The following is a 288358-nucleotide window of genomic DNA, read 5'->3' on the forward strand; positions in this document are numbered from 1 at the left end:
AGAGGTTGTCTTTGGGAAATAGACATATGAGTGCTGACAGCATTGCTGCAGAGGTTGAAGGGGTGGGGGGTCAGCCTGTCAGTGCTCAGACCATACGCCGTACACTGCATCAAATTGGTCTGTATGGCTGTCGTCCCGGAAGGAAGCATCTTCTAAAGATGATGCACAAGAAAGCCCGCAAACATTTAGCTGAAGACAAGCAGACTAAGGACATGGATTACTGGAACCATGTCCTGTAGTCTGATGAGACCAAGATAAACTTATTTGGTTCAGACGGTGTCAAGCGTGTGTGGCGGCAACCAGGTGAGGAGTACAAAGACAAGTGTGTCTTGCCTACAGTCAAGCATGGTGGTGGGAGTGTCATGGTCTGGGGCTGCATGAGTGCTGCCGGCACTGGGGAGCTACAGTTCATTGAGGGAACCATGAATGCCAACATGTACTGTGACATACTGAAGCAGAGCATGATCCCCTCCCTTCGGAGACTGGGCCGCAGGGCAGTATTCCAACATGATAACGACCCCAAACACACCTCCAAGACGACCACTGCCTTGCTAAAGAAGCTGAGGGTAAAGGTGATGGACTGGCCAAGCATGTCTCCAGACCTAAACCCTATTGAGCATTTGTGGGGCATCCTCAAACAGAAGGTGGAGGAGTAAAAGTTCTCTAACATCCACCAGCTCCGTGATGTCGTCATGGAGGAGTGGAAGAGGACTCCAGTGGCAACCTGTGAAGCTCTGGTGAACTCCATGCCCAAGAGGGTTAAGGCAGTGCTGGAAAATGATGGTGGCCACACAAAATATTGACATTTTGGGCCCAATTTGGACATTTTCACTTAGGGGTGAACTCACATTTGTTGCCAGCGGTTTAGACATTAATGGCTGTGTGTTGAGTTATTTTGAGGGGACAGCAAATTTACACTGTTATAGAAGCTGTACACTCACTACTTTACATTGTAGCAAAGTGTCATTTCTTCAGTGTTGTCACATGAAAATATATACTCAAATATTTACAAAAATGTGAGGGGTGTACTCACTTTTGTGATGTACTGTAACTGTTTCTAGATCCCAGTTTCATCATCATGACCACTTAACACGATTGAGACCATTGACATGGACATCTTTTGAAATGAATACTGAAATACACATATATATATACACTGCTCAAAAAAATAAAGGGAACACTTAAACAACACAATGTAACTCCAAGTCAATCACACTTCTGTGAAATCAAACTGTCCACTTAGGAAGCAACACCGATTGACAATACATTTCACATGCTGTTGTGCAAATGGAATAGACAACAGGTGGAAATTATAGGCAATTAACAAGACACCCCCAATAAAGGAGTGGTTCCGCAGATGGGGACCACAGACCACTTCTCAGTTCCTATGCTTCCTAGCTGATGTTTTGGTCACTTTTGAATGCTGGCGGTGCTTTCACTCTAGTGGTAGCATGAGACGGAGTCTACAACCCACACAAGTGGCACAGGTAGTGCAGCTCATTCAGGATGGCACATCAATGCGAGCTGTGGCAAGAAGGTTTGCTGTGTCTGTCAGCGTAGTGTCCAGAACATGGAGGCGCTACCAGGAGACAGGCCAGTACATCAGGAGACGTGGAGGAGGCCGTAGGAGGGCAACAACCCAGCAGCAGGACCGCTACCTCCGCCTTTGTGCAAGTAGTAGCAGGAGGAGCACTGCCAGAGCCCTGCAAAATGACCTCCAGCAGGCCACAAATGTGCATGTGTCTGCTCAAACGGTCAGAAACAGACTCCATGAGGGTGGTATGAGGGCCCGACGTCCACAGGTGGGGGTTGTGCTTACAGCCCAACACCGTCCAGGACGTTTTTCATTTGCCAGAGAACACCAAGATTGGCAAATTCGCCACTGGCGCCCTGTGCTCTTCACAGATGAAAGCAGGTTCACACTGAGCACATATGACAGACGTGACAGTCTGGAAACGCCGTGGAGAACGTTCTGCTGCCTGCAACATCCTCCAGCATGGCCGGTTTGGTGGAGGGTCAGTTATGGTGTGGGGTGCCATTTCTTTGGGGGGCCGCACAGCCCTCAATGTGCTCGCCAGAGGTAGCCTGACTGCCATTAGGTACCGAGATGAGATCCTCAGACCCCTTGTGAGACCATATGCTGATGCGGTTGGCCATGGGTTCCTCCTAATGCAATACAATGCTAGACCTCATGTGGCTGGAGTGTGTCAGCAGTTCCTGCAAGAGGAAGGCATTGATGCTATGGACTGGCCCGCCCGTTCCCCAGACCTGAATCCAATTGAGCACATCTGGGACATCATGTCTCACTCCATCCACCAACGCCATGTTACACCACAGACTGTCCAGGAGTTGGCGGATGCTTTAGTCCAGGTCTGGGAGGAGATCCCTCAGGAGACCATCCGCCACCTCATCAGGAGCATGCCCAGGCATTGTAGGGAGGTCATACAGGCAAGTGGAGGCCACACACACTACTGAGCCTCATTTTGACTTGTTTTAAGGACATTACATCAAAGTTGGATCAGCCTGTAGTGTGGTTTTCCACTTTAATTTTGAGTGTGACTCCAAATCCAGACCTCCATGGGTTGATAAATTTGATTTCCATTGATAATTTTTGTGTGATTTTGTTGTCAGCACATTCAACTATGTAAAGAAAAAAGTATTTAATAAGAATATTTCATTCATTCAGATCTAGGATGTGTTATTTTAGTGTTCCCTTTATTTTTTTGAGCAGTGTATATTGAGCAGTAGTAGTGAGATTCATCTTACGTAAAAAAATGGCTAGCTTTATTTCCTATCATATCCTGCAGAATTGGAATACAAATCCCTCCAATTGTCTGGGTTTTAAGTATTTAAGAGTGTAAGAAATACTACAAGACATCCTCCATGACGTTCATTAGACTAAGTGAGAACCACAACACTGCACATATCTAGTTTACACTTAGAATCTCACTATGATAATGTAAATACAGAATGCATCCTGCGTATTCCCTATTCCCCCTGTGCATGTGAATATAAATTGAATCAAAGGAAATACATGACCCTGGTAGATGTGTATGTCTACTGTAACATTGTCAGTGAAAGGAACTGCTGGCATTTCATAGGCTGATTATTTATGAATTATTTTCATGAACATTTTGTCTCTGTTGACAGTATAGTAACCTAATTTTATGGGATCCCCATTTCAATGAATTGTGATAAAATGTCAGCTCGCTTATTGATTAAAAGGTTGGCAACTGCTTTAGACTCCAGAAAATGGAAATCACAATCCAATTATATAGACCTTTTAACTCTGCTAATTCCATTTGTGAGTATGACTGGTTTGGCTGTATTCATAACTTGATTACGATAAAGCTACACAGTCATGTTAATAAGATCTTCACTTATTGCTGCCTTCCTTTATCAGATTGCTTCTTCAGTCAATTAAAAATGGTGCTTAGTTATTCCTGAACACAGCAGTGCTGACAAATATGATCAAACTGAACTTCAATGAAAAAAAGCAGGAGAATGTCTCCCACGCTTGGCAAATCATTAACTAGAAATGCCATGGGGCATATATAAGGGCTGTGAGGACACTGGAGAAAATACCCAATACCCACATAACCCTTGTGCCAACTTTATTCTCAAGGCTGAAACCAGGAGCAGGTTTCTTGTTTAAATCATAGTTTGAAATGCCAATTGCCCTCTTCGCTTTTTTTATTCCGTAATAATTAACTAGGCAGACAATTATCTTCCCAGGTACCAGAACGATGACAAAATGAGTGTGTCTTATGAAAGGTGATAATAAAAAGCCCTTTAACGTGACAAATTAAAGTGTCATTAACATGTCCTCTTCTTCTTTTTCAGTCTCTCATCTGAAGCTAATGAGCAGAGAGGGAGGAGAAAAAAAACGAACATATTACTGTCGGCATGTAACCTTTTAATGTCCGATTATCATCCAGTGGCAGGTTGGGTTTGCTTTAGGTGACTTGTTCTTCAACATATAGAAAGGTCATGCTAAAAGCCATGCTACTGTGCCTATTTTCTCTTTATAAAACCTACAGGCCCTAGAGTTCAAGCCAACACCACACCAAGTGTGTGATCAAATTCAAGTTGAAACCCCACAAGGTGATCGGTATTCAATAATTTTTAGTATGTCTGTTACTGTAACACAAAGACTACATGACAGCGTAGCAGGAAAAAATATCCAGGGAATAGCTAGAGTAGCACAATAAACAGGGAATGCACCTTCCCAGCAGGAAGCACAGTAGTTTCATGGACTAGCTTGCATATTTAACTAGGCAAGTCAGTTAAGAACAAATTCTTATGTACAATGACCACCTACCAAAAGGCAAAAGGCCTCCTGTGGGGACTGGGATAAAAAAATAATTTAAAAAATAATAATAATAAAAATAAAATATAATATAATAATAAACATGGAGAAGAGGCCAGCAGACAGCCTCTACCATCATAACGTAATTAATCACAATAAGAAATGTCCCGTTAATTATACCCACACACACTGAAAGGCCTTAGTTAAGAGATTGAATAGCAGTGAAATCTGCTCCATGCCTAGCGATTTTCATCTGGTGAAATGAACGATGCTGCGCATACATACTGGAGGTTTACAGCTGAGAGACTTTTGTTTTCAACATCACAATGCGTCCATTGTTTATGTTCTACTTAACACACTGGAATAACTCAGAAATCCCAAACACTGGCAAAACTGTAACGTCACATAACTTCAATCTCTTGTGTCCCCCCCCCACCCCTCCATTGAATAATTGTTTGTTTTTTATTCTCATCAAACATTACAGAGATTCATCTTGGCATCGTTAATGTTTCTCCCCTTTGGTTTGTTTGTATTTTATCTTCTGTTTCACACAATAAGCCTATTCAGGTTTGATCGTGACAACAGCTCAAACTGCCATGTCTCTCAGCGGAGGGCATTATGGGACTGAATACAGGGCCTGTTTTCCTGGTTGGCATTTCAGTTAGTCAAATGCTGTGGTTAATCTTGTAGGTGTGAACTGCAAATGACATTTGGATAGGAGAGTTACTTTTTTTAATGGCTCAATGAGTGGAGGGCCCTGTAATATGCATGTGTGCTTTTAAGAGATTATACAGTTTGGCCTATGTGGACAGATTTTTTTTGCAGTTATAATAGTGAAAATGCTAAATCAGGAAAATTTGAATACCATTAGAACATTATAAAGAGAAAAGAGATACCTAGTCAGTTGCACAACTGAATGCATTCAACCAAAATGTGTCTTTCCCATTTAACCCAACCCCTCTAAATCAGAGAGGTGCGGGGGGGGGGGGCTGCCTTAATCGACGTCTACATCATCCGGACCCAGGGATTTGTTGATGTTGAGGGTTAATTGCCTTGCTCAAGGGCAGAACGACAGATTTTTCCACCTTGCCGGATTTGAACCAGCGAACTTTCGGTTATTGACCCAACGCTCTCAACTGCTAGGCTACCTGACGCCTTTATTATCCATTATTATCCATCCTTTTGAATGTTATATTGGATATGAAATTCTAATATCCGTGAGTAAGCCCTCTTACCAATAATGGCATGGACATTACATCACAGTACTACTTTTGCTTTATTAAAATCTATGCCAATATACAGTAAGTATCATCATCACCGCTGTGAGGTATTACTAGGATGGCATGGTATGAGTGTAGGCTGAGCTGGTACAGCAGCAGCCCGTGTCTGACCGTGCCAACATAGAAAACTCCTGGCAGCGTTAGAGCCACCCAGTCCATCCTCCTGGCTGGCACAGAGAGAGGATAATCACCTTGGGGTCACTGAGCTGCAGTGAGACCTGGTATGCGTCCCAAATGGCACCCTATTCCCTATATAGTGCACTTCTTTTGACCAGAAGGGATCCAGACCCGCTGCAGCCTGCAGACAACAAACAGGCCACATGTGTCCCTCCTGGTCCTGCTGTGTCACCTGGGGGTTAGGCTCCACTATGCTCCAGGGAGTTAGGATTCACCATCCTCTGACATCTGCTGCTACCAATATCTCTAATTGCAGAATTGGCTCAAATATAGACAGACCCTGAAAAATACGTGTCCCATATTTTTAATCTCATGAAAGGAGAGCATCATTGTCAGATCTGGGACAAATACATTTTGTGATGTTTTTTGATGGTATCAAACATGTTGTTCATGTATCAATATTTCCCAATATATGCATTATTTTTGACTTCCTTTTTCACTCTTACTTAGATTGTCATCTGTGAGACTACATTGGTGAAGGTCAGTCACCAGGCATGCTTCCTGTCGGAGATCCTTTGTGTATTCATGGGGATTGGGTGTTCAGGGGAAAGACCGACCGGCTGGATTCAGACATGCCAGACCGACAGATGTTGATGATGCCACCTTTGCCTTTTGCAGGCCCTTTGTATTACATACCAGATTTAAAATAAATCAAAAATAATAATAATTATATATATATATATATATATATATATATATATATAATTATTATTATTTTTGATTTATTTTAAATCTGGTATGTAATATATATATATGGTTCAGAACAGACAGGGCTTCCAAAAGTTCAGGGCCCAACTGAAAGACATCCTGCTCTAAAAGCATTGTCCAAAGAGAAAACAATAGTAAGGGCTGCAGGGTTGAAGACTCTTAATGGCCTCATTACGACTGCAGATTGTAGCGGAATGGAAAGAGATGCAGCCAAGAGGGGATGAATTGAAAACAGTGATCACCTGCTCTCCCCTTTCTTTGGTTAGGGACCCCAATCAATACCTTACAATTGGGTTAATGCAGTCTCTTAAAAACACACTATTCATTCACTCTAAACTGCACATATAATTGGTTCCCAGTGTCTGCATAGTGAGGGGTAGTGGACTGGAGTTAGAATGAGGCCTGGTGCCCTCTGTTGGAGCTATCTCACACAGTGTTCACTTGGTCAACAACGATATTGACTAAAATATTCGTCAAACACCTATTTTTCAGTGTCAATTGATGAGACTATAACTGACTAAATAAACCCAGAAAGAACAAGGACAAAAAAACAATAAATTATTTTTCATTTCAGTTGACTAAAACGAGACTTTATCTTTGTGACTGAAATCTGACAACTAAGTGCACAAGACAAGAGTTTTTGGAGAGATTGAGAGCATGTCAGCGATAAGCACTATTAATATTAGCAGCACAGACGCGCATCGTAGGTCTGTTTAACAGTGGGAAGGACGACGCACAACCGGTACACACAGCCTATATCAACTGGTGAGCTGTGGGGGAGCAAGGGATGAGTGTGGGCAGACAGGCAGACAGGCTCCGCTCCGACTCCACCTCCGCCTCCGATTATACACCTCACGTAGGCGACTCTTGCTTCCCGGTAGCTAACCAGACACCACCAGCCTTATACTTAGCTACCCTTTGCCTGGTTATTAGAAACACAAGCTGCCTTACGAAAAAAAATACTATATCAGCATTGAGTTTAATAGTAAAACAACAGTGTAGCTCTGTGTTTCTCTCGTTGAGTATGGAAAAGTAGGCTGTCTTTTAATTTGTAGTCTCGCTCAACTCTCCTACTTTCCCCACTGCATTTCATAGCCACATTTTTTTTCTTTCTATCATGCATTGGCAAGACGTATTTGAAAATTATAAAGCATATATCGGGTTGCTCTAAAACTAGGCTACTTGTGGACCGGACCAGCAACCATATGTTTAGGCTACGTGTTGTTCAGGCATGTTATCTCATTAGGTAGCTATAGCTAACAACCTGGGGGGCATTCAGCAGGATGCAACGTTTTGGAACGTTCAAATAGAAAATTGCTATGTAAAACAAATATGCCTCACATGTTGAATAAGGTATAAGGTTGGCTCTATTCATGGAATTTCTATCTGCAACATTTGAGAACATTTTACAAAGAAACGTGCCCCTGGTAACATTACCAGTAGCCTACATGAAAACATTTAGTGGCACAGAAGAAAGGAAAAGGGATAGCAAAACATTTATTGACTAAGTTCCTCTTGCCACTACACTATATCTGACTGGGTAAATTACTTTATTTTGACTTAATGTGTACCAGTGACTCAGACCGGCACTTGGACCAGGACGCCAGCACTGGGACTCGGACTTCAGTCATAGGGACTCGTGACTCGACTTGTGACTCGACCAATGGTGACTTGGACTTGGACTAGGACTCGAGCACGGGGTAGTTGGGATGCAATTCAGACTCGAGGTTGTTTGGGCAAGGCGTCCCGCTAACTGGAAGGCACGCAATTCAAATAAATATTCATAAAAAATATGGATATTAAACATTTAGGTACATATAAGTGTCTTGTATCGGTTGAAAGCTTAAATTCTTGTTAATCTAACTGCACAGTCTGATTTACAGTAGCTATTACAGTGAAAACATGCCATGCAATTGTTTGAGGACGGCGCCCCACATCAAAATATTTTTCCACCGGCACAGGTTTCATAAATTCACAAATAGCGATTAAATATTCACTTACTTTTTGAAAATCTTCCTCTGATTTGTCATCCAAAGGGTCCCAGCTATAACATGTAGTGTTGTTTTGTTAAATAAAATCCTTCTTTGTATTCCAAAAAGTCTGTTTATTTGGCGCCATCGATTTATGTAATCCAGTCATTCAACATGCAGAGAAAGGAATGCAAAAATCTACCCCTAAACTTTGTTTCAACAAGTCAAAATACATTTCTATTTACTCCTCAGATACCCTAAAATGTAATCAAACTATAATATTTATTACGGGAAGAAGTATGTTCAAAAGGAAACCGATTTTAGCAGGTGCATCCTGTCTTCATGGCACGCGCAAACACGAATATCCAAGACTGTGTCCCTGTACTAAAACTGATATTTCTTATTTTGTTTTTGAAATCACAAGCCTGAAACGTTGAACATAGACTACTGACAACCCGTGGAAGCCATATGAATTGCATCCAGGGAGCTAATCTTCAGTATGACCTTATATTTGCCATTCTAAGAGGATGGTCCCTAAAAAAAGAATATTCTGGTTGTTTTTTCTTTGGATTTTCTCCTACCATATCTATTTTGTTATATTCTCCTACATTATTTTAACATTTCCGCAAACATGAAGGTGTTTGCTTTCCAATGGCACCAATTATATGCATATCCTGGCTTCAGGGCCTGAGCAACAGGCAGTTTACTTTGCGCACATCATTCAGGCGGAAATTGAGAAAAAAGGGGCCTAGCCCTGAGAAGTTTTTAAGTGACTCGACTACATCACTGGGTGAAACAATCATTTGCTCCCGTTCAAAGTCATTAGCCCCACTTTTGGACATCAATGAGGTTGCTGCGTCTGTGGAACGTTGATAACCGAGTGACAGAAGTACAACCCATACTACTTTGCTAATCACCATCTGGTGATTGTGCTACTCTCTCTCTCTCACACTCTCTCTTAGTATGCAATATCTACACTGAACAAAAATATAAAAGCAACATGCAACAATTTCAAGATTTTACTGAGTTACAGTTCATAGAAGGAAATCGGTCAATGGAAATACATCTAATATATGGATTTCACATGACTGGGAACACAGATATGCATATGTTGGTCACAGATACTTTAATAAAAGGTAGGGGCTTGGATCAGAAAAGCAGCCAGTATCTGGTCTGACAACCATTTGCCTTATGCAACTCTTCGCATTGAGTTGATCAGGCTGTTGATTGTGACCTGTGGAATGTTGTCCCTCTCGTCGTACGCGTCGATCCGGAGCATGTTGAATGGATGACATGTCTGGTGAGTATGCAGGCTATGGAAGAACTGGGACATTTTCAGCTTCCAGGAATTGTGTACAGAGCCTTGCGACAGATCCTTGTGACATGTGGCCATGCGGCGGATGAATGGCACGACAATGGGCCGCAGGATCTCATCACGGTATCTCTGTGCATTCAAATTGCCATAGATAAAATGCAATTGTTTTTGTTGTCCGTAGCTTATGCCTGCCCATACCATAACCCCACCACCACCACCATGGGGCACTCTGTTCACAACTGTGACATCAGCAAACCGTCTGCCATCTGCCTGGTACAGCTAAAACCGGGATTTATCCGTGAAGAGCACACTTCTCCAGCATGGCAGTGGCGATGGCCGGTTGGATGTACTGCCAAATTCTCTAAAACGGCGTTGGAAGTGGCTTCTGGTAGAGAAATTAACATTCAATTATCTGGCAACAGCTCTGTTGGACATTCCTGCAGTCAGCATGCCAATTGCACGTTTCCTCAAAACTTGAGACATCTGTGGCATTGTGTTGTGTGACAAAACTGCACATTTTAGAGTGACCTTTTAATGTCCTGTGTAATGATCATGCTGTTTAATCAGCTTCTTGATCATCCACACCTGTCAGGTGAATGGATTATCTTGGCAAAGAATAAATGCTCACTAACAGAGATGTAAACTAAATTGGGCATAACATTTGAGAGAAATACGTTTTTTGAAACATGAGACCCACACTTTACATGTGATTATATTTTTGTTCAGTATATGTAGGCTAAATTACGAATTTACTTATATATTCTTATACACAAGTAGGTTTGTCAAATGTCTTCTGTTGGGAAGAGAATAGAATGTTATGCAGAGAAATATGTTGTTTGGACAAGGATATGTATGTTTGTGCATATGGAAGTCAGTGATTTATGTTTACTATAAATTAATGAGGCTATACAAATGTGATGTTGGTAAAATGTGACAAAAAGGGCATTTAGTTGACTAGACTACATTTTAAAAAGAGTGCCAAAATTAACACTGATCTCACAGCACAGAGCAAGCCCCTGAAACAATCCCAAAATGTAATGTCTACGCCTCTTGTCAAGGATCCATGTTCAGAAGCACTTGGTGAATTCTCATGTTTCGGAAAACAAGTTGAGCTGTTTTCCACAGTTGCTGTTATGCCAGCTGTACCAACTGTTTCGGAAAGGCCAATGTATCAGGACATAACAATGCCAGCCCACACAAGCCTGTCATCATTTCCAGTCCTCCGGGAGCGTCAGGGACCTTTCCAGGTTATACAGAAGCCAAGGCCTAACTAATTGATTAATGACGATGCTCATTGTTCAGTTTTTCTCATGGCAAGATGCATAATGTTGATGGAAACCCATTACGTGATGGGAAAAACATTGTTTACGACATATCCTCATTGCTCTGTTATATGGACATATTTTAAAAGCTACATTACATGACCAAAAGAATGTGGACACCTGCTTGTCGAACATCTCATTCCAAAACCTTTCTAGGAAATTTTTCCTAGCCACCGTGCTTCTACACCTGCATTGCTTGCTGTTTGGGGTTTTAGGCTGGGTTTCTGTACAGCACTTTGAGATATCAGCTGATGTATGAAGGGCTATATAAATAAACTTGATTTGATTTGATGGGCATTAATATGGAGTTGCTGTCATAACAGCTTCCAATCTTCTGGGAAGGCTTTCCACTAGATATTGGAACTAGATGTTGGAACATTGGTTCGGGGACTTGCTTCCATTCAGCCACAATAACATTAGTGAGGTCGAGCACTGATGTTGGGCAATTAGGCCTGGCTCGCAGTCGGCATTACAAATCACGCCAAAGGTGTTCCATGGGGTTGAGGTCAGGGCTCTGTGCATGCCAGTCAAGTTTTTCCACACCAATCTCAAAAAAATATTTCTGTATGATCTCGCTTTGTGCACGGGGGCAATGTCAAGCAGAAACAGGAAAAGGCCTTCCCCAAACTTTTGCCACAAAGTTGGAAGCACAGAATTGTCTAAAAAGTCATTTTATGCTGTAGCGTTAAGATTTCCCTTCACTGTAATTAAGGAGCCTGAACCATGAAAAACAACTTTACATCAAACTTTACAGTTGGTACTATGCATTCGGTCAGGTAGCGTTCTCCTAGCATCCGCTAAACCCAGATTCGTCCGTCGGATTGCCAGATGGTGAAGCATGATTAATTACTTGAGAAAACGCATTTCCACTGCTCCAAAATCCAATGGCGGTGAGCTTTACACCACTCCAGCCGACGCTTGGCATTGCGCATTGTGATCTTAGGCTTGTGTGAGGCCGCTCTGCCGCACCAAAGCCATTTCATGAAGCTCCCGATGAACAGTTATTGTGCTGATGTTGCTTACAGAGGCAGTTTGGAACTCGGTAGTGAGTGTTGCGACTGAGGACAGATTATTTTTACGCGCTACGTGCTTCAGCACTGAGCGGTCCCGTTCTGTGAACTTGTGTGGCCTACCACTTCGCAGCTGAGCCGCTGTTGCTCCTAGACGTTTACACTTCACAATAACAGCACTTACAGTTGACCGGTGCAGCTCTAGCAGGGCAGAAATTTGATCAACTGACTTGTTGGAAAATTGGCATCCTATGATGGTGCCATGTTGAAAGTCACGGAGCTCTTCAGTAAGGCCATTCTACTGCCAATGTTTGTCTATGGAGATTGCATAGCTGTGTGCTCGATTTTATACACCTGTCAGCAACGGGTGTGGCTGAAATAGCCTAATCCACTAATTTGAAGGGGTGTCCACGTACTTTTGTATATATAGTGTATTTTCACATCATCAGAATGTGTTGCCTTCACTCAGTAATCATAAAATGGTTTAACAAATATTTGACCATATCTTTGAATTATTTTGATATTGTTCAGGAACATTTTAGAAGGCACAGCTGCAGATCCCTGCTTCTCAGATAAACATTGGTCTTGGAGTCATATGTTTAGTGTGTCATAATTCATGCTTCCAGTAAGGTAGTTTGCGCAGTAATTATAATACTAACAGCCTAATCCAAAGTCTCTTTGTACAGACTGAAGCATCTTTGACTGGAAATAGATTGAATTGGTGGTCCACTCTGTTGTCACAGCAACAAGAAAACAAACATGTTATTCTGATAAGTATTCCAATTGCCTTTACCCAAATAGCAACCAAATAACCATAAATGCATTCATTTTGTGCATTTTGTTTCCATGCTTTTGGTTTTCAGTACTATTTTCTTTTTAAAGGAGATTCAAGTTGAAGTAGGTAGTAGAAATTAAAAACCTCTACTACCTCAATATTATTGTCTTGTATCCTCCAGAAAACCTATATAATTACTGGTTCCTCTTGCCTTTGTGCCCTCTACTGTGGACTGAAGTGGAGTGCCCAGAGCCCAAGCCACGCTGCGTGAGGGGGCCTTTCAGACAGCTTTAGGAATAAATCTCAGCTCTGAGAGCAGCTGAGACGTGGCAGCTCCAACAAGCCGATTCTTGACATTTCTTGCTGCTTCACAGGTCCCCTAATCTCCCTCTGCAGAGCCCTGCACAACCGGGTGTCTCCCCTATCACACCACATCACATGGACCTGAAGATAATTTGGTAACCCGTCTGGCATTTAATGGTACCAACACGTGGGTAGCCCGATTAGAGGTACTGTGGTAGGAGGGGGAAAAAACTCTAATCTAATGTATTGGAGGTAGGCCTACAGGCACTTTGCCATGTAAACCAAAGCGCATTGAATTTTATGCTGTGGATTTGTCTCCAGCAAGAGCCCTGGTGCTGTCTGCCAATGATGCAAATCAGTTGACGCATTTGTCTGAATATTTGTGCACATATTGGCTTAGGATGATATACATTTAAAGACCCAGATGAGTTGCCCTGGATTGTTGATGATAATGTTATCACAGGAAAGGTGACCAAACACCAGTGTTATACAATAAAATGAACAGTAAAGTACTGTATTAAATATTTACAGTAAATTGCTGTAAATAGCTATGCACTCCGGGTGATTTTAGGCGTAAACAGTAAATTACCCTGTAAATTCTAAATAAACTTTGGTTTAACAGTACATTACTTTAACCGCACAGCATTGTAGGATTGCAACTGGCAACTTTTTAAAAGAGAGACATCAAATCAACTTTTATTTGCCACATGCGGCGAATATGCTTACTTACAAGCCCTTAACCAACAATGAAGTTAAGAAAATAGAGTTAAGAAAATATTCACTAAATAAACTAAAGTAAAAAATTACTAAATAAACACAATAAAATAGCAATAACGAGGCTATATACAGGGGATACCGGTACCGAGTCAATGTGCGGGGGTACAGGTTAGTCGAGGTAATTTGTACATGTAGGCAGGGGTAAAGTGACTATGCATAGATAATAAACAGCAAGTAGCAGCAGTGTAAAAACAAAGAGGGGTGGTGTCAATGCAAATAGTCCGGGTAGTGTAACGGTTGTCTTGAGTGGAAGAAGGAGAGGACCAAAGCGCAGAGTGGTAAGTGTTCATCTTATTTAATAATAATCAAAACTGAACACTGAATAACAAAAACAACAAAGAAACAACCGAAACAGTTCTGTCTGGTGCAGACACGCAAAGACTGAAAATAACCACCCACAAAACACAATTGAAAACAGGCTACCTAAATATGGTTCTCAATCAGGGACAATGATAGACAGCTGCCTCTGAACCATATCATGCCAAACATAGAAATAGAAAATCATAGAAAAACTAACATAGACAACCCACCCAACTCACACCCTGACCATACTAAAACAAAGACAAAACAAAGGAACTAAGGTCAGAACATGAAATGTATCCATTTCATTAATTGTTCAACAGTTATGGCTTGGGGGTAGAAGCTGCTAAGGAGCCTTTTGGACCTAGACTTGGCGCTCCAGTACCGCTTGCTGTGCGGTAGCAGAGAAAACAGTCTATGACTTCGGTGACTGAAGTCTTTGACAATGTTTTGGTCCTTATTATGACACCACCTAGTATATAGGTCATGGATGGCAGGAAGCTTGGCCCCTGTGATGTACTGGGCTGTATGCACTACCCTCTGTAGAGTCTTACAGTCGGATGCCGAGCAGTTACCACACCATGTGGTGATGCAACCAGTCAGGATGCTCTCAATGGTGCAGGTGTAGAACTTTTTGAGGATCTATATTTCCAAATCTGTTCAGTCTCCTGAAGTGGAAAATACATTGTAGTGCCCTCTTCACGACTGTCTTGGTGTGTTTGGACCATGATGTGGACACCAAGGAACTTGAAGCTCTCAATCTGCTACACTACAGCCCCGTCGATGTGAATGGGGGCGTGTTCGGCCCTCCTTTTCCTGTAGTCCACGATCATCTCCTTTGTCTTGCTCATGTTGAGAGGTTGTTGTCCTGGCACTGCCAGGTCTCTGACCTCCTCCCTATAGGCTATCTCATTGTTGTCGGTGATCAGGCCTACCACAGTTGTGTAGTCAGCAAACTTAATGATGGTGTTGGAGTCGTGGGTGAACAAGGAGTACAGGAGGGAACTAAGCACGCATCCCTGAGGGAAACCAATGTTGAGTATCAGCGTGGAAGATGTGTTGTTGCCTACCCTTACCATCTGGGGGCGGCCATCAGGAAGTCCAGGATACAGTTGCAGAGGGAGGTGTTTAGTCCCAGGGTCCTTAGCTTAGGGATGAGCTTTGTGGGCACTATGGTATTGAACTTTGAGCTAACGCGGACAACACTAGGCCAATTGTGCGTCGCCCCACGGACCTCCCGGTCGCGGCCGGTTACGACAGAACCTGGGCGCGAACCCAGAGTCTCTGCTGGCGCTGCAGTACAGCGCCCTTAACCACTGCGCCACCCGGGAGGCCTGTTATTTATTGTTTTGTTCAGTGGTCTAGTACATAATTAAAAGTGATGAACACTTACCACGCTGCGCATTGGTCCTCCTCTATTTCTCCCAAAGACGAACGTTACAGAAGCACCCACCACCAAAGGGCCAAGCAGCGTGGTAACAGGCAGCAGCAGCGATCTCAGGACTCCTGGACATGGGAGGAGATTCTGGACAGCAAGGGACCCTGGGCACAGGCTGGAGAGTATCGCCGCCCCAAGGCAGAGCTGGAGGCAGTGAAAGAGGCGGTGGTATGAGGAGGCAGCACGGCAGCGCGGTTGGAAGCCCGAGAGGCAGCCCCAAAAATTTATTGGGAGGGGCACACGGGGAGTGTAGCTAAGTCAGGTAGGAGACCTGAGCCAACTCCCCGTGCTTACCGTGGAGAGAGAGGGACCGGGCAGGCACCGTCTTATGCCGTGAGGCGCACGGTGTCCCCGGTGCTCAGGCATAGCCCGGTGCGGTACATAGCAGCGCCTCGTATCGGCCGGGCTAGAGTGGGCATCGAGCCAGGTGCCATGAAGCCGGCTCAGCGCATCTGGTCTCCAGTGCGTCTCCTCGGGCCGGGGTACATGGCACCAGCCCTACGCATGGTGTCCCCGGTTCGCCAGCACAGCCCAGTGCGGGCTATTCCACCTCGCCACACTGGCCAAGCTACGGGGAGCATTCAGCCAGGTAAGGTTGGGCAGGCTCGGTGCTTGAGACCTCCAGTGCGCCTTCACGGTCCGGTCTATCCGGTGCCACATCCACGCACCAGCCCTACGGTGGCAGCCCCCCGCACCAGGCTGTCCCTCCGTCTCCTCCCTACAGGTGCTCCCGCCTGTCCAGCGCTGCCAGAGTCTTCATAGTCTCCCGTCTGTCCTGAGCTGCCAGAGTCTAACGTCTATCCTGAGCTGCCAGAGTCTCCCGTCTGTCCTGAGCTGCCAGAGTCTCCCGTTTGTCCTGAGCTGCCAGAGTCTCCCGTTTGTCCTGAGCTGCCAGAATCTCCCGTCTGTCCTGAGCTTCCAGAGTCTCCCGTCTGTCCTGAGCTGCCAGAGTCTAACGTCTATCCTGAGCTGCCAGAGCCGCCCGTCAGTCAGGAGCTACCAGAGCCGCCGGTCATTCAGCAGCTGCCAGAGCCGCCTGTCAGTCAGGAGCTGCCAGAGCTGCCGGTCAGTCAGGAGCTGCCAGAGCCGTCCGTTACTCCAGCGCTGCAGGAATCGCCCTTCACTACGGAGCTGCCGGAGTCTCCCGCCTGTCCGGTGCTGCCGGAATCTCCCGTCTATTCGGGACCCGTGGCTAGGGTCCCCAGTCCGAGGTGGCGGTCGCTCTAAAGAGGCCATGGAGGCGGTTAAAGAGGTGGAGAAAGACTATGGTGGAGTGGGGTCTACGTCCCGCGCCAGAGCCGCCACCGCGGACAGACACCCACCAAGACCCTCCCCTATAGGTTCAGGTTTTGCGGCCGGAGTCCGCACCTTTGGTGGGGGGGGGGGAGTACTGTCACGTTCTGACCTTAGTTCTTTTGTTATGTCTTTGTTTTAGTATGGTCAGGGCGTGAGTTGGGTGGGTTGTCTGTGTTATTTTTCTATTTTTTGGGATTTCTGTGTTTGGCCTGGTATGGTTCTCAATTAGAGGCAGCTGTCAATCGTTGTCCCTGATTGAGAACCATACTTAAGTAGCCGGGTTTCACTTTTGAGTTGTGGGTGCTTATTTCCTGTTTAGTGTTTTTGTCTTTCGCCTTACAGGACTGTTAATTTGTTATTTATGATTTGGAAAGTCACACAACTGTCTATATAAGGTCCCACAGTTGACAGTGCATGTCAGAGCAAAAACCAAGCCATCAGGGCGAAGGAATTGTCCGTAAAGTTCCGAGACAGGATTGTGCCGAGGCACAGATCTGGGGAAGTGTACCAAAACATGTCTGCAGCATTGAAGGTCCCCAAGAACACAGTGGCCTCCATCATTCTTAAACGGTAAGAAGTTTGGAACTGTCACGCCCTGGCCGTAGAGAGGTTTTTATTCTCAATTTTGGTTAGGCCAGGGTGTGACTAGGGTGGGCGTTCTAGTTTCTTTATTTCTATGTTGGTGTGGTTCCCTATCAGAGGCAGCTGTCTATCGTTATCTCTGATTGGGAATTATATATAAGTTGTCCTTTTTCATTTGGATTTTGTGGGTAGTTGTTTTCTGTTTAGTGTCTTCACCTGACAGGAGTGTTTCGGTTTTCCCTCTTTGTTATTTTGTTCAAGTGTTTTGAGTATTAAATTTATCATGAACACTTACCATGCTGCGTTTTGGTCCACTCCTTCATACGACGATTGTTACAGAACTACCCACCAAAAAAGGACCATGCAGTGTGTTCAAGAGGAGCAGGGATCCTGGGCCCGGGAGAAAAGAGTGTGGAGGACATCCTGGACCTGGGAGGAGGTTATGGCAGGGGACAAGACCCTGCCATGGAAACAGATGGAAACATCGAAAGAGGAACGGCGACGATACGAGGGGACACGGCTAGCACAGAAACCCGAGAGGCAGCTCCAAAAAGATTTGGGGAGGAGGCACACAAGGAGAGTGGCAGAGTCAGGGTTCAGACCTGAGCCAACTCCTCTGTGCTTACCTTATGCAGTGATGTGCACTGTGTCTCCAGTGCGCATTCATAGCCCTGTGTGCTCTATTCCAGCTCCCCGCATTTGCCGGGCTAGAATGGGCATCCAGCCAGGATGGATGGTGCTGGCTCTGCGCTCCTGGTCTCCAGTACACCTCCTTGGACCAGATTATCCTGCGCCGGCTCTGCGCACTGTGTCTCCGGTGCGTCTGCACAGCCCAGTGCGTCCTGTGCCAGCGCCACGCATTTGCAGGGTGAAAATAAACATCCAGCCAGGACGGGTTGTGTCAGCTCTACGCTCCAGACCTCCAGTGCGCCTTAATATTCCAGTACGTCCAGTGCCTCCTCCTCGCACTCGCCCTGAGGTGCGTGTCTTCAGCCCGGTGCCACCTGTACCGGTCCCACGCATCAGGCCTCCAGTGCGCCTCCACAGTCCATTTCGTCCTGTGCCTCCTCCCCGCACTCGCCTTGAGGTGCGTGTCTTCAACCCGGTGCCACCTGTACTGGTCCCATGCATCAGGGCGAGTGCGCCTCCACAGGCCAGAGCTTCCGGCGACAGTTCCCAGTCCAGAGCTTCCGGCGACAGTTCCCAGTCCAGAGCTTCTGGCGACGTTTCACAGTCCGGAACCTCCAACGACGGGCCACAGTCCGGAACCCCCAACGACGGGCCACAGTCCGGAACCTCCAATGACGGGACACAGTCCGGAACCTCCAACGACGGACCACAGTCTGGACCCTCCAACGACGGGCCACACTCCGGAACCTCCAACGACGGTCTACAGTCCGGAACCTCCAGCGACGGTCCCCAGTCCGGAGCCTCCATCGACAGTCCCCAGTCCTGAGCCTCAAGCGACGGTCCCCAGTCCGGGGCCTGCAGCGACGGTCCCCAGTACGGGGCCTGCAGCGACGGTCCCCAGTCCGGAGCCTTCGACGATGATCGGTGGTCTGGTTCCTCCAGTGAAGGTCCATGCACTAGGCCCGTCACCAAAGCAGAGGTATCTGCGGGCGGAGGGGGGGTCTACGTCCCGCACCAGAGCCGCCACCTTGAAGGGATGTATATATCAACCGATAGTGGGTGCAATGACAACACCTCAGATTATGTCAAATAGGATCTAAGCTATATCAGAAAATGAAAAGGTTTTGGGGAGTTTACACGTTTTTAGATAATTAAAGATAAAGGTTCAAAAATAATAACAAATAAATATTATTGTATATTTTTTTGAATTAAACTGTTTGAAAGCCGTATGTTTAAGCTGTTAAATGATATCAAACTCAACTGTTCATCTTTTCCAGCGATGAAGACATGGATGTCTCATGGTATGGTGGGGTATGCAAAACTTTGAGCACCTCTATCTCCTGAATGTTTTGGCATCCAGGTCCAAAAAGTCACTTTCTGACCAGTTCTACCATGGGCATGTATGTATGGAAAGTTTGGTTTAAAACTAAAGGGGTGCAGTTAAAAAAGGATTTTCAGGTATTTTTAGCAAGCTGGATGCAGTCAAGAAACTGTATGAATGTAGTTTTTCGATTTTCTTTTCGTCATTTTAAAGTATACAACTCTACAAATGCATTTTCTTTTTTTTCAGCATATCAGAATACTTCTGTCTCCTCTCCTTTCTCTAGAAAAGGAAGTGACAGACTAAGCGGAGGATGGGAAGAGATGGTGGGTGGAAGGGAGGGAGGTGAGGAACAAAGCATGCAGATGGAAAAAAACATGATTGTATACACAGATGTTATAAATTGCCCATCCAATCTTGAGTATCCCTTTGTTCCAAGTCATGTTATTGAGTGGCAGCACTCGCTCACGTTCATGCGAATAAGCTGAGATAAAATTGCACGGATCAAAAGGTCACCTACAGAAATCTGAAGAAAGGAAATAAGCAGTATGAAGGTGAAAATACCACCACAGCTCTAAGTATCAACACAGCAAGTATAGTGTTCTATCTATCGCATTTCTGCATTTTCCATCACTTTTGAGGTTCACAGAGACTCAGCAAGACAAAGTAAATGTAGGTTAAATCTGCCTTTCAGCTAATTGAATTTAGTGCTGGGCAAGGATCTCTCAATAGCCTAAGGGTAGGTATTAGATTTCAAATGAAAGCTTGGCCTACCTCACATATACTGTATCGCACATTTTAAACGTTGTCCATTTTAATGTAGAATAAAGTATATGGTATGTTTTAATTAAGCATATGGCTAGCTAACTGGTTAACAAGAAATGTGTAAACATACAATACAAAACTAATAGGTAGTTAGTTAACTACACACACACACACTCCAAAACTGTAAGTATGATTCAGAAAACCAAACATGCATATTTAAAACAGATATTTTTTGTTGCTTGCGCCTTTGTTGATTCTGCTGTTTGGATTGGTTGGCCGCAACTGACATTGAAGAGCTGTCCTTTTGACAGCCAACCCTATGAAAGCGCCGCCTACTTCCTGGTTCCAGTACCTCAGTTTTTGAATGGGCTTCAAGCTTATATCATAAAATGTATGTAATATAAGATACTATATATACATTTATATTCCTATATGTGTATTGATTTGCTCATACCCGATGCCTTTTATCAAAATATTTGACGCTCAAGAAATAAGACACATCGGCGAATGTTAGAAAAGTCTCATTTGAACTACAATTCCTGCAGCCTTGTTAGAATTCCTGGAAGAGTTGAGGAATCACAGGATGCTAAAAATCTGTTAGTTACAGTCTGTTTGATGGGTTTTATATTAGATTACACTGGGGATTTTAAAACCTTTAAATAAAAAATGTAGAACGGCAAGCTGTCGAAAGTAAGACATATGCAGCTGGTGAGAGTTGTAGTTCTAATAAAACTGTTAGAACGTTTTGGCTGTCAAATACGTTGAAACCCAGCATGTGGTAAATAAATTCACTCAGAAACACAACATTTTAATATATATCTTATATGACAACATTTTCATGAATTTGACGATGTATTTTAGAAGCCAATTCTTAGCCTACAAAAGGAGGAACCAGGAAGAACCACTTTCATGACTAATAGGCACCAATAAGAACTGGAGACTGCTTCCAAGATGTCCAACCTCTGTTTTCAAGGTAATCTGCTCAGGCTTGCATACGCCAATTCATGGACAAACATCACATGCTCACTACCACGCAGTGCCCACAGGGAGAAACGCGAGCAGTGACGATGTCATCACGTCATCCAAAAACATGGCAGACATTGGATGAATATAAAATGTTAATACACTATTGTATAAAAGTATGTGGACACCCCTTCAAATGAGTGGATTCGGCTATTTCAGCCACACCCGTTGCCGACAGGTGTATAAAATTGAGCACACCGCCATGCAATCTCCATAGACAAACACAGCTTACAGAACGGGACCGCCGAGAGCTGAAGCATGTAGCGTGTAAAAATTGTCTGTCCTCGGTTGCAACACTTACTACCGGGTTTCAAACTGCCTCTGGAAGCAACGCCAGCACAATAACTATTTGTCGGGAGCTTCATGAAATGGGTTTCCATGGCCGAGCAGCCACACACAAGCCAAGATCACCATGCGCAATACCAAGCATCGGCTGGAATTGTGTAAAGCTCGCCGCCATTGGACTCTGGAGCAGTGGAAACGCTTCACCATCTGGCAGTCCGACAGACATATCTGGGTTTGGCGGATGCCAAGAGAACGCTACCTGCCCCAATGCATGGTGCCAACTCTAAAGTTTGGTGGAGGAGGAATAATGGTCTGGGGCTGTTTTTCATAGTTCGGACTAGACCCCTTAGTTCTAATGAAGGGAAATCTTAATGCTACAGCATACAATGACATTCTAGATAATTCTGTGCTTCCAACTTTGTGGCAACAGTTTGGGGAAGGCCCTTTCTTGTTTCAGAATGACAATGCCTCCTGCACAAAGCGAGGTACTTACAGAAATGGTTTGTCGAGATCGGTGTGGAAGAACTTGATTGTCCTGCACAGAGCCCTGACCTCAACCCCATTGAACACCTTTGGGATGAATTGGAATGCCAACTGCGAGCCAGGCCTAATCGCCAAACATCAGTGGCCTACCTCACTAATGCTATTGTGGCTGAATGGAAGCAAGTCCCCACAGCAATGTTCCAACATGTAGTGGAAAGCCTTCCCATAAGGCTGTTATAGCAGCAAAGGGGGACCAACTCCATATTAATGCCCATGATTTTGGAATGAGATGTTCTACGAGAAAGTGTCCAAATACTTTAGGTCATGTAGTGTATCTTTGGCTGAGAGTGCTGAAAATAAACTGGCCTCCGCGACCATTATTGGAATAATTTGACGGATGCTTTGTGCACAAAGGTGATGACTAAAGTGGCTTATTGGGATTTTTCTAATCTGACTTCTCTCTGTGGCCGTGTATGGAAATTGTCTTTCTGGGCTTCAGTACCGAAGCATAAATGTAGGAGCAGTCAAAACCGTGCTTCTAGACCGGAACCCTGGACCCTTGATAGGCACAGGTTATCCAGTATATTGACCACGTACTCTAATGTCCGCCCTAACAATGAAAATAAATGTCTTCAATAATGGAAGGCAGTTGGGAAGAGGCAAGAAGACGTGGGACCATTCTAGCCAATGAGAGGGCAGATACGCGTGTGAACAACAGGCACAACGGTTTCCACTAGTTAACACAGCCACAAAAAAATGGCTATTGGCTTTTGGTTTTAATTTAAGGTTAGGGTTATGCATAAGGTTAGCAGTGTAGTTAGGGTTGGGTTTAAAATCACATTTTAAGATATGTAGAAATAGGCGGGTTTATAACCTTGTGGCTGTTGTAACTAAAGTGTTTTTTCTCAAAGTTACCGTTATGTCATGTGTCCTACTTATATCAGTACACTCGTAACAGCTTAATCATTACAAAACTTGTATTTGATCAAATAAGCCACATGTAGAAAATAAGCCACTCAATTCTTTGTTAACCAAATTTGACGCTCGTTCATTGACCTCTATACAAAATAAACAGGGGAAACCGCCACCTGCTGGAGAAGACATATTTTGGGCCCAGTTGTCTCTCTTGCTTCACCTCTTCTTCTCTGGTATAGGCCTACATTTGTGCCGACCATTTTTAATGACTTTGATTTCCACATGCTGGTCTCTTGAACTAGAGGCTTAGGCGACATTTGACATCCTTTAAAATGTTTTGTTTTTTATTTCAGCAAATCTTTGCACAAACGGTTACATTTAATATACTATCAATTTGAAATGTTTCTTTAAAATGCAATTATGTTCCATATTGTCTGCAAAACAGATAAACAAGAATGTTTCTCATGCTGAAATACTGTTGTAAAGCTATATTTTCCTACATAGGTATATTTATTGCCATACTTTTCATTTTCAAGTGTAATAGTAATTAACAACAGATTCCAGTTTATGCTATAGACAACAAAACCAGTAAGGAATCATAGTGACTTTGCCATGATAAGTAGCAAAGCAAACATCTGGTCACACTATATTGTTTACCACAATTTCCAAACACGTCTTTATTTTACAAGCTGACTTTGTGTTAATCACTCAAATCAACTCAATTAAAATCAAACACACAAACAATAGCTTGGTTGATCATACAACATATTATATCTATGCTTTAGCTGTAGGCAACTTACAGGTTCCAGAACATTGATATAGGGAACTTAATTAGAGGACCATCACTAAGTCTTGAAGTCTTCATGCAGAGCTTGAGCTTATCAACGCCCAAAAGCCTGAATCATTCCCTTGATGGAGCAAACCAACCCCGATACACTACACAGAGATCCCAGAGTTAAGATTAGAAGGTCCAGGGCCTTGAGCCTGCTGCTCATGGTGGTCCACTTGAGCTGCAGGTGGAAGAGGGAGGGCAGGATGAAGGTCATGGCCGCCCCCGTCACGCTGCCCGTCAGCCCCATGAGCAGGGAGAAGTGGGGCATGTAGAGTGCCATGAGGAAGGTCATCAACAGGAGACAACCCCGCAGAACCAGAGTCCCCATGTCCACACCCACCTGCGCCCCCTCCAGCCTTAGAACACTGCTCTGGAGGACCTCAGCCACAGCGTAGAAGGGCAGGGGGTAGGAGAGGAGGGCCTTAGCCAGGAGACACAGGTTGACCACCATGCGTAGGCCAATGGGAAGGTTATCAGTGATCACCTCTTTAGTATCCTCACCCCAGGTGAGGAAGGCCAGCACAGAGAAGGTGGTTTTCAACACACAAGCCAGGGAGTGTGTCCAGCTCATCATGTCGGAGAAGTCCCCCCTGTCCTCCATGCTTCCCTCCAGGGTGGGCAGGAAGATCTGGGAGGTGTAGCTGAAGATGATGACCCCCACGGACACCAGGAACCTCTCAAAGTCCACCAAGAGGACCATCCTCCTCCAGGACCAGCGGTGGGCTTGGTGCAGGCAGTAGGCCACCACGATGAAGGTGATGAGGAACTGGGCCAGGGAGCAGAGCAGGCTGAGTCTGGAGACCACCCTCAGGTCCTGGATCAGCATGCAGGGCACTAGGGTCAGGAAGGTCATCACGGACCAGGCGGCGGGGGGGAGCGGGAGGAAGGAGAAGCTGTGACACATTAGGTTGGTGCTGACCACCAGGTAGAGGATACAGGTCATCATCAGCTCTATCACCTGTGCTGCGTTCACCACCCGCCCGCCCAGGAGGGGGCACAGGCGCTTACAGCAGGCATTGGCGATGTCCTCGTAGGTGTCCCGCACTCGTATGGGCTGGCCTTCCTCATTGTCCTCGTACAGGCAGGATACAAGGATCTTACCTGTATAGTTGCAGATGGCAGCAGCCAGAATGAGCAGTAGCAATCCTAGGTAGCCACTCTGAAGGAGAGCGTAAGGCAACCCCAGAACAAAGATACCCTAGGAGAAAGAAGAAAACAAGTGAACGACACGTAGAGTGTGAACACACAGTGTTTCCTCAAACTAAGTACAAGTCATCACCAAGGAGAGTGTAAATTACTGCTCTTTGCCTGAGACTTGATTGTTTGAAAACTGCCACACATTAGAGGATGTTAAACTTAATCATTCAAGATAACGTTCTGCTTCAATCTTAACAAATGCGCAAGTGAATTTCTTCCCGTGCTGTAAACTATTCAGTAGACCACACAACATTAATACAACAATCTTATCTCGCAAAAAATTCCTAAATGGATAGTCTGAGCAACGTCGGGCTTTAAGTCAAATTGCAATGCAGAACAATGTAAATAAACAAACTCTGTTTATAATGTGATTCTGAGTTCATATGTAGATGCTCTACATAGATAGAGTCAGTCCAGACAATAGGACACTGGGTATTTAGTGTTGCTGGAAAAGTACATGGTGTTGAGGATTATGATGATGCAATGACAAGGTAATAACTGAACAGATGTAGTTGTTTACAATTAATCATACTCTGGCGTAGAAAACACAAATGAAAGTTAGTAGCCTGATTATCTTATAAAAAAAGGCTGGGACACTGTTGATTTGAAAATGAATGGGGGGGAACAACTGCTGAAGTGTATATTTACTTACATACTAATAATATGCTGTAGTTATTGAAATGGCCTTGTTTATAAAGGACTATTCTCAGCTCTTCCATTCCTTCTATTAAATATACTGTAATTACAATGCATCCTCTAAGCACAACAACAACAATGCAATATCGATAATGCTCACCTAGTGCACTATCTAACATTCATTTTCATCCATAACCATAATCATTTCTTGAGAATGGCAAAAAACACATAAAAGCTAAACATAGAGAAGCATCTTTCCTAAGGTCTGAAGTAAAACATTTTTATCTTGGTTACCTGAATAGCATTGGTCACGTTCCATCCTGCCTCCCAGGTGGTGATTTTAAGACAGGTCCTGCTGGAGGGACTGGTAGGTGTCTCATTTCCCCCATCTGGGTTGGAGGTGGTGGGTGACTCCCTGGTCTCCTCTTGGTCCTCTCCATAGGTCCTGCTCAACTCATCCCTCTGGGCGAACCCTAGGCTCTCCTCATCCCCATGGAGGAACCTGGAGGTCCACAGCAGCTCTGCCTGCGTCCCCAACCAGTCTAGTCTTAGAAATGACATTTTAGTGTGTGTTTAGAGGGCTCTGTCTTCAGCAAATGATACTGTAAACAGCCACTCAGGTCAGACGAGAGAGGCTACCTGTTGAGGTGATGGTTCCCTCCCCATCACAAACTCTAACCACCAGCAGACAGCAGTGTCAATCTTAAGGGGGCTCAACCCCATACACACTTATTGACCACTGCGCACAACATGAACCCGAGAGGCTAAATTGGCTCTCCCTGACATTTAAATGGTCTAACAGGTGAGACACAATGAGGGCGATTGACAGGCTGTTGAACTGTGACAAAGGATAATAACTTCCGGCTTTTAAGATGAAGAATGAGTCCATCATGCAAGAATAATCAGATATAATTGAATGTCTTGCCTCTGCAAAGGCCCTGAGAGGGGCCCATTTGAATTTGTAAGTTGTAATTTCTATTTTGAAACAACAAGATATGATAACAGCTGAAGGCTTTTGTGCAGATAACTTATATTTAAATAGTTGCCCTTAGTTCAACTATGGCAGTTAGATTTAACACCAGAGGGAGCAATAGAGGACCAAAAGCATGGGTGCCTACATGTTTGCACTGGTCTCAGCATCAATGACAAACCTACATTGTAACGCTTGGAAAGTTACATTTTGTTTTCAGCACTTAGGTTAGTTTGTTTCTTACTATTTATTATAAGACCATTATCGTCGTAAAGTTTAGTAAAAGTATTATTCTTCCCTGAATCCCATTACATATGATCCCTTCACTTCTGTTCTGTGACGCCCCCTCCCATTGGGCGCGGGGGAGTGGGAGAGTTTCTTGAACTTGCAAAAGTCACTCTTTGACATTCCCCTCAATTTCAGACGCCGAGTCCGTCGCACGTAAAGCGACTCTTCCAGACTGCACGCTGATGAAGAGATTTGAAAATGAAAGGTCTATCGTTTTTTACACTCATAGCGTTGCTATGGCAATGCAGCCGAGCGCAGCAAAGGGGTGAGTGGATCGTTTGCCAAGAAATCGCTTTACTCACAATCTGAAATATTTCGTTCTGATTTGTGAATTAGTCACAGGTTTGACCAATCCTTTTTTAAAATAATAATATACTAATTTTCCCCTTTTATTTTTTAGCTTACTCTATTATTTTCATTAAACAGACACATTAATATATATTTTTTAATTACTTTAGAATATTGGTTTGGGTGACAAAAGTAGAGAAAATATCATTTATGTTCTAATTAGTCTTCTCTGAACCATATCTTTAGAATATCAGTTTAAAGAAGCATTCTAGACTCTTTCTAGAATTTTCATGTTTGGACAGCTGTAAACCAACAGAAATTGTTTAGCCATCCAACTTTGTTCTGCCACCACTGTATGGGGTACCCACATCATTACATTCAGTGTCAAAACAGAAAGGGATTCTATCAGAAATATCAGTTGGAATCATCAACTGTGTTTTGATGTCTATCTAAGCTTAGATATGAATTGTAAAAATCCACTTTGATTTAAGTTAGAGCTTTTCCCTCATTTTAAATGCTGATTCCAGCTCCGATAGGACATTGATGCTATCTATACAAACCATGTTCTTTTTTAATCTGAGTTAAATGTGTTGAAATGTAATCATTGGCTGTCACTGTAGGTGTGTGCCTTGTGTCAGTGTATGACTGAGACATATCCCTCTTCTTTGTCACATAGAGCTTCGTTTAGTGTCTGTTTTCTAGGTTAGTGATAGGCAGGATCTGTGTCCTCTCCTGTCAAAGGCAAGGGACACGTGTCCATTAACAGGTGTCACTGTGTTTGTTAATGGAATCCAAGGCAGGGGGGGACGGGGACTCTAAATTTAGCCAGGTGTTAAGCAAAAATAGTGCTATCTCATCCTGTCTTCTAAAGATGCACAGGAAGGAGGCACAGGAAGGAGAGACATTATGTGTGTCATCATCATGATAATCCCCTTTGGATCAGTTATCAGGAGTGTTTTATAACAGAGCTGAGCGGACTGAGGTCAGCGTGTCTCTCTTCCAATGCTGGTTATTTTGTGGTCATTTAGAGCATCACCAAATTAGCCCAACAGATGTTTAGTGGGCGCTCCAAGTATGTCCAGATGGTGATGCTGGATGAATTTGGGATGGATGATCATACGCAAAAGCAACAACACAAGCCCACTCAACATGAGAGAGGAGAGGAAGCTACTGTAACAGGCATGTAAGGTTTCTCAGGCCTGCGATATTCCTCTGTGATACTGTAGCTACTTCTGTATCATCCCTGTTTGGCAGGCCACCAACAGTATTATAATGCCACATGGACTACTTTTCACTTTCTCTGGGGTTTTTTCTGTTTGTTTGTGCGTGAAAGACGTAACGCGTCTTTTTTGTGGTCGTACCTTTCCCTGCAGAGTTGTTGGCAGACTGCTTTTGTGGGAGAAAAGGAGCATAGAGAAGAAAAATCAATACTCCATTCTGCCACAGTGACAATGAAAACTGGGTCCAACTGTAGTCTGAATTAATCTTAGTCAATACCGATGAAAAGATGCCAAGAGTATGATTTGATCAATTGTGGGTGCTTTGGCAATCATTTGAAATGGCTGTGTTTGTCAAAAACATGAATGGCTGACTGTACCTATCTGTTTGAAGACAAAAATGTGGGAGCATAATAGCAAAAGAAGAAATACCTACAGTAGAAAGAAGGGCCTTGTTCATTAAACAGCACTGAGTATTTTTTATTGTCAAAGAAAAGATCATTGTAAGTGTAGATTTCCTGGTAATGAGACTATAAAATATGTTTATCATGTATTTACAATAGTCTGACTGTTTGAATGGCTGTTTTTGTTTAGCATATTTGCGTGAGTATGTGTATAGAACTTCATGCGTGCTAAAACTGTTATGTATCCCCGAGCTGCATCCGATACTACAGTAAACAAGTCTGAGTATTGACCTTACAGAAGGACACTGTAGTCAAATATCAGAAAATCGAATCATTCAGTCGACGTTCAGTGTAAATGTTTTATTACGTTGGAATTGGAAATATTGTGAACTTGTATGATTGTGTGCAGGGCTCCCTTGTAAAAGAGGCCTTGGTCTCAATGGGATTTCCCTGTTTAAATACATTTCTGTGTATTTAAATAAATATAAACAACTAAACACAGCACAGGGCCTGCAGCCAGGACTTGAACCGATAACCTTTTGACTACTATTGCCTCACATATGGGCCCCATATGCAGTCCTTCAGAGAGCTGTGGGATTTCTCCTCTGACCCTCATGGCATACTTCCCACTCAGCAGCTGCACTGAGACACTGCTCTCATGTGATGTGGGCCTGTCTGTCCTGACTAAGTGATGTAAGACTGACCTCTCACTGTACCCTTTGGTCTCTGCAGGAGGCCTCTCTCTCTCTCTCTCTCTCTCTCTCTCTCTCTCTCTCTCTCTCTCTCTCTCTCTCTCTCTCTCTCTCTCTCTCTCTCCCCCCCCCCCCATGGTCACTTCACCACAGCCTTGTAGCACAGGGATGGGCCTGTGGTAACGCATGGTGTCAATTTCACCTCACCCATGCTGCCCTGATCCTGGACTGGAATCTGACTTGACATCTGGCAGTTTTGAGTAGTGCATTGCTACAGTGTTCTTCAGATCAGTGTCAACAAAACAGAGATGAAGTTAGCGTGTTACTATTAGGTAGAAGGATCCATGGTTGAAATTGTAACTGAGATCATAGAGGATGCTTAGTGATTTCTTCTTGTTGTGTCATTGTGACAAGGCTGAGAGAGATGAGAAGTTTAGTCATAGTCACTGTGTTTTGTAATTTCCCTGACCCTTCCAACAGGGAGTGTAAAAATATATGAGATTCATTGTATCCTAGATTGAAATTGCGGCAGAAATAAGAGATTCAGTGAGGTTTTGGGATAGAAAGTCTGTCAATATACTTAAATGATTTGATGCAGTGTTTCCCCTGTATTCATTTAGCAGTGGTGCACCACTTGGCATTCTCTCAACCAGCTTCACCTGGAATGCTTTTTCAACAGTCTTGAAGGAGTTCCCACATATGCTGAGCACCTGTTGGCTGCTTTTCCTTCACTCTGCGATCCAACTCATCCCAAACCATCTCAATTGAGTTGAGGTTGGGTGATTGTGGAGGCCAGGTCATCTGATCCATGACTTACCTTCTTGGTCAAATAGCCCTAACACAGCCTGTAGGTGTGTTTTGGGTCATTGGGGCAGCAGGTAGCCTAGAGGTTAGAGCGTTGGGCTAGTAACCGGAAGGTTGCAAGATCGAATTCCTGAGCTGACAAGGTAAAAATCTGTCGTTCTGCCCCTGAAGAAGGCAGTTAATCCACTGTTCCTAGGCCATCATTGAAAATAGGAATTTGTTCTTAACTGATTTGCCTAGTTAAATAAAGGTAAAATAAATAAAATTGTCATGTTGAAAAACAAATGATAGTCCCACTAAGTGCAAACCAGATGGGATGGAGTATCGCTGTGGTAGCCATGCTGGTTAAGTGTGCCTTGAATTCCAAATAAATCACAGACAGTGTCACAGGCAAAGCACCCCCACACCATCACATCTCCTCCTCTGTGCTTCAGTGTGGGAACTACACATGCGGAGATAATCTGTTCACCTACTCTGCGTCTCACAAAGACACGGCAGTTGGAAAAGTCTCAAATTTGGACCGATTTCCACCTGTCCTTTGCTCATGTTTCTCATGTTTCTTGGCCCAAGCAAGTCTCTTTTTCTTATTGGTGTCCTTTAGTAGTTTTTTTTCAACAATTCAACCATAAAGGCATGATTCCGTCTCCTCTGAACAGTCGATGTTGACATGTATCTGTTACTCTGTGAAGCATTTATTTGGGCTGCAATTTTTTAGGCTGGTAACTCTAATGAACTTACCCTCTTCAGCAGGGATCTTCCTTTCCTGTGGTGGTCCTCATGAGAGCCAGTTTCACCATAGCGCTTGATGGTTTTTGTGACTGCACTTGAAGAAACTTTCAAAGTTCTTGAAATTTTCCGCATTGACTGACCTTCGTGTCTTAAAGTAATGATGGACTGTCGTTTCTCTTTGCTTATTTGAGCGGTTCTTGTCATAATATGGACTTGGTCTTTTACCAAATAGGGCTATATTTTGTATACCACCCCTACCTTGTCACAACACAACAGATTGGCTCAAACACATTAAGAAGGAAAGAAATTCCACAAATTAACTTTTAAGAAGGCACATCTGTTAATTGAAATCCATTCCAGGTGACTACCTCATGAAGCTGGTCGTGAGAATGCCAAGAGTGTGCAAAGCTGTCATCAAGGCAAAGGGTGGTTACTTTGAAGAATCTCAAATATAAAATATATTTTGATTTCTTTAACACTTTTTTGGTTACTAAATGTTTCCATTTGTGTTATTTCATAGTTTTGATGTATTCACTATTATTCTACAATGTACAAAATTGTAAAAATAAAGAAAAACCCTTGAATGCGTAGGTGTGTCCAAACTTTTGACTGGTACTGTATATACATTTTGAAATTATATAATCTTAGAGAACTAGTATTTTTGGATTACTGACGGGGGCACGCAGGATACATGCCTAGGGACCCCCGTTTGGGATCCCCATTGGTTTTGTAATCATGTTTGAGCATAAGAACACAAAAATAGCCCTTTCCACGATCATGGGATGCGACTAGTGTTTATGTTCTTTTATTGCCTTCAGTGTTCAGCTGACCTCTCAGGGTCATGGCCCCTGACCTCAGTGCAGTCCAGTGCCTCTCCTCTCTAGTGCACACTGTGTGGCTCGGAGAAAACACCACAAAACTCTGCACTTCAGACCAGCCAGGCAGCCACATTCACAGCACCTCTAAGATTACTACATTACAAACAAAGCCACAGCCAACCGAGAGAAAAAATAAATGTGATTGAATTCATAATGCATCAAACGACAGATGGGACAGAAGACATTTTTGGAAAAAAATAAAATGCTTATTATGTTGGGTGACATATTTCCCATTACAGATTTTCTGGGTGAACCACACTGGAGCAGGCTACAGAGTAAATGTTAGCAGGCAGGGGCACATGAAATATGAATGTTGTCTGTGCTGAGCCGATATGTTATTTTGGTGAAGGGGTCTGACCATTCACACCCCCTGAAATAGACACATAACCTCTGAGGATTCTGGGGGTCTAGAATATGATTGAACGATATCTTGGAAGTAAATTATTCACAGGTGGCATTCTCAGGCCTGGCTGTGACCGGACAGTAGGTAAATAGGAAGAATACTAATCAAAAGGGTAGTCCCCTATGACTTAGCAGAACAGAAACCTGGGGTCAACTACCTGAGACATTACACTCAACATCCTTTTGAATCCTGCATTAGTAGGGCCTACTTTTCCTGAACTGATCCATTCTAATAAAATGGCTTCTGTAATGACAGCATCCTAGTCTTCTATTGGACTATTGGATGTAATAGCTAATAGCTATGTTTTTTGCTCTCAGAAGCAACAGAATAGCCTGGAATTCCTAATTTCCTTCCAGATCATGCCACCTAATAAAGAAGAAAATGGGTATTCCTTTCTAAGTGTGTATGAAAGACAAAGTCAGTTCTTTCTCCTTTCTAGGGAGCTTGAATGACAGGAGATTCCTTGGATGTTTTCTCAGCTTCCAAGTACTTGACCATTGTATCGCACTAAATGGATTCTCTTGTCACATTTGAAACCCGTGGGCAGCTTGTTTGGAGAGCAACTTCACAAAGTATTGCCAACAGTCACCCGCTAACTCTTAACTCTGCTCTGCAGAAGGGACTTGGATTTTTAGAGCCGTCTGTACTCGTTTGCCTCAAGTCACTCGTTCAAAAAAACATCTTCAAGCTAGGTTCATTGTGACTTTGCTAAAGCCCATATTCTCAATCTATAGCGAGTCTAAATCATGTTATAGTCTGTATTTCAGTTCACATTTCTCCACATATCTTGCGTGAAAAGTGGATAATTACACAGGCTGCGATATCGGGTATTTTCCGTTATCTGTCAATAGGTGCGCTATACAGACATATTAGAATCATGTTGTGGTCATTGCCTTCTTCCTTGTGCATTGGCACCGTGAAACATGCACCGTACTATTTGTCCGACCCATAGTTCCCATGCATCAGCCTAACCCCATAGCCAGCCGTGTCTCAGGGTAGACATTACACACGGTATTACACCATCAGGTTTGGCTTGCATTGCTAATGTATGCATTCCATCCAGTTGTCCCCACTGCAACCAACAAGGGATCTCCTTTCAATTGGCTGAAAGAAGACTGTGGTACATTCGCGAGTTGAACCCACAACATATGGCACAGACAAAGTAATGAGGATCAACTCAACGTGCTGAAGTGTCACAGAGATCCTTCAAGTAGCCACAGGTCTGTATGTAGTCTCTTCCCTTTCCTTGTGTTTGTATTTGTTCCCACACTGGCCTGCCTGAGATTGCTCTGTGCAGAGGAGATTAAGTCCCACGTAAGCCTCCCAAGCTAATGGCTATTTGGCTTCCCTGTGCCTGTCGTCTGAGAGGCGTGAATCCCATTTCCCGTGCTTGAATCCCATTTCCATTTGTTTCCTGTTACACATATTGCTGTACCAGCAAATAAGGTGTTATTGAGATGTCTGTTGGAGGTGCTTAGCTGTGATTCATTGGAAACAAATAGCACCTCGACAAGTGGAATGGGCTTTTAACATATGTATAACATGCATTGCACCGTGGGGCCCCATTCTCACTCTGCCTTCATTTCAATAGGAGGAAGGGCTTCGGCAGGATTCTTTCCCTGCCAGCCAATGAATTATAAAAATGTCTTCCTATATTTCGAATGAGCGCTGACATTAGGTAAAGCATCGCACTGAATCATGACCCTTCCTTTTTGCCGTCACATTCCTGTGATTTAGATCTTTGGAATATCACCGGTCTTATTTCTTTTGGCAAAGCTATAAATATCACAGCTACATGATTGCCAGGATGAAATAAGCATCTGAGAAACAAGCTAACTTTACACATTTACTAAAGGGATGCCTTACAGTATATCAAGTCATTGCCTTATTGCTCTCTCTGCTACCTACCAACTGTCCCACATATTGTCGGACTTCAGACTATTTAGCCTGACTACCATTTAAACCGGTTAATTGTTTAATCACTTTGGAGTTTTGATATTCAAACCTTAATAACACCCATTGCTGCTGTAATTAATAGATGAGTTGTTATTTGATATTACAGAGCTGTGAGCCGAAAATGAAACTGTCCTTGATCTAAAGGAAGTCTGAACACTGTCCTTCGCGTGTGTTTATCTCTCTAGTTTGGACTTAATTTAATCTAGGCTTGACAAGAGGATGAAATACAGTAGCACCACCACCATGACAGCAGGCAGTCTGTCTTTTACTCACTGTCATACTCTTAACTTATTCTATGGGCTATTTCTACTCTAAAACTCATCTAAGAAATTACATTGTCTTGTTTGAGGTCCCGTCAATGGAAACGGTAGACTAATTCAGCTTTAGATGCCTTTATCTATCAACAGCATACTGCACACATTTATGATGCACAGAAAACACCACTGACTTGTCAACTTCACGCTAATGCTTGATTATTGAATAAAAATATCCAATTAACTAGTAGATTCATCAACTAATGGTATACTATGACTAAATTAGAATGTATTTTTGATTGGCAGACCTGGCCATGAAGATGAAGATCAGAGCATACAGTGGGGCAAAAAAAGTATTTAGTCAGCCACTGATAATCTCCCTCAAACTGGGGCTCCACGCAAGATCTCACCCCGTGGGGTCAAAATTATCACAAGAACGGTGAGCACAAATCCCAGAACCACATGGGGGGACCTAGTGAATGACCTGCAGAGAGGTGGGACCAAAGTAACAAAGCCTAGCATCAGTAACACACTACGCCGCCAGGGACTCAAATCCTGCTCCCCCTCCTCCCCCTCCTCCCCCTGCTTAAGCAAGTACATGTCCAGGCCCGTCTGAAGTTTGCTAGAGAGCATTTGGATGATCCAGAAGAAGATTGGGAGAATGTCATATGGTCAGATGAAACCAAAATGTAACTTTTTGGTAAAAACTCAACTTGTCAAGGGCCTCCCGGGTGGCGCAGTGGTTAAGGGCGCAGCGCCAGCTGTGCCATCAGAGTCCCTGGGTTCGCGCCCAGGCTCTGTCGTAACCGGCCGCGACCGGGAGGTCCGTGGGGCGACACACAATTGGCCTAGCGTCGTCCGGGTTAGGGAGGGCTTGGTCGGTAGGGATGTCCTTGTCTCATCGCGAACCAGCGACTCCTGTGGCGGGCCGGGCGCAGTGCACGCTAACCAAGGTTGCCAGGTGCACGGTGTAGCTTCCGACACATTGGTGCAGCTGGCTTCCGGGTTGGATGCGCGCTGTGTTAAGAAGCAGTACGGCTGGCTGAGTTGTGTATGGGAGGACGCGTGACTTTCAACCTTCGTCTCTCCCGAGCCCGTACGAGACAAGATAGTAGCTACTACAACAATTGGATACCACGAAATTGGGGAGAAAAAGGGGTAAAAATAAAAGAAATTACAAAAATTTAACTCAACTTGTCGTGTTTGGAGGACAAAGAATGCTAAGTTGCATCCAAAGAACACCAGACCTACTGTGAAGCATGGGGGTGGAAACATCATGCTTTGGGCCTGTTTTTCTGCAAAGGGACCAGGAAAGAATGAATGGGGCCATGTATCGTGAGAATTTGAGTGAAAACCTCCTTCCATCAGCAAGGGCATTGAAGATGAAACGTGGCTGGATCTTTCAGCATGACAATGATCCCAAACACACCGCCCGGGCAACGAAGGAGTGGCTTCGTAAGAAGCATTTCAAGGTCCTGGAGTGGCCTAGCCAGTCTCCAGATCTCAACCCCATAGAAAATCTTTGGAGGGAGTTGAAAGTCTGTGTTGCCAAGTAACAGCCCAAAAACATCACTGCTCTAGAGGAGATCTGTATGGAGGAATGGGCCAAAATACCAGCAACAGTGTGTGAAAACCTTGTGAAGACTTACAGAAAACGTTTGACCTCGGTCATTGCCAACAAAGGGTATATAACAAAGTATTGAGATAAACTTTTGTTATTGACCAAATACTTATTTTCCACCATAATTTGCAAATTAATTCATAAAAAATCCTACAATGTGATTTGCTGGATTTTTTTCTCTCATTTTGTCTGTCATAGTTGAAGTGTACCTATGATGAAAATTACAGGCCTCTCTCATCTTTTTAAGTGGGAGAACTTGCACAATTGGTGGCTGACTAAATACTTTTTTGCCCCACTGTATTTTTGTAACTCACTCGAATTGAGTTTGATTCAGATAGCTGAGATTGTTCAGTGGATTTGCTGTACTGTCTGAGGGCCGTAGTACAGAGGAGATTCTGGTAAAGTGAGATGATCAGTACTTTTTTCCACTGAGGTCTACTAAGGGGAAGGTAGAAAGTGAATATTCTCTGGGATACACTATTTAAAAGCTTTCTGGCCATAATCAAAGGAAATAACAACATTCTCCAGGCTGGGAACTCTATAGTGTAATTGAAAATACAGATGTGAGTGCATGCTGTTCTTGGAAGAGAAACTTTACTGTAGGGGAAAGTAGAGAGTACACAGCGTCCACGATGCTGCTGAGATTGAGAGAAACGGGGGGCGGTGGGGACTAAATGGTTTTACCATTTTTCATTTGTGTCCTGTAAATGTTGTGGTAAATAGATGTCTTGTTTGATTGATGACTGGAACAGAATACTTGGAATGTAAAACTGGAAAAATGCATGTGACCTTTGGACTGACCCATGCAGAGATAGGAAGGGTGTGGGAGGTGGAGAAACAGTGAGGCCCCTCCCAGGCCAGAGCCCAGACTTGAGTAGAATAACAGGAACAGAACTTCTGGAAGGCACACCGCCAAATGTGCTCTCCCCTCCACTGTGGTACTGCTGTTCTGTTCCCACTACCTGTTGTGCATCCTATGTCTGGGAACATAACTATCCAATACACAAGACACAACACGCACGCACATGCACACACGTAGACACACTTTTTCTCCTGGTCTTGTCCTTTCAGACAGTCTGAGTCACCTTCTTCTTCCATGGCATTATTTATTTAGCCAAACAGAAGCCCCCTGACCACATTCTGTTTACCGTTTAGACAGCTGGACTTTCACTGGGCCAGAGCTGGAGGTGGGGCTGAGGCCAGAGCTGGAGGTGGGGCTGAGGCCAGAGCTGGAGGTGGGGCTGAGGCCAGAACTGGAGGTGGGGCTGAGGCCAGAACTGGAGGTGGGGCTGGAGGTGGGGCTGGAAGCAGAGCTGGAGGTGGGCTGGAAGCAGAGCTGGAGGTGGGGTTGGGACCAGAGCTGGAGGTGGGGCTGGGAGCAGAGCTTGAGGTGGGGTTGGGACCAGAGCTGGAGGTGAGGCTGGGGCCAGAGATAGAAGTTGGGCTGGGACCAGAGCTGGAGGTGGGGTTGGGACCAGAGCTGGAGGTGGGGCTAAGGCCAGAACTGGAGGTGGGGCTGGAAGCAGAGCTGGAGGTGGGGTTGGGGCCAGAGATAGAAGTTCGGCTGGGACCAGAGCTGGAGGTGGGGTTGGGGCCAGAGCTGGAGGTGGGGTTGGGACCAGAGCTGGAGGTGGGGCTGGGGCCAGAGATAGAAGTTGGCCTGGAACCAGAGCTGGAGGTGGGGTTGGGACCAGAGCTGGAGGTGGGGCTGAGGCCAGAACTGGAGGTGGGGCTGGAGGTGGGGCTGAGGCCAGAACTGGAGGTGGGGCTGGAAGCAGTGCTGGAGGTGGGGTTGGGACCAGAGCTGCATATTTAGTTAAAATAAATTCATGTTAGCAGGCAATATTAACTAGGGAAATTGTGTCACTTCTCTTGCGTTCAGTGCAAGCAGAGTCAGGGAATATGCAGAGGTTTGGGCCGCCTGGCTCGTTCCGAACTGTGTGAAGACCATTCCTTCCTAACAATGACCGTAATTAATTTGCAAGAATTTGACATAATTATGACATAACATTGAAGGTTGTACAATGTAACAGGAATATTTAGACTTAGGGATGCCACCCGTTAGATAAAATACGTAACGGTTCCGTATTTCACTGAAAGAATAAACGTTTTGTTTTCGAAATGATAGTTTCCGGAGGATTTGACCATATTAATGACCTAAGGCTCATATTTCTGTGTGTTTATTATAATTAAGTTTATGATTTTATATTTGATAGAGCAGTCTGACTGAGCAGTGGTAGGCAGCAGCAGGCTCGTAAGCATTTATTCAAACAGCACTTTCCTGCGCTTGCAGCTCTTCGCAATGCTTGAAGCACAGCGCTGTTTACTTCAAGCCTATCAACTCCCGAGATTAGGCTGGCAATACTATAGTGCCAATAAGAATATCTAATAGTCAAAGGTATATGACATACAAATGGTATAGAGAGAAATAGTCCTATAATTCCTATAATAACTACAACCTAAAACTTCTTAACTGGGAATATTGATGTCTCATGTTAAAAGGAACCACCAACTTTCATATGTTCTCATGTTCTGATAAAGGAACTTAAACGTTAGCTTTTTTACATGGCACATATTACTTTCTTCTCCAACACTGTGTTTTTGCATTATTTAAACCAAATTGAACATGTTTCATTATTTATTTGAGACTAAATTGATTTTATTTATGTATTACTAAGTTAAAATAAAAGTGTTCATTCAGTATTGTTGTAATTGTCATTATTTCAAATATATATACAAAAACTGTCCGATTAATCGGTATCTGCTTTTTTTGGTCCTCCAATAATCGGTATCGGTTTCGGCATTGAAAAATCATAATCGGACGACCTCTACTGGGACCAGAGCTGGAGGTGGGGCTGGGACCAGAGCTGGAGGTGGGGCTGGGACCAGAGCTGGAGGTGGGGTTGGGACAAGAGCTGGAGGTGGGGCTGGAACCAGAGCTGGAGGTGGGGTTGGGAAAGAGCTGGAGGTGGGGCTGGTGCCAGAGCTGGAGGTGGGGCTGGGACCAGAGCTGGAGGTGGGGTTGGGACCAAAGATGGAGGTGGGGTTGGGACCAGAGCTGGAGGTGGGGCTGGGACCAGAGCTGGAGGTGGAGCTGGGACCAGAGCTGGAGGTGGGGCTGGGACCAGAGCTGGAGGTGGGGTTGGGACCAGAGCTGGAGTTGGGGTTGGGACCAGAGCTGGAGGTGGGGCAGGGACCAGAGCTGGAGGTGGGGTTGGGACCAGAGCTGGAGGTGGGGTTGGGACCAGAGCTGGAGGTGGGGCTGGGACCAGAGCTGGAGGTGGGGTTGGGACCAGAGCTGGAGGTGTGGCTGGGACCAGAGCTGGAGTTGGGGCTGGGGCCAGAGCTGGAGGTGGGGTTGGGACCAGAGCTGGAGGTGGGGCTGGGACTAGAGATAGAGGTGGGGCTGGGACCAGAGCTGGAAGCGGGGCTGGGAACAGAGCTGGAGGTGGGGTTGGGACCAGAGCTGGAGGTGTGGTTGGGACCAGAGCTGGAGTTGGGGCTGGGACCAGAGATAGAGGTGGGGCTGGGGCCAGAGATAGAGGTGGGTCTGGGACCAGAGCTGGAGGTGGGGCTGGGACCAGAGCTGGAGGTGGGGCTGGGGCTCCTCCTCACTTTAAGGCACTTTGACAGGTGTTTCTTCCAGGGGCCCAAACCATCCACCTCAGAGCACCAGGATGGGCCCCTACAGGGCCATGCGCACCGCTTTAGAAGCAATAAAGTAAAGTATCTAGAAGTCAGACCTTTAACTGCAGTGTTCAACGCTTTAAACAAAATGGTCTTTAGAGCGAACAGATGTTCTATTCTAATTATATTTTCTTACATTTTCTCATTTGACGAAAGGACTCGCCATAAAGGCAGTCTGGTCGCTTTTATGAACTATAGCATTTTATGGGCAGAAATCTGCTAAAAAGCTGTCAAACGGAATATGTGAATTACGACTCGCAGCATCTTTACTTGCAGTAAAACCTGCAATTTATAGCAGTTTACTACATATTGTTAATCTCCATCAGGAAAACACAGTAACCTGCAGTGGGAAACAAGCTCACCAGAACAGGGCAGGGAATACTGCAGGTTGTGTGGCCTAGGAATTTACTGCACAATTTATACTGTATATCTTTATATATCTTTCTCATTTGGCTTGTAGGGCTACTGTAGTGTAGAAACCTGTTTGCCTTGCCATACATCATTCATGCTGTCATCATTCATGTTGAAATTGAGGGGAGTTTCATCACTAGCCCATGTCTATCTTGCTCTTAATAGGACATCAAATAAAACTACAAATACAAATGTTGCCCTATGTGTCATTGATCATGTATTACAGTATATTCTATTAGCATTTGAACCAAACTACAATCCCTCTCATTAGAATTGAAGAAGAACCAAACAACTAACATCCGTTGGAATTAATTAAGTTGTTTGAGTCATATCTATATGCTCGTAACATTGTAAATCAGCAGAGGGAGAGATATCCACTACTTCCTTTTATAAACATGTAAGGAGCATTGGCTTGTTTGCTTTGGCCTTGGCTGGGTTTGTCATGAGGAAGTGCTTCAGCCTTGTAAGAGGTCGAGTCCTAATGAAACTGGGATGGTTACCATGTTAAATCACCCTGGGGATCCTACTGCCGGACACAGGCTGCTTCATGGAAGATTTACCGATGACTGGGCCGCATCGCGTTAAATCACAGTGACCACTTACTGTGGAGGGGACGGGAGAGGAGAGGAGCAGCTAGGGTAAGGTAAGGGAGGGAGGAGAGTGACCTGCCTGGCTAATATCGTCCATTAATAGAAGAAGAGAAGGCATTCAGATGATTTTACGATTGTGCTGTCACTGAAGGACGAGGACGGTGGGTAGTGTTGTCTCAGAGCTGTTGGGAAAGACACACTTGTTGTCATAGGACATTCCAGTGGGCCCCAGTCTTGAGGGGCGGTGGGGAGTAGGGGGGGACTGGGGAAATCACTTTCAGACTTGAATTCTGAGAGAAGATCTATTGTCATAGAAAAGTGTACGTGTGAATTTGATGAAGTAACGAAGTCTCAAGAGTGTTCTCTCTCTCAGTCAGAGAGGTAGCTCCTGATGGCAGTTGCGATAGAATCACAGTTGGTGGAACATCACATCGGCACCATTACGAGCTCATATCAAATCATTTTGTTGCACTGGTTGATCTTCAAATCTGTTTCTATCAAGTTGACTTGTGGAAATGCCTGTCACTATGTATAGAATACGACTACAGTAGAGGGACTATAGTCTTGTAAACTTTCCGCAGGAGCTTGACTAATATGTTTTGTTTTAGAACCATAGGAGGGAGAGAACATTTGAGGAATGAGCGTATGATCTAGCGCTTTCTTAAGATTCCTATTAAAGGGATACTTTAAGGGATACTACTTCCCCAGTGTCAGATGAACTTGTGGATACCATTTGTATGTCTCTGTGTCCAGTATGAAGGAAGTTAGAGGTAGTTTTGTGAGCCAAGGCTTACTAGCGTTACCGCAATGACTGGATGTCTATGGGTATCTACTAGCATGCTAGTTAGAACTGGTGCTAATGCTGGTTAGCAACTTCCTTCAAACTGCACGCAGAGACACAAAATGGTATCCACGAGTTTATCTGACTCTGGTGAAGTTCATTGCCAAATTCCAGAAGTATCCCTTTAAGATCTTTGAAATGTCATGAATTTCAAATATATATATTTAGCAGTGTGGTATGCACTTGGGTCTGACACATCCTTTTTACTATCATTTTCGATATGAATTTCAAATGAAATTCTTACATTTTTAGCCCTGAACACACCCTGGGTTTCTCTGACTGAATGATTACTTAGTAATGGCAGCTAATCAGTGCCAATTTAATTGAAATTACTCTGTGCTTCTGTCAATGTCGAGTGAAATGACTTTTCAGATTGACTGCACCTCTTTATTTGACATAAAATGAAATAGAATGCAACCTCATTTTGGTGGTATGTAATTGAAGAGAATTGTGTTTTCGATAGTGAAAGAGCAGATTAAACAACCCAAGTGGAGCTTCTCAATTATTCCCTCTCCGATACTGTACATTGGAATCCTACTAAACTGAGATTGTTGCATGCACTGTGTGTTTATGTGTGTATCATAGACGTCTGGTGGTACCTTATATGGGAAGGACTGGGGTCATTGTAATGATATCAGCCATTATTATGAGCTGTTCACCTCTCACCAGCCTCCTGTGGTGTGTATGTGTGTTCACGTTCAATCAAACTTGACCTGAGTGATCACTGAGGATGTACAAGAGCTATGGGTGTGTGTGTGTGTGTGTGTGTGTGTTGTCCATTTGCCTGCCATCAGGGTCTTTTGCGGCCTCATGAATAGTCTTGACCTGCATGAGGAACCCAGTGAACTTCTCCATGTCTAGACAGCTTGTATTGCTTCCAAGATTAAGGTCTAAACTGGGTGCTTTCCTGTTTACAAGTCTGAGGTTAGCTTTCAGGAAAACATTTGGTCTGGGTCTGTATTTATCACGAACATAAACACTCACACACTTCCAATCAACATTTGTTACATTTGAAATAGGTTCTAATGATCAATTGATGGTCTTACGTGAACTTGTAAATGTTTCTAGACTGAAGAAAAGTAGCCTGAATAAGGATAGGATAATGTACCGTTTCATACAATAGTTAGTTATAACTTTAGGAGGACTTTGTGAGAGTAAAAACTACACAACACCTGTAAAGGAATGTAGCTTAGGTTAAATTCACACACAACAACATTTTGCTATGCTCATGATTACAATGACTCCATTTAGAGAGAGAAAAATGAATCTAAAACAGTCAAATAACTGTTCAATAAAGACACTTCATTTCTTAAGTGTTGTGTAATAACCTGAGATTGTGCGCTCTAAGAGCTCTATCCTTTTGTATTTGTGTTCTAGGAAGAAGACTGGGTTTAGTTATGGTTTGTTTCTGTTATGGTGCAACCTTGAATATGATGAATCTTACATCTGGTGACAGTGTATTGTTCAAGGCAGTAAATCAAACATTGATTGAAGGCACCATGAGTGGATTTCTTCTTGAAGTGCAGCAGGCATTTGAAAGGCTCTCAGATGCTGCTCACAGTTCAGGCGTCTCACCTTCATTGATCCCATGTTGGATTCATGTTGTCTTTAAACATTTCTTTTGCTTTTATTCATTTTTAGAATCAAACAGGGAATTCAGATAATATAATGTCTCGTGAACTGAAAAGAATGCCCGTGTTTACAGCTGCTCTATGCTGAAATGACGATAATTGAAATAGGGCCTAATTGGGATGATCATGATGGTGGTCATGATGATGATGGTGTTGATTATGATGAAGAATGCATAGACAATGACGTATAGGACTACGACTACAGAGAAAATGTACATCAATGATGTGGATGTATTCCAACTTGATGCGAAAGGTCAGTTTTTTATTGATTCATCCGTTGGGATATTTTTTATGGCTATTTGTGGAAGGAGTGAGACAGCTGTTTAAGTTCTGTTTTTGTAGCTTGCAGAATATTTGCCTGCTGCTCAAAGACATCAGACTGGTCTTTATACGGCCTTGATCCCATCCATGCTACATATCCATGCATGTTTTCATTTCTGTTTTTCACTCGTTGATAGTCTAGGAAGTCAGGATCTGTGTTTTCAGTGTAATCCTAGAGCACTTCAGGACATGGATGTGGCCTTTAGAGTATAACATCCTGCTTCCTGTCTGTCTGTCTGTCTGCCTCATATTTTCTTTCCCTCCCTGGACGTCTCTGTCTGAATCCAGGTCCAAAGGAAAGAAACCAAAGAACATTCATCCTGCCTTTTAACATGCTAATGAATGACTGATTGCTAAAACAAAAAAAACAACAACAACAAAAAAAAAAACTTGTCCAATTGCAAATTACAAGTGTCATTATCCTCTATTAAGGAAGTCATTCATTTCTTAGCGGATGTCCACAGATGTAGTTACTAGGGAAACGGCATGTTGTTTCATCAAAGCCTGCTAGTCAGTGGTGGGGGCTCCAACCCCCTCTCCTCCCTCTCAAGATTGCATTACAGAGGTCTTAACTGTTCCATAATTGTCTGGTGGGACTCTCAATCCCTCATCACCCAGTGTGGGATGTGATCACACTAACAGCCCTTGAGAAAGAAGAAAGGGTATAAACAATAGCTAATGGATTTTTTTTTTTGGAATAGAATGTTGCTATCAGCAAGAAAAGCAGCGGCCACTTTGCATTACATTAATCCATATGTCATAGTGAGCTTTGCTAGCCATCACAATTTATGCCAAAATGTATATTTCATCTTATGGATGGATTTTTTAGTTGGATTTCTATTTGAGAATATGTATCCGTCTTTGGGGCTGTCGTGGTGATGCTGTCCTTGTGTCAGACCTGTATCGATCCCCTGCAGTACGTGTGCAGTGTGAGACTGATGTGTGTTGGAGAGTGCACACAAACACACGAGCGCACAAACACACGTCTGAGGCTAAGGCTGATGACTGGACAGGTGACCCATCTAGAGGAGTGATTGAGTGCTACACCACTGGGCTTTGGCATTGAGCAGATATAATGTAGCGTGTTAAAGGTGCACCCTGCCACGATGATGAATACAGGCAAGTTGAAAAATAAATACTGCCGTATCAATCAATGGGCAGCTGCGTGACCCCTTTAAGATGTACTCATTTTTTACCAGACACATTAAGCATCAGGATTAAACTGTCTAATGTGGACACGGATCTCAAGGACAACCAAACAGTCTGCTGGCATATGTCAGAGCAGGGCCTTCTTCACTGTTCAATATGTTTCAACTACTATCACAAATTAAGTTAAGACCCAGATGCAGACATGTCATATTGACAATGGTTTAATATTCGAACCGGGGCAATCAGTAGACAGGTCAATGTAGGCAGGGGCCAGTAGACCAGAGGTGGGGCAGCGGTACCGGACGGCAGGCAGGCTCAGGGTCAGTTTAGGCAGAGGTTAACAATCCAGAGGTGGGGCAAAGTTACAGGTCGGCAGGCAGGCTCAGGGTCAGTGTAGGCCGAGGTCAACAATCCAGAGGTGTGGCAAAGGTAGAGGTCGGCAGGCAGGCTCAGCGGCAGAGGCAGGCAGAGTGGTCAGGCAGGCAGGCACAGAGTCAGGAAAGGCAAGGGTCAAAACCAGGAGTGCTAGAAAAAGAGAGACTGGGAAAAGCAGGAGCTGAGAACAAAAACGCTGGTTGACCTAACAAACAAAATGAATTGGCAACAGACAAACAGAGCACACAGGGATAAATACACAGGGGATGATGGGGAAGATGGGTGACACCTGGAGGGGGGTGGAGACAATCACAAGACAGGTGAAACTGATCAGGGTGTGAAAACTGGGAGAGCAGGGAGTCCGGAAGTAGCCTATTGTCCCGAGCCTATATGTTGTTGTACACTGTAAAAATATCTACTTGTTTCAACCAAATATTATTAAGTAACTGGTTCCACAGGTTTTTTTTTATTTACTCAACTTTTCAATCAAAGTGTTAGCTGAACGTAGCATTTTTAGTTAGCCCAAACTTAGCTCCAACATGAGAAAACGTAGGCAAGAATTCAGTCAACTTAAAATGATGTGTTTGCTCAAATTGTCTCATGTGTTCATTTAACTAGAAATTATTATTTGGGCATCTAACCTTATAAAAAGGCTGTGGAACTAGTTACACAGAGTGCTTTTAACATACAATGTTTTCAACTTACATATTTGACATATGATTGACATTGTGCATCTTAATTTATAGAGTAAAAATTATTCAACCTCTCATCTGTGATTTGTACTCACAATCTCTTGGTTCACAGCATTCCAATCTTCCTGCTACGCCCCCATGTCTGTATCAATAACTGATTTCACCTGTATTGCTACACTTTGCACTTCAAAGTAAATCTCAGCTCTGTTGAAGGTATACTCAAGAAAAATATTTTACTGATCATAGTGATTAAGGAGTAACATTAAAAGTAATATGCCCCACCAACATTAGAAAAACATAGAATGCTTAAATAAGTCAATCAAACCAATGATGAGAGAATAGTCTGATTAACTACATTGACACAGACATGGTGGTGTAGCAGGAAACTCGGAATGCCATGAACCAAGAGGTTGTGAGTTCAAATCCCCGGTGAGGACATGATTGAATAATAATTGCTGTATAAATGAACATGCACAATGTAATCATGTATGTCAAATATATAAGTTGAAAACAATAGATGTTGAACAGCCTTCTGTAGTTAAGATGCCCAAATAATAATTTATATATTGAACAAAAATATAAACCCAACATGTAAAGTGTTGGTCCCATGTGTCATGAGCTGAAATAAAAGATCCCATAAATGTTCCATATGCACAAAAATTATTTCCCTAATTTTTGAGGCACATATTTGTTTACATCCCTGTTATTGAGCATATGTCCTTTGTCAAGATAATCCACCCACCTGAAAGGTGTGGCAAATCAAGAATCTGATTAAACAGCATGATCATTACACAGGTGCACCTTGTGCGGGGGAAATAAAAGGCCACTCTAAAATGTGCAGTTTTGACAAACAACACAATGCCTCTGAAGTTTTGAGGGAGCGTGCAATTGGCATGCTGACTGCAGGAATGTCCACCAGAGCTGTTGCCAGATAATTGAATGTTAATTTCTCTACCATAAGCCGTCATTTTAAAGAATGTCATTTCAAAGAATTTGGCAGTACGTCCAACCAGCCTCACAACTGCAGACCACATGTAACCATGCCAGCCCAGGACCTCCACATCCAGCTTCTTCACCTGCGGGATCGTCTGAGAGCAGCCACCCAGACACCTGATGATACTGAGAAGTATTTATGCCTGTAATAAAGCGCTGGTGTGTGGAATAACTAATTTTGATTGGCAGGTCCTGGCTTCCCAGTGGGTGGTCCCATGCCCTTCCAGGTCCACCCATGCCTGCGCCGCTGCTCAGTCAAGTGAAATCCAAAGATTAGGGCCTAATTTTTTTTATTTGGATTGACAGATTTCCTTATATAAACTGCAACTCAGTAACATCATTGAAATTGTTGCATTTTGCTTCTATATTTTTGTTAAGTTTAGTTAAAAGAACATATGAGACAAATTGAGCAAACACATCGTTTTAAATTCAGTGAATTTTTGTCAATGTTTCCTCAAGTCGGACCTGTTTTGGCTAATTATTTTTTGTTGTTGTTATTCAGGTAACTCTTGGACCAAAAAGTTGAGTAAACAAAACAAAATGCTGTGGAACTAGTTACTTAATAATAATCTGTTGAAACAACTACGTTTTTGGTTGCTTTTCTTTTTACAGTAATACTGTGTATGTTTATTCCTGGATGAATCTTTACTACAATGCATTACGCAACAAGCAAGTAGTGTTGCATATCAACTGAGTATTCTAAATGTGAAGCAGATGTTTCATGACAAACTAGAAATCTTTCAAGTAGATCTACAGTACTGTATATCTTCTTATTCCTGACATTGAGCCGGTCAGACTTTGTAGGCCAGGCATTCATTTTGAATGAAGGGAAAAGAACCACACTTGGAAAACTGTTAGATGTTAGGCGAGAAAGATCCATCTCTTTCTAAGAATCTGGCAGACAACTCTAGCGGGAGAGTCAGCATGAAACAATCATTTGTTTTATCAACTTGGATGAAGAATCAGCAGAAGCATGATGTGAATGGGAGCTGCATCCACAGTAGTATTGATCCGAGGCTGGAGAGAGCACGGAGAGATAGACTCAGCCCAGCCTTGTCATCCATACTTCATATATCAAACACAGGCCCACGATCAGAAACCCACCCTCTCCTTATTCAATAAAATACTAACGTACAATAGCAGTAGCAGGTCCCCTAGCAGCATACATACTGTAGCCTGTTTGGCTTATCACTGTTGGAAATCAATAGAGCAACAGTATGTGGGACACAACTGTCTGTATGTGAACATCAATGCCTAAAAATACAAGTTGGGTCAGTTAAAAGGCCAGTGTAATTTAGGAGCAGTATGAGGTACTTAGCCATAACCATTGACATTTAGATTATACAGTAATAATGTAAAGTATGATAATAGCTGATGATAGTCCTTTCTTATTCCGTGACTATTCCTCCCTCTGTTGCCTCTGATGAGAATTTGAAATCTTGACCTCGGTACAAGCGAAGAGAAATTGCCGTCCGTCCGTTGAGAAAAACTCTAATAGAACGTAGTGGGATCTTTCTGGATGAACCGTCCTCATTCAGAGCTCTGTTGCGTCTTCTAAGGTCCCTTTGTAAGTATCAGCCTCCTGACACAGTGATTTCATGTCTCTTCAAACCTAGTCAAATGCCTTGCTCCAGTACTGATATTCACCCCTATGCTTTCAGGCAACTGCTCCGCTCACAGTCCCTGCTGTGTTAAATGTGGTGCTGCAAATGGAGCTAGACACTGTTTTATTAATCAGCCTGTGATAGTGGCTGGGTGAGTGAGGGGAAAACACCTATAGGTGGTATGAAGATTCGGACGGACTTTAACCAAGTAGTGCTTCGAGTTCCAGAGTGTAGGGCACAGTGTATTTTAGAGGTTGTACTTTTAACAGTTAGGCCAGTGTTCTTAGACCTTCATCAACTGGTGAATGTCAGTGCTATAGCGCCACAGAGTTCCTCATAGGCATCCGTAAAACTTAATTTTCTGCAGTTTTCAGATGTTCTTCACAGTTCATTTGGCCTGGACATCTGGAGGAACAGCTGGGAGCCATTTCAGAGCAATGGGCCCAGTCTTTGATACACTCAGTCAGTGTTTCCTTCCCATACAGAGCCATAACAGAACAAGGGGGCAACATTGGCTCAGCACGTGATGAGATCCCCTCCCTCTCCCTCTCTCTCTCTCTCTCTCTCTCTCTCTCTCTCTCTCTCTCTCTCTCTCTCTCAATCTCTCAGAACTAAGGACACATACAGTTCCTTTTTATCGGATCCCCCATGGACACTTGTTATTTACGTTCCCATTGAAGCTCTTCTGAACCAACAGCTCTGTATAGTATTTCATTTTAAACCAGAAACTGTTGTCTGTTTACGTTTTCTGATGGAGGGGCAGAGAGAGATCAAACACCAGCCCTGATTGTGAAGTCTCAGCTATTCCTACCATTGCCAGATATGTACCATTGGGGTCATATTTCTGCCATTGCTTGAAATCAACAGTTCTGTATGTATGAAGGATGCTGTCCCTCCCTCCTCTACAGGACGTGAGCTAGGGGGAGACTGCGGGTATAAACCTGACGGACCGTGGCTCTACTCTACAATCTCATACCTGCGGAGGCTCACTCTCCTCTCTGTGAACTCTGAGTCAGACCTGTCACACTGGCCTGGGACACATCCCTCTCTTTCTCTGGGGCCTATTCACCGTAGGACTCCACTTGTAGTACAGCAACGGCAGTGAAGGAAGTGACAAAAATGTTACAGAATTGGTCAGACAACCTTGTATTGTTTGTATATCAGCTAGAGGTACCGCATGTGAAGTGTATAGTATTAAGTACCTTATGTTTCCCGATCCTCTCCCCTCAGGTCTGTTCCCAGCGGTGCTGAACCTGGCCTCTATGGCAGATATCAGCACCAACGCTACCTGTGGAGAGACAGGACCAGAGATGTACTGCAAACTGGTGGAGCACGTCCCCGGACAGCAAGTCAGGAACACCCAGTGCCGTATCTGTAACGACAACAGCGAGAGGCAATTTGGTAACTATCAATATTATACCGTACCTACTGCATATTACAGTACACCTCTACTTTGTATTGTATCAGCATGCTTCACACGGTAGGACTAGGAGTGTGGAGGGCTGTATACCACATTCAGCAAGGATTTAGAGAAACCACCTGCACGTTGCTCTCATCAAAGTGCATCACTGCTCCTCATCATTTATCCATTCCAAAATCAATGGGCTCAGCCTCTGAAATATACATGGCCTGGGATTGCTGAGGAGGGACTTTTGAAGAGTTCTGACTTGTGGGTCTGTAAACACAGCCTGCGTTTGTGAGCATATCTCACTATCTAACAGAGGACACATCTTCCTGTGTGTACACAGAGAGGAGCCATGCTTCATCTTCTGACAGGCACTTTTGCTGGTAATTAAAACTCACAGCCTATCTGACTGGGAGATTCACCTAAGACAAACTGGTGTGGGTGTAAACTGTGCAAAGATACATTAAATTATAAACGGGGTGGTTCGAGCCCTGAATGCTGATTGGATGAAAGTATGACAAACATACCAAGGCTAAGGGCTGTATTCAGGCACTCCGCATGGCGTCGTGCATAAGAACAGTCCTTAGGCGTGGTATATTGGCCATAACCACACCCCCTTGGGCCTTATTGTTTAAATATACACTCAGAGGCCAGTTTATTAAGTACATCACCCCGTTCACAAATATTTTGTATTCCTACAGACAGTGAGTCACGTTGCCATGGCTTGCTATGTAAAGTAGGCAGACAGGCATCGAGGCATTCAGTTACTCTTCAATTGAACGTTAGAATGGGCAAAACGGGTGACCTAAGCGACTTTGAGCGTGGTATGATTGTCTGTGCCAGGCACACCGGTTCCAGTATCTCAGAAACAGACGGCCTCCTGGGCTTAACACGCACAACAGTGTCTAGGGTTTATTGAGAATGGTGTTACAAACAAAACACATCCAGTCAGCAGCAGTCCTGTGGGCGAAAACAGCTTGTTGATGAGAGGTCAAAGGAGAATGGCAAGAATCATGCAAGCGAACAGGCGGGCCACAAACTGCAGGAGCGGCACAACAATGGTGTGCAGAACGGCATCTCGGAACCACAACTCGTCGGTCCTTGTCACTGATGGGCTATTGCAGCAGTCGACCACACTGGATTCCACTCCTATCAGCTACAAACAAGAAGAAGCGGCAACAGTGGACACACGTACCAGTACCAGACCCAGTACTAGATGAACTGGCCACTGAGTGTAATCCTGACACAGCCTTAAAGGGCCCATAGCTAATGCACTATGTAGGGAAATTTGGGGCGCATCCCAGAGCTCCATGTACCAACTGAGCAGCATATGTTAGAGTCCAGGGAGCAGGCAGCACAGATATCAGAGAGACTGATCGGCCTGAGAGACAGACAGACAAACACAGACCGACCTTGTTCAGTAATTAGACAAGTCTCTCAGAGAGGTCATTACTATTCCCTCCCAGTAATTTGAATCAAAGCGGGAGGGTACTGTAAATGCTTTTAGCAGACAATTACCAGCAAAGAGGACTTCCTGCCTTGACGGTAAAGAGAAGAAGAAATGGACTCGTCATCATTTATCTTGTCTCATCGTTCAATAATGAGTCTTTCACATTTCTGGTAATTTCAGGTCTGACTAGAACGGTCTTTTTTGTTCATTCACATTTAGCCTGTCATGGCAGGCACTCATGATATGAAATACTGTACATTCCCACCATATTAGTATACCATTAGTTTATTTGTTTTACCACGAGAGAGAGACAATGTTTGAGTCCACATTTTACCCATCCACATCTTACAGCTGTGTGCCTGGTGAGCAACTAGCCATGCAAAAAAATTAGACACATTTTAGAAGGAGACTCACAAGCCTTATAATAACATCTGTGCTTTCCACCTGTTGCAAGTCTTCTGGTGATGACTGTTACAAATGTCTTGCCATTTCTGCCACTAGCCTGTACAGCAGCCAATGAATCACTTGACTTGTTCTTTAATTCCCATTGAAAGCAAACCATTGTGTGGCTCCTAATCTTCGCTGAAATGTCATAGGAATGCCCTTCAACGCGTACATGTAAGAATTAAGGTGACAGTGATTAGCATAACTTCTAATTAGAGACAATTCTTTTGAAAGGGAAACTTGATTGTGAACCAATTGGGAATGATTTAAATGAATTATTTCTCTTGTAAATGGTAGGGAAACTATTAAACTGCTTAATCAAGAGGGCAACTTTAATTATCTTTTTCTGATTGGGAAATTATGCATACCGAATAGACTGATTTTCTGATGCAGTAAATCTTAAAGTACCTTAAGATGTGTACAGTTCCAGTCTTTTCTAAGCACCACATTTGAATGTTTTTACTGTTGCTTGAAAATCACTCTTGGTTGAGAGATCGTGAAAACACTATACGGAGGAGGACAACTCTTTGGAGGTCGATAAAGTGGTATTTTTAAAGCATTTAACATTTCATTTGCAAAGATAAAGAGGTTTTGAAAGGCTGTTTCTGTCCGTACATGATAATGAGTGGGGAGTAGTTCACAGAGACAGTGGGGGGCCTCCATAAGCAACGCTTATTCATTAGCAGGCTCCTTACTGTTGCCATGGTTTCTAACTAGCACGGAAATGTCCGGAAATAAGTAGCCTATGATTGACAGTGCTCAATCATCTGATATCCAGCAGTCACATGCAACTCATATCTCCTATCTTCAAACACTGCTTATCTCCTGAAGCATAATGCTTTCTTTCATTTCATTTTTATTCCTAGAGCGCCACCCGATTGAATATGCCATCGATGGAACTAACAGATGGTGGCAGAGCCCCAGCATTAAGAACGGCATGGACTACCATTACGTCACAGTCACTCTGGACTTACAGCAGGTAGGAGATGAGGGTGATACTAAACTAGCCTGGTCCCAGATCTGTTTGTGGTGTATAGCCAACTCCTGTGTTTGTTGCCTGGCATGACAATAATCATAAGAGATGGCAAGACAGCACAAACAGATCTGGGACCAGGCTAACTGTAAACCCCATTGGAACTGTAAAGCCACTCGCAGCCAAGCCCCGGTCAACAGTGTAATGCACTTGGCAGCCTGATGTGACACTTGTCTGGGGTTTCACATTCTCACACGTTTGTTTAGTCTGGTTTGGGAAGAGTGTGTGTAAATATGCTGGCTGAAGACTTGCTATGAGATATAATGTGTAACTCGTCATGTGAGATGCACAGGTGGCCTGACTTGGAAGAGGGTTGTAGTTGACCTCTGTGAAACCCCCTGGCTTGAACTGTCTGAAAAGACTGTTATGGATTTCAATCTCTCAAAGGAGAGGAATTGTACTACTGCATCCTACCAGAGAAATTGTACTATTGCATCCTACCAGATTAATTGTACTACTGCATCCTACCAGATTAATTGTACTACTGCATTCTTCCAGAGGAATTGTACTACTGCATCCTACCAGATGAATTGTACTACTGCATCCTACCAGATTAATTGTACTACTGCATCCTACCAGATTAATTGTACTACTGCATTCTTCCAGAGGAATTGTACTACTGCATCCTACCAGATTAATTGTACTACTGCATCCTACCAGATTAATTGTACTACTGCATCCTACCAGAGAAATTGTACTATTGCATCCTACCAGAGGAATTGTACTACTGCATCCTACCAGATGAATTGTACTGCTGCATTCTTCCAGAGGAATTGTACTACTGCATCCTACCAGATGAATTGTACTACTGCATCCTACCAGATGAATTGTACTACTGCATCCTACCAGAGGAATTGTACTACTGCATTCTTCCAGAGGAATTGTACTACTGCATCCTACCAGAGGAATTGTACTACTGCATCCTACCAGAGGAATTGTACTACTGCATTCTTCCAGAGGAATTGTACTACTGCATCCTACCAGATGAATTGTACTGCTGCATTCTTCCAGAGGAATTGTACTACTGCATCCTACCAGATGAATTGTACTACTGCATCCTACCAGATGAATTGTACTACTGCATCCTACCAGATGAATTGTACTACTGCATCCTACCAGATGAATTGTACTACTGCATCCTACCAGATGAATTGTACTACTGCATCCCACCAGATGAATTGTACTACTGCATCCTACCAGATGAATTGCACTACTGCATCCCACCAGATGAATTGTACTACTGCATCCCACCAGATGAATTGTACTACTGCATCCCACCAGATGAATTGTACTACTGCATCCTACCAGATGAATTGTACTACTGCATCCCACCAGATGAATTGTACTACTGCATCCCACCAGATTAATTGTACTACTGCATCCCACCAGATGAATTGTACTACTGCATCCTACCAGATTAATTGTACTACTGCATCCCACCAGATGAATTGTACTACTGCATCCTATCAGATGAATTGTACTACTGCATCCTACCAGATGAATTGTACTACTGCATCCTACCAGATTAATTGTACTACTGCATCCTACCAGATGAATTGTACTACTGCTTCCCACCAACATCAGTTTTGTTCCCTCTGTCAATTTCTGAAAAAGAAAAAGTTTCATACAAATCTTTTCTTGGGCACTGACACTGTAGCTATTACTTTCTTAAATTGATATTTTTTTCACTTTGCTCACTTGCTCAATATAATATCTCTGTTGCAGTGAGAAGAGTGCAGCCATCCTTAGAACAATTTGAGATTAACCCTAGAGGAACCGTAGCATGAAGGTAGTTGCATTTATGCCCACAAAGCACTATTTAAATTGGCCCATTTGAGAGGGTGTCTGGACTGCTGACTTCCTCCTTCAAGCATGTGTGTTCTGTAGGAGACTGTACTGCCTCGTATCAATATGGTACACCTGATATCTCTGACTATCAGAGCGTCTGTAATGACTCCTCTACTATTGACCTACAACAGGAAATGATTCAACCCAATGGAGACTCGGCGTTAATAAAGTTCAGCAATGTGCTGGGTCTCTGTGGGTTCTGGGTTCAAGAGCTGGCGGCGTGTGTGTGTGAATGTGTGTGTGCGTGTGTGTGTGTGTGTGTATGTGAGGGTGGAAGAGGGAGAGAGGAATCAGGGAAGAGGGGATCCTGAGGCTAGATTGTGATTGGTTTTGTAGGTGGTACAGTAACTCAGCTTGCTCCCAAGGCCTCGGATATGATAAAGGGTGAGCGTGAAGACGTGGCTCTGCTCCTAAGGCCTCCGCGGTGGGTCCCAGTCTGTGTCGGTCTCTCCCTTCCAGGAAATAGAGATGCAAGCACATCTCCTTCATTAATATCAGCCTGTCATATTACACAGGAGACCAGAGCAGGGTCAATCCGGAATTAATGACCATGTCACTCACACTGCTGAATTAAATATACAATGATACAAAGTTGGGACACTGGAATAAATAAAAAATCCAAGAGGGATGAAGGGGATCAATATTTTTATTTTTTTTTATCTCCTCGCTGGCTCCAGTAGAGTGAGCCCATCATTGGTTATTCAACCAGGAATACACTCTTAGAAAAAAAGGTGCTATCTAGAACCTAAAAGGGTTCTTTGGCTGTCCCCCTAGGAGAACCCTTTGAAGACCCCTTTATGGTTACAGGTAGAACCTATTTGGTTACAGAGGGTTCTACATGGAACCCACAAGGGTTCTACCTGGAACCAAAAGGTTTTTAACTGGAACTATAAATGGTTCTCCTATGGGGACAGCCAAAGAACTCTTTAGAAACCCTTTTTTTCTAAGACTGTAAGCATCAACCAAAGACTGAATTAGTAATAGGAGCTAAAAAAAAAAAAGGTATAGCTTATATTTAATTTATTTAATGTACTGTACATTATAAACATGTGAAAGTGACCCAAATACTGTATCTAAGTGGTAAGTATGCAGACAGAGTCTCAATGAGGTCATCAAGCGTTCATAAATCATACCTTCCTGTGTTTAATTAGCGTTTGAAATCTGACACCGAGAAGTGCCTAGGCAGCCATTTTTTCCATAATAATGTGAACTGGCCCATCACTCATCTCTATCCGGACTGTCACCGTGGTGATGGAATTACTTTAGCTACATACATTGTCCCAGCTCAAACTGTTTGGCAGATTAGGGAGTTTGGTTTTAAGAAAAAAATGTATTTTAATGTCTCTCTTACAACATGAACAGTAAACAATTCCCGAGATAACACATCTTGGAAATTGCTTCTTTTTTTTTTCTTCAGAAAAACCATCTGTTCGACTAATTAGATGTAATGGCATATTGAGGGTTATATACCAAGGTTATAATATTGCTATTTCACCATGAAGAACAATTAATCAGTAGTTGTATGCAGTAGAAATGTATTGAGAATAATTGAATTGACGTATACTGACGCTGACAGTGAACACCGAACAAACTACACTCTTTGTATTTAGCCTTTATGGTCTTTTTAACAACAACATTTGTCACAAAGTGCTACGCAGTAGCTTGGAAGCACAGTGGAAAGGAACAATTACCTATTAAGTTCTGTCACTCCCTCCCTCATGGTTGAGCTAGCTTTGCCCATGGCCCTGTATGCAAAGTGTTCTCACCATCAGTGCCCTTTAAAATGGAATCCTATTTGCGCTCCATTCAGGCGCTTTCCCCTGGCGGCCAGTCACCATGCTTGCTGTCGTCTCCTGCGATAAATGAGTCTGTGCTGTTGGCGCTGTCGATGATGTGTGTGAACGTATCGTTATTGCCCGTGACATCAGTGCTCTACTTTTCCCCTCTCGTTATCCAGGAGCCCCTAATGGAGTGGAAACCGGAATAATGACTGACACTGATGGGAAAGGGAAAGGGGGATACCTAGTCAGTTGTACAACTGAATGTATTCAACTGAAATGTGTCTACCCCGCATTGAACCCAACCCCTCTGAATCAGAGAGGTGCCGGGGGCTGCCTTAATCGACATCCACATCCTCGGGCGCCTGGGAGAATAGAGGGTTAACTGCCTTGCTCAAGAGCAGAACGACAGATTTTTACCTTGTCAGCTCGGGGATTCAATCCAGCCACCTTTCAGTTACTGGCCTAACGCACTAACCAGTAGGCTACCTGCCGGAGGGGGCAGTGTGTGTGTGTGTGTGTGTGTGTGTGTGTGTGTGTGTCCACGTGCGTGTGTGTGTGTGTCCGCGTGCGTGTGTGTCTTGGCTACTTTTTGATGGGACCGAAAATTGTAAATCATTTTTTCCCAGTTTGACTGACGTGGTCCAATCAGTTATTAATTCAATGCTCCCAAGACTTTAGCACAGACACAGAGGGGGATCTGAACAGGAGCATAAATACTATGGGAAATGAGACGCCCCACATAGACTTCACTACTTTGATCATGCTACATGTCTAAGTCAGAGAAAAAAAACGTGCTGTTCATATACCAGGACATTTGAGCATATTTGAATTAGATTCTATATGACAGCTGATGATTAATGACATACATGCCAGATACTTTAGCTTGGTATGCTATTCATAGACATGGAGGTGTTTGTCAGTGAGTGGCGCTCGACTTAGTGTGAAATATAATATGAAGCGGGTGTCAGTCGACATACCGCAAGGATTATTCTCAACACTTTAGGGCACACAAAACAAGCCCACACCATAGACCTCTGGCACCTCAGCCTCCAGTTGAGAAGGACAGTGATGTGACCTGGCTTTATCTATAGCTGGAGCTCAGAGAGTTAGCCTACATAGTTGTGGAATTAAAAAACAAAAATTGACCTATAGATATTGCCTCTCGAATTCTCTGGAGTCATAGGCCTTATTTCAAACTAATTAAAGAGGGTGTTTGACGGACATTCTTTATCACGTCCTGTGATACGTGGAAAATAGATGATTGAGCGTAGGTAGGTAGGTTATCAAAGTTCTGTGCTTTAATTCGGCAGAGCAATTTAAATGGTTGATGTTTGCAGGTTATCTATCCCTGAACCCAAGCCCTGGCCATTCTATTTTGTTGTTTTCCAAGTTTAACTTTTCCTTTGCTACTATACACACTAGTGCTCTCACCTTGTCATGTACGACTTGTGCTCTACATTCATATTCTTTATAGCGACCGCAGATTTTTAGGAACAGCAAATCTCTTCTGACTTAACTTTGATCAAAACAAACACAAAGAAATATGTGCAAACAAACAAATATATCCCAAATCTGCCCATTTTTATCCGTGTTTAAAATTACCCAAAACTTAGAGCTTAGCCAGTAGGGACAAAGAATCACAGCAGAGCAGGCGTTGACACTATTGCCACTGATGTCATTGGACTTCTAGCTCCAAACTGTCCCTGGCCTGGAATCCACATGGTCAGGTCGCGACTCCAACACTTGGGACTGTGGTTACCAGGTCACGCTCTGCCCTGCAAACACATGTCGAGCACTGAAGAGCTCTCTTTTCTCTTTCCCTCCAGACTCCACTCTACACTTTAATCATCATATTTAGGTAAACATCCCCCCTACATACCCCTTATGCTGTGTGAGGACAACATCCACCAGCCTTCCTTTCTTCCTGCTTCATCTGAATCAAGGAAACAAAGAGGCTTTGTGAGATTTCCCCTGCTACCTGGGCAGAATCCTATTGGGTTTCAGTGAAAGGGATGAATGCCGGGTTGAGTGACGCTCTCTCTATTGTAAACGTTGAAACGTTACACCGTTATCTACTGTAGATGAAAGAGGCAAACTGTGAGTCATTTTGATGTTGAGTCATTCTCCCAGGATGGGAGACATATTAACTTGAAGAAGTCAGCGACAAAATAGCTGGGTTTTTTGTTGTTGTTGTCAAGCAAGGTGGAATGTTGCCTTGCCCCTGTGCTCATTGTCTTTCTTGAGGAGCTGTCAAAGTGTTGCATTTACGGCTTGATGAAATTCAAATGTGGCCTTCGAGGGTATAGTACTGTAGATGCAACTTTATCTCTGTCCTGCTACATACAGAGACAGCCAAAGCTGATCTGCCCTCAGGTACTCCAATGCTGAATAGCTGAAAAGACTGAAGCATGGGAATACATGTGCTGTTTCATTGGAAACTTCAAAGAAGGGACTCCATATTGTAGTGAATCTTGTACAGGAGTGGAGACTTCGTAATGACAAACACCTGAGGCACAATCTTGACCCTGCTCCCTGACAGGATTCGTTATTTTAGTGTCTCCGGTTTTCCCATCAAACCTCACCGATCTGACTTACCCTTGTCTATGAACGTGTCACGGTGTCTATCGAAAGTGTTTCCTTAACCTGAATATGAAACTTCTTATATTACTTCACAAGACCCAAAGGGAGGACTGTCAAGATTCAGTTCCTTATTGTAAGCTAAGCTCCTGAGTTATATCTGAAATAGACTGCTGTAACACTCTTGTTTCTGCCCTACCAGGTGTTCCAGATAGCCTATATGATTCTGAAGGCTGCCAACTCCCCCAGGCCAGGTAACTGGGTGCTGGAGCGTTCCCTGGATGGGGTGACCTTTACCCCCTGGCAGTACTATGCCATCACAGACACAGAGTGCCTCACTCGCTTCAACATCCTTCCCCGCACCGGACCGCCATCCTACACACGCGACGACGAGGTCATCTGCACCTCTTTCTACTCCAAAATCCAACCCCTGGAGAATGGAGAGGTGAGGGGTCAGGCTCCAGGGGGTCCGAGTAGGGTCACTGAAAGGTCGTAGGGGTCCGCTGTGGCGCAACAGCTACAGGGACTTGTTTCTATGGTAGATGTGATTGTTTGTTGAACACTTCAAACTGAAATCCAATTTCAATTCAAATGCACAACGTAAATACGTGGATTCCATTTCACGATAATATATTAGATTCACCCATGGCCCACATTAAATAAGACCACCAGCACTTTCATTCACTTGCTTTAATGGGCAATGTATTGAAGCCATTTGCTGCTGACTTGATTGCCAGCTACAGTAGTATTTAAGTGCCCTGGTGGTTTAGTTCAATTACATGAGTCAGCTTTGAAATCACTCACCAGCTGCTCACAATCAAATGGTCCTAATTAAAGTTGTGGTGAGCACAGTTGCCCTAATAGTGGACATCTTGTTTAGGAGTTAGGCATACAGTCTAGGCACGTAGCACATTTTATTTCATGGTGTGCTTTGTTGATGTCAAGAAATGCTTTTTTCCATGTTTGTTTTCATTGAGGATTTGGAATAAAGAAAGTCTACTTCACACAAAGAAGAAACACACACACACACACACACACACATACACACACACAGAAATCAACCCACCCACACACACAAAGGACAGCGACGCTGCCTTGATCCGTTGTGGATCGGAGCAACTCCTTTTAATTGTGAGAGCCGATTGCAGTGTGCTCTCTCTGACGGTAATTAAGCAGTCCAGTCCACAGCACCACCGTTGAGCCAGTTCATACTGCATTATCACCTACATAACTCAGTTCTCTAGCACCCTCCCCCCTCCTCCTTCCTCCACCTACCCCCCAGAGCCCCCCGTCCTCCCCCCACCCACCCCGCCCAGGCCCCCCTAGGAGCTCTTGTCAGCCGGCTCCTTTTAGGTTGTGACAGGAAGCGTGATCACAGCGAAATCCTAAGTGAGTCGTAGGCCGGTGTCAACACATCGCAGATCTCATATTGAAATGTCACTCTCTCTGACTTCTTCAAAAACAGCCAAGCTAACCACACCGCCTTAATTAGCAGGCAGACACAGTTAACCCTTCACAGCTGCAATCACATTTTACACATTTTACCAGGTCCATTAATGTGTTGTCTTCTTACCTCAGCAGTGGTGTGCTCTGAATGTTGTAATGGTGCTGTTTTTTAATGGATTTTCCGTGTAGAAATTGAATTGAGTCTATGTTAAATACAGTATTGAACAGGGGTCATTAAAGATCTCCCTTTTCCTTTATAACAGACTTGGCGTCTTTTTGAATGTATCAATCAATTACTAAGAATCTGTACCATTCGGTGCTTTGTCTTAATTTGCACCCGGGGCATAGATCCACACCTCTCTGATCAATGGAAGGCCGAGCGCTGATGACCCCTCCCCGACTTTACTGAACTTCACCTCCGCACGCTACATCCGCCTGCAGTTCCAGCGAATCAGAACCCTCAACGCTGACCTCATGACCCTGGCCTTCAACGACCCCCGCGATGTTGACCCCATCGTGACCCGGCGGGTAAGAACGACCCAACATGTCGTAGGCTACGCATTACCATCGCCTTCATATAGCCTCATGTATTCCATCTGTGAGCCACTACCGTATTCCTTTTCTTACCCACCACCGCTATCCGAATCAGTGAAATGGCCGTTGATTACATTGCGCTCACCAGACAGATGGGTCTTAATTAAAAATGTCTATAATTAAGAAATCTGTTCCTTTCTGAGCAACGTCCACCTCATCATGTGTTGACATTGGCCTACCCTATCAGTCACCCAGCGAGCTTCTGTGTGACGCATAATTACCGGACAGATTGCATGGTTTATTTTGAGCTAGGAATTTTTCATTTATAAAATACTGCTCAATTTAGTCATACAAAAGGGACTTAAATGATGAAATTGTGGATGAAATTGGCTCTCACTCTCTGAGAAATAAGTGTCTTTGAATAAACTAGACTGTGATGTATTTTTTTGTAGAAGTAGCCAGTGTCTGATGGTCGAAATATTCCTCTCCATTTCTTTCCACTTGTTGCTGTCTCCTATGTGTTTGTTTGTGTTTTTTTCCCCTCGCAGTATTACTACTCTATCAAAGACATCTCAGTTGGAGGGATGTGTATCTGCTATGGCCATGCTAAAGCCTGTCCTCTGAACAACCAGACCAAGGTATGTCAATCAACCTACAAGTCTCCCTCCATGACCCCTTCTCTACATTGTGAGATAGATTTTCTCTCCCTGGGTACAGTTCATTTTCGCATTTGATTGTAACTCCAGAAGGGAGACGTGATACTCTTTGACCCCGGGGCCCTCGTTTGAAGTGCGCTCCAGTTGTTTCTTGGGTGAAAAGATCTGAGTCGTCCCTTCAGCGACGATGACACTGTAACGTGGCGTAATTTCATCCCGTCAGAAATTCAGCTGTGAGTGTGAACACAACACGTGTGGGGAGAGCTGTGACCGCTGTTGCCCCGGATACAACCAGAAACCCTGGATGGCTGGGACCTTCCTCACTCGCCACGTCTGTGAGAGTAAGATCACACAGTGATACAACACAGCATTACATACTGCACATACGACTGCCAATGTTATATTGAATTGTTTAGTATGATCCTATGTTATGTGATTTGGTTGTATCTTGCTATCTTATTTTGATGTTATGTAAACTTGATAGGGGGAAAAAATGTCTGTTAAATTTTTCAAAAAAAACTTATGGACCTCAACTTGAGAGACACCTGGTAAACAGCGCTAAACAATGTTTTCATACAGTTCTTTTTTTCCCCCCTTGAGGTACTGTGATAATTCCATTTGTTTACTGGATCCTTTCTTTGATTTTATTTGATGCCGTCTACAGAGTGTAACTGCCATGGGAAATCTGAGGAGTGTTACTTCAACCAGACAGTGGCAGGCAACAAACAGAGCCTGAACTCCCAGGGGGAGTACGTCGGGGGAGGGGTGTGTGTAGGGTGCACCAGGAACACAGCCGGAGTCAACTGCCAGACCTGTGCTGATAGCTACTACAGAGCCACTGGGGTATGTACCGGTACTGTATAGTCCAGTTGACTAGGAGCCAAGCAGTGAATAATCAATAGCGACTCCGTATCTATAGCTTTGTATCGTGACTAGGGCCATGAGTTTTTCCTGGCCTGAGCAGGAAATACTCTGGGCCCTATCATGATATACCATGTTCCCAATATCAAAGACGGCTTGTCAGAGTCTCCATCTCTCCTCTTCCCTTCAGTTGAGTCCAGAGGACTCCGACCCGTGTCAGCCCTGCTCCTGTGACCCAGAAGGTTCTCTGTCCCCAGCATGCATTCCAGACCAGTCCCAGGCTGAAGGAGGTATGCTCCTCAACCTCTCTGTTCTCCCCCCTCCGCTGATCTAGCTGTCATATGCCCCCCCACAGGTCTCCCTGTTTAGTGCTAAAGCCTGCGTCTCTCCTCCTGTCTGGTCCTACAGACCTCACGGCTGGATCCTGCCACTGTAAGCAGGGTTATGGGGGACAGCAGTGTGACAGGTGTACCTTTGGCTACAGCGGCTACCCCAAATGTATCCGCTGTAACTGCAGTCTAGACGGAAGCCGAAACAAGGATCCGTGCCTGCTGCCCTGTGTCTGCAAGGTAGGTCACGCTCTCCTCCTTCTCCTCCTCCCTGTATCTCGATCCTCCCTTCTCCCTCTCCTCCCACACCACCAGAACCAATCCATTCAGTGTCAGGGGTGGACACATCAGCCGCGACGCTTCACGACCCTCGTAGGGCCAACCGCTCCGAGTGGCCTCGAGTTCTTCTCTCTTAATTGCTCCCGTAGAAAATGTGACTTGTCATTTGTTGTTCAAATTAGCCGGCTACTTCCGCCGCTGCTATTGTGCACACTCATGTCTCACATATGTCCTATCCTGGGCAAACTCACTCTTTCACTAGCCAATTATACTGTCTGACCGCAGGGATGTCAAGGAGAAGCGGGGAACTTTGCTCTCTTCGTCTAATTATTGAGCTGTGGGGATGATGTGCAGTCAAACATTGCATTTCCTTCTGTCTCTTAGTGAGTCAGACGCTACTGAAACTTTTCTCCAACTTAAGTGCACAGGCAGAGAAAGACAGTTGGTATCTAACGAACACATCATCACTTTCTCCAGTTAGAGAAATGGCCTCAGGAGAGCGCTGGTTCAATGTAACATTTAGGATAGCTAATCATTTCTCAAGTGCCTCATTTAGTTTCCCTTGATAGCGTCTTGAAAAAAATTCTCGTATACCTTATTGTGCTTTTTTCTCGGTCATATACTGTAGAGGTTTAAACAAAGACACGCTAACCAGTTTCTTCCAATTAAATTATTGGAAATCCCTACCTCAGAAATCATGTAATTTGGGGTGTGCCTGTTCCCATTTGACAGTGCCCAAGCAGTGATAGCTTTGTGCAGGCAGCCAGCCAATGTAGGTGGAATATAACATTTGTAAATGACATTACAAGAGAAAGTGGCACAATTCCAGAATGGCAACGCAATTTCTATTAGTGGTTGACTATGAGACATGAAGTCACTATTTACAATACACAGACATGGTGAGAAACAACAGGGGAATTGAATTGGCCTTGTGAAGCATAATGCTTTCATGTCCTCTTTCTTTTCCCCAGGCGAGATAAAGTATCTAGCCACTCAGAACCACAGAAACCTAGCTTGGCTACGTGGGCATGCCAAATGAATGTGCATTGCGGTTCGTTAGCCGAAGCTCAGGGATGATGGCATATAAAATGTTGATTTTGCCAAGTGTTTATCTATCTGTGCATGTTTAATAGTCCAATATTCAACCAGACAATAATCGCTACCAGTTGTTACATGTGATGTTTGTTCGAAGAGTTCCCCTCAATGTGTGGTCATACTTTGTAGAATGTTTCTGGCATCGCTTAGCTTATTGTTTTTCACATTCGTTATTGTTTAATGACTTTTGTCTACTTCTACTTGTAGTATGTGATCTTGGGAGAGAAGGAACGTCTGTCCCAGGGGTGTGTGGGCTGTCACAGTGTGTGAGTGCCTGTATAGCACATCCTTCTCATCCAGATGCTCTGTGTCTGTGTGTGTCTGTGTGTGTGTGTGTGTGTGTCTTTGTGTGTGTGTGTGTGTCTGTGTCTTTGTGTGTGTGTCTGGGTGTGTCTTTGTGTGTGTGTGTGTGTGTGTGTGTGTGTGTCTTTGTGTCTGGGTGTGTCTTTGTGTGTGTGTGTGTGTGTCTGTGTCTTTGTGTGTGTGTCTTTGTGTGTGTGTGTGTGTGTGTGTGTGTGTGTGTGTGTGTGTGTGTGTGTGTTTGTTCCAGGAAAACGTAGAGGGGGAGAACTGCGACCGCTGCAAACTGGGTTTCTATCATCTCCTGGGCGAGCGTCTCCACGGCTGTGAGAAGTGCTACTGTTCCGGCGTGGCGAGTGACTGCTCCGATTCCCACTGGACATACCATAATGTAAGAGACTACGCCAGGCCTCACTCTCTCATTTTCCCCCACAAACACAACTCATTAGTGCCTCTTGCCTGGCGCTGTGCTGCAGAGTTAACCCTCTACGGGCCGGCCTTATTAAAACAGGGTGCTGATGGCTGGGCTGATGACAGGGTGCAGTGGAGGAGGAGGCAGAGCCACACACACACACACACACACACACACACACACACACACACACACACACACACACACACACACACACACACACGCACAGACACACACACACAGACACACACACACAGACACACACACACACACATACACACACACAGACACACATACACAGCCATAAATACAGGCTGATTTATACTGCGCCACACACTCTGACATGTTGGCAGGATGAGGTTGGCGAGGGTCAGAGGTTAATGATCTGCAGAGGGTGATTGTGGGTAAACAGGGTGGTGGGTAGGGTGGCGATATAGACAGGCGGGGGAGGTAGAGAGGAGGGGGCAGTGGAGGCAGAGCGGTCACTGGATTATAGGGCCTGATCTACGGTGGGATACTGCATGTGACAGACAGCCACACATCTGTCTACGCAATTAACCTGACCTTGAGTTCTCCCTTCAAACCACCATTCTTTAACCACTATGTGTGGTGAGGGTGGTGTGGGGGGGGGGTTGAGGACGTGCGTTTGTGTGTGTGTACTTGGCCGTGTGTGTGTGTGCAACCATGTGTCTGAGGGAAGATAGAGGACATGGTGTGTGCATGCGTGCGTGTGTGTGTGTGAGGTCTAATCTGTTTGTGGAGAAGACCATTTTCAACCTATATGACACAAAGGAATAAGTCATATTACAGTTTTTTTCGATTGCTAAACGACAGTGGGCACAACTGGAGTCACATGTGCAAAACTCTAACTACAGTCTGCACTACCAACAGTCACCTGAGCTAAACAGTTCACATCACCTGCAAAACTCATTCCAAGCAACACAACTCTTAACACATGGCTCAAAACACGCTCAGTGCAGCCAAACACTATGCACAACCCTCACTGAGATAACACACACTCAGAACACACTGAGAGTAAAAACACTAGCATCAAACACCAATACAGAAAATACAAACTTTTCATCTTTACAGTTTGAACAATTTTAGTGACTTCATACAAAGTAATATTTTCTTAAAAGAAAAGTGACATTCTTTCACATGATTTATTAACATTTTTAGAACATAACAATTCTTTAAGGTAAATGAAAATTAGCAGTTTGCTTCAATAGTCTGTAGTAATTTACGGAATTACAGTAATGAGAAAAAAAGAAACTAGAAACTAAAAGTACATACTGTAATTCGAACAAATAATTGAGGGGCTAATCCTGCCTCTCTCTAGAATCAGGCCACAGGTTTTCTTCAACATCACATCTAGTTTTCTCTTGCCATGCACCTGGGGAAGAACCTTCTGGAGTGCCTTATCCATCCCTGGCAGTCCTCTGGACTCGTGTCCTCACGAGTCCAGAAGCATGGCTTCCAAAAGAGACATTTGGTCAACACTTTCCACCTCCAGGCAGAGAAAAACTCCTCTATTGGGTTGAGGAATGGTGTATATGCAGGCAGGTACAAAACCATAAATCTGTGATGTGCTGCAAACCAATATGTGACAGCTGCAGAGTGGTGAAAAGCAACGTTATCGCAAACTATGACAAAAACTTGGGGGTTTCTTACTGGCTCCCCCTGTTCTGCTGGCATTAGCTGAGCATAGAGCTGTTCTAGGAAAGCTATAAGCCTTTCTGTGTTGTATGGGCCAATGAGTGGTGTGTTGAGAAGCAAACCATCATTGGCCATTGCAGCACACATGGTGATATTTCCCCCCCTTTGGCCTGGAACCTCCACAGTGGCCCTTTGACCGATAACATTCCTTCCTCTGCGCCGTGTTTTGGCAAGGTTAAATCCAGCTTCATTGATAAATACAAATGAATGTGGTCTTTCCAGTGCTTCCACCTCCATTACTCTCTGAAAAACAGTAAGTGCACAGTTTTATTGTAGAAATGCTAGTGTTTTTTTTACTGTAAATATTTTGTATAGCTGTGTACGTAACCTCAGACGTCTTACCTGGACATATTGGCATCTTTGCTCTTTTACCAGTTCACTGTTTCTCTCGAACGGTACAGTGTATAACTGTTTCATTGTAACTTGGTGTTTCTTTAGGACTCGAGCAATAGTTGTTGTGCTGACAGAATTAACATTTTCAAATATATCATTATCAGCCAGCACTCTATCTTGAATCTCCCACAGTTTTATTGCATTGTTGACAACAACCATGTCAACAATAGCATTTTCCTGCGCATCTGAAAATATTTTTCCTCTTCCCCCTGTTGGGGGCAGCCTTTGGGTCCTGTTGTAAAAATATATTTTACAGTCAAACTTACTGTAATATATATCTGTGTAAATATTCTATAATTGCAATACAAAATAGATATAATAATGTTTTAATTTACTGTAAGGATGTAACTCTCACCTGTTTGCATGATGGAAAATTCGCATTACAGATGCCACTGTGGATCTTTGCAGATTGGGTTGCACCCTCAACCCTGCCTCTCTCAATGAGAGACCATGGTTCACGACATGGTCTATAAGTGTATCCCTTATTTCATCTGAAATAACAGCTCTTTGTCTTCTTTGTCTTCCTCCACGCATCCGCCCTCTCCCTGCCACCCTTCTCCCTCCACGAACCCATCTTCCTTGTTCCATTTCCAAAATGAGTCTTTCTGAGCTCTACCTATATATACTGTAATATGTGTGTGTGTTCACTAACAAGTCTAAAACAAGACACTTGCTTAGCCTTTCAGCTGAAATTGCAATCAGCACAAGGCACAAGGCTGAAATCTATTCCGTTTTGAATGTGTGGTTCACAGTTTTGACAGCAGTGTGTTAGCATTTGAACAAAGTGCTGTAAATCCACAGTGTTGTGCAGGTTGTGGTTAAAGTCATGGGATAAGTGTGTAGAGTTTTGAAAACTGTGTTCAAGCAATGAAAAACGAACTAGAGTTTGGTCCACATGAACTGCTGCTGTGCAGACTGTAGTTAGAGTTTTGCACATGTGACTCCAGTTGTGTCCACTGTCGTTTAGCAATCAAAAAAAACTGTAAAACCAAATTGGGACATTATCAGAGGAAAGGTTAATCAGCCTGGGCCTTAATGAACCTGTACCTCTCTGTACCTCTCTCCATCCTAATGACCTGTACCTCTCTGTACCTCTCTCCATCCTAATGACCTGTACCTCTCTGTACCTCTCTGTACCTCTCTCCATCCTAATGACCTGTACCTCTCTGTACATCTCTCTATCCTAATGACCTGTACCTCTCTGTACCTTTCTGTACCTCTCTCCACCCTAATGACCTGTACCTCTCTGTACCTCTCTCCATCCTAATGACCTGCACCTCTCTGTACCCCTCTGTACCTCTCTCCATCCTAATGACCTGTACCTCTCCATACAGGTCATTAGGATGGAGAGAGGTACAAAGAGGTACAGGTCATTAGGATGGAGAGAGGTACAGAGAGGTACAGGTCATTAGGATGGAGAGAGGTACAGAGGGGTACAGAGAGGTGCAGGTCATTAGGATGGAGAGAGGTACAGAAAGGTACAGAGAGGTACAGGTCATTAGGATAGAGAGATGTACAGAGAGGTACAGGAAACAGGTCATTAGGATGGAGAGAGGTACAGAGAGGTACAGAGAGGTACAGGTCATTAGGATGGAGAGAGGTACAGAGAGGTACAGGTCATTAGGACAGAGAGAGGTACAGGTCATTAGGATGGAGAGAGGTACAGAGAGGTACAGGTCATTATGACAGAGAGAGGTACAGGTCATTAGGATGGAGAGAGGTACAGGTCATTAGGATGGAGAGAGGTACAGAGAGGTACAGGTCATTACACACACACACACACACACACACACACACACACACACACACAAGGTTAATGTAAAAACCATGAGGAAAAGGCACTTTATTCCACATTTGAGGATATTCACTTGGCAGATCTATTGAAGAAAAAAATGAGAGCGACTAGAAAAAAAACAAACATGATCATAGCCTGGCAAGGGGAAGCGTCTGTCGTATAAATCGCAGGCTGCCAGACAAGAGTGTTCATTGTGATTTAAGGAAGAGGGAAGCCAAGTGGTGTCAAACCATGATGTATTTTCCTCTGCCTCGCACATAAAGAATATAAATCACCGAAAAATATCTCAACCAAAATCGGACTGTGGAATATGTTTTTCGATACTTATCTCGACCCAGGAAGAGTCGTCTCGGTGTTCATTGGAGGGGGAAAATAGCAAATGAGTGTTTTGGGATTGTCACAGTTTTAATGACAGTTGATGGCAATACGTAGGCAACACTGCATGGTAAAGCCAGAAGCAGAATATCTCAATATTTAAAGGGACAAATCACAAATCAAAGAAACATTTTATTTCGTAAACAACAGGTGTAGACTAACAGTGAAATGCGTACTAACGAGCCCTTCCCAACAATGCAGAGAAAAAAATGTTCCTCCATCATAAGGGTTACATAACACTGCCATAACAAGGACATATCATAGTGTCATAAACAGTGAGACGCTTTCTGCATGCATTGATACAATCAAACCCATATGCTATGTGTTTCTGTTCAGGAGACATCCATGGCCGGCTGGTCCCTCACAGCAGAGGATGGGGAGGGGAAGGTGTGGCCGGCCGCCAGCAGAGACAGAGACAGGTCCCAGACACTCAGGATCGATAACCAGGAAGCCAGGAGACACCTTCCTGCTATCTACTACTGGAGCGCACCTGGAGAGTACCTGGGCAACAAGGTCAGCCCACAACAGCCCTCTTTATCACACACCACACCACATACACACACACACACACACACACACAAACTATTGTTCAGTCTTAAGTTTGACTCTTTATTAGTTTCTTCCCTCTTCTCCTCATAGCCTTTGCATGTCTTCCCATCCCATTGTCTCTAACTCATTATTTTCCTCTCACTGCATTCTGGGGGAAAGCAATGCTTCGCTCCATGAACTCTGTAATAATATTTTTTTTTCTCTCACAAACGTCTTCAGGCATGACGATTTACTCTGCTCTCCCTAATGTCAAAAAGGCACATCACATCATTATGAGCTTTATATAGGGGTCCACAATAGGGAACTAATGTATGTGTGTCTGTGTGTTTGTGTGTATGTGTGTGTGTGTGTGTGTGTGTGTGTGTGTGTGTGTGTGCGTGCGTGTGCGTGCGTGTGTAAGGCAGTCAAGCAGGATTTCAGTAAAAGGATCAGACACTGAAGCAGAGAATTCTCTCATGCTAACGTGACGCTCAAAGCCCAACACAATTACTCCTGTACGTCCGTGGTGCCATGTTTCATCTCGTGAATTATCACCATTGTGACATGCATTAAAAGTGACAGCCTCGTTTCTAATGGAAAAGAGAAATTGTTACATTTCGCTCCAGTTCCTACCAGAGTTTATGACGGCACACGGGTCTCGTTCTTTCGGGCTTTATGTATTTGGGGGAGGCTTGTTTCTGTTTACTATGTCCTTCCCTCTCCAAATAGAGTTCAAATCAAATAAAATTGTATTTCTCACATGAGCCGAATACAACAGGTGTAGTAGACCTTACAGTGAAATGCTTAATTACAAGCCCTTTATCAACAATGCAGTTTTAAGAAGAAAAAAAAGAAGGAAAAAAAGAGATAAGAATAACAAATAATTTAAGAGCAGCAGAAAATGACAATAGCGGGGCTATATACAGGGGGTACAGAGTCAATGTCAATGTATGGGGAACACTGGTGTCGAGGTAATTGAGGCAATATGTACATGTAGGTAGAGTTATTAAAGTGACTATGCATAGATAATAACAGAGAGTAGCAGCAGCGTTCCAGATGGGGTAGCCATTTGATAAGCTGTTCATGAGTCTTATGGTTTGGGGGTAGAAGCTATTTAGGAGCCTTTTGGACTTTTGGACCTTTTGGAGAATTGGCGCTCCAGTACCGCTTGCCGTGCGGTAGCAGAGAGAACAGTCTGTGACTAGGGTGGCTGGACTCTTTGACAATTTTTAGGGCCTTCCTCTGACACTGCCTGGTGTAGAGGTCCTGGATGACAGGAAGCTTGGCCCTGGTAATGTAGTGGGCCGTACACACTACCCTCTGTAGTGCCTTGCGGTTAGAGGCCGAGCAGTTTCCATACCAGGCAGTGATGCATACCAGGCAATGACCAGGCAGTGATGCAACCCGTCAGGATGCTCCCGATGGTGCAGTTGTAAAACCTTTTGAGGATCTGAGGACCCATGCCAAATCTTTTCAGTCTCCTGAGGGGCATTAAGTTTAGTCGTGCCCTCTTCACGACTGTCTTGCTGTGCCTACCAATGGTGTGTCATCAGCTAACTTGATGGTGTTGGAGTTGTGCCTGGCCATACAGTCATGAGTGAACAGGGAGTACAGGAGGGGACTGAGCACGCAACACCTGAGAGGCCCCCATGTTGAGGATCAGTGTGGCGGATGTGTTGTTACCTCCCCTGACCACCTGGGAGCGGCCCGTCAGGAAGTCCAGGATCCAGTTGCAGAGGGAGGAGCTTAGTCCCAGGATCCTTAGCTTATTGATGAGCTTTGAGGGCACTATGGTGTTGAATGCTGAGCTGTAGTCAATGAATAGCATTCTCACATAGGTGTTCCTTTTCTCCAGGTGGGAAAGGGCAGTGTAGAGTGCAATAGAGATTGCATCATCTGTGGATCTGTTGGTGTGGTATGCAAATTGGAGTGTGTCTAATGTTTCTGGGATAATGGTGTTGATGTGAGTCCTGACCAGCCTCTCAAAGTATTTAATGGCTAAAGACATGTCATTTAGGCAGGTAAACGTAGTGTTTTTGGGTACAGGGACTATAGTGGTCTACTTGAAATGTGTCGGTATTACAGACTCAGACAGGGAGAGGTTGAAAAAGTCAGTGAAGACACTTCCCAGTTGGTCAGCGCATGCTCGGAGTACACATCCTGGTAATCTGTCTGGCCCTGCGGCCTTGTGAATGTTGACCTGTTTGAAGATCTTACTCACATCGGCTGCGGAGAGCTTGATCACACAGTCATCCGGAACAGCTGATGTTCTCATGCATGTTTCAGTGTTACTTGCCTCGAAGCGAGCATAGAAGTTATTTAGCTGATCTGTTAGGCTCATGTCACTGGGCTGCTCTCAGCTGCACTTCCCTTTGTAGTCTGTAATAGTTTGCAAGACCTGCCACATCCGACGGGCGTCGGAGCCAGTGTAGTACGATTCAATCTTAGTCCTGTATTGATGCTTTGCCTGTTTTATGGTTCGTCGGAGGCATAGCAGGATTTCTTATAAGCTTCCAGGTTAGAGTCCCGCTCCTTGAAAGTGGCAGCTCAGTGCAAATGTTCAAATCCATCGCTTCTGGTTTGGGTATGTACGTACAGTCACTGTGGGGACGACGTCCTCGATGCACTTATTGATAAAGCTGGTGACAGAGGTGGTGTACTCCTCAATGCCATCGGAAGAATCCCGGAACATATTCCAGTGTGTGCTAGCAAAACAGTCCTGTAGTTTAGCATCTGCTTCATCTGACCACTTTTTTCTAGACCGAGTCCCTGGTGCTTCCTGCTTTAGTTTTGGCTTGTAAGCAGGAATCAGGAGGATAGAATTATGGTCAGATTTGCCAAATGGAGGGCGAGGGAGAGCTTCGTACACGTCTCTGTGTGTGGTTGCACATTTAACATGCTGGTAGAAATGAGGTAAAACATATTTAAGATTCCCTGCATTAAAGTCCCCGGCCAGTAGGAGCACCGCCTCTGGAAGAGCATTTTCCTGTTCGCTTATGGTCGGAATACAGCTCATTGAGCACGATTTTAGTGTCAGCATCGGTCTGTGGTGGTATGTAGACACCTACGAAAAATACAGATGAAAACTCTAGGTAGATAGTTTGGTCTACAGCTTATCATGAGATACTCTACCTCAGGCGAGCAAAACCTTGAGACTTCCTTAGATATTGTGCACCAGCTGTTGTTCATATATATACATAGGCCCCCGCCCGTGTCTTACCAGAGGCTGCTGTTCTGCCCTGACGATGCAGTTAATAACCCGCCAGCTGTATGTTCTTAATGTCGTCGCTCAGCCACTACTCGCTGAAACACAAGATATTACAGTTTTTAATGTCACGTTGGTAGGATATACATGCAGGATGGAAGGCAAGGGCAGATTAGCCACTCGTCGCCTGATCTTCGCAAGGCACCCTGATCTTTCCACACAAAGTTCAGTTTCCTTCTCCAGCGAATCACAGGGATCTGGGCCTGGTCGAGTTTCTGTAGTAGTATATCCCTCCCGTCCGACTCATTGAAGAAGAACTCTTCGTCCAGTTTGAGGTGAGCAATCGCAGTTCTGGTGTCCAGAATCTCTTTTTGGTCATAAGAGACAGTAGCAGTAACATTATGTACCAAATTAACAACGCAAAAAAACTAACAAAATAACATGGTTGGTTAAGAGCCGATAAGACAGCAGCCCTCCCTTCCAGCGCCATCATAAACTCACTTAGTTTGTATCGTTGTTGAGTTAGAGTTCTTAAGATTCAGGTAAAACAGATCAGATTACCACCACACAGTAATTAGAATGAAGTTAACACAATGTTGCCATGGTTCCTCCTGGCACCAGAGGGTGGTAGAGACCGCCCTAGAGACTTTTATTGGACTCAGGTGTGTCTTATTATTTCATGATTGTGTCTCTGTTAAAAGAGGTGTGTTTTCTGTGGCCTTTTGCAGAAGCTCGAATTGTTTCCCTTGTGCGTTTGTTTCCTGAGTGAGTTTTCGAGACGTAGTGTTTGTTGTTTTTCAAGTGTACTGGGATCCTGCGGCTAACGTATCTCAGTAAAGCATTATGTTTATCCTTAACCACTGATTCCTTGTCTGGTCTCTTCTTTGCACCTGGTTCCAACCTTACCACGTCACAGCGAGCTTCTGCCACAACATGGACCCAGCAGACATCACCCATATCCGGAATGTGGTAGCCCACCAAGGAGCACTGTTAGGACGGCAGCAAGAACAGCTCTCCCAATTCTCCGGGACCCTTCGGGCACTTGCCAAGTCCCTCCAACCACGGCACGGCCCCAACCCAGAAGGGGCCAATGCCCATGTCTCATCGCCCAGTGCTACAGATGTCATTGTGGTTCATCCAGGGAACCTGCACCGGGAACCCAAGATCCCAGCCCCTGAACGGTATCACGGCCACCCAGGAGGATGCAAGGAGTTCCTCACCCAGTGTTCTCTGGTGTTCGAGCTACAGTCTTTCTCGTTTCACACCGATCGGGCCATGATCGCCTACATCATCTCTCTACTATCGGGCAAGGCCCTGGCATGTGCAATGGTGGTATGAGAACAGCAGCCACCATCTTACAGGTCCTTGAGTTCTGCACCCTTGCAGCTGAGAGTGGGTGGAATACGGAGGCACTCGTTACCACTTTCCACCAGGGTCTGTCTAACTCCATCAAAGATGAACTAGCCGCTCGGGAACTGGGAGAGGACCTTGAGTCCCTGATTGACATCCACATCCGGAAACGGGTGAGACAATGCCCTTTTGACAGCATTCCAGCATTCCGGTTTCCTGAACACACCAAGCCCACCGAGCCCAGTATGGAGGATCCCATGCAGCTGGGTTGCACACATCTGAGCCCACAAGAGCATGACAGGTGAATGCGCGAAGGCTGCTGCTTGCCAGGACAGGGGGAGACCCTGACGAGCTGTGCAGGTACCTTCCGGCTACCCAATCACCATCTGTTACTACCCGCAACCCTCCACTGGGACAACCATAAGCACCAGATTCCAGCTTTTGTGGACTCTGGGGCCGTGGATAATTTCATTGATCAAGACTTCGCCAGAGTTACAGATCCCCTGCGTGAAATGTCCAATCCCTCAGCAGATTCAAGCCCTCGATTGATGCCCTATTGGCTCCGGTCAGGTGGAATATCAGAACAAGCCCATTCTATTGCAGGTTGGGGTGAAACTCTGAGACTTAGTTTTCTGTTGATCACTGCTCCCGAGAACCCCCTTATCCTAGGGTACCCCTGGCTAGTGCTATATAACCCACTAGTTTCCTGGTCCATGGGACACCTACTAGACTGGGGTAAGTCTATGTCTAAGACCCCCACCAAGAGCCTCGCCATTTCCTCCTGCATCCCTTGAAGACCAAGACTTTTCCACTCTCCCTCCCAAATACTTTGACCTCCAGGAGGCTTTCAGTAAGAGGCAGGGCGCCACCCTTCCCCCTCGCCGTCCTTATGACTGTGCCATAGAACTCCTACCCGGCACCACCCCTCCCTGGGGTCGTCTGTACTCCCTCCTGACCTCTGAAGCAGCAGTCATGGACAATTACATCAGGGAGTTGCTGGAGGCAGGTTTCATTCGCCCCTCTACATCCCCTGCTGGTGCAGTCTTCTTCATGGGTAAGAAGGATGGAGGCCTGTATCCCTGCATCGACTACAGAGGGCTGAACCAAATTACGATCCAGAATCATTACCCCCTACCCCTGATGACCTCCGTGTTGGAGTTGGTCCAAGGGGCCCAATTCTTCACCAAACTGGACCTTAACAACGCTTACAATCTGGTGACAATCAGAGAGGGAGATGAGTGGAAGACTGCCTTTAACACCCCTAGTGGCTACAATGAGTATTTAGTCATACCCTTCGGATTATCAAACTCACAGGCAGTCTTTCAAGCATTGGTCAATGACACCCTTAGGGATATGTTGAATCGGTTCGTCTTTGTTTACCTCAACAACATCTTGATCTTCTCCAAGACCCTTCTGGAACACATAATGCACGTCCGCCAAGTCCTGAGAAGCCTCCTGCAGAGTCAACTATATGTCAAGATAGAGAAGTGGGAGTTCCACGTATCCAAGGTTTACTTCCTGGGTCACATTATCTCTACCGCAGGCATCCAAATAGACCCCGTAAAGATTGAGGCGGTCACCGACTGGCCCCGTCCCACCTCAATAAAGCAGGTCCAGCTTTTCCTCGGGTTTGCCAATTTTTACAGGTGTTTTATATGCAACTTTGGTGTGGTGGCACCTCTCACAGTCCTGACCCGCAAGTCCCAGACCCGTTTTTTCTGGACCCCCAAGGCTGACAGGGCATTCATGGAGCTCAAGGTACATTTCACTTCTGGACCCATCCTCGTTCATCCTGATCCAACTCGTCCCTTTGTGGTGGTGGTGGCAAGGGTGGTCCTTTCACAGCGGAACGAGGAGGACAAGAAACTGAACCCATTTTCCTTTCTCTCCAAGTTATTCTCGCCAGCGAAATGCAACTACGATGTAGGCAACCAGGAGCTCTTGGCAGTTAAGTGGGCTCGAGGGGTAGAGACACTTTTTGGTGGGGGCACCTCATCCTTTCGTGATCTGGACGGACCATAAGAATTTGGTCTCCATTCAAGAAGCCAAGAGGTTGAACGCTCGCAGGCTAGGTGGGCTCTGTTTTTTAACAGGTTCCGTCTCAAGCTGGTAAGGACCAGTCCATGCTTTCCCCCCACACCTGCTCCTCCGCCCCCTCGACTTGTGGATGACTGCCTGACCTACATGGTCCAGCATCTGTTGGAGGCTTGTCGGGTCCGATGGACCCTGCAGTACCTGGTGGACTGAGAGGGCTACGGTCCTGAGGTGCGGGCGTGGGTGCCTGCCGGGACATCCTGGGCTGGGTCTTGTTAGAGACTTCAAACAACTACGTGGTGGTCATCATGACTCTGCGGCTGGAGCCGCTTCTAGAGGGGAGGATACTGTCATGTTTCCTCCAGGCACCAGAGGGGGACAGAGACCGCCCTAGAGACTTTTATTGGACTCAGGTGTGTCTTATTATTTAATGATTGTGTCCCTGTTAAGAGAGGTGTGTTTATGTGGTCCTTTGCAGAAGCTTGAATTGTTTACCGTGTGTGTTCACTTCCTGCGTGATTTTTCGAGACTTGGTGTTTGTTGTTTTTTTCAAGTGTACTGTGATCCTACGGTTACCGTATCTCAGTAAAGTATTATGTTTATCTTTAACCACTGATTCCGCGTCTGGTCGCTTCTCTGCATCTGGGTCCAAACTTACCACGTCACAAATATAGCCCCCATAAAAGAAATGTGTACAGCTGTATATTCACTTGTTTGACATATCAGTGGAAAAATGCATCTTAATTGCTGCCTATTCCTTTAACTTCGAGAACTGATTCTTGACCACGTATATCCTGCTTCTCCATTTAACAGGGGATGTGGTGACAAATTTACAGGAGATAATAAAACCCATAAACCTGCAAACAAATCTCAAATTAACTTTTTTAGACAGAAATCTCCACGTGTTGATTGACTATTGCCCTTGTGCCGAGGGCTGCCTCCTTGCCTCCCCTGGCCAAGCAAAGTGAAAGGAATAGCACCAATTACTGCGGCTGCCTCTTCACTGAGTTGTGACCTATCATGGGTAATAGACTATTATGATGATAAATGAACCCATCTCGGTAGCGCTTGCCTGAGTACACACTTCAGCACTTTCTCCCAGTGAGGAGCGGGGGCCATTACCCCTCGCCTTCAGATTGACAAGGCCGACGGAGCGCCAAGTGCCCAAGAGAATATGCATGGGTGGGTGCCAATGATTGTTTTACCCATATGAATGTATTTATTTACTGTGTGTGTGTGGGGGGGGGGGGCTTCATTTGTGGGCTGGGCCCCCTGTACGAGGTAGTATTCACTGGGGACCTATAGACTAAAGACTGAGAGAGCGCCACCTATAGGATTCTAACAGAGCTCTGAGTAGACACTGTTATACTGTACTCCTCTGTCCCACTTGACAGTTGAGAGGAGGATATTCAGCCACTCCTAGCCTGTCCCAGACTGCAGCTCCAGACTGCATGCTGTGGCTAACACACCGTGGTCGTCCCTCCACTCCCTCTACTCTACTCTACCACACTGCAGGGGCAGAGGCTGCAGGGCACAAACGGCCCCATTTCCAGGCTCTGCCACTTAAATGTCTGATGAACTGCAACAAGGAAGCCTCCAAAGCTGTGTGCTCATTCAGCAGATACTGGAGCTTTTTTCATAAGTGGATCGTCTTTTGTTTGTGTGTTTGTTTAGAGTTTTTTTTTTTTTGAACAGAACTCTATTATAAATGTGTGGGTTGCTTAGAAACAAGATGTGTGCTTGCTTATACAGTACTTGCCAATTATTTTAATGATACTCCAACTGTTTTAGTTAAATTGCTTAGTTCTTCTGATCTACGTCTACCCCAAATACTTTAGAAAAACATGGCGGAAATGTTTCCATAAAGCACAGCAACCCAAACAAATGGTATTGGTTACAGTTGGACAAGCAAGTAGGGAAATTCTTGTAGCTTTTGAGTCAGCATTTAGTCTCTGCCCCAGATCTTTTCACTTTGGACTGTCTCATTGGGGCCAGTTAAAGTGTTCCCCAGATGTCCGTGTTTCCAAGCCCTAGTTTTGGATCATCACCCACTATGCACAAACAAAACAGGACCCCATATTGGAGACAGTCAGAGGATCTGAGCAGAGCCCCCTCTTTATAGCATTCCTGTGGGTGGCCGGTGGGAAAACACACATTGATGCCTCCTGGATATTAATGTCAACAGAGCCAGAGCTCGTAATGGGGGAACAGATGTCAGGATCTACGGGTTCCCGGGGTCACGGTGCGACTCTTCCCGGGGTCACGGTGCGACTCTTGTTTTCAGAAGCCCAGCGGAAGGTTGGATGGTCTGTTGTTCATTTCCTGAAAGATGGGCCCTGATTACCCCCTCCTCTGTTTTTGTCTTTCCCGCTCTCTCGCTCCATCTTTTGTCTGGGCATATTTGGTGTGGGATGGCTGGCAACTCTGTCTCTCGGTCTCTGTTTTAACACGGCCTCCCCTGTGATGTATAAAAGTGTATCCGAACCCCAAAGTCCTCTCTTCGCAGCGCTCTCTTTATTTGTCCTGTAACTCAATCTGTCCTCGTGTCGCAAAATACAATTTACTATGGTTGTTCAGAATCCGCCACTGTGCTCCAGTAGGATTGTGAGATATACGATTGTATCTGAGGAGCTCTTATGTTATGTTTCCCAGACAAAGACATCCTACTGCGACATGGATGGTTTATTGATGTGTGTCTTGTTGTGTGTTTCTGACGCTATTTACAGGAGGATCAGAACTTTGCCACGAGTGGTGTGCTGACGCATGCTTTTGCTCAGCGATGCCAAAACCAATGGTTTGACAACACAAATGAATAGATGTTGTGCTTTGGTGCTGCTGAAGTGAGCTCTGGGTGTATGTAGCTCCCTGCTGTGGCTGGTCTTCTAACCAGGGTGTGGATGGTGCTTTTATTTATTTATTTAACTAGGCAAGTCAGTTCAGAACAAATCATTTAAAATGACGGCCTACGCCATCCAAACCCTAACCCGGGTCAATTGTACGCTACCCTATGGGACTCCCAATCACGGCCAGTTGTGATACAGCATGGAATCGAACCAGGGCCTGTAGTGACGCCTCTAGCACTGAGATGCAGTGCCTTAGGCTGCTGCGCCACTCGGAAGCCCCATAGGCTTCTAACCAGGAACAACTCTGGTCCCTAGTTATATCCTATACAGGTCTCTTGGTCAGGGAAAACTCAGGGCCCCTCTGATAAGTGCTGAGTGGGAAGTGGTTTGCCCTCCAGGTCCAGTCTAGTCTTAGGTTCTCCCAGGTCAGATAACGACAGGGCCTTTTATTCAACACAGCAAAGCCCCACGAGCTCCCTGCTACAGCCTCAGCAGGGGGCCAGGAGAGGAAAAGAGAGCAGCTCAATAACACCAAGATAAGAGGGCCCCTTTCTAGCAGGAAAAACACAACACACATCTTTGCTTTGTTTGGAGAGCTGGAGCCAGAGGAGAGAAGATGAAGCAGAAAGAAAGAAAAACAAAGATACACAAATACAAAGGAGGTTAGACTGTCCTGGATCCGAGAATGTGTGCTCAACTGTACAGACAAGACGCCCTACATTTTAGGAATGCAGTCATCATTGGAACAAAACACACTTGTGGCTGTGGCAAACTAGGCATCCTAATCTTCAAGAGCACAGTGCCTGTAACTGTGTCCATCTTTAAGGATCTTTGTTTAAAAGCTGATTGTAATGCATCTTGTCTAGTACAGCCTCGTCAGTATTACTGCCAGGCATGGGTAGTGTGTCCCGCTATAAAAACCTGTCCCTTAACGATCATTACACACAGCTCGTAATGTCACCGAAGAGGAGTGGAGATTTGTTGGTGGTGTTGGGTCATTTCACACTTCACTGGGTTTTAAAGGGGACTCTAGATCATTTTAGCTAAGTATTATATCCAAGCTAAGTACTAAAGCAATAACTCCTATAACCCTCACTATGCATGCAGACCTAATCTTGGTCCTTGTCTTTACATGCTATTAAACTGTAAAAGTGCATTTGATGGCGGTAAGACGCTCTGTTCTATACAGTGCAAGTTATCATATACAGTCGTTATACACATACAGTTGAAGTCGGAAGTTTTACATACACTTAGGTTGGAGTCATTAAAACGTGTTTTTCAACCACTCCACAAATTTCTTGTTAACAAAATTTGTTTTGGCAAGTCGGTTAGGACATCTACTTTGTGGATGACACAAGTCATTTTTCCAACAATTGTTTACAGACAGATTATTTCACTCATAATTCACCATATCACAATTCCAGAGGGTCAGAAGTTTACATACACTAAGTTGACTGTGCCTTTAAACAGCTTGGAAAATTCCAGAAAATTATGTCATGGCTTTAGAAGCTTCTGCTAATTGACAACATTTGAGTCAATTGGAGGTGTACCTGTGGATGTATTTCACGGCCTGCCTTCAAACTCAATGCCTCTTTGCTTGACATCATAGGAAAATCAAAAGAAATCAGCCAAGACCTCAGAAGTTTTTTGTTGTTGACCTTCACAAGTCTGGTTCATTCTTGGGAGCAGTTTCCAAACGCCTGAAGGTACCACGTTCATCTGTTCAAACAATAGTACGCAAGTATAAACAGCATGGGACCACGCAGCCGTCATACCACCTAGGAAGGAGGCGCTTTCCGTCTCCTAGAGATGAACGTACTTTGGTGCGAAAAGTGCAAATCAATCCCAGAACAACAGCAAAGGACCTTGTGAAGATGCTGGAGGAAACAGGTACGTATCTATATCCACAGTAAAATGAGTCCTATATCGACATAACCTGAAAGGCTGCTCTGCAAGGAAGATGCCACTGCCCCAAAACCACCATAAAAAAGCCAGACTACGGTTTGCAACTGCACATGGGGACGAAGATCGTACTTTTTGGAGAAATGTCCTCTGGTCTGATGAAACAAAAATAGAACTGTTTGGCCATAATGACCATCGTTATGTTTGGAGGAAAAAGGGGGAGGCTTGCAAGCCGAAGAACACCATTCCAACCGTGGAGCACGGGAGTGGCAGCATCATGTTATGGGGGTGCTTTGCTGCAGGAGGGACTGGTGCACTTCACAAAATAAATGGCATCATGAGAGAGGAAAATTATGGTGATATAGGGAAGCATCATCTCAAGACATCAGTCAGGAAGTTAAAGCTTGGTCGCAAATGGGTCTTCCAAATGGACAATGACCCCAAGCATACTTCCAAAGTTGTGGCAAAAAGGCTTAAGGACAACAAAGTCAAGGTATTGGAGTGGCCATCACAAAGCCCTGACCTCAATCCTATAGAAAATGTGTCGGCAGAACTGAAAAAGGGGTGTGCGAGCAAGGAGGCCTACAAACCTGACTCAGTTACACCAGCTCTCTCAGGCCAAAATTCACACAACTTATTGTGAGAAGCTTGTGGAAGGCTACCCGAAAGATTTGACCCAAGTTAAGCAATTTAAAGGCAATGCTACCAAATACTAAATTAAGTGTATGTAAACTTCTGACCCACTGGGAACGTGATGAAAGAAATAAAAACTGAAATAAATAATTCTCTCTATTATTCTGACATTTCACATTCTTAAAATAAAGTGGTGATCCTAACTGACCTAAGAAAGGGAATATTTACTAGGATTAAATGTCAGGAATTGTGAAAAACTGAGTTTAAATGTATTTGGCTAAGGTGTATGTAAACTTCCGACTTCAACTGTATGAACACCCCTTGCACTATCTTCACAAGAGAATACAATTTGATTTTCCCCACCTATCTACACAACCTACTCCCCATTTTCTAAGTGAAATCATTTTTTAAAATAATTTTCCAAGTTAATAAAAAAATAAAGATGTATTGATTGCATTGTCTTCACACCTCGGGGTAATACTTGGTGGAAGCACCTTTGGCAGCCATTACAGCTGTGAATTATTTTGAAAATATTTGTACAAACCTTGCACAACTCTTACGGCCTATCGAATGTCTGCACCACCTTGAACCTTTTCACATTTTTCACATTTTCCTACATATCTACAAACCTACTTCACATATTCAAAGTGAAAGAAAGTTGTAGAACTAAAATATCATAATTGGATACGTCTCCACTCACTTGATGTAAGCACCTTTGGCAGCCATTACAGCTGTGAATAATTTGGAATAAGATTCTATAAACTGCACAACTGTTACGACAACATACAGTATATCCATTGTTTTTGTCAAAATTGCTCAAGCTCGTAAAATTTGGTTGGGAATCAGTGATGGACAGCAAAATTCGAACCCTTTCTCTGATTTTCAAGCAAATTTAAACAGGACTGAGACTGGACCATTCAGGAACACTCAACACCTTTGGGAAGCCATTCTGGTGTGTCTTTGGCATTATATTTTGTGTAATTGTCTAGCTGAGAAATACAACTTTATCCCAGAGTTAGGTTTGCAGAAGTCTAAGGAGGGTTTTCATCTAACTTTTACATGGGCTTTGCTCCTTTCAGATTCATTTTCATCCTAACAAACTCCTCAGTCCCTGCCAATGACAAGCATACCCATAACAGGAAAATAAAGAGATTTTTACTCTGTGTTGTCTTGTAATGGATTTGACCCAAACCAGTGGTTTTTAATTTAGGCCAAAATGTTAATTTATATGCTTTGTCGTCGTGCAGTATTACTTAACAGCCTTGTTGCAAACAGAATGGATGTTTTGAAATTGATTTTTTTTAACACAGGCTTTCTTATTTTCACTTTGTCATGCAGGCCAGTAATATGGACTGAATGAAATGTTATTGATCCCTTTGTATTTTCAAGTATTGTGTTGGCAGCATGATGTTATTGGTATGCTTGTCATTGGCAATGACTGGGCAGATTGTCAGGATGAAAATAAATCTGAAAGGAGCAAAGCCCAGGTAAAAAGTTAGAGGAAAACCCTCCTTAGACTTCTGCAAACCTAATTTCTGGGATATGACTAAAGAGTTAATCTGGGTGATTTTTCCACAAATAGACAGGTCTTTTTTTTCCCATGGTAGCAAGATCTTATCTATTCTTTCAGGATATGAATTAGAACATTATCTAGATCCTCTATGAGGCTGTGGAGGGATTCAAATTGTGGATTTAAAAGAAAACATTAATCATCAGCGTGCAATGACACTTTTGTTTTTAAGCCCTGGATTTCTATCCCCTTGATATTACTGTTGGATCTGATTTTTATAGCATTTCAATGGCCATAATAAATAGATATGCAGATAGTTGACAACCTTGTTTTACTCCACTCGAAAATTCCTGTCGTACTTATATATATATATATATATATATATATATATATATATATATATATATATATGTATTCCAAGTCAGCTATGAATACCAGGTCTGGTTTCTTGGATTTTTCATAGTGTTCTATTGTTTCCAGGACTTGTTTAATATCATCTCAAATTATCGTCCATGTAAAAAATCTGTCTGATTAGGATGAATAATATCTGACAATACCTTTTTAGTCCTATGCACTATTTATTTGCTAGAATTTTTGCATCACATATGTTGCCTTAAGAGTTGTGGAAAGTTGGTATAATCTTATTCAAAATGATTCACAGCTGTAATTGCTGCCAAAGGTTCTTCCACCAAGTATTAACTCTGGGGTGTGAAGAAATACGCAATCAAGACATCTTTGTTTTCTACCTTTAATTAATTCAGAAAATGTTCTGTAATATTTTTTTTCATTTTGAAAATTTGGAGCAGGTTGTGTAGATTAGTAGAAAAAAATGTGATTTATTTTACGGTGACAAAATTTGAAAGCTCTGCAAGGGGTGTGTAAACTTTCACTGTGCACAGTACATAAAATGTTGACTTCTGTTTGTTTACAGCTCCCAGCCTATGGAGGAAGTCTTGTCTATACAGTCTCATATGATGCAGGGGAGAAAGACCAGGACATCAGGGTTAACTCTTCTCCTAATGTCATAATAGAGGTAAGTGCTAATAGCCTCATTATGCGATTACATGTGTTAGGTTAGGTGCCAACACAAACTCCTTCATAGAGCAAGTGCTCCCATAGAGAATGTTGTTCCAAATAATGTTCAACCTGATTGGTCTAGACTGATCATGTGACATGTCCCATTTCAGTTTCAAAGATCCTTTCAGCATTTTTTGAAGTTCACTCCAGACATGTCTGAATGCTATGTCTGGTTTCATTTAAAAAGTGTTTTGGCGCAAAGCAATGTGTTGTGGATAATCTGTGTGTGTGCGTGTCTGTGTGTGTGTGTCTGTGTGTGTGTGTGCGTGTGTGTGCGTATGCGTGCGTGTGGGCTCATAGTGTTTGACAGCATCTGGCTGTCATTAGCTGATCCTCCAGAAATGAGCTCAGCTTAGTAGCGCTGCAGTCTTTTGTGTCCCATATGCGTTGTTTTACACATTCCTGCTGGTCCCCATGGCAGAGCTCTATCTATCTTTCTCACAGAGGGTATCTTTAAAAAATAATAATTATGAGGATAGATCAGCTATGAAACTAACAGACAGTTTAGTCTATAAAATAACATTAGTTGCACATTTCTGATCCCCTTTTTATTTATTTCCCAACACCACCCCTGGTTGGAGGACCAAGTGGAAAAAATAAAAAATAGTGAAGACATCAACACTATGAAGCAACACATATGATACCAAAAAAGGGTTAAACAAATCAAAATATAGATCAAAATATAAATCAATACAAATCAAATCAAAGTAGCCACCCTTTGCCTTGATGACAGCTTTGCACACTCTTGCCATTCTCTCAACCAGCTTCATGAGGTAGTCACCTGGAATGCATTTAAATTAACAGGTGTGCCCAGTTAAAAGTTCATTTGTGGAATTTATTTCCTTCTTAATGCGTTTGAGCCAGTCAGTTGTGTTGTGACAAGGTAGGGGTGGTATACAGAAGATAGTCCTATTTGGTAAAAGACCAAGTCCATATTATAGCAAGAACTGCTCAAATAAGCAAAGATAAACATCATTACTTTAAGACATGAAGGTCAGTCAATCCAGAAGATTTCAAGAACTTTGAAAGTGCAAGTGCAGTCGCAAAAACCATCAAGCACTATGATGAAACTGGCTCTCATGAGGACCGCCATAGGAAAGGAAGACCCAGAGTTACCTCTGCTGCAGAGGATAAGTTCATTAGAGTTAATTGCACCTCCGAAATTGCAGCCCATATGAATGCTTCACTGAGTTCAAGTAGCAGACACATCTCAACATCAACTGTTCAGAGGAGACTGCATGACTCTGGCCTTCGTGGTTGAATTGCTGCAAAGAAAACACTACTAAAGGACATCAATAATAAGAAGAGACTTGCTTGGTTCAAGAAACACGAGCAATGAACATGGAAATCTGCCCTTTGGTCTGATGAGTCCAATTTTGAGATTTTTGGTTCCAACCGCGGTGTCTTTGTGAGACGCAGAGTAGGTGAATGGATGATCTCTGCATGTGTGGTTCCCACCATGAATCATGGAAGAGGAGGTGTGATGGTGTGGGGGTGCTTTGCTGGTGCCACTGTCAGTGACTTATTTCAAATTCAAGGCACACTTAACTAGCATGGCTACCACAGCATTCTGCAGTGATACGCCATCCCATCTGGTTTGCGCTTAGTGGAACTATCATTTGTTTTTCAACGGGACAATGACCCAAAACACACCTCCAGGCTCTGTAAGGGCTATTTGACCAAGAAGGAGAGTGATGGAGTGCAGCATCAGATGACCTGGCCTCCACAATCACCCGACCTCAACCCAATTGAGATGGTTTGGGATGAGTTGGACCGCAGAGTGAAGGAAAAGTAGCCAACAAGTGCTCAGCATATGTGGGAACTCATTCAACTGTTGGAAAAGCATTCCAGCTGAAGCTGGTTGAAATAATGCCAAGAGTGTGCAAAGATGTTGTCAAGACAAAAGGGGACTACTTTGAAGAATCTAAAATCTATTATAATGTGTTTAACACTTTTTTAGTTACTACATGATTCCATATGTGGTTTTTCATAGTTTAGATGTAGAAAATAGTACAAACGAAGAAAAACCCTGGAATGAGTAGGTGTGTCCAAACTTTTGACTGGTACTTTACATATAGCCTCCTCCAATTTGTACTGGACTCCAAGTGCATCGTCAAATCAACCAATCACACTAATATTAATTCCTCCCCTCAGATGTCCAAAGACTAATCCATCCTTCCCAGTACACCACCATTTACTATTTCCTTTGAAATATGTTCTTCTATTTTAGTGTGATGTCTCAAAAGTGCCTTGAGCCTCATTATTTGTACAATTTCTACCAAGATTACCCTAAAAATAAATACTTTACCTAAGAGTATAATCATATTTCCCAATTGTAGGTCCGTCTGAACACAGACATTATGACTCAATATCTACTCCTGAACCTGACTCCAAAAGTGAGCTACCGAAGTGCAGTACCAAAAGAGATGATCTATTGATTCTGTTTCTTCGTTGCAGTCTGTACAGGGCTGACTGTTCAATGCCCCATTTATTGAGCACTCTTTTTGTGAGGAGAATTTTATATAACAGTTTAAATTGAAATGAACGGATTGATGCGTCAACTGTTGTTTTGTATATCAGTTCATAAACCGGTTGCCATGGTATTGGGACATAAAAAATTTGTTCCCAACTTGTCAAACCTCTTGACCTTAAGTGAAATTGATACATGTTATGATTTATGCTAGGTATTTAAAGCCATGAATGGTTTTTGATTGGCAGTAGTTTTAACAATCCAAACTCATGTTCATTAGATAAATATGCTCATTTAACTGGTTTGCCATTCCAGGCAAAAAAATTATAATTAAATTCTCGACTTGATAAAAGATTCTCCTGGAGTCGGTAGAGCCATGATTGGATTCATATACTATGAAATCACTACGGGATTAATTAGGATAATTTTTCTATAGATGGACAGGTGTTTCCCTCTCCACAGTTTCAATATCCTATCTATTCTACCAAAGTTCATATTTGCAACAACACAACATTTTTACGGGATATGTACACCAAGCACATCAACATCACCATTTGCTCGTTTAATCGGGAGACCACATGGCAGTTAAAAGTTTGTATCTTTTAGAGACCCATCCGTAACACTTATCATAGTTGAGTTTTAGTCCAGAGGAACTGAGAGAAATTATCCAGGTACTCAATAAGGCCCTTCAAGGTTGAAGATGGAGTAACTCAAGTGAAAACATGAATTATCTGCGTAAATTGGTCATTTTGTCTCTAATCCCTTAATTTTTAGGCCCTCAAAGTTCTCACTGGTTCTGATTTTTATCGCTAACACTTGGCCGTAATAAATAGGTATGGTGATAGAGAGCAACCTTGATTTACACCTCTTGACAGCTAAAACATTTCCGAGAAGTAACAGTTATTTATTATTTTACATAAGGTTATTGTACATGACTTTTACCCATTTTTTGAGAGATCCTAAAAAAAAATCCAGGCTCGTATTATCAGATTCAGAGGCTTTCTCAAAATGTACTACAAAGATTATACCCGGTTTACATGAATTCTCATAGTTTTCCATTTTTTTCTCTTAGTTGTCTAATGTTGTCTCCAATATATCTTCCTTTTAAGAATACCGTCTGATCAGACCGGTCTAATTCTGTGAGCAATACATTTTGCCAATATTCTTTCGTCATGACATTGAAGGGTAACTTAGATAAAGAGGTTAATCAGAGAAGACGGCTAGGATAGAATAGTAAAATACAAAATACATGTTTAAATATCTACAGAGTTGTCTACTGAAATCCATACAAGCTTGCAAATTAGACAAGAATAAGAGAAGAATGAGAGGGCAATAATAAAAAAAATTCTTCAAAGTGAGGATTCTTCCATCAAATTAAGCGAGGAAGATGTTTCTCAGAGAAGACATTAATGCTCCTAACAAGCGCTCTGTTGACGAAGCTGCATCATCCAACATGACAGCAAGGACTGCTTGTGTTTTTTTATTACAACATATAACAAAACCGCTGTTGATTATCGTGAACATAGAGTGGGCCCCAGAGAAGAGTGTATCTATTCAGTTGGTCTAGCTCTATACTAAATTTGCAAAGCATCTGCGTTAGTTTGTGCAGCGCTCAGCATATATCTCACAGTAAAGGCTCTCTGAGGCCTTTCCGATTGTTACGCTGCTCTGAAGACAAGGCCTACTTCACTTTCTGCCCCTCAGTCGTGAAACAGCCAATAGAAGACCCCGCTTTGAAGCTGGCTCACCACCGTTTCTTTGTTTGTTGTCGTTCACACAACTTTGCCGAAGCTGTTTGCGAATCAATTAAAGGATTCATTTTAGCGTTGTTTAATCATTCCCGACATGGAGGAGACGATCGGCGCTGACCTTGGGAGTGATGCTCGATATGCACATTTTCCCCGTCGTTTGTTCTCTCTGTCTTCTCGGGCTATTACGCTAGCGAGGTGTCCTTTTTACTAACGCTCCATCGTGGACAAGCGGTTCATCTGTCATCGTTTCCATCTTCAGTCAGCCGAGTGCAGTGAGAGGATGCATTCGCTGTCTTTTATTTGTGTGTGTGTGTGATCCATGAGGAATGCTTTAAGATTTTCTCCCTTAAGCACTCTGAATAATGGGACACACACATGCAGTCATGCACACGCAGTCACACACACATACACAGTCACGCACACACATAAGTGATATCATTCAAAACCCAAATTCAGCCACACCAGTCCGATGTGACATTGATATGGCCTCTTTACAAAAGCTGGAGAACTCAGATCATGATTACAACCTCAGAGTTAAGCCTGAAGAAGTAGTTTATCCAGAGGATCTGGAAACCAGCGAGAGAGCCTGCTCTCTCGTGCAATCAATGATAAATTGCTAAAAACTATAAATCTGACAACACAATTTCAACCCTTTTCCATCCAAAATATCCTGTGTTTACAGATTGTCGGATGATATCAGAGGTTGGTCAGAGACGTTCCTCTTCACCTTCAGTGTGTATTTGTTATACTGGTGTTGGTACACAGATGTTTGTTTTATGAGTCTGAGGGAGAGATTCCCAGCCCCATTAGTGTCAGATGACAGCCACCTAAGCTCAGTCACTGGGATTTATTAATATATTGCAGAGAGGAGAGCACATGTCATACGTGATATGGGGAAGAGCCTGGATATATGACAGGTCATTATTGATAGTTAAACCCTGCTTTGCATGTGTACACTCCATTAATTCAGTGCAAAGAAAGTGGCCGGCACCCATAAATTGTCATTTCCCAGCAGCCATTGGAACAGTAAATAAGCAGGCGGGATGAATAACATCTAATAATCCTCTATGATGATTCCCACCAGCGTGTTTGGAGATCTTACACTTAAATTCTACCTGGCAATGCATCCATCGGCGGTATGCAATCAGCATTCCCTTTCTACTCCGTCTCGCCGTCTCTCTCTTGCACACATACTCACACAGATCTCTCTATTTCCTTTCAGCTCACACCTACACATAAATGACTATGCATACATTGAAAAATAACTCGCACACTTATTGAGTCAATGAACAATCTGGACACAAAGACAAGTCTCATTTCAGGAAATGTCACTCTTTATACAATTGAGCTATTCATGGTGTCTCAGAATAGAGTATTATTCATGTGTGGTACCCATGCTCCATTTATGGCCCATATTGACAGTCAGAGCCAAGACTTCGCATTCTGGCATGAGGGGATTAAATACATGCACCAACATGGATGCTGTCTCTCAAACGAGGGGGAAAAAACTCTGACATTTCATCTCTTGCAGGGCGGCGGGATAAAAATGATTGACAGTCGGTTCGGTCTGCCGGTGTACCCTTTCTCGGAAAGCACAAAGATAACTCTGCTCTACCCTGACCACTTTGAGAATCAGGAGACAGGCCTGCCTGTCAGCAAGAGAGATTTCATGATGGCTCTAACTAATGTGAGCAGCCTCCTCATCAGAGCCTCACACAGCAATGAGCGGGTCGCCATCTACAGGTAACCACACACACTGCACCACACTGATCTGCCACGACATCCGCTCTTTGGCACAAGAGGCCAAAATCAGCTGGAGTTTTCTGTGCTTGATGTTATTTGTATGTTAAAGAACGTCGTTATGAGGTCTGGCAAGACAGATTGTAGAGAAACGTTTCAGATCTCTGTGTTCTCATGTTCAACAGTTAATTTGATATTGTCTAGATTGTATTTGAAAAGCTGACCTAATGCTCTTTTCTAATGGTGTGATGTTCTGGTTCTGTCTTCCTGTATCTGTCCTCTCTTTGCCAGGCTACATTCTGTCAGTCTGGAGGTGGCCAGTGAGTTCTCCAGCAGTGAGAAGATGGCCAATGCTGTGGAGATGTGTCAATGTCCCCCTGGATACGGTGGAACGTCTTGTGAGGTAAATCAGAGCTTTCATTTCCCCGCGATTTTATGTGTTTTTTCTTGGGATAGGAAAATAAAAGAAAGTGAAAAGTGGCTGTGTGAGAGTGGCTCTCTGCTGCTGTGTCATTTTCACTTCCATTCATTGTAAAGTGTGTGTGATTGGTAGGTTTGGGTGTGTGCGGGCGTGCATGCTTACGGGAGCGTAGTTGGCTTGTAAGTGTAAAGAGAAGCTGACATACAGGTACAAACAAGGGTATGCTATTACAGCAATCTGTACTCTCGGTTGAAAACGGTATTTTCTATTTAAAAAAGCGATGGGTATTGATTTCTGCATGTGGCGTTTTGTGCTGACACCAAATGTGTGTGGGGGAGGAGGCAGGGAGAGGGGGAATGAAATATAATGCACGGTTATCATCAAGTCTTGATAGGCGCTGGAGAGGGAGAGAATGCTGGAAGTGACCTCGGTGAATAGCGGCGGTGGCGTGCTGTGAAGTGTGCGGTGACACTTGTGTGGCCTCGCGGCTCAGCACTAATCCTTTCTCCCTCAGCAAAACCATTAAACGTACAGAGTACTTAGACAGATGCTGCCCAAGGTTTCATATCTACAAATCCAATAGCATAACCTTTATGGAAAGGGTAAATCTTCATAGTACGTGTACTGGTGATTGTTTTATACTCTCTTCACCCAATGCCCAGGGGTCTAATATCCATTTATGTGTGTTGTTTTTCTATGTCCTTTGTGTTTCAAATGTTTTTCCCTTGTGCTTTGTTTCTGTCCTTATCCTTTGAGAAAAACGCCCTTGCTGTTCTACGCTCACCGTTATGCTCTTGCTGTTCGTAGGCATTCCTTTATCCAAGCAAGTCTTTTGTTTCTTCAGTGTAGTTTTCACCTTTCTCTTTCCTTGTCTCTTTCTCCTCTCTTCCTTTCTTCCTCTCTGCAGAGGTATGACAGGGTAGCACTTCTGACTAAGGTCAGTACAGAGAGAACGTGCAGAGCGAGACAAAACACAGGGCATGTTTGTTGCTGTTGTCTTTCCTCTGGGTGTACCTCGTTGTTTTCAGCCTCGTAGGAAAAGTTTTGAAGCGATGCCTGACTGAGTGTTGTGTCCGATCAATGTCGACGAGTGTATTGAACTACACAGTGTCTACTGAGAGTTGACAAAATGGCTGATAAAGCTTGCGTTTCTAAAGCTTGTTTTTCTAAGGCTTATTTTAAGGCTATTGTACTATTGTGAAGCTTGCGCATTCCCTATTCTCTTACTTGTAATTTTAACTATTGTTTTGCTTTTGGATTAGTATGTGTACCTACTCAGATAAAAAACAGCCATTGTTTACCTGAAATTGCTTGCTTCAATTATTTTGACAATTTACTCAAATCAAATCAAATCCAATTTTATTTGTCACATACACATGGTTAGCGGATGTTAATGCGAGTGTAGCGAAATGCTTGTGCTTCTAGTTCCGACCATGCAGTAATACCTAACAAGTAATCTAACCTAACGATGTCACAACAACTACCTTATACACACACAAGTGTAAAGGAATTAATAAGAATATGTACATAAAAATATATGAATGAGCGATGGCCGAACGGCATAGGCAAGATGCAGTAGACGGTATAGAGTACAGTATATATACATATGAGATTAGTAATGTAGGGTATGTAAACATTATATAAAGTGGCAATGATTTGGGTTGAAGATCTGAATGTAGCATTTCAAAGTCATTGTATTACTATTCCTGATGCACAGCAATAAACAATAATATAAAAAATGTCTCTCCAACTGTACAAATCAAAGCACTTAGTGCAGCAAAATTGATGCATCAATTACGGCTTTGTAGGTCTAATTATGAACCGCAAAACAGCTTCTGAGGCAATTAAACGCCAAATCTCACTGACTAAAAATAGTCATTTGTATTTCCACATTTTCCACTTTAGCTTGGAGACATTTTGTATTGTTTTTACATCGTTACATTTTGATTCACCTACAAAGCAGTGTCTTTAAACTGTCAAAATTCTGTACCCGGTTTTTCATAGTCATGATATGCCTTGGTGACTGTTTGTGTTGCAGATGTGTTCATCGGGTAATCGAAGGGTCAACAGCACCCTGTTCAAAGGAGTGTGTGAACCATGCGACTGCCAAGGCCATGCCACAAACTGTGATGACATCACTGGACAATGCTTGGTACGTTGGACAAGAAACGATGTGGTGGGGGGGGTGTAAGGAGGAAATGGAGAGTCCACATGAACACATTTCTCATTAGAGCGTTTCAATTGGCTATGATAATCCTCTCATATACACTTATAATATACACTTATTTCCCCTGAGTGGCACTGAGGTCTAAGGCACTGCATCTCAGTGCTAGAGGCGTCACTACAGACCCTGGTTCGATTCCAGGCTGTATCACAACCGGACGTGATTGAGGGTCCCATAGAGTGGCGCACAATTGTCCCAGTGTCGTCCGGGTTAGGGCTTGACTGGTGTAGGCCATCATTGTAAATAAGAATTTGTTCTTAACTGGCTAGTTAAATAAAGGTTAAATTCATATACAAATTCATAAATTCATGTCCCTGTCAGTCGCAGGGGTGTGAGTTCTCAGAGCTGTCTCATTCCACTGAGCTACTTTAACATGTTCCTTCCTCCCTCGTTAATGGTGGACACAGCACCTGCTCCCGAGTTTCACCTTACAACAGGTCACAGCTGTGCTCTCCTAAAGACGCAGCGCATGGCAAATGCTACCATTGGAGATAGTAAAAAGTGTTTATTGTTTTGTTTGAAGCTTGGCCAATCAACAGCGACAATTTGTTGGACGGACATGTTTGATAGTTCGCAGAAGACTATTCCTGACATCACCTACTGGCATAGTATGGCATTACGTCATATCTGCATACGTGTGCTCCAGGTGTTGTAACAATCCTACCCTTGGTAATATTACCACTGTTAAATCCTTATAGCACTGATTCTTGTGAGGATTAAGCCTCCACCTGAAGAGAGTTGCTGGTTGGTTCCCAACCAGGATACCATTTTCTATCGTATTGACTTTCTGCTCCCTCTTTTCATTCGCAGCCTGTGCGTGTTTTGCTCAGGACTGTGTCGGTGGAGACAGATATCAGGGTGTATGTACCCTGTGGAGATTTGTCATGACTCTGTGTTCAGATAGACGTGAGCTGAGTGGAGGGCTGTGTCCCGAGGGCCCGGGGCCAGTCTCAGCTGTCTGTCTGTCCTCATCCAAACAGCTAGCTAGCGCTCTCTGACCTCTCTCACCTTCTTCTGGCGCACCACTCCCACCGCTCTGCTCTCACTGTCTGAGCTGCCTTCAGACAGACTAGACCTCCTTCAGGATTAAACAGACGGACTGCTAGAACAGTGATGGGATGTTTTATTATATATCAGCTATGAGCAGGTGGAAGGCAGATGGGGAGGTTGATGGGATGTTTTATTATATATCAGCTATGAGCAGGTGGAAGGCAGATGGGGATGTTGATGGGATGTTTTATTATATATCAGCTATGAGCAGGTGGAAGGCAGATGGGGAGGTTGATGGGATGTTTTATTATATATCAGCTATGAGCAGGTGGAAGGCAGATGGGGATGTTGACGGGATGTTTTATTATATATCAGCTATGAGCAGGTGGAAGGCAGATGGGGAGGTTGATGGGATGCTTATTTATTTGTATTGATTTCATCTTTATTCAAGCAGGTGAGGTCCATTGAGACCGAAGTCCTTTTTTTGAAGGGGAGCCCTGCTTCACAACAATGCAGTGATACAAATTACACAAACTGAAGGCAGGAGCATGAGAAATACAACAATGCAAAAATACAAATTATTCTAAAAAAAACGTACATTAGTCTTGAGAATTTCAATACCCTAAAATGTCCAAAAGGCATCCAATCCTCCAAATCAGTAGCGACAAAAGGAATTTCAAAAGTTTGCCATTGCTGTGAGAGAATAAGATATTTTGTACTTTTGTAGGTCAGGAGCGATCATGCGCAGTAATCTGTCAGCTGTGGTGTGGTGTCTACGGTAGGCTACTTCCCTGACCCCTGGCGTTGTCTCCTCCCAGGCAGGTTAGTGCCTGTAAATGATGTCATGAGAGTGAGTTAAACCCTGGCCACCCTCATCCTGCTCAGTAGAGTGTGCCTGCCCGCCTTGCATCTAGAAAAGCTCTCAGGATTGATCCCACCAGGGATTGGACATTTTAACAGAGACAGGAAATGATTTGGAGAAACAAATAGGCCAAGCAAGTGGCACAGAGCCAGTCTTGTGTGGGGAAGGGGGTAAGCGCACCCCCCTCCCCCCTATCACATCAACCCCATTACCCATTATTAGCCTCCCCACCCCCATAATCAAGAGATCTTCTCTATGCTGGTGATTATGCTGAGTAGACATCTGCAATTGACTCAAGAGCGTTTAGGTTTTATTGGGGCTGACGATGCATGGACCCAAAAAAACTGCTCTCATTTCATTAGCGGTGCATTACCGGAGTTTGGGTTAATGCCAATCTATGGGGAAATGCATTACGTTTAATTTGGCAACATCAGACTCTCAAAGTCTCTCCCAATTATTCACCAGACCATCCCAGTCAGACAACGCTATGGAGACGAGACAGGTAAAACTTTGGGTTTCTTTGTAGATTAGACTCAAATTTTGAACATGCGTTCGCACGTGTGACTGCATTGCCAATCAAGCACAGCTGCTACTCAAACAAATTATGACAATGCACCAGATTTTTATCAAAAGGAAAGGAGGACCAAGGCACTCTTCATATAAGTCATTCAAATGCCTTTGTGTCTGGGGCATGTTCAATGGAAACAAAGGTTAAAAACTCAGACGCATTTCGGCTGCACGGCCAATAGTGAATAGTGCCTTGGTCCTCCTTTATTTACCAAAGAGCACCTTCTGTCTACAACAATCTACTATTGTTTTTTTATACCTTTATTTAACGAGGCAACTCAGTTAAAAACAAATTCCTATTTACAATGACTGCCTACCCTGGCCAAACCCTAGCACAGACAACACTGGGCCAATTGTGCCCCTCCCTATGCGACTCACAATCACAGCTGGTTGTGATACAGCCTGGAATTGAACCAGGTTCTGTAGTGTCACCTCTAACACTGAGAAGCAGTGCCTTGGACCGCTGTGCCATTCAAGAAACGTAGCAGCTTCTGTCTACCAAAACCTACTATTGTTTACCTTAGCAGCTTCTGTCTACAAAAACCTACCATTGTGTACCTTAGCAGCACTTCCCTTCCTTCTCTTTTTTTCTAGACCAGATTTTTACTTGGAAAAACTGGTTTATAGTGGATGTATACCCCGCAAAAAGTGTGTACTGGTATTGTTCTAGAATGAAAGAAGGGTTGTTAACCTAACTAAACCTACTGTATATTTATAGGGCTGCACTGACCACACCACTGGATTCCACTGTGATGAATGTATCCCTGGTTTCTATGGGGACGCTACCAAGGGAACAGCCAATGACTGCCTGCCCTGCGCCTGCCCCCTCAATATCCCGTCCAACAAGTATGTCATCACATCTCACATGGAAATAAGTTTATATGACACTTAATCAGAATCCTTATCTAGCCATACTGACCTCTCCCTACCTATAATTAATTTTCATGACTCTAATCCTGTGTTTTTTTTTTGGGGGGGGGGGTCCACCACCGTGACTGGCGGTGCTGTCGCCTAGATCTGTTGTGTTTCCACCATGTTGAGGTCATTTACTTGTGAACAGGGCCAGAGACAATAGCTCCACTCAAGCACTGGTAATGGGTGGTAATCCCCTGGTGGCTAGAGTGGAGCGGCGTGCCCCCAGGCCAGGAGCTGAGCAGCTGAGCATTCCTCTACACTAGGCCAAAGTAGCAGAACCAGCGGCTAAAGAAAGCTTCTTCCCCCAGACATTCCAAAAAGGCAGTGCTACCCCACCGTTCCTGCCCTGGGATCCAGTGTCTTCTGAAATAGACTGGCCAGTCATTCCATCAGCCCTCTGTCAGGAACACTGGAACCTATCCCTGACCCAGCCCAACTCTTGCTCTATCTTTGGGATCAGGAGGGGGACAGGAGCTGGACTCTCCCTCTTTTTCAACTCAGTAATGTTGTTGTGTTTATGGGGGACAGAAGGATGGGGTTGTTGATACGTGTTTCTTTTCTTTTTCTTCTACTTCCTGTTTTTCTTACTCAAAAACATCGTAGTTTCAGCCCCACGTGCCATGTGGACCTGCGAGGGGAGCTGATATGTGACCGATGCCAGCCGGGGCACACCGGACCACGCTGTGACAGGTGAGTGCCCAAAGACAAAAGGAAGACAAGTTAACCCTCCTAGACACAGTCAAAACAGTACTACCACAGTCATAACAATACTACCACAGTCATAACAGTACTACCATAGTCATAGCAATACTACCACAGTCATAGCAATACTACCACAGTCATAACAGTACTACCATAGTCATAGCAATACTACCACAGTCATAACAATATTACCACAGTCATAACCATACTGCCACTGTCATGACAATATTACCACAGTCATAGCAATACTGCCACAGTCATAACAATATTACCACAGTCATAACAATACTACCACAGTCATAACAATACCACCACAGTCATAACAATATTACCACAGTCATAACAATACTACCAGAGTCATAGCAATACTACCACAGTCATAACAATATTACCACAGTCATAACAATACTACCACAGTCATAACACAGCTGCATTCCGGTTGACTTTACTCGGTGTGAGAGGTTCAGTGTCCTTTGTTACCTGCTGTTAGGTATTGGTAGATTACCTGTTTCTTCAATGGGTTGTTGACAACTCTCTCTGAGAAATGTGAATGTCTTTTTGTATGTACAGTGCCTTCAGAAAGTATTCAGACCCTTTGAGTTTTTTCACATTTTGTTGCGTTACAGCCTTATTCTAAAATTGATTAAATAAATGTTTTCGTCAGCAATCTACACACAATACCCCATGACGGCAAAGCGAAAACAGGTTTTTAGAAACGTTTGCAAATGTATTAAAAATAAAAAACAGAAATACCTTATTTACATACAGTACCAGTCAAAAGTTTGGACACACCTACTCATTCCAGGGTTTTTCTTTATGTTTACTATTAACACATATGGAATCATGTAGTAACCAAGAAAGTGTTAAACAAATCAAAATATATTTTCAGTTGTGTTGTGACAAGGTGTACAGAAGATAGCCCTATTTGGTAAAAGACAAAGTCCATATTATGGCAAGAACAGCTCAAATAAGCAGAGTAATGACAGCCCATCATTAATTTAAGACTTGAAGGTCAGTCAATCCAGAAAATGTCAAGATCTTTGAAAGATTCTTCAAGTGCAGCTGCAAAAACATTCAAGCAGTATGATGAAACTGGCTCTCATGAGGACCGCCACAGGAATGGAAGACTCAGAGTTACCTCTACTGCAGAGGATAAGTTCATTAGAGTTAACTGCACCTCAAATTGCAGCCCAAATAAATGCTTCACAGAGTTCATGTAACAGACACCTCAACATCCACTGTTCAGAGGAGACTGCGTGAGTCAGGCCTTCATGGTCGAACTGCTACAAAGAAACCACTACTAAAGGACACCAATAATAAGAAGAGACTTGCTTGGGCCAAAAAACACAAGCAATGGACATTAGACCAGTGGAAATCTGTCCTTTGGTCATATGAATCCAAATGTAAGAATTTTGGTTCCAACCGCCGTGTCTTTGCGGTGAATGGATGATCTCCGCATATGTGGTTCCCACAGTGAAGAATGGAGGAGGAGGTGTGATGGTGTGGGGGTGCTTTGCTGGTGACACTGTCTGTGATTTATTTAGAATTCAAGGAACACTTAACCAGCATGGCTACCACAGCATTCTGCAGCGATACACCATCCCACCTGGTTTGCCCTTAGTGGGACTATCATTTGTTTTTCAACCGGATAATGACCCAAAACACACCTCCAGGCTGTGTAAAGGCTATTTGACCAAGAAGGAGAGTGATGGAGTGCTGCATCAGATGACCACAATTATCCAACCTCAACCCAATTGAGATGGTTTGGGATGAGTTGGACTGCAGAGTGAAGGAAAAGCAGTCAACAAGTGCTCAGCATATGTGGGAACTCCTTCAAGACTGTTGGAAAATCATTCCTCATGAAGCTGGTTGAGAGAATGCCAAGAGTGTTCAAAGCTGTCATCAAGGCAAAAGGTGGCTACTTTGAGGAAAATAAAATATAACCCTTTTTTGGTTACTACATGATTCCATATGTGTTATTTCATCATTTTGATGTCTTCACTGTTATTCTACCATGTAGAAAATAGTAAAAATAAAGAAAAACTCTTGAATGAGTAGGTGTTTAAACTTTTGACATGTACTGTAAGACTCAAAATTGAGCTCAGGTGCATCTGTTTCCATAGATCATTCCTATAACATGATTGGAGTTAACTTGTGGTAAATTCCATTGATTGGACACGATTTGGAAAGAGTTGACTCCAATCAAGTTATAGAAACATTTCAAGGATGATCAAATGGAAACAGGATGCACCTGAGCTCAATTTCATATCTCATAGCAAAGGGTCAGAATACTTATGTAAGCTATTTCTGTTTTTTATGTTTAATACATTTGCAAACATTTCTAAAAAACGTTTTTTCCCCCCCGCTTTGTCATCATGGGGTATTGTGTGTAGATTGCAGACAAAAACATTTATTTAATCCATTTTAGAATAACGCTGTAACGCGACAAAATGAGGAAAAAGCCAAAGGGTCTATACTTTCCCTAGGTCTATGTTCGGTATGTGATGCTGTGCAAGATGACAGATGTTATCCGCATGAAGAGAGAACTGTGTCAATAGGTTATAGATAGTCCATAATTAGTCTTGTGTTTCATTTAATTAAATGGATATCTTCTGATTTAATTACGCTCATGACTATTGGCAGTTTTAGATGATGTATGGTTCTCACACTGGTGGCTAGTGCATTTTATTGTTTGTTATTCATTGCACATGCATTTCAAAAGCAGCCCATATGCCACTGTGGTCTTTTCTGGTTTGTCTGTTCAGTTCGGTCGCCATATGGTACTGTGTGCCTATGAAAGCCACTCATAAAAGCGTGGAGAATACAGATGGGTTTAGTTGATGTTTCAGAGCGGTGGGATCTTTCCCAGAGGCATCGGTAGACAAAGGACCAGCCTCTCTGGACCAGCGGAAAGATTGATCACTTAGTAGTCGGTGCCCGCAGTTCTGTTCTGAGGTCTCTTAATTTCATTTGCGACATAAATGCATCAGTCGCTCAGTTTCTCTCTCTCTCTCTCTCTCTCTCTCTCTCTCTCTCTCTCTCTCTCTCGCTCTCTATCTCAGAGACAGAGAGACGGAGGGATGGATTGTTGGTATTTCTACTTGCTGTGTGGTAGGTGTGGGTTTGATGGTAGGCCTTATGGCACTGCTGCAGGGCTTAGAGTCAGAAAACTGCCAAGGGGATGGGGCAAGGCAACACCCCTCTCTTTGACCCATACCCTCTGACAGATGGAGACAGGCAGCTGTGGGCACGCATGCCATCCCTGTGCTGCGCTGCCTTGCAGATTGCCCACTCTGCTCTTCTCTTGATCTATAAAGCAAGAGGTGGGGTGAGGACGGATTTGGGTTCTGCGGGCCATACGGGGGACAGGGGGGACAGGAGCTCATTTACGCTACAGACAGACAGGATGGGGCCTCATCTATCATGGCTGCCTGTGAAGGGGGCCCCGGGGCCCGGCTTCTCTCCCAGGAGCTCTCTGAGAAATGGTGAAGTGAAGGACATTACAGAGGTGTGCTCTCATAATGTCCCTCTCGACACCTGGACCTACAATACCTCTTTCTAGTCTAGAGAGTGAACTGAACTCTGGAATTGGAGCACTGTCTGCCTGATAACAAGTGCCCTGCTGCAGCACCAAGGAGGGTTAGTTGGTAATAATAGCTTTCTCCTCAGCGCCATCAAACTACTGCAATTCCTGGAAACAAATTGGCAGTCGGAGTTAAAAGAGGCGCGTGAAGAGGTCTCTCCCTCCCTGGGAAGCCGTTCTGCAGGGGCCAGGAGTACATTCTCCCAATCAAGTGCAGAGTTTCCAGTAATAAGATTATTGATTTGGGAAGAAGAGTCTATCCTGAGGAATCAGCCAGCTAGAGCAGGGAAAGAGGTTTCACTTCACATTTTCTGGAAGCTGATCTGAGTGGCCAGGCGAACAGAGGGAAGCTGTCGATGAGAATACACAACATAAGCTTGGCTGATGGAAAGATAGATATAAACAGACTCTGCTTTCGATTGATAGACACAGACCTCCAATCCTGTGCCTATTCTCTGTCTGAGCCTCTGAGCTCCTTGAAACATATTAGCGTTCACGTTTAGTTTGGCAGCGAGTGGGCATGGATATCTGATCCACAAGGGCCTGACAGATAGAGCGGGGTGCGTTGCCAGGCTGGGGTGAGAATGTTTCCTGTTTTAAAGGCGTCTGCTTGGAGCCAAGAGGAAAAGCTGCAGATGTATTTATAGATAGGGAAGGCAGACACCTGGCGGGAGACATCAGTGTTAAAGACGGATCCTTCTTGTCTGTCTGAGAGAGCAGGGCGGCCAGGCTGCCAGGGAGAGTTCATGGGTGTGTAAATACATCAGATGGCACATTTGGTCAAGAATAGCGCCCTCACCCTCACCCAGGAACCACAGACCCAACTGAACTGGACTGAGTTGGATGTGGGTAATATGAGTTTTCTTAGCGGATATGCTGTAGTTGCCAAGCTACCCATACTCCTTGCTCTGACCAAACGCTACGCCATGCCCACGGATGATAGTTTTTTCTCTGCAATGAGCCTGGATCTGAGTACCTCCCTGACTATTTCTAGAACTCAAACAGATTCTAACCATTCTGATTGGTCCTAGAAACCATTGGGTTGCTGCACCAGAGTCAGAACTCACATGGGGAAAGCTTCCTTTTAGAAATGCATAATTGGCTTTGATACTGATTGGTTAAAGATGATTAAATCGATGATGACTTTGTTTCGTACACCAGCCCTCATTTTGACGTCACCACAAACGACTTCACCGACGGCAGTCTCAGACTGAAGTATGTAATGAACATAGAGCAGTGGAAGAATTCAGTTTGAGTCGTCAGGGAAATACAGAATATACAGTAAGCCTATCTCAGAGTTGGGCAACATACAGGTTGTTGGTGGGGGGATTATTATTTTGGGTTAAAAAAACACTCCAGGTCACTCTTGAATGGCTAAAACTAGATAGAAAGGATGTTGAAATTATAATGGACCTATATATTTATATACATTATAATGGACCTATATATTTATATACATTATAACGGACCTATATATTTATATACATTATAATGGACCTATATATTTATATACATTATAATGGATCTATATATTTAAATAAATTATAACGGACCTATATATTTATATAAATTATAACGGACCTATATATTTATATACATTATAATGTACCTATATATTTATATACATTATAACGGACCTATATATTTATATAAATTATAACGGACCTATATATTTATATAAATTATAATGTACCTATATATTTATATAAATGATAATGTACCTATATATTTATATAAATTATAATGGACCTATATATTTATATAAATTATAACGGACCTATATATTTATATAAATTATAACGAACCTATATATTTATATACATTATAACGGACCTATATATTTATATAAATTATAACGGACCTATATATTTATATAAATTATAACGGACCTTTACATTTATATAAATTATAATGTACCTATATATTTATATACATTATAACGGACCTTTACATTTATATAAATTATAATGTACCTATATATTTATATACATTATAATGTACCTATATATTTATATAAATTATAATGGATCTATATATTTATATAAATTATAACGGACCTATATATTTATATAAATTATAATGGACCTATATATTTATATACATTATAATGGACCTATATATTTATATACATTATAATGGACCTATATATTTATATACATTATAATGGACCTTTACATTTATATAAATTATAATGTACCTATATATTTATATACATTATAATGTACCTATATATTTATATAAATTATAATGGATCTATATATTTATATAAATTATAACGGACCTATATATTTATATAAATTATAATGGACCTATATATTTATATACATTATAATGGACCTATATATTTATATACATTATAATGGACCTATATATTTATATAAATTATAATGTACCTATATATTTATATAAATTATAATGGATCTATATAATTATATACATTATAACGGACCTATATATTTTCAAATAATTTCCCTTTTTCTGGCCCGCAAATTGCTTTTGACTAACAAATCGTTCAGTAAAAAAAAAAACTGTGCGGCGCTCTGCTGAATTTTTTTTATCCCAATGTGGCCCTTGAGCCAAAATTATTGCCCACCTCTGGCCTATCTATATAATGAGATCAGGGTGGATTATATACTGGATTACATCTTTATAATCATATTCTATATAATTGGTAAGAAAGGTTCATTTTACATTTCATATTTCCCTATTTTTACTCATTACAAAAGAAAAGGCTCACTGCTTAACGTATGGCTGTGGTGTAGCGTCCTAGCCATCTGGGTCCATGTAAACAGTAGAATGAAGTTACAAGTGTACAGAGAAATAAACTGTGTATACAAAACATTAGGAACACCTGCTCTTTCCATGACATAGACTGACCAGGTGAATTCAGGTGAAAGCTATGATCCCTTATTGATGTCACCTGTTAAATCCACTTCAAACAGTGTAGATGAAGGGGGGAAGACAAGTTAAATAAGGATTTTTAAGCCTTGAGACAATTGAGACATGGATTGTGTATGTGTGCCATTCAGAGGGTGAATGGGCGAGACAAAATATTTAAGTGCCTTTGAATGGGGCATGTTAGTAGGTGCCAGGGGCACATGTTTGAGTGTGTCAAGAACTGCAACACTGCTGGGGTTTTCCACACTCAGTTTCCCGTTTGTATCAAGAATGGTCCAACACTCAAAGTACATCCTGCCAACTTGACACAACTGTGGGAAGCATTGGAGTCAACATGGGCCAGCATCCCTGTGGAACGCTTTCAACACCTTGTAGAGTCAGCCCATGCCCCGACGAATTGAGGCTGTTCCCGAGGCAAGAGGGGTCCAACTCAATTTTAGGAAGGTGTTCCTAATGTTTGGTACACTCAGTATACTTGTGCAGTGTAAAGTTTGCATGCATAGAATCTCAGCACCCAGACTATGTAACGTGTACAGAACCAAAGGGACTGACATATATAGGGAAGGTAAACAGGCAGGTGATGGAGTCCAGGTGAGTCTAATGAGGCACTAATGCACGGACCGATGGTGACAGGTGTGCGTAATAATGAGCAGCCTGGTGACCTCGAGTGCCGGATAGAGGGAGTATACGTGACAGACTAGTATGAAATGTGTTGATCAGGACCAGTGCAAATTATACCGTGACCTCCTATATGTTTACACGCTTTTGCATGGACAACATTTTTTGATAGGCTAATGTTACTTGATGAAGACATGCTGTTATAGCAGCTCTGTGCTTTTGTCTTGAAGCTAAAATGTAGCCTAATGTGTGTAGCCTACAGACAAGAATTGAAACCCTTTAATTTTCTGCACATAGGCCTTCATGCTTGTGAACTGTTGCATTATTCAAGAGTGCCATATGGTTTGGCTGCGTTATTCAATAGTGTAATATGTTTTTGTTGAATAGTTTGTGCTTACTGTCTAGTGGCTACTGTGATATTTATGGTCAATTTGAGCTGCGGACCAAAAATGTTGTTTTGCCAGCCACAACGAAAGGTAAGGCAATGCCATACTGTGAATTGAAAAGTAGAATTCTCTTTCGTCACCCGCTCCTCAGACTCTCCTTACCTTGTAGTGGGAATAGGGATAATGACAGTTTCTTGAGTCTCTCAATCAATCAGAGATCATTGTAGCTGGCAGCATTGCCGCAAAAAAAATATGCTGGCTCTTAGATGGCAATCACCTCACTCTCTCGCAATTTGCCAATGGGTGCAGTTATTATTAGATGTTATAACATTAGAATTGTCGACCTCGAGAATGAATGGTGCTCGTCAAGGAACAATTGAGGCCTGGACAAATGTACTTGACTCTAAAGAATAATCTCAGCTAAAGCCCAACACATACACTGAACAAAAATACAGTGGTGGAAAAGTACCCAATTGTCAAAAGTAAAAGTATTTGGTTTTAAATATACTTAAGTATCAAAAGTAAAAGTATTTGGTTTTAAATATACTTAAGTATCAAAAGTAAAAGTATTTGGTTTTAAATATACTTAAGTATCAAAAGTAAAAGTATTTGGTTTTAAATATACTTAAGTATCAAAAGTAAAAGTATTTGGTTTTAAATATACTTAAGTATCAAAAGTAAAAGTATTTGGTTTTAAATATACTTAAGTATCAAAAGTAAAAGTATTTGGTTTTAAATATACTTAAGTATCAAAAGTAAAAGTATAAAAGTATAAAGTATAAAACATTTCAAATTGCTTATATTAAGCAAACCAGGTGGAACAATTTAATTTAAATTTTATTTACAGATAGCCAGGGGCACACTACAACACGCAGACATAATTTACAAACGAAGCATTTGTGTTTAGTGAGTCCGCCAGATCAGAGGCAGTAGGGATGACCTCTTGATCAGTGTGTGAGTTTAACCATTTTCCTGTCCTGCTCTGTATTCAAAATGTAACAAATACTTTTGGGTGCTCTGGATCAACATGTACAATAGCCAATATCCAGCAACTTCACACAGCCATTGAAGAGGAGTGGAACAAAATTTCACAGGCCACAATCAACAACCTGATCAACTCTATGCAAAGGAGATGTGTCGCGCTGCATGAGGCGAATGGTGGTCACACCAGATACTGTCTGGTTTTCTGATCCACGCCTCTACCTTTTTTTAAGGTATCTGTGACCAACAGATGCATACAGTGGTTCCTCCTTTAAAAGTTGCGTCATACTGCAGCACACCTTGCAGGCTGCTGCAGCATTCTGTGGCACGTTATCTAATTGTCAGCCATTTTTTCTGTTAATGCAAGTTTATGCTAGTTTGACCAACAAAGGGCATCTTTGAGAAGCATTTGATAGTCTTCCATATTGGCATTACCAGATATTTTTTTTTTTTTTTGTTAACATAACATAGTATATGAGATAGATTTTTTTAGAAATTTGGCTTAATTAATTGTATTAATATTATGGTGTTTCTATTCCAAGAAAAACAAAACCCTCAGGGTTTCAGTTAGGATGGAATGGGAAATATGGTGCTGTACAGCGTGACGCTCGAGAGTATGCTACAGCATAAGTGGATTGGAGGATTCTAAATTAATATCTAAGGGGCATAACATTTCCACACCCTAATTGTAGTGCAACCAAACTTTCAGTTGAGTGTATTTGCTCTTTGCCTTCTCTACTGGAAGTTGATGCTGTTGCTATGCAACCTCTTGCTAGCTAGTTAGCATAACAAACTACAAGTTAGAGATTTTTCGACTTTGGGTGTGTTCTTAAATTCAATCTGGAGTGGCTGCATTTATGAGTGTTGTCAAATTGTCCGTTTGTAAATTTGTAAACAGACCGTTTTGCTCTCGGAGCGCACACAGGACGTTCGGGCCGAGGAGTAGGGTTGATTTGGGCGTTCTGGCCTTACAACTGCAGTTAAGCACCCAAGCTAACGTTGGCTAGCTTGCTAGCTACTTCCAGACATAAATGAGACCACTCTGACCATTTTACTCACCCTAGCAGAGCTGGTTAGGCAGTTTTCGTGTTAACCAGAGCGTTGTTGACTGTAACTGTACTGCTGGAAACAATTTAATTACACTTTTTTGCCAACGTTTACTAATTCATTATTCTGCGCTCTGGTACACTCAGGTGAGAGTGCTCTGAAATCGGAGTAGATAGCCAGTGTGAATTTACGAAAGCACCCGAATGTCCATTGAGAACGCACAACATGACTGTATTCCCCAGTCATGCGACATCAGTAGATTAGGTCCGCTTTTTTTTTCCTTAAATGAACTGTAAATCAGTAAAATATTTTGAATTTTTCATATTTTTGTTCAGTATACAAATATACAATCTAGAACGCTTAACACATACAAACTATATATACAGTATATACCTATTTTCATAATATATATATACTTTCCTTCCCACGGGGAAGGTGTGTTATTAAGAGGGGGATGGATGTAAAAGCAACCTTGGATGTTTAGGGGGGGGGGGGGGGGGGGGGGGGAAGAGGTGGTGTGTGGGGGGGGGGGGGGGGGTGGTGAAGGGTGGTGGGTGTTTGTGGTTGGATGGAGACATGTTGGATGGGTGTGGTTGGGGAAATGGGATAGGATGTTACGGGTGGAGGCTCTTTCTTTTCAGTTTCCAAAGTAAAGTGATTCAATAATTTGTACTTATTTACATTTTGCATGTTTGGTCATGATATCTGCATTAGTGCTGTCTCCTCCCCAAGACACCCGCTTGATGGTTGAAATTAAATTACAGACACGTACTCACTGTTCCACGCCAATGGCTCCTTCTCACATAAGACAGTCAGAAGCAATAACATATTAAATTAATAAGTCTCCGGCGACTAAAGGAATCCGCTGTGCATGATATGGAATGATTACTTTTCCCATTTGCTATCATGCAGTAGAAGGGCTGTGTGGAGATAAGAATTGTAGCAACCATTTAACAAGAAGGCACTAGAATGTATATCTTTATCAGGGCAGAACACGACTCGCTTCTGAGGAGATATATGGCGGGAAAAGCAGGACAGTGCAGATAAGAGTTGGTAGGGGGAGTAGCGATATTTTCTGTGGCTTCGCGCGTTTGCCTTTTCAGATTCTTTCTCTGTGTTTTGACTGCCAATGATACAGTCCACTGCCCACTTATTGTTCCCACTGAATATGTGAATTATGCACAAACTAAGTGTTCATGTTTGAAAAGGCAATTTCATAATTGAAGCCAGTTTCATCGTTGAAGTAATTTTAGTGAAACACTGAAGTGTCCGTGATACACAGCTGTGCATGCTGGGTGTGATCGCTTTTTATCCAGTTTCACTGAGACATTTAGCCTTCTAGTGACTTGAAAAAGAACAGAGGCACAGTGACCATATGTCCATTTCTGTCATTTGTACTGTGACTCCCCTCATGGGAAACACATTCTCTTCATAGCTGAGCAGTGATCATTCAGTCCACTACGTACCATACCCTCGCTCCTTCCTGCTCAAATTAGTCATGATAGGGCTATATTGTAACTAGGGACTGCGGTTATTCCTGGTCAGGACACAAGGTCAGGAAAGAAAAAAACTTGCCCAGACTCAGGGCCCTAGCCATGAGTCATGATTTCCCTCTTCCTCTCTGGTCACTGTAGGTGCTCGAATGGCTACTTTGGTCAGCCGACGGTTAAGGGAGGCTCGTGCCAGCCCTGCCAGTGTAAAGGTAACCTGGACCTGGCCTCACCGCGGAGCTGCGACCCCATCACCGGCTCCTGTCTGAGGTGTCGGGATGGCTACGGGGGAACCACCTGCGACACCTGTGCAGAGGGGTTCTACGGGGACGCCATCAAGGCCAAAAACTGCCAACGTGAGTATAAGAAGTGCATGAGTATCAGAGCCTGCAGTACGTTAAAGCCCCTGTCCCTGTCTGAGTCTCCTTTGAAGAGTGGAGTGTTGCTGTAATGTTATGCGAGCGCTGCCTGTCTGCCTGCCTGCCTGACAGACAGCCTGCATGCCAGATGTGGCGGTGTCTTTGAAAATGTTTGGCTTTGAGAATATGAGAATGTGTGCAGATGGTGACTGTCTGTGTAAATCCACATAAACAACCTGTGTTGACTTGCAAACTTCAATGCTCACCCCATAAAAGTTTATAATTCATCTGCCTCTCTGTTCTCAGCTGTACAGTCTGCGACGTTGACAATGTTTGGATGAAGATAACTAATTAGTCTCAGTTTACCAAAACGACCCATTTGACGATGATGCCAAGATAATTAAAAATGCATTACAGCTTATCACGGCTCATAGCCAAATTAATTCCTGATTTATAACTCTTGATATACAGCTGCGATAAAGACGACAAAGAAATTATCGAGGTATTGGTAGTGATTGACAGTACATTAAGACTATAGACTGGTAAAGCACAATAGTTAAACATGCAGCTAATGCCTCTATAGACTTCTACAATAGAATGGAATAGCTGCCTTCATCTGCAGTGATAAAAGGCAGGCGCACTACTTCCGTTTGAATGAAATCTGTCGAACAAAAAAAGTAGGTTGGTGAGAAGAAGTCAATTTTCGCTGACTTAGTCTGGCTGTCCTAACTGAGTATTGTGGTGGTGGGGCATTTTGGGCGGACATGGAGTAATCAGCATTAGGAATGCAGAAACAGGGCCGTCGTTGATGGAAATTGCCCATGCTATCACGGTGGCAGGGAAAACAAGTTGATGATCATTGTCACAGATCTCTGCAACTTAATGTGGCTGACGCACAGTGTAATCTTGTTGCTGGTTTCAGTGTGCGATGAAACCATCAACCCGACTCGTTCTCTCTTTCTCTCAGACAGCCCGAATTAAAAACTTGACCCACTTTAGATCCCATCTGGACTCCATGCTGTCAGGATGAGAAAGGGAGTCTTACAACTCATACTCATTCCAACCTGTTAAACATTGAATAAATGCAGGCATTTTTAAACCTTACGTGGGCGACTGAGCACAGTACAAAGACAGAAAAAAAGCAAATGTCCCCTCCAACCAGTCCTATAGGAAACCATCTGTGCCTGTGTTTTCTCTTGCAGATCACTAGGACTTTTTAAAGTAAATAATGAGCCGGTTATACAATGCAAATGTGTTCCTGTGTCTAGCAATCTGAAAGCGGTTGGATTTGCGTACTCTGTATGAGTTGATGACAATAGACAGTAGTACTGCACAGCAATAGGACCGAAGAGAACAAGAGGATATAGTTGTACTGTACAGTACATACCCTTATCTGAGAGGGCCTTGTTGGGGCTGAACTTAGACTGATCCTTGTTATTCTAAATCTGATTCTTTCAACTGATATCCCCTCCTCCCCTCTTCTCCTCCCCACCCCTCTCATTGGTCTACAGATTGCCAGTGTCACAACAATGGCTCTGTGTCGGAGGTCTGCCACCAGGAGAATGGGCAATGCCCATGCAAGCAGCATGTGGTGGGACGGCAGTGTGACGAGTGCATGGTAGGTCACCAAAGTATCAGTTGTCATTCCGAATCTTGTCAATTCGGTCACTATGTCATTTTATCATTGGGATACCCATAAAAAGGTGGACAATCTATGGGGACATTTCAAATCAGTTACTGCGTCAGATACTGTTGATTAGTAACGCTGATGTCTGAAGTTGAACCAATTTTTCACTCCGGTGTTTGGTTTCACAAATATATTGTCATCTAAATATTTCCCAAAGTTTTAGGGTGACGACCTCATTTATACTCAGTACCTCAGACATTCACAGATAACTAACTTCCTGCCCCTCACTGCTCCTGGTGAATGAAGCCCAATTGTTGGTGGGATGCAGAGGAGCAGGTGTGTAAGCCGTGCTCCTGCAGCCGTACAGGGGCCATGTCCCAGCGCTGCGACCTGGAGGGACGTTGTATCTGTAAGCCCGGCTTCGTGGGCCATCGCTGCGACCTGGGTCGCCAGGGTTACGAGCGTCGGGAGACGCGCAGGCCAATAGAGAGGGTCCGGCTGCAGCAGGTCCAGCGCTGGGGCTCGTCCCGCTCTGGGGGCTGTCCCAGGGCAGCCTACCGCACCACAGCGGTAAAGACAGTAAAGATTTGCAGCACTGAGTGTTTTAGTGTGTTAGTGTGCTGTGATGCATCCCAAGCCTGCCCAGCCAACCACCCACCCACCCACCAACCCATCCGCCGACCACCCATCCACCCACCAACCAACCCACAGGGTCCATAGTTATAATTTTGCCTCACCTAGCTACGACGAACATGTCCATCCCAGACCCTGACTATATGTGACTGCAACCTGACCCCACTTCAAACCTGACCATATAGGCCTTCTCTGACCGACCACAACTGACCACTCACCATCTTCCGAACAGAACAGATCTGATGTGTACTGGCTGGAACACAGCATGACTCTAACCTGACCTGAGCTGACATGACACATTGCCTGGTCAGCAGTAAGCCTCTGACCTTAATGACTGTATGTGAAACAGCCTGGTGCTCCACTCTTCTTAGCCTCTGCTTTCTGCTCAGGTTTCACCTGGACCTGTCACTGAGTAGCCTTGTGTGATACAGGCTGCACATACTAATGCATATTTTAATTGAGCTAGAATTGTACTTATATGAACTATTATGTACCGTATGTAAATATCCATATACTGGTTGCAGATAAGGTATAGGTGCAGAACAGCATTCTTTAGATATACAGATGTAGGATCTTAATTTGACCCATATTGTCGCAGCAAAATAATCCTTCAGCAACAGGATTTGAACGTTTAGTCCATAACATGAAAAGTGAAATACTATTAATATAATTGTGTGTTAGTGCAGGTTTTTAGTGAATTTGTGTAAATCACAAAGCTCATCTGCATTTTCTGCAGGTGCAGGAATGCAATTCTCAGCAGCAAAAGAGTGATCCAATTAAGATCCTACGTTTGTACTGTGCAGCTAGATGTAATTGTAAATCCTTGAGGCGTTGAAGAAAAATATAATGCACAGTGTGATTAAGTCAGATAGTAATCTACATTGTAAAGAGGTGATTGAGGATTCTTGGAAATATCCAGCCCCCACTAGACCCTTCAATTGATGTGAGATCTCTTCATAAGTTGTTGTTCTATAATATTGCCCACTTATCAAGCCGGCCCTTTACGTTGTAATAGTTCAGCCTTTCTTACAGCATTCATCTTAATTGAACTCTTATTTAAAAGTTCAGTTTTTTCACCTTGGTCAGTGGCAGTGTTCGGGAAGCTACTCTGAAAATATTGCGTACCAAGCTACCAATTACTTCCCACTAAAGACACACTAAAGCTACCCTTAAGGAAAACATGGTTTACTTACCTTAAGTTACTTTGATAAAAAGTAGTTTGCTCCAAACTACTTAATGAAAAATGATCATATGTAAATCTGAAATGTCATAGACTACAAATTGCAAGAACAGATCACTATAGTATATTATGTTAACCGAATGTGTAATTTAACCTACTAAACACAAAAATGAGGTTTCAAGTGAGAATTAGCCAAGGCAATGATTGCCTACTTCGCTCATATTGTGTGCAACGCTAACACACCAGGCTGGAACCACGCTATACCCAACCAAATTACACACAACCACGCTACACACAACCACGCTACACACAAACACGTTACATATACACACATTTTTCTTTAGCTGTGCTGACAAGAGTAAGCAGGCACTTCTCACACACAGACGTCAGTCATCCCTAACACAACACCTGGTTGCTGCTCAGGCGCTAACCGCTCTCTGTCAATCAATCAGCCATCCATTTCCACTCCCGCCTCCGAGACAGCTGGATCCACATGGGATGGTGGAAGCATCCCACCAGGACACCCAGCACCCCCAGAGAGAGCTCCCCGGAGGGGGGGGGGGGGGGGGGGTCTGGGGGAGAGGCCCAGGGATGTGTGCTACCTACCACCGTCACCATTCCTTCCTGTTGAAGGGAGAATAATGCAGATTGCCAGCCAGGCAGGAGCTGTTGGCTCCTCATATAATCAGATTCATATCGAACCATCTGTCTCTGGCTGCCTCCTTTCCCCGTCGCCTCGCCTTCTATAGCTACAATTCCCATTTACTTATTCACCACATGTTGCTGCATTTATAGTGAGACATGGGCATTTCCTCTGCCCGACGCACGGAGAAATGAGTTTATATTAGATTATGTTTTGGACTTCTAATATGTTGTATATCCTCACCATCAATTGAACTGTTACTATTGTTACTACGGTTCAAATCATGTTTTCTCGTGCAGAGACGTTATTGAATGCTGTGTGTTCTTGAAAACTTAGTCTGAAGTATTGAGCTGTGTGTTTTACAATGTTTGCGGTGTGTCACTGTGTGCTGTACCTGTTTGCTGTGGTAATAGCACCCTATGTCTGTCTATGACAGCTCTCTGGAGTCCCTGAATGACCTCAGTATCTCTGTGCTGTCTCCCAGCCCCAGACTTACGGCATTCAGTCCGCTGGAGTCTGTGCCCCCTGCAACTGTAACTCCTTTGGGTCCAAGTCCTTTGACTGTGACGAGTCGGGCCAGTGCCGGTGCCAGCCTGGTGTCACTGGGCCCAAGTGTGACCGATGCGCTCCGGGACACTTCAACTTCCAGGAGGGTGGCTGCGCACGTAAGAACTGACTGCCATCTAACTGATTGATGTCTGCAAAGAACTTTTGGTCAATACAACACATGAATACATATTATTTAGATTTGATTACCGCTTTCCTTGATGTTAAATGCTGGATGACCTCAAACCAAAAAGGGTATTTACTCTCTTCCAGGTTTAATGGAAAGTTGTGGTGCTGAGCCTATTCTGTTGTTTTGAGTGGAGTTTGTTTTTCCTGCCTCTTTCCCAGCGTGCCAGTGTGCCCATGTGGGAAATAATTGCGACGCCAACACAGGACAGTGCGTCTGCCCTCCCAACACTGTGGGGGAGAGATGTGACAAATGTGCCCCCAATCACTGGGGTCATGATATCATGGCGGGCTGCAAGGTACACCTTACTTCACCTCATCTCATGCCACTCCCCTCCAAACTAGTCCTGTCTGGCTCTTTCCTGGAGTTAGGCCTATTCTTTTGTTGATAAAAAATGCTCATTAAAAAGGTTTAGCAAAATAACTTCAACTTTTATAGTACGGAACATTCACAAAATAGAAATTAAAACCGCACAGAAGTGCTTTGAGATTTAATGGAGAAACACATCATGGGATTACTGCTGTGACGATATGCATAATTGTATAATTAATTTTGCAGCCAATGTTTTAACCCGCTTTTGTGGAAGGTCTGTGGAATGTTTACTATGTGAAGCCGATGGATTAACCCTTTGTGACTGGGTATTGATTAATATAATGGTACATTGATTATGAATAGTTGACCATCTCCTCCACAGGCTTGTGGCTGTAACCAGGTGGGCTCAGTGACGCAGCAGTGTAACCCCAACACCGGCTGCTGCATGTGCCGGGACCAGTTCCAGGGAGAGAAGTGCAGCGAGTGTAAGCTGGGCTACCGGGACTTCCCACAATGCATTTCCTGCAAATGCAACGTGGCAGGTTCAGACAGCCAGACCTGTGATGCAGACCAGGATGTGTGCGCCTGTGCAGACAGGACTGGACAATGCAGCTGCAAGGTAACCCACAACCATCAGTTGATTGTGGTCTACTCTATTTACTATCTATATACTCTACTATTCTCTTCTAGAATATTCATCACAGGATGCTGTGTCAAGTGATTGCATCAGACCTCTCCAAATAAGTGACGACAAGAAACTACAATGAAATTCTCCCAAAAGAAACCAAAGCCAGCTCTCCTGGCACCTCCCTGATGTCTAGCCAGCACTGACTTAATCCAAGTAGCTTTCACTGCCAGTTTCACATTTTAAACTTGGAGTTACATAGCATAACTAGGCCTGTATTTTCTAAGCCTCACTGCAACTACCTGGAAATGTCCCATTAGAATGACTAAGGCAGATTGCTCCATATAGCCTGTGTTTCAACAGCAGCACTCTAGCTCTCCGTACCTTCCCTATCTGGGCTCAGCATAGGGGCCTGTCGCCATCCTCTGCCTGGTTGCCAGCATCGAACAAACCCGGAGCCAGGCAAACAAAACCCAGGCAGGCAGGGTAGCGTCTGTGTGGGGGAGGAAGTGTGAGATGGAAATAGACCTGACGTGGGGGGAAGGCATTCAGATTAGCTAGCGCCAGGCAGGCAGGCAGGCGTCGCCATCCCCGGCTCCGTGCCTCACAGTGACAGTGCTGTGACATTGTGACAGGCTGTCACATAGGGGCCACCTATGAGAGGTGATGACTCTCATTAACACACACAGAGAGAGAGCGAGAGAGAGAGAGAGAGCGAGAGAGAGAGAGAGAGAGAGAGAGAGAGACCCAGTAAAAAGCCACTTTCTACTCTGAAGTAAGGTGACACATGCAGAAGAGATGATTGTTGTTGTTGGGTCTCTTGTTGTACTGTTGTGTGTGTGTGCGTCTTCCCTCGCTGGATGTTTATTTTAGACTACTGGGATGGAAGGATAGAGATAAGAGGTTGATGGGTGTAGGGATGTTAGTGATGGAGAGTGACTGGAGGGGTGATGGACACGGTGATGGGGTGGCGTGGCTCTGTGTGTTCCATGAAGCCATGGCAATAGAATTTCTGGCATCCTTAGCATCCTCCTTCAAGTTAAACCCACAGACTGGTGTGTAAACAAAGTGTTCATATGTAGTTCATGGCACAACCAATGTCTGTTATGAATGCTGCTTCTCAGTTCTGGATGCTTTGGGAGTGTATTAGCTAGGGAAAAGCATCAGATAAAATAGAAGGGAAAAGTTCCATATGAAATAGTGTTTTTTGGTGTGATGCACTGTTATCAGGGCTGTCACTGTGTGTGTCTGCTGTACGCGGGGGTGTGCCCCTTATCATTCCTTCTCAGACACATGTCACTGTGATACACATGCACAGTAGCCCCTTTGACATGCACCTACTGTATCTACACACATGGCTGCCTTTGGATTCTTGTGAATATCACCTTCTTTGATCAGTCCAGAGCAGAATAGGCGAAGAGCACAAGAGATATGACTTTTTCCGCCACTGTTATTTATAGCTTGGCTCTGTCTTAAATCAAATATCTCTCTAGGCCTATATTATCTTTGCAAATCTGTTCAGATTGATTTTATATTTGTTCTTATGTATACTTTACTGAAAACATCATTTTTTTGTGTGTGTGGACAATATTGGTCATCAGACATTTTGGACTTGGACTGTGTCTTAATTCCTGAGTGTTCGGTCCCCAGGTGAATATACAGGGTCTGAAGTGTGACCAGTGTAAGTCGAGGACTTTCGGTCTGAGCACAAGCAACCCACTAGGCTGCAGTCAGTGTTACTGCTTTGGTATGTCCAGCACCTGTACTGAGGCACAGGGCCTCATCCGCATGTGGGTAAGTCAAGTCATGAAGAAACGTGACAGAAATCCACACGCAGCACACATCTACACATGTATTCCCCATCATATGCAAGTCCACCCACACACAGGTACTGTATTCATACACAAACATACAGCAACTGCGAGTGCACCCACTCACATCACGCAACACGCACACACAGACAAACACATATAATATGAATAATGTTCTATGCCAGTGGTCACCAACCGGTCGATCTCCAAGGATTTCCTACTCGATGGCCATTTATTTCTGTAAAAGGCCAAATGATAAAGCCTTCCTTTCCTATTTTCTTATTCGTTTCGCGCTGTTTGAGGTAGGTGCAATTGATTCAGCTTCCCTGCGCGCCGGGTAGGCAAACTGTATAGGCCTACCACTGGCTAACTAGATAGCTCAGATCACCGTGTCTGCAGCTTTCACAAGCCCACTGAGAATTTGTTTGCGGACTCTACTGTGTGAGATTTCAAAACTAAACAAAAACATGACTTACAGAGAGACTGCTGCTGTTTTCTGAATGATTTAATATTCACATTTTTATTCAGCACTGTCAACACTTCTTTTAACACTTTTATAAGCCGTGAAACGCCCTGTCCCTTTCCACTCGCGCTGCAAAGTGTGTCAATGTATTTGCGTTGTTGTTAGCGACTTGCGTCTCTCTAAAACAGAGGAGTAGCGTATTTCAGAAATAAATTAAATGCGATCGAGTTTCACCCGTCAGCTGGAAGACTGTCCCATTTTTGGTCAGTCAGCAGGAGGAGGAAGAGCTGATGAACAGTGAGAGGCAGCCTCTCCCTCCCTCGCGCTCTCCCTCCCTCCATCCGCTGAGACTGACCATCACAATAAAATAAAAATAAATAAAAATGCTAACGATTTCAATTTATGGCTCAATAGGCCTATAACAAATTATATATTACCAGTGTGATCATATACCTTCCGTTTGAAAATATCATTTTAAAATGGTCTGAGAAGAACGAACACCATTGGCAGGGCAATTCAAGGATAGCCAATATGCAGTGATGTATTGAGCCTACAGCCTACTGCATAAACCTCATTGCTACGGAAGTGTTTTAATAGGTTAATGTTGCGTAGGCGTACGTTTTTTTAAAAGTCATGTTTAACTGGCCTGCTTTTTCACTCAGAAAGGGGTCTCGGCACAGAAAAGGTTGGTGGCCACTGTTCTATGCTTTCTTGATATAGGCTACTTAATATGGGCTATGATAAAACAACATTTGTTCTCATGCAACAGTTAACAAACATTAATTAGTCCGATTACACTTTACAACTTACTGTATGTGCAACCACAAGTACTGAAATAGTCTAGAGAGAAATGCCACAACACAGCTATATGATTTTATGGGAAACAGGGTAAATATTAATTTCATGAAAGTGGTTCTCCTCCATTGATTCATTCCCAACCAGGTATTTACTCTCCATCTTATTTCCCTGTAATTTATGGAACGTAGTGAGAACCAGGGGGACCAAGCACAAACAGAAGGATAATATATATTATAGCCTCGTACAGTGGGTGGGAGAGGGTTTATTGGGGGCTTGGAGCAGGCAGAGGCTGGGAGCTGCAGCTTCCCTGTTTGTTTTTAATAAGGATTTTCTGCCAGAGCGCCTCAGACCTGATAACCCTCCATCCGCTGTGTCCATGGAGACCGCGGCTGAGGACATCGGAAGAGGGACCCTTCTTTCATATAAATGGAAACGACAAACAAATTAAATAAAGGTTGCCGTCCCAAAGTTAATCTAAATTTGTTTGCTTTAAGATGAAGAGAGAAAAAAAACAGAGAATCCTCTCCCTCATTCATTGGAAGTCAGGAGATTCTCTCTAAGTCAGTGAGTCATGAGATTGCATGGTGAGGTGAGGGGCACAGCCTGGCCCCCCTGGAGCCTTTAGTGAGCCATTTGCTGGATATTTAGATGGGAAGGGAGGGCAAATTTAAAACAGGGGCCTCAGAAGCATAGTCTACTGTAGAGAAGTGGCTTCTTAAATATATGCATGTTCTACTTGCCCAATTAAACACATCTCTGGCCTGCCCTCAGGATGTGAAATGCATTTTAATCTACAACTATGTGAGAGGCTGAGTCCTGGTGTGTTATTGGAGAATACAGTTGTCCAGTGTCACAGAGGCTGTTTTCCTTTTGAAAAACACTTGCATCGCTCTCTCGCAACATAGGCCATTTAAACCCTTGGGACAGAGCTTCCCAAATACAACCCGTTATCTGTGTATTTTATGTGACATTAAGGCCAATAAGTGATGCTGTTTGTTTGTTGTGTCTGTGCTGCTGTAGCTGTCCCTGAAACCAGAGCAGACCAAGCTGCCCCTAGTGGACAAAGCCAACCTGCAAGAGACCACAAGCGGAGTGACCTTCCAGCACCCAGAGATCATCGCTAATGCAGACCTGGTCACCCAGAAGCTGACCGAACTCTACTACTGGAGACTGCCTGAACAATTCCATGGTTCCATGGTGAGAGCACCCTCATCTCGATGTTATTTAAACCCCAGGTTGATAACAGGTGTACAATTGAATCCTTATAGTGGTTAGAGCGTTGGACTAATAACCGAAAGGTTGCAAGATCGAATCCCCGAGCTGACAAGGTAAAAATCTGTCGTTCTGCCCCTGAACAAGGCAGGTAACCCACTGTTCCTAGGCCGTCATTGAAAATAAGAATTTGTTCTTTAACTGACCTGCCTAGTTAAAGAAAGGTAAAATAAAAAATGTCATTAAAAAATATACTGTATGTAGTTGCTCGGGACTGCTTTACGTATAGACTATGCTTACACTGAACCCAAACCCATGCACATATCCGGAGTGACAATACATGTATTTGAATTGAGACCTGGTGAACAATACTGCTTTGAAATACTTTCTAACTTGCACTTATCAGGAGTTGACTGTATTCTGTTCAGAGATGTGAATAGTACTAACAAGCTTCTTTACTTGGATGTGGTTTCTCCTCTTTAGATCACAGCCTACGGCGGCAAGCTGAAGTACGCCATCTACTTTGAGGGGCGTGACGAGACAGGCCGCACCTCCTACGAACCCCAGGTCATCATAAAGGGAGGGCCCAACAGAGACAAGGTGATGGTCCGCCACATGCAGGGACTGCAGATTGGACAACTCACCCGGCACGAGATCGACATGACAGAGGTAAGGACATAATCCAGTGTTTCCCAAACTAGGGGTCGCGACCCCATGTGGGGTCACCTAATTTGAAAATGGGGTCGCGTAAGAAAAGTTGCGCCTCATAGAACTGGGGTTACGCCAGTAACCTCCGGTAGCTGTCAGATGAGGTTGTAATAAACAGAGCGGTTTCTGTTTTCTTCCTACAAATGTGGCTCTTGAACGGTTGAAGCTACAAAACATTAGGACCCTATCACTGAACGATAAGGCACTCTGGAACATGTACATACACTAAACACCATTTCCCTCTGCTATGCCCACAAGTCGTTAGAACCGATTGGACGAGACCAGGCACTAAATCAGACTGGAGGAAATAGGGGGTCACGGGCCAAACTAGTTTGGGAACACCCATGGCATAGGCTTACATGGTGGACCGTCTCTTGTCTTGTTGTTACAGTTTCCTAATGTCTAAGGATGCAGTCATGATCCATTTGCCACGGAAACTCGCTTGTGTTGTTAAATGGTGGTCCTTTTGTGGTGGATGCCATGCAAGTACATCTCTTGTCATTGTCCCAAAAACTCTTCAAAGCTAGATTCTAACCTCTGGAGATATGAGAAATAAACTTTGAAGTGATCATAGAATTAGGAATTAAAATACTTTATACCACAGCGTTGTTGAATTCTCGTTTCTGATTGATAAGAAGGGCATTCTAGAATAGACATTAAAACCAGATAACGGGACAGTTGGAAAAGATATCGGGACACCTTGCAGTCATGCAGTATGTGCCTACGCGTACAGATCGTACATGCTACAAAGCTATGCCAACATTCCATTCAAACAATGCAGTCAATCCACAGCCATACACTGGCTGAAATCAGTTGATGATAGGACTTACTGTAGACAAGTTGTAAATGCAACAGGTTGTGATATTGTATTATATAATAGCACTAACAGCTTTCCAATTAAAAATGTTTTGAGACATTTATGGTCTGTTTGCATATATTTTAGAGGCTATTTATACCGAACATGTGTATAAAACGTGTATAAACTGTATTTATAATTAGAGTACCATCCAAAAGTTTGAACATACCTACTCATTCCAGGGCTTTTCTTTATTTTGACTATTTTAATAGTGAAGACATCAAAACTATGAAATAACTCATAAGGAATCATGTAGCAACCAAAAAAAGTTTAAACAAATCAAAAAAATATATATATTTGAGATTCTTCAAAGTAGCCACCCAAAGTAGCCTTGATGACGGATTTGCACACTCTTGGCATTCTCTCCACCAGCTTCACCTGGAATGCTTTCCAACGGTCTTGAAGGAGTCCCCACATACACTACCGTTCAAAAGTTTGTGGTCACTTAAAAATGTCCTTGTTTTTGAAAGAAAATGTAAAAAATTGTCCATTACAATAACATAAAATTGATCAGAAATACAGTGTAGACATTGTTAATGTTGTAAATTATTATTGCAGCTGTAAACTGCGGATTTTGTATGGAATATATACATACTTTAGGCGTACAGAGACCCATTATCAGCAACCATCACTCCTGTGTTCCTGTGGCACGTTGTGTGAGCTAATCCAAGTTTATCATTTTAAAAGGCTTTTGCAGTTATGTTAGCACAGCTGAAAACTGTTGTTCTGATTAAAGAAGCAATAAAACTGGCCTTCTTCACGAGACTAGTTGAGTATCTGGAGCATCAGCATTTGTGGGTTCGATTACAGGCTCAAAATTACCAGGAACAAACACCTTTATTCTGAAACTCGTCAGTCTATTCTTGTTCTGAGAAATGAAGGCTATTCCATGTGAGAAATTGCCCAGAAACTGAGGATCTCGTACAATGCTGTGTACTACTCCCTTTACGGAACAGCGCAAATTGTCTCTAACCAGAATAGAATGAGGAGTGAGAGGCTGAGCACCTGTTGGCTGCTTTTCCTTCTCTCTGCGGTCCAACTCATCCCAAACCATCTCAATTGGGTTGAGGTCAGGTGATTGTGGAGGCCAGGGCATCTGATGCAGTACTCCATCACTCTCCTTGGTCAAATAGCCCTTACACAGCCTGGAGGTGTGTTTTGGGTCATTGTCCTGTAGAAAAACAAATGATACTCCCACTAAGTGCAAACCAGATGGGATGGCATATCGCTGCAGTATCGCTGTGGTTGCCATGCTGGTTAAGTGTGCCTTGATTTCTAATTAAATCACAGACAGTGTCACCAGCAAAGCACCCCCACACCATCACACCTCCTCCTCCATGCTTCAAGGTGGGAATCACACATGCAGAGATCATCCGTTCACCTACTCTGCGTCTCACAAAGACATAGCGGTTGGAACCAAAAATCTCAAATTTGTACTCATCAGACCAAAGGACAGATTTCCATTAACTCTGGGTCTTCCTTTCCTGTGGCGGTCCTCATGAGAGCCAGTGTCATCATAGCACTTAGCACTTGATGGTTTTTGCGACTGCACAAGAAACCTTCAAAGTTCTTGAAATGTTCCGCATTGACTGACCTTCATGTCTTAAATTAATGATGGGCTGTCATTACTCTGCTTATTTGAGCTGTTCTTGCCATAATATGGACTTGGTCTTTTACCAAATAGGGCTATCTTCTGTCTATCTTGTCACAACACAATTCCACAAATTAACTTTTTAATTGAAATGCATTCCAGGTGACTACCTCATGAAGCTTGTTGAGAAATTGCCAAGAGTGTGCAAAGCTGTCATCAAGACAAAGGGTGGCTACTTTGAAGAATCTAAAATATAAAATATATGTTCATTTAACACTTTTTTTGTAGGTGTTATTTCAATGTTTTGATGCCTTCCCTATTATTCTACAATGTAGAAAATTGTAAAAATAGAGAAGAACTCTGTAGTGAATAGGTGTGTCCAAACTTTTGACTGGTACTGTATATAAAATAATTATCTTACACAATTTCTGATATATCACATGCCTTACTTTTATTTTCCTGCATAAGTAAAATTAGGATTATGCCACCACTGCTATTCATTCCAATTAGACTGGTGGCTGCCATTTTCACTACTTTCTGGAACTTTGAGGGTTTATGACATAGCCTCTCGAGTAATTTAATAGGATCTTGATGCCAGTGATGTCATCAACATGTTTTGTTTTTCAGCACGAGTGGAAGTACGAAGACAAGAAGGCCATGACACGCGAGGACTTCATGGACGTGCTGTTTTATGTTGACTACGTCCTCATCAAGGCTTCCCATGGGAACATGATGAGACACAGCAGGCAAGCTCTCCTCTCTGTCTTTGTCTGAACACACAATGGGCTAGACCTAAACATACCGTTAGAGGGCTGTTTACTCTACACTCTTTCTTTTAGTGTCATGGTCAGGTTAGTCATGTCATGTTAACATGGATAACCCTCTGTATTTAACAGTGACATGTTCGTTCCATTTAACGAACAAGGGGCAATAGCGTTTGATCATATCATGTTTCAAGTATAGTTGTATCGTTGACATTGGCTCACATGGCTGTCGCACTCCCTGTCTCTATCTCTCTCTCTACTAAAACACAGGATCTCTGAGATTTCTATGGAGGTGGCAGAGGAGGGAAGGCCGTCCGTGGAGAGTGAGCGGGCCCACCAGATAGAGAAGTGTGACTGCCCCCTGGGCTACTCCGGCCTGTCCTGCGAGGTAAGCTAGCTAGCCACTGAGACAGCTGTGTCTCTGTGTCTCCCAGAGCATCAGCCATGGCGACAGGGTCATCCATCAGAGAGGGGTGTGTGTGTGTGTGTGTGTGTGTGTGTGTGTGTGTGTGTGTGTGTGTGTGTGTGTGTGTGTGTGTCAGTCAGTCACAGTCCAATCAAAGCCACAGACATGGAGACAGGAGGAAACAGCTGTTAGAAACCCTCCACAAGACAATCCTTCTCATCAAAACTGCCAGCTCTCTCTCTCTCTCTTTCTCCCTCTCTTTCTCACAGCTCCATCCAGACACATCCAAAGCTCCCCCACTCTTTAGCGCGGCTCTAATACACTCCTAATTAACTCTTGTGTTACTACGACAACTTCCATCCAAACCTGAGTGTTACTGATGTGTCTCCTACTGGATTCCTCATAAAGGTGGCTATAAACAAACCAGACAGATGGCACGTATTTGAAGCTGCCACATAGTTAATAAAGTATTTTTAAACAGGCGTTTATCGTGTTTGCTGGGAACAGATGGCTTCTCAAATTGACCCGATTAATTCTCAGTACGTGTGTCTCGTTGGAGCTCCAGTGGAGCCTGGCACTACCGTGAGCGGCTCGGGGTGGGGAGGGGGGGGGGTGTAACAGCCTAACCAGTAACCGTGTGTCTGTCTCTGTTTCGCCCATCGGCAGGAATGTGGGGCCGGGTTTTACCGCCTGTCTGCCCGCAGCGGTGGCGCAGCCTCCAGAGCAGGCATCGGGAGCTGTGCGCAGTGCCAGTGCAACAGGCACAGTGAGGCCTGTGACCCAGAGACATCCATCTGCCAGGTAAGGTCTTTACAAAGTCCCCATGACCTGAGGAGAAGGGTGTCGTTGGCACTGGTTGGCAGGCTGCCCTGTGACTGCACCCATACCCGCCCACTCTACTCTACTCTACTCTACTCTACTCTCTGCCATAGATGGGTAATTAGCCCAACGCTTTACTTTTCAACTCAGTTTCACATTTACATCAGCCCAGACCTTTATCTAGCCAATGAAAAACTCTCCTCCTTTTATCCTCTATCTTCTCAGCTCCCCTGGTTTTCAAACCAGCTCTCAGTCTAAACAGTTGCACTTTCTCCAAGTGTAGAGGATCAGCAGATTTGTTCAGAAGCAATTTGATTGGCCACATGGTCCACTGCCACCAGGAAGTAGAGCATAGGTTAGTGTCTGGGGTAGATTTGACTTGGAAATACTAACAGAGATGTTACGCTAGAGAGAAGTCCATGCTGTTTAATGTGGAACATAATGTGCCCTTCAAATATAAAACAGGGCCTTTTGGTCAAGTTAATGACCAACAAAGCTCTTATTCTCTGCTTCCCAAATCTTCCCCTAGAGCACATGGAAGCCAGCCCTGCCTCGTGTTATAGTGTGGAACTGGAACTCTATGTTGTCAAAGCAATCCCAGCTTTCATTTGTATTTGTGCTAATAACAATATCATTTGCATTTTACGGAGCAGGCAAATTGAAAATGTTAAATGAGTTTGTACAGCGTAATTTGGTTAATTGAGGTACACAGGAAGTTAATGAACGTCTTTGGAATACCACGGCTCAGTAGGCCGCAACTTCCGCTGACTGATTAGTATTGCCTCTCTCAATTGTCAGTTTGGCACTTTTTCTCAGAGCAGAGTGGTTGAGAGAGGAGAGGAAAACAGCTCTGGGCTGACAGAGCTCACACTCTGGAAGGGCCCTCACTTCAAAACAACAGCTAAAATACATCCACCCTCCACCTCGACAGCCACTGGGTTTTAGTTTGATTCTGCAGGTGTAGCCTATTTGAAGTGAATGGTTGTGAATGTGGATATGATATTAGTGAAGGGACGGGTGTCTTCTCTACAGAACTGCCAGCACGACACAGAGGGGGACAGGTGTGAACGCTGTGCCCCAGGATACTATGGTGTAGTGAGGGGCAGACCTGACGACTGCAAGCCCTGTGCCTGCCCCCTCACCAACCATGAGAACAAGTAGGTCACAGAGACACAGGTGCATGGCTCTACTACTGTACAATAAAGCAGCTCTTATCTGTAGCTCTCTCGTTCTCTCAGTTTCAGCCCTACCTGTGTAACAGAGGGATTCAACGACTACCACTGTACTGCCTGCCCTGAGGGCTATGAGGGAAAGTACTGTGAGAGGTACAAACTCACTCCTCAACATTTACAAACCCCAACATGCTCTTTGTGAATCATACTGAACTCACCTCATCAGGGACCTTGCCGCCCCACATTGCTAACTGAACATCACTTTCTGTTAGTTATCTACACTAAACCCTGTTGTCGCTCCTCTAGATGTGCCACGGGTTACCATGGCGACCCCCGTGCCCCCGGCGGGAAGTGTGAGGAGTGTAAGTGTGACCCGTACGGGGCGTGGCCCCAACCGTGTGACCCCCGCTCAGGCCAGTGCCACTGCCGGCCCGGGGCCTCTGGACGCACCTGCAGCCAGTGCATGGAGAGGCATGTGTGTGGGCCCTCTGGGATTGTGTGTACGTATACTAATATAACTTACCATAGCACTGTTTTCAATACACACACAAACACAATTACTAGTACAGAAAATCAGCAAGGTTTCTTTGTAAGACTTTCTTGGTTGTTTTTTGTTCATTCAATATTCTAGACTTATCCTTTTTATTTATTTTTTATTTTTTTACCTTTTATGTGAGTCTAAAGTGGTAGGAAATTACTTAGGGGACAGTTGTAAAACTGCTTAGTTATCTAGGCCTTCTTGAGGATTATAATCTTCATAAGAGGGAATTTAGAGATTATTGAATTCAAAGACTTTGTAGTGATTTTTTACAAATTATTATTATTTATTTATTCAGGGGAACCCAATTGAGGCCAGGGTCTCATTCTTAATGGTGCCCTGAGAACAAACAATTCTCAAATCAATTCAATAAAACAGCAACAACAAAAAATACACTACAACATACAACAGATACACTACATTTCAACAACACAAATAAGTTATTGCAATCAACCAAAACACTCACAAACCTCTGTGAATGTGTTCCTCATCAGCGTTCTAAACTGCCCTATTGGCACCAGAGAATCAAGATGTAATGAGGATGGTAAATGATTCCAAACATAAAGGCTGATTTACCTAGGGACCTTAAGAGTTAACAAACCTTGTGAGCGGGTTTGGTACCTTGTTTTTGAGTCGACGTCCGTGCCCCGCATAAATCTAATTTGCATTGTAAAAAAATCCCCATAAAAATCTGTTTAAGCTAGAGATATCAGTTGTTTTGCATGAGCTGTGTCTCAATCCACCGCATCTGCATTGGCAGGTGGCAGAGCGACAGCGGTGTTTGTCAGACCAGGAGACATCTTGAAAATGTGTCTTCTCACAAAAACGTCTGTAGCCTCCGAACGGTATAATATGACCCCTTTATGGCTAGATGGCTGTTTTGCTCTAGAAAGCCCACAAGCTTCACAAGACTCGTCTGAAGGTAGCCCGGTACCAGTTAAAATAATTTATGGAAATATTTATGAAAGTAGTTTAGTGCCCCAAAAAGTTAAATATGGGTAAAAAAAATTCAATAAACTGAGCTTTCTTATATCTCTCAAATATAGGACCTGCAGTATGTGACTTGTTTCAGGAAACTAGGCGTATGTCGCGCGTTACTACTTCACAGGAGAGCCATTTGAACGTAAACTTAATTTTTTTTAATCAAAATGCGTTTTTGGGCAGAAAAGCCTTCTGGAACATGTGAACTTTCGTGTGCCTTAATAACAAACTTGTATGCCATCTGCAAATATGATTACAGTTGTTCAAGTACGAGCCTAGTTGGTTTAGCCATGGAAAAAGTCAGTAACCTTCCCGCTAGCCATGATTGGCTGAGATATTGAGTGGACTGGACATGCCGAGAGATGAGTTTGGATTGGTCTGCCATGTAGCAGCGTCTGTCTATATTATGAGGTGGTCAGTATGTGTAGGTAATCCTTTCTAACGATTCTTTTTTGAAAGATATCAGGTAGTAGATCTGCGTAAGTGTTGCTCTCCACTTTCTGGAGGACCGAGTTTTGAAATCAGTGGAATTAGAGTATGATAGCTAAGGAGATTCTGGCGTTTGATTGCAAATATGCAGACTGGGTCGAAAAGACAACACACTGTTGTATTAAACACCTGTCTCCGGATTACATCTTCAAACTAGGGGAAACCATGGCACCCGTGACAGATAGGGAGATACGTCCATCCAAGAGAGTCTAGCTAGCTACATTTTCCGTTATTACACATTTCTAATTTAACATTACATATATGATCTGTGTAGTAATATTATTCGTATCTCAGAGCCATTAGCATTGCTAGTTATAGCCTAATGTTAGCTAGCTAACATTGAACCTGGTTGGTTATCTCCGTGCAGATTCATGCATAGTAGTAACTTTATGAGTTGGGATTATGGTTCATTGTTTAGCTAGCTAGCTACATGTCTAAACAAAAGACTTCACTATGCAAGTAACTATTTCAATAGATTGTTTATGATGTCACTGCAACAACTGTCGATAGACGTAGCTGGTAAATTAGCTCTGGCTATCTATTCCGATTTCAGAGTACTCTTGTCTGAGTGTGCCAGAGCGCAGAATAACTGACGAATTTACGAAAGCTCAACACACGTTGAGTATGGCCGGTATCAGTAAACGTTGCCAAAAAAGTGTAATTAAATTGTTTCCAGCAGCACAGTTGCAGTCACCAACGCTCTGGATAACATAAAAACAGCATAACCAGCTCTGCTAGGGCGTGTAAAATGGTCAGGAAGCTGTTATCTTATTTGTGTCTGGAATAAGCTAGCAAGCTAGCCAATGTTAGCCAGTTAGCTCGGGTGCTTGACTGCTGTTGTTAAGTCAGAATTCTTGGATCAACCCTACTTTTCACCCAGAGCGTCCAGTGTGCGCGCTCTGAACGCTGCGAGAGCGAAATGCTCTGAATTAACGAACGGACAATCTGACAACTCTCAGTTTATAAACGCCCAGAGCACACTCTGGCACTCCAGATTAAGTTAATGAACACACCCGTTAAATTTACGAACACACCCGTAGTATAAGCCATCCTTTAGTTTTGAAATATTTGGTACATAGCCTCACATGTGAATCCTTAAAGAGATGGGTGGGGCTAAATCTTAAAAAGGTGTGAACGATGCTGAATGGGTGTAAACAAAGGTGAGCTCTCCAGTAGGTACCAAAACATTCAAGGGACATTTTCTCAAAAGTGAGGTTACAAGTTTAGCAACTTTCAAAGCAGAATTACTTGTATAATACGTGTATGATATACCATTTTCTAGCGCTGAGTCTCTACTATCTTCAGTTTCTTGGCAATTACTCACATGGAATAGCCTTCATTTCTCAGAAAAAATAATAGCCTGAGGAGTTTCAGAAGAAAGTACTTTGTTTCTGGACATTTTGAAACTGTAATGGAACCCACAAATGCTGATGCTCCAGATACTCAACTAGTCTAATGAAGGCCAGTTGTATTGCTTCTTTAATGAGAACAACAGTTTTCAGATGTGCTTACATAATTGCAAAAGGGTTTTGTAATGATCAATTAGCCTTTTAAAATGATAAACTTGGATTAGCTAACACAACGTGCCATTGGAACCCAGGAGTGATGATTGCTGATAATGGGCCCCTGTACGCCTATGTAGATATTCCATAAAGAATTAGCCGTTTCCAGCTACAATAGTAATTTACAACATTAACAATGTCTACACTGTATTTCTGATCGATTTGATGTTATTTTAATGGACAAAAATGTGCTTTTTTTTAAAAAACAACAACATTTCTAAGTGACCCCAAACTTTTGAACGGTAGTGTATATACAAGTATGTGGACACCCCTTCAAAACGATAGATTCGGCTATTTCAGCCACACCCATTGCTGACACAGGTGTATAGAACCAAGCACTTCAAATGGATAGATTCGGCTATTTCAGCCACACCCATTGCTGACACAGGTGTATAGAACCAAGCACACAGCTGTGCAATCTCCATAGACAAACACTGGCAGTAGAAGGGCCTTGAGTAACGAGTAATGAGTAGCGTGTAAAATGTAAAAACCACCTTTCCTCAGTTGCAACACACTACCGAGATCCAAACTGCCTCTGGAAGCAACATTAGCAGAATAACTGTTTGTCGGGGGCTTCATGAAATGGGTTTCAATGACCGAGCAGCCGCACACAAGCCTAATATCACCCTGCGCAATGCCAAGCAACAGCTGGAGTGGTGTAAAGCTCGCCGCCATTGGACTCTGGAGCATGGGAAACGCGTTCTCTGGAGTGATGAATCACGCTGCACCATCTGGCAGTCCGATGGACGAATCTGGGTTTGCCGGATTTCAGGAGAACGCTACCTGCCCAAATGCATAGTGCCAACTGTAAAGTTTGGTGGAGGAGGAATATTGGTCTTTGGCTGTTTTTCATGGTTCAGCTTAGTTCCAGTGAAGCTAAATCTTAACGCTACAGCATACAATGATATTATATATATATTCTGTGCTTCCAACTTTGTGGCAACAGTTTGGGGAAGGTCCTTCCTGTTTCAGCATGACAATGCCCACTTGCACAAAGCGAGGTCCATAAAGAAATGGTTTGTCAAGACTGGTGTGGAAGAACTTAATTGGCCTGCACAGAGCCCTGACCTCCACCCCATCTAACACCTTTGGGATGAATTGGAACGCAGACTGTGAGCCAGGCCTAATCGCCCTACATCATTCCCCGACCTCACTAATAGTCTTGTGGCTGAATGGAAGCAAGTCCCTGCAGCAATGTTCCGACATCTAATGGAAAGCCTTTCCAGAAGAGTGGAGGCTGTTATAGCAGCAAAGGGGGGGCCAACTCTATATTAATGCCCATGATTTGGAACTGAGATGTTGGACGAGCAGATGTCCACATACTTTTGGTAATGTAGTGTATGTTGGAAGCTTGTGCAGCAGAGCTTTGTTAACAAAAAAGGAGAAATTAAGTGATCTACGGAAATTTAGAGAGGGCCAGCTGACCTTCTGAATAAGGGTGCAGCGAGTATTAAACCTGTCACCTGTGATAAAGCGAAGTGCGCTATGGTACACTGCATCCAAGGTTTTTAGGTTAGTGGCTGCTGCATTCTGATTAAAGGTGCCACCATAATCAAGATCTGGCAGGAAGGTTGCTTGTACAACCTGTTTCCTGCTGTTTAGAGAGGCATGATGTAGTTCTATAAAAGAAGCCTACTTTAAAACTCAGCTTCTTAACAAGCTCATCCATATGTTGTTTAAACTTCAAATGTTTGTCAATCCAAAATCCCAGATATTTAAGGACGGGAACCTGCTCAAAGAGAAAATCCTCCAATGCCATCTGTGTGTAAACCATCTGAAATATTTCTAAGAGAATTAGACATGCATTCAGTTTTTCCTGTGTTAAGTATCAATTTCAAATCAACAAGGGCTTTCTGCAAGGCAACAAAATCAGATTGCAGCTGGTCAGCGGTAGGGTCAATAGCATACAGATGAATGTTACAGGTTTTTGCAGATAGACCAGTATTATTTATATAAATAGTAAAGAAAGCAGGTCCTGAAATCTACCCTTGCGGGACACCTTTAGTAATATCAAGGTACCTTGACACCATCAGAAAGCACACATGGTGTCCTGTCTGACAGATAGTTCCCAAACCAATTGCAAGACCCCTGGAATGAGTAGGTGATGGTTGACAGTATCAAAGGCAAGTGTAGCTGCTGAAACAGTGCTATGTCTAGGTCTAAAACCAGACATTAAGAATATCATTTGAAGTTAAAAAGTAAAAGATTAACTGAGCGTTTGCCAGTGATTGTAATATTTTTGCAAGGCAACATAGTTTAGATATGGGCAAAAGTTATCTAGGTCAGAAGGCCTTTGTGAAGGGGGAGGACATGTGTCGCCTTCCAGATCTTAGAGATAGCGCCAGAAGCAATTTTTGAATAAAAAAAGTGGGTCAAAGGTTATATAATGATGGGGGCAGAAAGCTGCAGTAAAAAGGGATCAAGCTATTCATCTCCTGTGAATTTTTGTACATACATTTTTTGCAAGTCACTTAGTACAAGTACAGCATTGACATAAAATGGTTCACTTTTTTTAAGAGTGAGTGCCTGGAAGTGCATCATTCTCTGCTATCTGTGTAGAGGTGTATAAAGGACTTTCTTTAGTGGAACTTGAGGTATTTTCAAAAAAATATTATTTCAAATAGGTGGCCAGCTGAGGCCTAATGGTTATAAAAAGCACCACAACTTTCATTTTTGTCTGTTATGGTACCAGAGGCTGTCATAACCTGCTGGGGTAATGAGGAGGTGGAATTACATTTTTACCACTTTCCAGAATTTAGCTGAAATTTTCACCACTTTCAGATACACAATTCAAGAAGGATGTTGACTTTTCTAACCAGAGTAAGACATCTATTTCTCAAATGTCTAAAGGACTGCTAGTCAGAGATATAATCAGTCATTAGTAGCCTTAGCCCAAGCTAAGTTTATTTCATCAAATCTTTCAGACAATTCATGCATAAACCATGGGTTAGATCTGCCCTTTACCCTTAATCTTTTATATGGGGCATGCTTATCTGCAGCAGAGTTAAAAAGAGAGGACACACCCAATCATGCAACCCCAGGTCATACAGGAAATGTTGCTTATTGAAAGTTCAAAAATGTATTTTTGTAATAATGCGCAAACAAAATGTTGTTAGTTTAGTATCTCTAATGCAGACGATGGTCACTGAGCTCGTTAGCAAAGATTCCAATGGCTGTATACTTATGAGGGGCGTTTGTCAGAAAGAGTAGATTTTTCAGGCTGTTTTAAGTTGGGGCAGGTTGGTTTAGTTATCAGTTGAGTTCAATTTAGCTCAGTGCAAATATCTTTCAGTTTATCTGATACTGGTATCAACCAATCCAGGTTAAGCTCCCCCAATGTTAATAATTCAGATTTAGCATAGCACAGCAAATCCGATCATTTGCTTTGAGCAATTGGCAATGCCGAGGGAGACCATGTACTACAGGCTATATTATATATATCCCACGGCAGACAACATGTTATCCCAAGCGCCAATCCCAAAGTAAACAAAGATGGTGGTCACTATATTTGTCAAAAAAGAAGTCGAAGTTATGAAAGGTTCATTTGTAACATTGTTTGCGCTTGAATTATTGTAATTTCTTTGAGACTACATGTTATCATACTTCAGGCAATGAATTGTACTGTATGTTTTAGATACAATTCTGTAGGCTACGGTGCCAACTAACCTGGCAAGCTGACTATCTGAAATAATGTCTAACTGTTCCCAGTCATGGACTCTAGCAGGTTTCCTGAAGCAGTGATGGTAGGAGTCCATTGCTTGTTAGATACAGTATGTCAGATGATTCAGGTGAAACTGATTGGCTGCATGTTGTCTTGCCTTTGGGGAGGGTAACAGGATTTGCATGTATTTCATGCAGTGTGTGCATTTTGGAGTGTTTTATGACAAACTCTCACATTCACAGGATGTGTGCTATCTTACTGTGTGGATTGTCAGGCCTTCCTCCTTTATAACAGCGGGTCTATAAAAAAAATCATTTTCTGACATGTTAATTTCTCAACTCATTTTTTATGTGGCAAAATTCAGGAGAAATTCGAAGAATATGATAAATTCACACATGGCTTGTTGATTGTAGTGTGTGCGTGTGTGTACTGTGTGTGTTTTGTTTCTCGTCGCTTGTGGCATGTCGAACACTCATAATGGGCTGCCAAAAGCCGTTTCACACTGTGTTAAATTTCACGCTCGAGATCCCTTCCCCCAGTGCTGCTCCTGTCTAATCTCAAACCAGCACAGAAACTCTAGGATTCTCCAAAGCCTAAAGCGTAGAGGATAGAGGACGGCTACCTTGAAGGGTTTTCAAAGAGTGGTTGTGTCTTTTGAAAGAGCGCTGGTGTGTGTGGGGGAATGGGATGAAACTAAACTAAACAAGGTGAAGGAGGAGGAAGCTGGGGTTCAACCCGTTCCACCATGTCGCTCAGATTTAAAAAGCACTTGTCCTCTTTTCCAGTGCTAACATAGTCACCCTTGTACATACCCCACATGAAAGTGTATAGTATACTATGGTATAAATACTATAGTATTCACAGTATAATTTTTGCAGACTTTACTGTAGTATCCCCTGTAATGTTTTTGTGGGCATGTATTTATTGTAGTATACTGTAGTATTCATAGTTAACTATAGAAAAAATTCTGTAGTAAAATAAAACTGTAGTATATACTGTAGTAATTTATGTAATATTTTTACATATTGTAGTTTACTGTCGTATTTACTGTAGTGTTTTTGCAGACATTACTATAGTATTTACTATAGTGTTTTTGTTTGACTATCTGTGACATAGAAGTGGAGGCCTACTGGAAAATACAAAAATAGCAAATTTTCCATAAACTGTAGGCAGATAGGACTGGGGTCTAAACAGATAGTTCAGAGCTTCTGCTTTTTTCTATAACCTGTAGGGAACACAATATATGGTATATACTTGGCATGTAAAGTTTCTCACTTACGGGTGGCACAAATTGGGATATGGAGAACTGGAATGGGCAAGGTATACCCAAATTAAATACTGTAGTGTTTACTAAAAAAGTGTAGTGTTTTTGCAGATTGTAGTGTTTTTGCAGACATTACTGTAGTATTTATTATACTATTCTACAGTATACTACTACATTCTATAATAAGTACTACACATGATCAAGGGATACTACAGTGTGTAATATAGTATTCTACAGTATACTACAATTTACTACAGAATTATATAGTAAGTGCTGTAGTATATATATACAGTGCCTTGCGAAAGTATTCGGCCCCCTTGAACTTTGCGACCTTTTGCCACATTTCAGGCTTCAAACATAAAGATATAAAACTGTATTTTTTTGTGAAGAATCAACAACAAGTGGGACACAATCATGAAGTGGAACATTTATTGGATATTTAAAACTTTTTTAACAAATCAAAAACTGAAAAAATTGCGCGTGCAAAATTATTCAGCCCCTTTACTTTCAGTGCAGCAAAGTCTCTCCAGAAGTTCAGTGAGGATCTCTGAATGATCCAATGTTGACCTAAATGACTAATGATGATAAATACAATCCACCTGTGTGTAATCAAGTCTCTGTATAAATGCACCTGCACTGTGATAGTCTCAGAGGTCCGTTAAAAGCGCAGAGAGCATCATGAAGAACAAGGAACACACCAGGCAGGTCCGAGATACTGTTGTGAAGAAGTTTAAAGCCGGATTTGGATACAAAAAGATTTCCCAAGCTTTAAACATCCCAAGGAGCACTGTGCAAGCGATAATATTGAAATGGAAGGAGTATCAGACCACTGCAAATCTACCAAGACTTGGCCGTCCCTCTAAACTTTCAGCTCATACAAGGAGAAGACTGATCAGAGATGCAGCCAAGAGGCCCATGATCACTCTGGATGAACTGCAGAGATCTACAGCTGAGGTGGGAGACTCTGTCCATAGGACAACAATCAGTCGTATATTGCACAAATCTGGCCTTTATGGAAGAGTGGCAAGAAGAAAGCCATTTCTTAAAGATATCCATAAAAAGTGTTGTTTAAAGTTTGCCACAAGCCACCTGGGAGACACACCAAACATGTGGAAGAAGGTGCTCTGGTCAGATGAAACCAAAATTGAACTTTTTGGCAACAATGCAAAACGTTATGTTTGGCATAAAAGCAACACAGCTCATCACCCTGAACAACCATCCCCACTGTCAAACATGGTGGTGGCAGCATCATGGTTTGGGCCTGCTTTTCTTCAGCAGGGACAGGGAAGATGGTTAAAATTGATGGGAAGATGGATGGAGCCAAATACAGGACCATTCTGGAAGAAAACCTGATGGAGTCTGCAAAAGACCTGAGACAGGGACGGAGATTTGTCTTCCAACAAGACAATGATCCAAAACATAAAGCAAAATCTACAATGGAATGGTTCAAAAATAAACATATCCAAGTGTTAGAATGGCCAAGTCAAAGTCCAGACCTGAATCCAATCGAGCATCTGTGGAAAGAACTGAAAACTGCTGTTCACAAATGCTCTCCATCCAACCTCACTGAGCTCGAGCTGTTTTGCAAGGAGGAATGGGAAAAATTTTCAGTCTCTCGATGTGCAAAACTGATAGAGACATACCCCAAGCGACTTACAGCTGTAATCGCAGCAAAAGGTGGCGCTACAAAGTATTAACTTAAGGGGGCTGAATAATTTTGCACGCCCAATTTTTCAGTTTTTGATTTGTTAAAAAAGTTTGAAATATCCAATAAATGTCGTTCCACTTCATGATTGTGTCCCACTTGTTGTTGATTCTTCACAAAAAAATACAGTTTTATATCTTTATGTTTGAAGCCTGAAATGTGGCAAAAGGTCGCAAAGTTCAAGGGGGCCGAATACTTTCGCAAGGCACTGTATATAGTAATATATAGTAAATATAGTAAATTAGTATTTTTTCATGCGTGACAGTACATGTCCCTTTGGTAGAGATGTTGCCAGGCAACAAGCTACCATTAGCATCCCCATGCCCCTGGGGTTGCCCCTTTGACCCCAAGTAGAGTGTCTTGGTGTCCCAATGAGAGACTGTCCCAGTGTCCCCCATATACACACCCACACACAGCTTCAGAGCTCAGTGTCACCCTGACCACACACGTTAGCTGGGATTATTATTTGATTCTCTGAACGAGCCTGAACGCTCTCTAATGGTTTTAATTGGTGTCATTAGAGACCACTCGTCATTAGAGGTTTCTAACTGCCATGGTGTGTGTGTGTGTGCGTGTTGATGTCGGTGTGCGTGTTGATGTCGGTGTGTGTGTGTGTGTGTGTGTGTGTGTGTGTGTGTGTGTGTGTGTGTGTGTGTGTGTGGGGGGGGGGGGGGGGTGTGTGGGTGTGTTACAGCCTGCGATGATGACTGTGCCGGGCTCCTCATCAGAGATATGGATAGACTGCATCGTATCATCACCAGTGTCAACCTCACCACCCCTCTGCCACCGCCCTACAAAGTCCTCTACCGGTTTGAGAACATGACGCAGGAACTCAAGGTGAATAGAAGGCACCCAAACACTTCCTTTAGTGTTCACCTTCGCTCCAAAGAGTGAGTACTACAATATTCCTGTATTTGACAAATCTATGATATCTAGATTCCTAAGATCAAGTTTGTCTCTGGAGGCCTACATTCAATTTGGCGTGTCTGTTTACTTACACTAGTGAGTACCTGACTGAATTGCTAAGATGAACAGAATCAGTTGTGATTAAGTTGCCCACATGGACAAGGTGCTGTGTAAATATCTCTCAGCTGTTAGTGTCTCAGGCGGGGACGTGGAGCCCGACTCACACCCCGGTTTCAAACACTCCTCATATCCCCTCCAGACAATGCCATAGCTCCACTCCGTTCAGCTAACGGCATCCACCTCTCTCTCACACACAAAGAACAAAGACACAAACACCACACTCTGTAACAGTGATATAACAGTGAGATATTACACAAACAGTGGCATTCAAACGCATCTCAGCGGTGCGATAACAATAGTGCATTTCCCTCAAATCCTCAGAAAGCAGAGGAGATGGAGCTGGAGATATAAGGCACAACAAAGATGCAGATTATTGCTAAAGGGCATCGTGAGGGGGGCCAATGAAGACATCACTTGATTGCTACCCTCATGTGGAAAGCCAGATCATTGGCTCAAGCTGCGTTTTTGGAGTCCACTGAGCTAGATGCCCTTTTCCAGCTGCTGGTGCTCTGCTTCTTATAGGCCTGTGAGGAGATGTCTGGCAGGAGCCCTACTGGCATAACACTGATGAATTGGGCTGGGGTGGATGGTTAAATACAGGGTATCGAGGCTCTGCTCACACCTCACTCCCCAGACCCATGGTGATTTAAACAGTAGATGACCTTTCTGCCTAATGCCCCATTCTGACATTCTCCCCTGTGTGTGTGTGTGTGTGTGTGTGTGTGTGTGTGTGTGTGTGTGTGTGTGTGTGTGTGTGTGTGTGTGTGTGTGTGTGTGTGTGTGTGTGTGTGTGTGTGTGTGTGTGTGTGTGTGTGTGTGTGTGTGTGTGTGTGTCTTCCACACAGCACATGCTCTCGCCACAGAATTCGCCCGAGAGGCGCCTGCAGCTGGCCGACAGTAACCTGGGCAGCCTGGTGACAGAGATGGACGATCTGCTGAGTCGGGTAGGTAGGACACTCAGGCCAGGCTGACACTGTCCACTCCTGAGTTCCCAGGGGCGGGCACTACTGTCCCTGTGGCCACTATGTGGCTGTCCTGGCTCCCTCATCACAGTCTAGTAAAGGGGTCAACTGAAACTGGACCATCCCAATTCATAAAGCCGTCAAAAGACAGCCTTGTATGTACGTTTACAATAATTAGTGTGAAAGATATAGGCAGTTGTGAGTGAAGGTTTTTATTTATTTTCTAAAAACAATTGGAATGACAAGGTTAGTCAATCAATATTTTGATTGATGTTAGGTCATACGTCAGCTTTCAATTGATACATACAGTCACAAAAAAAGTGAGCATTACGACAATAGATTGTTTTGTTTCTTTTTCTCAAATGAATCTGTCATTAAAAGAAAGATATCAACTTCAAGTGAGGACAGGAACCCGAGGACTGAAAACCGATGAATACTTTTGTATTTAACTTTGAGATACCGGTTCCAGCAAGGTTTTCTTTGTGTCTGAGAACATAGAATATACTGTCTGTAAAATGTATATACTGTAGTATGTGTAAGCTAAAAGTATAAGCCTAAGTATTGTTGTCTATTAGTTTAACCCAATTAGGGGAGGGGTGGTAGGGTTACGGGAAAATAATAAAGAAGGAAAATATATTTAATATATTTACAAAAATACAATATATATATATATATATATATATATACGTATATGGGGGATTGGAAAGGATGCAGATAATTACATTGCTAGAAGCCACAATTTATGTGCATTATTAAAGCTGATCAAAATATCCTTGGATCGAGCTTTCTCTGTTAACAACAAACCATCCACACTCTATAAAAGACATGTACTTCTCCTTTTTCTGACAGAAAAAGAGATACATTCTGACATTGATGTTTTCCCTGATTCTGTCCTCATAACTCAATTGGCATTCAAGACCACTTCGTTATGTTGCTGGAGGAGGGGTTGGTCATGTAACCAAATATCGCACGCTCTGTTATTGCTAAAATGTGGAATATAAGTAGGCAGTTGTCTGCCCTAAATACACAAACAAACAGCATTAGGATATTTTCATGCATCTTGGAAATATAGGCCTGTAAACACACAGATACAATAGGCGGAAATATCAACTATGAATATACCATTTACATTTTAGTCATGTTGCAGACGTTCTTGTCCAGAGCACCATACAGTTAGTCCAAGATAGCTGGGTGAGACAACCATATATCTAAGTCATAGTAAGTACATTTTTCCTCCATAAAGCAACTATCAGCAAAGTCGGTGCTAATGGGGGGGTTAAGTGACAGTTTTAGTTCACAAAACATATTTTTTGAGGAGGGGATCCGAAGGGGGATGCTGTGGGATTATTTAAGATACTCTTTGAAGAGGTAGGGTTTCAGATGCTTTCGGAAGATGGGCAGGGATTCTGCTGGCCTAGCTTCTGCTATTCCACCATTGGTGTACCAGGACAGAGAATAGCTTTGACTGGGCTGAGCGGGAGATGCCCTCCCGTAGGAGAGGGCCAAGAGACCAGAGGTTTGAACATAGCCTGAAGGTAGGGAGGGGGCAGTTCCTCTTGCTTCTCCGTAGGCAAGTACCATAGTCTTGTAATTGATGCGAGCTTCGACTGGAAGCCAGTGGAGTGTGCGGTGGAGCGGGATGACATGGGAGATCTTGGGAAGGTTGAACACCAGGTCGGACTGCAGCGTTCCTGATAAATTGCAGGGGTTTAATGGCACAAGCGGGGAGCTCAGCCAACAGCGAGTTGCAGTAGTGCAGACGGGAGATGAAGTGCCTGGATTAGGACCTGTACCGCTTCCTGTGTGATGCAGGGTCGTACTCTATGGATGTTGTAGAGCAACACAAAAACAAGCATTACGCTACACCTGCAATAATCAATCAAATCAAATTGTATTTGTCACATGCGCCAAATACAACAGTACATACATATACATACAATTTCACCTTACAGTGAAATGCTTACTTACAAGCTCTTAACCAACAATGCAGTTTTAAGAAAAATAAGTGTTAAGTAAAAAAGTCCAGGATCCAGTTGCAGAGGGAGGTGTTTAGTCCCAGGGTCCTTAGCTTAGTGATGAGCTTTGAGGGCACTATGATGTTGAACGCTGAGGTGTAGTCAATGAATAGCATTCTCACATAGGTGTTCCTTTTGTCCAGGTGTGAAAGGGCAGTGTGGAGTGCAATAGAGATGGCATCATCTGTGGATCTGTTGGGGCGATATGCAAATTGGAGTGGGTCTAGGGTTTCTGGGATAATGGTGTTGATGTGAGCCATGACCAGCCTTTCAAAGGTCTTATTTATTTGACCTTTGACTTTGATCGTGTTTCTTGGCCCAAGCAAGTCTCTTCTTATTATTGGTGTCCTTTAGGAGTGGTTTCTTTGCAGCATTCGACCATGAAGGACTGATTCAGTCTCTTCTGAACAGTTGATGTTGTGATGTGTCTGTTACTTGAACTCTGTGAAGCATTTATTTGGGCTGCAATTTCTGAGGCTGGGAACTCTAATGAACTTATCCTCTGCAGCAGAGGGAACTCTGGGTCTTCCTTTCCTGTGGTGGTCCTCATGAGAGCCAGTTTCATCAGAGCGCTTGATGGTTTTTCCGACTGTACTTGAAGAAACTTTCAAAGTTCTTGAAATGTTCCGCATTGACTGACCTTCATGTCTTAAAGTAATGATGGACTGTCATTTCTCTTTGTTTATTCGAGCTGTACTTGCCATAATATGGACTTGGTCTTTTACCAGATATGGCTATCTTCTGTATACCACCCCTACCTTGTCACAACACAACTGATTGGCTCAAACGCATTAAGAAGGAAAGAAATTCCACAAATTAACTATTAAGGCACACCTGTTAATTGAAATTAATTCCAGGTGACTACCTCATAAAGCTGGTTGAGAGAATGCCAACATTGTGCAAAGCTGTCATCAAGGCAAAGGGTGGCTACTTTGAAGAATCTAACAGATAAAATATATTTTGGTTTAACACTTTTTTCTGTTTACTACATGATTCCATATGTGTTATTTCATAGTTTTGATGTCTTCACTACTATTCTACAATATAGAAAATAGTAAAAAATAAAGAAAAACCATTGAGTAGGTGTGTCCAAACTTTTGACTGGGACTATACATCCCTCATTTTCCTCACTGACACTAAGTGTGCAAGGTTGATTCAAAGTCTTTGAGGTGACCAGGACATGAGTGTGTCCTAACAGGGTGAGGAGACAAAGTAGCCAGTGGTGGTTGTAGTTCTGGGGCCTGACCAGTTTGCACAGTTAACTGGTCATTCGGGGCAAGCTGTAGCGACAATGGTATTATCCTTCCTGTATGTCTGGCGGGGTATTGGGGCTTTGAGATGATCCGTTTCCATTTCGCTGTAGGCAATCAGCAGATGCAGCTTGCATACCAACGAGACCCCATTGACTAACAACTGGAATGTTATCCCTACCTGAATGATGCCGGGGATGCTCCAGTAGTGGAATGGTTGCTTGTCTGGTTGTGAAAGGGCTGTCACAAACAGACGTGCCTTTCGTGTTTTTCATGTTAAATGTGGCGTACCCCTGCAGGTCACGTCCTACATGTTAGGCTTTATATTCATTTGGAAGTCAGGTAGGATGATAATATGGCCGTTATAGACTGGGGCACGCCCAGCAGGAGATGTGATGAGTAACAGCACCTGTGACGGTGACCTCAGGTTACTTAGAGGTTAGTTCGAGTGTAGCTGGATCATAGACTATGACTGAGAAGCGTTGGTTGTGAGGGACATAGCACAGCTCCACACCCATATACATTTGAAGATGATCCCTGGGCGTCGATGGACAGTAAAAGGTTTGCAGAGGAGGTGGAGATGATCAAGCAACTGTCTCACAGTCAATCCCCAGCCAACATAAACTATCATATACAGCAAGTTTTACCATCCCAATGTGCATCTTGTTTAGCCATAAATGGCATATGTCCTAATAGAGATGTTGGGAATACTGCAGATTCCCAGACCAATGCATGAGTCACCCCAGCATGAAAGCCCAGTACAGGTGTCAAATGGGCTGGCCAGCCAGGGTTGGTAGCAAAATGGGTACATATGAGGACAATGCACGCCAGAAATTTCCAGACGGCATTTTGGCTATTGAATGGCCTACTGACATGTGGCAGTCTATTTCCCTGGTATCTCTGTCTCTAGTAACTGCCTGGGAAGAGGACTGATTGTGGAGTGGGCCTATCAAGGACAGTTCTGGGAGGTTAAGGATAGCACTGACATTGGAGAGGTGCAATTCCTATGACATATGAAGGCCCAATAAGATGGCATTGACTGTCAGGTTGGGTTGGTTCATTGTAGTGAACACCTAGGTGCCTTATGCGCTTGTCGTGTGTGGTTTGCACCTTCACCCATACACCGTGATGACGCCAAGTCAACACTGCAACTCCAGGGCAGACAGCCAGGACGGTGGACATGATTGTCTGGAAGAAGCAATGTGCCGGCTCAACCCAAACACGATAAGAGTGCATCGAACCATTCCAATGTGCATCACAAATGCAGTGAGCCAGCAGAAGGCCTTGTTGGATTCAGGCAGACGTATTGGACTAGCAATTAATCAAAGCTCAATTCTGAATGGTAAGGAGGCGACTTAAAGGAGAACTTCAATCAAAAACAATCTTTTGGTACTTCTTTCATTAGTCCATTGTTGATATACACTGAGTGTACAAAACATTAGGAACAGCTTCCTAATATTGAGTTGCACCCCCTTTTTCCCTCAGAACAGCCTAAATTTGTTGGGGCATGCACCACAGTGATGCTGGCCCATGTTGACTCCAATGCTTCCCACAGTTCTGTCAAGTAGACTGGATATTCTTTGGGTGGTGGACCATTCGTGATACATACAGAAAACTGATGAGCGTGAAAAACACACATACACAATCCATGTCTCAATTGTCTCAAGGCTTAAAAATCCTACTTTAACCTGTCTCCTCCCCTTCATCTACAGTACACTGAAGTGGATTTAACAGGGGGCATCAATAAGGGATCATAGCTTTCACCTGGATTCACCTGGTCAGTCTATGTCATGGAAAGAGCAGGTGTTCCTAAGGTTTTAGACACTTAAAAAGTGTTTCGCGTGTTAGCAATCAGTGCAGCATTTAGCATAATATGATGCTAAATGCATCATACCAGCTGTATTTCGAAAGTTACATATCTTGAAAACTTGATTGCTGACATACAAAAATGGAAATATAGTGTATCAATAATAGACTAATGAAACAAATATCATGGGTGGAGTTTTCCCTGCAGGGGCAAGTTGTCGAGCTAGGGAGAGGGTGCCAGAGTCCAGGGTTGGATTCTCTTTCCTTTGGTTGGAGCCTCCCTGTTGCCTCACTGATTCTCAAAGATGCTCGTGTCTTGGAATGCTTCGTGTTGCCATGCCAAGCAGAATGCTTCCTTTGTATGCTGTATATCCAGACAAATGTGTTTGAATGTGTATGGTGGGCATATTGGCTTCTTAACAGAGTTAAAGTACACAAAAATATTATTGAGTATAAGTACAGTACACAAATCTGAAAAGGGTATCTCATTTTAAACATGCACAGAAATGCACGTGTTTAAACCACCGTTTAATGGTAATGTGGCAGCCATATTGGGATTTTGGATGCCATATTGATTTGGAGTCAAACCTAGCGGGGCCGTCTAATGTAATTGCAAGAGTGGAGGCGAAACATATCAAATCCACAGAGGAACCTTTCACTGGGAAAAAAATGACAGTTTTCAGTGTCTGAGCCCACTTGCCTTAGAGCTGATAACAACAGACACAACATGTTCAACTGTATCCGAATTTTAGTAATATCAGTGTTAGCCATTTTGGGTTGCATGAGCTTGCATGAGCATTGTGCTGCACTTTTTGAGTTTAGGGGGTGTTTTCCTTAGAGCCAATTACAATAGTCAGCCATCATCAAAAAAACACACTTTACTACATGTATATTTGTCAGGCAGGACCATACAGCACTGAGAGCTTGGAAATGTGTAACCCGCTATGGGCCGGTTTACCAGAAACGGATTACCAGACTGAAGTTTTCATTCATCTTAAATATTAATAATTGATATTTCCGCCGATTTATATCTGTGTGTTTAGAGGCCTATATTTCCAAACTGCTTTAATGTTTGTTTGTGTATGTAGGGCAGACAATTAACTACTTGTATTTCACATATTAGCAATATCAGAGCTTGCAATATTGGGTTTACATGGGCTTATGTTGCCCCCCCCCCCCCCTCCTCCTCCTCCCCCTCCAGCAAGGTATAATTCTGCACTGTTTGAGTTAAGGGGGTATGTCACAACATAACAGCTTTTGCAGTAAAATATGTTTATACAACCATTCATTCCATTTATGGCTGCTTGAATCCCTCAATCATTATTTTTTAATCTATAGAGTATTTCTGAAAGGTCATACCAGCTCTGACTGATGGTTATGAAATAGGTTTGTTTGACCAGGTACTCTGAGGCTGTCCATTGTTAGACCATAGTGGGCCACGGGATTCAGGATTGGAAACGGGCAATCAAGGGTGCATCTTGAATGAACACGGAACACTGGCCCATCCTGGATTGGTTTATCTCTAGCCATCAGTTCATGTCCATCCAACTGATTGAGTGGGTGTGTGTGTGTTCTTGCTCAGGCGACCAAAGTGTCGGCAGACGGTGAGCAAACAGGTGATGATGCTAACAGAATCCACAAACGAGCTGAAGACCTGGAACTTTTCGTCAAGAACACCCTACTGGCTGCAGAAGGTACTGCGTCTACATTCCTATAAGATCCTCCCACAATAAAAAAAAACGGTTAAATCTAAATGACTTTCCTGCCATAATGCTAGCTTAGTGTCTGAGAGCAGAGTACTAATTCAGTGTTGTAAAGGCCGGAGGGTCAGGATGCTGAGGGAATTAGTGCCTGGGCTCTGTGCTGTGTCCTCTGCTCTGTGATTAGGCGCCTCTGTGCTGTGACATTCTCTCTGGGTTGAAATTGGAAGATGAATCACTTGATAAAGGGCCTAGTCGCTGTAGCCGTGGAGCCATGTAATATCCTAATTAATAGGGATGGAGGATGGGGTCTGGAGAAGGCGGTATAATCAGAGTGGACTGGCACGTGGTGGCTCCTCACTGTGGGCAACGTGATTAGTGTCAGCAGGGAACATTTCTCCACCCAGCCTCGCTTGCCTCGCCAGCATGGACTAGCCCCGCTCCACACTCTACAGCAGGTGGGACTGGTACTGCCAGATCTATACGGCACACATACACACACACACACACACATAGACATCAAGCATTTCGCTACACCCGCAATAACTTCTGCTAAATATGTGTATGTGACCAATACAATTTGATTTGATTTACGCACGCACGCATGCACACACACACACACACACACACACACACACACACACACACACATTGAGATACACACACGCACACATAGAGACACACACACGCACACATAGAGACACACACACGCACACATAGAGACACACACACGCACACATAGAGACACACACACACACACACACACACACACATAGAGACACACACACACACACACACAGAGAGAGACACACACACACACACATAGAGACACACACACACACAAACATGCACCCAAACCTTCACTGAAGCTCAAACACAGTCTCTGAACCTTCACAGGATTGGACTGGTTCAAATGGGCTATTGACATGTCTACTGATTGAGCGCAATGACACACTTAACAGATGCCATCCTCATTTACATTAAAATAGTCTTTTCTGAAAGATTTCCAAAAAGCAATGAACACACTGAAAGTCAAATTCACAGAGCATGTCTCACTTAACTTCCCCACAGATTTTCATAAGCACATCGAGCAGCTCGTGAAAGCGGTCAGGAAGAGATTGGATAGTTTTTTTTCCATGCTGATGCATTCGTAAACGAATCAATCTGATGATGCGATCCACGGGAACGTTTGTGTTTAATTGCCTTTGAAACATGGTATGTCATTATTCCTCACCGGGCTCCTTTAATAGGTATATATTTTGTCTTTGTAATGCCGTGAAATGTTTATGTTGGAACTCTTCAGGAATGTAAGGAACGCATCCAATTAAGTCTCATCTTCATCTTTTATTTGATGATCTGTTTTCTAATTAGAACCCAGCCGGAGCAACTTCTCTCCCCGTCTCTTTTGAACTGATCGGGTTTTTGATTTCAAAGACCACATTCATTTGATTAAAGTACATTGTTTTGTCAAGCAGAATTTGAATGTCTTTGAACCTAAAAAGAAGTCTCCAATTGCCATTGAATGGGATGTAAAAAAGTGAAACTTTTCTGCTTTTGTTGTCAATCACTTTGTTCTGCCTTGCCTTTGAGCCGCTCATCTAGCTAGCTGCTTCTGTAGCTCATCCATCTGTGCTCTGAGAACACGCGCACAAAGCCTTGGCTGTGCACACACAGCTCATTGCTAATCGTGGCATCTAGTGTCGGTCAAAAGTAGTACACACTTCCTGTACTAACTAACTGGCCGGGTTGAGAGGCCAGGGTGGATTCAGCATGGCTCTTTGATGTTAGCAGCCTAGCGAACAGACACACAGCCTTTTCAGATCCCCCCCTCCCTCCCTCTCTCTCTCTCATCAACGAGGGGGTTCAGCTTGATCTCTCTCCCTCTTTCTGTTTTTTTCTGTCTGCCTGTGCTGCCCTCCTGCTCTGTCTCTGTCTATCTGTGTCTGTCTGTCTGTCTGTCTGTCTGTCTGTCTGTCTGTCTGTCTGTCTGTCCCTCTACCTGTCTGTCTGCCCCTCTACCCCTCTACCTGTCTGTCTGCCCCTCTACCTGTCTGTCTGTCTGTCTGTCTCTGTCTCTGTGTACTTTAACATGTGGTAGTCAGTCTGGATGTCTGCCTCAAACATAATGGTAATCTTCATGGCATGTCAAAGCAGCAGCAGTGTGTTTTGATGAGAGGAGACATGTCTCAAACTCTGTTTGATTTCTACAACGCATACTGTTCTCAGGCTTTCAGCTAGAGGTGACAGTATAGGACACTATGCCTTATGGCAGTGTGTATGTGTGTGTGTTTGCATGTGCGTGTTAAAATGAGAATGGCTTCCCCGTGTAATCTATCCTCCAGTTCTGAAGGTCAAGGCTAAAGAGCTGAATGAGACTCTGGGCAGGAGGAACGGAGCTCCAGAAAAGAGCCTAAACGAGATGCACCAGGAGATCGAGACCATGTTAGCCGAGCTCCGCAAACGCCAGCTGGGAGGCAAGAAGCACATCTCAGAGGAGGAGCTGGGGTAAGGCCTGACTAGTCAACCTCAGATCACAGATAGCATGAGAGATGTCTAGCTATTATGGTCCACACAGGGATGGAACCATCCAGTCATACGCACACACTGAATGACTCCTGTGTCATATTTCTAGGAAGGCATCCCCTGCATTTCCTGGGTCATCATAAGCTCAGCTAAATGAATGCTTTCATATCCTAGTAAACGAAGAGGCGATCCCTTTAAAAACATACTGGTATTCTGGACCAACTTTCACATGTGCGTTTTGTTTCTTCATTTTTTTATATTCCAGAAATAATCTTCAGCAAATCTCAGCTGAATAAATAAAGTTTACTTTTCTTATGCAAAATCTTAATGAACTAATTAAAAGTGGCTTGAGGTGGGTGATAGGGATATTATTCTAATCCAACCAGCTTCCTTCTGGCTGAGGCCTGGAAGAGTCACGCAAGAAGAAAGAGTGACATCTAGTGGCTGGTCTGATCCTGCGTCAGGAGAAGAAGACCGAAAGGAGAGACAAAGAATATCTTACCTCCTTCTCACACCATACAGTGCTCTGATGTGCTCTTCCCCTCTTCCTGTCCCTTTCCCAATCGCCCTCTCTCTCTTTATCTCTGTCTATTTTTCTCTAAACGCTTCTCTCTCTCTCTTTCTCTGTCTATTTTTCTCTCCAGACTGGCGGAGGCCCTGTACCAGAAGGTGAAGCGTCTCTTCGGGGACCCCCACCAGGCCACGGAGGACCTGAAGGCAGAGGTGACAGAGAAGATGGGTGACCACCGGGCCAAGCTGGATGACGCCCAGGCCCTGATGAAGGATGCCCAGGGGAAGAGCAGGGAGGCTGGGGCCCTGTCCGGACAGAACCAGCGGAACCTCACCACCCTGGAAGTCAGCAGCCTGGTCACACATACATACATATACTAACTATCACATAGCGATGTATGCACCATCGCTCACAACGTGGGTGGTTGTTTCTGTAAAGTTACTGGAGCTGACTGTTTTTGTCTGTCTGTTTGCAGAGGAAGAGGGATGCTGTGAGCTCAGTGAAGAAAGGAACTGAAGACGTGCTGGCAGACGGAGAGCGCATTCTGGCTGAAGCTAATGGTCTCTCAGACAGCATCAATAAGGAGATTGAGGTATACACACTCTTTTGCTCACACACATATCCCAACTCCAATCAGGCCTGTCAAGCCCGTCATTGTGGAAGGAAGACACACCTTTACTCTGTTGAGTTGCTGTTGTGATGTCAGACAGATGTAGCCTGCAGCACTATTGGACTTTACTGTAGACCTTTCTTCTGTCCAGGACTTCATTTGTACATCTGTACGTCCCACCTGCATCAACGAGGGGGGTTCAGCTTGATCTCTCTCCCTCTTTCTCTCTCTTTCTGTTTTTTTCTGTCTGCCTGTGCTGCCCTCCTGCTCTGTCTATCTGTCTTTCTGTCTGCCCCTTTACCCCTCTCTCTCTCTCTCTCTCTCTCTCTCTCTCTCTCTCTCTCTCTCTCTCTCTCTCTCTCTCTCTCTCTCTCTCTCTCTCTCTCTCTCTCTCTCTCTCTGTCTGTGTGTGTAGGATCTGGAGGAGATGGAGCATGAGCTTGGTCCTCTCCATGAGCAGCTGGACTACAGGGTGAGCCGTCTGACCCAGGGCCTGAGTGGCAACACCCTGACTGACCTGCTGCAGGACGCTGGGAACCACGCTGCTGAGCTCAACGAGTCCTCAAACATACTGGACCGGTACAGACAGACAGACATACACAGGCAGGCACAGAGGCTGGCTCACAGACAGTGTATTGGCTGGTGTCCTAACCAAGTCTCTTGCTGTCTCCTCATAGCATCCTGGCGGAAGCCAAGAACCTGTCCTTTAATGCCACGGCAGCGTTCAACGCGTACAGCAACATCAAGGACTTCATCGAGGAGGCTGACAAGGAGGCAAAGCAGGCCAGGGCACGTGGGACAGAGGCCCTTCAGCTGGTGAGATCTGTGTGTGTGTGTGTGTGTGTGTGTGTGTGTGTGTGTGTGTGTGTGTGTGTGTGTGTGTGTGTGTGTGTGTGTGTGTGTGTGTGTGTGTGTGGGGTGTGTGGGGTGTGGGGTGTGTGGTGTGTGGTGTGTGTGGTGTGTGTGGTGTGTGTGTGGTGTGTGTGTGGTGTGTGTGTGGTGTGTGTGTGGTGTGTGGTGTGTGGTGTGTGCGTGCGTGCGTGCGTGCGTGCGTGCAAGGACTCGAAGAGGACCTCTCTCTCTAATGTGCTGAGCAGCAGAGATTTGGCATTTAAATGTTTTGCATTTCCTTATTCATTTCCATTTGTAACGCTGGAGAGATCAAAGTTCCAGCACTGTCGTCCTTATTATCATGACTCTGCCTCCTGCAGCAGCAGCCAGCAGAGGTGGCGACAAACCTGTTCGCCCTCTCTTTCTTCTTCCCTTCTTCTCTCTGAAAGAGAGAGGGAGAGGCTCAGCTGGCTGAGAGGCTCCTCAGCCCGTGTGTCCTCTGTTCAAAAACACTGCTTTTCCTCTCCATGCACTATTACTGTACTGTAACAATAAATAAAAAATATATAAAGAATATTAATTTATGCACTTTAATGTGTTAAGTTACGATCTTAAGTCATGTGCACCTAAGGTTCTCTATTGATAAAATATATTATAAGTTCTATATTAAACAGTGTTTGTGTAGTACAAGATACCTATGAGTATCTTGTACTATTTTATTTTTGTATGTACACTATGTAATTCTTCTACTACATTATTCGGTCATTGTAGAATGCACTGTTCCTTATATTCAAGCTTACGTTCTTGGTGCACACACACACACACACAGGCATCAGGACCCAAAGGCTCTTTGAAGGATAACGCCAAGAACTCTGTTCGGAAGAGCGCTCAACTGTGGAACGAAGCCAAGCAGTTAGAGAACGATGTGAAAGGTAAACCCAGTTCCACTGAGACAAAATCACGTTGATCCTCTCCCCATGCAACACCCACCAACTGTGATAATAAGCGCCAGACATATTTCAAAGAGCTGTGCTTTTCCTGAGGAGAATTGGCGTGGATATGTGTTTTGGAACCCGAACGGACCGTCTTTGTGTTTCAGAGAACGCTGAGAGTGTGGGCAGTCTCCAGGCCAGGGTGAAAGCTGGCGGCTTGAAGAACAAGGGCTTGCTCAAGGATCTGGACGATACGCTACGGAAGCTGAATGCAATCCCCAATGGTAAACCACCGGAACAACAGTAGGGAATGACCTTTGTTTAAAAAGAAAGCTGCAAATGAAATACTTCTTGTTGATGTGTGTTGCTGCTGGAGCAATTTTGTCAGGCAGAGCCCAGGATGTTTGGAACAGAATGGATCGATAGTGGTGTAGCTAGGAGGTGAGAGGCCACCCGCTCTTGTAGATCCACAGTGACAGAAGTCAATGCGGCACAGTCCAGGTTAAATATGGGAAGGTATCAGGCAGACGAGGCGGCGGGGGGTGCGTTTAAATCATCTGACAGGTGGACAGCAGAGTTGACGTGACGCTTTCTGTAAGGCTGCTAAGACATCATGTAGGACAGACGACCTCCGATAGTCCGTACCATGTTGGATTACTAGTCTCTCTAGAACTTTAGATTACTACATACTGGATACCAACTGTGTTGTCCAGATACCGCAGCCAAGCTCCAGGCCACCAAGGCCAAGGCAGGAGATGCCAACGACACAGCCAACGATGTTCTGGCCAGACTGAGAGACATGAACCTGAGCCTGATGGGCCTGAAGAAGAACTACAGCAAGCTGGAGGATGACGTCAACAAGGCCAACAACATGATCCAGGACCCTGAAAAAAACAGTAAGAGATCCTCTGGGTGTTGTAGTTCTTAAGGGTAGGCAAGCCTGTAGTATCTACTGTATAATAAATGTATTGTCTGCGCCAAGTCATGACTTAAAATGCATTTGTTCTGTTTTTTTGGGGGGTTCAATTTAGTGTAGATAGCTATTACTCTGGCTCATTTCTGTCTCACACAATGGCATTGTATAATTATGTACCTCACATGTGTTTTTCTTTCTGTCCCATGTTTCTTTTGAACCCCAACAGCAATAAGTATGTATACCTTTCATATTACCTGATTAAAGCTCCTGCATGACGACAAGAGAGAGTACCCAGTAGTGCTGCATGGGCTGTACCATAGCTGCCGGGAAAAAATAGTAACAAAAAAAATGTCTCTTTCTTCCTTTCGTTCTGTCTTCCTCAGCATTCCATCTCTTTGTTTCACTTCAACGGGATTAAAACGTGTCTGTTAGAGCTTCACTACGCCTGTTATCCTAATGTTTGCCTTGGAATGATTACCGGTGGCTAATTATGAGCGCGTGGCAAGCCGTTTACGATGTCATCCTATTCTTTTGCATAGCCGCTTTCAGCTCTTTACCTTTCAATAAGTGATTATGATGCTGCCATCTCTCAACTGATCTCTAACTAATGGGCCTGGCTCACAGAAAGCAGTGGCTCTGGAATATCTAGAGCACTTAGTAAGGAAGTGCGATCTTTGGCGTTTTTAGACTGACGTCGCTCTACCCGGTGTGTGCGTGTCTGTCCGTCCCTTGTGTGCGTTTGTTCTTGTGCGTGCGTGTGCGTGTGTGTGTGTGTGTCAGTCCATGCAGCGGGGGCCAAGGTGAAAGACCTGGAGGACGAGGCAGACCGACTGCTGGATAAGCTGAAGCCCATCAAGGAGTTGCAGGACAACTTGAAGAGGAACATCTCTCAGATTAAAGAGTTGATCAACCAGGCGCGCAAGCAGGCCAACTCTGTGAGTCACACTCCTCCTCTCTCGTTCCCACCTCCTCTGTTTCCACTGCTTTGATCAGTGGCTTCTAAGCCGGCCATTCGGCTAATTGTGCCATCATCACGGGAACCATGATCTACGACTCGTTCTCTTTAGGCTGCGGTGCACATGCATCGCCACAGGTTGAGGGAAGCCTCTTTTAAACAAAGAACATTCTATCAAAGAAAATGTTTTCTGCTCCTTCCTCCACACACAGGCTCTTACACTCAAGGCTTTTTGATAAAGTGTTTTTGTATTTATTTGTTCGGTACAAAAAGAGTAAAATAACAAATTGTTGCTCTTGCACGTGTACTTCTGTTACTACACCGTTGTGTTTTCCTGAACGTTTCTTCCCACTGGGCACAGAAGTCAATTCAACGTCTATTCGACTTTGGTTCAACTGTCATTTCATTGAAATGACGTTGATTCAACCAGTGTGTGCCCAGTGGGTCGGGCCTTTTCAGTCTGTCTGGTGAAAGATCCATGTGGTGTCTCCATATAAAGATTAAAGTGTCCGTGTCCTCCGGGGGAGACTGTATCCGTGCTTATCGACCAGAAATCAAGAAAGGTCGTTACAACACCATCACTGTGAATGTGAAAACCACCTCCCCTGACAACCTACTCTTCTACCTGGGCAGTGCCAAATACGTGAGTCAGAGGAGATAGCACCACACTGGGATGGATGTGTGTGTTTGTGGATACAATCGCTAAGTAAATCACTTAACCCTAATATGGTAAACCTCTGGGCAACTAATACATTTGTGTGTGGAACTTGACATTATTAGGGCCATTTCTCACTGTTTAGGTTGGGCTTGTCTCTAGCTTGGGATGTGTAATGTGTTGTTGACCAATTCACTGGAAATCGTTCCACCAGTGGATATTTCTCAACATGGAAGATAAATACCAATCATGTTAAAGTCAGAGAGAAAATAATAAAATATGATTTGTTTCCCTGTGAGATCCTCAGGAGAGAGTGGGTGATATTGCGTCTATGTACTGCAACAGCGAGCGCAGCAATTAACCGGGCCGCTCAAATCAGACTATTTCATCTGGTTTCATCACTGATTTCCCTGGGGAAATCACAGTCCTGTTGCTCCTCTCCTGATTTTCCTGTGACTCTTAATTCCTTGGGATCCTATTCTAATGTGTCCTGCACTGTGCTACACTACAGCAACCTAGACCCATAGAGAGAGGGAGAATGGTAATGGACCTGTAATGGTATCAGATAGGAGATTGCAGCGCTGCATCTTATTGGCTCGTCATCTGTCTGCCTCTAGATTGACTTCCTGGCCATTGAGATGCGCAAGGGCAAGGTCAACTTCCTGTGGGACGTGGGCTCTGGAGTGGGCAAGGTTGAGTACCCTGACATGACTATCAACGACGGCAACTGGCATCGCATCGAGGCGTCACGGTAGAATGCCATTGTTATACATATTCTTCACCAGATCTTCTTCTTTTTTTCCAGAGCAAAGATTATTCAAAGGGATTCGTCTATGAGTTTATTCATGAGTTTGTCGTGTAACATTGATTGTGCCAGGTAGGCTCCTCATTGAAAAGTTCACAAAGTTTTAATTCCTCATCTGATCATTTCTGTATTGGTTCCAAGGAATGGTATCAATGGCACTATCTCTGTCCATGCACTGGAGGGTCCCAAAGCTGGCATCATGCCCACCTCTAAGAGTGGCACTTCTCCTGAGGGCTATACTATCCTGGATGTGGACCAGAATGCCTACCTGTTTGTCGGCGGCATGTTGGGCAGTGTGAAGGTACTATCACCTTTTGCCATACAGAAGTTTATCCCAGAGCTACATATTTAGTCCTTTGTTGCTTCTTTCTTTCTTTCTTTTTTTGCCAGATTTATTCGTATCGTTGTTTATGTATCAATGTTTGTCCTGCAGAAAGCGGACGCGGTCAAAACTACTACTTTCTCCGGGTGTATGGGAGAGACATACCTGGACAACAAACCTATTGGCCTGTGGAACTACAGAGAGAGAGAAGGAGACTGCAAAGGATGTGTGGTTAGGTAGGCCTGCATGTTCACATCACATTGAGTACCTGATATGAATGTAAGTGTACGGACTCGGGTTCACTTCTGTTGTCGATCTCGTGAACGTTCACAAATGTTTTACTCTAGAAGCTCACCATACACTATTGTACGCACTAAAAGTTCACTTGGCTGTGTGATTGCCGCTGAGTGTTTGGGGGGGGGTGTTCTCCAGCCCCCAGCCGTCAGACACAGAGGGGACGGTACAGTTTGATGGGGAGGGCTATGCTGCTGTGAGCCGGCCCACCAGATGGAACCCCAACGTCTCCACCGTCATGTTCAAGTTCCGCTCCTTCTCCACCGACTCCCTGCTCATGTACTTCGCCACCAAGGATACGGTAACCTCACTCATATACACACACCTGTCTCGTAACGAGGACTAGCAAACGCTTCAAGTTCAATAGTGATCTCTCTCTCTCTCTCTCTCTCTCTCTCTCTCTCTCTCTCTCTCTCTCTCTCTCTCTCTCTCTCTCTCTCTCTCTCTCTCTCTCTCTCTCTCTCTCTCTCTCTCTTTCTCTTTCTCTTTCTCTTTCTCTTTCTCTTTCTCTTCTCTCTCTCTCTGACAGAAGGACTTTATGAGTGCTGAGTTGAGTGATGGTCTAGTGAAGGTGAGTTTTGACCTGGGCTCAGGCACCGGCTCGGTGCTCAGTATCAAGAGACACAACGACGGCAGGTGGAAGTCCTTCACTATGGCCCGCATGAAGAAGCAAGGTGACCCTCACACTCATCATAACACGCACAACATTCCACTCCAGCTGACGTTTGTAGAGACTGCGTAGTTTGTAGAACCTTACAGCCTTGGTAGCTTGATCAGAGCTTTTTGCGGAACAGCCGTTTACCCTCCTTCCACCCCAGCCACGGTGACCATCGTGGACATAGACACCAATGAAGAGGAGAAGCTGGTGGTGTCATCCCAAGGCTCTGCCACCGGGCTCAACCTCAAGGAGGAGGAGAGGATTTACTTCGGGGGTTTGCCAACCATTGGAAACTACAGGTATGTACTCTGTAGGATGTCGATCACCTCCACAGTAGGGCCTTATGCTACATGTCTGTTTTTGATGCGGACCCACACACATGCACACACGCACGCACACACACACACACACATCAGCACACACATCAGCACACACATCAACACACACATCAACACACACACACACATCAGCACACACATCAACACACGCACACACACACACACACACACCTCGGATAGCTTGTCTTTACACCTTTGCTATGTTCTTTGCTCAGACACTCAGTACTGTACAGTCTGTTACCCACTGTTCCTATTCTTCTCATCATTTGGTGATGAAAGTTGAGGATTGACAAGGGGTGTAGGCAGCCAGGCAGACAGACAGACAGTCTCCATTAGAACACCACTGTCTTCTACCGGACCTGGAGTCAGTGTGTCACGTTGTCACTGCCCTCTCTGGCGTCAGCTCCCGTTTTAGCTCTAACAATAGATAACATGAACGCTAGCAATGGGTTATATAGATCTGTCATTGTGAACGTTGAATGTTAGACCTTCACAGTCTCCGGCAGCATCCAAGGTATATTCTAAAGGCCTTTATAGGCCCTTTCAACACACACAGGGAGAACTGAATGTACTTTCTTCACTTGTGATTGTGGCTCCTGTCTACGTGTTTTGACAGTGTTTCATTTGTGGGTCGTACGCTGTGCTGACGCGCATATGCTTTTTATGTTTTGTTCTTACAGTATCAAGTCAAGGTAAAACCGCGTACTGTTAAAGTTTACTGTATCACCTTTCGGCATGCACCAGCATACCCATTAACCTTCTAAAGCCTCTCTTGTAACTTGGCTTTTACCATGCAAGTTACCATGCATTTAGTTCAGAACAATATGCTCTTAAGTTGTAGATGCTTTAACGCAGCAAGCTGGTCATCAGAGTAGAGCCAGTATAGAGCCCTCCATTTCTCAATGGAGGTTTGAGATATTAGTCCAACTGAACGTGAGCACTACATTCTGAAGACCAGCTTCCACTCCTTTTTATTCAATAGCTGCTGTGTTGTCACCCCCACCACTTCTCTTGCATGTTCATGGAAATGGAATTTGCTGGCACTTTTGTTCCAAATTTTGAAATGAACTTTTAACAATGTGGTACTCTTCGGTAGCATTGCGTCTGCTATGCAGCCGCTGCTATCTAATTGTTTCATGGCTTTAGAATAAACCCCAGATAAAAGGTACGCCAAAGAAATGTTCTTCAAACACCTTCAAAAAAAAAAAGAAGCCCGACTTTATTCATGTAGAGTGAACGCAGTCTCAATTTGGTCGACGTCTCAAAGTCATTGGCTCCTGAGAGGAGGACAGCACTTGCACAATGAACAGAATGGAGGTCAGAATGGCAATGGAGACAGCGCTCTCTTCTCTTTGCAGGTCAGAGGTTACCAAGAAGAGGTATGCTGGCTGTATGAGAGACATAGAGGTTTCCAGAACACCCTATAACCTGCTGAGCAGCTCCGACTACACCGGCCTGACCAAAGGTTGCTCTGTGGAGGTCAGTTTATATGAGCACTCCTCCTCTTTCATACTCCTGTTCTTTTCCCCCGCCCCCTTTAACTACTTACACATTAGAGGCCTGCTCACCAAACATGGCCCGACACGTTGCCGAACATCCCTCGGAAAAAACCACGAGGAAGAATATAAATGAGTGAGGTCAGAAAACTGAAGTGAAGAAACTGAAAAAGAATAAGCAGAATAATGAGAGATTGATAGGGCACATAAAGGAGAGGAATCGCTTGCTTCTGAACGTGTTCTTTTTGTTCGGGAAAGAATATTTAAATATTTATGCAGACACCACAGACACGGAACGCAAAAGAGTGTAGCAATGCCAGGAATTGAGAGAGAGAGAAGTCATTTTGAATTCAACAAAGGCTGGTTTGTACCTCTCAGTTGTGTTTGGAAGATGTTTGCAAGAATTCACGCTCAATTCAGCATTTGTCGTGGACCCTGTGTCAATGCCAGATGATGCAAATGCATACAGTGGTACTCTAACAAGCTGTACTTTAACAAAGAAGGTTTATTATTATGTTTGACATAAGTCTGAAATTGATAAGAACATTATAAAGAAAGCAACAGGCTTCATACTATTACTGTACAATTATACAGTGTTCAGGTGATAAAAAAGAACCCTGAAAATGACTGATGACTCTCAATTGATTGTGCTGGGAATGACCGGGATCTTTGGTCTCTCCCCAACAGAACCTCCACACAGTGAGCTTCTCCAAACCAGGTCACATGGAGCTGAGGTCCATGTCCTTCGACGTCGGCACAGAGATCAGCCTGTCCTTCGCAACCAAGAGCGATAAGGGGATCATCCTGTTTGGCAGTGGGAGCACCAATGGAGCCAGTTCCCAGTTCCAACTCCCCAAGAGGAGACGCAGGCAGTCTGGGGAAGTAAGAGGAGGACGATGACACACACACACACACACACATGAAACAAACACACTCTCTCACTGCCTCCTAACTAGGCACCTAGTCCTCTATAATGTCACCTCCTTGTTCTTTATAAGTCATTGCATCCTATTTCCCAGTAGAATTGGAGTGGTTGTTGGAGGTGCTTCTAGATTTCTGTAATTTAATAAGGGGCTCTGTGCTGTCTGGCTGAGTTGCTTTGAAAAACTAACAGCACATTGATAATCAACTCCTACTGTGTGCAAGGCTCCTTATTAAATGAACGATAAAGGAGATGGATTGCCTGTAAGCTGTAATCATTATGCTTTCACCCGACAGCAAACAAAAGTTGATCATCTTTCACAGAGGGCTAAAGGCTTGGGAGATTTGTGACGACGGCTTTGATTAAAATATGGCTTTCTGCGTCTCTGTTAGGGCCCTCTTCGTCTCGCTCTCTCTCAATCTCTCCCTCTCTTCGCCTGCAGACCTCTGTGGGCCAACACATCAATTATGGCCCGTGGCTGCAGGAAATGATAGTGGGTTTAACCTCTAGCATTCCCCCTTCATGTGCCGTTAGTAAGAAATAGATTATACAACAGGCCTCTGATGGATCACGTCCAATTCGGCGATAACCCTCGGGAAAGGTCCAGACCGTCACCTTTGAAAATCATTAGGGCCTGGTAAATGAAGTGGATGTCATTTCGAATGAGTACAAGTCGGCCTCGCCGGGTCTCCGTGTCCGCGTCATTCATTCTGCCAATTTGCGCAGGGGGACAGGAGGAGCGCGTGCTGAATCAGACCAGAGGTATTGTGACGGTAGCGCTTCCTCACTCTCCCCAGGCAAACTCCCTCTGTGCATGCTAGTCTGCAATTCCTACGCTGTCGAGGGATGTGCTCACCATCGCACTGGACTGATTACAGAGAATTTAATCATAACAAGAGGCACTTAAATCTATCTATTTCTTGCCTGGTATGTTTCAGAGAGGGACGCAGTTTCTCTGAAGTTCTGCCCAGACAGAATCGAATCAAGCCGTGTAGAGAAAATAGAGGACTTACATAAATGCTATAGGCCCTCAGGGTTGAAAAGCATATCATTTATGCAATTACATGAAGTTTACTTCCGTTCTCAAAGTTTGTGAGGTTTCATCATGAATTTGTTTTTGTTCATGTTTCTGGGCAAAGGGTATACAGTTCTAATTGTCTTCAGGGCTCCATGTTGCATAAAGCCTTCCTGACTTGTCCCAGATAGCGCATAAAGCCTTCCTGACTTGTCCCAGATAGCGCATAAAGCCTTCCTGACTTGTCCCAGATAGCGCATAAAGCCTGTCCTGACTTGTCCCAGATAGCGCATAAAGCCTTCCTGACTTGTCCCAGATAGCGCATAAAGCCTGTCCTGACTTGTCCCAGATAGCCCATAAAGCCTGTCCTGACTTGTCCCAGATAGCGCATAAAGCCCTTGTTTAATAGCCATGGTGTTTATGTGCGATAATGCCATCATGTATAACCCTGTGTCCCTGAGTCTGTCCTGAGGTGGTGTTGGTCATTGAGATTGGATGTTGTTGTGCCTCCATGGTTCTTCCCCCTTTCATCTCCTCTCGTTTCCCCTGCAGCCCTTCCTGGCCGTGTTGCTGAACAAGGGGTCCCTGGAGGTGTTGGTGTTCACAGGCAGCCACAGCCCACGCAGGGTGGTCCGCAAGCCTGACCAGGGCATCCTGCACGACGGGAGAGAGCACACACTGCGCATCGAGAGACTGGGCGGCAGGTGCATAACACACACCGACACACGCACATTGGTATTGCTATACACTGAACAACAGCGTCCTAACAGTTCAGCACAATAACTGGTGTCTTAAAAAACGAGTTCCCAGCCATTCATATTTAGCCCGAGCTGGCTCAAAGTGTCTCACTGACCTGAGTGGTTCTCTGTCCAGGTCGTTTGCCGTCCAGGTGGACGAGGAGCTGAAGAGGGAGCAGGCCCTTCCTAATGACCAACCCATGGGCATCAAGAGACTGTTCATCGGGGGTATCCCCCCTGATGTAGAGCTCAGCTCCCAGAGACCCAACGACCCCTTCGAAGGCTGCATCTGGAACCTCATGATCAATACTATGTACGTCTCTCACCATCTCCTGTTATCTCCCTAGTACATCTATGTCTATCTACCATCACCATTCGTTATCCTGATCGTAGATATTATTGATGGAAGGCAGTAGTTGCTGTTTCATGGCGAGTTTGTTTCTCCCAGTTAAAGAGGTTGTAAATGCTGTCACTCAACTGTTTCTCTCTACAGATGATAATATAATCCTATCATTAGGAATCAGTGCTCTCTCTCTCTCGCTCTTTCTCTCTCGCCAGTGGGCTAAACACATTTGACCCATATTTAGTTGGCTTTAATGGGGCTGTCCTTTCTGATAACCATGTTCATAATTCAACTGATTATACTGATAGCCAAGCCCCATCATCACCATTTACACACTCCCTCTTTCTCACCCTGCGTGCCTGTGTGTCTGTGTCGCCCTGCGTGTCTGTGTGTCTATGTCGCCCTGCGTGCCTGTGTGTCTGTGTCGCCCTGAGTGCCTGTGTGTCTGTGTCGCCCTGCGTGCCTGTGTGTCTGTGTGTCCGCGTGTCCGTGTGCCTGTGTGCCTGTGTGTCTGTGTGTCTGTGTGTCTGTGTCGCCCTGCGTGCCTGTGTGTCTGTGTGCCTGCGTGCCTGTGTGCCTGCGTGCCTGTGTGCCTGCGTGTTTGTGTGCCTGTGTGCCTGTGTGTCTGTGTGCCTGCGTGCCTGCGTGCCTGCGTGCCTGTGTGCCTGTGTGCCTGTGTGTCTGCGTGCCTGCGTGCCTGCGTGCCTGCGTGCCTGCGTGTCTGTGTGTCTGTGTGCCTGTGTGCCTGCGTGCCTGTGTGCCTGTGTGCCTGTGTGTCTGTGTGCCTGTGTGTCTGTGTGTCTGCGTGTCTGCGTGCCTGCGTGCCTGCGTGCCTGCGTGTCTGTGTGTCTGTGTGCCTGCGTGCCTGCGTGTCTGTGTGCCTGCGTGCCTGCGTGCCTGTGTGTCTGTGTGCCTGTGTGCCTGTGTGTCTGTGTGCCTGTGTGCCTGCGTGCCTGCGTGCCTGCGTGTCTGTGTGTCTGCGTGCCTGCGTGCCTGTGTGCCTGCGTGCCTGTGTGTCTGTGTGCCTGTGTGCCTGTGTGTCTGCATGCCTGTGTGTCTGTGTGCCTGTGTGTCTGTGTGCCTGTGTGCCTGTGTGTCTGTGTGTGCGCGCGCACGTCTGTGCATTTGTGTGTGTGTGTTTTCTTGACCGCTTGTTTATGCCCTACAGCCTCGCAGACTTCTCCCAGCCCGTGGCTTTTAAGAACGCAGAGATCGGCCAGTGTCCCGACCTGGCTCCTCCCCCTCCCCCGCTGCCCCTCCCAGAAGAAGAGGAGGAGGAGGAGGGGACCAAGGGAGAAGACGTGTCCCAGCCGCTCCAACCTGAGGCTCCTGCTGTACCACCACCCACCCCGACACCCAGACAGACCCCTCCACCTCCCACTGTAGGTCCCACTCCCACTTGAGGGGTATCAGGTTAAATTACTCATTTCCCACCCTATGATGGTGTGATACATTTTCCCCATGAGTCATACAGAGCTGACATCCATCCCCAGCAATGCTCAGCCAGGCAGGCCAGTTGGCCCTGAGTCTAAATACACTATCAGAGAGGTTGATGTGGCTGGAATAAAGAATGGGCCGTTTTCCAATCCATTAGGTCTGCTTTATAGGTAAAGCTGCAGTGTTGACAGGGCTCTTTCTTATAGCTCCTGTGCTCAATATATCCTCTCTGGGTGACAGCTGAGGTAGTGTAGCAGCGCTCTCTCTGTCCTCTCTCTCTCTCTCTGTTCTCTCTCTCTCTCTCTGTCCTCTCTCTCTCTCTCTGTTCTCTCTCTCTCTCTCTGCTCTCTCGCTCGCTCTCTCTCGCTCTCTCTCTCTCTCTCTCTCTCTCTCTGTTCTCTCTCTCTCTCTCTGCTCTCTCGCTCGCTCTCTCTCGCTCTCTCTCTCTCTCTCTCTCTCTCTCTGTCCTCTCTCTCTCTCTCTGTTCTCTCTCTCTCTCTCTGCTCTCTCGCTCGCTCTCTCTCTCTCGCTCTCTCTCTCTCTCTCTCTCTCTCTCTCTCTCTCTCTCTCTCTCTCTCTCTCTCTCATTGCATTGGCCTACCCCACCTGTATTTTCCTCATATATTTTCATGATACATATCCATGGATGCATCATCGTAGGTAAATGTATAGATTGCAACAGTATTGTCACTGGTAGTAGCTCTCTTGGCTTGCAGAAAGGATGTGCATTTCTGTAATACTGCTGTGATGCTTTCCTTAGCACTGTTCCTCTAGCTACCTGCTGTGCAGACTTTTGCCATTCACAACATCAGTGCCCCAGCCTGATTGGTGGACCGCCTGTGTCATGAATGCTGTAGCCAATCCGATTGGCAGTGTGTAACACAGCTTAACCCTTTCACCCCCCCGCCCTGCCGCTGCTTTAGGACCCGCCCCCTGTCGTACCTCCAGAGCTCAGCCCCGCCACAGAGGAACCTGACCACGGTGCTGTCACAGTCCCACCGGTACCACTCTACTCTTCTCACTCACTTCTCCCTACGTGTTAACGTTCTTACCCCCCCCCCCCCCCCCCCCCCCCCGAGCCGTCTAAGTACGTGTCTGCTGAACCTTCATCCCATTGGATTTCAGACAAAGACCTTCAACACCAAGCCGCCTGTGTGAAGATGTGTTGCTCATGTGAAATATACATTCCATGTCCATATTCTTAGTATTGGCAGCAGGCATTTTACTTTCAGTGGGGATTTTCTTAGAGTGACTTTAAGTTAAATAAATGCCCTTTTAAGCAATGGGAGCCTTTGTGTCTGAACAAAAATAAAGAAGAAAAGGGCATAGAAATGTATTCATGTACAGAAGTGTACAAAATAAGTGATTCAGATTCAAAAACAAATGTCAATTTTCAGGTGCTCTTAATAATAGCAACTCCATGTCTTTTTTATTAGCGCCATCTAGTGGCACATGTTAGAATAGCACTTTAGTCAAGTACTGTATATTCATATTAAATGGAAGGTTTGCATTGTCGCTTAATGCACTCTGCAAATGAGATCGTGTTAATATGATGTTTTTAAGACGACTGCTACTACCCCCTACTTCAACAGCTTTCCTGTGCTGCCGAGGCATCTCCAGTGGTCTTAGAGAAAGCCAAACAGTTTGGGCTCTCCAAAAACAGCCATGTTGCATTTGAATTCGATGACACCAAGGTTAAGAACAGGTATGTGGACTTCGAATGGCTTTGATAACAGTAAAGCCCAAATGAGACCTTTTCTTATCTAACGTACACATAGTAATGTTATGAAAGACATGGGTAACATCTGTACACGTCATGTTGGACTGAGAGTGTTGTGAATCTGTTTGCTTCCAGACTGATCATAGAGTTTGAGCTGCGGACCACAGCAGAGTCCGGCCTGGTGTTCTACATGGCGAGGATCAACCATGCCGACTTCGCCACCGTCCAGGTGAAGGAGGGCATGGTCCACCTCGGCTACGACCTGGGCCACGGCAACACCTCGGTCAGCGTGCCACGCATCATCAACGACGGACACTGGCACAAGGTCTGGGATCTCGAATCAGCTGGTGAAACAATCCTCATAGCAACAATGAAGCCAATATGAATCGTCATGTATAACCCCTAACATGGTGTACAGAGTCTGTAGGCAGTTACCATCGGGTCTACTTCACTGAGTGAGTTTATATGGTGAGAGCAGACAGCTAAATACTGTATGTCACAATGACGCTATAAAACCACTCTGACTAGTTAATTGGCCAAAACAGGAAGCAAGCAAAGTAACCAGAAACTACAGTACTTTATGTTCATCGTGTATTAAAGATTGTTATTGTCCTTATTCCCCCCTCCCCCCCAAAAAAATAAAAATGATTTTCCTTTCTGCTGTCTCAGATCCGGGTGATGAGAGAGAAACAGAGAGGTATACTGGTGATAGACAGCCGCTACTCCAAGCAGACCACCAGCCCCAAGAAGGCTGACATCCTGGATGTGGTTGGCATGCTGTACATAGGTGGCCTGCCCGTCAACTACACCACCAAGAGGATCGGACCAGTACGTTCATACACGCTTCCTCACATTTGGCCTGGTGTTGTATTTCATTTTGTAGGAAGTGAAACACGAGCTTCGCTGTAGACTCCGTGTTGCTGCAATTGTTTTGTATTAATAGTAATCATTTCCAAGTTGTGGGACGCATTCAAAAGCTCAATGAGAGGTTTCGGTGTAGAAGTCATGTGTGACCGTATAGTGTTGGCTGTGTTCCACTACTAGGTCTTGTACAGTATCAATGGCTGCATCAGGAATTTCAAGATGCTGGATAATGTGTTGGACATGGACGCGCCCACCTCCAGCCACCACGTGGGCAGCTGTTTCATCAGCACTGAGAAGGGAACCTACTTTGATGGCTCTGGATATGTCAAAGCAGGTACATTCTGACATTCGAAACGTAGAACTGTAGCTATAGTTATGACCTGGAGTTGTTCCTGACCATGTGACCTGACCAGGAAAAACTCCTGACCCCACAATGCAATATATCCCAACAATCACGTAATATAATAACGCGGAACAATACATGTTGATGCCGAATGGTACACCAACTTTTCAAAGTTATTTTTCAATCTCATGGCAGTTGTTGTATCAATTCTGACTGCTTCCTGTATCTCCTGTCCTCTGGTCCAGTGGGTTCCTACAGGGTGGGTCTAGACGTGTCTCTGGAGCTGGAGTTCCGTACGTCCCAGAGCAACGGGGTTCTGCTGGCGGTCAGCAGCCAGGTGGACACCAAGATGGAGGGCCTGGGCATCGAACTGCACAACGGAAAGGTGCACACAAACACAGAATACAATACTGCTTTGTTGTCCAACACACATTTCATTCTAACCAGACACTACAATCTCTTACTGTAAAGCCTAACAACCATGAACATGCAAAGCTATTGTACTGTATAAATGAATGAATGGGGTTCAACAGAATCATGGTTGCTCATAACTAACAGTCATGTTTTGTTACAAACTACTGATTGGACAAGTCAGGTGTATTCTGAGTATGTCTTCTTCCCTCCCTAGCTGCTGTTCCACGTGGACAACGGAGCGGGCCGGATCACAGCGGAGTACCAGCCTGAAGTAGAGGCAGGCCTCTGTGACGGTCAGTGGCACTCGGTCACAGCCCACAAGCTTCGCCACAGGCTGGAGATCATAGTGGACGGCAGGAAGGAGGAAGCAGAGAGCCCCAACGCCAGGTCCAACACCGCTGACACCAACGACCCCATCTATGTCGGTGGATACCCAGGTTCGTACAACACCACCAATGACTGCATATATGAATGGACAAAGCCATCGATCACGTGACACCATTCATTCCTATGTGAAGACTCAATAGCGCATTTGAATCCCAGGAAGCCGGTTAAAGGGATACTTTGGGATTTTGACAATGATTCCCTTTATCTACTTCCAGATGAACTTGTGGATATTATTTGTATGCCTCTGCGTGCAGCTGGAATGAAGTTGCTAACTAGTGCAATTGCTAACTAGCAGATACCCATAGACTTCCAGTCATTGTGCTAATGCTAGTTAGCATTGGCTCGCAAAACAACATCTAACTTCCTTCATACTGGACAAAAGAGGCATGGAAATGGTATCCACAAGTTCATCTGACTCTTGGGAAGTAGATGGCCAAAATCCCAAATTTCCGAAGTATCCCTTTAATTAAGATGGCGTCTAGTGGGAGATTTATGTAGACATAACATGTGCAATTTGAGCTAGTCCAGGAAGTGACATTGCAGGCTAGCTCAGTGCTGCCCCCTCTCACTGAGTATCTCAAGTTGAAGGCCGACCGAGGTACTGCAGGCTGCCATGAGCTACTAAATTACACTTAGAACTTCTTCTGTGTGAGGTGAGATTTTAAAATAATCGGTTCAAGGGCATACATCTAGTGTAATAGAAGCAATTATGATTGTCTTTAAAAATATATTTGATTGCCATTTTCCCCTGTAATGGGGGACCCTGTTTTCTGTAAACAATGCCTGCAGTACCGCAGTTGACGTTGAACTTCATGGCTTCAATGAGAGCGGCCAGTCGTTCTCCCCTGGACACCACCCACCAAGCATTTCACACCTGGGACACATTGAGTAGAGGCAACGTTATCAAACATTGAACATTCAGTTAGAAATGTATCATATAGAACATGTACATTATACCTCAATTACCACGACTAACCGGTGCGCCCGCACATTGACTATGTACCGGTACCCCCTGTATATAGCCTCGCTATTGTTATTTTACTGCTACTCTTTAATTATTTGTTACTTTTATTTTTGTATTTCTTACTTATCACTTATTTTTCTTAAAACTGCATTGTTGTATTCGGCGCATGTGAAAATAACATTTGATTTGATTTGACTGGGCACACACTGGTGAATCAACGTTGTTTCCACGTCATTTCAATGAGATTAAGTTGCACCAACGTGGAATAGACGTTTAATTGATGTCTGTGCCCAGTGGGATGCCTGTGGAATCAGGTTTCCTGTATAACTCCTGAAACACAGTTGACCCTGCGCTCCAAACCGTGCTCCACTATGATGTTGGAAATGTATGATTTACTTCCTATTTAAACCTCAGGATATAATCAAAGTTATAACGTCAAGCAGTCATCGGCTTTCTGATTTATGAAATAGAAGCATAAATGTGCTTAGTGGGGCAGAAAATAACAGTCATAAATCAATTATTTTTTCCCTTTTCCAGAGGGGCTCAAGCAGTTTGGCCTGACTTCCAGCACTTCATTCAAAGGCTGCATGCGCAACCTGAAGATAACCAAGGCATCCAAGGTGTTGGAGGTTCAATTCAACAAGGGCCTGGAGTTCAAGGGGGTTCAACCCCTCACTTGCCCAGCCAATGCAGCCTAAACACGGACTACCAAAGCCTGTCACTGCCTGAAGCACAGCAGCAGCACCAAAACACATGGAAACACAATTTACCGGACTGTAACCTCTCCCTCATGCTAAATCAGATGGCCAACCAGCTTTATACCCAGAGTTTGGATAGCTTTTTTAGAGTGTGAAGTATCTCGACCCCCTCCAAAGTGAGTGGAACCTGTAGGATGACATAGTATACAACCATGATTCATTTAGAGAACTATGGATCACCTTCTGTTCTCCTGTATGGCTTAAGCCCCCTGTCTGTCTAAACTACATGGTGATTTAGCATACCGTATGCATGGTGTGGTGGGAATTTGTACTGTTTAACAACAGGCAGCATTTTCAAATATATGCTTTGAAGGCATTCAAATCATTTTCTCATCTTTTATTACAATGTCAAACCATGACTTTTAACTTACACTCGGGATCTTGAGGATTGCCACATGTTGTCATCTGATTCATTTCCCATAGATTCATTTAGCAACATTTCTGCCTCAGTCTGCCGCTCTGCCTAACCTATGTCTATTATCTTTGCAGCCAACAGTGAACTGGACTCAAATGGGAAGAATTGTGAAAATAAAATGCTAAGCAACAGATATGTTTGCAATTTGATTTGGAAGTGCATTTAAATATAATGTTTTTATAATACCATGATGTATAAATGCTTAAAGGGATAGTTTGCCCAAATTACAAAATGATATATTGGTGTCCTTACACTATAAGCAGTCTATGGACAAGGTATGACAGCAATCCATGCCTTGGTTTAGTTTCCCTGGCACTGTTTCCAAATATAACGTTTGTGTATTTGTGGCACAAATCACATTCAAGTCATGGTACCGATATTAGCATTTTTTGTGCATCATGTTCAAATCATCTTTGAGTGACTTTGTTGAGCTTCACATTCAATTTTAGATAATATTGGATGATTTGGACATGAGCGAAAAATTATAATATCTGTACCATGACTTGAATGGGATTTGTGCCACAAATGCTAAAACGTTAGCAATTGGAAACCAAAACCAAATCATACCTTGTACACAGACTGCTTTCAAGGTAAAGAAAACAATGGGTCATTTTGTCATTTGGTTGAACTTGTCCCTTCAATTCAGCTCTACGAATATCTTCTGTGCTATTACAATTTGACCTTTTCCAGACTTTCGTTCTTATGAGGAACATTGGGAATTTACGATTTTTAGAAGGCTGTTACACAATCATGAAGTATTTAGCTTCAGGGTCAGCACCACAGTGAAGATGAGATACGGGAAAACACATGCTTTCTTCACCCTCCCAGTCCATTAGGACTTTCAGGTTTAAGGAAGTGAGATTACTGAGAGGCAGTGTACCATTAATGCCATGTAGAAGTAGACCTGGTTCATCCATAGTGTGGCCTTTGCTGCATCAATCGTCATGAGGAGGCCTCTGTTCAGACTGACCCAGAAGAGAGTGCTGCCCCTGTGGCAGAGAGAGAGCAGAACCACCCTGGCCCCTGGTGCTCTACGGCAACTCCACTCCTGCTCAGCACTGGTCTACCGAAAGCACGGACATCACTATGACACAGTCAGGTAAGGGATCATATGATGTTGCCATACGTGTGTGTCGATTGGAAGACATCTGCCAGGGAATTTGAGATGCTCACTGTGAAATGAAAAGAGTTGTTTCAAAACTCTAAGCACATTTTCAATTGACTAAGTGCTGTACAACACACAAAATCATAGTCACTTTTTCACCAAACCTAATCAGTATTTCATCTAGAAATACATGTTTCACATTGCAATGCTGACATTACTTTCAATATGATTGTCTTCTCATTTGTTAAAATACATTTTACTATTACTTAATCCTTAACTTAATTACTTATGTTTTTTTCTACTACAGATTAAGAACTACATAATGAAAATGTACATTTGTAAAGTATATCATATAGTATGATATATACTGTAATGTACTATTATAATGACTATTATAATTTTAATAGATGTACTCTGCTATACAATTGAAAACAGCAGTAACTACGCATTTGGTCAAATTTAGTTAAGACTGAAATCAGGCTCTGTGTCATTTTTATCTTGTGAACATTTATTTTATATTAGTCATTTTTGTATGTTTTTTTTTCTTGTGACAAAAAGTGTCCTGGTTCAATTATGTTCCGCTTCAAAGAAAATGGAGAGTCAAATTTGCAGTAACTACAAAATCCTAGTAAAAACCAAGGCAAATAGCATTAAATAAAACATTACATTATTTTTTTTTTTAAATACATGTACTGCACCTTGTGTTTTGACCTCAGTTACTGCAGTTTGCCTTGGTTTTCTATCGGACTCCAAGTTCAGGCATTCCTGATTATGACATATCTTCACACACAGCATGAGACAGCCAAGACAGTTGGATGAACACGTTTAGATTTTAGTGCAGTTTCCCTTTGCATTACCCATATAGTTGTTTAAGGTTGTAGTGGTATTGTTAGAGAGGATAAAGATAAAGATTTTTGTTCGGGCTCCAGGCAGGTATTAACCCTGCCGAAAGGAAAAGAGTAGGATAGATAGAGACCCACTACCAGACGCACACACATCTATCTGCAGAAGAGACTGAGTGTAGCCTGCAGTGTTGCCAACTCCTCAGTAAGGCAAAGTAGCTATTGGCTGTCCTAAAAGTCGCTAGAAGTCGCTAAATGACGTCATCGCCTAATTTGCATAATTGGCCATGTGCATGTAATTGTGATAGACGCTGTAGGAGAGAGGAATAACATTGTGGGAGAGACAAAAAGTGAGTAAAAAAAACACCCTAAATATGTTTAGAACTACAAATGAGCAAGCTGCAGAGAGTGGCACACACAGCGAATAAGAACCAGATATTTGAGGCTTTACTCCTCCTCCATCACTTTATGGACCCCATTGTTAATCCCTGTCATAACAGAGGCATTGTCAGTCCCTATCCCCAGGAGTTTCTCTTTTTTAAGACAACGCTTCTCGAGGAAAGCCACAACAGCACGGGCTATAGATTTGGCATCTCCTCCCTCCAACTCAACAAGCCCCAGAAATGTTGATACAATTGTCTGCTTGGTGTCACTAAAGTACCTTATCACAACCCCCAGGTACTTAGAAACACTTACATCCGTGGACTCATCGAGGAGGAAGCTGAAACGCTGCTCACCCACATCTGCGACCAACTTTTTCAGAAAGTATGGTGCTAGAACAGCATTAATCATTCCTGTGCACTTTGTCCTGTGCATTTTGAAGTGGGTAGCAGCAGTGGAGTCTGAGAAAGCAGCTCTACATGCTTCTCCAATGTGATCACATGACAGCATGGAACAGTGTTCAGCGATAGCGCCTTTTTTGCAGAGTCCATTTTTTTAACCATAAATGGCAGCTTGTTTTGGGTGGAACAGTTATAAGGCTTTGCCTTTTGAGTATATTTTTGAGTTGTCATACCTTTTTACCTCACTAAATTTGGCGTAGAAATCAGCCTTACAATACAGGCAGTATGCCCGTGTATCAACTCCAATAAACGTGTTCAACCAGCCTTTGAATTCAGGGTTTGATTCCCACTCCTTTCTGTATTTTTGCGTGTATAGTTTAGACTGAGACATTATGAGCTAGCCAGCTAGATGTTTAGCTTATGTCACAGAGATGCAGTGGACAAGGTGAGTAAGTGACTGAGGCTGTGTGAGTCAAATGCAGTGATTAATTTTTGTGCAGGGATTTTTTAGAAAAATAACATTTTACATTTACATCCCGCCCTGAATGTAAGCCAGGGCGGGATCAGCCGGCGGCGGATTCCCGCATGTGCGATTAATTTGCAGTCTGGACGCGGAGGGGTGAACATCTCCTGCTCTGACTGCAGCTGGGAGGGACTGCTGCACGAGTGCTTTGGGACGTGGGTGGGGCCCCTGCTTGTTGAGAAGAGTAAGAACGATACGTGCTTTCACTTCAGAGTCTCTAAAAGTCTCAAATAAACACCAGAAAAAAAATCGCTAGATTTGTCGCTAGTCGATTTGAAAAAAATGTGTCGCTAGAGGGTTTTGAATACTCGCTAAATATAGCGACAAAGTCGCTAAGTTGGCAACACTGCCTGTTTGCCAGTAACCCAATCAATAATACCTTATACAATTTTAATGGCAGAGCAATTTAACTGCAACTTCATAGAAGCAATTGACAAGAACCCAGTCATCAACATCAAATTATTTGTAATGATCTGTATTACCTCCCAGGGGAGGAGTGCAGGAGATATGAATGGATGTGTGGGGTGGGGGGTTCATAGACCAAACAAAGGCCTTAAAATATAAAAAAATAATATTCTCGGCGAAATGTAAATAGTCCCACACAAAATCAATACAGTTCAAACAACATTAAACAATAACTCTCACGGAAACTCTCTTAACTAAAACGTCACACCAAATACAACTGGCAGGGGACTAATAGTCGCTCGACACTAAACACCAAAGGGAACGCCCTAACAAAAAAAGACAGTCTGCTGCAGAGTAAAGCACTGGAGCGATAGAGGGGAAATGAGAGTAAGAGAGAGAGGGGGTGTTCTTTGCAGTTGACTTCAGGCTTGAAGTTGCACTGTCTGTCCGTCTGATACACCTGACGGTTTGTTTTTCAAAGCAACAATGTTGCTACTACGCCATGCGAACAATGACAGGAGCGGTCCCAAAATATTACAACCACGACCTAGAGCGGTAACACCGGCGGATCGACTTTACAACTAAGCAAGCTGAAAATAAACAAGACTTCTGCAGAGTTGCACACACTGTCAAACTGCGCGCCAACCGAGCGCTTCGCACAGAGAGCCGGAGGAGCTATCTTTATTTCCTCCTTCCTTACTGCTGATGCGCTCTTAAAGTGGCAGCACGGTGAAGGCTCCGTGCAGGATTTCGCCAGGTCATACGGTGGCCACACACGTCTCCAACTCAATCATAAAGTTTGCAGATGACACAAAAGTGATAGGCCTATTTACCAACAATAACGAGACAGCCTACAGGAAGGAGGTGAGGGCCCTGGCAGAGTGGTGCCAGGAAAATAACTCCTCCCCCTCAAATAACCTCTCCCTCAATGTCAACAAAACGAAGGAGCTGATCGTGGACTTCAGGAGACAGCAGAGGGAGCACCCCCCCCCCCCCCCATCCCACATCAACGGGGCCGCAGTGGAGAGGGTGAAAAGCTTCAAGTTCCTCTGCGTGCACATCACTGACAACCTGAAATGTTTTCTCTATACAGACAACAGCGCTTCTTCAACCTCAGGGGGATGAAGATATGTGGCTTGGCCCCCAAAACCCTCACAAACTTCTACAGATGCACCATTGAGAGCATCCTGTCGGGCTGTATCACCGCCTGGTACGGCAACTGCACCGTTCACAACTGCAGGGCTCTCTAGATGATGGTGCGGTCAGCCCAACGCATTACCAGGGGCACACTGCCTGCCCTCCAGGACATCTACAGCACCCAGTGTCACAGAAAGGACAAGAAGATCATCAAGGACCTCAGCCACCCGAGCCACGGCCTGTTCACCCCGCTTCCATCTGAAAGGCAGAGACAGTATATGTACATTAAAGCTGGGACCGAGAGACTGAAAAACAGCTTCTATCTCCAGTTAAATAGTCACCACCAGCTGGCCTCTGCCCAGTACCATGCCCTGAACTTTAATCACTGTTACTAGCCGGCTACATCCCGGTACTCAACCCTGCACCTTAGAGACTGCTGCCCTATGTATATAGTCATTGAACACTGGTCACTTTAATAATGTTTACATACTGTTTTACCCACTTCATATGTACACTGGGTGGACAAAACTTCAGGAAACACTTTCCATGACATAGACTGACCAGGTGAATCCATGTGAAAGCCCTTATCGATGTCAGCTGTTAAATCCACTTCAATCAATCAATCAAATGTATTTATAAAGCTTTTTACATCAACAGATTGTCACAAAGGTCGTGTACAGAAGCCAGCCTAAAACCCCAAAGAGCAAGCAATGCAAATGTAGAAGCACGGTGGCTAGGAAAAACCTAAAGAGAACCAGGTTCTGAGGGGTGGCCTGTCCTCTTCTGGCTGTGCCGGGTGGAGATTATAAGAGTACATGGCCATTAAGGCCAGATCGTTCATCAAGATGTTCAAACGGTCATAGAACTAGCATGGTCAAATAATAATCACAGTGGTTATAGAGGGTGCAACAGGCCAGCACTTCAGGAGTCAATATCAGTTGGCTTTTCATAGCCAAGCATTCAGAGGTCGAGACAGCAGGTGTGGTAGAGAGAGCGAGAGAGATAGGGAGAGAGAGGGTCAAAACAGCAGGCCCGGGATAGGGTAGCACATCCGGTGAAAAGGACAGGGTTCCATAACCGCAGGCAGAACAGTAGAAACTGGATCAGCCGCACGACAAGGTGGACTGGGGATGGGAACAGCCAGGAGTCATCAGGCCAGGTAGTCCTGAGGCATGGTCCTAGGGCTCAGGTCCTCCGGGAGGAGGAGGAGGAGGGAGGGAGGGAGAGAGGGAGAGAGAGAGATGGGCGATTTAGAGGGCTATTACTTAAGATCATACAGGACACCAGATAATACAGGAGAAAAACACCAGATAGGACAGAATGACCGTAGCCCTCAGGCACATAAACTATTGCAACATAGATGCTGGAGACTGAGATAGGGGGGTCGGGAGACACTGTGGCCCTGTCTGAAGACACCCCTGGATAGGGCCAACCAGGCAGGATATAACCCCACTCACTTTGTCAAAGCGTATCCCCCACAACACCAGAGGGATATGAACAGACCACAAACTTACTACCCTGAGACAAGGCAGAGAAGATCTCCCCTACCACACGAGCCCGAGGGGGCACAAGACCGGACAGGAAGATAACATCAGTGACTCAACCCACTCAAGTCGAGTTTTCCTTGCCAAAAGTTTTTTTTCCCCCAGGTGCATAAACAGTGAGAATATTTACTGTGATGTCGATGAGAGCCTATGGCCAAATGTTCAAGACCGGCATGATGAAAACTAGTGCCATGCTAAAAGTTATGTTAATTTAATTAATTCAATTTACTTCATTTGATTACAGTACACCTATTTTGTAATTATATCGGAACAATATATATATTTTTTTCCCATCAATGATTGTGAAATGATCACACCTTCAATGATCACACCTTCAATGATCACACCTTCAATGATCACACCTTTGATCAGACATGGGCTAGAAAGAGAGGATATTTTGAGGACTAAAGCAAGTGCATTTCCTAATGTGAAAACAGTGTAATGTACTGTAACTTAGAGTGCTGTAGCAAATTACATTCACAGGGCTATTTTGAAACACGTGTCTTGCATTTTTCCTCGTTGGATTAACTGGGCGTTAAAACAATTAAATTGAGAAGATGTCATTACGTTGTGTTTTGGGTGATTTAAATCAATGTTTCACAGTATACTGGATCAATGGTTGTATACTGGATCAATGAGGGCACAATAAAAAGGATTTGCAATATAAGACTTGCTGCGTTACAAGTGTTACCAGTTTGTAGTTTTGTACTAAGAGTTTTTAAAATTTACCACATACTTGTGAAAATAGCCCCAAAGCGAATTGAAAAATATATAAAAAAGATTGTCAAAGACATTATGTCCATGTGCTGTTTCTCCAGTTTTAAGTCTTTATCATTGCTGTAGCTGTAAACTTGTTTCCTCAATATGAATAAAGAAACTCCTAAACATCAATGTGGATGGCAATTTGTAGTTTACATGATTGTGTTATTGTCCGTATAATAGAATGGAGGAGATGTCCTTGCCAGGCCTGGGTCAACACAGTGTCAGACTGAGGATGTTGGCAGCACCAGTGAATCCAGCTGATATTAACATGCTACAAGGTAACATTCATACTGCATGAATCAATCATACATGATAGATAATCAGTTAATAGAGACTGTATCTTTAAGAGATTTGGTAACACTTCATAATAACTAAGACTAAAGCATGTAGAGGTGGTTGAACAGGGCTAGGGTTACATTAGGCTTATGTCCACATCCCGGTTCAACCCTAACCCCAGCCTCAGCCACAACCCTAACCCCAGCCTCAGCCACAACCCTAACCCCAGCCTTAGCCACAACCCTAACCCCAGCCTCAACCACAACCCTAAACCTAGCTTCATCATGTGCATGTCAAGGTTCAACCCTAAACCCAGCCTCAGCCACAACACTAACCCCATCCTCAACCACATCCCTAACCCCAGCCTCAACCACATCCCTAACCCCAGCCTCAACCACAACACTAACCCCAGCCTTAACCACAACACTAACTCCAGCCTCAACCACAACCCTAACTCCAGCCTCAACCACAACCCTAACCTCAGCCTCAACCACAACCCTAACCCTACCTTCATGTCAACATTCCAGTTCATCCTTAACCCCAGCCTCAACCACAACCCTAACCCCAGCCTCAACCACAACCCTAACCCTAGCTTCATGTCCACGTCCCGGTTCAAACCTAACCCCTGCCCGAACCGCAATCCTAACCCCCAGCCTCAACCACATCCCTAACCCCAGCCTCAGCAACAACCCTAACCCAAGCCTCAACCACAACCCTAACCCTAGATTCATGTCCACGTCCCGGTTCAAACCTAACCCCAGCCTGAACCACAATCCTAACCCCAGCCTGAACCACAACCCTAACCCTACCTTCGTGTCAACATTCCAGTTCATCCCTAACCCCAGTCTCAACCACAACCCTAACCCCAACCACAACCCTAACCCCAGCCTCAACCACAACCCTAGCTTCATGTCAACATTCCAGTTCATCCTTAACCCCAGCCTCAACCACAACCACAACCCTAACCCCAGCCTCAACCACCCTAATTTTGGCATAACCTTGGTTTATCCTGCTTATTATTCTACTTTTCCTTTTGCACCCATAAGGTGCTGGAGCCTGGCGCCGGTTAACTCGTGTTACCATAGATTCTCTCTAGACATTCAGTTCGCCTCCCACTGCTGTTGCCTAGGGATCGGGTTTTCAAGACTCCACAGGGTATAAAACAGTTATTTGCATTGTTATCCACAGGCACATACCCAATCCTTCCAGTGTTTCCTGCTGTGGGTGGGAATGAGGGAGTGGGGGAGGTGGTGGAGGTTGGTCGGAAGGTCACCTCTCTGAGACCAGGAGACTGGGCCATACCGTGGGATGCTGGCTTTGGTGAGAAAACAGTACATCAGTACTACAGTACATTCCTCTTCTGTCTGTAAAACCACAGTGATGGGAGGGCCATGTGGATACCTTCCGTTTTACCCTGACCAGACCTAGTGATATGAAATGATTGAGACAAGAGTCTCAAACTACTTGTTGTATTTGTGTTGTGTGACATGACATCATCATTGTGAGACAGCGTTTGGGTGGGGTTCTGTTTAAAGGTACATGGAGGACAGAGGCAGTGTGTGAGGCTGATGACCTTCTCCAGGTCCCCAAGGACATCCCTCTGCTGGGGGCTGCTACCATCGGGGTGAACCCCTGCACTGCCTACAGGATGCTGCAGGACTTTGTTACACTCAAACCAGGTAGACAACAGTAGTTCGATAAACATTATTTATTTGGGACACCCTGTCCTTTTGGTCTATTCTTGTTGCCTGTACAAGCTACTGTTACTCAAGTGGGAAACTTTGTATGAAATGGTGCTTCATAAGCAGTAAACAAGTATTAATTAATGAATAAATAATTACTTAATTCAATCATTTATTCATTGTCTGCAGGGGCCACTGTGATGCAGAATGGATCCAACAGTGCAGTGGGTCAGGCTGTCATTCAAATAGCTGCTGCCTTGGGGGTGAAGACCATCAACATCATCAGAGACAGGTGGGGACTGTCTAGTATCGACCCAGACCATAACAATAGTGTTCGTATTTTAATTCAATGAGTAAATTTTTCATGTTTTCTCTCAGACCCAATCGACAAGAGTTGGAGGAGGAACTAAAATCGATGGGAGCTGATTTTGTTATCACTGAAGAAGAGCTGCAGTGTCTAGGTTTGGATAACGTAATTCAGGTAAGAGAATAGATACACCATCAAATGTATGATGAGATTAGAGGTATTGGCTTCTTTCCAACAGTCAACTGTAGACTACACTAATGTATTGCCATTTTAGGAGCTCCCAAAGCCCATCCTGGGTTTGAACTGTGTGGGAGGCCGGAGTGGTGGACTTGTCCTCTCTAGTCTTTGGTAGGTTTCTAGCCAAAATCTTTACTGCAACATGGTCTGCATAAATAATGTAATCCATCATGTTAATTTAGGCTTTGAAAGGACTGATTCTCTGTGAAAGCTAATCCCTCTTTTTGAATGCCCTCACAGTGATGGGGCAACTTTAGTGACATATGGTGGGATGGCCAAAAAGCCTCTCCAGATTCCAGCTGTGAGTTAATTTTTGTTGTTCAACGTAAATTGCAAATGATTCTCAAATTGCACTGTAAATTGCACCATATATAACCTTGCTGACAGCACATCCTTGACATTTCTGTTTTCTTTGGCTCCCGAAAAAAGAAATCTCTCATTTTTAAGAATATAACATTACAAGGATTCTGGATGACGCAGTGGAAAAGAAACAATAGTAAAGGTAAACTTGCTGCACAATGCTCACTCACTTTAACCTTCGAGTGAACACTTTATCCAACTTTCAAAGACTGAACCATGTCTCCATATGGAAAATAATAATCAAAAACAAATAAGAATCTTGTATGGCAGAAGAAAAAATTAATACAAAAATCTAATAATCAATGTAATTACATAGGATCTGGTAATATTTTGTATATTTGTCCTTATATGTCACGGTGTATTTGTATGTGTTGACTTACAGTATATTCCTTATATGACATACACAATTTAATACATGATTGTGACATATTTGAGGCAGAATATATGAATTATATCAGTCATCTATGAATCTTATAATAAAAGTGTGTATGTTCTGACAATGTAACCTCGACAAAATAAATGATTTCCATATAGGTTTCACATAGTTTTTATAAGTCAAAAACATGAGCATTACTATACATTTTCAGGTTTGAGTTTATGGTTAAGGCTGGGCAGCACCACCTACTGGACAGTTGATTTATATACAGCTATGCCTTTGGTCTTCCATTCAGGGTTTTAACCAAACCCAGCCTAGCTTTGATATTTGTCACTAGCTAGGTTTCCATCCAATTTTCAACAGATTTTCATGCGAACATTTAAAAATCTCTATAAAACAATATGCGCATTTTCGCACCAGAGCTGTTTCCATCAAACTTACTTTTTTGTGTGGATAAAATGCTGTGCGTGATGACGTAGTGCACATAAAAATCACTTTTGCTGTTAAATTCCCATGTACCAAATTAAAAATACTATTAAATGGGTTTCGCATCGTTTTTTCAACTTAACTGATGTTTTTGTCACAAAAGCTGTTGCGTTATATAGTAAATAGGCCCACTCCGGTCTTGGTACATGCGCTCTAGCCAACAGCTTGCAGATACAGTCCGGGTAGGCTACCTACATTGAGAATATTATGGATACGAGCGATATTATTTGTATTTGTAAAACGGTAGTCAAGCACCGATCATCATGTCACCAGAATAAGACCCCCGATATGAATTGGAAAGGAGCATCAAGCTCATGATTTATTTAATCTGATCCTAATAAACTGAATGCTTTCCCTAGTCGTAGTGGGAGGTCCACAGACATATCCTCACAACATATCCTCGCGTGGCTTCAAGTTTAAATCGATATGATGGTTATTATATCAATATAGGCGTTTCCACCGCCATTTTTCGCATAATTAATTTGACAAACACAAAAAGATCCCATCATGTCGAACGAGCAAATTATCCGCATTATAAAATTGTACCGGCATTTCATGTTTCCATCAGCCCGGTCGTGACTTTTTTCATGTGTCAGGTAATTCATTCTCATGAAATGGTTGGATGGAAACCTGGATACTGCTACCAATGTGCTATTGTGAGAATGATTGAGGGATCTCCACTTAATAACGAAATTGATTCACTGCTTCTATAAAAGTAATTCCTCCTTCTCCTCCCCCTCTTATCTTCCTCCCTCATCCTCCTCTCCTTCATCCAACGCCATGCTCACCTCCCCTTTTCCACCTATTCATGGCAGACTTTCTTCAATAAGTGATGTGAGAGTGGTATTCAAGAGCTTTGAAATGTGTATGTCCTATGTATGAGACCTTAGAAGGCTCAGCTTGTCTCGTCTGTATAAACAATACATGCAACATTTGTTACATCTAAATGTTAACGGTATGTCCGATATTACAAGAACCTATGAATCTTCTCAGTGTATTTGCTGTCATATGTATTACAAGTTCCAGGTAGAACAGCAGAATATTGTTTAATTCATCTATATATTATTGCAGATGTGACGCAGCTACAGACCATGGTGACCTCTGTGTGTGATCTCGTGAAGTCTGGCCAGCTCCAGCCACCTCATTGTGTCCAAGTTCCCTTCCACCACTACAGCCAAGCCCTCCAGGCCACAATACAGGCGCATCAAAGGAAACATGTACTACTCATGTAGTCACAAGCAAAACAAAAACACAGTATCCTCCATCAGGGAAACTTTTTATTTTGCTTTCTTTTGTCATTTATCTTATTGTGTCCGTTGCATTATACCAAATGAGCACACACACACACCAAAAATGAGTAATTCCGCAATTATTTACAAAATGTTTAGTGGTCATTTTAGAAGCTGTAGAACATATAGTATACAACAACAAAGGGACATCTTTCAACAGTCATATTTACAGTATAAAGCACGACATAAGGGCAGGGAGAGGGTATACACAGCACATCGTTTAGCACAGCTCATACAGCACAGTCATATCTGTAGTTCTACCATTTTTGCTTTCTAAATTGAAATGTTCAGACATGCACATTAAATTATTTTAAACCGTTTCCTCCATTGAAAGCATCTTTTGAGAACCACACTTTAAATGTTATTAGGAAGCAACCTGAAATGCTAGTTTAGGACCACAGCTTGAGAACTGACGTTAACAAACATTTTAAATAATGTACTTAACGCTATCCCTTTGATTCTCATTGGCTGTCTCGTTCACTGGTCATATTCTGTCTACATGGTCAACATGAAACGGACAGAAGTCACAGTGGAGAGCGATTGCTCAGAGGGACCCCACAGATAAGTGGCGAAGAGCAAACTGGGGCTAGAATACCCTCTATGAGAACTAAGGAGTGCTATATCCACCAACCACTTCAGCTCACCCTACATTATGATTTGGCAGTGAATTTAAAAGTAGTAACAAGGAAGAATTGTTTAGAAATATCACAAAATTAAGTAACTTGCCTATTTATCTGCAATATTGAGCAATGACATTGCTGATTACAGACGTCGCTGGACAGTATTTGGGTGAAATGGAATGAGTCAGTGAATATAACCTTTACAAAGAACTACAGTAAAAACACAAATTGAGTTAGGGGAGGCATGCACTCACCATCTTACAAGAGAGAATGAGCTACAGAGTAAAACATCATATTAGTGTTTGCATGTCTATTATTTCATGTAAATACAATGTCTGACAAACCTGTCATTATAATACTACTGTTCTTGGTTTTTGACCATTTACTGTATTGATCATTACGATCAACTAATCTAGGACCTTGACGGTATAGTAAATTGCCCTTATCGTCACCAACACACAGACCTATCACAGATTATTGTTCAGTGGCTCTCCTCAGTCATAACTGTCCAACTCCTGTTGGACTTCCAGTAGCATTCTAAACTACAACCCCACAAACGACAACAACATTAACACTAATACCTGTCCTTTGGTCCAGTGGTCAGCCTTAATATTAGCATGTCATGGTGAAGTAGATAGAAATCTTTTCTCTTGCGGTACCCCCGTCTGTCCGTCCGTTCTCCTTGCAGGGTGCGAGCAGTCAGACATCCTATCTCTGGATGCACTTGATGAACCACTCTGCACTGGGGTTGAGCTCCAACAGGTCTTTCATATAGGTCTCCTCATCCAGACAGCGCTCCTCTGTTCAGGAACAACACACAGCAAAAATAACTAAAATCGGGTAATGTCTGACATACAGATAGGATCTAGGATCTTAAATTTGATCACCCTGTTGCATGAGGAAATTTGTAGTGTATGAGTTTTTTTTAAAATTTTTTAAAGAGGCTTCTGGAGTTTGTAATTCCTACTTTGACATTTCTGATTTGATTTTCCCTGTATCAACCTCTACAAAAATGTCCACTAATTATAATACTCATAATAATTCACATTTCCTGTTGCTGCAGCAAACTGGCTCCAATTAAGGGAAAGTGGGGATTTGAAACACCTTTAATGACTTACTGGATGGTACTACTATGAATTTACAGCAGAATATGGTCTGAATACATAGTCTACTGAAGGATGTTGACATTTCACTTTTATTTCCCCCCCCCCCTTTTTCTTTTTTTACATATAAAACTTTGTAATAGAATCATCCTGTTTGAGAAACTAGAAAAGCCACCTGAGATATACGAGATGGTTTGTGTGTTAAATGACTGTGTGCAATACTTACGGATATTCCCTCCGATTTCATAAAGGCACAGATCTTCCCTCTTCACAGACACAGAGCTAGAACACACACACACAGACAACATACTGAGGGATAAACAACAACAAAAAAACTCATTACAAAGAGTAACATTCCAAAACAGTTGAGTTTTATACTTCCCTACAAAAGGTTTTGTAGTATCTGTTTAAATCTTGTGACCAAGTGTTCTGGTTCAATTATGTTCCGTTTCAGAGAAAATGGAGTGTGACATTTGCAGTAACTACAAAATCCAAGTAAAAACCAAGGCAAATAGCAGTATGTGAAGTTACTGCACTTTGGCTTTGTTCCACCATGTTTTCACTGCAAAGAGCAGTAAACTACACAAACAGGGGAAAATAGCTGTAACGTTTATTTGCTGTCCAGCCAAATATGTCATCGGTAGATAAGTGATAATACACTGATGTATTATCTTATTATTAAAAAAAAAAATTCTGCACATCAACCATGACCACTGATTTGACCTATGACCCATGTAAAAAAAATGATTGTTGTTTTGGCTCTGTACTCCAGCACTTTGGATTTGACATGATACAATGACTATGAGGTTGAAGCGCAGACTGTCTGATTTCATTTGAGGGTATTTTTCATCCATATCGGGTGAACCCTTTAGTTATATAATATTTGTACATAGTCTCCCCATTTTAGGGGACCAAAAGTATTGGGACAAATATCACCCCCCCCCCCAAAAAAAAGCTAACTTCCCCTGTTATTATAATGATGAGAGGTTAGCATGTCTTGGGGGTATGATAATAGTGCATCTGACACTTTCTCACGATTCATTTGGGATTATCCGTAATCATAGTAGCATCCACATACATGTAGAGGTGTTAAGAAACAAACCTCTATTCTTATTTACAATAAAAGGGACTCCAAAAATGACAATACATTATTTACCATTCACTTCTATTGGGCACAAAATAATACAAATAAACCAAAACAAACAGCAAATGCATCCAACAAGCTTGATGTAGTCTCTGCGTGCTATGAATATGGGACAAGATACCTACCGTTACACTACTTTACTTCACATAAGTGAATTTGTTCCAATACTTATGGTCCCCTAAAATGGAAGGGGGATAACTATGTACAACAAGTGCAGTAATTTCTAAACGGTTCACCAGTTATGGACAAAAATACCCTCAAACTAAAGCTGACCGTCTGCACTTTAACCTCAGTCATCGTATCATTTCAAATCCAAAGTGCTGGAGTACAGAGCCAAAACAACCACACAAATTGTCACTGTCCCAATACTTTTGGAGCTCACTGTAGGTCAAATCAAATGACTTCATAACAAGAATGCATTATCACTTATTTATACAACGTCTGGGTCTAATCCTGGCCATTGATTGGTTAAAACCGCATTCCAGACGGTGTCTATTCCACAAGTTAGTACCGGCTAAATCATCTATGATTTTGAAATGCCTATAGACTCTGTTCCATGTGACTGCACAATCCACTGTCTCATCAGTCCAGCCAGGCAATGTATATACTAGAGCTACACTGTAAAAAGCATCTAGACATTATCTCACATTTCTTTAAGACTAGCATTTGGTTTTCAACAGCAGAGATCTGTAATAACATTGCCGTCTGTCTCGCCGACATTTGTAACATTGAAATTCGATCTCCAACTGTCCTTTGGTAATGACCGTGTCGGGAGTCGGGAGTCGGGACGAGACAGACAGGCTGGCAGCTTTTCCGAGCCAGTCGAAATCAGCATCGTTTTGCCTTTCTAGGGCAGTATACAAATATAGAGAAATCAGAGCCACGCTATGCAGTGTCACAGAAATAACAGCTCCCATAGGCTGCTCAGTTCTAACACACCCAGGGTGTAAATGTCTCTGTAGTGTAATTTAACTGCCTCAGAATACCCGGTGTGAGGGAGTGGGCTGAGAGCAATCATTAGGTGGCTGCAAGCCTTGTGTGTAACGGGATGACAGTAGTGCCCCTCGGAGGTTTTCACCTGTCCTGGCTGAGAAAGCGGCTGAGGACATCAGATGCCTGCAACTCTTCAGTCAGCTGGACAGCCATGGAGACCTTAGAGAACTGAGGGGCTTGGACCCTGATGAAGCCCTGAGAACTACTGTCCACCTGCATGGGGAGAGACAACACAGACATGTCTCAGCTAACCAACATAATACTAGTGTCGCTACTGTACTCCATACTAAACCAATACAAATGTACAGCAGTTATACAAAAAGCATTTATTGAAAATTGCTCTTCAATGTAAATATTATTTGAGGTATTTAAATTCTGTTATATTATGCAATTTCTTCTTTAGCCATTTTCAAACAATAAAAAAATGGAGTTGCAGTTCTACACATTGCCACTAGGTGTCACAGGGGAGCCACTCCCCCTCTCATCAGTTGAACCAGGAAGAGCAGAAGGCATTTGAGTCGAGTCATTCACATATTCTCGTCTTGATTCATTCAACAGCATGGGTATTGCCCTCAGCTATAACTGCTTTTCAGTACGGTCGCAGAGCCAATTGGAATACCATATACAGGTGCTACAGACAGACAGACACCTTTGTCTGCTACTGCTGCCCTCACCTCAGAGAGGGGTTTCTCCTGTTTCTCGTGTTTCTCTCGCTCATAGGCCATCTTTTTTAGGAGTTTCATCATGGCGCGGTCTTTGCTCACTTTCTTCTGGTTCTCCGTGTTTTGTTTTCTGACTTGATTCATTATGAATTTAGGAATCTGTGAAAAAAATGTTTGATACAATTACAAATTGTGCCACTGAAGAGCCATACCAATTTACATACAGTAGCCCGATACATAAAGTACAGGGGCCTCATTTACCAATCATGCCTAGGCACAAATCTGTGCGTAAACCATGCGTGGGATCATTTCCACGCAAAGTGTGACATTTATCAATATGAACATTTGCTTGAGTGTCTGTAAATCCACGCACAGCTATGACCATGCGTACGCACACGTGGTGGAATAAGGAAACTTCCTGTCAGGCATAGAATGGGGGAAAATACATGTTGAAAATGTCTGAAATTATGCGAGTAGCAAATAAATAATTTTCGATTTCATTGCATTTCCAATGTGAATTCATGCAACATATCTTGACAGGCATATCATTTGACCACATCAGCGCATTTGTTACGATAACAATCCATACAAAGTACAGTCATTTGTTAAATTATAGGCACAAAGTTCAAGTGAAACCATTGTCTTTTATAGTATTTTAACAATGGGGAAATCTAATGATCTTGCTCTGTTGGAGGATTTGGCAAACGCTGCATTTGGCAGACAGCAGGTTTTTAGAGACAGGTGGGGCTTTCTTTTCTCTCCAGAATGCACAGATTGGCTCATCAGATATCGTTTCTCAAATCTTACAGGATTTTTTACAGGATTTAAGACCCACTTAAAAAAAGTAAACACTTGACATTCAGATGCACAGCCAACAGTGGAGGCTTCTGAGGGGAGGACAGATCATAATGTCTGGAATAGAGTCAATGGAATGCTATCAAACACATGAAAACCATGTGTTTGATACCATTCCATTGACTCTATTCCAGTCCAGCCATTATTATGAGCCGTCCTCCCTCAGCAGCCTCCACTGACATCCAATACTAACGAAGCAACAGTCGCCATAAAAGCACCATCCCAAAAAGACTGAACAGAAAAGGCCTCCACTTTTAAAATGTTCAGGGGATAGGTTATGTGATTTGCAAAAGACGCTGCTGAATGAGGTGGCACGCACGACTCATTCATTTTGCAGAACAGTAATGTTGGCCTATAACGCCTACAGGAGGGAGTTGAGGATGGATGGCCTACTCATGTGAAGTACATTTGCCATTGCAAAATAAACTAATTGTCTTAACAGTCTTCTCTTTGTAGCCATGTTCTCATTTTTACTGGTCAAGCCAAATAAAACATTTTGGTTGTATTCAATCTCTGACACTAGCACCTCTACCTCAGTCTCTGAAAATATTATTTTTTTATTCGTTTTTTTGGGTTGCGACGTTGTATTTCATGTCACGGTGCTGCATTTCCCCACAGGCTTTGTGATTTTGACTATACATGGTTAATTAGAGGTGTTTCGAAATTAAAATAGCCAAGGTCATACATGAGCACAGAGGCTGAGAACAATTGGTATTTATCAATGGTTATCCCCTACCGGTGTGTGTGTATGATGCTTGTATGATTGTTTGTTAAATCACACTTTTTCATATTCATACCAACATTCAAAAACTCCATTCGTAAGTAGTATTTTAGTTTCTACGCAATATTGATAAATGAGGCACCATGACTTGAGCCTACCGTCCAGAGCAGGTTTTGGTATCTGATGAGTAGTCGGACGATGTTGGCCGTCTCCGTGGCCAGGGAAAATTCCTGTTGCTCACTGATCTTGTTGCGGAAGCCTTTAAACATGAAGATGTTTGGCGCCATCACCACGGCAACGTTGTTCAAGGTCATCTTGTTCTGCTCTTTGTGGTCTATGACCCTCTGAAAGAACTCCATCAGCGCCTGAAGCCGCCACAAGATACATTACAATGTGTCCAACAGACAACATGAGACTATACTGTATTGGCTAGAGAACGAGCACAGGGAAAGAGCCACCTACCTTTAGTGTATCACGGCTGGACTCCGGAAGTAGCAGGACTAGCAAGTTGAGAGCCTGCAGCTGCTGCTTCTTAGTGGGCAGTCCTGTGAGTAAGGCAAACAAACAAAAAACCCAACCGCAACGGGATTGCTTTACTAATCCATGAGTCAACATAAGACAAAAGTCAAACAGACTCGAGACAACATTCTAAATGAGTATACATACAGTGCACCACTGTATGTGTAGAAAGTGTGGTTCATAATGTATAGGGGGACTGACTAAGCACTGCGATGAAGGCGCTGAGGTACTTCACAGTGAGCAGTGGGTGGGGCAGCTCCCTGATGAAGAGCTTGAGCAGGCTGGCTGCATCGTGCTGCTTCAGACTCTCCCATGGGAACAGGCCCTCGTAGAACTTCCCCTCCAGCTCCACACACACCGCCTGCCAGCCGAACACATAGGTCACATGTTAACACACACACACTAACCTGGTGGGGGCACAAAATCCTATTTTCCCTAAACCTTAACTCCTAACCCTAAATGTAATTCTAACCCTAACCGCCTAGAAATAGCATTTGACTTTGTAGGGACCAACAAAATGTCCCCCAGTTTTTGTTTGTTCACTATTCTTGTCCGGACTTCTGGTCCCCATAAGCATAGTTAAACACATCCACACTGGAGGCTTTATCACACCATCCTACAGTACAACACTAATCATATCTTCCACAGTCTGTCACCACACTAACCTTTCCATTAGGGAAATAAGAATTTGGCTACATTAAGCTGTTGTTACAGCATGCAAATACTTCCCCCAGACATTGAATGAAGCAGGACTACATCTATCAACAATGACGAACAATGACCTTGACTCTTATGGCTGCTCCGGGTATCCGTAGAAGCCCCTCTGTGTCCAGACCCTCGTCCTCTATGTGAGAGATGAGCTGGAAACAAGAGAACACACTTTTAAGCTTTAAACCATCAAATCGACAGCACATATATATTTAACTAGGCAAGTCAGTTAAGAACAAATTCTTATTTACAATGACGGCCTAGGAACAGTGGGTTTAACTGCCTTGTTCAGGGGCAAAACAACAGACTTTTACCTTGTCAGCTCGGGATTCGATCTACAAACCTTTCGGTTACTGGCCCAACGCTCTAACCACAAGGCCACCCGCCGCCCCAAAATGACAATGCCATTACCACTACAGCAAACTGAAGAGATTCCTACTGCAGAGCATTCAGACGTACTGTATGATTAAAGAGAACCAGGATTGGTGGTTAATGAGAGGTTGTGCTGCTCACCCTCTGCAGTATGATTGGCACCTTGGTCCCTGGCTGTCTCCTCTGGTCCTGCTCCAATAGGGCGGCCAGGGGAACTCCAAACAGGCCAGACTCTAGAACACAAACCTAATTGTGTCAGAGCTTGATGGGACAGTCCTCAGGGTTCTTAGATATAATGTTATACAGTTGTGTTCCAGTTCTAGCATACTGGCTTACCTTTGACCTTGAGTTTAACTGCTTTGTGGGCTTTGAGGTCGATGCCTGCCGTGTCAAACAGAGCGGTCATCTCTATCAGCACCAGGCGGTGCACCTTCTTCATGTCCTGGGGGGACAGGTCCCCAACCTTGGTCAGCCCTGTCTTGTCTCTGCTCAACTTGAAGTTCTGTCATACAGCGAAGCACAGGTTACATTAGGAGTTAGTACAACTGGGTTGTATTCATTATTGCACACCGTAGCAAAACATTTTGCAATGGAAGATGAAAACGAGCGCTTCTTATTGGACTTGTCAGAACAAAAACAGGGTCTGTTTGATGCCTATTGAATATGACCCTGACATAGTATTGGAGTATCTGTAACCACTAGGTGGCCCTAGAACCAGAGACAGAACTCAGATACACCAGCAGTCTAGAACAGTTTTTTGACTGAAATGTATTATATGATGCAAAAACTCTATTCAAAAAGGTTGATTGATAGATAATGTTATCATCAGTGCAAATGACATCATGCAATGTCATAACTTACACTAGTACACAAGCAGTAGGTCTAGGCCTACAATAACGCTGTAAATAATGGCCCATATAAATATCAAATCATAATTTGGTCAATCATTAATGATGTAGGCTAAGTAAAAACAGAAACATGTTTCAATCCATAAACACCACAGGGCAAAGTTCTTGCTTCTGCCAAAAAAACATAAATATTTGAAATCCTTTGTCTCAAACTGGCCTATGGGATCCTGCTATTTTGACGAGTGACACTTCCTGTTTTGGCATATAAACTTTGCTCTGGATGAGCGGCTCAGTCAATCCGTTTGGCGGTGTTAATGTTTAAAAAGGGTACTCACAGGTAGCTTGTCATCTGCGTCTGTCAGAGCCTCGCTGCTGCCCTTTGAACCCTCCTTATAGCTGAGGGCCTGATCAGAGAAGGACACCTCTAGGTTGATGTCTGTCTCAGGTTCAGACACACTCTGCTCAGCAGGGCCTGCCCTGTTCCCCAGCCCCATCGCCTGACCTGTACACACACACACAGAGTTATTATTGGGACATATTGAAAGCTACACCTATAGCAAGAGATAACACAGGCAATTCATGAATTAGATGTGTGAAAGTCCACAGATGGGACAAAGTCAGCAGTGGGGAGATTAGAACTAGGTGGTGGTGACTGTTCTGCCCACTGAAGGGAAACTAAGGGACATCGACTAGTCCTGTGGAAGTCAACAGCCAGAGAGCCAGTCTGCCCTCTGTGACCCATGTCAGACAGACATGTAAGGCCTTGGCCCTGACACAGAACTGCAGTGCCACCCTGCCATCTCCACTTATAGGAAAACAGGCAAGTGTATAATGGAAGATAGGGAGCGGATTCCTGACAGCCTTCATGTTAAGGTCAGAGGGGTGGCGCGAACAGACAAGATAGGCAATGTCCCTGCTTCCTCTGTGTGTGTGTGTGTGTGTGTGTGTGCGTGTACTGCTGAGTTATCTTCTCAACTCAACAGCTCTTCCGTAGAATCTTCACTTCTGCTTCCTGTGATCAAGAACCATTTCAGGAAATCTACAGTATCACATAAAAACAACACAGTGGATAGAAATACCAGTTCATTTTTGTGGCGAGTCAGTGATGTTTTCTATAGGTATAGACCAACATGCCCAGACAAAGATTTAGTGAGTAGAACTTGTGGTACATGCCATCTGTCGTAATATCCTTTTTCCTGTTTTCACTTCTCTCTGGTGACTTGGCTTCATCCTCCTGCAACATAATATAAAAACAGAAGCAGGCTCTCATCAGAATTTACTATAGGTCATTTTTTTTATCAATTAATGATTCAAACTACTAAGAGTAACTGCTGATATTGTAGAAAGTCATATTTTTCACCCCAATTGTGAGTACAAGACCTTCTTTTGCATAATATTAAGATATTCAGTTAAGTATTACTTCACACAGGTGTCCATTAACAGATATTGTGATTAGTAATTATATTAACCAACTACGGTAAACAAGTCACTGGGTTTGTTATGTAGCGAGGCATCTCAGGCATGACTGGCAAGTGAAACGGGACCGGTGGTAGGCTGACCTTTGACTCTGGCGTGCCTGGGAGTTTGAAGATGTCTCTGACGTCAGGTACTTGGTGCTGCTTGTTCCTCTTCCTGAGGGTCTGCTGTAGCTTCTCAACACGTTTCTCCACGGCGGCGGCCTGGGTGCGCGTCAGCGTGGACAACAGCCCCATCATGTCCTCGGGGTCCGACGCAGACTCGTCAAACAGAGTGGCCAGCCCAGCCTCCGTCAGCCACGCCTCCTCCTGTTCCCCCTCTACAGACAGACGAGTTAGGGATGAATTGATGCTGCACCAAAAGAGCAGTAGTATGTTAATGGAAAAGACATGGGTGTAGGCCTGAAGACTAGCGAGAGGACACAGTAATTTACTGAATGATAAAGAAACAAACAAGTAATTCATAGATTATTACTGTGCAGTTAGTATTATGCCATTTTTATGTACGGAGGTGTGGGAATAGAGAAAGACATGAAACAGGCAAGGACCTCACTTCTAACCAACCATCTTGTTATAGAAAGGAACGGAAACAAAAAAGGAAGTTCCTGCTTTAAGTTCTCCAGACAAAACAATGAATGTCGACTTAAACAATTCACTTTTGCAGTGCTTTTTATAGGCATTTCCTGATCCTGTAGGATCAAGCAAGTCTATTGTCTTCTGTGGATAAAAGCAATAAGAGATTATTATGTGGTGGTATTGCAAAATAACATGGCCTGGACAACAGACCTGACTATCCTATTCAGCTCTACTGTATGTACTGAACGAAAAATATAAAACACATTATGCAACAATTTTACTGAGTTACAGTTCATATCAGGAAATCACTCAATTTAAATAAATGAATTAGGCCCTAATCTAAGCCTAGGCCCACCCACTTGGGGGCCAGGCCCAGCCAATCAGAATGAAATTTTTCCCCATGAAAAGGGCTTTAGTACAGACAGAAATACTCCTCAGCTTCATCAGCTGTCCGGGTGGCTGGTTTCAGATGATCCCGCATGTGAAGAAACCGGATGTGAAGGTCCTGGGCTGGCGTGGTTACAAGTGGTCTGTGGTTGTGAGGCCGGTTGGACAGACTGACAAATTCTCTAAAACAATGTAGGAGATGGCTTATGGTAGAGACATGAACATTACATTCCCTGGCAATAGCTCTGGTGGACATTCCTGCAGTCAGCATGCAAATTGCACGCTCCCTCAAAACACAATACCATAGATGTGTTAAGTTGTGACATAACTGCAAATTTTAGAGTGATCTTTTATTATCCCCAGCACAAGGTGCACCTGTGTACTGGTCATGCCGTTTAATCAGCTTCTTGATATGCCACACCTGTAAGGTGGATGACCATCTTGGCAAGGAGAAATAAAATAAAAATCAGGTGTAGACCTTACAGTGAAATGCTTACAAGCCATTAACCAACAATACAGTTAAGAAAATACACACAAAAAAAAGAGGTAAGAACAACAAATAATTAAAGAGCAGCAGTAAATAAAAATAGCAGAGCTATATACTGGGGGTACCGGTACAGAGTCATTGTGCGGGGGCACCGGTGTCAAGGTAATTATGTACATGTAGGTAGAGTTATTAAAGTGGCTATGCATAGATAATAACAGAGTAGCAGCAGTATGGGGGGGGGGGGGGGGGGGGGGCAATGCAAATAGTATGGGTAGCCATTTGATTAGCTGTTCAGGAGTCTTACGGCTTGGGGGGGTAGAAGCTGTTTTTGAAGCCTCTAGGACCTAGACTTGGCCCTCCGGTACCGCTTACTGTGTGGTAGCAGAGAGAACAGTCTATGACTAGGGTGGCTGGAGTCTGACCATTTTTAGGGCCTTCCTCTGACACCGCCTGGTATAGAGGTCCTGGATGGCAGGAAGCTTGGCCCCGGTGATGTACTGGGCCACAGGCACTACCCTCTGTAGTGCCTTGCAGTCAGAGGCTGAGCAGTTGCCATACCAGGCAGTGATGCAACCCGTCAGGAAGCTCTCGATGGTGCAGCTGTAAAACCTTTTGAGGACCCATGCCAAATATTTTCAGTCTCCTTAGGGGGAATAGGTTCTGTCGTGACCTCTTCACGACTGTCTTAGTGTGCTTGGACTAGAGGTCGACCGATTATGATTTCTCAACGCCGATACCGATTATTGGAGGACCAAAAAAGCCGATACCGATTAATCGGATAATTTTTTATTTATTTATTTGTAATAATGACAATTACAACAATACTGAATGAACACTTATTTTAACTTAATATAATACATCAATAAAATCAATTTAGTCTCAAGTAAATAATGAAACCTGTTCAATTTGGTTTAAATAATGCAAAAACAAAGTTTTGGAGAAGAAAGTAAAATATGTGCTATGTAAGAAAGCTAGCGTTTGAGTTCCTTGCTCAGAACATGAGAACATATGAAAGCTGGTGGTTCCTTTTAACATGAGTCTTCAATATTCCCAGGTAAGAAGTTTTAGGTTGTAGTTATTATAGGACTATTTCCCTCTATACCATTTGTATTTAATTAACCTTTGACTATTCTTATAGGCACTTTAGTATTGCCAGTGGAACAGTATAGCTTCCGTCCCTCTCTTCGCTCCTCCCTTGGCTCGAACCAGCAACACAACGACAATTAGGGCACGCTAACTAGCTAGCCATTTCACTTCGGTTACACGTGCCTCATCTCGGGAGTTGATAGGCTTGAAGTCATAAACAGCGCAATGCTTGATGCACAACGTAGAGCTGCTGGCAAAACGCACAAAAGTGCTGTTTGAATGAATGTTTACGCGCCTGCTTCTGCCTACCACCGCTCAGTCAGATTATATGCAACGCAGGACACGCTAGATAATATCTAGTAATATCATCAACCATGTGTAGTTAAGTGATTATGATTGATTGTTTTTTTATAAGATAAGTTTAATGCTAGCTAGCAACTTGCCTTGGCTTACTGCATTCGCGTGATCCTCTACAAGGAGGCAGTCTCCTTGTAGAGTGCAACGAGAGAGAGGCAGGTTGTTATTGCGTTGGACTAGTTAACTGTAAGGTTGCAAGATTGGATCCTCCGAGCTGACAAGGTGAAAATCTGTCGTTCTGCCCCTGAACGAGGCAGTTGACCCACCGTTCCTAGGCCGTCATTGAAAATAAGAATGTGTTCTTAACTGAGTTGCCTAGTTAAATAAAAGGTAAAAAAATATATATTTATTTAAAAAAGTTTACATACACTAAGTTACTGTGCCTTTAAACAGCTTGGAAAATTCCAGAAAATGATGTAATGGCTTTAGAAGCTTCTGATAGACTAGGAAAATTATGTGGATATAGTGAAGCAACATCTCAAGACATCAGTCAGGAAGTTAAAGCTTGGTCACAAATGGGTCTTCCACATGGACAATGACCCCAAGCATACTTCCAAAGTTGTGACAAAATGGCTTAAGGACAACAAAGTCAAGGTATTGGAGTGGCCATCACAAAGCCCTGACCTCAAGCCCATAGAAAATTTGTGGGAGGAACTGAAAAGACGTGTGCGAGCAAGGATGCCTACAAACCTGACTCAGTTATACCAGCTCTGTCAGGAGGAATGGGCCAAAATTCACCCAAATTATTGGGGGAAGCTACCTGAAACGTTTGACCCAAGTTAAACAATTTAAAGGCAATGCTACCAAATACTAATTGAGTGTATGTAAACTTCTGACCCACTCGGAATGTGATGAAAGAAATAAAAGCTGAAATAATTCTCTACTATTATTCTGACATTTCACATTCTTAAAATTAAGTGGTGATCCTAACTGACCTAAGACAGGGAATTTGTACTTATTAATTGTGTATGTAAACTTCCGACTTCAACTGTAGATAGAGTATCTCATGATAAGCTGTAGACCACACTACCTCGGGCGAGCAAAACCTTAAGACTTTTTTAGATATTGTGCACCAGCTATTGTTTACAAATATGCATAGGCCCCCGCCCAGTGTCTTACCAGAGGCTGCTGTTCTGTCTTGCCGATGGAGTGTATAACCCATCAGCTATATGCTCTTAATGTTGTCGTTCAGCCACCACTCGGTGAAACATAAGATATTACAGTTTAATGTCCCATTGGTAGGATATACGTGCTTTCAGTTCGTCCCATTTATTTTCCAGCGATTGAACATTAGCTAGCAAGACGGAAGGCAAGGGCAGATTGACCACCTGATCCTAACAAGGCATCCTGATCTCTTTACCGCGAAACCTACGTTTCCTTTTCCAGCGAATCACAGGGATCTGGGCCTGGTCAGGTGTCTGTAGTATATCCCTTGCGTCTGACTCATTGAGTCCACTCCTCATCCAATTTGAGGTGAGTAATCCCAGTTCTGATGTCCAGAAGCTCTTTTTGGTCATAAGAGACGGTAGCAGCAACATTATGTACAAAATAAGTTACGAACAACTTCAAAAAACAAAATAGCATGGTTGGTTAAGAGCCGATAAGACTGCAGCCCTCCCCTCCGGTGCCATCTTGCAGTAAATGCTCACTAACAGTGATGTAAACTAATTTCTACACAACATTTGAGAGAAATGTTTTGCGTATGGAACATTTCTAGAATCAGCTCATGAAACATGGGACCAACACTTCATGTAGCGTTTATAGTAAAAAAATAATCCTTTCAGACAGTGATCTAGGTAAATCACTAGTCATATAATGTACATAGTGAATGCTGTACTACACCTTAAATCTCAGTCTAAAATGTTACCCTGAAGCAGTTGTTCAACAACTTAAGGTGAATTAAAGGGCACAAGGGTCCTCTCTACTTTCAGTGGACACTCCTGCTATAGAGTAGAGCTCCATACCGTCAGGCACCTTCAGCTGCACCTCCTCCTGTGGCTCTGCGTCCCCCTCTCCACTCAGGGTGATGTTCTCCACCTCGGTCCAGTAGTCGTCCATGGCCAGCTCGTCCAACGAGTCCTGGGAGTTACAGCGGTGGTACGGGGGCTTTCCTGGTGCATTTCTGGCCCGGTTCTGGACACTGTAGTGGCCTGTCCTGCGGCTGGTGGACAAAGGAAAGAGTATTATGAGTACTATTTCAATCATTTTATCAGGGTTAAAGTGAGTTATAAATATCACAAGTCAGACCATACTAATAATGAGTAAACAAACTGGGTGGCTGTCTGGTACTCATTTTAGGATTGGAACTCTACGAACGCTGTGTTTTCACAAGAATGTGGTTGTATGTTCCACATAGGACTTGGATTAGCATGAACGTGAAGGCTTAACTCATGTCAGTCAGTCAGTCGGTGCGGCAGTTCTGCTTTCCTCTGGCCACAGCACGTAGTTCTGTGCAAACCCCTGCTGTCAGCTGCTGTTCGCTGGCCACAGCCTAGACCCTTTTACAGGAACGCTAAGTTACTAGTTTAAGGATAACGCATGTGTGGGCTTGCGGGCTTGGCGAAGGCTTGCTCCAGATAGGCTTCTCCGTGTGAGTGAACCCTGGGAAAAGCACAAAGAGGACTCCTGATGGGCATCAGAAAGCTGCTACACTCCCCCCAAAATAGTTATGGTGGTTGCACTTAAAGGGCCAGTGCAGTCAACAAATGTGATTTGCTTGTGTTTTATATACATTCCAATGCTATGAGGTTGGAATAGTACTGTGGAAATTATGATAATGCCCTTTAGTGTAAAAGCTGTTTGAAAAGACTGCCTGACATTTCAGCCTGTTTTGGTGTGAGGGAGTTTGGGCCTTCCACGGTGACATCACCACATGGTAAATTAGTTAATAGACCAATAAGAAAGTTACAAACCTCTCTGCCAATAATAGGTAATGTTGAGTTTTCCCCTTCCCACTCAAACCACACAGACAGTACTAGCAAAATTCTTGCTTGAGAAATTGCTCTTCGCTAAGAAGCTACTGTTGCTTCTTTTTGACCAATTTAGTTGAGAACAATCACAGTAAGATACTTAATGGTTACCCAGAAATGATTTGATATTGAGATAAAAACTGCTGCATTTGACCTTTAAAGGGACACCTAGAGTGGCAAAAATAAATCATGAAACCTCAGCGGTTCCACACTCCCAAATGACTGTTTCTGCTTACGAACTTGATACTAAACACAGTCAATCTGGGTCAAGCCAGGCCAGGCTAACGTACACCTTAGCTTCCGGGTAAAAGGTTTGTTTTACACAACCAATGTGACAGAAATAATAACCTCAAACTAAAGAGTACAAATGAGCTTAAATACCAGCTCTATGGGCTACAGAGTGTTCTTCATGGCTTCCTGGTCCATTTCTCGCAGTGAAGAGTTCAAATCAAATTGTATTTGTCACATACGCCAATACAACTTGCAGTGAAATGCTTACTTACAAGCCCTTAATCAACAGTGCAATTAAGAAAAATAAGTGTTAAAGTATTTACTAAAATGAACTGAAGTAAAATAGAAAAATATTTAATTAAAAAAGCAACAATAAAATAACAGTAGCGAGGCTATATACCGGGGGCACCGGTACAGAGTCAATGTGCAGGGGCACATAATGCAAATAGTCCGGGTAGCCATTTGATTAGCTGTTCAGGAGTCTTATGGCTTGGGGTAGAATCTGTTTAGAAGCCTCTTGGACCTAGACTTGGCTCTCCGGTACCGCTTGCCGGGCGGTAGCAGAGAGAACAGTCTATGACTAGGGTGGCTGGAGTCTTTGGCCATTTTTAGGGTCTTCTTCTGACACCGCCTGGTATAAAGGTCCTGGATGGCAGGAAGCGTGGCCCCAGTGATGTACTGGCTGTACACACTACCCTCCATGGTCATAGACAGGACAGAATATAAATGAGCAGCAGGCCTGTTAGGCCTCACCTGAGGTCTGTGGAGGTTGTAAAATGAGTCAGCCCTCAGCTCTTCCCAGCCACAGGAAATACACAGGGTATCAGTAACGCCTGACATTTCTGGCCCTGGATAAACACGCCATTGCAAATTCAGAGAGGTTGTTGAGGAAATGCTTTCAAAAATCAAATCGCTGTCTGTTTTCTAGATATTATTGCCACAATGTTTGAACAATTCTGGAAGAATCCGAGGGTTGGAAAACATTCTATTTATTCAAACCTTTATGGGGAACAAGCTAAAACACAGCACAAACATTTGGTTTAGAGGGGAATAGACTGCCAATAAAGGAGAAAAGCGGAATGTGCGCCAATGTTAGTTTGTATTCCATCCCAAGAGAGAAATGCAAACACAATCTTCCCCATTAGGAGCACATGCAAGGTTTGAACTCAAGAGAACAAGGAAAGTCAAGTATCCCAGCAATGTACAAACCACCAACGTTACCCCACAGCCAGACCCAGTCGCATGGAAAGGTCAGCTATCTTGCTGGCTCCAAGAGTGACAAACTGCCAGTGCTCAAGGACAAAAAGGTAAACAGTCTTTCTCTGCTGTTTAGTGCCTGGTCATTTTGCATACAGACACAAAGGAGAGGGGTCATAGTATACTTAAGCAATAAGGCATGAGGTGGTGTAGTATATGGCCAATATACCACAACTAAGGGCTGTTCATATGCACGGCGCAACGCAGAGTGCCTGGATATAGCCCTTAGCTGTGGTATTGGCTATATGCCACAAACCCCCAAGGTGTCTTATTGCTATTATAAGCTGGTTACCAACATAATTAGAACAGTAAAAATACATGTTTTGTCATACCCATGGTATACAGTGTTATATACCTCAGGTTTCAGTCAATCAGCATTCAGGCCTCGAACCAACCAGTTTATAATGTAGATGCATTCAGACAGAAGAACTGACAGTGCAGTTCAGGGGGCAGTGGCATACTATACCATCTCGAAGGCTTACTAAACCTTAACCTGAGTGTGGTACTGTGGGGCAAAGTGTGGTGACAACAGGTGTCTAAAATACATAGCAGCAGAACATGCATGGTTTAGCACCGCAACGGAAACAGGGGATTACACTACTGTTAATCACATGCACTAGCAATCAAGTTTGACTTAACTCATAAGGCACATTCCAAACATCCACTACATGTAATACAGCGACACATGGGCCCAAGCCGGTTGATTGCTGTGACAACCCCAACTGAGTCATGGAACATTACTGCTGGGGGTTCAGTCTGACCCTCCATTCTCCTGTATAATACTTACTGCCTGAGTACACTCTCAAATTACATGTCATTGACTGGAGAATAGGCTGGGTTTAACACGTGTACAAGATGTGGGGGCAGATACGGTGGTCCTTGATGAATGTATCCACAATGGTGACAGCTCCAAAGAACTGAGGCCAAAGTTCTGTAGTCATATGGGCCAGCTGGATTGGACAGACTGCATGGGAAAGCCCCCAATGATGGGTTCTGGGATTTGAGATAGTGTATGTTCCTCTGTATAGAAAAAAAAAGGTCAAGAACACTTTTCAAACCGTACCCTGTTCAAAGAAGAGTTATTGTGTTTGTCAGAGACTGCACAGTTCGTCAGTCTATTTATTCACAATTGTGTGTGTGTGTGGGGGGGGGGGGGACACAAATGTTTGTGTCATAAAAATTCTATAAACTTCAATGTGTTAATTATACTTATTTAGGAAATGTCTAGGTCGGAATGTTCATTACATACAACGTTCAAAAGACGTCGTTGGCAGTTTAGTGATAAAGGATTTAAAAATGAACACAAGTCAGAATAATCTCTACCCGAAGTGGAAATACATTTTCAACACCAGGAAACAACAGGGAATGTGAAGAGTGCTGCTGTGTCAATGGAAAAACAATAAAAACACAAACAGCAGCAATAACACCATGATGATAACCCGTGTTGATTTTGTGCACCGACTCCATGTGGTAACATCATAACGTTTACATTGCTGGAGGCATTTTAAGGTAGGTCGTCCCCGAGTCAATATTATACCTCACTCACAAAAAGCTCAGCTGCTCACCTGATTCGATGGAAATCATAACACAGGCTGTTCACTTGGCCTTGACTTGTACCTGTTAACCCCACTGTTCCGTGGCTCAGTTGGTAGAGCGCGGCACTTGAACCCACCAGGGTGGTGGGTTTGATTCCCACGGGGGACCAGTATGAACGTGTATACAGCCACTCTGGATAAGAGCATCTGCTAAGTTACTGAAATGCTTTGAACATTAGAAACTCCAGTCAGAGTAAACAGCTAACACACTACCAGCAGAGCTTATTGATTGGGTACAACCTGACCCCACCACATTATGTAAAGAATACAAAAATGGCTTGATCAATTAATGCCTCTTCTATATAAACAAGTGAAAGAATATGTTTCCGGGCAAAACACCCAACACACCTACCTGCATATCACATTCTTTGTACAAACTGTTTCGTTATCAACTCATTTAAAGTGCTGTACTCCGTTCTTTCTATTTGCCTCCGTGGAATGAATAGTTATGTAATAAGTCAATACAAGTGGGAAAACAAAAGCGCTGTGGAGAGTAGTTCATCATGTACCGCTGGTGACTTGTTTGTACAGTAAGACCAAAATGACTCTGTAAGCTGGTGGCAAAATCTCTCATAACTTAAAAACGTGTAACTGGAGGCTATTATTCCAACAAAACTGGGCAACATTCATTGACCACAACATGCACCCAGTTGGACTTTTGTTTTTAATCTTTCTTTTCCCATGCAGAAGCAAGACCAACTCAACTGGCACATGAGACCAACAAAGGGATGTAGGTGCCACATTTACCACACCATGCCAAATAGGGATGGTGCTACTACGGCACAGTAGTACAGACAGACCCCTGTAAATCGTATCCAAAACAGCCTTGGCCGGGACAGCCCTCTGTCGGGCCACTGGGGACCCTCGGACCCAGCTGGTGAGTGGAGGCACCTGCATACAAGCCAGGGCTCCTCCACTGTAGCTGCAGCCTAGAACAGACACGGGCTTTTACAGATGGCCACTTGAACTGGAAAACCAGCATCGAGTTTCAACTGGCCAGTGCGGTCTTCGTGTGTGTGTCCTCACCCTGTATGCGTGGGGTTTGTTATTGGATAGTGTTTACGGTTCTTTAAAACATGTGCAGAACAAACAAAGCTTGTGTAAATAGAATATGTATGTCGTGTTAGGCTAGAGAACTTGAGCGTTAACCCTAACAAAACGAGGTGTTTTTGGACAGTCTAATTTCGGCACGGTGACGTAGCGTAGCCTACATATGAAAAATCACATATATTCTACTTCTGTGATTTACATACGATATTTAAAAATAAAAAAAGTTTAATCCAGAAAACCTATTGTCTTATCATACGCACGCCTGTATTTCCTCTGCTTGTTTAGTCTAGAACTTATTTAATTTCACACAATGTGTCAACATGGTAACAATGTATCAACACATGGAAAAGTCAGGGGCGACTTGGGAACTAACGTTACACGGAGTGTTCTTTCTGTTAGAGGTTACATGCGGGGCAACTGGAAGACCTTTGCACCTTTTCTTAACTATTCAAGCGGCAATGTTACAATGTTACTTACAGTAGGGTGTGGGCTGTGATCAATAACAGACTATACGCTCACCTCAGCGATGAAGACTCGATCTCTTCGGCACTATTGACACCCGAGGCAGGCGATACAACTTCAATATTGCTAATATAACCGGTCAAGATGACTCCCTTGGGGTCCTGCTGGCGACTCATGTTGCTCGACTCATGCCTTATTATTGTAAGTTCGCAGTTAACTTTGAATGTACAGCCTCCAGGAATAGAAGAGTTGTCTTTTTCAATGAGCTCACCGCCTCCTCTAATAACATGGGGAGATTTCGTTTTGCATGACCCGGTGCTCCGGGTGTACATTTTCTTAAGCCCCCAATGTAATGGTCTAAAATATATCAACTCTGAACACCCGGTGCACCGAGCCATGCAAAACGAACTCAAACATGGATCATCAACAGCTGCCTGAATGCACCGCCCAGAATGCTGTTGGGCGTTGTAATTTGGGCGGGCCAGACCTGTAAGACTGTATGAAAGATCACTTTTTTCTTGTCTTAGCCATCTATCTTATCAACTTACTTTATATGGTCCCCCAACCATTGGCCCCAGCACAACTGATATCCTATCTGGGTCACACATTTGTCGAGTAACGTAAAATATATGCACGCATGACTGTAAACCGCTTGGGATAAAAGCGTCTGCTAAATGGCATATATTAGGCATAAACCTGAAAACAGCACAATGTTTTGCTACCGTAATATTCCAAGTTACAGTATGTTATAGCTCATATTTGGCCTATATTTTTATGAATCATGATGTAGTATGCACAATAATGGCTTATTCCCTGTCATTTCACCTGTACTTTGTGAATTAAAATGCATTAGTCTAATCACTAATAATCTGAGGTCCTCTGTGACTATCTAATGATATGGACTCATGGCATTTAAGCCTGAATTACGTTGATCTTATACCTGTGTAGTAACACGGTAATAGTGGCAGTACAACAATTTTATTGTTACATATAATTTAATTCGTGTATTTTGTGAGATTTATGTTAATGTCCATATTCCAAATGACTATTTGTTGAAGAACTAGATATTTACACGTGGGCCGCTGGTGCGTGCCAGAATACAAAGACATTATGTTACACTTAAAAACGGTTAGATTCTGTTCCAATCAATTAGTGAATATTCATTAGTCTGGCAGGCTGAATCGGAAGACCTCTCTCCTGGTTATAATGGTGTGGAAAGTTATCAGACCAGCTCCAACACGCCTCATAGGCTTGACATCTGAGCAGCACTGGCCATTACAACAAAGGCCTCCCACACAACAGCAAATTAGTAGGCTACCTCTATACTGCCATCTGGTGGTCAGTTACAACAATGTTCTCTGTCTGTCAGGTGCAGCAGAGGAAATCCCTTTGTGTAAGAATCACTGGCAATGATGCTCAAAAGGGACTGGATCCATTGCTGTGAGAACACTTAACAAAACCTTGTGAGAATTCGCTAAACAGAAACATTTATGTTCTTGGCATGTTACACTTTAACCCTTATATAAATGTGATATTAGACTAATAACACCCCACCTCAGTCCTTCTGGACAGGTGTGGACTATGACATGAGAAAAGCTCTTACCAAGGTGAAATGTACACCAGCAGGTACAAGAATGGAGTGAAACTGAATCTGCACATGACAGTGGTGTTTTTGCTTGGCTTCCTGCACAAGCTTAGGAACGTCAACACAATATTTGTCATGTTCTTTGGTGACGAGGTTTCAGATGTTTATTCTGTCGGAACAGTTAGCTTTCATATGATTTATCGCCCATGGATGACTATTTTGTTATTCCTGATTATTCACATTTCATATTTCTGAGAGCGTTTCCCTCTGAAAGCTCTGTCAACTTTATATCTCTCGTGGCTGAAGGACTATCAAGAATGACCTCAGTAGCTACAATCTATAAAGTCCCAGCGTTTACCAAGCTGCCCTGTCTCAACGCACAGAACCTCATCAGAAAAAAAAGAGGATAGCATGTGTTTGCAGAGATCTTGCAACACAGTCGACACATAAGTCACTCAAGTCCATATCCCATAATAGATAGTGTGACACACATTCAGTAAAGCAAGCCCTAAAATCGGTTCCATACCTTAGATGAAGATAATAGACGAATTTGGAAACCATGGTAACCATTTTTTGTTGAGGTCCAACGCTCTATTGGCAGAGAGGAGGAGAACCCCCTTATCCCATGTGAGGGGAGGACCTCTTCGACTCCATGGCTCACCTTGCCATGTGCTGCAGAGTGGTGTTAACGCACACACACAGCCAAACATATGCACACACACACAGCGCACACACACTCACAGAGAGCATACACACTGTAGGCAATCAGCCCCCGAAGACCTGCCCTTGGGTCCCCTCCCATACACCCTCCAGCACCTTTGCGTAATCTCATTAAATGATTAATGCCCTTCTTTCCTGTGCTCTCATTCCAACTACAAATCCATTACAAAGAACATGCTGCTATTCATGTCTTCAAAGTGAATGGAAGGGGACAGTTGAAAATCAAACTGTGGGTCTGACAGTTGTGTTTGTTGTGTGATGCAAATCAACCATATTAGGGGCAGATACTGTACCTCCTGATGTAGCTTTTCAATCCTTTTAGTTTACTCTCAGTCTTTCTTCCCTGTCTGGGGTGTGTCTGTGTAAATGTGGGGTCACTGGGATTACAACTGTGACGTGGGTCAGTATTGCAGAATGGAGTGATCAGCAGACTGACCCCCTTCAAGAGAAGGATGTTGGTTTCTGTACTGAAATGACACCAATCAAGGTAACGAGGAGGGGCGACTGACTGACTGCTCACCACTGCCTCGGTAATTCTAAGCATGCTTAATCCAAAGCGCTTTGACAGACAACAGATGCTCAGGCTTAATCACGTTCCCCACTATGCTATCCCAAAGATTTCTTAGTGTTAATGAGGTGATGTGTTATAAGACAATAATACAACATTCTGATAACACTTTGTTACAGTGAAAACACCGTAATAACACTTTGTTACATTAATAACACTTTGTAATAACCCTTTGTTACAGTAATAACGCAGCAATAACATTTTGTTACATTAATAACGCAGCAGTAACACTTTGTAATAACCCTTTGTTGCAGTAATAATGCAGTAATAACACTTTGTTACAGTAATAAGGCAGTAAAAACACTTTGTAATAACCCTGTTACAGTAACAATGCAGTAATACCACTTTGTTATAGTAACAACGCAGTAATAACACTTTGTAATAACCCTTTGCTAAAGTAATAATGCAGCAGTAACACTTTGTAATAACCCTTTGTTACAGTAGTAATGCAGTAATAACACCTTTTAATAACACTTTGTTACAGTAATAACCCTTTGTTACAGTAATAATGTGGTAGTAACACTTTGTAATAACCCTCTGTTACAGTAATAATGCGGTAATAACACTTTCTAATAAGACGTTGTTACAGTAATAACGCAGTAATAACACTTTGTAATAACCCTTTGTTACAGCAATAATGCGGTAACAACACTTTGTTACAGTAATAACACAGTACTAACACTTGGCTACAGTAATAACGCAGTAATAACACTTTGTAATAACCCTTTGTTACAGTAATAATGCAGTAATAACACTTTCTAATACGATTTTGTTACAGTAATAATGCAGTAACACCACTTTGTTACAGTAATAACACAGTAATAATGCTTTGTTACAGTAATAATGCCGAAGTAACACTTTGTAATAACCCTTTGTTACAGTAATAATGCAGTAATAACCCCTTTTAATAACACATTGTTACAGTAATAACACAGTAATAACACTTTGTTACAGTAATAACGCAGTAATAACACTTTGTTACAGTAATAATTTCTATCGTGTTATTGACTGTACGCTTGTTTATTCCACACACCAAATAGAGGACATTCAGACAAAAACGTTAGCCCTGCCAAGCCCTTTTGGAGTGGTTCACTTCAGGAGAGCATCATTTAAAAAGTTGAAATAAAATTGTGTTGTTGTTTGTGTCTCACTGCTTTGCTTTATCTTGGCCAGGTCGCAGTTGTAAATGAGAACTTGTTCTCAACTAGCCTACCTGGTTAAATAAAGGTGAAATAAAAAAATTAAAAAGATCACGTGATTCCTTATTATTTTCAATGGCATGGAAGAGGATATGGACCAGACTCACAAAACAAAAAGCCTTTTTTGCAAGAAGTGTTTAAAATGCTAAACAATTCCTTCCAAACGGACTATAATTGCAAACTATAATATGTAGATTCATAGAGTACCAAAAGTGTGCAGTAAAAAAACTGAACATAAAACAATATCATTGACTGTACAGTTGAAGTCGGAAGTTTACATACACTTAGGTTGGAGTCATTAAAACTAGTTTTTCAACCACTCCACAAATTTCTTGTTAACAAACTATAGTTTTGGCAAGTCGGTTAGGACTTGACACAAGTCATTTTTCCAACAGTTGTTTACAGACAGATTATTTCACTTATAATTCACTGTATCACAATTCCAGTGGGTCAGAAGTTTACATACACTAAGTTGACTGTGCCTTTAAACAGCTTGGAAAATTCCAGAAAATTATGTCATGGCTTTAGAAGCTTCTGATAGGCTAATTGACATAATTTGAGTCAATTGGAGGTGTACCTGTGGATGTATTTCAAGGCCTACCTTCAAACTCAGTGCCTCTTTGCTTGACATCTTGGGAGAATCAAAATAAATCAGCCAAGACCTCAGAAAAACAATTGTAGACCTCCACAAGCCTGGTTCATCCTTGGGAGCAATTTCCAAACGCCTGAAGGTACCACGTTCATCTGTACAAACAATAGCACACAAGTATAAACACCATGGGACCAACGCAGCTGTCATACCGCGCAGGAAGGAGACGCATTCTGTCTCCTAGAGATGAACGTACTTTGGTGTAAAAAGTGCAAATTAATCCCAGAACAACAGCAAAGCACCTTGTGAAGATGCTGTAGGAAACAGGTACAAAAGTATCTATATCCACAGTAAAACGAGTCCTATATCGACATAATCTGAATGGCCGCTCAGCAAGGAAGAAGCCACTGCTCCAAAACCGCCATAAAAAAAGTCAGACTACGGTTTGCAATGACCATCGTTATGTTTGGAGGAGAAAGGGGGAGGCTTGCTAGCCGAAGAACAACATCCCAATTTGTGGCCAGAATAGAAAAAGCATGTGCGAGCAAGGAGGCCTACAAACTTGAATCAGTCACACCAGCTCTGTCAGGAGGAATGGGTCAAAATTCACGCAACTTATTGTGGGAAGCTTGTGGAAGGCAACCCAAACCGTTTGACCCAAGTTAAACAATTTAAAGGCAATGCTACCAAATACTAATTGGGTGTATGTAACCTTCTGACCCACTGGGAATGTGAAGAAATAAATAAAAGCTGAAATAAATCATTCTCTCTACTATTATTCTGGCATTTCACATTCTTAAAATAAAGTGGTGATCCTAACTGACCTAAGACAGGGAATTTCTACTAGGATTACTAAGATTAAATGAGTTCAAATGTATTTGGCTAAGGTGTATGTAAACTTCCAACTTCAACAGTATATTTTGTTGTTGATGAAAAGCTAGTGTAAATGTGTTTTTGCCAGAAATTTTGGAGCTCTACCGGATACAGAAAATGATTCCTGAAAAGCTTGTATGATAGAAGTTAGCCTCCATCATCATTGGCCTCCATCATCATTACCAATTCAGAACCTGCGAAACACAGAATGGATAAGATTAGTGAAAGAGTCGATTTTTAATCATAAACCTAAATATTGAATCCCTTGCAAAATAAATGTAGAATGACTAATTCATGCGATAATACATGACAACTAATTCTATTTTTATTGGCTCCCAATTGCCTGACATCAAGTATGATTTCTTACCAATAGCAATCCAGAGATGAAAAAACTGGATGAAAGAAACGGACAGGATAGTAATTGAATATGACACATTTTCAACCATAATAAACAAATAAATCAATAAAATCATGCTTTCTGTCGGCTTGTGAAACTAATGAGCCAGCATGTATGAACATGATGTTATTGTGACAGCCATCTTTATACTAAAGCAGCCTTACAACCATGCCTAACATAACCTAGATTGAAATCCCATCAATTCAATGATAGAATTAACATGGACATTGTTTGTTCTTCTAATCAAATCCATTAGCTGTTACTGAAAGTCCTACTTAAACATCCAGTGAAAAATGTGGCTCAGGTGGGGAGTAGACTCATGTGGAGTCATTAATGTGTTTGCTGTTATCAAACCTGGCATTACTGTAGAGCACAGGCAGCACCAGGCACCCAGATATCATTACAGTACGTGGGCTGACTGCTATACAATATCAACACCAATTGATGTCACACAATAGAAAGAGGGACCTTTGAAGCATGGTGCTTGACACAGATTTGAATGCAAAGTAGACAGCAGGCAGTGGGCTGTCCATAGATACATAATTGTAATAATCTGTCGACTTAACTAAAGAGTAAATATGCCAAATACAAGTCTTTGATGGTTTGAGTCATGTCAGGTTTGTTCAGAAAAGCTTACATTTATGAACCCTTGGACAATGAGATTTTTCTCCCCTTGCCTCAATCTCTTGTTGCTTACCTGCTACCGTCAGATCGATGTGTATTAGTTTGACTGGGATGGCGTAGTCCCATACCCACTCCTCCACAATCCACGCAAATATCAAGCCTCCCGAAAGATAAGTCAGCTCCATGGAGATCACAGTCACTGTGCAGGGAATCCAAACTACACACCTGAACTAACAAATCAAATCAAATGTATTTATAAAGCCCTCTTTACATCAGCAGATGCAGTGGTGGAAAAAGTAGTCAATTGTCATACTTGAGTAAAAGTAAAGATACCTTAATAGAAAAGTAAAAGTGAAAGTCACCCAGTAAAATACTACTTGAGTAAAAGTCTTAAAGTATTTGGTTTTAAATATACTTAAGTATCAAAAGTAAACGTTATTGCTAAAACGTACTTAAGTTTCAAAAGTAAAAGTATAAATAATTTCTAATTCGTTATATTAAGCAAAACATACCATACCATTTTCTTGTTTTTGTCATTTATGGATAGCCAGGGGCACACTTTGACATCATTTACAAACCCGAAGCATTTGTGTTTAGTGAGTTCGCCAGATCAGATGCAGTAGGGATGACCAGGGATGTTCTCATGATAAGTGTATGAATTGGACCATTTTCCTGTCAAAATGTAACGAGTACTTTTGGGTGTCAGGGAAAATGTACGGAGTAAAACGTACATTACTTTAGGAATGTAGTGAAGTAAAAGTAAAAGTTGTCAAAAATATAAATAGTCAAGTAAAGTACAGATACCCCCAAAAAACGACTTAAGTAGTACTTTTAAATATTTTTACTTAAGTACTTTACACCACTGAGCAAATGTCACAAAGTGCTATAAAGAAACCCAGCCAACATGCTTACCAACATGAGCACACATAATTGGTAGTCAATCTAAAAAAGGGTCATGTTTCCAACTACTGAATAACAAGAATAAAGCCTTGGATCAACTCACCTATTTTGGACTTTGCCATGATGGTTTTGTTGTGTAGTCAAAGTGTGCTAAAAGGCTGTCAACCTCGTGTCCTCATATACCCTGCAAATAATATGAATCATGTGAAACTTAAGTCATAAATGATACATTTGCCATTAACTGTAGTTACAGTAAATGTGTGAGGTAGCACTAGGGACCTAATTTGTGATGCTTTTTGGCAGAAAGCTAAATGTGGGTTCCATGCAGACATCGTGCATGTTTTTGTGGGTAGTTTCTGTGTTCACGAGAAAGGAAGTACAAGTCAATCATGTACCACAACATATGACAATGGAACTACTATATATGAAAGACAGGACATACTTCATTTGAATATTGTTGAAAAAATCTATTATTTTAGACCCTGAAAATACCAATGCGAAGGCTGTCCAAAATGTAGTAAACAGAATAAAAGGACATCATGTCCATCAGCAACTTCTGGAGAACAATTTTTACATTATATAAGACTCCATCACACAAGACCCCAAGAAGTTCAGTCGTTCATTCCTAATAAAACCTATAATATGATCCATAATAATATGGAGTCATTCACCCATTGCTGTCACCACAAAACTACTAAAAGGAAGGCCATGTAGGCATTTCACACTAAAATACTTGCTTAAACTATACCCAGATAGGTTCAATCATTTCAATGGGTGGTATTAAAGTCCATACCAAATGCTCCAAATTGACTAGTCAGCTGTTTTGTGATATTTACAATAGACAGCAGCAGCACATGACCTAATGTCATGACCGAAATGATTGGCACCCTTGATAAAAAAAATTGCAAAAAAGACTGTATAAAATAAATAATACAAATACTGAGCTATATTGGGTGCTAAAAAAAATGGGAAATTATATTATTTTATACTAATACAATTACTCAGTGAAAAATTATTTATTTAACAAGTAATTTAAAATATTCTATAAAAGATAGGGGTCAAAATGATTGACACCCCTGTTTTCAATACTCAGGCACCCTTCCTTTGTGAGCATAACGGTACTGAGACGTTTTCGAAAATGTTTTATTAGATGGGAGAACACATTGGGAGGGGTCTTAGACCATTCCTCCATACAGAATCTTTGGACTGCCGTCTTCAATTCAAATCAGAGGATTTCAATGGGGTTCAAGTCAAGACTGAGATGGCTATTGCAAAATGTTGTTTTTGTGGTCAACAAACCATTTCTTTGTGGATTTTGTTGTGTGCTTGGGGTTATTGTCTTGCTGGAAGATCCACTTGTGGCCAAGTTTCAGCTTTCTGGCAGAGGCAAGCAAGTTTTTGGCTAAAATGTCCTGGTACTGGGTAAAGTCCAGGATCAGTGGAAGCAAAATAACCTCATAACATCAACGATCCACCACCATATTTTACAGTAAGTATGGGGCTCTTTGCATCCTGCTTTCGACGCTAAACCCACTACTGGTGTGTGTGGCCAATGAGTTAAATGTTCATGTCATTCAACAAATGTAAAGGCCTGAAGGTTGATAAACGGCATTGGCACTTGGATGGGAACCAGTGCTATGATCAGATGACATGAAAATAGAGCTCTTTGGCCACACACACCAGTGGTGGGTTTGGCATCGAATGAAGAATCGATGCAAAGAACCCCATACCGACTGTAAAATATGGTGGAGGATCTTTGATGTTATGGGGTTATTTTGCTTCCACTGGTCCTGGGGCCCTTGTTAAGGTCAACGGCATCATGAACTTTACCAAGTACCAGGACATTTTAGCCAAAAACCTGGTTGCCTCTGCCAGGAGGCTGAAACTTGGCTGCAAGTGGATCTTCCAGCAAGACAATAACCCCAAGCACACAACAAAATCCAAAAATAAATGGTTACTTGGCCACAGAATCGTCTCTTGAAACTGACTGAAAACAGGGGTGGCAATAATTTTGACCCCAATCTTTTTGAGAAAAAAACAAATATTATTTTATTAAACAAAATCTATTTTTCTGAGCGATTGTATTAGCATATATAATATATATATATATATATATATATATATATATATTTTTGTTAATAATTTTGGTTATGACTACACAGTACCACACTAAGTTGACAGGTAAACACGTACATTTAGTTCCCTACTACTCCACTTCCTGTGGTATCCAAAACTGTCCAACGTATTTACCCATGTTTAACTGACATTGGTCTTGATCTTGATTGATGTTGGTTTATAACGCTTCAGAGAATACCCTCAATACCCACAATACCTGCAACAGCAGTCCAACAACATGAATGGCCGCCTTTATCTTTTATCATTGGAGTTGCTAAAAGGTAGCCTACCTAAAGCAAACAAAGCAGGGGATGAGGACTGTTCTTAATGGTCTTAAACACATGCAAAAAGCTTCCTATCTCAATCCATTCTGGATAAAGCCCGACCCAAGGCCCGGACCACTTCTACAGCAGCGCCAACCCACAATGGCTAGAAATACACCTGAGTGGTATGACAACCAACCTGTCTTCACACACTGTGATGTCAGTGCATGCATATTCACCGGGCCATATTTTTGTTTCGAATATTAATGTGTTGTTGGCCTGTTGGGATGTATATACTGTAACAGCTGCTGGAGCACCAGGAGGCAAGCCAGACTTGACTCTGGGTAAATGAAATGTAAATAGGACACACAGTTCTTCAGAATGATCTGCTTCTCTGGCCCACTGATCTACAGTGTATTGTGCGACGTGTGATCTCTCTGCAAGCCGGACATATTCTTGAATGTTTAGAGTTGAAACATTAACAAGGCCCCTGCTACGTGTGTCATTAAAACCGTGACAGAACGTTGAGGAAACAGAAACAAGTCCTAAGCACTTAAACCATAAACACAGTCCTCAGTATGTCTTTTGACAATCACCCTCCTTAATCAGCACTGCATCAGATGAACTTTTTTTGTATTTTTAGTGAATTAGTGACACTGTAACTCACTAATCACTAATGTTATGTGCAGTGAGTGGATTGTGCGGTGACCTCAGTATGTAACCATCGCCAAACATGGATTAGAGGAGAGATCACCAACACAAAGCATTTCTTCAGTTAATTGCTCAGTCATATGCAGGAAAGGGCTCCCAATGAAGTAATTTCCCTTATGCCATGCCACTATGGCTATGGACATTCCATAACTTGGAATTGGGCTCCATAAGGTACAAACAGTATGGTGATCTGCAACAGCAGTAGTACCCCATGCAGTACGCATTTGCCATACGTGCTCTTACAGAGCAGCCCATAAGTATGAAAGATTTTACAGAAAAGTAGTCATACTCATGATCATATCTATAAGACCATAGGGGATATGTTTTCTATAACTTCAGGCAATGGTAATGAATGTAATGAATGATAAGCTTGGTTGACTACACCATCTACACAAAACGTTACTGTACAACATTTGTTTCAGTCTGGAAAGCCTTCACTGGTGAAAGTCAAACTTAGTGTATTCTATTCTAACTGTATTCTATTCTATTATACCATATTCTATTCTGTTATATCTGTTCTCCATTCTATTTTATTGTGTTCTAGAGTTCCCTTGATCAACTCTAGAGAAGCTAAACTAGAAGTCCAATAAAGGTAGCTTGGATGTCTGAGTTATGGAATTAAACAGTAGGCCATGGCTACAGCCCATTACTGTTTTTCATTTAGATGTCATTCAATCAAGTTGAGCCAATTTGTTCATAGTAATAACGGACTACAACATGGCATAAAGAAACTTTGTACATCAATAATCTGCTTTAATTTGCATGGTTTCTTGCACAGGACTCACGAGCACAGATTATTTTTTATTTTGAACTGTAACGATAACGACGTTGATGCGTCAACCTAAACACAACATTGAAAAATAGGTTGATGGCGCAACTTAGGTTAAATGATCGGTATTGAAACGTTTCTGGACGTTCTTTGTGCTATTTCGCAAGTCACCCCATTTCACTGTCGACAAGCAAACTGGGTTTTATTTTTAGTAACGTGGTATTCGTGTTATTTTATTCTAATCATCGCCTATCTCAGTCTCCAAACATCCACAGCGCATCCATAATAATTTGCTGATGGTTTTATGTCGATGACAAGGTTATGCGACAAATAATGGTTTACTCTATTTCATATGTTGTTATTCAACCAGCTCAAACTTTCGATATTGGCATGATGTGTTTTACAGTCTAGCTGAGGCACCCACCACAAGCACTCGCTCAGAGCCATGCTCATGCGCATTGACGGCTGCCTGGGCAATTTGTCAGTACTCGTGGGAGAATTTGGGTAAGAAACAGACAAATTAAAACAAATGTACTTTAGCATAAAACAATTGACGGAGGAAATTATGTATTATAGTAATGAGTGATATGTTATATAATACTTTCGCTAGAGGTTCATTGCGACGGAATTTGACCAAAACTTAGCAATAAGTACAAAACGACTGGACGTGTCATCAATAATATCAGCCAGGAAGAGGTTCAATGCGTAGAGCGTGAATATATTGCGTTCTAAAATTGTAACAAAAGTTGCGTCGAAAATTACTGCAATGATAGAAAATATGTTGTGCTAGATTTCTTGTCTCCCAGAGACGTATATAATAATGGTATATTGTACTCTTTCAAGAATAATGTTTGCTTCAGTGTAATTCCCTGTTATGGCTGGGGAGAGGAAGACATTGCGCTTGACAAGCGAACTGGACTAAAATATTTATACCATAATTTCCTTCCAAAAAGCTTTCAAGGCAGTTAAAATAATATTTTTGTTGTAGAGCAACGAGTCTGCAGGCCTGCCGGTGAGAATTATATAGGACTATATTCCAGCTCCGCCATTTTGGGAAACTGGCTTTAAAACACATTAAATAGTATCAGAGCAAAGAAAAGTGTTAATATATGATACAATGCATGATTAGCGTCTTGCTAAGGGACATCACAAAATATCTGTAACACACCTAGTTGGAATACAAAGGAAATGCGAACTGGTTGCGCCCAACCGAATCATTTAATCCCACTCGTAATTAAAACTATTTGACTCAGAAAGCTCGAAATAAATATTAATAACGCTCATAACCGAGAATGGACATCTGATGATAAAATCTAACACACAGGTTGAATAACATGTGCACAGTAAACACGCGGAATTTTCCTTTGTAATAATATGTGTTGATATTTCAAAAGTGTTCTCTGCATATGATGCAATTTTGACGCTTAGCAGAGAGAGGATCGATCTTTCAAATAGTTTGGGATGTAAATGCATTTTGCATGCATAAATGTAAGTTACTTTCATATTGCAATTTCGTAAACGCCTGGCAACGATTTGCTGTTAATGTAGGCTACTGTCTTAATGCCTATACTTATTATTTTAGGCGCATACATAACACACAAATTATATACCCTACCGAAACGTCAGGAATTATATTTGAAAGACAGCAATATTGATAGATCATAGGCCTAATTGCATGAACTATCAATAATTCATCAATAAATCATCATCTACATTTTTTGTTCAGTGATTTCATTGTTTGATAGGGTCTGAAAGTTTCAAACGCAGTCGTCTAAACCTAGTCAGCACTGACCTCTAGTGGTTGATGTATGTCACCGAGTTACAATGTTGCAGGCCTTCCGCTGTTACATTTCAACAATAATTGAAACATTGTTGCAAAGCGGCTTTGTGAAACATTATTGAGACACTGTTGCAAAGCCGCTCTGTGTGAAACGTTCAGTTGTTTCTCTTCTTTTCATTTGACTTGCACTTTGCGCAGGACTACGGTTGCAATAACTTCACTAAGCTGATTTTTTAAAAGTCAGTTTATGTAGATTCAGTAGGCCTGTGCCATATTCATTCTGCACAGTGTTATTTATTGTCTGGTGTGACTTCATCTTGTCTTTTTCAGATATCCCCATTTTTAACATGGATGAGTCTAAAAATGCTACAAATGCAGCTACAAATGCAGCAACCCCTGATTTTGATGTGTATGGTGCCATGGACTGGAAAGATGGTGTTGGAACCCTAACTGGGAGTGAGCTGAAGGTACACATCACCACAACAGCTGAAAAGGTTCAATGTTGCCATATATATATATATATATATATGAGAGATAAAAAAAATTTTTTAAACTTGTGTTATACCTATCAGAATAAGGACACATTATAATGAAGTAGAATGATCTATTTGTGTAATGAGAAAATCAATGATATATATATAATTGTATAAATCATAAATTGTATAATTAGGACCAAGGACTTTTTTCCTGACTAGGTCACATGGCGCTAATCACAGTATTCATCTGAATATACAGTATGTCCTCACTCCTCACATATAGAGTGTTTTCAGAAAGGATTCACACCCCTTGACTTTTTCCACATTTTGTTATGTTAAAATGGGATTAAATTGAGATTTTGTGTCACTGGCCTACACACAATACCCCATAATGTCAAAGTGGAATAATGTTTTTAGAAAAGTTTATACATTTATTAAAAATTAAAAGCTGAAATGTCTTGAGTCAATAAGTATTCAAGAGAGGGTTTCCAATGCCTTGCAAAGAAGGGCACCTATTGGTAGATGAGTAAATATATATATATTTTAAACATACATTGAATATCCCTTTCAGCATTTCAGTTATTAATTACACTTTGGATGGTGTATCAATACACCCAGTCACTACAAAGATAGAGGCGTCCTTCCTAACTCAGGAACAAAATACAAATATTCCAAAACATACTTCCTGTTTGCAGTAAGGCACTGAAGTAAAACTGTATGAAATGTGGAAAGAAATTAACTTTATGTTCTGAATACAAAGTGTTATGTTTGGGGCAAATCCAACACAACACATCACTGTGTACCACTCTTCACATGTTCAAGCATGGTGGTGGCTGCATCGTGTTATGGGTATGCTTGCCATAGGCAAGGATTAGGGAGTTTTTAAGATAAAAAATAAACTGAATAGAGACAAGCGCAATCCTAGAGGAAAACCTGGTTCAGTCTGCTTCCAACAGACATTGGGAGACAAATTCACATTTCAGCAGGACTGTAACCTAAAACACAAGGCCAAATATACTCTAGAGTTGCTTACCAGACGGCATTGAATGTTCCTAAGTGGCCTAGTTAAAGTTTTTACTTAAATTGGCTTAAAAATCTGTGGCAAGACTTGAAAATGGCCTTCTAGCAATGATCAACAACCAACTTGACCGAGCTTGAAGAATTTAAAGAAGAAAAATGTACAAATATTGTACAATCCAGGTGTGCAAAGCTCTTCGAGACTTATCCAGAAAGACTCACAGCTGTAATCACTGCCAAAGGTGATTCTAACATGTATTGACTCAGGGGTGTGAGTACCTATGTAAATTAGATATTTCTGTATTTAATTTTCAATACATTTGCTAACATTTCTAAAAACACATTTTCACTTTGTCATTCTGGGCTATTGTGTGTAGATGGGTGAGAGAAAAACATTGATTTAATCCATTTTGAAAGTTTGTGCTATGTTTATTAGTTTAAGGTGAATGAGTTTGGAGTCTTGGAGGTCCTAACAGAGGAGGGAGAAGATGAGAGTGTGAAGAAAGCTCATGCCACCATTACATGGGCAGTGCCCACTGCTCGGGAGGGTAAGATGGCATGGTTCAATGTCCACAACTTTTAGATGTTCCCGGAAGGGATATATTTGTGAGACGGTAGCATACACATGTACAATGTTTGTATCCCCATTGGGGTCTGAGATGCACCTGATCGGGTGGGATGTGCATATATCTTCTCTTTCGTCTTTCAAATGGGCATGTTTAACGGAAGATTTTCACCAGCTTATCACATACCATGCATACAGTCTTTAAGAAGCTGCTGTAGAGTTGGCTTTGTTTTTACATTTCACGGCAAATCATTATATTGTCTATAACGGCTATTTACAAAACTAGATAATTATCCATCCTGTAACTTTGCTGTCTGAAATAGTATTTCATGTTCATACCTTTTGATATACAAGACGTGTGCATTTTCAATAATTGTCCTTATTGTGTCTAACCCTAGGCACGAGAGTCAGTCGAATTGAGCTCAGCAAAGCTAAGCACAAAATGGTGAATCGTGATCATTATAAGCAGTCAGCTATCTATTTGAGCATTTCTGATTATCTCCAAATAAGGCCTTCAATTTGAGTCTCAGTCTAGCTGGTGGCTATGTTGCTGTTGTTTATTAATGAAACAGGGAATGCACGGGAACCTTTTATGTTATCACATTGCTCTGTTGTTATTGACCCTGAACTTAGAAATGATTCATTAGCCACACAGGATATGGGTGAGGATGACTTTGTGACTCTCTCTTTTCTTCGCCCTCTCTCCCTCCTTCCACAACCCTCTCAGACAGTGCTGCGGTAGCCGTGAAAGAGATAGAGGAGATGCAGGAGGGGCAGTGGGCCCAGAGAGGCCTGGTGTGCGTGCGCTGCCAAAGGAAGGGCTCCCCCGTGGACTTCATGTCTGATGGCCTCCACTGCAGTGAGCGCTGTCTGCAGCAGGACCAGCAGGAGTGAGTGGGCTGGGGAGTGGCCTGGGGAGCGGCCTGGGGAGTGGGGAGGACTAGGGTTTCATTAGTATCCAGGGCATCTAGTCTGGTCTGGTCTTAACTGCAGTTTCTGCATATGCTTTTTTCCGGTAGTTGAGCTGGTGTTTATTGTGCTTATGAAGTTCTGTTTGTAATAAACTCCGCTTATGTACAGTACACTGACATAATGGCCAGTACAGACTTTCACCCAGTCAATGAGAGACAAACATTGTTTATGGTTATCATGGTTAAGTAAATGTTTAACGTAATTTTTTATTTTATTTTATTATTCATGTCTCGATGTGCTGATATAAGCAACCGTATATATTTAGTTTCCTACATTCATAACCACAACAACTATAAACATATTTCATATGCTTAAGAAAATCGATAAGTCTACCTCCTAAACATTTCTTTGGCAAGCCATCCTATGCAAGGTGGAAGCCAGAAATAATTGATCAGTTAGTTAATGTAAAGACTAGTGGTGATGCTAATGCATGCTGAGAGAGAGAGAGAGAGAGAGAGAGAGAGAGAGAGAGAGAGAGAGAGAGAGAGAGAGAGAGAGAGAGAGAGAGAGAGAGAGAGAGAGAGAGAGAGAGAGAGAGAGAGAGAGAGAGAGAGAGAGAGAGAGAGAGAGAGAGAGAGAGAGAGAGAGAGAGAGAGAGAGAGAGAGAGAGAGAGAGAGAGAGAGAGAGAGAGAGAGAGAGAGAGAGAGAGAGAGAGAGAGAGTTGCCGTGGGCCCCAAATATCCATTGTTTTAAATAGGAGAAACTGCGAACAGAACGTTGCACCTTAAAGTGGTATTCCTTCTGTGGATTTACTACTGCCATGGCAACAGAGAAGAGAAAGACAGACTATACATACTGTAATGAACAGTTAATCACATTTCATTTGGAAAAATTGGAGTTGGATTGTAATTTTTGTTAGATTTTGACCATATTTCTAGCTGCTGATGATGATAGGATTCTTCATAGGCAGCCCTTGAGTAAGTCAACGTAGGAGTAATGCGTTATGTATATGAAATACAAGGTGTGGTCCCCCTTAAAATCAATTTAGTTCTACAATCTAATAATATCCTAGTAACACAATCAGTTTGGTTTTCTGCCCAGCACCACAGTGCATTTCTTTGTTTATTCTTTTAGTCATAGATTTCAGAAATTGCCATGAAGGAAGACTATTTTGGCATTAATGTTTCATGCTGGCCAAGCTTTAGCTATTTTGCGGTTCAGCTATTACTGAAACTATAGTTTATTAGAAGGGTAATCCTTTTTTGCACAAACCTTTACTCTATATTTTCTTTCCACTGCAGTGAGCTGAAGCTAAAGAAGGAGGTTTCGAAGAGTAATGGGGAGGTGGTGGGGGTCAGCCGTAAGAGGTCTTTGCAGCAGTACAAGATGGACACCCCAGAGGTCCCGCCTGAGGACGATGATGAAGTCTATGTCAGTATTACTTTATTACGCCAAGGATTTAAAACATTTTTTTTTTTTTTTACAAATGTTATCCTGAATTGTGTACCTACTGAATTATACCTAACTGTTGACATCTTACTGATATTTCATCACATTTTGTAGATATATGCTTATTTGATTTATATGGTATAGAACCTCAAGTCTGTAAATCTTTTGGCATCACTCCAAATTGCACAGGATTTTGAGGGATGACGTGTTAGCCTTGCATGCCTTTCCTGCTGAGGTGTCATAACTCGTACTAAATGAATGCTTCACAGAACGTGCTGCGACCCGACTGGTGTAGATAACTCTTGGCTAATCTCTGATTTATCATTATTGTTTCAAAATGGAACTATTTCAATGTACAGTAAACACAAATTCAGAATGATTTCAATACTACCTCGTAAACACTGTCCTCATTGCCTGTGCCAAAATATCACATTGCTCTAGTCTATACTGTATGTGTGAGTACAGTGCGTTTGGAAAATATTCAGGCCCCTTGACTTTTTCCACATTTTGTTAGGTTACAGCCTTATTCTAAAATTGATAAAATAGTTTATTTCCCTCATCAGTCTACACACAATATCCCAGAATGACAAAGCTAAAACAGGTTTTTAGAAATGTTTGCAAGTGTATAAAAATTATAAAACTGAAATATCACATTTATATACAGTACCAGTCAAATTATGTAGTGACCAAAAAAGTGTTAAACAAATCAAGATGGATGTTATATGTTAGATTCTTCAAAGTAGCCACCCTTTGCCTTTATGATAGCTTTGCACACTCTTGGCATTCTCTCAACCAGCTTCACCTGGAATGCTTTTCCAAAGGTCTTGAAGGAGTTCCCACATATGCTGAGAACTTGTTGGCTGCTTTTCCTTCACTCTGCAGTCCAACCTATCCCAAACCATCTCAATTGGGTTGAGGTCGGGTGATTGTGGAGGTCAGGTCATCTGATGCAGCACTACATCATTCTCCTTCTTGGTCAAATAGCCCTTACACAGCCTGGAGGTGTGTTGGGTCTTTGTCCTGTTGAAAAACAAATGATAGTCCCACTAAGCGCAAACCAGGTTGTATGGCGTATCGCTGCAGAATGCTGTGGTAGCCATGCTGGTTATGTGTGCCTTGAATTCTAAATAAATCACAGAAAGTGTTCCCAGCAAAGCACCCACACACCATCACACCTCCTCCTCCATGCTTCACGGTGGGAACTACACATACAGAGATCATCTGTTCACCTACTCTGCGTCTCACAAAGACACAGCAGTTTGGACTCATCAGACCAAAGGATGTTTCTTGGCCCAAGCAAGTGTCTTCTTATTGGTGTCCTTTAGTAGTGGTTTCTTTGCAGCAATTCTACCATGAAGGCATAATTCACGCAGTCTCCTCTGAACAGTTGATGTTGAGATGTGTCTGTTACTTGAACTTTGTGAAGCATTTATTTGGGCTTCAATTTCTGAGTCTGGTAACTCTAATGAACTTATCCTCTGCAGCAGAGGGAACTCTAGGTCTTCCTTTCCTGTGGCGGTCCTCATGAGAGCCAGTTTCATCATAGCACTTGATGGTTGATTCCATATGTGTTATTTCCTAGTTTTGATGTCTTCACTATTATTCTACAATGTAGAAAATAGTAAAAAATAAAGAAAAACCCTGGAATGAGTAGGTGTGTCCAAACTTTTGACTGGTACTGTTCTTAGAATTCTTAGTCTTAAAATGTTACTGCATATTCTAGTGTTCTAGTGTGTAAAGCCTCCTGTGTGCATCAAACAGGAGGAGAAAGACAGCAGGAAGACGACCCGTGGCGCGCCGCGAGGCAGGAGGAAACGGAGGGGGGACGCAGGCCTACTGAGACACAGTGAGTAGAAACATGCAGTGGGAGGGACACTTGTGAGGGTCCACTCCGGGCCCGGATACTCATTTTCACAATTTTCACAATCACCATATTGATATAATCACTGCCATTTGCACACACACACACACACACACACACACACACACACACACACACACACACACACACACACACACACACACACACACACACACACACACACACACACACACACACACACACAAACAAACTGTATGTGTTTCAATGTAATGTTGTGTATTGCTTTTTACACAATCTAATGAATCATTGTCTCACTATGGAAGCTGTTCCATATGGAGGGAAAAAGAAGTCTTGGTGTTGGGCCTCATATCTGGAGCAGGACAAAGCCATTGCTGCCCCCACTAAACTGTTCAAAGAGGTGAGCTGTCATACCATACCCCTCAGGCCTGTATAGAATGGGTTATTGAATCTTAAATACTTAAATCGAAACCCTTATCCTAAACCCTTATCCTTCTCTGTTTCCTTCTAGTCAATCTATTCTTTCGTCTATTCCTCCTTTACAGCATGTCATTCAGGGTTAAGATGATATGTCACATCAAGTCCTACATTTTTTCCTACATGTTGAGAATAAATTCATTTCAACTCATTAATCACATGCATTAGTCTTTGCCTACAAAAACAGTGTTAAAGGTGCACAATGCAGAAATCGCTCCACCATTTCCTGGTTGCTAATATACTAATAGTTTGCATAATTTCAGTTTGTGACAAAACGAGCAAGTATAGTGTAGAGAATCCTTTTACCATCTAAACTGCTGTGCAATATATTTTCCATAAGCATAAATATTGTACTTTCCTCAGTTTGAAGCTGGTTTTCCAAACGCAAAAGTAAAAGATGCAGAAATGAAACCTTAGAACGTGAAGCATAGAAATTGCGCACATATAACATATCTACCGCTTCTTACACTTGCTTTCAATGAGGATCTATAACTCCCATTTCTATGAGAATTTGGCCGGGTCGCCCAAAAAGTCTCATATTGCTGCTTTAAGTTCATTATTTTTCAAAAGCCCGGAAATATGTATTTTAAACTAATGATGTCCCATTTTCCTTTCAGCACCAGGCCTTCCCCCAGAGTAAGAATGGATTCCGGGTGGGAATGAAGCTAGAGGGAGTGGATCCAGAGCACCCCTCCATGTACTGTGTGCTCACTGTAGCTGAGGTAACCTCTCACCTCGACTCATCATCGCTGCCCTCTCAGGGGAGTCGAAACTCATGTCATGGAAATCTTCAGCTTTGGGAAGATCTGAAGCAAAGTCTGCATTGTCGTTGTTCTTGTTCCAGTGCATAGCTGTGATAGTTGTGATGTTATGGGTTGCTATGCAATAGCATTAAATGACCATAAATGCGTTTTTGTACTTTGAATTATGTCCACTTCTACACGGCATCATGTGCGCGTCTAGTCAGTAGGTTATTACTTAATTAATTTCGTTTGAGTAGCAAACACAGGATAACCGTGTAATGTGTGAAGATGCTTAATGCTTCTTCCATGTTTAGGTTTCAGGACACAGAATACGGCTTCACTTTGACAAGTACTCCGACTACTATGACTTCTGGGTGAATTCCAACTCTGCAGACATTCACCCTGTGGGATGGTGTGAGAAAACAGGACACACGCTTCACCCCCCCAAAGGTAAGAGACATGCTACCTTTGACAGATATCCACCTGGAAAAGCTAATAACGCATACAGTATTGGTCATTTTGGATGGGACATTTTCAAACTGTTACTGTAGCACTCCCTCATCTTCTCATTAGTATTTCTTTACCACTGTATTGCTGGACAGTTTTTTTTCCTATGTGAGACTAGTCATAAAGGGATGGTTATAATTCATTTGTTTTGCTTCGTGCAAGCAGGTTACCTATGGCAACAGGAAAACAATACTCATGCATTTTTAGTAGCTATTTTCTGCATGATTACTAGCATACCTGAAATTGATCCAGGGATATTTGATAAAGAGTAAAATAACCCCCCCCACCCCCCTCTATGGATGGACAGGTTTAAAGGATGAGGAGTTCAGCTGGTTGTCGTATATCAAGCTGAGCAAAGCCCAGGCAGCTCCCAAGGCCCTGTTTGAGAATCAGAACACGGTAAGAGGAGCCAACAGATCTAATTTAGGTTGGGGACACACTCCAATGCATGAACTCGGATGAAATTGTATATGACATACATCATTGTCAGTTTTTGTCCGTCAAAAGTTCAACTCAATTCAACTATTCTCGGACGAGTTTGGACAAGTTGCATCCATCAAAAGACAGACCGTTTGTGCGTTCTTTCCCCACCTCGGACAATCATCTCCGTTGGCGTTGTCATTCTATCAGCAACTGTTGACTTCCATTGGCTCCATCCGCAATTCTCTGACACAAAATCCGAGTGTGTCCAAGGCCTTATGGATCACTTTCATATTGCTTTGATACTACTGTTTTACCGCTAGGTGAAACTGTTTAGTTTAGTTAGACTTCACGCCCAGTTTTACACCTCCTTCATTGAAGTACAATACTTGACATCAACCCGTTCAACACAGATATTGAGTAGTTTCATGAGCAGTCGAAAGGCTATAATATGACAAGGTTCATGGCTGAGCCAAATGTGAGCTTTTTGTCTCTGAGTAACTGTCCTGTGTTTATTTTCCAGACTGTCACTCCTTTAGGATTCAGAATTGGGATGAAGCTGGAGGCCATTGACAAGAAGAACCCCTCCTTCATCTGTGTTGCCACAGTAACAGACATGGTGGACAGTCGATTCCTGGTGCACTTTGATGACTGGGACGAGAGCTACGACTTCTGGTAATGTCTAACTTTGTGATTTACATTTCCTAACATTTCCTTACGATATTTCAGACTTCAAAATCAAAGCGGTGATTTGTGTTTACCGATGTCATATCTAAGTCACATAGATTTTTTTGTTTTCTTGTTGCAGAATTGGGCACTAGATGGTGCTAGATTTATTACAACAGAATGTTTGTGTCTGGGAGGAGAAAAGCATTGCCTCTTACCAGAGTGTTTGTTATTAATATTTTACACAAGCAAACAAGCTACATTACTTGTGTAATACATTTTAAGTACAGTATGAATCGGCTGTCACATGAATTATTCTTTTGACACTAGCACACACATCACTTCCCTCACAATTCTCTAGTCTTCTTTTCCCCCCTCAATTGCCATCCCTCCAACCCTTGTTGATTTTCGCCTTTGTTTGTCTTTTTCCGACTGAGAATTGCGCGTGTCGTTACTGTCGTTTCGTGCCTGCTCTAAGCCCTCCCAGCTTGGGATTTGGACCGCCAGGAGGAAGTCCCAGTCTGCACGATACAAGAGCTTGTATTGGCTGAATTATGGATGATCGTCAAATAAATGTCAAGGAGGAGAGGAGTTAGAGAGAGAGAGAGAGAGTAGAGCCTGGAGCGGTTAAGGGACGAGCAGATTCACCCAGGGAGATGACGCTCTCTCTCTCATGTGTTGTCGCTACAGCTCACGTCAGCCAGTCACAGGCCCTACAGCATCACACCTCTGGGCCAAAGAGCAGGTTAACCACTCCACTGGGCTCTGCTTCACCCTGGCCTGGCCAGAGAGTAGAACACTGGGAGTCTATGTTGTCCCTCAGACAAGCTTGCTGTAACAACACTGACCACTGAGGTAGAAACAATGGCAATCCTCAAATGTAGATTACGACACAGTTGTCACACTGGCACAACACAAAAAGGGATTGGTTTCGATACAGTATGTTGAGTCCCATGGTGAAATAGTAAACCGTTATGCAAGCCCCTTGCAATTTATCCTGCACTGCTGATGCAATGACAGCATCATAGGAGTATTACTGCCTACAATCTACTCGTCAGTGGTGTGCCGTCCATCATTCGGTGATAGATATATGTTGTCCTACCGATGGTTGACGTGGAGAGAGGGAGCAGTGGGAAGCTGTGAGGGAAGTATCCTTTCTCGCCCTGACACTTCCCGATACGTCAAAGTGATTGTTGCATAACATGCCATCACGGTTACCTGAATGGGTTAATCACTCAGTCATAAGGTGGCTGAAGCCACAGTGGCTCAGAGTCTGTCACAATGTCAGCTGACCTATTCTCCTATCCTTGTGCTTACTCCTAAACATTATCCCTATTCAATCCCCCGTAACAGTTTATGGGGAAGTTCATGTCATAACCGTTTATAGGGAAGAGGAGGAATATACATGTGTATATATACAAAGAAATGAGAAATCTGCTGAGCAGATGGCATTTTGTTACCACTGTCCTTCTCCTGCTCCTCCTCCGTAGGTGTGATGCAACCAGTCCATACATACACCCAGTGGGCTGGTGTCAAGACAACGACAGGATTCTCACCAAGCCTCCAGGTGAGCTACTAACTCACTATGTATCCTGCAGATCCTGCCAGGATACCACACATGTGTAATGATGACTGAGCATACAGTTCTGATAGTAAAGATCAACACATGGAACGTTTCCAAGCAGATCACTGCCCATGTAGCTCAGTTGGTAGGGCGTGGCACTTGCAACGCCAGGGATGTGGGTTCAATTCCCATGGGGGACCAGTACGAATAAAAGTATGAAAATGTATGCACTCCCTACTGTAAGTCACTTGGGATAAGAGTGTCTGCTAAATGACAGAATTTTTTTGTTTGTTTTAATCTGATCTGTAAATGATGTTATTCCACTGTGGAGAAGACCGATGGTTTAGAATGACAGAAAGCACAAGGGACTTTACCCGCCCACACATGTACTACATGATACAGCATGTGTAGTCGTGCTCAATCTGGCTCAGTCTTTTTCATTACTCTTTCCTGTAGGTTACCCCAATGTCAAGAATTTCTCCTGGGGAAAGTATCTGGAGGAGACCCACTCGTCACCGGCTCCTGCCAGGGCTTTTAAAGGGGTACGGCTGTTTATATCTCTATCCTCGGCACGCAAGACGATGTGGCAGCCCCACGTCTACATTCCAACACAGTAGTAGCCTAGCTGGCCGTCTGCCGCAGAGTGTGACATATGATATGCTGCCTAAAGATGCACGCTTGAACGCCAGACCCACATTCGATGCGACGTCTGCCGATTGTCAGCGCGCTGTGTTTTAAGGACCACCCGCTGTAGAGGTCGGACTACCGGAATTATTCATGCGATTCTACCTGTGAAGCGCCCTCGGTTCGCAAATTATGTTCAGAAGTGCTAAGTACTCTTGGCCTGCAAGCGCTATTGGTGCCTCTGAGCCCTAACACCCCCCCCCCCCCCCCCCCCTCCACTCTCCCTCTACAGAAACCCCCCCACAGTTTCCAGCCACTCATGAAGTTGGAGACGGTGGACAAGAGGAACCCCATGCTTGTCAGAGTGGCCACCGTGGTGGACACTGATGACCACAGGGTCCAGGTGAGAACATCTCTTCAACTCTCTTATCTGTCTCTGTCTGACCACTGTGTCTACCAGTATCCATCTTCACTCCAGACTGGAGTCATTCAACATGATACTGTGACTCAGCTGTAGCAACACTTCTGTCTATGTCAATAACTAGGAGGTCTCCCTTCCTCCCACCACTAGTTTTTAGGCTCAGATGTAGGGATGAGTGTGTGTGTGTGTGTGGTTTAGTTGAGCTGTACATGACAGGAGGATTAGCCAATACGTCACTCATCTGCACTGTGAAGTGTGTAGCTATTAGACCCTAGATCTGAACTAGTATAATCCTTGAGTATAATCTCTTGAGTTCTGGTTCACTACAGATTTCTCTGAAACATTTCAAAGAACAAAAAAATGATGAAACTCCAGCTCTACGTGGAAAATTGGGAGATGAACTCTGTATGAAGGTGTCCTGTGGGAGAAATGTGCTGATTTACTGGGAATACATATACAAATTATTCAAGACCTCACCATTGTCCCTCTATTCCAGTTTCCAGTACATCAAATTAACATCTCCTTGACTCTCTCCTTGAGACCATTTTCAGGAGAGCTCTGCTCTCCATGCTCTTTGAACTCTGAAGTGAACAGTAGGTCAGTGTTGGGAGTCGATGGACAGCTGGCTGCCTGAGGTGTATGTCAGTGCCTCTCCCTCTGCCCTACTTATGCCTATACTGTTCAGTCATCTCAGTCTAAACCCTTCTGCGCATGGAGCAAGAATAGCCCTAGATAGCATAGCTCCAGTCTATACAGTCCCTCCAGGTTTCTAAACTCATACTACTTCAGCTTAGCTTTGGTTTCTCTACTGTCACTTGTCACTTTATACACAAGGCTTTCGATTTTGATCTTGACCTCCTACCTCGGAACCCTGTCTTCTCTCACTCATTCCAAGACTGTTTTCTGAAGCTCCATCCATACCCCCACCACCATCACTCTCACCACTCATACACGAACCAACACTACATGCGTTTCATGCTCTCATTGTCCTTCAAGCATCACATACATTCTCATGCTGTCTCCCCATCTTCAGTCCCTTTGTGCCAGCGCATGCTTCATATTTCATGTTGTCTTCAACTGAACTAATAACAATTGTATTTAGCAAGGCAGGGAAGCAGGCTGTGTACTAGGAGGGTCTGCCTTCCCACGACACCCTGGTGTGCTCCTGTCTCCTCTTGTTTGCCCCACACTGTGAAGCACACTATCATTGTCAGGAGTGTGGATAAGAACAGAGGATGAGCGATAGTTACCAACTATGCTGTGTGTCGGCCTCCCACAGATAGCCCGGGCTAGCCTCCTCCAGCTGTAAGGGCAGTGCCAGGGGCTTCAGTCCGAGACGGTGCTTGTCAGCTAGATTGACGCAATCAGTAGTTCAGCTTCTAATCTCCAAGATATGTCTTTATCATTCGACCATGATTTTGATTAAATCTCTTTTTCCCACATTTCTATATTTATTGTATGTGGTCAGACTCTACTGTGACTGTTTGTCCTTGGTGTGTGTTCCTCCAGATCCATTTTGATGGCTGGACGGATGAGTATGACTACTGGGTGGACACAGACAGTCCAGACATCCACCCTGCGGGCTGGTGTGCTAAGACAGGCCACCCCCTCCAGCCCCCGATCAGTGAGTGGCTTTATGACTCATCCTAATCTATTCATGTCCAGCTCCCTGCCTCAGTTCCAGACCTACGGTTCCTAGCAGACACACTTAGAGCCAGGCCTCAATGGACGCTGCTATTTCTTATCCCGTTCAATCGCTATGCTTTTCCCTGAAAAGACGGTTCCGTCTCTGCGTCGATTTAATCTGATCTGCTGTTGTTATATTGAAGGAGTGGTGGGAGGAAGCCTTGTTGGTGGGGAAAAAAGCAAATTATTCAAAATGACTCTTTGATGGCTCATGAGTCCTGGCTCTCTGTGGTCAATATCCTGCATTTTACCCTGAGGATGCTGGGAGCTGAACAATGAACTTCTCTCTGCCTCCCTTTCCACTTACTACTAATTTCTCCCTGTGTAGTGGTGTCCATGGAAACGTGGAGTGAGGAGTTGTGATTAGAGTGCAGCTGATACTGCCGTCATGTTTCAGAGTACAGAGCTGCGTTCTCAGAGCAAGAGTTACCGCTCCACATGGCAGCTCACTCGTGTCATATGGACACATCCAGGGACATATGTGCTTTCTCTCTTCCTGTACTGACTGTCAATAGTACCAGCTCCTTGGGATGTTGACACCAACTCCTTGTGACTGAGGCTATCCTAATATGGACACTGCACATTCACATGACATTAATCGGCTAGATTAGATGAACATTATTTTAGGATGGTTCGCCTGAAGTCATGTAGTGAATAGGGTATCACTAGGTAGATCTGGATGTAATATCTCACCCCCCTCTCCTCTCCTCATCCCCAGGTCCACAGGAGCTGTTTGAGTCGTCTGAGCAGGGCGGATGTCCCACCCCAGGGTGTAAAGGTGTGGGCCACATCAAAGGAGCCCGCTACTCTGGCCACCACAGGTACCCACACAGAGCAATCACTCTGTCTGGCTGGCCAGGCCATCAAAACTACCATCCAATAGAAATGTCCACTTGTAACCCCAACAGGCTTCATATCGCTACTTGTCGGTGAATGGTCACTTGTTGCTGGTCAAACTGGGCTTCAGGCTCATTGATCCACCAGTTACCAGTTATGTTTATTACTGTAGCATAGAGACTCATAATGCAAGAGACACCCAATGTATTCCTACTGAAAGTGAGTGTTAGCCTACAGCAGCTGTGGTAGGTCCGGAGGTCAACAATATAGGTAGGTATTGTACATGATCCACACGTACCCGAATGCCCCTGGGGTGAGGCTGTATAGAGCCTGTATAATTGGCTGTGTGGAGCTAGAGGCACAGCGGTGTAAGCACATGAGTGTCACTCTCTCCCATCAGTATTCATCACAATTCTTACCCTTTTCTCCTGAGAAACCGCGCCTCCACTCTCCATACACCCACCTCTGCCTCACCGGGCTTTCGTACAGCATGTACCCCTCCAGCTGGAGATCTACTAATGTGAACAGAAACATATTGGCAGAAAAGGCATAATGACTCTAGGTCTTTCTCCCGACGTTGCTGTGCTTTATTACGGAGTGACCGGAGGTCGTGCACACTGCGGTAGAGAGACTTTTTAATAGGGACACAGTCCGTTGGTTCAGTGTCTGTAATGTGAGCTGATTAACTTGGAGCCTGAGTACAGAATGTAGTGTATTAAAATGTATCTATGGGATGAGAGGTGCTTTATCAGTGTTTGTTGGCAAACCTGGAATATTAAAGCGGTAGAGCGACAGCTAGCTACGCACAGAAAGGATGGGAAAGAGCCCTCATTATGCAAAGAAATGTGTGACAGCAGCCAAGAAAAATGAGAGGGGGATTAGCAGAGAGTGAGAGAAAGGGAGAAACGCAATCTCTCTTTCTCTCTCCCCTCGTCAGTCAGAGTGGTCGCAGTGTGACAGCGAGGCTTACCTAACCATTTCAGTGCAAATATGTTGTTTATATAGATCCTTTCCTTTTTAGTTGAGGTAAAGTATGTTTCCCCCTAAGATAATGAGAAATAACAAATTACACAGGTGGACGATGACAAGGCGTTGTGAATGAAGTAGTCTCAGTCTACAGACTGCTATTGTCTGTAGCTTGAGTTAGAGCACGTTCAATGTTTCCAAATTGAGATTCATCACCCTGGAATGAATCACTTCATCCCCAGAAACTCTGGGGTTGGCTGTAGTGACTATTGAGTAGTACTAGGAACGGTGTAAACTGTTTTATGCCAACATCAATGTTTCCCCGATTAGACAGGAAAGAGCGTTTGTGGCACACACTCAGTGTGAGCGAGCTGCCTTAAAAAATAAATATACATATCTCTCTGCTGCTTTGCTTATATTAGCTTTTGATTCTGTCCCCAAGATCACTGATGTGTGAATTAATATCTTGTCTTGTTATTAACACCTTATTAAGTTGTAATTAAGGCCTATTATGAAGTTATTACACCAAGTCTTTTTTTCCTTAAATCAGTCATTTGTAATAATGTATATGCTCTGATTTGCAGTGCGATGGGATGCCCATACTCTGACATCAACATCAACAAGGACTCAGTGCTGCCAGACCGTCTGAGTGGTGAGATGCCAGGGTCAGGAGGATTGGGGCGACCCCGACGGGCAGAACCCAACCCAGATATCATCCCAGCTCCAGCTCTCACTGCAGAGTAAGGACCAATCAGCAACCAAAACACTGCTTTAACTACAATATATTCTCAAGACAGTCTGAGACAGATATTGTAGGGGGAAATGTATGATTCCAGCGTAGGCGTATTAGACTGTAGAGTTTGGCCGAGACTATCATCGTGTAGCTTCGAATTTTGCAGTTCAACTTCATTTCCAAATTCCTTTGAGCATTTTAACACCCCCCCCCCCCCCCCCCCCCAAAAAAAAGTGCGAACAGCTCTCATCTATTTCTGTCTGAAGTGACTCTCATGCTTAACCGTTCCACGCCAAACATGGCTCTCTTATTATTGTACTTAAAAAAAAACATTTCTCTGCCAATTTCTTAGCAAGCACTTAAGCGCCAACCCAAATCACCTGGACAAGCCTGGCAGGGGCGAGAAGGCTGGCATCGGGGTGGCGAGTGCCATGGAGCGGTCAATCAAGAAACCCGCCGGCACAGAGCCAAAAAGGAGGTGAGTGGCCCTTACAATACACGTGAAAAGCCCTGCACTATCCGGAATGGCTGACAGAACCTGCACTCAATCTGATGGTTGAGCGGTGTGCGACTGTGTCGTTACTGCCGGCTGGTCCAGTGTTCGACTGATAGGATTGTGAGGACCTGATGTAGGGCTGTGGCAGTCACTACGTTTCGTCAGCCGGTAATTGTCATGCAAATGACTGGCGGTCTTGCGGTAATTTACTTGTTAATTAACATAAACACATTTTAGCATCTCCGGGCTTCCACTCATACGAGCTGCTGATGCGCGCCTTTGGAGCATCTACGTTTTAAGCAGTCGTATAAAACCATTTCGTATAGCCTTTGCCATCACAACAAGACCTATTATTTATTTAGTTGTGATAGGCCTATAAACCTGGGAATGTCTTAGAAATCAAAAACATATATGGGCTGCATGATGCGACTATATATTGATGATTTGGGGGAAAAAGTTGCTAAAAAAAGGCGTGCGCTCTGGTCCGTGCACTTCCCGCAGAGGAGAGCGAGAGAGACAATTGCATTGCTGCTCTGCTTATGTGGCAAGCAAGTTAGGGGATATTTAATCAATGAAAGATGGGATTAAAATGACAGAATTAAAAGTGAAATGAGAAAGAAAGGCTACAACGACCAAAAGCCAACAGGTAGGCTGCTATTTAGGCTATCATCTGAGTGGAGCCTCAATTAGCCTAATTAGCTAGCTTCTCTCAGTTTGACATAGTCAAGACAGGTACTATGCAATCGGATGAGACGATATATATTCAGTTGAATTCGGAAGTTTACATACACCTTAGCCAAATACATTTAAACTCAGTTTTTCACACTTCCTGACATTTATTCCAAGTAAAAATTCCCTGTTTTAGGTCAGTTAGGATCACCACTTTATTTTAAGAATGTGAAATGTCAGAATAATGGTAGAGAGAATGATTTATTTCAGCTTTTATTTCTTTCATCACATTCCCAGTGAGTCAGAAGTTTACATACACTCAATTAGTATTTTGTAGCATTACCTTTAAATTGTTTAACTTGGGTCAAATGTTTAGGGTAGCCTTCCATAACCTTCCCTAAATAAGTTGGGTGAATTTTGGCCCATTCCTCCTGACAGAGCTGGTGTAACTGAGTCAGGTTTGTAGGCCTCCTTGCTCGCACATGTTTTTTCAGTTCTGCCCACAAATTTTCTATTGGATTGAGGTCAGGGCTTTGTGATGGCCACTCCAATACCTTGACTTTGCTGTTCTTGAGCCATTTTGCCACAACTTTGTAAATATGCTTGGGGTCATTGTTCATTTGGAAGACTCATTTGCGACCAAGCTTTAACTTCCTGACTGATGTCTTGAGATGTTGCTTCAATATATCCACATCATTTTTCTCTCTCATGATGCCATCTATTTTGTGAAGTGCACCAGTCCCTCCTGCAGCAAAGCACCCCCACAATATGATGCTGCCACCCCCGTGCTTCACGGTTGGGATGGTGTTCTTCGGCTTGCAAGCCTCCCCCTTTTTCCTCCAAACATAACGATGGTCATTAAGGCCAAACAGTTCTATTTTTGTTTCATCAGACCAGAGGACATTTCTCCAAAAAGTACAATCTTTGTCCCCATGTGCAGTTGCAAACCGTAGTCTGGCTTTTTTATGGCGGTTTTGGAGCAGTGGCTTCTTCCTTGCTGAGCGGCCTTTCAGGTTACGTCGATATAGGACTCGTTTTAGTGTGGATATAGATACTTTTGTACCTGTTTCCTCCAGCATCTTCACGAGGTCCTTTGCTGTTGCTCTGGGATTTGCACTTTTTGCACCAAAGTACATTCATCTCTACGAGACAGAATGCGTCTCCTTCCTGAGCGGCATGACGTCCGCGTGGTCCCATGGTGTTTATACTTGCGTACTATTGTTTGTACAGATGAACGTGGTGCCTTCAGGCATTTGAAAAATGCTCCCAAGGATGAACCAGACTTGTGGAGGTCTCCAATTTTTTTCCTGAGGTCTTGGCTGATTTCTTTTGATTTTCCAATGATGGAATTTTCCAAGCTGTTTTAAAGGCACAGTCAACTTCTGACCCACTGGAATTTTGATACAGTGAATTACAAGTGAAAAATCTGTCTGTAAACAATTGTTGGAAAAATGACTTGTACAAAGTAGAAGTCCTATCTGACTTTCCAAAACGATAGTTTGTTAACAAGAAATGTGTGGAGTGGTTGAAAAATTAGTTTTAATGACTCCAACCTAAGTGTATGTAAACTTCCGACTTCAACTGTAACTAGCAAGAAGTCGTCTCTCCCTCCGTTGCTGCTCTGGTACTCCGAGCCTCCTGTATCTATCTCACACATTCACACACGCTGCACGGCCTCCGCTCCCTAATAGCCAACAACTGTCCCTCTCTCTCTCGCTTTAAAAAATATATATATATATTTTCTGGACCACATTTATTACCACACAGAGAGAGCCACAGTCAGCGTAGTATAATTGAAGATTGCTGTAATTACCAAGCCTCTCCACAGCATCTTCCCTGAGCTTTGTCAAACTGTCATCTGACTCATGCCTGCCTAATCTTGTCCACCAGCCGGCTCTCTCTCGAGGCTGGAGACGAGGTTAATGCCTGCCCTACAATTACCTTCCTTTCATTTATATAAGTCCCTCCTTAGGCATACACTACCAAAACCATCATGCACTATTTTCATCAGATTTCAATGAGTCATATATGACATCATGCTGTTTCTCTTTAAAAAAAATATAATCAAACAATCAAATGTCATTATGAGCAGGTATTTCTAATATGCACTCAATCCCATTTTACTAGACATTTCTACTCCACATGTATGGCCTCAGAGACGTGTTGGTATTTCAGATAACTGATGGAATATGTGGGCAGCTTGATTTGTATAGGTTATTTAAATGCTAAAACTTATTTGCATAGATTAATTGGTTGTCCAGGGACGGGGGCTAAGTTTTATCTTCATTTTATTCAGGAGTTGGGAGCTTCTTTCAGTCCAATGCACAAAACTATTTCTGCGCACATGGAGAAGAGAGGCGACAGAATGCCTGAGCTAAGTTTAATTTAGAGAGAAACTCAAGTCATCACCCTGCTATTTAGGATTTATCAAGACTCAACCAGAGCAGCGTGTTGCTTGAGTATGACGGAACAGTTCTTAGGATTTAAAAGTGATTACAAGCAATGACATTTTCATCCCAGGAGTAGTGACTGCTAGTATTGGAACATCTTGGAATGCACAGTGATAATCAATGAAGTAGTGACTCAATATGTAATGAAAAGTTTGTTCCAAATTGTGTGAGTTCAGTCCCTGCAGTACTGCCCTATCTGTGTGTCTCTATTGACTCCCTTCTCTCTCCCAGGGTTGGGCGGCCATGCAAACAGAGGAAGGTCGAGGAGCCGGTGGAGGAAGAAATGGAGAGTGAGGTGTCATGCATAATGGAAACCAAAGGTACTGTGTCTGTACAACATTCTATTCTTCCTATCGTTCAAATATCTTAAGGGCGTCACTGCACGGTGTCTCTCTCTAGTACAGTCTGATCTATGGCCTCCCACTCATTACCCAGTGCCTTCCTTCACAGTGTGAATCAGTAATGTAGATCCATCCTCCCTCTGTCTTTTACTATGCTGAATGTGTTGACCTCTTGGGATGTCTGCTCCCCTCACTCTGCGTCTTGCCAGAGCTAGGCACACGCTCTCAAAACAAAAGTTTCACACAGTGTTATTATGTGGATGTTAATGTCTTTGGCACGCGCCAAAATGATTTGAATGTCTTGTTTGTCGTCATTTGAGCCCTAGCTCCTTTTGGTTTTAGTTCATTTATTGAGAATTCCAATATTCTCATCCTCTCCCAATGAAACCGAACAGCACTGAGTACCAAAACTGTCTTTTGCAGTGTAGTTTAAACCGAACCTAAAGACAATAGGGAAAAGCTTAAAGCAATAGGGATGACTCACTCCTTCCACAGTACAGTACAGTGGATTCAGGGTTCCTTGTGTGATGTTCCAGTGTCGGAACATCCAAGGCTCTGCTCCGGTCCTTTGAGTTCTCACTCCTCTGAAGGGATAGAAGGTAACAGACAGTAATGAGAGTGAACCAGCAGCAAGCAGCAAACTGGAGGGAAATACTCTTTGAATACAGAGACACACAGAAGATGTTTTCCTGAAACAGACATCAAACGGCACTGGCCTTTCTGACAGTTGCGGGGTCTGCCACTGCTCTGTGTGTAGCAACTGTAAACAGCATGTACTTCATGTACAGCCGTGGAAGATATACTTAATTACAATAAGGGAATAGATGTTTCTTGGTGACGTTGAATGACTCGGTCGCTCTCCTCTAGCTCCGTTTAGGATGATGCTGGGTTAATTAGTCTGTATATCTGCCTTGGACAGTAAAGGCACTTTGGCTTTGATCACCTTCTGTAAGGAGTTTTCAAAGCTCCATCTCTCTCCATGTCACTTTATATGGGTCCCTTTCATGTGATTATACCGAGACCTATGCATCCTATACAGCAACAAATGCTCCTTATTCTGTTAATGTCTTAATTTGTTCTTTTCATTCTGATGCCTAGTATAGTCAGTGGTGCCGCATGGAGCAGATAAACATGTACAAATCAACAACTTACAAAATATATTTTATCGTAGTCAAACTTAATGCACGACTTTGGTTTTAGGCCCTTATGTGAGGATTTAAAGAATAAAAAAAAAAAGCATTCATATTAACATGGATCACAGTATTGTTAAAGCTAAATGTGATGGTGAGTGAGTCTGATCACGTTCTGGAGCTTTGCAAAATGCACTGGAGTGAAGTAAGATAAACAGATGAAATGAAGAAGGCAGTTGCTTCATCGACGCAGTAGAATTATAATATGGTCATGAGGGATTTTAGATCCGATTTAAAGGGGTTTACGATTAGAATGTGGGTTTAACCCCCCAGAGTCGATGCGTCAATCTAAATTACATAACAACCCACTGCATCCCGCCAGTGCCGCACTTCCCCATCTGTGATGAAAGGTGGCAGAGCTAGAACGGTGTTTGTCCAATCATGAGACATCCTGAAAATCAGTCTTCTCACGTAAATGTCTGTAGCGTTCCAAACGTTTGACATACAAACTATTATGACCACTCTATGGAAAGGGGAGACTCTCAAGGAACACGACATTTTCCATTTTGCTCTACGACCGCCACAAGTGCCACAAAACAAGTGAAGTATGAAGGTAGTTTTGTGCCTACCCAAACAGATGCCTCACAAGTCCTCAACTGGCAGCTTCATTAAATGGTACCCGCAAAACATCAGTCTCAACGTCAACAGTGAAGAGGCGACTCCGGGATGCTGACCTTCTAGGCAGAGTTCCTCTGTCCATTGTCTGTGTTCTTTTGCCCGTCTTAATCTTTTATTTTTATTGGCCAGTCTGAGATATGGCTTTTTCTTTGCAATTCGGCCAAGAAGGCCAGCATCCCGGAGTCGCTTCTTCACTGCTGACGTTGAGACTGGTGTTTTGCGGCTACTATTTAATGAAGCTGCCAGTTGAGGACTTGTGAGGCGTCTGTTTCTCAAACTAGACACTCTAATGTACTTGTCCTCTTGCTCAGTTGTGCACCGGGGCCTCCCACTCCTCTTTCTATTCTGGTTAGAGACAGTTTGCGCTGTTCTCTGAAGGAAGTAGTACACAGCGTTGTACGAGATCTTCAGTTTCTTGGCAATTTCTCGCATGGAAGAGCCTTAATTTCTCAGAACAAGAATAGACTGACGAGTTTCAGAAGAAAGTTCTTTTTTTTCTGGCCATTTTGAGCCTGTAATCGAACCCAAAAAATGCTGATGCTCCAGATACTCAACTAGTCTCGTGAAGAAGGCCAGTTTTATTGCTTCTTTAATCAGTACAACAGTTTTCAGCTGTGCTAACATAATTGTAAAAGGGTTTTCTAATGATCAATTAGCCTTTTAAAATTATAAACTTGGATTAGCTAACACAACGTGCCATTGGAACACAGGAGTAATGGTTGCTGATAATGGGCCTATGTAGATATTCCATTAAAGCTACAATAGTCATTTACAACATTAACAATGTCTACACTGTATTTCTGATCAATTTGATGTTATTTTAATGAACAAAAATGTGCTTTTCTTTCAAAAACAAGGACATTTCTAAGTGACCCCAATCAAAAGTTTTAGAGTGTTTTAAAGTGTTGACCCTAACTGACCTAAGACAGGGTATTTTTACTAGGATTAAATGTATTTGGCTAAGGTGTATGTACATTTCTGACTTCAACTGAACATACAGTTTTAATTTCTTTCATCACATTCGCAGTGGGTCAGACGTTTACATGCACTCGATTAGTATTTGGTAGCAATGCCTTTAAATTGTTTAACTTGGGTCAAATGTTTTGGGTAGCCTTCCACAAGCTTCCCACAATAAGTTGGATGGATTTTGGCCCATTCCTATTGACAGAGCAGGTGTAACAGTCAGGTTTATAGGCCTCCATGCTTTTTCAGTTCTGCCCACACACTTTCTATAGGATTGAGGTCAGGGCTTTGTGATGGCCACACCAATACCTTGACTTTGTTGTCCTTAAGCCATTTTGCCACAACTTTGTCCATTTGGAAGACCCATTTGCGACCAAGCTTTAACTTGCTGACTGATGTCTTAAGATGTTGCTTCAATATATCCACATAATTTTCCTCTCTCGTGAAGCCATATATTTTGTGAAGTGCACCAGTCCCTCCTGCAGCAAAGCACCCCCACAACGTGATGCTGCCTTCCACGTGCATCACAGTTGGGATGGTGTTATTCGGCTTGCAAGCCTACCCGTTTCTCCTCCAAACATAATGATGGCCATTATGGCCAAACAGTTCCATTTTTGTTTCATCAGACCAGAGGAAAGTATGATCTTCGTCCTCATGTGCAGTTGCAAACCGTAGTCTGGCTTTTTTATGGCGGTTTTGGAGCCGTGGCTTCTTCCTTGCTGAGCGACCTTCAGGTTATGTCGATATAGAATTGTTCTTACTGTGGATATAGATACTTTTGTTCCTGTTTCCTCCAGCATCTACACAAGGTCCTTTGCTGTTGTTCTGGGATTGATTTGCACATTTGCACCAAGGTACGCTCATCTCTAAGAGACAGAACACGTCTCCTTACTGAGCGGTATGACGTCTGCGTGGTCCCATGGTGTTTATACTTGCGTACTATTGTTTGTACAGATGAACATGGTACCTTCAGACATTTGGAAATTGCTCCCAAGGATGAACCAGACTTGTGGAGGTCTACAATTATTTTTCCTGAGGTCTTGTCTGATTTCATTTTCCCATGATGTCAAGCAAAGAGGCACTGTTTGAAGGTAGTCCTTGAAATACATCCACAGGTACTCCTCCAATTGACTCAAATTATGTCAATTAGCCTATCAGCCTAAAGCCATGACATCATTTTCTGGAATTTTCCAAGCTGTTTAAAGGCACAGTCATCTTAGTGTATGTAAACTTATTCTAACCAACTTGCCAAAACTATAGTTTGTTAACAAGAAATTTGTGGAGTGGTTGAAAAACAAGTTTTAATGACTCCAACCTAAGTGCATGTAAACTTTCGACTTCTGTGTGTGTGTGTGTGTGTGTGTGTGTGTGTGTGTGTGTGTGTGTGTGTGTGTGTGTGTGTGTGTGTGTGTGTGTGTGTGTGTGTGCGTGCGTATATATATGTATTTATTTGTGTATATATTCTAGATTTAATGAGCAGTGATCATTCTCTAACATGCATATGCAGGAGTAACACCCAGTGCCTCTCAGGTATTTACTCAGTAGAATGGCAAGTGAAGACTCTTCCAGAAAATACTCCCTCATTTCCCTGAAACGTGAATATTGATGTCCTCTGGGTGTTTGTTCATAAGCGAACAACTGTTTTGTTGTAAGTTTCTCCGTCAACCAAAGTAAAGTTACATGAAGTTGCTGTGTCACAACTGTCACCTCATTAAATTTGTCCTAATGAATTATGACCCATGAGTCTGTGACTGTGACCCTTGCTACCTCTCTAATTGGTCCAGACTGTAATTGCTTCCCTCTCTTGCTACAGTAGATTAGTTCCTACATAAAAATGTAAAAAATGTAATGTGTATGTATATATGTATGTATAATATGTGTCTTTCGGAAGGGTTGGGTTAAAAGCGGAAGTCAAATTTTGGTTGGACCTTGTGTGCAATTAACCAATGAGGTGATCTTAATGTGAATTTCTCTAGAATTGTTCCTCCCCAGGCAATATTTATCTTTGTGTTCCATCAAAACCTTAGAATGACTCTCAAAACACCACAATTTTCCTCTTCACTTGAATTGTCAATTTTATGAGATAAACGTTGGAAGATGCTCAAAGCTGGGTTTATGCCTGGATAAAGAAACAGGCAGCTTCCCAATATGGTTAGGAGTGAGCAGCAAGCATCTGCATTCTGTTTCTTCTAACCTTTCCAAAGATTTCCATCAGATCCCTTTAGTATCGAGCTGTTCATCTTCAGGTGATCACAGCAACAAATTCCTTGCTTTTCCAAATTTAAGTGAATTAATTTGAGTTTTTTTGTATGTTTATTTCCTTCCCTAAAGTAGAGCTGACACTACAGCAAGCCCTTCACCAGTCAGTGTTCATGCCATGCACCTCGCCATCCCCTAGCAGCTCTCCTTTCTGCTGGGACCAGCACAGCAAGCTACTTCCCACTGTGGCTGGCATCACTTCAAGCAAAGTGGCTTCATGGACAGTGGAGGAGGTAATGGATGATTTGCATTGTCGCTACAATGTTGCTTGCTGTGCAATGACTGTGCTGTTCATTTGGATAACTATACTAAGCATGATGTCCAATGTGTTACAGGTGATTGAGTTCATCCAAGGTCTTCCAGGCTGTAGGGAACACGTGCACACTTTCAGAGACGAGGTACAGTTTCAGTACAGAACGTGCAGCTAACCACTGATACATACACACACTCACACCAGTGGCGGTCGTTGCCATTTAAGATGACTGGGGGATGATTCTTTTTTTTCATGAGCATGGCCTTATTTCTATTGCAGCAAATTGGATGACTCAATGTAACATCAAAAGGTTTAGGCTACTACATGATACTCAAATGTTCCCTATTCCCATCATGAGGTTCTTACAACGTACCCTTTAAATGAAAGTTTACAACGTAAGTGCACAGGTTGCGAGAAATTTGAGTAATCAAGGTGACAGACATTGACACATTCAGTACCGCCTTGCACAGTCTTGCCTGCATCTAGCTGATCTAGAGTGTAATCATTAGTCAAACAGTTGGAAACAAGAGTTTCTTTTGGACAAATGCAGGTGTGTTTATACCCATTTTGTTCCGTTTGCTTCCGTTTAATAATTTTTTTCTACAGAATCGGCGGAATGAATACACCCCTGATCACACGCAAACACAGTTCACTCTCATAGCAGCTACAAATAGCATGATCCCTTTAATCATTGTATTCCTTCTGATCTTCTCACCTTTTCCCTTCGCTTGTGGACTTCAGACACATCAGTTTCCTGTGACCAGGCGAAAAAACCTTCCCAAGTCAAACCATATCATAACCGCCACACACAGCCTACATCATTATCATCGTATTAGTCAATCCACTACAATCATGCAGTACAGTGTACAGTCAGCACCTAGCAGTTTAACAGTTACACCGGCAAGCCCCGGTGGCATTAAATTAATAAAAACAAAAGCTTACCTTGACTTGGAAGAGTTCCAGCGTTGGATAGTCAGCTAGCTAGCATAGCATCCCTCACTCTTTGAGCCAGGTGTTTGAGTAGGCTAAACTAGCAAGCTACATTCGCTAGCTAAGTGAGTGAAAGTGAAAGAAATACAACAAAATATAGGTCTCTCCTTCATTTTTGATGAAATTAATTTGTTAAACGATTGTTTTCTCACTCTGAGACAATTTTCTCACCACATTTTATGCACTGCAGTGCTAGCTAGCTTTAGCTTATGTTTTCAATACTAGATTCATTCTCTGATCCTTTGATTGGGTGGGCATCTTCAAAAAGTTCTACAGTTGCACCATCGTTAGCATCCTGACCGGTTACATCACCACCTGGTATGCCAACTGCTCAGCATCCGATCGTAAGGCGCTACAGCCAAGCTTCCTGCCATCCAGGACCTACAGTGAGCACCATAATTCATTGGACAGTGACCATTTTTTAAATATTTGGTTCTGTACTCGAGTACGTTGAGGTTGAAAGGATACAATGAGGGTGAAGTGCAGACTGTCAGCTTTAATTTGAGGGTACTTTCATATATATCGGATGAACCGTTGTACATTTTCACGCATTAAAAAACATTGGACAGTTTATCATAATGTAGAATAAAGTAATCATTGCACTGCGCCCAGCCCGCCACAGGAGTCGCTAGTGCACGATGAGACAAGAATATCCCTACCGGCCAAACCCTCACGATGCTAGGCCAATTGTGCGTCGCCCCATGGACCTCCCGGTCACGGCCGGCTGCGACAGAGCCTGGGCGCGAACCCAGAGTCTCTGGTGGCACAGCTAGCACTGCGATGCAGTGCCCTAGACCACTGTGCCACCCGGGAGGCTGAACAGCATTCTTACAGGTATTCGTTCCAGTCATTGGCAGCAGAGAATTGGAAGGAAAGGCGGCCAAAGGAGGTGTTGGCTTTGGGGATGACCAGTGAGATATACCTTCTGGAGCGCGTGCTATGGGTTGGTGTTGTTATCGTGACTTGGTAGAGCTGAGATAAGGTGGTGCTTTACCTAGCATAGACTTATAGATGACCTGGAGCCAGTGGATCTAGCAACGAATATGAAGCGATGGCCAGCCTACTAGAGCATACAGGTCGCAGTGGTGGGAGGTATAAGGGGCTTTGGTGACAAAACGGATGGCACTGTGATAGACTGCATCCAGTTTGCTGAGTAGAGTATTGGAAGCTATTTTGTAAATTACATCACCGAAGTCGAGGATTGGTAGAATAGTCAGTTTTACGAGGGTATGTTTGGCAGCGTGAGTGAAGGAGGCTTTGTTGTGAAATAGGAAGCCGATTCTAGATTTAACTTTGGATTGGAGATGTTTGATGTGAGTCTGGAAGGAGAGGTTACAGTATAACCAGACACCTAGGTATTTGTAGTTGTCCACATACTCTAAGTCAGAACCGTCCAGAGTAGTGATGCTGGACGGGCGGGCAGGTGCAGGCAGTGAACGGTTGAAAATCATGCATTTGTTTTTACTGGCATTTAAGAGCAGTTGGAGGCCACGGAAGGAGAGTTGTATGGCATTGAAGCCCGTCTGGAGGTTAGTTAGCGCAGCGTCCAAAGAAGGGCCAGAGTATATGGTGTCGTCTGCATACTGGTGGATCAGAGAATCACCAGCAGCAAGAGCGACATCGTTGATATATACAGAGAAAAGAGTCGGCTGGGAATTGAACCCCATAGAGACTGCCAGAGGTCCGGACAACAGGCCCTCCGATTTGACACACTGAACTCTTGAGAAGTAGTTGGTGAACCAGGCGAGGCAGTAATTTGAGAAGCCAAGGTTGTTGAGTCTGCTGATAAGAATACGGTGATTGACAGATTCGAAAGCCTTGGCCAGGTCGATGAAGATGGCTGCCTTTTATCGATTGCGGTTATGATATCGTTTAGTACCTTGAGCGTGGCTGAGGTGCACTCGTGACCAGCTCGGAAACCGGATTGCACAACGGAGAAGGTACGGTGGGATTCAAAATGGTCAGTGATCTGTTTATTAACTTGGCTTTCGAAGACTTTAGAAAGGCAGGGCAGGATGGATATAAGTCTATAACAGTTTAGGGAGCGTTTGACAGTGATGAGGGGTGGTCGTTTGACCGTGGACCCATAGCGGATGCAGGTAATGAGGCAGTGATCGCTGAGATCCTGATTGAAAACATCAAAGGTGTATTTAGAGGGCAAGTTGGTCAGGATAATATATATGAGGGTGCCCATGTTTACGGATTTAGTGTTGTACCTGGTGGGTTCCTTGATAATTTGTGTGAGATTGAGGGCATCTAGTTTAGATTGTAGGACTGCTTGGGTGTTAAGCATATCCCAGTTTAGGTCACCTAACAGAACGAACTCTGAAGATAGATGGGGGGCAATCAATTCACATATGGTGTCCAGGGCACAGCTGGGAGCTGAGGAGCCTCCACTGACACGCACACTGGCTTCTGGGAAAAGGACTTCCCATTAATCTGTCTGTTGTGGGATTATAAAGATCCAATTTTGGTTTCATCGGATGCATCACCTTCACATTATCTTTTATAATGGTGTGGTCTCATCTGAGTCTGCTTAAGAAGTTTTAAGTGCCTCTGCAAAACTCACCAATGGATGTAGTTTTTAAATGACAACTTTTATTAATGCAGTGTAGTAGAGGTGTAAGGGTTGTATGAGTTCAGTAGTTCAACTAACGGACCTTAGAGATAAATGTTGGCATATTGATAATTGTTGTGTCCATGAACCTCTCTACTTGAGGCAGTGGGTCAATGGGGAAAATAATGAATATGCTGGCAGCTTGATTGACATTCATGAATGGAGTCACTTAATAGAACTGTTAACGACTAAAGGATTACCCAGCTGTTCCAATGGCTAATAAAGGCAACTCAAGACATATTTCTCTGGAGCTAAATTGAGTGGTGGAAGCAGTAATACATAAGACATGCAGTGCTAGTCCCTGACTGACTGACTGATTGACTGACTGGGGACTGCAAACAGAGCAGCTGTCACTAGAAACAGCTGTCACACAGTCTGCTGGTGGACGCCTGATTCACTCTCACGTGTCCTCCATCATTTCATTCTCCCATCAAACCAGAGTATTTTCAGCTCCAGAAACAAAGACTTGGATTGGGGATAGGTAGTCTTTGGTCATCTTTTCTACAAATGGGTATATTGTATTAATCCTCAAATAATCTCTTAAAACTATTACTGATTGTATTGCTTTTGTGACGCAATGAAAACAATTGTTCACAAACAATTCTATAACTTAATTGTCCCAGAGGCCTGTGGTTTAAGGCAAAAAAAATGTGTACTTTGATTCGCCCACTCAATTAGGCCTATTTGGGTATTCTCTACAGATTATCCAAGTCATTAAACACAGGAAATTCTTCTCGTGGTTCTCATGAATTTATGTTCATATTGTGCCATTCTGTCAGCGGTAACAGCGAGTGATTTTATGACAGGTTGTTAAAAGTAGAATATGACTCAACCTCTGAATAACACCCCCTCTAATGAGGCATGAACATTTGCATAACCCTCGTGGTGGAGAATCCTTTAAAAAACCTTGCTTTGAAGGGAATTATTTGAGCATCTTAACTGCGTGCTATTGGATGTTGAATGTGAAACATATTCCTTAGGCAAAAATGGTCATTAAGAAAGTGCTTTGATGGTGCCCATTTTAAAATGTGAGACTTCTCTAACTCTTCCCTCCCTCCCACGTTCTTGTCCAGCAAATAGATGGCGAAGCCTTCTTGCTGTTGACCCAGGTTGACTTGGTGAGGATCATGAGCATCAAGCTGGGTCCAGCCATTAAGATCTACAACTCCATCTTGATGTTCAAGACGGCGGAGGAATCGGCATGTAATGAGCTCTGACGAAGATGGGAGGCTACTATTTTTTTTCTTCTTTTTTCTCCCCTTAGGAGGTCTACAGACAAAGATGTGAAGCACAAAGAACCGTCCTTCCCAGCGGATGCATCTCATGCGAACCGAATTGCACAAGTTCTTCTTTTTTTTTTTTTTAAGACAACCACATTGCATACTGAGAATCTCCAATAGGAATCTCCAATACGATTGTAATTTTCATATTTTTTTTTATATTCGTGTTGGCGCGGTGCCACGAAGCTGTTCGATCTACTTAAAAACTGAATCTGGAAATGCAGAGGACTATGAGTTTATCACCCTTCAGATTTCCTTTAGTGCATCACAATCAAGCAACTTTTCATCATGTAGAAAGTGCCATCTGCACGGGGGGTCTCTGGTATTATAGAAGATGATTGGCTTTAGCTGTTCCAGTCTCTCTGGAATGCCGACGTCATACAGGTCAAGAGAAATGAATACATTCATGAGAAAGTAATCATGATTTTTGATCCTTGTCACTTCTGTCTGTCTGATGGGTTGGGGGTGCTGCAGGAGAAGGCTGTATATTTCAACCGAGAGGGGAAAGGGATTTTTATTCTCTCACCAAACCAACAGGGGCACCCTACTGTAATAATTCAATGCACCAGGCCCTGCATTTAATTTCCCCATGGTAAATGCCCCCAACTCTTATGTTTTATGGATAGCAATACACAGTACCTGTATAAAGACCAACGTGGGTCATCTTGGTCTGTTTTCTTTCTCCTGTGTACTGTACAGTCACCTCATCAGTACTGCTCAGGCCCTCTGGAGCAGTGACAAGTGTCTGTTTACAGTACTTTAATGTACCAAACCCAGGGAACGGGTTTGGTTGATTGAATCAAATATAAAACAAAAGGCTATCTATATGGACATGGGTATTTCTTAATGTGGACAATTGTTCACTATTGTTGATTTATGTACTGCAATTGTTAAATATAATTGAATAGGTACGTTGCTGATAATCTCAAATAGCATACTTAGTGTTATTTAAATAACGTTGACTGTAAATGTGCTATTTCAATTTGCTTTGCCGACCCCTAAAGAGAACAAAATGCCGGTTTACGTTTTGCTGTTATTTATTTATTTAAATCTCATACCGGTGGGTGAGACTGCTGTGTGCAGAATTATGCAAAATAATGTAAATGGGGAAAGAGCTTGCTATTTCTGAAGCTAATATAATGATGAAGCCTTTAATTCCACCTGTATTGATTCACAAATAAATACAACGAGAAGTACACTAAGGCTGCCTCTTGTGTTACTGTTAAGTCTACTTGTGTCCCAGGTGTTACCTCTGTTCTCCTTCCAGGGTACACTAAAGCCACTTTGGCTTTGTTGAAGTGTTCAGTACAAGAATATTACTAATCTCACTATAATCTCAAAGAATTTTCACATCCTGTCACAAAGTGCTATATTCTTCCTATTGTCACCATGTCATATTTATAACCCTAAGAAGGGAAACATAACTCACTTGTTCTCTTTTCATGCAGTGAAGCCTTTCGCATGGTTCAACACAATCTTTCATTTTCTATTATTCCATGTACAAATCATCTGACAACTGATGTTTGATCATTGTGTCAGCGCTCCATTCTTCTAAATCGCCTCCAACTAAGAATCTAAGCTGGAAAGTTTGTCAAGGGATCATTGTCTTTGCTGTGTTTTTGTCTTTCACAGGATTTCAGAATGGAAATGTATTATGTACTGCAAAGCATAAAGATTTTCAACAGAATTTAGAAATAGGCATTACCACAGATTCCTGATGTATCTATATGATTTGAACTTAATTCAATGTTTGGTGCGAAGGAAAGTGTTCAGTACACACTCTATCGAATAGCCTTTTCCCATGGAGGACTCTAGATTAGGTTGGTTACTTACAGATGACTAGCTTCAGGGGGAATATTTCCTTTTACCCTAAAAAGGCAGATAGCTGTAGAAAAACAGTATAAGAGTAAATTGCCTCCAATACCTCTGCAGCCAGAGCATGACAGTTGTTGGTATCTTCTGGAAATGTCCAGCTCAAGCTGGTATATGCATCTATTTTTGCCTTGTAATGAATATTTATCATGACGTTTGGTGCTATTTTTCTCTCCAACAAAGGAGCAACTTATTTTTAGCTAACAAGCTCACAGACTTATGAGATTATGAATGCGTATGCACATGAATAAACAAACATACTGTAGCTAGGGCACAGTGCAGATTGCAGATAGACGAGGGCTATGTTCCAGATTGTTATTACACTGCTTGAATAATTCTACATGTGCCCTCAGACACAAAACAGTCCATGAACTTGGCTGATAATGAATTCAAATGTAAATTTATTACGTTTGGCCCTGACTGACATTTGGTAGAGAGGATCAGATGTGAAATGCAATTATGCTATTATTTCCGATTTCTGCTCCCAAGCAAAATTTCCTATGATTATTATGTTTCTAATGACAATGTAATCTCATGATTGCCTCTTTCAATTTTGAGTTGGAGTAGGGTGGCAGAGAGCCACCATCTTTTAGGCCTTTTTTTAATTAGAAAATGAACTTCAGTGGAAGATTGTTGTGACTGATAATTTTATCATTAACAATGAATCCTGATTCATTATAATGGATAGTTCAATTGGTGTTATTAAAGTAACTGTCCATTGAAAATCTCACTTTTAAAAGTTCATATTCCGTTAACTTATACACAAATTATATTTTTGACTCATCCTATACTCATATTTCTGGCCAAAGCATAAATTATAGAAAAAAACACCTCAAACTTGTATCTCAAACAGACCGTATCAAAAATGCTGGCTATTTCCTCATAGAGGATGATATCCAATCAGCAGTCTACTCTCATGAATATTCTTTATGACCGGTATATGCCCACACCATCCTTCGAAACATTAGAGTTATCCTTTTTAGATAAAACTATACGAAATATATGTACATGTCACCAAATAACTGATTTAAAATCCTTATCCTGTGTCAAATCCTGTGCGTCAATCTAATGAACATAATTTTTAAAAATCCCCATCTGCCTATTTCACCCATCTGCATCTGCGGTTGAAAGTGTTTGTCAGACCAGGAGACATCCCCAAAATCTGTCTTCTCATGAAAATGTTTGTAGCGTCCGAACCTCTTGGGCTACACACTAATATGACTGTGGAAAGGGGAGAGTCAATGGTGTTCCACAAGTGTCACTGAACTCATCTGAAGGTAACCCATACAAATTAATGGAAGTATGGAGGTAGTTTTATCACCTAGATATAGGACAAACACTTCAAAACCTTATTCCTAAATGATTTATTTTTTTACTGTATTTTTTGCCATTTCTGAATGTGTTGTTCAATGCGTTTCTATTTGATCAAATAATAAGAAATACAACAACAAAAAAGCTTTCGGTTTTATTTGTTTATTTCCACTGCGGCCCGCCGGTGTCACTGCTAAACTGCTTGCTCTACACTGTACTGCGTGATTGTACACATGGATTGGATTGTGGGTTTACTAATGCGTTCATTTTAGTTTGTTAACTACAACATTAACATAGTGAGAACAATGTAGCGGTTAGCGGTTATGTTATGAAGGTTTGACTTGGATAGTTTTTGCGCCTGGTCACAGACAGCTGTTGTGTTGTGCACTGAAGTCCACAAGCGAATGAAAATGTAATTACTACAATTTGTCTTATTACGTGTTCACCTACGTTATAAACATTCATTTGTAGGCTAGGTTGTAGCAGCCACATGATGGGTATAGTGCAAATTCGAATATCATGTTTGGAGGCTAAACCTATCGATGTTACATTGAGTTGGGAGAATGGAATATGAATGACAGTCATCCAATATGCTGCAATAGAAATAAGGCCATACTTATATAAAAATATTGTCCTCCCTTATCTCGAATGCCACTAACCGCCACCGGGGTACGCCCACACCATTTCAACACAGAAAATATGCTTTTTAACATACTTAATTTTTAAAAATTCTAAGGAAAACTATTTCACTCATATTGTAATTCATTATTGGTCATATTTAATAGAAATTTGGAAACACTGGACAGTTACTTCATTTACAATCATTCATGATCAACTTGTGTGCTGTACATTTTCTCACTTTTAGTGCTAGATTGGCTAGAAAAACTTAGTGTATACTTTAAAGACATTGGCATAGATTTTAAAGTCTGTTTAAAAAACAGCATCAGCTCATAGCCTACATTCTTAATAGTTTCCTACATGGGGCAATGACGCGCACAACATTGTCATTTCCTCCTGGAATGTGAATGCCGTTGTGGGATTTCCTGTGGAGCACCCTGTGCTCCAGCAGCTGGAGAAGCCCAATTATCCCACACACACACAGCTAATCCCCAGCCCTTCTCTCCCTCCTCCAGAAACACAGCAACTCTGGGAGACTTGGCCTTAAAGCTACAGTGAAAAGAGGTCATATGCTCTCACACAGCAGACTGACAAAGCAAAAATGCATCAGCCATTATCTCTCTAATAGAGGAATGCTGTTGAGCCCAGCAGCAGTTTTTGATTCGAAGGTACCTAAGAACCCAGTGGCTACGTCATCCTTAAATAGAAGAAGTTTGGAACCACCAAGACTCTTTCTAGAGATGGCCACCCGACCAAACTGAAAAATCGGGGGAGAAAGGCCTTGGTCAGGGAGGTGACCAAGAACCCAATGGTCACTCTGTCCTTCTGAAAGGTTCTGGAGCTCTGTCAATCATCACTGCAGCATTCCACCGATCAGGCCTTTATGGTAGAGTGGCCAGACGGAAGCCACTCCTCAGTAAAAGGCATATGACAGCCCGCTTGGAGTTTGCCAAAAGGCACCAAAAGGACTCTCAGACCGTGAGAAACAGATTCTTTGGTCTGATGAAACCAAGATTGAACTCTTTGGCTTGAATGCAAGCGTCACGTCTGAAGAAAACCTGGCACCATCCCTACGGAAAAGTATGGTGGTGGCAGATCCTGACTAGTTTCCCAGCGGCAGGGACTGGGAGACTAGTCAGGATCAAGGGAAAGATGAACGGAGCAAAGTACAAAGAGATCCTTGATGAAAACCTGCTCCAAAGTGCTCAGGACCTCAGACTGGGGTTAAGGTTCACTTTCCAACAGCAAAATGACCCTAAGCACACAGCCAAGACAACACAGGAGTGTCCTTGAGTGGCCCTGCCAGAGCCCGGACTTGAACCTGATCGAACATCTCTGGAGAGACCTGAAAATAGCTGTGCAGCAATGCTCCCCATCCAACCTGACAGAGCTTGAGAGGATCTGCAGAGAAGAATGGGAGAAACTCCCCAAATACAGGTGTGCCAAGCTTATAGCATCATACCCAAGAAGACTCAAGGCTGTAATCACTGCCAAAGGTGCTTCAACAAAGAACAAAACAATTTAAAAACCTGGTTTTGCTTTGTCATTATAGCATATTGTGTGTAGATTGATGAGGGGGAAAAACTATTCAATCCATTTTAGAATAAATCTGTAACGTAACAAAACGTGGAAAAGGTCAAGGGGTCTGAATACTTTCCAAATGCACTGTACATGCCACATAATGTTGCAGCTCATTTTACTGGAATATTGTGGAATGGATTGGAATGTTCTGCTTTGTGAAAACAGAGCTGTAACCCTTTTAAACCTGTTTGGGATAGGGGGCAGCATTTTCACGTTTGGATGAAAAGCTTGCCCAGAGTAAACTGCCTGCTACTCAGTCCCAGTTGCTAATATATGCATATTATTAGTAGATTTGGATAGAAAACACTCTGAAGTTCTAAAACTGTTTGAATGATGTCTGTGAGTATTACAGAACTCATATGGCAGGTGAAAACCTGAGAAAAATCCAACCAGGAAGTGGGAAATCTGAGGTTTGTAGTTATTCAACTTTTGGCCTATCGAAAGCACAGTGTCTATGGGGTCAAATTGCACTTCCTAATGCTTCCACTAGATGTCAACAGTCTTTAGAACCTTGTTTGATGCTTCTACTGTGAAGTAGGGCTCTTTGAGTCAGTGGTCTGGCAGAGTGCCACGAGTTCGTGAAGGTCGTTCACGTGAGAGCAAGCTCTCTTCCATTGCATTTCTGAAGACAAAGGAATTCTCCGGTTGGAACATTATTGAAGATATATGTCAAAACAACCTAAAGATTGATTTTATACTTCGTTTGACATGTTTCCACAGACTGTAACGGAACTTTTGGACTTTTTGTCTGCTCGTGCGTCATGAGCTATTTGGACATAAATTATGAACTTTATCGAACAAATCAAACATTTATTGTGGAACTGGGATTCCTTGGAGTGCATTCTGATGAAGATCGTCAAAGGTAAGTGAATATTTATAATGCTATTTCTGACTTCTGTTGACTCCAACATGGCGGATATCTCATTGGCTTGATTTGTCGTCTGAGCGCCGTACTCAGATTATTGCATGGTTTGCTTTTTCGGTAACGTTTTTTTTAAATCTGACACAGTGGTTGCATTAAGGAGAAGTATATCTTTAATTCTGTGAATAACACTTGTATCTTTTATCAATGTTTATTATGAGTATTTCTGTAAATTGATGTGGCTCTCTGCAAAATCACCGGATGTTTTGGAAGCAAAACATTACTGAACGAAACGCGTCAATGTAAACTGAGATTTTTGGATATAAATATGAACTTTATTGAACAAAACATACATGTATTGTGTAACATGATGTCCTATGAGTGTCATCTGATGAAGATAATCAAAGGTTAGAGATTCATTTTATCTCTATTTCTGCTTTTTGTGACTCCTCTCTTTGGCTGGAGAAATGGCTGTGTGTATTTTTGTGACCTGGCTCTGACCTAACATAATCATACGTTGTGCTTTTGCTGTAAAGCCTTTTTGAAATCGGACACGATGGGTAGATTAACAAGAAATGTATCTTTCATTTGGTGTATTGCACTTAATGTGTGAAAGTTACATATTTCAAAAAAATATTTTTGAATTTCGCGCACTGCCTTTTCAGTGGGAATGTTGTCGGAACCCCTAGCCGTAAGAAGTATTAAAGTAAAATCAACCTCCGCTCCTTTTCTGCAAATGCAGGATTTTGTGGCATAATAGTCTGACAATCCAAGTTCAGCTTCAAATCCAAGCCAAATGGCAATGATCAGGGTAAAAGGGGAAAGAGAGGAGAATGATAAAACAATATGGCCCGGTCACAGCCAAGTGAGATTTGGCTGAATTAGCCTGGCCCAGCCTGGCCTTATCACGTCATCAAAGTGCTCCAGAATTCTTCTCCCAATTATGCAAAACAGGAATCAGCAGCAAAATCTGATAACCTATCACTTTTCCAGTTGTACCAAGTCATCTACACTGATGTTAGTCCCTTGATAATAGAGCAGATGTTCCACACTATTACCTCACTCAGCCTGTAAGGCAATTTCTTGGGAAGCCCCTGACCAGTGCCAGTCTATGACCAGGATGATGCACATCCAGGATGATGACAGAGGCAGATGTAGCCTACACTACAAGGCAAATATGTATATTCTGACTGTTTGTAGTCTATCCAATTGAATAATAATTTTCTCTTTCAATGATGGTAATATCTTACACATAATAAGAGCCTATTGTTCCCACTAGCATGTAACTGAGTTTTAACCAGTCATAGTTTAATTCTAGATCAAAAAGAAAGATTATGGATAATGAGACCAGGAAGGCAGGAGAAAATCCCTAATAGATGTATAAAGAAAAGATCAGCCGGCCAGAACAACAACACCTTAAGATTTTCTAAACAGATCATACAGATTCTAAATGTTTGACTTTGATTTATTATGAATCAATAATTCCCGCTGAACTGGCTATCCATTGTCTGTTGCAGTGGTGGTCGTGCCGTTTAAGATTAGGGGGGATGATTATTATTTTCATGAGCATGGCCTTATTTCTATTACAGGATGTTGGATGAATGTCATTCATTGTCCATTCACCCAGCTCAATGTAACATCGATAGGTTAAGGTTACTACATAATACAAACATTTTCCCTGTACCCATCATGAGGTTGCTACAACCTAGGCTATAAATAAAAGTTTACAACGAAGGTGCACAGGTCGAGAGAAGCATTAGAGTAATCAAGGTGACAGACAGTGACACATTCAATTCCACCTTTCAAACTCTTGCCTGCATCTAGCTGATCTAGGTTATACCTACCTCATGATCAAAATAATATTACTCTATGGCACAGGACACTCACAATGTCTTCACATCAGCACAGACTGAATGAAGATACACGGTACGGATGTCAATTTAACAAAAGGAGATGTGAATTAAAGATGCACTCTTGAACTTGGCATAATTTCAGCCAGTAGTTTTGAAAGTAGTGGTCGTGAGTCAAAACTGGTCCCCATTTTTTGTGTACTACGTCATCCAATTGTGTACTACGCCATCCATTTTGCGTAATATGCTACGAATTTTGCAATTCGTATATCATACACATTTTGTAATTCGTGTGATATGTTACAAATACAATTTGTGCAATATGTTACGAATTTGTTGTGCTTTATATCCCAGAGTGCATCTTTATTGTCTTATTAAGACATCATATTATTCAATCTACTAAATGACTAAAGTAATTACAGGGGAAGACTATGCTTTTCAGCATCAGACCGTAAGTGTGTGTGAATCACTGCTTTTCTTTGTGTAATAGGTCTTCAACTAACTAAGGTTTTCCTGCCATGCTGCCACAGCAACCAGCATCCTCGTTACCATGGAGACACCATCTCTTGTTCTCTGTATTTTAGATGGGCGTCATTGCCATGTACGTGTGTGCGTGTTTGCCTGTAAACCCTTTCCTCCCAATCATATTTCTATTTCAGAATGACGTCACAGAGATCTGCTGAAAGACACAGTTCAAAGATATAGACCATTGCTGAATAAATAAACGCTCTCTTTATGTTAAACACTTCACAATGTTCATTTGTGGGGGTGACACAATGGAGCTATGCAAAGAAAAACGTGAATGCCATGTCTCATTTCGGAGAAAGTGACATTAGAAGCTGGCACACTCTATCAGTCCCTGCCACTGCAGCTGTATGGCAGTCTATTCTTCAAATGTCCTCCAGACTAAAATACAGCTGATGAGCATTAGAAGGGCTGGAAACTGTAGATTTTTTTTTTTATAGCCCCCATGTTTGAGGGGTTCAGTATTTCATGACAATTAGCTTGTTCATGATTCAGCCGAGTTTTTTTGTCCATTTAGCTCCAAGCTACATCTCAAATCTGCTCAGCCTCAGTGCCAAGTAAGTGTTATTACGACTTCCTTCAGTCGAGTAAAGAACGGACATGCCAGTAAACACCGAGAACAGTATGGAAAGTAGGACTTTTGAGGTTTGCGATTAACAATAGCCAAGTTTCAGTGGCTGATTTTCAGTTGGAGTTGAAGCTCTCCGTGTTTGGGGAAAGAGTGTGTCAGCATCAGTAGGGCCAACACTTCCCTGGGAGACAGGCTAATGCATCTGCTGTAACTAGAGATCTGTCTGGGATGGACCACGGCTTCTCCAATTAGGTATAGGCAGCTTCCCATCTTACTATATTACCCTGGTCAAAAACATGTAGGCTACACTGAAAGTACGTGTTACCAGGTGTAGTACGATGAGAAGGTTCAGTAAAAACTCATACGTAACAGATGCTCTGGGGGATATTTATTTTAGTGAATACATTTCTTATTCACTGCCAACAGAATGCTTCTACACCTGAATGCTTCTACACCTGATATAAATGGAACCATTGCAACTGAGGTTTGTACAACAGATGATTATATAGATTTCACATCCACCAACTATAACAGGAATTATGGTGCCAAGGGTTTAGATCTCTTTTTGTCCTTTGCTAAGTGTATTCAGACCGTCTGTCCACCTTTCTAATTCAATAGCACCGTCCTTCATGAATCTCCTTTATACCAGGCATTATTGAAAAAATTGGCCTTGAGCTTGACCCACTGTAAGAAGAGGAGCGAGTTCAGGAGAAGAGAGGAGAAGAGAGTGGAGGAGATGCACTCTAGGGGGATATGAGGTAACTGTAGCTGGAGGAAAATACAATACAAAGGCTCGGTAGGTCACTGATGTTTGCTCAAGCGAGTTTTCCTCAAGGCATGATCCTCATACTGATCAGAACTCAGAGTGGTAAACAGGTTTGTCAGATATATCATACTGATTTAGTTTTTCATAATTAAAAGACTGTGAATAAAAGAACCATGAGGATAACATATTTCATGATTAGAATTGGTTATAATATTATGTGGTATCTATACAGTTAATAAGGCCATGAACAGTATATAATATCCTTCTCAGTAGGCATGCGACGTGCTAAAGACCTATATTTTTTAGTCTGGTTAGTCAGATTAACAGGTCTGTTTCATGTCTTTTTGACTCCATGAAAAGTATGTCTTATTTTTGGTTGATTTATGGTTTATGGTTCAAATCTGATTTAACTACTGTCCAGTTATCTAAATGCTACTCAGTGAATCGAAACCAATCTATATAAACATGTACACAGTGTTTGGGGCCATTATCCATGGGATATAAGACACTAGAACCATTACAATTATTACAATTGGAGTAATGTTCTTTTTCAGCAGGGTTCCCATGATTCAGCTGGCAAACAACAGCTGGTAGAGACTCCCAAAGTGGGTTACGGTCTCATGGCACACTGTACCCAGTCAACACGCTGGGCTCAGGCCTATTCTGTTTGAGACTTGAGGGACTCGGCATGGACTCGGACTTGGGGGCCTTCATGTGGGCCAAGCTCTTCTCGAATCCAGCAGAATCATATTACTCTGGCCTCCGGCTAATGGGACTCGGGCCGAGTCTACTTCAGTGTATCCAGCTCAATTAACTTTTTCAAGACTATGGCCATTTGAGGTTTTTATCCGGCAGGTGATGAAACCAAAAAAAAATTAAACAGGAAACATGATATATTTCACCTCCAAGTCATCCCATTTGTTAGGTCATTAGCAAGCAAGACATGTTGACAGTCTCTATGGTCCTATATCTATCAGAGATGGTCCCTGATTTAGAGAATCTCTGACGCTATAAATGCTCTTGATTTTACGACAAGCTATGGCAATGTTTTTCGTAATTGAAAAGGGAACATTCTATCCATAACATTTGTTCTAGGGTATCAGCGTGTATGATAAACATGTACAATATACAGAAAACCCTTACAAAAATTGACTGCCGTTAAAACGCAGTACAATTAAATCATGTTTTTTTTTAAATGAATGATATCTGGTAGCTTGCTGTGTGTGTTGGCTTCTAACGGTAATCTTTTGTCTGTGTTAGCTAATTGCACTGTTTATTGTGCTGCACATGTTCTTCTGTTCCACTGAATGGAATTTTGATGTTCTATTGACTAACTAAACTTGCTTTCAGAATTGAACAAATAACACATAGGCCTTTGCCTTTTATTTCAATATCTTACTACAATCTACCAGGATTTACAAAACCCCAATTTTTATCCCATTTATTTCCGTCAATAATTAGTAAAAAAATTATTGCCCCTGAAAATATGACAATTATATTTTCCCTTAAAGCTTTTAAGCAATTAACATAATGTGTGCACTAGTTTTATTTACATTTCAGTAGCTAAATAAGGAGGTAGGCATATCAGTTCCAACTAAAACTTGGATTGGAATCTGTTTTAGCTGGAACTGATTTGCTATTTACAGGCATATGTTTTTCTGTCCATCTCGCTTTCTCTCCGTCTGTCTGCCTGACTGCCAGATTTCTGAGGGGCAACATTGTCAATATACTTGCTAGGCTAAGTCTAACTTAGTGAAAACCTTAGGTCTTCGGTAGTAGCTAGGAAAATTAACTTAATGGTTAATCATGATTCGCTTCTGTCTTTACAGTTCATGAAACTTGTCAATGACCTGATGCAGGTCAGCAGTCCTTGGCCACCCATTCAGTTACCAGTAAAGTATTCTGCCACATCCCAGGTAACAGGGCAAACAGAACCACCCGTCCTTAAATCCGTAGTCATTAACAGTAAGTTTTGTGTGCAAAATGTTGATCTTCAATGTGTATTGAATCCTACTAACCCGTTTGGTAAGAGCTACGTTTGTACTACCTGTGCTGATGATCAGTAATGTTTTTTCCTCTGCATCAGGTCTCACTGAGACTGGGTTCCCCAAGAGACATGCTATTCAGCTGCCCATAAGTGCCTGATCTTATTGTAAGTAGATCCAATTGAAGTAGCACCGATTTTAATATAAGTTTGTAAAGCAAATCAAATCCTATTTCAAGGTGCAAAACCCTTGTGTCCTGATTCAACAGACACCTCGATCGGTGAGTCAGGAATGATATGACAGACACACAACTTTTAAAAAAGAGAATATTTTGTCTCCTTATACATACATTTTTTGAATTTACCTTTTTTATTCTAAGACTGCAAAGCTGTCCATAATTGGGGGGGGGGGGGGGGGGGGGGGGGGGGGGGACCTCTGTCCGGGACAATGGCCTCAGGATTATGGAGCGGGTATGTTTATAAAAGTTGTTTGAATATTACAACAAGTATTAGGATTAAGCAAAACTTTACCGTTTAGAGATTAGTAAAAAAATATATATAATTATCCAACTACTGTCTAGTTTTGATATCCTCTTTCTTAAATTGTTTCAGATTGATCACCAATAAGTTAATGTCCCACTTCCATATGAAGGGACAGAGGAGCAAATATGCCTTTCATACCACTCGTGTGTGCTCCATTGTCTTCACTGCAGATCTGACCTATCACACCACTCTTCAAGAGGGCCACTACTTTTCAAATCTGACCCATCACACCACTACTCTTCAAATCTGACCCATCACACCACTCTTCAAGAGGGCCACTACGCTCCAGTTCGCCTTCTCTGTTCAGAGGTCCTTGATGAGGATTCACACCACTCTTATGAATCATTCATTTAAAAAAACAATGGGCCTTTATATACTCTGTCCCAGTCTTTCTATGCATGTAATGTCTGAATTATGAAACAATTGATGTACCTACATGTGTATTTTTTTATGTAGATTCATTTTTGCCATTGCTTGATCTATTTGAAATGTAAAAATATGTTGCAGATTGAAACTTTAATTGGTATATTCCTCTGCAATACTTTTTACAGTAGGTAATAAGCTGTATTCAGGTGGTCATTACCAGTTTATGATGAGGTCTTAACTTTGTCCAGTACATAATATAACACATAGTATAGTGGCCAGAATTATGGCCAGCTGGTCGTATGGTGGTCAGAAAAATACGTCATATTCTGGTCAGTAAAAATACTTTTAAAAAAAGTAATTTTTCAATCAGTTTGTGACCATAATTATACTAATGTCTTTTCCATCAGGTTCTGCCCACTGGGCTTCTATTTTTTAACAAATCACTCAACAGTTACTCAGTGACAACAGTGTACTCAAAGAAATTGTCAGGGTAAAATAAGACCCAAAAATCACGCTTTGAACCCCCGCCCCATTTTACACAAAAGATAGGAATGACGGCAAACTTCTGTGCCAGTCAAATATTGACTGAATCCAGACCAGACCGTTGTCGTCACAAGATTTACCCAGTCTTTGTTAGTTTCAATGTCAGGATGACGAGTTTTCTTCATGTGAAATCCTAATTGCGAGAGGTAACCTATCTTTAGACCCGGGGGTGGTTTATGATCACACCTACACAGCCTGCAGAACGTTAGGAGATGAATCTGGGGAGACAGCATTTGGCCCTACCGCTGAAATAAGCTTTACTTCACTGTGTGTTTCTCCCGCAGCACAGCACCTACTCAGCTCTCTTCTATAGAAATACACTCCAAGGAAGGCTGGGCGCCTGAGAGCTGCTTAATACAAAGGTTGCTGAGAAGATCAGAAACAAACCCCTTTTGATTTTTCTTCAAAATACCTCAGGTGTTCATTCTCTCTTCCGCAGGGTGATGCACTTTCCTCTCTCCTGAACTTAACCTCTGGGAAACACACAATGACCTTCTGTGACACTCGACCTGACCAACAGGTCCCCCTCCAGTTTTTTGACTCCATGTGATTGATAAGTTCACGTGACCTGTATTTACACGTACTAGTTAAGGAAAGGTAAAAAAACAAAACATGAAAACTGTTTGGAAAGGTCACTAGAACTACACTTCTGTTCCACTAGGGTTCGTGTGGGTGGATTTTATCACAAGCTTAAGTTTGAGAACTGTGAGTATTTGATTGTTTTTGGGACTGTGTTGAGTTGAGATGCTATAATCCAGAATATTGGTATTTAATTTTTTTTAAACAACACATTTCATAAATGTATCCTAAATGAGTTTTGTTCAGCATCTAATGTCTTAAATGTATCATATTCAAGATGCCGCAATGTACGCCCTGATGTACTGTGCATGTGAAGCATGTACAAGGAGGATTCACTTTAACGTGGTGATTGTAATGTATGACCAATATTCAGATGAAATGAATGACAAATGTATTCACACACCACAACAGTCACAAGAAAACCGTGGCAGCCTAAATGATGCCATACATTGTCACAGATCTGGAAAAGGCTTTGAGGGATTCACTGAAAGAGCTATATAAAAAAAAAATAACACAATGAACATGATTCATCTCAGCCATCAACAGAAGATAATGTATCCATCAAATTGAATTGTATGACATCCTAGAAAAATAGACAGTGCCCTTTCACTGACATCCCTGACACAATTCAGCAGCTTTTCTGCATAAAACAGAAATACTCCTCACAATATGCTTAATTTAATAGGGTTTAAGATAGTGAATGTACACACAAAAAAAGAGACCACAATTATAGTGCTGTGTGTACACATTCGTCACGCATGTGTTATGCAGCACATTCAAATGTGTTACAGCTGGTGTGGATAACGATCTCAGGACATGCATGGATAAAAACCTGTCCCCTCACTGAGATTCACTAGTCTGGCTCCATTCACTCATGTTATTAGACAGTTATGCAGTGGGATGTGACCACATGCAGCTGAGATGCTCACACTCAGAAAATTGGCTTTAGATTGACAGCAGAGTGATACTCCAGTGTATCTATCATCACACCAAGGCTGCGTCTCAAATGCTACCCAGACTAATCCCAACTTGCCGCAGCACAATGACTCCTCCCTCTTAGAGCAATCGGAAAAGCCATAAATAACACACAAATAAACCACCAAGGTCCTCATATCAAATCAATAAAACTTTATTTGTCACATGCGCCGAATACAACAAATGTAGACCTTACCTTGAAATGCTTACTTACAGGCCCTTAACCAACAGTGCAGTTCAAGAAGAGTTAAGAAAATACTGATCAAATCAACTAAGGTAAAAGATAATAAAAAGTAAGACAGTAACATAACAATAACGAGGTTATATACAGGGGTCAGGTTTAGAGGTAATTTGAGGTAATTTGTACATGTAGGTGGGGGGGGGTCAATGTAATAGTATGGGCTTTCCTCTGACACCGCCTATTAAATAGGTTCTGGATTGCAGGAAGCTTGGCCCCGGTGATGTACTGAGCCGTACGCACTACCCTCTGTAGAACCTTACGGTCAGATGCCAAGCAGTTGGCATACCAGGCGGTGATCCAATTGGTCAGGATGCTCTCGATGGTGCAGCTGTAGAACGTTTTGAGGATCTGGGGACCCATGCCATATATTTTCAGTCTCCTGAGGGGGAAAAGGTTTGGCGTGTCCTCTTCACGACTGTCTTGGTGTGTTTGGACCATGATATATTGTTGGTGATGTGGACACCAAGGAATTTGAAACTCTCAACCCGCTCCACTACAGCCCCATTGATGTTAATGGGGACCTGTTCGGCCCTCCTTTTCCTGTCGTCCACAATCAGCTCCTTTGTCTTGTTCCCATTGAGGGAGAGGTTGTTGTCCTGACACCATACTGACAGTTCTCTGGCCTCCTCCCAATAGGCTGTCTCATTGAACACTGAGCTGTAGTCAATGAACAGCATTCTCACATAGGTGTTCCTTTTGTCCAGGTGGGAAAGGGCACTGTGGAGTGCGATTGAGATTGCGTCATCTGTGGATCTGTTGGGGCGGTATTTGAATTAGAGTGGGTCTAGGGTACCCGGGAGGATGCTGTTGATGTGAGCCATGACCAGCCTTTCAAAGCAGTTCATGGCTATCGATGTGGTAATCATTTAGGCAGGTTACTTTCGCTTCCTTGGGCAAAGGGACTATGCTGGTCTGCTTGAAACATGTAAGTATAACAGACTCAGTCAGGGAGAGGTTGAAAATGTCAGTGAAGATACTTGCCAGTTGGTCCGCGCATGCTTTGAGTACACGTCCTGGTAATCCATCTATGCCCGCGGCTTTGAAAATCGGGCTACTGAGAGCATTATCACACAGTCATCCAGAACAGCTGGTGCTCTCATGCATGCTTCAGTGTTGCTTGCCTCGAAGCGAGCATAAAAAGGCATTTAGCTCATCGGATAGGCTCGCGTCACTGGGCAGCTCGCGTCTGGGTTTCCCTTTGTAGTCCGTAATAGTTTGCAAGCCCTGCCACATCCAACGAGCATCAGAGGCAGTGTAGGATTCAATCTTAATCCTTTATTGACAATTTGCTTGTTTGATGATTCATCTGAGGGCATAGCGGGATTTATTTTAGGCATCCAGATTAGTGTCCCGCTCCTTGAAAGCAGCAGCTCTAGCCTTTAGCTCGATGCGGATCTTACCTGTAATCCATGGCTTCTGGTTGGGATATGTGGGGAGGACGTCGTCGATGCACTTATTGATAAAACCGATGACTGAGGTGGTATACTCCTCAATGCCATTGGATGAATGACTGAGGTGGTATACTCCTCAATGCCATTGGATGAATCCCGGAACATATTCCAGTCTGTGCTAGCTGAATTTCCTGCTTTAGTTTTTGCTTGTACGCAGGAATCGGGAGGATAGAATTATGGTCAGATTTGCCAAATGGAGGGCGGGGAAGAGCTTTCTATGCCTCTCTGTGTGTGGAGTAAAGGTGGTCTGGAGTTTTTTCCCTCTGGTTGCACATGTGACGTGCTGGTAAAAATTTGGTAAAACTGATTTAAGTTTGCCTGCATTAAAGTCACCGGCCACTAGGAGCGCCGCTTATGGCTAAGCATTGTCTTGTTTGCTTATGGCCTTATAGAGTTGGTTGAGTGCGGTCTTCGTGCCAGCATCGGTCTGTGGTGGTAAATAGACGGCTACGAATAATATAGATGAGAACTCTCTTGGTAGATAGTGTGGTCTACAGCTTATCATAAGGTACTCTACCTCAGGCAAGCAATACCTTGAGACTTCTTTAATATTAGACATTGGGTACCAGCTGTTATTGACAAAAAGACACACACCCCCATCCCTCGTCTTACCAGACGTAGCTTCTCTGTTCTGCCGGTGCATTGAAAATCCCTCCAGCTCTATATTATCCGTGTCGTCGTTCAGCCACGACTCGAAGAAACATAAGATATGGCAGTTTTTAATATCCTATTGGTAGGATAATCATAATCGTAGATCATCAGTTTTATTTTTCCAATGATCGCATGTTAGCAAGTAGAATTGATGGCAGTGGGAGTTTACTCGCTCGCCTATGGATTCTCAAAAGACAGCTTGATCTGCGTCCTCCTTTCCTCCGTCTTTTCTCCGATCTGGGCCTGTTCCCAGGAGAGCAGTATATCTTTCTCGTCGGACTCATTAAAGGAAAAAGATTCCTCCAGTTTGTGGTGACTAATCCCAGTTCTGTTGTCCAGAAGTTATTTCAGTCATAAGAGACGGTAGCAGCAACATTATGTACAAAATAAGTTACAAACAATGCAAAAAAAACAAAATAGCACAATTTGTTACGGGCATGTAAAACGTCAGACATTCTCTTCGGCGCCATCTTAACAATGGTGTCAATCTCCCCATTTGACAAACCCTGAGAATTCCAAACAAGGACCAGAGGGGTTGGGAGACAGAATAGGCGTAGCCCCTCTTTAAACTCCTTTCTCAGCCCCTCAACCCCAAAGGCTGAAGTGGAACCTAACAATACTAGAAGTTGGGTTAGTCCCATTTCAAATGAGAACATTTAGGCAGTATCACAGTGGAGAAATGATTATAAAAACCCAGCCACGTACACTTTAAGCCCTAGCTCTCTCGAAGCCCCGAGTGAATATGTTTTTTTTTTGGTATCCAGTTGAGCCAGACTTGCATTGCATAAACACAGGAAATGACAGACTCAAACATCTGCAACATTTCGATATAGATCTCTGGGCTTTTAACCCTTTAATTGCTCCTGCTACAATAAGCTACAGTTGGTTGTTTACTCCGAGTGTGCTTGCTCATCACAGCATGTAGGCAGTAGGAACAGGGAATGAGTTTAATCTTGATTCAGTGGCTATATAGGCTATTATGTCTGTGTTATGGAGATTATAAATGATTGCATTCTTAAATGGTCATCATCAAAGTATTTGGTTAACTCAATCATTTGCATCTCTAGATTGAAAGCAACATGCAGGGAGCTTAGATTACTACGTGTTATCGATATTTGCATCAATTATTGTCTTTGCATTGGGGACACTGTAAACTATTATGGTAATATTGTATTCAGATGCTTGACTTCTCCACGCATAAATTATTCAAATAAGCTTTTTCTTGTTTTTTTTCTACTCACTGTGGGAGTACAATGCTTTTCCTGGTCTACATCCCAAATAAATGCATTATTCCGAACTGAAGCCAGCTGGTGGAGAGAGCCTTTTTACAAGCTACCATTCCATGGAGGAATAGAAAGTGGACATGATAAGGCGTCTTGGTTTAACTCCAAAAGAATTCACAGAGCTTTGTCCCCAGATGTGAATACTTTAAAGTTAGTAGGCTAAACAGAACACGTATTTGATTGGTTATAGTCGACTGTGTGTGGATCACCGGATCTTTAGTGACAAAAAGTTGAGACGGTTGACAGTAAAACAATAGTAGACATTCTCTGCGCCTTGCGCAGCTTGGAACAGTTAGTACAGACGTGTAGCCAACAGTCCAAGTGCGCGTTTTGGAAATGGAGCGAAACAATGAAACCTTTTCTCTTTGGAAGTTTATTCTTTTTCGTATCGGCACTCGATTATAAATGTAATGGGAATACAAACGGACATAGCAAGCCAACCACGAGTGTCGAGAAACATGGCTTGCGTTATCATTTTCCATGCGTAATGGGCAAATAACACCAGCTAGAAAGAAGCACCATATTTTACAGGTAAGAAACAATTACATTATTCTTCAAGAAAAAATGTATTGTCCTCGATGGCATTTTCTGTATTAAAATAACGATTATTTACATGGTTCTATTTGAACCTTTATTTAAACATGTTTTTATCTATCGAATCCCATTGACTGGGTCGTCTCATGGAGCTGCGCTCGTATCAAATATCATTTCTATCCTTCTCACCACTTTGATCTCTCAATTTTTTTTATTTTATTCTGGTGAATTCAAAATTAATTCCCATCGTTTCATCACAAGCTGTTTTATCATTGCATCATATCTGTTTTAAACAATTTACCCTGCAGGCATTTTGTTTGAAAATGAGAATGGGAACATAGCAGCAAATGTTCTATTGATCTGGTGTTTGTAGGTTTTCACATACTGTATCTCTACACGTGCACATGCAGTGATTGATTATATTATTGTTTATTGCATTACTGTGCAAATTATTCATTTTCTTGGAACCAGCGGTACCATTACACCGCCCACCCACACACTGCACACACGCGCCCGTCTAGAAGTTACTGACACGGCTCTCTCTCTCTCACTCACTCACCCTCTCACTAATCCAGACATTATGCAGCGTCTGGAACAACACCTCCCACATCAACCTGGACTCATGGGTAGATGTAACATAGTACAGGTAAATCCGAGACACTCCAATTAGAGTGATATGTTATGTTTCATGTGGTATCATCCATTTTATATGATATGTTACGAATAACAATATGTTGTGGTTAATGTTAGCTAGGTGGCTAATGCTAACGTTATCTAGGCTAGATGTTAGGGTTAGGGGTTAAGGTTAGGAGTTAGGTTAAGGTTAGGGTTATGGGAATGGTTGACTTACGTAACCATCTGTCTTATGTAACCATACCAAACATATCAAACTAATTTTAGCGTCACAGATGTACATTTACTATGTTACGTCTAGTCTATGAGACCAGGCTGCCCCCTTGATCACACCAATAATGCCCTGACCACAATCCTCCTCATCTCATCTGCTATGGCTGCTGTCAATAAATCATTTGCCAAAGCAGCAAGGGAATTTTTTGATTATATGCAATTTTCCTTCAACATTTTGCATTATCTGGTCATTTAAACTCATGTCAAGTTTGACACATTACAATCTGAGAAGACTAGATTTGGTTTTCAACACTGAACAGACATGTATATTCACTGACACCCTGACATATTATTGTCTGTTTTTCATCTATTCTGTTTTATCTCTGACAGAATAGTTTTTTTTACGTCCACTGATGTTTATGATTCTCATGGGGTGTCCTACTCTTATTAGATTTCCTGTGTGTCCTTTGCAAAAAAAACATGTGGCATTCGAGCAATGTTCTATGTTCCAAACACATCGTTAAAAAGAAGAAAAGAAAGTCAACAGGAACTGCACTCTCCGATTTATTGATATAATCCACCCCCTGCCGCCCACTGCTCCTCTCTCTCTCCTCATCCTGGTATTTCACGGTGAACTTTAGATAAGTCGACATCAAAAGGCTACACCACCCACACCTGCTCTCATACCTAATGCTGGGTGGGGGGGGGGTGAGGGGTACTGGGTGGGTGGGGGATGGGTGCAGTCAGAGAAGTGGGTCATACAACTGTCATGCATCCGCCCAAGAGTCTCCTCTCTGTCTGCAATGGGAATAACACATTTTGTAGATCCATCTAGTATTTTCACCATGCAATCATGTGCAGTGACCTTAAACTACTAAGGAAGTGCCTTGAGGGATGTACTCAGATTCAGGGTTGGTAGGTTATTTTCTAAATGTAATCTGTTACAGTTACTAGTTACCTGTCCAAAATTGTTATCAAATAAAGTAAATTTTGGATTACCCAAACTCAGTAACGTAATCTGATTACATTCCGTTACTTTGAGATTACTTTCCCCCTAAGAGGCATTAGAGAAGACTAACATGTATGTTACAAATTGAACAACATCTATTGCAGGATAAATCAATGTTAAAGTTTACATAGCTGGCCATATTTGGATGTTACATTTATGGATGTTAAAGTTATGTAGGCTTCTTCCAACCCATCGCTTTCTATTACATATAATATAATATAATAATATGATTAAATTATATCTTTACATTAAAAACAAAAGTATATCAGAATTCCAGTCATTCCAATAAATGTTATACCCTTTGATCTTCAAGAATAAGACGTGGAAATATAGAAGGATAGATCAGCTAAATTGTTTTACCTGAGCATGACCCCAAAACTAAGGACATATTAGCCAGCCCTACTCTGTTATTTGTGATGTTGTTGTCATGGAGGACTGATTGGGCTCATTGATTCCAGTTGAACAATAAATGCTGCACTCATGGAATGGCATGCTTTGAGCACTACTGAGAAGTGCTATTTACATGTGAGAAATGAATGTCATATGCTGCATTTGCTATAGGCCTTTTCTTAACCTTTTTGTTGGTGACACTTTGATATCTTGATAGTATGAAATGTAACCACTCTCAGATTAAAGGAAAAAGCTATGGATGCAAGGACTGACCATCCGTGATATAAAATGTTTTGTTTTAACCATGTTATGAGGCTATACAGTGTTTGTTTACATTTACAATGTTTACAATGAGCCTGTAATGTAACCCACAAATGCTGATGCTCCAGATACTCAACTAGTCTAAAGAAGGCCAGTTTTATTGCTTCTTTAAACAGCTCAATAGTTTTCAGCTGTGCTAACATAATCGCAAAAGGGTTTTCTAATGATCAATTCGTCTTTTAAAATTATAAACTTGGATTAGCTAACACAACGTGCCATTGGAACACAGGAGTGATGGTTGCTGATAATGGGCCTCTGTACGCCTATGTAGATATAAAAAATGAGCCGTTTCCAGGTACAACAGTTATTTACAACATTAACAATGTCTACACTGTTATTCTGATCAATTTGATGTTATTTTAATTACAACATATGTGGTTTTCTTTCAAAAACAAGGGCATTTCTAAGTGATCCCAAACTTTTGAACGGTAGTCGGAAGTTTGCATACACCTTAGCGAAATACATTTAAACTCAGTTTTTCAAAATTCCTGACATTTAATCCTAGTAAAAATTCTCTGCCTTAGGTCAGTTCGGATCACCACTTAATTTTAAGAATGTGAAATGTCAGAATAATAGTAGAGAGAATTATTTCTTTCAGCTTTTATTTCTTTCATCACATTCCCAGTGGGTCAGACGTTTACATACACTCAATTAGTATTTGGTAGCATTGCCTTTAAATTGTTTAACTTGGGTCAAACATTTTGGGTAGCCTTCCACAAGCTTCCCACAATAAATTGGGTGAGTTTTGGCTCATTTCTCCTGACAGAGCAGGTGTAACTGAGTCAGGTTCATAGGCCTCCTTGCTCGCACATGCTTTTTCAGTTCTGCCCACAAATTTTCTAGAGGATTGAGGTCAGGGCTTTGTGATGGCCACTCCAATACCTTGACTTTGTTGTCCTTAAGCCATTTTGCTACAACTTTGGAAGTATGCTTGGGGTCATTGTCCATTTGGAAGACCCATTTGCGACCAAGCTTTAACTTCCTGACTGATGTCTTGAGATGTTGCTTCACTATAGCCACATACTTTTCCTCTTTCATGATGCCATCTATTTTGTGAAGTGCACCAGTCCCTTCTGCAGCAAAGCACCCCCACAACATGATGCTGCCACCCCCGTGCTTCACGGTTGGGATGGTGTTCTTCGGCTTGCAAGCTTCCCCCTTTTTCCTCCAAACATAACGATGATCATTATGGCCAAACAGTTCTATTTTTGTTTCATCAGACAAGAGTACATTTCTCCAAAAAGTACAATCTTTGTCCCCATGTGCAGTTGCAAACCGTAGTCTGGCTTTTTAATGGTGGTTTTGGAGCAGTGGCTTCTTCCTTGCTGAGCGGCCTTTCAGGTTATGTCGATATAGGACTCGTTTTTACTGTGGATATAGATACTTTTGTACCTGTTTCCTCTAGCATCTTCACAAGGTCCTTTGCTGTTGTTCTGCACTTTTCGCACCAAAGTACGTTCATCTCTAGGAGACAGAACGCGTCTCCTTCCTGAGTGGTATGATGGCTGCGTAGTCCCATGGTGTTTATACTTACTATTGTTTGTACAGATGAACGTGGTACCTTCAGGCATTTGGAAATTGCTCCCAAGGATGAACCAGACTTGTGGAGGTCTACAATGTTTTTTTCTGAGGTCTTGGATGATTTATTTTGATTCTCCCATGATGTCAAGCACAGAGGCACTGTTTGAAGGTAGGCCTTCAGAAGCTTCTAAAGCCATGACATCATTTTCTGGAATTTTCCAATCTGTTTAAAGGCACAGTCAACTTAGTGTATGTAAACTTCTGACTCACTGGAATTGTGATGAAATAAATAAAAGCTGAAATAAATAATTCTCTCTACTATTATTCTGACATTTCACATTCTTAAAATAAAGTGGTGATCCTAACTGACCTAAGACAGGGAATCTTTGCTAGGATTAAATGTCAGGATTTGTGAAAAACTGAGTTTAAATGTATTTCACTAACGTGTATTTAAACTTTCGACTTCAACTGTGTAAATACAAAAAATGGATGTAGCAACTACAGATTGCCCCTTTAAGTCTATCAAAAGTGTGCAAGGTTGAGCATGTGTCCATTAGACCTATGGATTTTATTTTTTATCAGCATGAATTAGATTGAGCAATAAAAGCCCCACTTTTATTCCATAGGCTTGAATCCGCACTATGCAGCTTTTGCAAGAGCACATTTTTCACTGGCTGTCCACTGCTTTCAAAAACAATGATTGATAGGCAGCTTAAACTTCTCGAATTCAACCATTATTGGGTTCAAATACACATTTAGATTTGTGAACAGCCCTCCGCAACAACCCCAATGCGTTAGGCGCAAATAGCTAAATGAATCAAATCAAATCAAATTTTATTTGTCACATACACATGGTTAGCAGATGTTAATGCGAGTGTAGCGAAATGCTTGTGCTTCTAGTTCCGACAATGCAGTAATAACCAACAAGTAATCTAACTAACAATTCCAAAACTACTGTCTTGTACACAGTGTGAGGGGATAAAGAATATGTACATAAGGATATATGAATGAGTGATGGTACAGAGCAGCATAGGCAGATACAGTAGATTGTATCGAGTACAGTATATACATATGAGATGAGTATGTAAACAAAGTGGCATAGTTAAAGTGGCTAGTGATACATGTATTACATAAGGATACAGTCGATGATATAGAGTACAGTATATACGTATGCCTATGAGATGAATAATGTAGGGTAAGTAACATTATATAAGGTAGCATTGTTTAAAGTGGCTAGTGATATATTTACATCATTTCCCATCAATTCCCATTATTAAAGTGGCTGGAGTTGAGTCAGTGTCAGTGTGTTGGCAGCAGCCACTCAATGTTAGTGGTGGCTGTTTAACAGTCTGATAGCCTTGAGATAGAAGCTGTTTTTCAGTCTCTCGGTCCCAGCTTTGATGCACCTGTACTGACCTCGCCTTCTGGATGATAGCGGGGTGAACAGGCAGTGGCTCGGGTGGTTGATGTCCTTGATGATCTTTATGGCCTTCCTGTGACATCGGGTGGTGTAGGTGTCCTGGAGGGCAGGTAGTTTGCCCCCGGTGATGCGTTGTGCAGACCTCACTACCCTCTGGAGAGCCTTACGGTTGAGGGCGGAGCAGTTGCCGTACCAGGCGGTGATACAGCCCGCCAGGATGCTCTCGATTGTGCATCTGTAGAAGTTTGTGAGTGCTTTTGGTGACAAGCCGAATTTCTTCAGCCTCCTGAGGTTGAAGAGGCGCTGCTGCGCCTTCTTCACAATGCTGTCTGTGTGAGTGGACCAATTCAGTTTGTCTGTGATGTGTATGCCGAGGAACTTAAAACTTGCTACCCTCTCCACTACTGTTCCATCGATGTGGATAGGGGGGTGTTCCCTCTGCTGTTTCCTGAAGTCCACAATCATCTCCTTAGTTTTGTTGACGTTGAGTGTGAGGTTATTTTCCTGACACCACACTCCGAGGGCCCTCACCTCCTCCCTGTAGGCCGTCTCGTCGTTGTTGGTAATCAAGCCTACCACTGTTGTGTCGTCCGCAAACTTGATGATTGAGTTGGAGGCGTGCGTGGCCACGCAGTCGTGGGTGAACAGGGAGTACAGGAGAGGGAGAGAGAGAGTAGGAGTGTGACTCACATCAATGCGCTATGTAAATATAAATATTAAGTGATATCCATATCGCCGTAAACTACATCGCTGCTGTCATCCTTACCTCCAGGTGTTTATTCAAGTTGGATAATCTTTAGATGCCGACAGCAGCCCCACCATTAGAAGACATAGCTCGGACTGTAGCCTACAAAAGCATATTCCTGCTCTTTTCCCGCGATATATCAAGGCCCCGGAGTGGTGCAGCGGTCTAAGGCACTGCGTCTCAGGCTGTATCACAACCGGCCGTGATTGGGAGTCCCATAGGGCGGCGCACAATTGGCCCAAAGTCGTCTGGGGTAGGGTTTGGTCGGGGTAGGCCTTTTATGTAAATAAGAATTTGTTCTTAACTGACCTCCCTAGTTTAAAAAAAGGTTAAATTAATTCATTAATAATAAAAAAACATTTGGTGTGTCATCATAGTGGTCTCGGACTTGTGGTTAGCCTCGCTCAGGTGGTAAAAACATGGATAAAAATGGTCAATGCTGATTTGAATGTCATTGAGCATCCTTTCATCTAGTTTTTCAAAAGTATCTGTAATCTGATAACAATATTGATGCTGGTAATGTACGGATTACAGTTACCGTTTTTTGCAATGTAACAGAGTGTGCAAAGCTGTCATCAAGGCAAATGGTGGCTATTTGAAGAATATCAAATATATTTTGATTTGTTTAACACTTTTTTTAGTTACGACATTATTCCATATGTGTTATTTCATAGTTTTGATGTCTTCACTATTATACAATGTAGAAAATAATAAAAAAAATAAAGAAAAACCCTTGAATGAGTAGGTGTTCTAAAACTTCTGACTGGTGGTGTAAATATTCCCTATAGAGCGAGTGTGCTCCTCGGACACACTCTGGTGTGTAAACATGACAACCTGTCCACACTACAGTACCCCCTGTTGTTCGCGCTGACAGAGAGAGGATGTTGAGGATTCACTCCACACACCTCTTGGTGAAGCACCATGTATCTGCACCTCTCCTGCCTTCAACCTGGTTGTTGGTACTTTTGAAGGGGTTTTATTGGAAACACTGATGAGATTACCGTTCCTAAAAAGATAGCATATTTCTCTCATAAATTGATTGTCATGGTTCATTGGCAAATGTTGAAATAGGATGGTGTATGGTAGTCAGTACGGTTGAGTACTGATTAGTACTGACCAGTGCTGCTTGTGTTAGCTGAGGCTCTATTTTACTGTAAAATGTATATATTTTAAGGTCCCTTGTGAGTCATCTCCATCAATAGACTGCCATAACTAATTCTATACTTTTAAATGTAAGATCCGTTTAAGATCATAGGGACTAAGTAACGGCCTCTTATATTTCTTTAAACCCTTTTACTAGGAAATGAGATGTTCCTCCTGAGATGACAAATAGATGGAGTCATTTGGAAAAGAGCATCTGTGTGTGCTTGTCTGTGGTGTGTGTAAGAGAGGAAGCGAGACAGAGTGACAGATATATGAGAGAGAGAGAGATACAAACAGCTGGAGCGGAAAAGGCAGGGGACATGTGTAAATGTAAAGTGCTTATATCACAGCTAAATCTGTATTAATTCGCTCACAAACATAATGCAATTTGCCCTTTCAATCATCATTTTGGCTTCCAAAAAGGCTCTCCTTTCTTTTAGCAAGAAAAAAACAGAGGGCAAACACCAGATTGCCAGATTAATTGTTGCCTATAATTGTTGCCTATGGGCTGTGACTAGAATTAATATTAGAACATAATTGTCATCATTCTTAATTACCAAAGCAAGCATAAGAGCAGTTTCTGCAGATGCTGTTCCCAGCTTGATGACGCCCCCCAAAGGTTATGGTTGCTCTGCCTCCCACCATGGGAATACCAGGAGGACAGTGCCAGCAACCCAGCAACTAGAGAAGAGACATCAGTAAACATACCAGATGCGTCTCACTCCCCTTCTCTGTTTGTCTTTACAGGGCCGTGGACAGCGGTAGTGATGATTTCAGCTGGTGGAGTGATTACGGGCCACCTTGCTGCACTGAAGAGGCAGGACTCGGCCCGCTCCCAACACCACCTGCCCATCCAGTCCCCAGCCCCAGGAGAGGCCCAGGAGAAGAGGAGGGCCAAGCGTAAACCCAGAGCCGACGTAGTGGTGGTCAGGGGAAAGATCCGCCTCTACTCTGCCTCTGGGTTCTTCCTCATCCTGGGTGTATTGATCCTGCTGATGGGCATCGCCATGGCCGTGCTGGGCTACTGGCCACACAGAGAGGATCTCGTAGCGGCCAACGCCAAGCTATCCACCAACGACACCAGGGTGACCCGGGAGGAAAGTGGTACACTGGCCCAGTTCTTTGAGCAGCACCTGCACTCTGAGAAGATGAAGATGCTGGGCCCCTTTACCATGGGTATCGGTATCTTCATCTTCATCTGTGCCAATGCCATCCTGCACGAAAACAGGGACCGTGAGACCAAGGTGATCCACATGAGAGACATGTACTCCACCGTCATCGACATCCACAGCCTGAGGATCAAAGAGCACAAGTACATGAACGGGGCCTACTCCGGCTCTTATGGGGAGCATGAGGTCAGGACCTATGAGAACCAGTGTGCCTCCAAGCTTGCTGCTAACACCCTGCTAGGGTTCCCCAGCATGGGGAACAATGTGAGGGTGTCTCGCAGGGCCAGCTCTACGGAGGACGAGGAGGGCCTTCTCAATGAGGCCAAAGGGGGGCATGGTCTCCTGCCTTCACTCTACAGAGAGCGCTCTGGCTCCATCTTTGGTCTGCAGCATGAGGGCAGCCGCCACAGGGACGAGAAGAGCAGCTTCCCCAAGAGATGCCAGACCAGGTCAATCGTCTCGTCCTCGATCAGCGCTTTCACCCTGCCCGTTATCAAGCTCAACAACTGTGTGATCGACGAGCCTGACATGGACAACATCACAGAGGACCTGGAGCACATTCGGGTTAGGTCCCGACCCCCCTCTGTGGAGTCCCTGGCTGTGCCTGTTCCGGCAGACATTGCCAAAGCCTACAAACCTCCCGACGTCATGCTCCTCAGGAGTAACTCAGCCACAGAGTCCCACTCCTTCTCGTCCTCTCATAGCTCTCTGTCCCCAGGCTCTGCCAGTGGGAGGTACCTGTCCCCCGGGACTGCCCGCAAGGACTTCGGCTCCAACAACTCCCTCCACATGCTTTCTTCTCACTCTAAGTCTCTGGACCTGGATCGAAGGCCCACCACCCTAACGGTGAAGCCAGAGCAGAGGAAACATCCCAGCTGGCCCCGGCTGGACCGCAGCAATAGTAAAGGCTACATGAAGCTGGAGAACAAGGAGGATCCTATGGACAGACTGCAGTTGCCCCAGGTAGCAGTCAAGCAGGATTACACCAAGAAAGAGAAACTGCTCATGATCTCCAGGTCTCACAATAACCTCAGCTTTGAACACGATAAGCAGTTCATGAACAACACTATGAAACGAGGGAGCTCTGAGACCAGGTTTTAAATGGAACTCTTACAAAACCTGGTCTCAGACGTGTTTGTGCCGTCTTGCCAACTCCTATGGTCATTGCCACCTGATGAGGACCATATGAGTTGGCAAGAAAGCACAAACACATCTGGATCCAGGCTATATGAAGCCCACTACTTGGACCTAAAATCTAACAATGTGTTTGTTTGTGTGACAAGATCATTCTGCAATACAATTCTAGCTGTTCACTCTCAGTGTTGCTTAGTAAATTGTAAGTGTGATCACATGTTGTTTTGGGATGGAGCTCTCAGGTAGTCCGTCTGTTTGCAGTCTAAAGAAAGAGTGGCTGTGTTACGTGTGTGAGATATTTGCAGCACAAATCAATTCATAAACTTTTTTCAAATTAGGTTTAAAGTGAACTTAGAAGTACAGAAACCTACACCATTAACTTGTGGTTTGTTTTTCTTGTCACATTTCTATAGTCTTTGTATTGTTGCAACACGCTGTACTTTTTGTTCAAACCGGTCAGTGTACGCACAAGATTTGTTTAGATATTTTGCTATGGAGCTTTTAATAATGTACTTGTTCTCAACACACACTGCTATTTTTTTTAAGGAAAAAGGCATAAAATTTACAATTTACTCAGAATAAAATTAAGCTTTTCAATGAGTAACATTTTGTCTTTGATGATAGCCTATACTATTTTGTTCTCCCCAGCCTTGGAAATGTGCTATGTGTTCACAGAAAAGTATTTAACCTTGCCTTAGTAGATGTATTTTAAACACAAAGATAGAATCAATACTATAAACAGTACAGAGTATTTCTGCTCGCATCTGTTTGTCTGATATTCATTTAGTCTCTTGAATTCTGAAAGTGAATGAACTGAGAAATTCTCCTAACATTTGCTTTCTCGCCCCACAAACTTTGAATCGGTTGTGAAGGGAAAATATTTTATCTTTGGAAGCAAGGAAGTAAATAGCATTCCCATGTTGAACAATAGGAGATCTGGGAGTACCGAATTGGGAGCTGCCAGAGTAGAGAGGAGTCTCATAAGATGGTTCCATCTGGAGAGGGAGTGAACCAAGATGTGTGTGACTTCCAGGAAGCCTCATATTTAAACAAGGTTTGCACATTGTCAATACGAACAGGAGAAACTGTGCCGTGTGCATGTTCAGGATTTGATATATTTTCCTTGTTTTCTTTTGCTGAAATGCCTATCTGACTGCAATTAGAAAGACATTTGATTTAATATTTTTGTGTCCCCTATTTGTTATCTGTAAGAGGGGGTATTTTGTGAAAACAGCAATCAATGAAACATTGGATGTCTGGGTAAAAGTCTATTTTGGACAGGTGGAGTGGCGTGAATTCCAATCCGCCTCTCATAGTCTTCAACAATACACCCTCTGCCTTGCCGATTTGGTCTGTTATTGCTATGCTCTTTTAGCATGGGTAGCATGGGTCACAATATATCATCTTCCCATAAGCCACTTCTAAAATAATAAGGTAATATCATCCCACTGAGCACATACTGGTTAAATCAACGTTGTTTCCATGTAATTTCAATGAAATTATGTCGAACCAACGTGGAATAGACATTGAATTGTCTGTGCCCAGTGGGATATGGATGAAGCATAGGCTAATCCTCTGATGTTCTTAAGTAGTGAATGTTACTTCATGCAAAGTAATAAAGAGTATCTCTTGCTTTGATTTTGTACATTTGTATAGAATATCGTGGCATATATAGGCTACTGTCCACACAACTCCCGCTCCGATACTCATCCTAAACAGAAAAAGGTTACAGATAAAGTTGGAGATAGTTTTGGATTTGAGAAGGAAGATAAAGTTTGACTGAGGCCATCTGTAGAGTTAGCATCAAAGCAAATGACATTGCGGCTTCAAAGAACAATCAACAAACCAAAGAAGCCAATATCTATTTCAGCATAAATATTATATCAAAAGAAACAAAAAGTACTTTGTTGTCAGTTCTGCCTCATTGCTAGATCCTCCCTCCGCTGCTCCTTGGGGACTCCCCCGTCACTGACGGCAAATTACCTTGGCGGAGCAGGGCAGGCCAGGGTTAATTGGTAGGAGCTGAGAGATGCCTTGGGGTTTGGACCTCGCTCACTCACCAGGGGAATGGGAGCGTTGGGTGAGACCCTGGCCTTCGGGATGCTATTCTAGCTCATTAGGACGTCAATCTGCAACACATTTCCGGCAGGGGTTTGGGATCCCCTCTGACTGCCATGGCAACAAAGGCACCCTCAGTTTTTAAACCCAAATGCAGCTAGGCAGCTGCTTCAGGCACGCGACAAAAGAGAGCAGCAAAGGATCATGGGTCAAAACAAGAGAAAAACATTAATATGATAAAGATGGCTTAAAATGTCATTGATCCAGTAAGACAGTATCTTGAAATGTGGATGTTTTCTTTATTCAGTTATTCAACTTATGATAAAACTGCTACTTAGCCAAACTAATGAGCAAGCTGAGACTGTTCATTGCCTCTGTCTGTTCATTGCCTCTGTCTACTAATTGGCTTACCTTCTGTGAACTTTAGCACCTTGTTATTGTCCTTCGTGTTTTAGGAAACTCCGCCATTAGGCTGCATCCAAGGTCACTCAGGGGCATTACACTCCTATTAATAATGTCTTGACTGAGTCACATGGCCTATTATTCCCCATCCTCATTTTCCAAGAGGCGTGTTGGTAAACCAGAGAGTGTGACCTATCTTGTCCACACTAAGCTGAGGGTGTCGGGTGAGTCAATGCTGGAGGTCTCGGGGGACTCGACCGTCTCCTGAGGTCCACCTACTTCACATTCTAAACCATTGCAGTGAAATCAGTGACCCACCCTCCTGTCACTATCTCTGAAGGCACCTCTATGTTCAGGGGTCACGTCGTGTTTCAGTGAAATGCCATAACGAGTGCTTGATTGTGCCAAGAGTAGCCTATGAATCATTGTAGGCAGAGTAAATGTTTCACATTGCTTTTAAACACTGTATTGATTGAGAAAATGTCTGTAAGAGCTGGTTATACAGTATACAATAATGGCCTTTAAGGGAGGAACTTTTTTGTCAGTGGCTACTGCTGTGCTGTGAATGGGCTGTGATTGTCATTGTTACCGGGTCCGTGCATAGAAATCAATGACAAGAAATAATGTGTCCTGTCAAGTGTTGTGTTTTTGGCATCATTAAAGTGAAGACTTATTTTATCAAATTAATTCTCTGTAATTATTATTATGCGATTAAACTAATCATGTCAATTTAATTAACTAGGAAGTCTGGGCACCAAGGAAAATCTTCAGATTACAAAGTTAGAATATTTTAATATCTGATCAATTAGTTTCTTAATTAATGAAATATTCTTTACCACACGTTAGTCTCATTCCAAACGTCATAAATTGTTGGTTATCTGCACAAACCCAGCCTTTACTATGACTCATCCATACACCAATCGTCTTAAATCATTTAGTAAATACTAACTAACTAAACAATCACAGAAATGCATAAACAAACAACACAGTAGATATGGTTACAAGGAAATTATAGGGGAGGTTCCCTCGCGGGCTAAGCCAATATGACGGCTTGGTGGACAAAGGGAAGTGGGTGTGGACTGTAAAGGGCAGGAAAGACAAAAGGCGTCACTACACAGTTTATAATTATATTAATTGAAATGCCAATCCTTTGCACATGAACGCTCACTCATTCGGGAACAATTGCAATCAATATTTACGCCCAGTGTGTCGTCGTGATCTCTGTTGGAATCGTCAGTCCTTCTGTTGGAGAGTTCATCCAAGTCTCTATCTCGCTCTGCTTCCCTGAAGATCAAAGTATTTCGTGGTTATAATGGATACTCCAGAGTACCATTCAGAAATGTTCTCATAGAGTAGCTGTTTCGACGGTTGTCGGTCTTTGCATCACAGGTTGACATCATTTCTACCTGCAGACCAGTAATTAGTATCTAAGATTTGCTCTTATTCTGTAGGGATCGATAGTCTCAGAGTTGAACCATTTCCAGCCGTGTAGCAAATGCTCCACGTGGTATGGTTAGGAATTCAACAAATATTTCAACCTTAGATTATACTGAGGTTTTTGTGGTCTAACTCAACCTGTGCCCCCTCGGTGTCCATCGAGGTACTCGTGGTCTGAAGAGGATTTACTCAGGAGGGGTTTTTATTCGTAACAATAGAAAAGCCGGGTCTATGACGCCAGATCATGTCTGTGCTCACGGGGGCGGGCCAATGGCTTAGTTCATCTTTAAAGGGAATACAATTATATTTCATTAAATGTTTAACATCACCTTACATCATCTCACAAATAGTTTCATCTTTACTCATTCATTTTATACAAGAATTAGATGCAAACCCCATAATTGAGAAGTGTACATATACATATACAGAGATATAGTTGTGTTTCTCCTGTCCTCTCTGAGGTCACCAAATGAAACACACTCGTATCAATGGACCATTCCCACCTTCTTACAAGTGGACCTTTTGTATCAAATTCCCATTTTGAGGATTTAGGAGTTTGCCATGTGAAATTCTTTGTTCTCTCTATGTGTCTCTCTTTCTGCATGGCCAGAGGGAGAGAGTCTCCTCCAGGAATGTATGACCTGAGATAACAGAACCTGGGTGTAGGAGAGAGGGGGGGGGGGGAAGAGATGCCACAAGCTATACCCAGAAAGTGTCACGTCCTGACACAAGTTTACATCAAAGTGTGCAATGTCACTTCTATCTGAGGGTGTAAAGGTGGGTGTAAACTGTATGATGTCACTTCTAAGGGTGTAAAGGCAGGGTAGAAAGTCTGTGATTGCACCCTCAGATAAAAGTGACATCACAGACTTTCTACCCTGCCTTTACACCCTCACATTAGAAGTGACAAGGCAGGGCATAAACTGTGTGATGTCACTTCTATCTGAGGGTGTAAAGTGTGTGCCGTCATGAACTTTATGAAACTTGTTTCAACAGCCCCTGCTGATAGGTGTTGCACAGTGAGTGGGTAACATGAATGATTCAGAGATCTCCCAGTCTGTATTGTTCACAGCAACAAAGGTACAGTATGTAGACATATCTGTTTACATTCCCCATCTTCACTCCCCGTCAGCTTTTTTGACGTAATGGGTACATATGTTCTGGAAATAGCTGCTCACTGTTAGCTTCTAAACTTTCAACACTTAAAACATCAAGTCAATCATGTTGGTGTAAAACGATGTATATTTCTGTGCCTGTCGGCTTTCATGTCGTCTTTTGAATTAGGATGAAATGGAGATGGAGTTAAAGTAGTTGTGGTACATTCAAACAGTATAACAATGTCTTCTGGCATTGTCTTTATCTGCATCAAATAATGGATGCGATTAACGAGGATGGAAGGAGAGATATGTAAATAAACCTAGTTAGGAATGTAACACAACTTTGGTCTTTCTTTTCATTTTGTATTAGTGGTAAAAGGTTTGAAATATTTGTTTTGTGTAACAAACGTTCACTGGATGACTGTCATATGTGGCATATGACAGTCATCCAGTGAACGTTTGAAAAGTTTGACATTTGTTTAGAAGGTCAGGGCACATGCCAATACTGCCTCACTCCCTACTGCATGGAATATGGAATGCAGAAATAGAATTCTAACCAGGTACAAATTAGCTCTAGTGTGTCTGTAAGAAAGAAAATAATGCAGTTGCCAAGAGTCAGTCACTATGAGAAAGAGAGGATGCATCTTTATCCTGAATATCCTCCAAGCAGCTTATTAGGGCAGACCACAGCTCCCTCCAAGCCTTCTGGGAAATGAAAGCGCTGTGATAACTAGTAAAGAGGGGTTGTGTGGGTAGCGTCTGGAACAGGGAAGCTGTTCAAGCTCTGAGCAGCTCTCACTCAGTCAGCCCCCATCACATACCATTGTACGCTCAGACCTCCGTTTGCACAGCGTGTGATGGTAACGTTGTCTACTACACTATCTGTGAAATGAGTTGTGATGCTCACTTGTTTAAATGAAATATCATTGTATCTAAGGTATTTAGGGTTTGGTTTTTGCTGGGAAGACAAAATGGGCTTTTAGTACAGTATACTGCTGGGATTCATACAGCGAGGGAGACGGTGATCGTTGTTCATTCAAGAGGAAAGACCTCATTGCCCAACTACTCACACTCCACATGCTTATTAATAAATGACATGCAGACACAGCCGAGAGAGAATATGTGGAGAAATGTTTGGCTGAGCAAATATGAAGTGTCCTGCAGTATTCAAGAGTAGCGTCAAAGAGCATGTCTATTGGCAGAAACATTTGCGCCGGCATTCTGCATCTAGTCATTTCTTTCAAGTGATACATTATCGTTTCAGCGTGGGTTTTTAGACGTTGAACAACTCAGACATTTAATTGGGCCTGTGAAAAGGTGGTCCAATACCAACACCAGCCCATTATATGAAGGTAACGACATCCGCTGAGGCCTGCTGCGTTGCTTGGCCATCGAGTACCAGAGTCATGTACGGGGAGAGTTTAAGCGAAGGCCCACTCTCTTCTTCAAAAATCATACCAGGACTGCGCTTGCATCATCTGCCCACACATCTAACCAAAAATGGGAGCCATGCTCTGACTCACCCCCACCAACCCCTCTAAAAATCAGCCAATTAAATGACTTCTGCTTGGAGAGATACTGAAGGGCACCCAGAGCATCTCGTTCCAGCTACACCTTTTCCTCCTCCATTCCTTGCCATCATCACTCCCGGTCATTCTGTTCATTTTCTTTATTAAAGAAAAAAGCTTTACTGTACACGTCAACACAGAGCGCTTCAGAGGTCTGATTGGTTAACCTCATTCCCTCATTCAAACACAGGCCTGGCTAGTACAGGTGTGTTTTTAGTCATTTGGGAACCAAGACAGGTTGCTAAAACAAGATGAATGAGGCAAGACATTTTCTTCTCTTCTCTTGTAATGTTGGATCCTGATTGAAGAGGGACGATTTGAGTTCCATTTAGAAATAGTTGTTTTGCGTAGTAGAAATTACACTACTATTTTCAGTCCCATTTAAGTGGCTGAGAAAGGTAGACATTTGAAAGTGTCTGATCATGATGGACATTATTGTGAAACTATTTGTGAACAGCTAGAGAGAAAGGCCTGACAGGGCTCTCACGGTAAGTCTTCTATTGTTCTTACTGATTGGCATAATTTGTCCACTTTGAAAGCAGTTATCCCTCAAGCATTGGCAGTTCTAGCTTGTATGGCTCCCTGGGCGACCCCCCCCCCCCCCCCCCTTCAGGCCCCCCCCCAAAATACTCAAATATCTAAAAGAATTAACAAAGAAAAATAGAAACACGTACTGATGCTCGAGTGCCAAATCAACACATTACCCACCCCCCAACACTGTCAACCAAGAGTCAAGACTAAACCAGTTCACCTTGGTGGTGTGCACACTGGTTTTATACTATTCTTAATGATTTCGCAGAAACCAGAAAACAATGCAACAATATGTCTGTGAAACTATATATTCACAGTATTATGAATGAATTGCGGTGTATTTGGTGGCATTTCGTAGTGTGACTGATTTGACTAATTGCATTAGTACTGTACAAAGTTAGAGGTGTGCTATTTGATAGATTCCCCCGCTCCCCCTACCTCGGGCTTCCAGTGGGGAAGTCTGAGGTCAACCTACCCCCGCCCCCCTCCCCATCTCGTACTTCTGAGTGGGAGACCTTCCCAGGCAGTTGCCAGCCTAGCCCACTCCGACAAGGTTAATTGCCCCACAGTACCACACGGTGACATGATATCATTGACGTGATGTGCAAATGAGCGATAGAAAACCGATCACGCAAATGTCACCATTCCAAAAGTTTTTGTGCGGGCGCCCCGTGCCGCCACTGGCGGCTGCCAATGTCGCCTATACCTAAATCTTCTACTGCCCTCAAGGATAAACCAGACGCCAATCAGCCTGAGTGGTCCTTGTTGTACACTTTCTTTCACAGTAAAATCTCTGAATTACTCACAGAAAGACTCAGATCCCTCTCATTAGTTGAGTACAGAGCAACACACAATCACTTGCAACAGTGGTGGCCGGTGCCGTTTAAGATATGGGAGGCCAATTATTATTATTATTTTTATGAGCATGGCCTTATTTCTATTACAGCATATTGGATGACTGTCATTCACATTCACCCAGCTCAATGTAACATTGGTTTAGGCTACCACATGGTACTAAAATGTTCCCAATTCCCATCATGTTGCTACAACCTAGCCTATGAATGAAATTTACAATGTTGAAATTTGAGTAACCAAGGTGACAAACATTGACACATTCAATACCACCTTACAATCTTGCCTGTATCTAGCTGATCAAGGATGTAATCATTAGTCCAGCAGTTGCAAACGAGAGTTTCTATTGGACAAATTTAGGTATGTTTATTCCCATTTTGTTCCGTTTGCGTCACTTTAAAAAACGTTTTTCAACAGAATCGGCAGGATGAATACACCCCTGATCACACGCAAACGCAGTTCACTTCGTATTCCTTCTCATATCTACACGCTCTCCTCCTCTCACCTTTTCCCTTTGCTTGTGGACTTCAGTGCACAACACATCAGCGTTCTGTGACCAGGCACAAAAACCTTTCCAAGCCAAACCTTGTCATAACCGCAGACTACATTGTCATCCCCATATTAACATCCTAGTCAACATATTGGGTGGGCAACATGTCAGTTCATGCTGTAAGACCTCTGATAGGTTGGAGGATGTCCTCTGGAAGTTGTCATAATTACTGTGTAAGTCTATGGAAGAGGGTGAGAACCACGAGCCTCCTAGGTTTTGCATTAGAGTCAATGTACCCAGAGGAGGACGAAAACTAGTTGTCCGCCAGCTACACCATGGTGCTACCCTACAGAGTGTTGTTGAGGCTAGTGTAGACCTTCATTAATCAAATATTTGGTCACATGTACATATATTGTGTATAGTTTTATCTAAAAAGGACAACTTTAAAGGTTTCACTATTTTTATGAAATTCACTGATGAGGATGGTCCTCCCCTTACTCCTCCGAGGAGCCTCCACTGACTTGCAAGCACCCTAAGATATGACCCTGAATATCTCACACACTAGACCCTTGGTATGCAAGAGACACTACACACACATTCATTCTAATGTTAAACAAACATTTAGTAACTAGTACTGCATAATAAACCCCTCATTTATGCCCTCAATGCAAATGTCCTCATTTCAACTATTTACATACAGTCGGCTACATAATCATGAGTTAACTCTGTCGTTCATTGACTGTTAGAGGAGTGCTTGAGAAAATAAAGGGAGCTTTTAAACCATAGCATTAATTGGCCTCTACACTATTTACATACACAACACATCATTAAACAGTTTGAATTGTTGTTAAAGAGCACAGTTTAGCTGAAACCTCCCACTGGTGGCCTTGGCAGCTTTACAACAGTCCTCTCTCCTTTATTCATTCAGCTGTGTGTAATAATGTCATTCATATTTCAATGGATGTTTCCAGGTCAAATGAATGATTTATGTGCACAAGCCAGGGAATACAAAGATTTACTCAGAAAGAGACTGTTTACCATTCAATAAAAATGTACAAAGGAGGGTCTGCCACAGTGTGGGTACCCTATCTCATATACTGAATCCATCAGTGAAACACAAATACATGTTCATATGCGTTTCTGGAAAAGATGGGGAAAGGAGAACAATTCCAATTTTACCAGACAAATTCTCATTTGACCTTGAAGGATAGCTACACTGTGTTTTCTGTTTGTTTACTTTGAGCGTGTAGAATGCTGTATTCATGTACAGTTGTTTTCTTGGGGTGAAAGTAAAACTCTTACAAGTTGCTTTAAAATGTCTGGGTGCATCAAGGTTAAGTCCACAGTTTTTGTCCACTCATAAAACAACATTGTCAGTTAGTAAATCAAATCAAATGTATTTATGTAGCCCTTCTTACATCAGCTGATATATCAAAGTGCTGTAACCCAGAAACCCAGCCTAAACCAATAGTACATGTGCTGCTCACCACTAAAAAGCCTATCCTCATGTGCCCTCACTGTTCTCCAGACACCCTACATTGAAACAAAAGTGTTTTCTTCCCAGGGCTCTTGTCCTCAAATGCAATTACACATTTGCATAAAGCTGTGGCAAGGTGCCGGTCATTTCATTGAATGGATAATTTGTATAATTCTAATTCTAAGAGTCAAGTGTGACAGTGAGAACTGAGAAAAGAGAATGAAGCAGTACCACTGGGGGCATTTCTTAAATTTGCCAAATGATGTATTGCCTGTTGAATTTATCATTGTTCCACGTACTCAAACATCTACATAAAATGATATCAGCTAATCATATCAAACTATCCCCTAAATATTTGTACATGCGTCAGGTTCAGTTACTTACTGTACACCAATGACCTTCCTTCACAGCTGGTAAAGGCAATCTGATCCTGAGACCATTATTTTTAACCTGAGACCTTAGCAGACAGTATTTGGTATTTCGATACAGCACTAGTGTACCAATACATGTGCAGCATGTGGTTGCTGCATCCTTCCTGGTCACTGTGTTTAGCTCAGTCATAACTGTGTGTCCATCCACTCCCATCTGTCTCTCTGTCCTAATTTTAACCATCAGGCCCAGCACTTAAGACTTACTCACAATATTAAATCACATCAAAAACCACCATTAAAACCATAAATACCAGTAGCTTCGCCCATTTATTTCCCCTTGCGTGGCTTATTTCCGATGAGACGTGAATGCAGCCTACTGTGGTTGATACAATTGCTGTCCCTTTAAAGTTAACCCACCTATTAGGGAATTAGGAGTATTTATCAAGCCTCTGAGATCAATATCTAAAGGTTGGAATCATTCGTCATGACATGTCCTTTGGAAATGATTTGGATCACAGTAAAAGACTGGACTTTGACGGTGTCCTCCAAAAAGCTGTCGCTAATTTAACTAAATAAAAAAATATCTACATTGAGAGGACTAAAAACACAGTGACCTTTAATTGAAATGCACTCTTCATCCTGCCATCGGGCATTCATCGTAAAGTGGATGATAGAATGGCAACTAGTCCTCTTCGTTTGTCCCCTCTCGAAGGTCGAAGCCCCACTTGTAAAACGTACACCAGAAATGTGTTGGGGTTTTTGATAACATACGGGTCTCAACACAAAACACACACTAAGAGAGACACACATGTGAAAGCACACCCTAACACACACACACCCTTTCTGTCATGAGTCTGTTATTCAACTCAAAAGGGGCGGATGTGAGATGAGGCAATCTATAAAATGTCACGCGACATTTTAGACAAAAAAAAAAGAAACAGCTATGAAACTACATTTGGTACAGTATCATGCCTACAGCACTACCACGGAATAAAATACAGTCCACATGCACAAAACAGGCAACACAGTGCAAGCCAAGGATGAGAACTATAAAGAACTGTACCTCCTTAAAGCACAATAGCTCTGAACTGTGCAATACTTTCTTGTACTTGAACATAATGGTAATATTAAGTATCCCTCTGCTGTTCCTCACAGTAATGAAGACATTCCAAAACATATTTGAGAAGAAACAGAACAGGACTGTACCGTCCATTAAATATAGCACATATGAGCACACACATCCAAAGTTAAACAACACGAATAGAAGTTTCATTTAGTTCTTTTTAATATGAGGAACGGCGTGGCCTGGATAAATATTTATTTTGTAACACTACTTGAACGAATAGCGAAAGATATCCTTTTTAGGCCACACTGCTCAGCCCCAGTCGTCCTCTCCCTTGCTGGCTGGATTGAACACTGGTTATAGAGAGCGAGAGTGTGATAAAAAAATGTCTGTCAGGCCACATATAGGCTGCTCATAGAGGAGACTGGGGCACAAAGTAACACTTTCAGTCTTTTGCTTATTTATGAAAAGATGATTTGAGTTAGATTAATAATATACATATCTCAGCTACCATTACACATCAACTACGTTTCTAGGACAATACCAGTAGTTTACAACTCAACCGAAAGTGGCGTAAGTCATGAGTCTTGGGCTCCAGAGTGGCGCAACGGTCTAAGGCACTGCATCCCAGTCACTACAATCCCTGGTTCGAATCCAGGCTGTATCACATCCGGCCATGATTGGGAGTCCCTTAGAGCGGCGCACAATTGGCACAGCGTCGACCGGGTTTGGCCGGAGTAGGCCGTCATTGTAAATAAGAATTTGTTCTTAACTGACTTGCCCATAGTTAAAGGTTAAATAAAATTCTAATAAAATAAAAGTCAAAACATTACAAATAATGTAACAATAAATTAGGTGGGGTTAATTAGGTGGGGTTAATTGTAACAGGCTGCGGGGTTAAATGTTACACGGTCTTCAAATGGTAAAAAAAACACACAAAAAAATTTTAGATTTGAAACTGATATTTGGAAGAAAACACACACAATATATTTTTATTGCCAAATTAGCCACAATTACAGATAGTAAAATTAAACTAAGGTATCATATAGTTAAGACTATATAGTTAAGTACTGGCAAACCTGATGTAAAGAAGGGACATTTTATACTGTTATGTAAATGTGTCTAAATACCAGAGAATTTTAGGTCTTGAGAAAATACAACAATAATTATTATCATCGTCAACCATACCAATCAAAAGACCTCTTCTTACTGATAAAAAGGGACATTATGATTAGATACAGAGGGACTGTTCCACAGGTCAATAATCACAAAATAGAATTTGGCCTGGAAAAAAACGGTCAATAAAAACTTCCTAGGCTTGTAGATACACTTACCAAGCATAGGCACATTGAATAACAGCTTTCTAAGTGGTTTTTAATTTGAACGATTTAGTTGTCACTTTGTGCCCTTCTCTCCCATATGCCAAATCACAGACGACAAGCTAAACATGGGGAGGCTGGTAGACTTCCCTTATCAACCAACTGTCACGCCCTGACCTTAGAGATCCTTATTTATTCTCTATGTTTGGTTAGGTCAGGGTGTGACTCGGGTGGGAATATCTATTTTTTCTATTTCTTTGTTGGTTTTGCCGAGTGTGGTTCCCAATCAGAGGCAGCTGTCTATCGTTGTCTCTGATTGGGGATCATATATAAGTTGTGATGTTCCGTTTGGGTTTTGTGGGGTGTTATTTTCCACGCTGCGCTTTGGTCCACTCTTCCTTCCACCATCGAAAGCCGTTACACCAACCCTCTGGCTGGGGAGTAATAAGGTTACAATAAGATGATAGGAAATGAGAAAAAAAACAAACATTGCACCTATCAAACAGGAAATATGGACTAGGGAGAGTAACCTAGCGGTGATGCTGTTGTTGCCGTTACATTCAGATGACGGACTACATTTGACATTGTGAATAATAAACCAAGGCTTCCCTGAATGCAGAGAGACACTCGTCCTCCCACTCATTATAACACGTAAGGAACTAGCAATAGACAAGTAATAAAACAGCAGCAACTGATTCCACAGAAGCGCTAGATCTACAGAAAGAGCTGTGGATCTTCACCACGGTAAAGCCAGGCCATGTGTCTGAAAAGGGGAAGGACTGTTGTGAGAAAAAAATGCACTGATTTCCTTGTGAGAGCTGGAGAGACTATATCCCCATGGCAACCTGCGCCTCAACATTTTCCTTGTCGTCTCTGGTAGCACAATTCTCAACCATGTTTGATATCATCTCTAAGGTGGTTATTATTACGGTCTTTCTGAGACATGTTCTATCTCCTCAAAGATGGTTACATGATATTCAGGTACAGTTAGTAAAAACGGTGGTACCTGATTCATGTTCTATACACACTGTATAGAACATGAATCAGGTACCACCGTTTTTGGGTAATGGAGAGTACTGAGTGTGCTGTGATCTAGGAACAGGCAGGTGTGAGCAGTGGAGCAGGGTACAGAACAGCTCTAATAGACATCCTGACAGCCCGACCTTTCATATACGTAAACAATGTAAAACTAAAGTGAGGGGCAACACTTAGATAATGGACGCTACAAAGGATCACAAGGTTACATACAGATGTAGGATTTTAATCTGAGCCAGTTTGCTACTACAGCAGGAAAGAAAATGTGCAGAAAACCTGCAGAATCAAGAATTGTGAATTATTACGTTTATGGATATTTTTGTGGGAGTTGATACATTTTTCGTGAGGGAAAAATCAAGCTGAAATTTCAAAGCGGAAATTAAAAACTTCAGAATCTTTTTTTAAACCTCAAAAGTTCTCCTGCAACAGGGTGATCAAATGAAGATCCTACATCTATATAGGGCTTCTCTACGGTGATAGTATGGAATGGAATTATTGTTTTATGGAATATGGTGAAGCTGTTTCCCAACCAGCCATCTTTCTCTGATGAGATTCACCACATGAGAATTCCCCAGCGATTATTCTAGTTGCAATCTTCAACTCCTCCAGTGGAAGACAGATGTTATATCTGCTTTCAGTTTCAACACATTTCAACAACTGTCACATTAAAAGCTTCACGGCTCAGCTATGTGTAATAATGCAATATTTTTCAGCTAACCTTTCTGGTAAATTCATTTCTGTTCATTACAAGTTTCTCTGTTGGAAATGTTTGCAAAAAAATAATAAAAAATGACCTTCCCATCACAATGTCAGGATAACGCAAATGGAGGATTCTTTGCCCAGATGGTGTTTTTAGTATCCATCTTCATTCTGCTTTCACCATGTACTGTAGCCCACGCCACTTGAGCAAGAGGCAGAGCAGATTTAATCAAATTGCATTTAAAAAAAAATGGGAATAAGAATTGAATTAAAAGAAAAAAACAGGCACAGTTACAATACCAATGAGATTCATTATCAACCATTCATGGTATCTGAACTCATCTTAGGTTTGGCCACAAATAATGGATATTGATTTATTACTAAATCTGATAACAGGTGATATTGTAAAGTTCTGCAGTCATCGTATGGTTTAATGCTTAAGCAAATCAACTCGACTAACACATTTGGAGATGTGCATATCTGCCTAATGTTGAATCACAACATTGATCTGTACAGTACATGCTGCAGCTGAATATCACCGGTTTGATGTGATATTCTAAGATGTCAAATTCATAATAGAGAATAGAATGGTTTTAACATACAGCCCCATGCAACAGTGTGATAACAGGAAACACCACTACACAATCAAACATTAACGGCAGAAACGCCCAATGGATCTCTGAGTGGGTAACATTGGATTCCCTCAGAAACTGAAAGGCTGCCCACTGTGGGGGTTCCCCTTCGTAGTTCCTAAACCTGATGTACCTATGGAGGATTGATCCTCACTGGACACCTAACGTCAGAGCCAAAGCCCAAGCCCCTCTGCTGCCCGATTCATCCTCAGTCTCCATAGACAGTATCAGCCCCTCCATCACACACACAAATGGTAGATTAATTGGCAATTAATCTGGCCTATTTTTTAAATGTTTATCTCCCCATTTCATAAAATAAGAGAGTGACAGATTTTGCTTCATGCATTTTTATGAATGTAAGCATATTACAGACCGCAGGCAGGAAAGCAGTGGAAATGAGCTAAACTGATATTCCCCCCTCCTGCTCCTCACCAGTTGAATGTCCTAAACCTGTTCATCATAAAATAAAGAAGTGATTGAAGCCAGGTGTCTGGCACCAGTGACATCTTATTCGGTCCGAAGTTCAAGGCTTTGCTATAATGTCCGAACGGTTCAACTGATATGGATGAAAATACCCTCAAATTAAAGCTGACAGTCTGCCCTTTAACCCCATAAGAATTGTACCATTTCAAATCAAAAGTGCTGGAGTACAGAGTGAAAATAACAAAACGTGTCACTGTGCCAACACTTTTGGAGCTCACTGTGTACAGACAGAAAACATTGCTTTGTTTTTACAATAATGACTTGGGTCAGATTGAATAGCATTGGTTATATATAGCAGAGTTTCGAGTTGGGGTAACCCTGACGTACAGCATTCTTATTAAAGTGACATCAGGCCAGAACAAAAGGGATTCTCTTGGCGATATAGATCAGTGTCCTCCACCGTAGACAGCCATTGAATTGAGCTCTGATACACACATGAAATACCATGGCTGCACTGACACACAGATAACACAAATCAACCCTTCCTCTCTCTCAGCTGTGAGAAGCTGTCTCTCAGGACCCCTGAACTGAAAGCTCAGAGGAAGTATCTTAGTAATTACAATCCCCCCCCCCCCCCCCCCAGCCCTCACTCCTAATGCCTAGTCTTTCAACCATCTGGCCTGATTCATCATCTAATAAGAACATTGTTGATCTCATGATCCAATGTCCTCTGTGGCCTTAGATTCCCTTGATTCGTGAGTTAATTACACTACAGAGCACCTTTCCCCTATCATTTTAATTAGATGTACAATGTTGAAAATAAAGTACTGTATCAATAGGTTGAATCCAATCTAAGAGGATAATCATTGTCTGCAACCAATGTGAAAATTCATTTTAAAATTGTGGATGAAAATGCCACCCTTCAAAACAACAAACCAAAGAGCATGGATTTTGGATGGATGATATCTGACAAGATGGATCTTTACACTGAGTGAGAATGAAGCAGAGTATTGATTGAGGCTAGTGAGAAGACCCTAAAGCAATCCTCACCTCCGGGGGGGGGGGGGGGGTGCTGTCCCCTGGTCTCACCAGGAAATACACTAATTAAATCCTTTGGTGGTGACGGGTAGTAATCTGGCCTGGCAGTAGATTTTGGCAATTTTAGCATGGAAATCTTGGTGGGCCAAGAAATTTTAAAAAAGAAAGTGGGATGCATGCCAGCAAAGCCACTACACAACACATTAATTGCACTATACCACTGCTACACCTGGCTATCAGCGGAGCCTTGTCTGGCAGCAAAACAGTTAATTCAGCCTCATTTACTGCCTTAAAAAAAACGTAGCTGATATGGCTGACTTGCTTAAACAAATGTGGTTTCTACTGACAATTGAGATGTACAAACTATGGCATAAGGGGACAACACGCGCATAAGAGGCAATCAATCATTTTGATTAAAACATTAACGAGCGAGCTAGGACGGACATAGTCAATATAACTATTTGTTCAGCACTTTTGAAAAGTACACCGACAGAATTCAGAACATGGCCTTTCTTACAGTGTTCTCCCTATACACCAAGTCAGAACAGTATGATAAATAAAGGGGGCATATAAGCAGGCAATGAAAGCTCTTACAATATTCGATGATTACATTTCTCTAAAACATGTATAGGCTACCAAGTCAGAACAGTAAGCGAAATTAAGAGGTGAAAACAGACCAATTTATTAGGGTGAGATACATGGGCTACTAACAGCTTACTACACAACATACACTTAGCATTACTTTCTTAGCTATTTAGTTATCAAACTTTGTCATCAAAGTCTGTCATTCTCTGCATTTATGGTGCTTTCAAGACAACTGGGAACTAAAAAAAAATAAAAGTTGAATCATGATGATGTCAGTGATCTTCAGGTCATAGCTCTAGAAAGAGGCCGAGTTACAATTCCGAGTTGGATGAAAGTTCAAAACATATTATCCCAGTCGTAGCTCATTTCTCGAGTTCCCAGTTGTTTTGAACTCACTAAAGTCAGAAACATTAATCTACTGTAGCTCTGCATCCAAATGTAGTTCACAATTCAGGTAAATGTTTGAAAAGTACTGACATACTAACCCCTCCACTTCACACCGATCATTTCAAGTAGCAGTACAAGATCAACATCCAATAGAAAAGTACAATTCAAAACGTTCTGACAGGGGAAATAGATGTAGGGACTTCATTACCATCGGTTTTAGTGAAAAGGTCATTCCCATCAACTGAAGGGCCACTACACTCCTCTGCCTGTAGGATTCAGCTGAGAGACCAACGAGACTGCAACCCAAACAAGACAATGATACCAAGGTGTAACTGACTGGTGTCTTCTCTTAGACTTGGTTTGAGCTAGTTGAGGGTAGTGTGTGGAGTTTGGAGCCCCATATGAGGCAAGCTCATCAACCGGTTCGGGCACATACAGGACATATACATTCCAATTATTTTTAATTAAGCACAAGCATAGAGTACAACGTACAACTTACAGTATGCATGCCACTCAACACTGCAATGGTAATGTTTTGACGATGGAGCCGGTCAATAGACCAGTATGGGATGGGATGCATGGCACTGGATACTGTAGTACAGAAGAATGAGTTTTGGGGATGTGGTTCATTTTAGGAG

General features: G+C 42.9%; 6 protein-coding genes across 13 annotated transcripts; 4 read left to right on the plus strand and 2 right to left on the minus strand.

The window, feature by feature from the left end:
- Nucleotides 1-23865: 23865 nt before the first annotated feature.
- LOC139407079 (vesicular inhibitory amino acid transporter) lies at nt 23866-26210 on the minus strand. Its single transcript, XM_071150426.1, has 2 exons — nt 25944-26210; nt 23866-25014 (listed from the first exon to the last, which is right to left on the minus strand). Exons 1-2 carry the CDS (start codon nt 26208-26210, stop codon nt 23866-23868), a joined length of 1416 nt encoding a protein of 471 aa, XP_071006527.1.
- Nucleotides 26211-27031: 821 nt separating this feature from the next.
- On the plus strand, nt 27032-165872 carry LOC139407080 (laminin, alpha 2). Of its 6 annotated transcripts, none has more exons than XM_071150427.1 (65): nt 27032-27172; nt 49678-49848; nt 52613-52725; nt 59188-59430; nt 60780-60959; nt 61514-61603; nt 61845-61962; nt 62286-62464; nt 62673-62772; nt 62891-63051; nt 64736-64876; nt 69513-69689; nt 84113-84214; nt 90011-90222; nt 90511-90622; nt 92679-92792; nt 96002-96129; nt 96802-96888; nt 108048-108259; nt 109774-109880; nt 110196-110459; nt 112830-113010; nt 113240-113376; nt 113773-114009; nt 115666-115809; nt 118108-118284; nt 118783-118968; nt 122082-122200; nt 122489-122606; nt 123291-123425; nt 124476-124600; nt 124682-124768; nt 124922-125115; nt 135510-135652; nt 136687-136785; nt 143457-143568; nt 145917-146079; nt 146742-146952; nt 147084-147200; nt 147634-147797; nt 147896-148034; nt 148879-148981; nt 149149-149265; nt 149695-149877; nt 150678-150832; nt 151352-151495; nt 152125-152258; nt 152454-152613; nt 152746-152870; nt 153067-153229; nt 153458-153602; nt 153747-153885; nt 155283-155403; nt 156108-156302; nt 157910-158061; nt 158231-158407; nt 159606-159819; nt 160798-160875; nt 161467-161579; nt 161730-161919; nt 162264-162422; nt 162639-162792; nt 163047-163186; nt 163430-163652; nt 165104-165872. In XM_071150427.1, the coding sequence occupies exons 1-65, from the start codon at nt 27106-27108 to the stop codon at nt 165262-165264; spliced, it is 9711 nt and encodes a 3236-aa protein (XP_071006528.1). In that variant the 5' UTR covers nt 27032-27105; the 3' UTR covers nt 165265-165872. The 6 variants fall into 6 exon arrangements, with proteins under 6 accessions (XP_071006528.1, XP_071006530.1, XP_071006529.1 ...); XM_071150429.1 differs by having other exon boundaries at nt 124922-124977; XM_071150428.1 differs by lacking the exon at nt 160798-160875.
- Nucleotides 165873-166458: 586 nt separating this feature from the next.
- Nucleotides 166459-178828, plus strand: LOC139407082 (enoyl-[acyl-carrier-protein] reductase, mitochondrial). Its single transcript, XM_071150437.1, has 10 exons — nt 166459-166838; nt 173020-173117; nt 174304-174435; nt 174651-174794; nt 174987-175089; nt 175176-175278; nt 175379-175452; nt 175582-175642; nt 175771-175843; nt 177635-178828. Exons 1-10 carry the CDS (start codon nt 166684-166686, stop codon nt 177793-177795), a joined length of 1104 nt encoding a protein of 367 aa, XP_071006538.1. The 5' UTR covers nt 166459-166683; the 3' UTR covers nt 177796-178828.
- Nucleotides 177838-200559, minus strand: LOC139407081 (Rho GTPase activating protein 18). Of its 3 annotated transcripts, none has more exons than XM_071150435.1 (15): nt 198387-198612; nt 192730-192926; nt 187957-188192; nt 187571-187631; nt 186733-186899; nt 185886-186051; nt 185691-185782; nt 185252-185329; nt 184671-184830; nt 184413-184495; nt 184109-184315; nt 182387-182533; nt 181798-181925; nt 179802-179857; nt 177838-179272 (listed from the first exon to the last, which is right to left on the minus strand). In XM_071150435.1, the coding sequence occupies exons 1-15, from the start codon at nt 198503-198505 to the stop codon at nt 179181-179183; spliced, it is 1989 nt and encodes a 662-aa protein (XP_071006536.1). In that variant the 5' UTR covers nt 198506-198612; the 3' UTR covers nt 177838-179180. The 3 variants fall into 3 exon arrangements, with proteins under 3 accessions (XP_071006536.1, XP_071006537.1, XP_071006534.1); XM_071150436.1 differs by lacking the exon at nt 198387-198612 and adding an exon at nt 200441-200559 and having other exon boundaries at nt 178077-179272; nt 179802-179884; XM_071150433.1 differs by having other exon boundaries at nt 178077-179272; nt 179802-179884; nt 198387-198576.
- An 11210-nt stretch (nt 200560-211769) lies between these two features.
- On the plus strand, nt 211770-242654 carry LOC139407770 (L3MBTL histone methyl-lysine binding protein 3). Its single transcript, XM_071151630.1, has 21 exons — nt 211770-211889; nt 213352-213463; nt 214208-214370; nt 215695-215824; nt 217604-217688; nt 217988-218082; nt 218777-218881; nt 219217-219352; nt 219717-219808; nt 220353-220504; nt 221986-222062; nt 222516-222601; nt 222976-223086; nt 224614-224728; nt 225509-225611; nt 227178-227333; nt 227679-227804; nt 231173-231261; nt 236388-236545; nt 236648-236710; nt 241246-242654. Exons 1-21 carry the CDS (start codon nt 211770-211772, stop codon nt 241387-241389), a joined length of 2418 nt encoding a protein of 805 aa, XP_071007731.1. The 3' UTR covers nt 241390-242654.
- Nucleotides 242655-260074: 17420 nt separating this feature from the next.
- On the plus strand, nt 260075-273399 carry LOC139407771 (transmembrane protein 200A-like). Its single transcript, XM_071151631.1, has 2 exons — nt 260075-260555; nt 268701-273399. Exon 2 carries the CDS (start codon nt 268721-268723, stop codon nt 270221-270223), a length of 1503 nt encoding a protein of 500 aa, XP_071007732.1. The 5' UTR covers nt 260075-260555; nt 268701-268720; the 3' UTR covers nt 270224-273399.
- The last annotated feature ends 14959 nt before the right edge of the window (nt 273400-288358 follow it).

The sequence above is a fragment of the Oncorhynchus clarkii genome, chromosome 4, assembly GCF_045791955.1.
Source record: "Oncorhynchus clarkii lewisi isolate Uvic-CL-2024 chromosome 4, UVic_Ocla_1.0, whole genome shotgun sequence".
NCBI classification, from domain to species: Eukaryota; Metazoa; Chordata; class Actinopteri; order Salmoniformes; family Salmonidae; genus Oncorhynchus; species Oncorhynchus clarkii.

Coding starts and splice junctions, on each gene's coding strand:
- LOC139407081 (XM_071150433.1), bottom strand. CDS start 198,505: ATGAGTCGCCAGCAGGACCCCAAGGGAGTCATCTTGACCGGTTATATT. Junction 192,927..198,386: donor ATCGAGTCTTCATCGCTGAG/GTGAGCGTATAG, acceptor TTTGTCCACCAG/CCGCAGGACAGGCCACTACA. Junction 182,534..184,108: donor ACCAAAACCTGCTCTGGACG/GTAGGCTCAAGT, acceptor TTTTTTTCACAG/ATTCCTAAATTCATAATGAA.
- LOC139407770 (XM_071151630.1), top strand. CDS start 211,770: ATGGATGAGTCTAAAAATGCTACAAATGCAGCTACAAATGCAGCAACC. Junction 219,809..220,352: donor TGTTTGAGAATCAGAACACG/GTAAGAGGAGCC, acceptor TTTATTTTCCAG/ACTGTCACTCCTTTAGGATT. Junction 220,505..221,985: donor GACGAGAGCTACGACTTCTG/GTAATGTCTAAC, acceptor CCTCCTCCGTAG/GTGTGATGCAACCAGTCCAT.
- LOC139407080 (XM_071150427.1), top strand. CDS start 27,106: ATGAAAGGTCTATCGTTTTTTACACTCATAGCGTTGCTATGGCAATGC. Junction 92,793..96,001: donor ACATCACTGGACAATGCTTG/GTACGTTGGACA, acceptor GTATATTTATAG/GGCTGCACTGACCACACCAC. Junction 155,404..156,107: donor CCAAAGGTTGCTCTGTGGAG/GTCAGTTTATAT, acceptor TCTCCCCAACAG/AACCTCCACACAGTGAGCTT.
- LOC139407771 (XM_071151631.1), top strand. CDS start 268,721: ATGATTTCAGCTGGTGGAGTGATTACGGGCCACCTTGCTGCACTGAAG.
- LOC139407079 (XM_071150426.1), bottom strand. CDS start 26,210: ATGTCATTTCTAAGACTAGACTGGTTGGGGACGCAGGCAGAGCTGCTG. Junction 25,015..25,943: donor ACGTGACCAATGCTATTCAG/GTAACCAAGATA, acceptor TCTTTCTCCTAG/GGTATCTTTGTTCTGGGGTT.
- LOC139407082 (XM_071150437.1), top strand. CDS start 166,684: ATGAGGAGGCCTCTGTTCAGACTGACCCAGAAGAGAGTGCTGCCCCTG. Junction 175,279..175,378: donor GTTTGGATAACGTAATTCAG/GTAAGAGAATAG, acceptor TTGCCATTTTAG/GAGCTCCCAAAGCCCATCCT. Junction 175,453..175,581: donor CTTGTCCTCTCTAGTCTTTG/GTAGGTTTCTAG, acceptor ATGCCCTCACAG/TGATGGGGCAACTTTAGTGA.